Genomic DNA, 232085 nt, shown 5'->3' on the forward strand with positions numbered 1-232085 from the left:
GCTTTAGCTAGCTTAACTTGGATCTAGATGGCGCTGTGTGAATTATTCTGAGATTATTATTATATATATAAACAAACAGCACTGATATCATGTTATCATATGGCGTTTGTATATATATATATATATATATATATATATATATATATATATATATATATATATATATATATATATATATATATATATATATATATGTATATATGTATATATAGCTATGTTGCTACTTACCAACAGATGGTCCAATTGATTGTTTCTTATTACAGTTGTCTATAAAAATATGTTATGGTTATAGACTTTATAAGTTCCCAATATGATCTTTTATAAAGGTTTAAATATCGTATCTGGGTACTGTCTCCAGTATGATCACGCATCGTACACAGATTCTATAATATAAAAATCTTATTATGGTGCTCATTATTTTTATTATTACTTATTGAACCGTCGCGACAACGGTGCTGGTTCGATTGCCGCACAATTACAAACATTAGGTATTTCGAGAGCAATTAATTAATCTATCCATGTGGATAGAGGTATTTAACAAAAAATAATATGTGTTTGTATCAGTTGTCCAGTACCAATAACACAAGGTCTACTTAGCTTTTGAGTAGATGACGCTGTGTGAATTATCCAGTGTTATTGATGCTTACATTGCCATTGATTGTTATAAAATACATTTTATACCAAAAGCAGTATAAGTGATTTTCACATTATCATAATACGAATGACAGCGTTACGCTCATATAACATATGTATTATCAATGGTTTCTGCTTAGTTTCTAGTATTACAAGTATTACTTCTTATTATTACCAAAAAGGTTCAAAAGAAATATAGTTAGACTCCGCCCATCTGTACATCGTCATTTATAAAAATCGACATGTCTGACTCCTTCATGTAAAGATGCCCCTTCGGAAGACCAATTAGTAATAGCCCTAATTATAATCATGTGCAAGCTCGCTCCATTATATAGTATAAAATAAAGTCGCTGTCGCTGTCTATCCCTATGTATGCTAAAATCTTCAAAATTACGCTACGGATTTTGAAGCGGTTTTTTAATAGATAGAGGGAATCAAGAAAGGTTTATATATATAATAAATGTACACCCGTGCGAAGCCGGGGTGGGCTAGCTATTCAATATATATTAATCTTACCTCTCAACAACCACATTTAGTATAGTTATAGACTTATTGAATGGAAGTAAGGCTTTAAAATTTTAATTGTATAACAAAGTATGTCTCATAGGTATTTATTAAATTTGTAGGCAAAAGACAGCGCTCAAATCATGTCACAATATCATTTTAAAATGGAATAACTTAATTACTTGTATTTAATAATTACAAGTCGTGTGAACTTACAGCTGCGTTCCCCGATAGACTTCACTGATATACTGATTACAATAATTATAAAAGAGAAATTATATTCAAAAAGCATTTTTTATTTCAATTTTTATACATATTTTCACAATCTATAATTGCAGTAATTTAATAAATTATTTTCCATAGAAAATGGAATTAGGCAACACAATTTAAATTCTTCTCGATCAGTAAAAATATAATTTATTAAAAAAAGACATAATTGTTAAACTATGATTCATTACATTATTGAAAAACCGATTGAATGATCATTACATAAATAAATCGATTCAAATTTTGCAATACAGATTAGTTGTTGTTGAAAGTTAATCTGTATTGCAAAGTACTATTAATATGCCAAATAAAATTGTTTTAACAATTACACAGTGTGTTCATTAACATAAAAGGTATTAGTCTAAATCAAGTTTATTCTTTCCATTGTACGTAGTATTCCGTCTAGATATTTTATTGCTCTGAGGTTAAAAATACATAATGTTTGATCTGACTGACTTACGATAAAACACACTGCAATCATTTAAATTTTAATTCTATCAAGTATTAACGCTTATACCTTTGTACTGAAGATATAAAACTTAGCTTTCCGTTACATCTTATTATATGAACCTGCAATAATTTTAAATACAACCCGACTCAATTAACACTAATGCTTAACAAAATTAACATTATCAATATTTTTATATTGTGTATAAACTGAAATAAACAAATTTTATTATCTACAATATCATCGTGAACGATTCCGCAATTATAAACCATATATTGTAATTTTTGAAACAGTTTAAGAAATGTGAAACATAAAATTACTTTAATACGAAGGCATTATAATAATGGTAACTTATTGGTTACCAACAATACAATACTATCATTATCTTCAATACGTAGTAACGTCAACTGTCAACTGATGTCAAGGACAGTACGTACATTTTTGTGTAACAGAGGAATAAATATATATATACTGCGTGTATGTCTGTACATTGGTATAATCTAGAAAGTTCCATTAATCATACAAAAATATTCAACATAATATATATTGTGAACATTACCACACCATATTAGCTATTATATAATAGCGACATTCCAGAACGAGGAATGGTTGAAAAGCCTTTTCTCGGTATATATGCTATGTCACCATCTGTAAATGTTGAATCGTCGATGTGGTCACAAAGTTATTAACTGCAATTTCTAACTTTTCATTAATATTTAGTTTCATCACAATATGTATTAAATCTGACATCACTTTACCTCGAAGGCACCTCTAATTTTTGTTATTCAATACGCTGATATAAGCCTCTAAGGTGACCATCTCCATTTTCCTCGTCAGTTCATGAAATTACATTATGTAATAATTATTACATGTTCTAGAATACATTATTAATATATTTTTTTACTATACTATTTTTGAACCATTTAGTTCGACAGATAGATTCATAAAATATCATAGAAAGTAAACTCGGTACTTTTAATTATTTTTAGTTAATGCGGATAAAATCAATATCCGTAGCAGAAATATTTGAATTGAACTTCATGTATGAATTTTTATAATATATCATATGTATACTTTTTATAATATATACATTTTAATCAAAGTATAAGTAAAATAATAATAATAGTCTTTCATCCTTGCAGTTCATAAATCGTTCCAATTGTTCGACTCTTATTGACAATTTAGTAATAATAATTTATTTAATAAATACAATAAATCATTTAAACAGTCTTGTAAGAATATGTGATCTAAAGCAAGCTTCAAAATACAGGTTTCATTTTATAATAAACAGAACATTACTATACATAATCTGGAAAGGTACATACTAAATGTATAATTTTACTATCGTATAAAAATATTATACATATTTACAAAATGGCGGAATTATCTATTTATTTATACCGATAGACAACTTGTCTAGACTGTCAACTTGTCAATGTTGTTGTTGTTAATATATAAACATATAATTTAATTGGATAAAAATGAAAGCATCTACTTAAATCTAATAAGACAGTGTCCAAATATACATTACTTACGTTAATGTACTGACATAACTTATTCATTTAATTATATGTTTGCTTCCAATTATTAACAACATTTTACATCACAATACTCACAATAAAATAAATTAAAACCTATTGAAATATTGCCTGTAGTCCTTTTCTTACATATACATATTTACATTTTTATATAATACACTATGTAATTATATGTACAAAAAAGAATATTGTCCTTATTTAATGTATGGCATGTTTGGTACATCAGACCTTCGCCGGTGGTGCGCCCCATGGTGCCTCAAATGTATAACAGCCTCTCTCGTTTTTTCTTCTCTCAATGTTCGTATATAATCTTCGTCTACTGAGTGCCTATTTTTCCCTGCACGTAATACAGGCTTATCCATCCTCTCACTATCCTTAAACAAAACACACCACAGGGACTTGTCTTTGTTATCCCACAACAACGACTTTGTATACTCTTTTAATCTTCTACTATTCTCTTCGACGCGTCGCATCGCTATTTCTATTTTAATTAAGTCCTTATAATGGTCTGCGACCGGAGTCGCCGTAGAGTTCATTTCACTATGGCGCGCACTTATATTAATTCGCGATAAGTAGTAATTCTCATACTGGTTAGCTGAAGCTCTCGTTTTCAATAACCACACCACACTGGCTACGAATGTGCATGAAATAACAAATGTCAGTATGAGGAGACTGAGTCTGAAGAGAGTTGGAGATGTACAACTCATATCACTATTTGTTTATGTTTAGTAGCACAGCGTATTACGGGATCGTACATAACGCGCCGGTTCTTTCGTAACCGCTACGTGCTACGCGGCCGATTGCTACGTCGCTCGGGTACCGACTGACGTAGACTTCGCTACGGCGCCTTGCCTCGCTACTATTTATCCCAGTTGTAATTTTGCAGTCCAAAACTGTATCCCAGTTGCAGATGCTTTCAAATCTCTTTGTGCGGACTTCCTTTGCACTTTTGTTCAGAGTCATTGTAGTAGAATTTTCAAATTAAGAACCGCAGAGCTAAATTGCTTTTAAGAATTTTAAAATGACTATATTATTTATAACATTGTAGTTATACAAAATTCAAGTGATGACTACTATTTTCTTTCAAAGAAATTTGTATATTTGAATTATTATTTTCCTCCTCTTTTTAAAATTTATTGACGAATTACCTACATCTGAAATGTAGGAAACCAAATCGATGATAAGCGAACTGGGTCGGTTCTAAAGGTTAATTTCGTAATTTGGCTGGAAAGGCGTCGCCGATAACAATCTGGTCGCCAGTGCAATTATCGGCAGCCCTTTGTGTCAAACGAAAAAGCTATACTTAAACCAAAATTGCTGAGTAAATACGTTTCATAGATTAATCAAGATATTAAATCTTTTAACAGCCCGTAATAAAACGCAAGCAAATAATAAACAAATTGTATTACTAGAATTCTATATTGATTTCTATTTGTACCCTAAGTTGTAAATAGTTTTGGAGAAATTATAAAATTTTGATAAATTATTTTAGATTAATTTAATACTAGTACGATCCAAATATAAATCATTGTGTACATTTTCACGTAAATAGCATACTGAGGATCTAGTTAACTGTATGGGAGAATAACATTGAATTGAGTCCTAACACTTGCAAAATAATTATCAAAAATCACTGCATGTCGCATAATATACATACATATATATTGTAAATCATTTGGAAAAAGAATATGCCGATAGGCTCTAAGGCATACACTTCAGTTTTGACACAAATATGACAAAACGGATTTGTGCTACTGTAACTGTCCATCAAATGTGACTGGTTATGGACACACCCTATTTAGGTAACAGTACGCTTTACGCTTATTTTTGTTTCAACTCAATGCTTATAGTAGGAGTTTTTTAATTCTACGTTGGTATTTAAGTGTGTACTCTGATATCCTCGTCAAATATAACCGCTCCAATCTATTTCTCTATCGTCTATTAAGTTCAATGTTTCCATTAATGCTATAACAAATGAAAGAAAATTACGCCAAAATAACGCAAAGAAAACCTATTATTATTAAACCACAAAGGTGAAATGATTATTGGATTATTGATTATATAAGACAGAAAGAAGAAATACAAAAACATACAACTCTAAATTTATGTGGTATTAGTGAACAGATCTAATGACACAAAAAAGTACAATTGAATTCATAACCCTACCTATTAACCTTTAGACAGAAAAAGTTATCATACTATGTTACTTGTTATTGTGTAATTATTTACCTAAAATAGCATTTATTCAAAATTAATGAGACTGAGAAAAAACTTGTGTGTTACTCATACAAATTTTCTCATTCTTCATGTGACGCGTCTGTGCTCCGAATTATATACAAGATCTATATACACAATACAAGCACTTTTGAATGTGACTATTCAAAAGTGCTTGTATTAAGTACATTTGAATAAACATTATTTCTATTATCTGTGAAATATATTTGTTAACATTTAATGTAATGTAACTATAATTTTATCATGTCCATCATATTCTACCTTACAAATAAACTAAAACAAAAACGAATCAAACAAGATTCAAAATAATTGTCTGTAGTTAATTTGATTCAGTCTTGCTTCTTTCCTCCATTATTCGTAATTATTAGGACAGCCGGAAGTATCCTAATAGATTTCAATTATGAGTCTGTCAGTCTTATTAAATTCAGGATATTTTTTAAATTAAAACCCACTTTTTGCTGTAATAACTTCACTTGTAATACATGATTGGCCTGTTAATATTCAATTATTATATTAAATAAGTAGTGTACTCTATAGAAAATAGATTGTCACACAATGTTCTATTTTTATAGACATTTATTCTTTTTGTTTCAATGTTTTTAAACCTTTTTTTTAAATTTAACATCTACTTGCCTTCATACAAATTAGGAAAAATAACTAATAAAAATATTAAATATTAATGTTACCTAATTGAACAATAAAATAAAAATAAAACAACGGAAAGAGGTCAAAGCTTCTGTGTTTTAATATAAATCCATTTAAAAAATTCCAAGCTGGATTAGTCTAGTACACTTGACAATGCCTCTTGTCGAAGGCCGATATTGTGATTAACGCAATACTCAACATGCGCACATTTCGCTTAGTATACGTATTTGAATCCAAGATTGCAGATGGCAATCACAGTTCCTAGGATTAATTCATTGGTTTAATATCGGTGTCCTCTTTAGCAGAGAATTAGCCAGAAATGTAAAATAACTCGCGAACTTTTGGGCGTAATTCAAGATAGTGAACATTAGTTCACTATAGGCTAAGTGGCTTATTAAAGCCACTTAGCCTATCAGTTTACGTTTTTTAAAATAGTCTCAAATTACAACAAAGGGCCACCATAGAAAAATTAAAAATGTTACATAATATTTTTTGCGAGTGTGAAGCAACACTCACGTAATTTAATTTCCCTGTTCGTTTAACATGCGACCGCTGTTGTATTCCATTTAAAATGATATTTTTGTATTTCCTCTAAAAGAAATAAAAACAGATCTTGACCAACATCGTTCATAAAATAATTATAAATTTATGTATAAAAACCCGTACAAATGTTATTATGTTTGCTTTCATGTTATTTAATTATGTGCATATATATCATTGACTCCACATCTTCGTCGCCGCCAGCTTTTACAACAAATACATATTTTTACATTTTTTTATTATTAATCATATTAGTAAAGTTTATAACAAAAAATTATTTAATGGAATCGTTAATCATATCATTACAAAATTGTTAACAGTCTTCTGCAATTTCTTTCTTCTTTATATTATGATTCTTTATCCAATCTATTTTGATATATATAGTGATAAAACTATATGAACAGATTTTTAATGTTTAACTCACATCACGGCCTCGGTGTTCTAGCGATTAGCACAATGTTTTACTTCCAATTGTCGCGGGTTCGATTCCTTGCACGGTATAAACATTTGTATTCATGAGTATGATACTTTATATTGATCTGGATGTTTTCTATGTATATTATATATGCATTTACAATACTCTTGTATTGTCTATCCATTACCCATAACACAAGATTTACTTTACTTGGGACGAGATGGCGCTGTGTGAATTGTATAGAAATAATTACCTGTGTTATAATTTTAAAAATACTTGCAAGTTTCTTATTACTTTCGACGTTACAATACGTATTAAATATTGTCAATTTTTATCTGACATTCAAAAACATTAATAATAAATATAAAATATTTTTCTGTAACTACCACGCTCATAATAGCTTCTTTTTTCAACATTTAATATTAAAATATTACAATCACTTATTATTTCCACGAAAAGTTAATATAAAAAGTTAATATAGAAAATACATAGTATATTATTATTCTCTGTTATTCCCTAAGCACATCTTTTTTATAGCATACAACTACGAGTACACGAAGCTGTCCTCCTATCTTATAAAGCAGGACTTTTAAGGCATTAAAAATGCAAGTAAATGTCAGGGTTCGTGTCGAATAAACTCTAATTATTCTATCTAAAACATTAAGATCAATGGACATACCTATCTTAAAAAGTCGGAAAACGTAAATAATCAACATTGAAGGCTTCTATTTTTCTGTAAAACAAACAAAGGATTCTTTCTGATACTTATATTTACGAGTAAATCTAAGATAAATGTTTACGTATCTATATTTTTTAACTATATTTTGCAACTGAAATGGCCAATGAAATGGTGAAATATATTGTAAAGCCTTTATGGGCGTTGCAATATATTTGTGGAGTTATGGTTTTCATCGATTATGTCGATTATTAAAAACAGCATACCCATACAGATAAAAACATACAGCAGGTTACAACTTTATTAGTTTATATATCTATTTTGTTATAAATTTCAACAAAACATTCAGTTTAATAAACAATTTTACACATGAACAACTGTACTGTAATAAAATAATAATACAATATATACAAATAACTATCTTATGTGTTTATTACCTAACTTCTCCTAAACAGTCGCACCAATTTAAATTAAGTTATATACAGTATATACATATTTCAATTGGTTCCTGAATGGTTTGATATTGCAATTGAACCTGGTGGTAGTGGTAGGCTTTTGCAGACTGAGGAACAACTTCTGCCCGATACACTGGTATATTTGTATGTTTTATAATACATAGTGATGACTCCATTGCGGATATATATTTAACAGTATAAGATTTCTGAAGAATTCTTCAGATAGTGAAAACCTTAAAACAGAAAGAAAGCGGAAAACGGACAAACGAAAACAGCGACTTTGTTTTATACTATTACAGTTAGAGATATGCTCAGATGCATTAAATATTGTTTGTTATTTAGTTTTAGAATCTAGCACTGCTGTAGTACTACTACTTTATCAGCTACTTTGCTATTGTAGTCTGAAGTGCTTATATGAAAGTAATTCCTTTCCAAATAAATAAATATAAATATGAAAATGCTATCTGGATAACGTTACCTGGATACTAATTAAATTATTCCATCACCAGATGCTTTTATCTAGCATTAGCTACGCTCCCATATCTGCCGGAGTAAATATTTAACGTATCTATTTAATGTAGGTACTATGGACTATATTTTTATAAAATGTAACACAGTTATAGACAAAATGTATTGTATCTAAATCTAAAAGGATATAAAATCTCTATTCGGTTGGCTTTTTTATTTGACGACCTCGGTGGTATAGTCGTCTAGCACACCGCTTTACGTCCGATGGTCGCGGGTTCCGATTCCTTGCACGGCATAAATGTTTGTATTCATGAGCATGACTATTTGTGTCGGTCTGAGTATTTTCTATGTATAATATGTATGTATTTGTGAAAAAAAATCTATGTATTTGTATCAGTTGTAGTTATCTATTGTATTACCCATAACACAAGATTTAGCTAGCTTAACTTGGTAGACCCAAGTTAAGCTATCTATATCTTGATGGCGCTGTGTGAATTGCTCTGATATTATTATTATTATTACTAATTTGTGTTTACTCTCTTGTTGGCATCGGTCTCTTTATTTCTAATACAAAAAACATTATCTTTCATTTAATTGTCGACAAACGAAAATCTATAATTATTGAATCATCGTCAACACTTATACTGTTTTAATTCTGAATACTCGTACTTTTACTCTGCGAGGTTCATAAATGCAGATTTAAAAAATTTAATAATGAATAACAATTTTCTTTCAAACATACATACATCGTAAATTAAGTTCCGGGCACAGCACACAAACCTTTATAACTTAAAAAGGTGTAGCTATAGCCTTTATTTATTTGTTATCTACGTACGTATATAATTATCTTTTCCATAAATTCGTATAAAAAATATTATGACTACCTGAGTTAAAATACGGTCTGCTTTTCTCTGAACCCTTTTTGCTAAGCTTTTAGCCTTAAGGCTACTTCCACCTGTATGCGATAGCCATTTTCATTTCCTATTTGTATATTTCTTTATAAGTCCATTTAATCTTTTACTAACAGTAGAATACTGTGTAATATATATGTACGCTATAAATATCTACTTTTAAATAGATTGAATAGAAGAATAACTTAATCACCGACCATCCAATTCTATTATGGTCAATACTGTTCTTGTTTCTTTCTTTTCTTTTTAACACTGAAGTTTTTTGCTCTTTTCTGTTCTGCCTAATTTAGATGAGCGGTGGTTTAAAAAAATACTGCACAAGTGCTTATATTAAGTTTATTTCAATAAAGGTTTATTTCTTTTTACGATCTTGTTATTTATCGTTTAATTAACTGTTTACAGTTTAAAGTCAATAGACTTATTTATGCCTTTTTTGTTAAATATTCTATTTTTAGAATATACATACATGTATGTATTGTTGTTATTGATTGTATTTCTTATTAGCAAATTTAATATGACTAAAAATATAACAATGTAAGAAAGTGAACTGAAACGCTTAGAAACCTACCCTAATAAAAATAATTTTATACAAACGTTTTCGCTTGGCTTTTAAGACCCATAAAAGATGGCCATGCATGCACATAAATTATGTGTATATGAATATGTAATTTAATATTCAAATTCACAGCATTCCGTTACGATTTGGGTCGAGTCTAGTGTTGCCAGGTGTTCAAAATTACTTGGGACGTTCTGTAAAAGATTTGGGTCTTGACTTGAATCGATATTTGAAATTGAATTTTTTATATCTTTTTCCCCCCACTCACGGGACTTCTACTCAGCAGGATAGATAAACAAATTATACCCTACATTTAAGAACCCTAAAGATATATGTCCAATTTAAACCAGCCAAATATGTCAATTTATCAATCAAATTATCTAAAAAAGTAATATTTATAAGGAAAATTAATATTTAAACATTATAAATTGTAAAACTTCACAACTATAATTCCAGATGCCAGAAAAAAATTATCATCTGTTGTCGCTATAGTACTATCTGTTATGGTAAAGCGTGACATTTGTGACTTACTTAATTTCTTTCATCGGCAGTCACCACTTTCCATCAAATAGACCATAAACTTGTTTCTCAATTCAATCATATACAAATAATGCTGCAGGTGCAATGTTATTCGGATCTCTAGTATATCAAAAAAATATTTAAAAATATGGGGCTGAATGAATTTTGTTCGGGCGTATATTGTTACGACAAGTTTCTGGCACTCACTATTCTGTCCACAAAAAATCGTAAAAACCTAGCAACACTATAATGTAGCGAGCAAATCGTCTGACTTTTGTTGTACTAAGGACAAATAAGGAGACCCGCATCACTCTAAGTTATACCCTCCATTTGTCATTTAACAAAGGTAACCTACATATTGTGTCAAAAAGCAAATTTTGAAGACGCTTTGTTGTTCCTTCAACTTTTATTGCAATATACATACAATACCTATTTCTTTAATTGATGTATATTTTCATGCAACTATGCCTCATATTCCATATGCATTCTAGATAGAGATCTCATACTTACTTATATATTACTATAATTCAATTTTATTTATGTACGAATAGTCTACAATTTAAAACAGGAACTTGGTCATATTCTTCGAAAAGCACAGTTCTAAATTAGTAAATATTCAGAATTTCCGATGATATTAACGAATTAATCATACTGGAAAATGTACTCCTTGTTGTTATAAATTTATTAAATTATTATTAAAAAATACTTGTTTGAGGTGGTTCTGTACAAAAAACAATACTTAAACGATACCTAACTGTAGCCAGTCACGTTATTACGTGAAATATATTTCTGCTAGACAACTTGTTTATTTATTTGGTACAGTGAACGGTAGTTACATTTATTTTGCAAATTTATATCGAATCAACTATGTACATTGCACTTGTCGTAAATCGCATTCCGACCTGGCTGCCACGAATTGCCGTGACACCTGTGGGTTTACGAATATACTTTTATAGTCTTAACGATAGGACCAATAGAAAGAGAAGAATCTTAAAAACTATGTTAGTAAGATTTGTAATAATAATAATCATTATCGTCATTGCCTTATAATAATAATAATATATATTATAAATATGTCTTTAAAATATTACTAATTTCATTCTTACTAAATGATCTATTTATTATTAGGTGAACCATAAACATTATGTAAAGTTTTAAGGTTATTAATTAAAATTTAATTGAATTAAGGTTGTAATTCGACCACTAAACATTTTTCATTGAGCAATAGTTAGCAAAAATTTGTTTAGCATTTTTATAGTTTTGTACCAAACGTTGTACATTTAACATACGATATTGTAAGATTAATAATGAAATACAGCAAACATATCTAATAAACCTAGTATTCCGTAGGACTCAACTATTTTTATTGTTATCGGACGAACAATAAATCAATATATTCGTCGGCATACCCTAGGTGATCAAATACGTGAATTTATTCATGTGAAAGGTGACAAATGAACCAAAATCAACTCGAATGAAAACCACCAATGAAAACTGAATTAATAGGAGATGAATATTCAACACCGGTCATTGTTCGTGCACGACTCGTTTCATTAATCCCTTATTGTATTCTATGCCTGATTATTGTCGATATTACAAATTGTCCTCTGATCGTTCTATTGTTGAGAATTTACGGAAGATGTAGGCAGGTAGATAATTTATCTTAACTTCAATCCAACTGCCACCATTTAAAATAAGGTTACCTTAAGAAATTATGACTACAATTATTCCAAGTTACTTATAAAGAAATTCTTTCGCGTCTAATCAAATGCATAGTTTAATTGTTATGCATGATATTAGTACATAAAATATATTTGTACTTACGATATACCTAAATTGGGTTCTTTTATCCACTGATTTTCAAACCGACTTTCCGTCTGTTTCTTTATGTATAAGTACAATGACAGTTATTATGAAAATTTTATACATATTTTTACAAATGCAATTAATTTTCTTTCAGCTCATTAAAGAATGCGAAATTCTTAATTCATTCTGTATTTACTCAAACGTAAAACACAATTTGCAGATCGCGGGTTGAAATTGAAAAAGTTTTCAGTTATTTATTTGGAACGGCTGGCGAGCCCAAGAATTAAATTATTTTCCAAACAGCTAGAGAAGTTCTGGTAAATAAATAAGATGTATCTATGTGAACAACGTTTTAATTTCAAATAACCGGGGGCTATTTTATCAAATCTTCACGGCCCGCAATTTCTACGGAACTTTTAATCCCGTGGTCAAAATAACAGCTTCTTTGAAGTTTCAAAAATATACATTTCATTTACAGTTACTATTTATTTATAATAATTAATATAGAGTTATTGTTATAAATGTCAATATCGGTGGGTAACAACAGTTTGTTGAACTATTGTCACTAGACTGTCCAAAGCAGGATCAATACACAATATTCGTTTTAAGAACCAATGTTAATAACAACCCAGTTTATATAAACTGAAATCTTTTAAGAAGGTATTATTATTACTTATAAAAAGATTTTAATAATTCTAATAATAATTTTTAAAAATATTCATACCCGTTTTTTTTAAATTATTATTAAAACCAACTTAAAAACTAACTACAATTTGTTGTTTAATCTCAGATACTAAATTGACAGCTATAAATGTCTATTTTTTAAATAATGTTACCAACTTGCTTTACCTGCGATACTAATTTGTTAAATCGTATTTTTTTATTATAGATAATTAGTTCTTAAGTTCATAGCACCACAGCAGATTCTTAAAATTTACATACGTATTTTAGTGTTTCCATTACTGTCTTTGTAGTAAACAATACAAAAATATATTTTTGTAGTTTTACGGTATTAAGCTACAAATCAACCATATTTTTGTTTAAACAGCTAAATATTTAAAATAAAACATACACCATGTTTCATGATATATGACACCATACGAAGGTTATTTGTCGAATTTATAAAATGCTGTTAGCTTTTATAGTGAAATATATGTCAATAAAAAAAAAACATTTTGATATAACCCTATATTTATAAATACCTATAGTTTATTAATTTTGTGTTACTGCGTGTTATATGAACACCCACATAGATTTTGAATGTAACCAATGTAAATTGATAATGAATGTTAATTTCCAATTATGCCACAACACTATTTAATAATCTTAAAAAGCTGGCAACATAAGTAATGTCTTATTTCTAGGTAAAAAAACACTATAGTTATCATACTTTTTTCCAGAACGATTGAATCAGTTTAGTCTCTCGACGAACATTATTAATTTAATTATTAGTCGACTAACTTATTAAACAGCACACAGCCTTGACTCGTGACGGAAAAATTAAATTACGCACAGCCATACCTTTTATAACCCAAGTCATAGAACTTAATAATTGTGCGCTTATAAAAGGATATACCGAAATGCGAAGGAGCCCGATTAATACACTGAGAATTCCGTACTATATTTTTAGCTGTAGTTAATTAGTTTGATGTATATAATTTAGATATCTTTTTGTCTTTTTGACTTAAAAACGTTGTCATAAACTATGTACATGTAACTGAATATATATTCAGTTATTTTTAAATCATTCATATATATGAATGATTTAAAAATAACTTTTACTCCCGCAAACAAAATCACAGTCACATCCAAATAAAATAATATACACATTAAAATTTATAATAATGTCAGTCCCCAGAAAACAAACTTGGTTGACAAGCGATATGTGTGACAAAGTATAAAGTACTTTCACAAAATAATTAACTTCAACAATTTAGGTTAACGCTGTGTTAAATTAATAACATATAAATTAATGTTGGAGTGCTTTTACCAAACATTGACAGGCGTAACCAACAAAGAACCTATCAATTAATGGGTATATGAATAATTAATACATAGAACTATTCCACACAGTTACTGAAGTAATTCCACATTTATAATTAAGTATAACAAAGGTTGCTGTAGTAAAAGTATTGAAAAATTAATGATTTGATACTTGAGATATTGATCATTACGTATACTTAAGCTTTAAAAGGCACTCACTGGTAACTTTTTTAGTATGTTTTTTAAAAAACATCATCATTATAGAGTCTAATATACGTCAGATGAATGCGTTTCATTTATACGACACTCGGAAAGCCTACATCGAAATTTGCAATTTTTACAAATGAGTAAGTATTTTTTTTAAACTGCTATTTCTACTACAATTTATATATACCTATATATTTAAATTGCAAGATAAATAACTTTATTATATTCAGTACCTCTTTGTGATGGTTTGTATCCCCCGCATATCGTAATACCGCTACATGGTACAACTTAGTAGCCGTGGTCACCGAAGCGCACAAAGCCCGTCATTTGCAAAAGATTGTATGTCGATATTGTATTTTCTTTTTTTCCTATGTCATTTTTAAAACTAATACCAGTAGTCGCTTCATGGTCGAATTTCAATAAATTTTAATAATGAAGGTTATTAAGATTCTATTTTTAAAGACTAATAATGTGTGGTTATATGATTGTTCGTAATGTATTGTAATTTATAAGTATGTATTTATTAAAAAAATATCTCAGTATTTATATCAGTTGTCTAGTACCCCATAACACAAGCTCTGCTTAACGTGGGACTAGATGGCGCTGTGTTAATTGTCCAGAGTTCGTCATGTATTAATATTATGATTTATTTAGTTTTGTTATTCAGTTTTCAGTTAATAATATAATAGATTTTGGTATAATAAACAAAACCCTATGTTTATTATTATAATAATTTTTTTTTATTGGTAACAGAAAAATAGAGAAATACTTTAAAAATGGTTTTACAAAAATTGTATGTATATTTCAGCTGCTAGTGTAAAACAACTTATACACTGGCATAAACAGCTAAGTAATTAATTTGTACACTATACTGATAGTAGGTATAGTACCTGTATTAACAGTGTTAATAGCAACTAACTCACTAGTTATCTATTCGCTCCGTTTGCTCCTTTGCAATGCTTTGATGTGCCAATTCAGAAATGGGTATTGTAATTTAATTATTATAACGATATTAATATATTACAAGCCACCATTTATAGGGATAATACGCGTAATAATTATATGTTAACATAGATTAAGAGACCGCAATGGCCTAATAGTTCCTACGCCGATTTATACGTGATTTCCAATCTGACAGAAAAAAACTACAGAATATAAATAAAAGTACATTAATTCACCTTTTGGATTAATTCTCCGAAGATGGAAAAGATTTATAACCATCCAAATTAATACGAATACAGCAGTAGGCTCACCACATTGCAAGGTGGATTCAAATATACCCATTGAAATGTCAAGTATTGCCGTTCACCGAAGAGACAACAAATGCACTGAATACCCCATATAGCATAACAGTCGTAACTTTATCTAATAATAAATTAAGTTGGAAGATTATTTTTAGAATCAATGATAATATTAATTATGAGTATGTGAAACATACTATTCTATTTATTATAAGTGCTTTTAATTTATTTGAATAAAGATTATTACTATTTTATTTTATTTTCTATACAAAAATATATATACCAACTTGTTCGATATTCCGTGTACTGGAAAAAATAAATAATACGTTTGTGACTGGAGCGGGAACACAACAACTATTTAATTTAAGTACTCTTATAGTTGTATTGGTGTGTATAATTTCCAAAAGGGTTCATAATAAGTCACAAGTAACATATAAAAAAAGAGGTATTAATAAATTATGATTTTTTTAAAAAAGAATCGTCGATAATCTGCCAGCAACAACGTTATCTTCAAAGTTATTTATGTAATTCTGAATGAAATATATATATAAATATCTACATATAGACTATTGTGTATTATTCTAAGCGATATTAGACAATCAGGTAGACAATTAAGTGGTAGAGTTATAAGTTTTAATAATCTAAGTTTTAGTTGCGAACCCTATTGTAAGGAACGACCAAACTTACATTCCTGCATAAACACATCAGCATGATGAAGTTTGTTTAATATCTAGTGTAATCTACAATTTCAAATTAAAGCAATCAGTATGATGTCGCAAGTGGCATAATAACAAAAATGTCTGTTGACTATTAAATTGGAAGCTTACTGATTTTTCTTTATCTTACTCTTCGCTTTAATATTTTTATTATGAGCACAGAAAATAATCAGGAAAAAGACGCATAAAGCTTCATAAGATGGTGTATCTATTACATAAAGTATCCAATCTAGACTAACAATCCGTATGTTTATTAGGTATAGCTCGTCACTCGCCCGGTATTATGTAAATACACAGATAAAAGAAAATGGAGAACTGAGCAAATCTGCAACAATCTACTTAGAAATCAACTATTAACAATAGTTCATTATACAAATGCTGATTATTGAATATTATTTGATTAATTAGATAGAATTTCGTTTGACTTACATATATTTCATTAAAGTTAGACCTTGTACGTTTTGACATGGCAATTTCTTGGTATTTCACATCTCACTATCGTCTGCCTGTAACTGAATTTTCTAACGTATCCAATTGTAAAATACTTGATAGTGATAGTACAAAACATTCACACTCTCAGGTACTACAAATTCTCTTCTTCTACTTCACTTCGCATTTTGGGTTCTATAGAGCAACGCGATACTTTAAAGAACAGTATGCATACTGTTCTTAACTGAACGTGAACTACATAGAGTTGTAGAGGCTTGTATATCTGAACCTTCATTCAAGATGTCATCTTAAATTAATATTGACCAACATTTACATTATGTCAAACAAGTTAAAAAACGGCACCAGTTAACTTATCTATATTGTAAACTTAAACTTTCTATTATAACCCATGTTTAAGGGAGGAATAATATACGTTATAATAATTATTAAAATATTGAAATTGTTTTGCACACTTGATGAATTTATTGATGTCGGATGATAACATTATCAAGAAAACTATATATATTATTTTACAAGAATAAACAAGAGAATATCGCAGCGCTACATTCGTTGTTCTATATTCGAAATTATTAATTTTATTTTTAAACAATACTCGTACCTAGTGGCTATATGCGATACCAAATAGTCCAGTTTCTGTTACTTGATGATTTTGAGCGGTAATACAATTTCGAGTGTAATAAAGTACTCTGTGAACCAAGTGCTGTCAGTCTATCATGTTTGATACGCTATACGCTTATGCCACAATATAGTTACACTTGCTTTAGTTATTATTCTGTGGTTCAATATTTTCCAGATTCTGTCAAATGTAACAGATTTTCAATTACTAGACAGATAATTTTATTCCTATACGTTTTTAAATTGATTTATGTTTTTTATCAGTTCACTGATACCAATGTGCTGCAATATGTCAGCACCTAGTTAATTATAATAGTAGACAGTCAGACACACACTTTATAAAAGTAATTTTGTTAGGTAAATTATTACTTTTCATTTTACCGACATTGAAAATGATTCTAATAATCTATTTTTTTTTGTATACGTCCCGGTCTAAATGTTACATGATATCTTCCTTGATAGTGAATCGAGTCCGGTGTACATTAATATATATACATATATATAAATATAAATGTGAACATAGTATACATATTTCATTCTTAATAAATAACCTGCCAAGTATAGTCTTGCCAGCAGGCTTCGTAATCTCCACAAAATTAATTAATACTAATGAAATGTACTTAGTTGGGTACTACCCACGAACTCTCCCATCTCGAGATTATCCTCTGGGAACAGTTTAATTTCTTCCCCCTGAATATAACAGCATTATGTTAAGTAGTTTGTTCGAGAAGGGGCTTGTTATAAAAATTAGTTTTTATTTATTAAAAATTATTGTCACCTGCTATTCAATAAACATTAATTTTAATTAAGATGTATAAGAATATACTAACATGATTGATATAGCTTCTTTATAATCATCATCCGTCCCTATGTATGCTTAAATCTTTACAACTACGAAAAAGAATTTTGAAACGGTTTTTTTAATAGATAGAGTGATTCAAGAGGAAGGTTTATATGTAAAATAATGTAATGTACACCCGGGCGGAGCCGGGCGAGTAGTTAGTATAAAATATTTAACAAAACATTATTTAAATCGTTTTACTACATATTTTACGATTTTGAATCATTAATCCATTCATTTAAAATTAAAACTATTTCACCTTCAGAAATAATAATTAAAGTACAATTAATCTGTCATTAGTATTATTGATACCATGGACCCCGTATTTTAATGCCGTTGTACTGAATCAACAACTAAAAGAAAAGTCATTATAATTTGTTATTTATATCTTTGGTATTTACCTCTAGAATAATTATTCTACCATTAAACATTATGCACATTATTTACAATAATTTTCATTGTTTATATGTATCCATATCTATAAATAAGTATGAAAATACAAGTATCGGCTTTATAAAAAAAAACAAGAATTAAATAAGATCACTAAGATCACTTGTACATGAATTTGTTTGTATAAAAGAAGTATACATGGTAATGGCAGTGAGAAAGTCGGAGATAAGATGTCAATTAACTATTATAACAACTCCGCCCAATAACTTCTGAATTACAAATTCATTATAGTATCAGTAATACATAAACTGAAACAAGAACAGCAAATGTTTCGCTGAAAAATATATAAATCTAAAATGGAACAAAGTTCGTATCCCGTTTCTCTTTCCATTAAAGAAATGCGAACATCGATTCTTGGCTTCTTGCTTTGGTGCCAGTATAAGGTATTGAATTTCTTCAGGTGAATAAGTCACGAAACGTTAATTTACTTGGAAGTTCGGAATTCGATGAAAGAACGAATCTTTTTGCATAATTTTGTCCAAACTAGGTGGATAAAAAGGTTCGTTACATAAATTTGGAACCTGCAATGGTAATGAGATTTTTGCTGTATTCAACTTTATATGTAGGTAAATATCTCACTTAATAATTTATAGGTTTTAGTTTAGTTTTTGTGCTAAAATTACTAGTCCATACGTATCACTATTCAATGACCGGATATTATCCACTACAAAATTAAATATAAAAACTCATGGAATAAATTACCTATGCCAAGAAAATCTTAGTTATAAAGTAGGAAAATAGTAGAAAAGGGAAACTGGTAAATTAATATATTACCAGTATGCAATTAAGCTTATTTTTATCCTGTAATATAATTTCTGGAGCATATAATACTGCGTAGTATTGAGAACACTGTTAGCCTACTCGTTGACCCTAATGTTCTATAGTGAAGTCAACACCGGATGACGTTTAAGTGATGTTTACTCCCACTAAAAGCTGGACCATGCCATATCTTATACATGTATCGTTTTATAGTTTTCATTAATGATCTCCCGTTTGCCATGAAGGATAGATGCGGTATAGTGATCCTTCATTCATATAGAAACCACATGCTCGCTTTTTTTTTAATGTAATTCATGATTATTTTCATTAAATACGAGATTATTAACTTTTACAAACATTGTTAACATTTACTAGTTCCTTTGCAATGACAATATAACCAAACAGGTTCAGCACTATGAGACTAAATTGTAGTATAATCTATTGACGGTATTGTACTCGTACTGTACGTCATGCATTGTGCTATTACAGTGTAATACCCAGAGGATCACATATACAATGTAAAAGCTTTTCACCCAGTGTTTATTCTGGAAAGAAGTAACCGTTGCCTAGACACACTATTGTATTACGAGTATATTATATACTATAACTATAACCAATATAGTCGATATTCTTTCATCGTATATACTTCTGTCTCTACATAATATTTTTCGTATTACTTATATCTTTGTTAGACCAATAGGAAATTCCTTTCGGTACAGATCTGTGGTTGAAGACATCTTATGTCCTCTATTTTAAGTTGAGGTTGTTGGCAATTACTTCGTCAGATTTGTTAAAATTATTTGCACAAACAAAGTGCAACTATGAACGCACTAATAAATTTATTAGAATACGCTAGAAACGGATTATAATCACTACTTTCAAAATAAAACACATATTGTAGCCAAGGATTACTCGCACCAACCCCAAATAATAATTAGCTTCTTAACTGCAATAAGTGTATGAGATGTATCGTTATCCTTCAAATTTTCCTTTATACAAAAAAGTAACACAATAAATAACCTATATTTCTTTGTTCCAAAAATCAATTCACATTGCAATTTCTCCGTAACACTTCCAATGATAATATAGCTTGGCATCAATACCGATTAATTTCCGATAGCCGAACTTCCCCCATTGTCGGGAACCACTGTTCCTGTCCAATACAACAGCAACCGTAACACGTACTGCGAGCCTTTCTCGTCATCCCTTCAGTACTAAATTGAGTTACCCAACAGAGTTAATAAAGAGGTTCAGTCGTGTTCAGAATAACAATAGCGCTGTATTAGGCCAGGCTTTATTATAAAGCGACTAAATACGATTGTCCCTCGTATAACAAGTGTTTTCTAAATGCAAACAACTACTTTAAAATTGTATTATATCGCCTACGGGTACGGATGTCTTTAAGAGATAGAATTAAGTGGATTGTCGGTAATAGTTTTCTCCAGGACTCGCCACGATTTAATGTCAGACTAGATTTCTTACTTAAATAAATATGATATGTTTCAGGAGGCCACTGTGAGAGAAAATATGACAGATGGACGGACGGATACGTGACTGGAACTACGATTTCTCCAATTTTCCACATCAAGATAGAAAATTCTGGAATGCTTTTGCAGTAAAAATGGCAACGTAGATTTATGATCTGTATGAATATTCAAGACTTATGTCCGAGCTACAAGTAACCAATGTAACTAATGAATTAAAAAATATTAGATAAGATATTATTTAACTTTATTTTTATTTAGGAACTGAATTCTATAAATCAGTTTATAACATTATATATAAACTAGAGACAGACTATCATTTTTATATTTGTATACAGTCCTATATTTTCGCATGAACGGATTTCGATGGCTTTCATTTCCATTTCATTCAGGATAATAAATATTAGGTACTTATTCGTATACTACATATACATAACAATACATGTACGTATATGTTCTTATACAACGTGAATATTAAAAAAAATTGTAGACAGTCTTTAAAACAAAGGTAAAATTTGTTTCTAAATTATATACTGTGGATAATATTGACTGGAAAGATTTTAGACTTGTTACGAGTATACATTTGACATACATTCAAATATGTTCCGTTCAATACTTACGATCTCTATAAAATATACTTACCAACCTATTTTTTTTTTTAGTTTTTATTTTTTGCTTTCGTAGTTTATCCCTTTAAATGTGAGTTGGTGAAAATTTTGGAATTGAATTGAAAAACAGCAAACGATATAAATTAACGTTGAATTACTATTTATAAAAATAATAAATTATAATTCTAGTAAATATTACACTCAATAGATCTTTCTGATCAATCAGAAGAAAAATAGACGACAATTGAAGCACAAATTTGAATAAGGCTTTTGAATTCAAATCTGTGTTTGCACTCCACATTCGTATATGCAATATTCTTTTTCTTTACTCAACATACCTTAAATTACAAATCTAATATTTCAAGTTGAATAATGCTTGAGATTCTGATTGATAATTTGTCCCGCTCTAAACTTGTAGTTGGTAATCTACTGTAACTCTTCTCCTCAACTGGCCATAAGAGTCTCCAATACATGTGTAGCCTATGCCTTGCTATTTTATACTCTAATGTCATAATGATCTTTACCAATTTACTCTGCAGGTCAAGCTCCACGTGGTCCCTATGTAAACCATATTTAGTTCCTAGTGATTATGGAGCGAAAGGCCAACTAAACTAGCATTTTTATATAATCGGTAGACAAACAAGCCGGACACCTTATGGTAAGTATTAAACGTTACTTACATACAAGAACAGCAATACTGACGTCACTGATACCCCCCTATTCATTGCCATTTCGATCGACTAAGACATCGTACTACAGAATACCTCTCACCACCTCTCACTCCATCATCATTAACAAACTATGATATCACGATTGTCATTATATTATACCACGTTGTGATCGAGAACATTATGGAAAACATCTATGCAAAACACGATCACATAACATGTCACATATAAAATAAAATTGCCGTTTTTCCTCGCTGATAATACAAAGCCATTCAGAACCGCGCGTTCACAAAATTTAGTAATGGGTAATATAGACGTGTAGATTTTTTTATAGTATACCTCTGTCGGTTACAGTACTATATAAAATAAAGGAAATAGCTCATTTCGTACGTGATCATTTTGTTAAGCGCTTTACACGGTGCATTTAGCTATAGTTGGAACACGTTCATCTGAATTTCGAAATATTATGTTAATGTCCAGATTTGTCATTTGTTTAGTATTATTATGTTATTAAATTTTGATATCATTAATATGAACATTAATATATTAAATTCTAGCAATATTTACGATGACAAATAATCTATACATATAAATAAAATTGGAGTGTCTGTTTGTAATATTGAAATAACCGTTTTTTACATGTAGTAATTGCATTTGAATATAAATACGGTACATACACCAAAATAACATTTTTAAAATGTTTTGTCTGTTTGTTCCAGCTAATCTCTGAAATGGCTGGACCGATTTTGACGGGACTTTTTTTGGCAGGTAGCTAATGTAATAATTTAAGGAGTAACTGGTACTAAGTACTAGTATAAAGTTTCACGCGGACAAAGTCGCGTGTACAGCTAATAAGAAATAAATGTGCTAGTAAGACTCATACTCACTTTTATTTCATGTTGTCAAAAAACTAAATTACAGGACAACTATTATATCCTTCAAGACATATTAGTTTTCCGAAATGACAACACACAACTGTTAGTAAAAGAGTAGCATAACGTAATATCCATAGTATTTCTTATGTATTTAGGCATAATATGGCGGTGTGAGTAGTATCTTCATATTTTCCGAAACGACTATCAGTATATAGTAAATAAGTTACACGTTGAATATAGTATGCTACAACTTTGTGTACAGACTGCGCTGTATTTAAAAAATAGTAAATCCTCGTGCGTGTACACAGCATTTATTTCAGTCCAACGATTATCTTCTGATTACCCCATGTACGATTTGTGCATATGGTTGCTACGACCCATAACATTACAAATACGACAATTGTAAGGTATCAATAGGACCATCGTTTGACTGAACGTAATCTTGTGTGACTTTATGAGATATCCCCGCTTATATATCGAAACCATCTGTTTATTTCATTGCGTAACAAACCTTCATAGTCTGCGTAATTAAATTAGCCTAGCATCGTAGCAATTTCAACGTTAAAGTTACACCCACCTACAAAAGCCGTCTAGTTAGCTAAGTGAAGCAGGCAAGTAATACTTAGGTGCCAACTCCACCTAATAAGACTTTGTACAAACAATATTAACGTTTTAACATTGAATACTAGCATCTACTGTATATAGGATTGATTTTATAATTACATGAATACATTGTTAATAATATTCCATAAAATAATTAGATTTATGTTAAAGAAATTTGTATGTACATACATATTAAGAATGCATATGATTTATATTTAATATATCCGAATAAAATATCAAATACATTTAAATCTAACATGTTCGTTGAAGCACGTTACTATTTTCTAACAAAATGTCATATAGAGAGGCAAACTCATTTTGTTTATAAACAACATGCATTTTAAATAACATTTCTATTTTTAAAATGTTTGAAAATGTTCATTATTCAGCTTTGAAATTGTAAATACTTTTAGTTATACATATAACTGCAGTCTAGCAGCGTGACATACAACACAAGTTACTCATTAATAATGAAGCTTACTATTTTATTTTGTTATTTATGAAATGGGTCAAGTATTTTTGGAATTTGTACATTACGAAATAAAATATCAAATCTTCCCTCCGTATAATAATAGTTTTGATACAAGTAAATGTGTAATTCCGGCATAATAGTATAATGAATATTTAAGGATCCCATGACGGTTGAAAAGTTTATGCTTGGCAGAAAATGTTTTGGCTTAAGTTGTCCAGAACAGGAAAAACACGAAATAGGTGTGATCTATAAATATTTTTTCTTCATGTTCAGCATTATCGAATTCACATTTGCTATGATTTATTTTATCGTATAATAAAGCGTGCTGGCGATGACTGGAGAAGACGATCGAAGGTGACATTCAGTTTTCTAATACATATAAATAGAACTGGCTAGTTAGCCAAAAAGATAAAATATGATATATTTAGAATATGATGTCATATGTACCAATTTAAATTAATTTCGCCCAGTCGTTTAAGTTAACTAAGTAATTTACAATAAGTTTACTTAGCTTTACACGTCTATAGAAAATGTGGGTACTGATATGAAAAGTAATTTATTTCTAAGGCAAATATAATGTATATACCACATAAATACACTGAAATTAAGTTTACAAAATCAATAGGTATAGTCTGATACGTGACTACTTAAAAAAAAGAAATCTGAGCGTTTACCAAATAAATTTTTATATATGTGCATCTTGTCAAAGCCCGCCTTGCTATAATTGAAAGATTACTGGTATCGTCATACATGGAGGTGAATCGTGGGTATGGCAGAAAAAGCATGAAAAAAGGATTAATGCCTTAGCCATGACAGCGTTCAAAAGTATGCTGTGTAATAAAAATGATATGGAAGTGCTCATTGGAGGATGATGGAGATAGTGACAAAGATTTAGTTGGTGTTACTCTGATTTTGACATTTGAAAAAAATGAATGGAAAAGAAATAACGAACGAGATATATCGAGCGAGAATCAATACAAATGACGGTAGGGACGCCCTAGCGAGGTACAAAGGTCTACGTAAACCAAATAGACGACATATTGCAAAAGGGTCAAATAAAAAGTACCCAGCGGACATGTACGAATAAATTGATGAATGTAGAGGAAGCAAAAGAGGTATGCATGAATCGGAGCATTTAGCATTCCTTAGTTCCTGCATAGCACAATCGAGGAACATGCATGAACATTACAATATGCACAGCATGTTGTAATGTTGTAGCATGACTGAAATTAAATACACTAGATTTAACTAATACTCATCTCTGATTTGTATACCACTGAAATGGACAACATTAACATTGATACTCATCTCTGATTTGTATACCACTGAAATGGACAACATTAACAGCAGTACAGAGATCACGTTGTTATCATCGCTGTTAGACTCTTTTTTTAAAGTGATAATTATTCAAATATTTTAAAAATGTAAGAAAGTAAACATTACTTATACCTAATTTGGCTTGATTCAAATAGAGACAAATCATATAAATATATTTAAACTAATTGCACTTACGTTAAATCTTTCTAAATCTTCTAAGAATAAAATAGCCACTTTAGTGGCTTATAATATTGACTTCATGAACAGTTTACATGGTAAACTTCAATATAAAAATTGTGACATAACAAATGATTCTATTAATTTTTGTTTAAATAGTGATATAAGTAATTTGACTGCAGATTTAAACTGCTAACAAAGACAAAGGGAAAACAATTAGAATTGGTAATTGTTCATCAGAACATACAAAGTTTTCCCGGCAGTGAATTAATTATACAATTATTTTTGGAAAAATACAATATTGACATTATCTGTTTCACTGAACATTGGCTTAAAGAAAGCAATATGATGTTCAGTTTAAATAATTATAATGTTGTCAGCTGCTTCAATAGAAAGTCAGTTAACAGAGGTGGGTCTATGATAATTGCAAGAAATAATATTAAAGTAAAGGAACGTGCTGACATTGTTAGACTTTCTATTGAGTGTTGTACAGAAATCTCATGTATAGAACTAGATAATTATATACTTATATGTATTTATAGGCCTCCTAATAGTGATTATAATGTATTTGAAGAGGTGATGGAGGATATATTAAAAAAAGTATTTAATAGCAGTAAAAAAATCATTGTGTGTGGTGATTTTAACGTTGATATTCTTTGTGATACACCCACATGTACAAAAATTATTAGTTTATTTCAGTCTTTTAATTTGAGTAATGTCTTTCAGGAACCCACTCGTGTAACCGCTACGACTGCTACTTGTCTTGACAATGTTTTTTGTAACTGTGAGTATATTGAAAAATTAATAATAAATAAACTTCCTTCGGATCACTGTGGTCAAGTTGTTAAGTTTAGTAATCAGACTAAAAAAAATACCAATAATAAAAGATCAAAAAGACAAATAAATGCTTACAATATTAATAAATACAAAAGCACGGTTAAATATAAATTAGACTTAGAGTTGCAATCTGTCAGTCTTAATAATCCTGATATTCTTTACACCAAGTTAATTAGTCTTTTGTCAAAAGAATACCAGAATATTTTCAAGAAAAGAGAATATTGTGTTAAATCCAAATTCACAGAATGGGCAACAGTAGGAATACTTAAAAGTAGAAACATTTTATTTGATTTATATGATCAAAAAAAATATAGATTTGATGACAAATTTACGACTTATGTGAGAAATTACTCTAAAATTTTCAAACAAGTTTGTATTGCAGCTAAATCTAATTTTATAAATAAACAAATTAATCAGTCCTCTGACAAAATTAAGACCATCTGGGGAATTATAAACAAAGAAACTGGACGGTCTGAAAAAGCCTGCAATAAATTCTCGTTAAATTATGACAATAAGTTAATAACAGCAACAAAAGATATAGTTCATATTTTCCAAGATTTTTTTGCTAATATTCCGATTGATATTACATCTTCTCTAGACTCATCTCCAATTCGAGCAAAAACATTACTGGAGGCTAATGTCAGCCCTTGCTCTTTAACATTTAAATTTTCACATGTCAGCCCTTTTCATGTCATAAAAATATTCAAACAGTTAAATTTAAAAAATACGGAAGATCTCTGGGACATGTCAGTTAAAGTAGTTAGTTCATTCATAGATATTGTTGCTCCTTATCTAGCTACTATTTTCAATAAATGTGTTGATAATGGCGTGTTTCCTCAATTAATGAAATTTAGCAAATTAATTCCACTCTTTAAATCTGGAGATAGATTTGAGCTAGGCAACTATAGACCAATTTCTATTTTGCCAGTTCTAAGTAAAGTATTTGAAAAGATTATGTTTAACCAAATGTTAAAATACTTCAGGGATAACGGACTGCTTCACAGTCAGCAATATGGTTTCACTGCCGGCAAGTCTACTACTGATGCAGGTGTAGCTCTTATTACACATATATTCGAATCATGGGAAAACTCACAAGATGCTCTCGGCGTTTTTTGTGACTTGTCGAAGGCGTTTGATTGCGTAGATCATGAAACACTTTTGTACAAGCTCAAACATTATGGTATTAGAGATAATGACCTAAGTCTGATGAAAACTTATCTAGAGGATAGGGTGCAAACTGTAGATATTGATGGTGTAAAGTCTAAGGGAACTAATATAAAAATGGGCGTTCCTCAAGGTTCAATATTAGGCCCATTTCTCTTTTTAATTTATATAAATGACCTTCCCTACATGGTAGAGAAAGTTGCAGATATAGTGTTATTTGCGGATGATACTTCGTTAGTGTTTAAAATTGGTCGCCAATGTAATCAATTAGACGATGTAAATTATGCTATTTCTGCTATACTAAATTGGTTCACATGTAATAATCTATTATTGAACTCCAACAAAACTAAGTGCATTAAATTCACGCTGCCTAATGTAAAACAAGTAAATACGCAGCTATTGCTTAATGATGAAATAGTAAATTTTGTTAATGATACAGTTTTTTTAGGAATAACAGTGGACTCGAAGTTACAATGGGGGCCCCATATTTCAAAATTAGCCAGTAGACTTAGTTCTGCTGCTTATGCAATTAGAAGGATAAGGCAATTAACAGACGTGGCGACGGCAAAACTTGTATATTTTAGTTATTTCCATAGCATTATGTCATATGGCATACTGCTATGGGGTAAAGCTGCAGATATAAATACTATATTTATTTTACAAAAGAGAGCCATACGTTCTATTTATGGTATGGGTTCTAGAGAGTCATTACGTCAATGCTTTAAACAATCAAATATCCTCACCGTTGCCTCACAGTACATTTATGAAAATATTATGTATACAAGGAAAAACTTAGATAGTTTCAAGAAACTTAAAGACTGTACAAGTAGAAACTTACGCAATAAAAATAAGCTAATTTTACCTAAATGCCGTCTACACAAAGTTAGTAATTCATTTTATGGTAATTGCGTAAGATTCTATAATAAACTGCCAGAGTCTACGCTAAATCTTACAGAGAGGCAATTCAAATCTTATATTAAACAAATGTTATGTAAAAAAGCCTATTATAAGATAGATGAATTTATAGATGATAGCAATATATAGCAAGAATAAGTTTATTTGCGGACAACGTTATAATTTTAATTTTCATACTGCTTTCTTGATATATGATAGCGTAGCGGTTTTTGTATTGATTGCCGCATGCATCCTTATGTAAAGTGCGAATACTGTAACTACCATTTAGTAATTTTTGTAGCTGTGACGTGGTCGTGTGGAATGAGTAGTCATGCTCACTAAAATGTCCAGACATGTGGCGGCGTGGTGGGCCGGGTCAATGGGCTCCCTAAAATATGGTCGAGCGCAGTGATGGCTGGCTCATCCGTCATACTCGTGAGCGGGTGCTGCTTGTAGGGACTGGTCTGCTCTTATCACTACGACTGATTTAATCTTATTGCATGATTATATTTGACCCAAAAATTAGTGCTTGTTGGTAGTTTGTATTCACACGTTTCGACTTGTAAATGTAAACTTACAAGGATTATTTAAAAGAGCAACACACAAGTTTCTTGCTCGTTCTTCTTGTGATGAGACAGCTTTCCGAACGAGTGGTAGATAAAAAACAAATTGTTATGACTATTCAAAAGTGCTTAAATTAAGTTTATTTGAATAAATGATTTTCTATTCTATTCTATTCTATTCTAAATATTTCTATTTAATGAATATTTAATCATTTTTATTAAATAATAGACACCTACTATTCAATATTGTAGAGCGAAAGACAATATTCTCATTTCCTAGCAAAAATGAAATATGACTGGTTCTTCTACTACGCACCTATTGCCTATAGTATAACTAATTTTTTGACAATATATAGACTATATATAGTCACCTATATATATAAATGAAACTACAGACAACATTTCATCATGTGATGCGATGACTGTAGATTTAATTCCGTAGAACGTAAGTCTTGCAGATGCACTGTAATATGTCTTTTACAAACACATCTTACGTAGACAATTGGCAGCTGAAGTAGACAGTACAATGGTAGATAGACTTTTATAGTCTAGTTGAGGTAGACTTTATACAAAATCTACCTAAAGTTCTAATATAAAAGAAAGAAACAATAAAGAGAACTATGTGGTTACAATTTGTAAGATTCCTAACACTAAAACTACTATATTCATCAATCTTATCTAAAATAATGTACATAATAAATGAAGTAATAAGGTACATAATTTTTTGTCTGAGTTAGTTAAATTGTATTTTACGTTTGAGTGAACCCCAGATGGTGGCGACAGGGGGACGAAGTAAAATAACTTTTCATGAGAAATCAGTGTTCATCGCCGTAAATACGAAAGTACTCGTTTAAAGAAGGCTTAACTGTTGAACAAACTGCCCTATTCTTTAAAATTTTGTCTTCTTTCTCCTGCGATATTTTTTAATACTTTATGATATTTTGTCTATGTTGTACCTATGTACAACACAATATTGTATGTAATTATAACATATTATAAGTGTAGTAGTTTAGATGCTTAAAAATTAGGGCATATAGGAAGAATATAGGACACCTATTTGTTTTATGTTTCACACATATGCAGTTTCCGTTAATACATTTTCTTTCTCATGCTAAACTAATATTTCTTCATTTATATCATATAGTATGTTCGTTTCCATACTTATTCTCTATATATATTGCTTTCCTATACTTCTGTTGGTCGTGTCGGCAAATATCAAATATCGGTATGTTAATATACTGTTTAACCTTTTGAGTTTAATGTAACTGCAAATATAACTTTTCTATTCATATGTAAGTCTATTTGTATTGGACGTATCTGTATAATAATAATAATCAAATATATGTAATAAAAATGTCATATATATCATGCCATTTTCATATCACCGAACGAAAGGACTCTAGTTCTTAAAGCACACTAAAGATTAAATTTAAATTACCGCTTGATAAATTTTAATTAAATCGTGACTAAGCGAAAATAGATTGATATTCTATTTACTTATTTATGTGTTAGGGTAAAAACGGCTGTTGAAGGAACTAGAGTTATATTTTCATAGAACATGTGAAATGTGAATGAGTAAATATATATAGATTGAAATAATTATTGTATTCACTATTTTTATTACATCATCGTCTATTTTATTGAATAGTTAATTAATAAAATACTATCGGTATCGTAGTTTTATTTATTGCTTTCATTTAATGATCATTAACAAATTTGCATCTAAAATTCTCTATGCACATCGGAAATCGCGGACACAAGTGGTTATTTAATGTTTCCGTACGTTTATGAAATTGAAAACTAACATCACCTGTAGTGTCATAGCTTCACGTACGGCTAACAGAGGGTCGATTTAAAACGACGCGCGACACCGTATCGCGTCGGAAATCCGGCAGGGTGGCGAGTTTTAGCGAAATTCAGACCTAGTAGATAAGCTACTCAATACACAGACCCCGTTTTAAATGGACACAAATCCCCAATCTGGAGTTAAAAGGAAAATCTTTTTAGCGTTTAACTACTAGAGCACTTTAACCGAAAATAAGTAATAATTAATTCTAGTCAAATAATTTGAACGAATATTGCAGATGTCAAAGTGAGTATAGCTGTCTATATATTACCAATTTAATTTAATTTAGCTAAAAGGATCTTTATAAAATTGGATAAATAAGCAGACAACAGATTATCTTTTAAACAACTGTTAATATGACGAAGTCCGTTATTCGACAATTTTTTTAGTCAATTTTATCAACCCGACTTTAAAAAAAGTGTATAAATATATTTTACTAAATTAATTAAAATAATTATAAGATTATAGCTGGTCAAGCTTTCAATTTAATTATATAATATTACATTAAGTTGTTAGTTGGATTTGATAAAACTGGATAATATGGCTAACACAACTTAGATATAAGAATTAACCCAAAATTTATAAATCACTATATGCCTTTCTAAATAAACATATTTTAATAACAAAATCTGCGTGTTACTGCGATGCTAAATTTTATTTAATTTTTAATAGTATATAATAAACAATAAAATTTAACCGTAACTTGACACTCACTAAATAAGTAAATGTTGCTGAAGTGTTTCATTTCTCATTAATTAGCCTGTTGAAAAAACTTTTCTTAACTAGGCAATTAGCAACTGTGCTTTGAAACTGAAGTCTGTTCATATTAAACGAAATTTTCCTCTAAGGAACTGTTTCAGGAACGTCGAAAGTTTGTGCAGAGCGCCTCAGGTATTCAATTTACTTTCACTACACACAACCACAGTGGCTGGCTGTTATAATAAACCTGTCACAAAAATATATACGTTGGTGACAGAACTTTTATTTTTAAATACAATTATTTCCTATGTTTGATATATGTAACATTTTGTCTTAATAAATACTAACTAAATATACAACTAAATATACTTCTTCTAAGGAAACTCATTGTAAGTATGTTATATTTATTATCAAAACTCTAAAACACAACATTCCGTTGTGTTTTAGAGTACTACAAAATTTAATATTCTAAGAGTAGTAATAATGAATATTCAAACTAATAAATTCATAACATTCAGCCGAAAATTCTGTGCCTATCTGAAATATAGAAACAGTAATGTTTTACAGTTATCTAAAGTAATCCACGTACCTAAGTAATGAAACAAGTTTTATCAAATATTTGGGTACCTCCTAGAATATTAAAATATGAATTAGATATAAAATGCACTATTTAAACCTTATTTTTCATGTTATATCATTAAAATAAGACCCATATGCATTGAATTTGAAACTAGATGCCATTATGGAATTTGTATTTTTGATTATTTTATAGTGCATAAGATAGAAAATAAATCCATACTATGTATACTAATATTCTAAATTTGTTAGTATGTCTGTCCGGTTATCTGCCCGACTATTTATTTTGCATTATCGGCTTGATTTACATTTTTCAAAAAACGATTAAACGGGTCTTATCAAATAGACAAAATCTCTGTTTACAGGTAATTATATTTAACGTTCCCTACTTATTACACGAGTTAATTGTAAATACAAGAAGTTTGCGTTAAACTTTATGTCTGTATAGTACATTTTAAATTAACGCTCGCCGTATCGACTACCGAAATAATTTAGGAGCAGATTCCGGAAGTGCACTGGAGAAAAATGTGATTTATCCTTGGAGCGTGCTCGGCTCTACCACGTTCATTAGCCGTCCTTATTCGAGTTGAATAAAAGCAATCAGTAAGTGAAATACTTGTAAAAATTAATACAATCGTGGTGATTTAAAGATCAGTAGTATAAAAGAGGGTTAAAGTTCGGAATTGGACTCTAAATAATACTAAGTTTGTTACAATAATTATGATTGTGATGTTTTATTAAATACATGATGCTATATACTTTGATACAATAATTTCATTTAATATATAGAAAGTATGTTAATAGTAATAGATATTGATCTAATATTAAATTAAGTCCATAAAAATGTGGCATAATTATAATATTTATTTGTAAATGAATTATTAATTCTAATAAACTACACTAGTCAGTAATTTGGCTCATGTAATGTGTAATAAATATGTATATATTATCGTCTATCATTATTACAAATTCTCTTCAGAAATATAGATAACATTATTTTCAAATTTATTGAAAAATAAATTTTTATTCGAAATTTAGTTACGGCTGGTTTCTTTCACTACATTATCGCTGCACTCGTGCAGATAATGTCAAACATGGCTCCCAATTGATTATTAATATAATTAATAATAACTCTGGATAATTCACTATATACAGTACATGAAGAGTTTCACTAACATCATTTCATGCAGTACACCTCATTCATTGCCATTCCAGGACACTAAAGCGTTATGTTTCCATACCCAGTAATTTCACTACCATAACTCATCCTCTAACGTCTAAGCAGCTTATCCACCAAACTGATAAATTGACTTGAAACAAACGTTGCACCACACAGGCAACTTTGTATAAAGTCTACATTGGGTGGTATAGTAAAGACGTTATTGCATATCTACTATTTTATTTTATTTACTTTGACTTTAAATTGTACAAAAGAAAATATATTATAAACAACACACACACATAAACGTGAACGACTTCTGTGATGACCGGTTAGAACAGGCATGGCGTATTATAAATAATCACCGTACAGCAAAGTCAGTAATTATGAAGGGTAAAAATTATAGCACATACACATCGTAATATACTGTTTTATATAGGGGTCTCGCATAAAACGTTTGGGCGGACCGTTATCATTGTGTACACGTACAAACAAAGCCGTATGTAGAATTTCCTATGTGTGAATAATAATTACATGTGTGATACGGGTAACAACCCCCCCGAGACCGCACAATAACATACCTCATATATTGCACAATAGCTGTTCCCACGTCGATTGTTCACAGACAGCATTAAAAATGGTGTTTCCGGAAAACTATTTCACATAGTGGCAAAGGTGACGATATTATATCATATTTCGTAGAAGCAAATATCCTAGGAATCCATTATGGTGACGCATAGTAATATAAATATTTAATATAATAAAAACTATTTTAAGCGGAATTATAAAGTGATATAAATTAGTTTCCTTTTTAAAAAACCTATTACCTACCATCTTTACGTAACTTGTGAATTAAGCAATAGATATAATACTATAATCGCTACTTGGTTGATAATGTAATTTCCTATTGGCGAAATAATTTAAAATTATTGGTAAATATTTTACTCATTCGAACCATTTGGGATCTATAAGGTTATATTTCTTAATCTTTATTTAATTTTTTTTTTATTTTTTATCTGTAATATAAGTCACCAGCAACAAAATTTTTCAATATACACAGTATTGTGTATTATAAATTTACAATTTTTGGCCTAGTTAAGACCCTGACCGCGAAAACTTTCTATGGATCTTGTCTCAAGAAGCCAAAAATAGCAAATTATCAACGTAAAGTAGAATCTCATAAATAATGCGGTCGTCAAGTTACGGAGGTTACTTAAAATTTCACTCTTGCGATCTCTCAGCCCTACGTTATGGCGCCACGAATAATTATGTAAATATACAAAAAGTTTATGCCTAATTTGGTTTTCCTGCAGTCATAAAATGGGTCATTAAAATCTGTCCAGTGGTTCTCTTTATTAATTTATTTTTGAGTGCATTATATTTGAAATATAATTAAACTTAATAGAGCATTGCAATAGCAATAAGGATAAAAAAAATATTTTAATTATCAAAATATACATAAAATCAATTCACACTACATTTGAAAATAATATGATGTAACTTACATACAAAACTCATAATGTACTACAACTTTATTAAGAACTACTTTTAAACTAATATTCCTGAATTTATTCGGGTGATGATTGTAGAATTTCCCTTATCTACGTTACGTTGAATTTATATATTATGTTCAGCGTAAGCATATCAAGTAATATAAGCTCAATGGGTTGATGACGATTTACAATAACCCCAACTAACCCACAACCAAGTCATTTTAAAAGTACGTTGACTAGATAATTCGTAATATGATCAGTCTTCTCTTGAATTACAGTCATAAGTGTATTTTTTATGCTTCCTAATTAAATATATACTATAAATCTCAAAAAAATATTCCAAATACTTTTATAAAATATTCCTTAAAAATACGCTGGTTTTAACATCGCCTATATTAAATGAATAACCGTATCCTCACGGAACGGGCCCGGATGAAAGGGTGGCAAAAATGTTCAGGCATTTTTAACGTACGCCGTGATGCGTCAATGATGTTTACTCTCCCTAAAAGCCCTACCGGGTTATATCAACCCCTGTATGTATATTACGAAAAACGAAAAGGGATTTTTGAAAGTCAGCTGAGATCAATGGACGGACGGAGATCCTTATACTGGATAATCTATTCATGGATATAGTCCAGTCCATATCAGTTTGAAAAAGGAAAAATTATACGAATCTATTAGGCTGGCTATTCATTTAATAATACATAATTAAATTTAATGTAATATACGACATACGACATATTCGAAGTACTCGACAGGTTCCTGAATATATTATTCTCGAACCTGTGTTTAATATCGCTTCGTAAAAAAATTTAATTCATTAATAGGTATTCATTAAACACAATATTTCAATAATTGCAATTGTTTATAATAGCATTTAAAATAAAAACTTTATATTCACATGCGTTCATTCTTCATCTTCAAATACGTAGTGTATAATACAAACTTGAAACTTGCTAAAACTGTTAAAACTTCTTGCTGCACACAGTTTAGCGAAATAAGAGTTTCGTGTGAGTTTGAACTCAAGTAATGTATCGTGTTCATGATACTACCTTTAACTGGAACTTGGATAAAGTTTAATAATATAGTAAGTATAGTAAAAAGAAAACGATGTGCAAGACGGGTTAGTAAGTTTGTTGGACATTCGATATCGTTATACATTTAGTTAGATACAAATTACAAATTACAATTCCAAATGCCTAATATGCTAGTTTTATCTCTACGGTTTTGTAGGATAAGTTGAGTATAGCGTATCAAAAATTTTAAGTTTTAAATATATCGATGCTTATATTTTAATAAAAACGATCTTATTGTCACATTGTCACGTTGTCGCTTGCCATTATTGTCACAAAAAAAATAGTAGTCACTTATGTTGCACACTTACGTATGTATATTAAACACCAACTCTATAACCAATTCTGCTTATTGGATAAAAGAATACAAGAGAAACAATAAATCAGTGAAATTACAGGATAAGAAATTTTGGCCTTCTGGAATAACATGATAACATGTTATTCCAGAATTCCAATATTTCTAATAAGCTATTTAATAAAATTCCAATACATCACCCCAATTCTACAGCTATTTTAATATCATTGCAATAGCAGGCCAGAATGTAAGGATTGCTTTGGTTCTACTTTAATTTCGTCGGTTTCGCAACCCGTACAGCTTTAAACATTCAATATAAGAGTGCAGCCACCTCGCACCGAATAGTTTTGGCGCAGTAAAAAGAAGCAGTTTGTAACTATTGAACCGGAATCAATGTGCCTGCCGCAGACATGGGGCCGTTCCAGAACTTAGTTGCCACGCTAAACGGCCATCTGGGACATATAACTTCGTAGTAATCTTAATCGTAGGCATGCAGATATACCATTTGTGGCAATATTTTCTCAAGCATAATAGCTTTTCTAAGCTTATAAAAAAATAATTACTGTAAGATTCATTTTATAAAATACATGTCTAGACGTAACAAAAAGAGCTGTGTGTTTTTTTATTACATCTAAAAACGTAACAAATATCCAAATGTATTCAATAAATAACCCTGAATAACTCTCACCTAGACCCAAAACTACGCACAGCTTCTACTGCCGCAGTAGAAGCTGTGCGTAGTTTTGAGTTTAAAAAAATATATATAAGTTGTGTAATATCCGCATATTACACAACTTATATATATTTTTTTAAATACACATACAGAATAACAGTCAGACCAGTGCAATAGGATGTCTCCCATTATCATCCCATCGTACAACTCTTAGACCGAACACTTATCTATAATATGTAGATGAAATATTTAAAAATGTCGCAAAGGCATTCTTTACATAATCTAAATAAATATTTCACTAATAGTCTCAGGAGAACGGAAGCGAAACATAATACATAGCTAGTCAATATACTCGTAGTATATGTAGATACAACTAAAAATGGTCTTAAATTTTCCTAGTTAATGTGTTTGCCGTTCCATTGGTTCTCGAGGGGCAAGCTCCTTCAGACACATGTGTCCTATATTCAGTAGGATGCCTATCTTTAGTAAAAGACGATGGATAGGTTAAAATAAAGATAAATGTAGAAAGAAACATCTTATGAAAACTTTTATATCTAATATAACCATACTACTTAATTATTATTTACTTACTACACGTTTATAAAATAAGTACATAAATTATAATACGTCGTACTACATATGTCCTTTTGACATAATTGCAATAGTATATGCGGGTAGTTCCCTGATTCTCCCTAAATTAATTTAAAATACTTCTTCTTAGCTCGAAAGCATGCCGAACTAACGGTAGATTTCACATACTATAAGAGTCTGTTATAAACCTACAGGAATAGAGACATTTTGATAGATTAATTGATATGTAATTGTATTAAAATCAAAATAAATAAAAAATCAGCGAGTATTATACTGAGATAAAAATATAGTTTTTCATAATTTATATCTGTTTGTTTGTGCACGCTAATCTCAGAAATGGCTTGATTGATTTGAATGTTTCAAATGCGTGTTTAGTATCTGAATTATAATTCAGTATCTAAATACCACATATACAAAATTTCAAAGTGTGACTGTGCTAAAATAAATTAAATACATACTCACACATACAGTTTATAAAAGCCAGATTAACAAATACAAGTTGTCAGATACAGCACACAACTGCAGAACCATTCGTTTTACGGAAAGCATTTTATGATTTTGAATTGGCTGACAAATATTATTCTGCTTCATTTGCTCCGCTGCACAAAATCCTATTCTGGTGAAAATGGAAGCACACAAACAGACTAACTAGCTTCCGCTATAAATCTGGAAATGCATGCACTATCAGAGCAACGTGTTATTCATTTTGGAATAGTGCCATGTTGTTTTGAAAAATTAGAGAAACCCGGAAGCAAAGCGCGACAGCTATGACTTGGTCGGACTCCAAGAGTTGGTAGTTGCGCGCGATGACAGCGCTATGATAAAATTTTAACCTAGTTGGTTGATATTTTTACTGAACATGGATTGATTTTAACTTTTTTTTAATGACTAAATGTATTATAGTTCTGCTTATCCTAAATAAAAACCCAAAAAAAAAAGTTCCAAAAAAATATAATACATTTATTTTAAGAATTTGTAGTAACACGGACACCCATGGTCACGGACATCATTCATTATATATTAAATTATACAAGTGATAGTAGCTTTTATTTATATAGTTAATAGGTTTTGACACGAATAATTTTGTGGTAAATAATGTATTTACCTTTCTCGATGTTTCGACTAGGATACGCTACCCGTGGTAACATAACTTTTAAAAAGTATTTCACATTTCATTGGAATAACTATTGCTCGTCCCAAGTGACTAGACTGAACCCGTTGACGCGTCGGAAATATCCATTGAAAATTATTCGTATTTTTCCATTTCCCCGGCGAAGCGAACCTTTCGGGGAATATCCGGGGAAAGCAATAAAACTCAAATTACTGTTCGAGTCATGCATCACCAAAGTTTTGGGTTAGAAAGTTACAAATTGAATAAAATTAAGGTCAGTATTTCGCCCTTTCATGTGTGTCCAGCTTCTAGTTACAGAACTATCGCTAACTTTTCTACTAAATTCGGTGTATGGTTCTTTACTCGATGCTTTAGAACAATAAGTTTCCAGGAACTGTATCTATTTTTACTTATCTTATCTATTGATAGATATAATCAGGGTGTTATTGAAAACTATAATACATTCTTCTTGAAAATTTAAAAATATAATAATCCTATATATAATTACAAAGATATGTAATTATATATACGATTAGTAGTAATGCTAAGCTCTTATTTTTTTAATCTATATATTTTATTGTCTTTTCAAATGTTTAACGTAATTATATTAAATTTTGGCGTAATCACGTAGTATGTCGATATTCAAAATTTGCATATCTTAACCAGATAGGTATATGACTTTAATTTACATAGCAGGTGCTATGCTACACGACAGAAGTCAGCATCAAATTATAGAAAAATTACAAAATCAGTACATGTTTAATACTTACAAGGTACGGTTTTCAAAATCAATAGCTCGAACACTGAATGTAATAATTACAATAAAATAATATATATTAAAATAATTTAACTATACTCACATTTATAGAAGAATGAATAATATCTTATGTGATATTCAAGTAGGTACTTGAGTACAAATGAAATCCTTGAAATCTCATACATAGTAATTCCAGAGTCCGCAAGCACCTTCAGTCGTGCGAATATTTGAATTTCAAAGAGATTAAGCTTGCATAAAACAATCACTCGAAATTTCAACTAAGACTGATATATTACAGAGGCAAACCAATGTAGTCTACCTGATACTAATCTGTACTAGAGACTCATGTATGAACCACTAACTGGTGTACCATGCAGTAGAAGTCGATCTCAATATATGTATTTTCTACAAAAAAATCCCATCAACTTAATACCTTGAATCAATCTGGCGTATAAACACTGGCATATTCTAATTATTTTATTCATCACCCAGTCAGATAGATTCATATTAAAACTTAACAAACACCATGGTAAATTCGTTAAAGCAATAATTTTGATATAATAATATATGAACTGTAAGTACTTATCCATATTTTATATTAAGTTATATTTTTAGATATGAAACGCAAAAAAGAGAAGCTATATCAAAATTTAAAAACGATAACAAATAGTAAAAAAAAGTTGTATTTTCGCACCAATTATTTTCTAATTCCTCGTTTCACTAACACACAAGTCTGAACAACAGCACCTGCAAATGAAAACAAGTAAATTTTATAAAACATATTTGCTTAACCATATTTGTAGATAGTATAATAAAACTGTGTCTTACGTCTTATTGGATCTCAATATAATTTAACGTGAAAATAGATAACACGATACGCTAGTTTTTATCTAAAATAATTAGACTAAGCCGCAGGTACCAGCTAGTATTATAAACCTAATAATCCGAAATATCAAATTAAGAACGTGCATATATTAAGATTGACATCATGTCCAAATTCTGTCATATTATTCTACCAAATAATATTTACAAAGTGGTTTTCCTTGCACTTGACAAATTGAACAGAAATGTGTCACTAAAATTTTTATTCAAATCTCACATGCTTCTAAAAATATTTCTTCTAAAAATTGCTTTTACGAAAATTTTAGATTTTCAGCGATATATAAATACAAATCGTATTGCTTGATATAGTTTCAACTTGTTCAGTATAAAATTATTTTCTTTAACTTTCGTCGTATATACCTACTCGCCGATGTCTTTGTAACCATCTTAGCTATTCAAAATAAATGTAGTCATCAGGAATGAATACAAAATAAACAACGAGCGTCATAGTATATAAGCAATATTCCTATAAACAATGATTACCATTTACCAAGGTGTCTGGTCTCCAACCTGAGGTTGAGGAACTCCAACGGTATGCGCTGGCATTCCATATTGTTCCGTCAAAATATATACTCGTTTTATAGGCAAGAAGAGTTTTTATGTAATAACCATGAGTAAATTAATGTAGAATTAAATTTATTTCATTTACTTGAATATATATGAAAATTATACAAATTTTACCCGAACAAATTCTGGGGGAATAGTAAACATATAGCTTGAAACTAAGTTTCCGTCGTCTAAACTGCTCGTTTATTAAAATCAGTCCAAAGTTAGACTTTGTCTCCGCAAACCGAGTTACGACACCCGGGAGACAACGATAAACTTTAACATTAATATAGGTGAAATTTAATTTGTCCCGAGCCGCCAGTGGTATTTGTTCATTTGGGTACAAAATTCAAGAATCTACATGATACTTGAAGCTAGGCGATTCGTCATCCGAGTCTAACATAAATTGAATTAAAGTCTATATTGCTCCTAACAAAGGAAATCCAAAGAGAATATATACCTACACTTACATAGTTATCTGGCATTGTTAAAATTCATATTGACCTTATACTTATGTAATTATTTTCTTTCATATGACGCAACCTCGGTGGTTTTGTGGCTTTGCAGTCTCGTTTCCGACGAAAATGTGTATTCATATGTGTTCATATCATCATTGTTAGGTTATTATGCATGTATGTTGAAAACGAGAAATGTCGTGATGTACAGAATATATATAGACACATAACAATCACATAATCTCTTTCTTATCTTGAAATATATATACATATTTTGTATTCTAGCAGTGTATGAATAAATGTACCCACTATTATTATATTGATAATTTACGACCGTATTCCTATATTAGCTGTTTTATGTCTGTACTATAGTGAAAATTTTTTATGTGAGCCACATCTGGAGTCAATAGCTGAGAATTTTCCTTAGTTCGCTCAAATTAATTTGGGGAGGCCATTCTCAACGGATGATAGAAACAATGGCAGTAGATGAAACAATGGTAGTGACTGACGGCGCTGCGACAGTGATAAAAACACTACACTGATTAAACATTTTATTACAATAAGGAGATTTTCGCACTATTCTACATAGATTTAAATTGATATTTACTTGTCACATTATGTACCTACTAATGAAACAATAATAATTTTATCTTTATAAACCTAATTGAGATCAGATGAAATTTCAAAAACCAGAAGCAAAGCATTAAATTTGATGGAATAATTATTAACTAGAGTTAATTTGTAAAAAAATATAATTATGGTAATAATATATTTGCAGTAAAAAGTACTAGAATTCGACCCTTATAAACTTATATACGAGAAGTTAATTTATAAGGGCAGTCTGTCAGCTTACTTCCATACCAATTGTGCAATAGGACGTCAATCGATGAGGGTATGATTTTGGTCCGCTAATTCCGAAAGCGATTTCAGGGATGAAATATTGTCACATGCACGCGTAAAGCCTAGAGTACTGGCTTTTCAAAAGACACGTCAATCTTCAAAATACATAAATCTGATTACATAGTTAGTTTAGAAAACAAATAGCGATGGAGTTGATTGGTTTATTTCTTATTTTACACCTTTTACGTTCAAATTTATCTAGTAACTATGTTCCATGAAGGAATGTATTTTTATAGCACAATTTTTTTTTATCTTTACTTCTTATAATATTATTAATGCAATATGTTTTAATAAAAGGATATGGGAACCAAATTTTACAACAGGTGAGACACAGATACCGATGTCGACAGACTTTGTACAGTACCCTCAGGCAAAATTGTAGCGAAAAAGATCAGTAAGTATATAGAAATAGAAATAGAAATAGAAATAATCTTTATTCAAATAAACTCATTACAAGCACTTTTGAATAGTCATATTTTGATTCTACCACTCATTCGGAATGCAGATTCATCACAAGAAGAATGAGCAAGAAACTTGTGTGTTGCTCTTTTTGATAGATGTTTTTTTATATAAATAATTACAGTGTAACAAGTAAGAGGCATGCGACAATCAACATAGAAATCGCTACGCACTCATTATTAGTGTAATCAGATAATATTGTCAGTGCTATGTATTTAAAATTTTTCTACAAAAACATTATTATCGTTAACGAATTCTTCAATTTTATAGTAAGCTTTTTTGCAAAGGAAGTGTTTTATTTGACATTTAAATCTTTTTTCTGTCAGATTTATAACAGACTCTGGTATTTTATTGTAAAACCTTACGCAATTGCCATAAAACGAATTACTAACTTTAGCCAAACGACATTTAGGTAAAATCAGTTTGTTATTGTTACGTAAGCTTTTATTAGTGCAATCACTAACTCTTTTGAAACTGTCTATATTCTTCCTGGCATACATGATGTTTTCATAAATATATTGAGAAGCAACGGTGAGGATATTTGATTCCTTAAAGCACTCTCGCAAAGACTCCCTGGAACCCATGCTATAAATGGAGCGAATGGCCCTCTTTTGTAAAATAAATATTGTATTTATATCAGCTGCTTTGCCCCATAACAAAATACCATACGACATAATGCTATGGAAATAGCTAAAGTACACAAGTTTAGCCGTTGCCACGTCTGTTAATTGTCTAATTCTTCTTACCGCATAAGCGGCAGAACTAAGTCGACTCGCTAATTTAGTAATATGGGCACCCCATTGCAACTTGGAATCTAATGTGATACCTAGAAATACAGTATCATCCACAAAATTAATAGGTTTATTGTCCAACATGATTTTTGAATCTACCGGCCTTACATTGGGGAGAGTAAATTTGATACATTTAGTTTTATTTGCATTTAGTAACATATTATTAGCCGTAAACCATTTTAAAACATAAGAAAGAGCACCGTTTACTTCGTCCAAATCATCAATATGTCGATTGACTTTGAATACTAATGAAGTATCATCAGCAAACAGAACTATGTCAGCTATTTTTTCTACCATATAAGGAAGATCATTTATGTAAACTAAAAATAAGAAAGGACCTAAAATAGAGCCCTGAGGAACACCCATTTTAATACTAGTTCCTTCAGACTTTACACCATTTATTTCGACAACTTGCATTCTATTATTTAGATAGGATTTCATCATGCTTTGTGCTTCATATCTAATACCGTAATGTTCAAGTTTGAGCAAAAGTGTTTCATGTTCAACGCAATCAAATGCTTTTGAAAGATCGCAAAATACACCGACTGCATCCTGAGACCTCTCCCAAGAATCAAATATATATTTAATGAGAGCTACACCGGCATCAGTAGTTGATTTACCGGCCGTGAAACCAAATTGTCGACTGTGAAGCAGTTTATTTACTTTAAAGTGTTGTAGCATTTGATTGAGCATAATTTTTTCAAACACTTTACTCAATACTGGTAAGATAGATATAGGCCTATAATTACCTACCACAGTTTTTTCTCCTGACTTAAAGAGTGGAGTTATTTTGCTATGTTTCATTAAATTGGGAAAAACACCGTCAGAAATACATTTATTGAAAATAATTACTAAATATGGAGCAATAACATCTATAGCGGTGTTAATAACTTTAACAGACATGCCCCAATGGTCTTCAGTATTTTTTAAATTTAATTGTTTAAATGTTTTAGTAATTGTAGCAATGTCAATAAATGTAAATTTAAATGTAACCGGACAAGAAACAACATTATCAATAAGGAATGATTTAGCTGTACCAGGAGAAGAGTCCAAAGAGGAAGTAATATCAGTTGGAATATTAGCGAAAAAATTTTCAAAAATATTGACAATTTCTTTTGTGGACGTTACTAGTTTATCATTATAATTTAGCGTAAAATCGTTATATGGACTTTTAACTTTGCCAGTTTCTTTGTTAATAATATTCCACACTGTCCTTATCTTATCCTTGGACTCTTTAATTTTTTTATTTAGATAATTAGACTTTGCTACATTACATACCTTTTTAAAAGTTTTTGAGTATCTTTTTACATAATTTACGAATGTACTATCGAAACGGTATTTTTTTTGAGCATATAAATTATTATATCAATAAATTATTATATTTTATTATATCAATAAATTCTAAACGAGAAAAGCCTACCACAAACACAGAGATAGTAAAATCTAATTATTTTTAGTATGACCTAGATATATAATGAATAACCTACTTCAATGATTACTTAGATTTAGAGATAACTTCTACACCTACCGTTTAAATAACGGCCACATCAAGCAAAATGGGTACGAGTAGAAAATTACAAAATTCAAAATGGCGGCGTGAGTTCAGTTTAATTTTATAGAAGCACCAAAAGTTGCGAGGCACGGCGACATCGAGGTTAACTCGCGCTGGGTAAACCGCAGTGTCACTTTGTGAAAAGCAAATTTTTATCATTGTGTTTGCACAGCCCAATTGTGTACTGCATTTTCAGCAACCTTGCACTCTTTTATTCTGATTTGCTCACAGTCGGATGATCTTGTCTCTAGTTTAAAATTAAAACAATATATGTGTAAATTGAATAAATGTATTTATTATGTATAGAGTTTGTACGACTCTAGATATATGATGATAGGCTAATATAATCATATAGAATAGAATACAATAACATTTATTACATCACACATCACACCACAATAATGACGATGTCGACAGCAGCATATAAATTATTATATCAAATAAACGGAAATAAAACAATGCATTAAATTAGATAGAAGAAATGAATATATTAATATGTATAATTTGTTTATAACGTTACAAATTATACATATTAATTTAGTTAGTAATATGTCTTTTAGTAATATGTCGTAATTTTTTTGTATTTGTCTGAGAGCTAAGCCTAGCCTAATGTGTTACCGTCAGTAAAATATGATTAATTACTTTCTAAAACTACAGCTACTAGAGAAAAATAACCTTAAGAAACTTTAAATTCACTTTAATAAAGTTTATAAAATGTTCATGTTCAATATTTTTGTAATAAAATTATTACAATATTGAATAAACTCGAATAATACTGAATAATCCCTCCTATAATTATAGTTAAAACAAATACAACTTAATTAAATACTTCTTTCAATAGTTAACATATTCAGAAAGTTAATATATTACTAGCAATGAAAAGAGAGATTTAGATACGCCTGCCTATTATACGGCTTATTTATAACTAATAATAAAATCCAATCTTCAGAATCTAAAAATGGAAATTAAATACGATCTCATAAATAATCAATCTTCATTTCATATAAAACACGTCTAGCATATATATAAATTTATTTTTACAAATATTTTTCCTTTAATATAAAGAACGAATTCGATAATTTTAGTATTCAGTAAAGTTTATATCTACTTTTGATGCAAGTTTTGTTTTAGATTGCATGTTGTTTATGGAACAATTTATCTATTAGAAAGTAAGTATTGATACGAATTTGAATATGTATTGTATTCAAATCAGGATAGGTAGGTATATAACTGATTCGTAACTTCTTTCATTTCATAATGATCCTCCATTCACATATTCATGATATTATTCTGAAGGGAATGAGTTTCATGGTAAAAAAATTAAATTATAATTTCATGAGAACCTTCATACTTTTAATCTAACCGCTGCTTCACCAACTTTGTCGATATCTTACAATGACGTAACATATTTATGTCTGCAAAAAAGACTTTCACATTTTTTAAATACAAATTAAATTATTTTCTCCTTCTTGTTTATTTATTATATTATATAATATGGTTTTACTTTATTTTTTTACAAATCTGTCCATCTGTCTGAAAAATGTGGACTATATTTTATTTTATTATCATTGTGACAAAATTATATTTAAAGTAGCATAGTTTAGATTTTTAAAACATCGTAAAGAATTTCAAGAAACAGATATAATAAATATACATTCCGATTTCGTTCTAAAAACTATAAAATTACTATTTCTCAATTTTAATTTCGAACACATTTTATTGTCACTTAGAATCGTTATATTTACTACAAACAAATTATTACGAAATATTTGTAGAATATATTATTATTAATTGGTATTGTATTATTACGTAAATCGGGTGTAGGATTTCAATAAAAAATAAATACTATTAGGTATTTCACATTAAGACACTCATTCGCCATTTGACGGTTAGTGCCCTCTTAACGCTCGTGTTCTACTATAAATCTAGACCGTTTATTTTTTTTATATAGCAGTACAGACCCCATATGAGAACTTTACGAGGTATTTTCTGTAATAGCACCTCGTCAACACCCCAATGCTTTTAAGGTTATATCGATTCATTCGAGTGAACATTCATCGTAAAAACGTCTGACGATTTACTTAAAAGAAACTCCGTGGATTTAGTTATACATTATTACGAAAAATTTTGGTAAAACATCACGGGATTGAGGTTAAGCCACTAAAAGATGATAAATGAAAATCGTTATACGTATAGAAAATATTATTCTATACAATAAAATTAAAATGTGAAATACGCAAAGTTATTTGTTTTCAATATTCATTTAGAGAAAATGCATTCGGGATCGCTTAAGTAGAAATTACCGTCCCGGATGAGGTAGTCGAAGGTATTGTCAATTATCAACGATGTGGCCATCCAACACTTGACATGCCTATATCTGGCTGGGAATATTTAAATCTAACATTGGAGAGGTCGAGGCTACCGCCACCGTCTCTCAGATTATTTTTAGTTTCAACACAAATTTGGTGTTTTCTTCTCTAGAGTCAGTCAGAAATGTAAATTAACACATTTAAACTTATCATTTAACAGTATCGGTTAAATTTGAACTCTCGACTTCTTAGACGTAATTCAGCACAGTATCGCACTAGGTCACGAAGTTCCCAAAATTATGTATAAACGAAATCACATTTCCTAAATTTTAATTAAGTTTTCTTTTCACTTCATATCATATTAAATGATATATAAGTTCACATATTCCTACAAGTATGGTCGTATTCAATATCTTTTGTTATAATGTACCCACTCAATAGAAATAAAGCTTTGTGTAAAAAAATTACTACGTAATAAAACCACATTTTCAATAACAATACCGTTAACCCAGTATATACAAATGAAACAAGTTGTTTACTATTCATCCGGGTCCACTGGACGCAATTACTGTATTTTAATTGATTTAGCTCTGTATTTATTAGTGGCACGTTTAGTTGGTGTTAATTGTATTTGGGTCTATTTATAGATCTGAATATAAACTCTCTTCTGTAACTTATTCAAAATAATATATTTCTCATAGGTATATGTTCTTTAAATACTTATTTCTATATATTTTATATTAGACATTATAAATTTTTATGTAATTGTGTTTAACAACTTCCAGTGTTCTAGTTTCCAGGAGTTTTAAAAATGGGTACTTTTATGTATATATACCTTACATATTTTTTCAAACTTATCGTCGAATTTCCAACCTATACACCTACATTGTCTTTTGCTGAACTCACTTGCAGTTGAGAGCGTGATTACATTCCAACCCACGATAGGAAACAATCTTCCATAATTTTAAGTTTATCAAATAGTTACATATACCACAGTATTTGATATGAAAGAGACAGACCTATATTTCGTTTCATTCGCTCAAGAGAAATGTTCTCAGATTGGAAACAATAGTGGTAATAATTGCGCTGCTCATTTTCCAGGACGGCGCACGCAAATAACTCCGAACTGGGAGTTGCATAATGATTACAATGCTGTGAGATATTTTATCTGCACACTTGAATTTACAAGAACAATGGAACAATTTAGCTACACCTAACTAAATTTGAAATAAGGTTCCTGTCGCGTTTCAAAATGTTTTAATTTTTCTCTCTCATTATTATTCATGATTCAGAATAATTATAGGTACAATATATATATATATATGTCTGGTTCTGTAACATATTTATTATTTTTCCAGTTTATCGTCATCCGTCATCATATCGGTATGAAAAGCAGTGAAATTCTAAAAATGTCATACCTCTTGTAGAGACAAGAGTTATGACATCGTAGTACTCCAGAATGGTAACGCTTGAGAAGAGAACGGTGTCATGGTACCATCATCCGTAGTGCTTACATGTATTTAGACGGTTGTCAGTTACCATCAAATGGGCAATCAACCTCTTTTCATTCCAATTTATATTATTTATTCGTATGATAAAACCTAAGTGGTGAATTGACACAAAATTTCATACTTTCATTACACGTTACTACGAAAGCGTATCCTAATTAACGTTTGAAACTGTTACGAATTCACATTTGGGGCGTATCGAGTTTCAGTCGCGCGTCAGATTTTAATTACCACATCATAAACTCTATAATTGTACCAATACCACTTTATTTTGTATGTTATACAATTTTACTACGTGTAATTTCCAATCTTATTACTTTTAATTAATATAAGTATAAAGTAGGTCTATTATTTAAAGATCAAAAGGTTGATTGTGTATTTATAATTAATTAACAAAGACTTAACTGAATAATATACTGAACTCTAAGAATTTAGTTATCATCATATATAATATGTTATGATGATGCAAAATAAATAAACTTTTTCAACCCAAACTTGTCGTATATAATAATCGGAAAACACAAGTTAAATGTATTGGCTCTATGTCTGAGTAGTAGCTTAAACTACGTTAATAAATACTTTTGTTGTAACGAAACTCTTTTTATACAATAGAAATCCGCCTCGTATTCGCACGGATATTGAAATACCCTAATAATGTTTACGAATTATACACGTAAAGCTTCCATAGAAATCAGTTCTTTTTTTGAAGTTATCCCAAATATACAGACAGTCCTATATATCGTTATATAATAAGTATATATTTGTAATTGTGGCGACAGACAAGTTGGCGGCCCAAACTACCGTGGCCTGAGGTGGGAAAGGGGATTGTTGTGGATTGATAACCCCATTGCTAGCAATGTATCATGTCAGGTTCATTGCTAGCAATGGGGTCCATGCGGTTCCCCCTGGAAACCATCGTGACAAATTCCTGTTGAGCTTGACAAGATGGGCTAACTGACCTGACCTCATGCTCATCTTATCATCTTCCACTGCTGACCCGCCAGCGTAAACCGTTAGCGCAGGCTGGTGAACCGTTCCATTATCATCCAAAAAAAAACTACCGTGGCCAAGGTATATGTATATAGTATCTATATATGCATATACTTTCCATATATCTATATATGACATTATGTGATGACCTCACGGATTACCACTCCGGAGGACCAAAGTGTCACACCTCCATATACCCTGCAATTTAAATATTGATTTCATTTATTAGTCATTTTTAACTATAAATGCATTTCACTCTTACTACTAATAAACGTGAAAATTTGTGGGTATGGATGGATGTTTGTTACTCTTTGACGCCAAAAGTACTGACCGGTTTTTGATGCAACTTTACAGTATCATAACTTATACATCAGAATAACCCACAAGCTATAAATTACATACAGGTTTAAAAAGTTTTTAGTTTATTATTTAAATTGGGCGGTATATAATGATAAATGTCAAATACGTGTGATGCAGACGAAGTTGCGCTTGCAATAACATAATGCTAATTGACGTCCAGTACTATAAGTACTTTATTTGTAATTCGTAGTCGATTTCATCCGTCGTTGATTATTGTGAAAGTTAGGCGGGAACTTCGTTCAGTTTACATTTCGCATGGCGAATACTAAAATACGAGCTTTTAAACTTCTCAAATTAAGGAGGAACTAGTGAAACTTCAATTTTAAAGTCCCACTCGTACCGGACTTTGTCTACAGCCCTTCATATTATAACCGACAAGAAAAATACACAACAAAACTAATTACAAGAACATTTGTTATGTACTTACACCTAATAATTCTGTAACTAATTTAGTTAATAATATATCTACAAATTTCGTAGCCCTTTTAAATAATTATTTACATAAAGATCTGTGTAAACTTTGTTTTTCTTGTTTGAGTTTGGTCTTATTGAAATTTGAAGACAAATATTGCACTCAGCTTTTTTTTAATGACTAAGTATCTAAAATTTGCGAGTTCACAATAAGAATCAAAATTTACTTGATGGATTTAAATTAGATATTTATAAAACTTTATCGGTATAAAGTATGTAACCTACAAAATTGACACATTAAAGCATCGCTTTAATATACCAATTCCTTAAAATCATTAAGACTAACATTCTTTGAATAAATTCCACTAATTCATACCTATGCACATAGTACAATGACAACATTTATTTTTCAGTTCAATGAAAAATTGAACTGAAAAATAAATTTCAGTGCATTTTATGATCAATTTTTCCTGCTTTAGTGAACTTAACAGCCTATTTGTTCATATAGCGTCACACGTTAAATTCAGCATAAGGATTGCTTACTACCGCATAGATTTCTCAAAGTAAAGTATATGATGTTAACCTAGAATCTGATCCACCTGTGTACCAAAATTCAATCGAATCATTCATCCTTACAAACTTTCACATTTATAATATTAGCAATATGTAAAGCCAACTTAGAGTATAACCTCTGTGAATAATTATAACTTCACAATGTAAAAGTGTTAAAATCTTATTTATCAGAATAAAGAGTGAAAAAAACTGCAAGTCTAATTGCTTCCAGGCAATCCGGCTATTGTACATATATGAACGAATACCGTACCGTACTTAATTCACTTTCCAGTGACGCATCCAGTGTCCGACATCCGCGTTAACGGCTACCAAATTGCTTTAAGCCTTTGCTAATATAACATCGCCCTTAGTCCCTTGAAATAGGTGTCGAAACGAGAATTCTTTTAAATGGACATGCATATTTTTGTTTCATTTACAACTCTGGCAGCAGAGTTTTTTGTTCGCTTTAGTTATTACGTAGCTTTGAATTTCAATGCAGTTTTTCTATAGCTATAGAAAACGAACTTTATGGCGAAATTTTCAATTCTGTTTTCATTTACTTGAGCATTTGTAATAACTATATGACGTCTATCTATATCTACTGTAGTGGGCACCGACAGTGAGGCAATGGTGGGCAATGGTCAAACCATATTTAATATAACATTCAGTAAGACTATAGACAAATAATATTAATATATATTCTCAATTTAACCACGGACTTTAAAAGAGTCCATATGCGTAAATGCGTGTGTGTTTCAAATACATGTTAGTATGAATAATGTAATTTTATTTATTTAATATATATTATCTGGCACGGTATAAACATTTGTATTATTGAGTATGAATGTTTATACGAGTATGGGTGTTATCTATCTATATATCTCTAATGTTTGTAATTGAAAAAACAAAATTAAGTATGTTTATTAGTTGTCTAGTACCTATCACACAAACCCTGATTAGCTTGGGACCAATCAGCGCTGTATTAATTGTCTTAGGTTGTTATTATTATCATCATTTTATATATGTTTTATATATGTGTCCCTTTTTACGGGAGTAATACGTTCAAACACGCAGACCTTAGCCAAGCGTGGATGAGTTTAATAGTTGTATGAGGAGGATTATTATTATTATAAATATTTTTTCTAATAGTGTGGCACTTCAAAAGTGAAAAGAAGGTTATCATTATATTAGAGCTGTTATAATAGTAATAATAACCTCTTTATCGTACACATAGAAGAAATACGATAAAAAAAAACAATAAATAGAAAATCAAGAACAAAAGGCTAGAAGAAGTATTTATCGCTAGAAGCAATTTCTTACAGACAACCTGCGAGATAGGACTAATGTACATAAAAGAGGTAGATGGCTGAGGTTTCTTTGTGGTTTGTAAAAGCCCTTATAAAGCTGTTGAAGTGCGATCTCGTTGCAATAGGAAAATATCAAATGTATGAAATTCTCATTAGTAAATGCAGATAGCGTTGTAATAATTATGAGTGAATGCAGAGGCCTCGATCGATGAGTCTCTTGCGACATATGGACATAAATTTCAGATTGCTGTGGCGAGGCAGCGAACGTCTAATTGGCTGCTAGCCAGGTGTATCCAAACAGTTCCATCCTGTCGCTCAATGTACAGTTTGTTTGTATTGTAGGAGTTTTCACTATATTATTAGAAAATTATTTTTATTGTTTGCTCAGAATATAATTAAATTTTAGAACAATTTAATTTTGGTTAATGACATTACTTAATGTGAAATTGTTTAATATTATTTTACTATGTGTATATATTTATTATTATTATCACACATTTTTCTTGGTGATTTATGCTTTTACTACGAGGCTATCTAGGATGTGATTTAGTGCGTTTCCCATCACTGTTCCGATATTATCCCTGATTTTAATATCGTATATATGTAGGTGTGCCTGTATGTTGGCCGTTAAATATATTTTAATTATAAATTTATAGCAGGTGTATTTTGTAAAATCGAAAATGTGAATATAAATTATTAAATGTTTATAAAAGCCATATAGGAAACTAAAGAAATATTTGTGTTCTTGTACGTATATTTTCTAAAACATATCCGACATCGGCAAGCTGCTAATAAATCTTGTATAAAACTGCGGAAGCGACAAAACAACACTACTGCCATGAAGTCTTCCGCAACATAAATAATAGGATTGCATAGCAATTTTTTTAAAACCAGCATAATGTGTGCAACGGTTCATACGATTTATATATTAATCATTTATTCATACATTAATTGTAATTACATTATACTACCGTTACCATATTATATATACCATTACATTATGGTACCGGCGACTTTGCCTGGACAATCTTTTTAAATTCCTAAATCATTATGCATTGCGATAACTTATGACGTCAAACATTAAAAATTCTAAAAATCTAAAATATTAGTATGGATAAACAAATGTATTACAATTTATACTAATGTTATAAAAAGGAATGATTTTATTATTTATTTGTTTGCATTTAATAGGCTACTGGACTGATTTTAAAATAATTTAAATATTAGAATCATAATTACAAAAACGTTAGGGATCCGGATTAAAGCTGTACCCAATGATTCAAATATAGTAATATAAAAAAATCGCTATATAATTTAAAGAGCATGATGGAAGATCCCGGAAAGTGCCAAGAGCTCCACCGACAAGAGCGTAGCTCTTAAATTATGGATGAATGATGAAATTTAATAGAGTATAGCAATATGTGTGAGAACATTAAACTTTTCTGGTATTAATTACTTTTACTGTTCTATTACAACTTTCAATTTATATAATAAAGAAGGTTAGATAGACTAGCTCTGTAAATTCAGAACTGTAATCCGGTTTCCATCCTATATTTGTACTAAACCACAAACCCCTTTCAATATCTGCCAAAACTATACTACTTCAGTAAGTTTGCAATGCTCTCCTGTCCGAATAACTAGTTAGCGGTCGCGAAGTCTCTCGTAATTTTGATTTTTATACAAGAAATATTTAAAGGGGATTATTAGTAATGGGATTAATGCCCCCTTTATTACAAATGTACTATATCAGATCTTCCCTGTGAGCCATCGTGTTTAATGTTTAATTCCTGGTTATGTCACCAGTACGCCTGACGTATTAAGTACTCTAACAATATATTTTAAATTCTCATTTGATTTTCCAAAGAAAGCCTTTCTTATCACATCTCAAATTATATTCTAACTTTAGCATTTATTTTTCAACAATTATGAATATATGAGAGAACATCCTATTATATTTCTCCAATAGTTACTTTCTTTTATATATTATTTAACCCAATGATTACCAACAACACGTGAAAATTTAATTGCCCTTTTTTCGTATTCCCATGTAACAACGGTAGAAACCTTTTATTATTGAGTTAGTCCTAGCGACCCTCGGTCCTCTGATGTCCTGTAATATTGAGTTAGGATAATTTACTGTTTGTTTGATGTACCAATACCTTTTTACAAGCCCACGCGACAATCGTTGAATTATACAAATCTTTTTTGTAACCTCAAAAATTAACGCGAGAATTATTTTTAAAATAAAACACATTTGTTGTTTCTATCAGCGTAGAAATAGGAAAATCATTTTTTTAGATATTTATAAAAATAAGCTCTGAAAGTGTTATCCAATGTTTTAGTTATATGACACGCATTCATTCTACTTTATAGGGGTCAATACGGTCGATCTTATCACATAATTGATTAGGCCTTTTAGCGGTATCTTATATTGGAATCTAAATGTCGGGGGCCAAAGGGAATTCCCACAACTATTCCCATAATGATGATCCACCATAGGTAAACCACCATGGTTAAAACGAGGTGAGTAATAAAACACATATAAATAGAATCAATTTATCTATTATTACATTACGTGTCCAATTTGCGAAATAGACTTTCTATTTCGCAAATTGGACCGTATTGTCAACATTTTGCATTTCCTATCATATATATGATTATTAATTGATTTTACATTTTTGCAATGGTATGCTTATAAAAAAGTTAACAAAAGCCTTCATATGCTGACAAAACCCAATAAACTCAAAGGAGATAATACTAAACATGCAAATGGGAGCAAAGAAAATCCGCCAATATGATCTCAACATCTTCAGATACCGCATATTGAGCAGTATTTGTGTCTAGGATCCTATAAGGCTTTATAAAAGTGGGGTGCTTCTGTAGAATCTGGGGATAATGATCACAATCCGGCCTAAATCCATGCCAAAGCCCACAGTACTTGTGTTCGTAAAAAGAGCCCGCATGTTAGTGAGGAAGGGTCGACATAGCCTTGTATGGTTTAAAACTGGAACCAAAGCGATTTATATAATACAATATTTTTTTAATATTATACCGATAAATATTTCTTCAGTAATCAAATAAAATGCTATAAATAAAGAATAATATGTCTTCGTATCTACATAATAATATATCTGCGTAAGAATATCACCGACACATACTCCTATTACATAAAAGTCGATAAATTTACTGTATCTCCCGAATATCTAACATTGCTTTGACATTCCTCAGTATTATGAAAATAAAGCTGTATTTTGCACTCTTTGCACTATGTGCTATAATATCTAGTGAATAACTTCAATGTATAATACCTATAGTTAGTTTATTTTATCATTACATTACAGACAATTCATGGATTACCTAAGCTGACTGCGAGCAAACTTTTATTAATCTATTACTATTATATCAACCATTATATTGTTTTATAAACGTACATTTAATACACTTCCTGATTACGTTTTTTGTTTTTGTTTAATTAAACTAATCACTGGATTCCAAGCTTTAGAGAGCCTATAACTTCTTTAATGCTCACTGCTCTTCAGTTTATCCATTATCATGCCGGTTGAAACACTATCGAAATATCGGGAACTCATTAAAAATAAAAATTGGTTAGATGCCGTGATTTTTACTAATGAAACGTACATTATAATATCATTTTTAAAAACTACATTGCATAAAATGATTCATAAGATAGAGCATTAATAATAATATTCGTCTGTAATTAATCAACAATTGGTCATTAGGTACAAAAATATTCTTGAAACGCTTTAAGCTTCTAAGTTAGTCGCCTAAAAAGGTAACGCCAAATTAAATTTTAAACATATTTAATACTAAATAATCAGTTAGTTGCTATTTGACTAGTCACTAAAAGGGTTAAATGTTTTAACTAGTGAAAACAACTGGAAGTGGAATAGTGGTGTTCGAAACTTTGTAATGTAATCAACGTGCTTTTCTGTTTGGATAACTCACGATACAAAGTTAATTTTATTACAATGAAAAATGGTTCTTTATATAATTAAATTGCAAATTTCCATTACCAAGGTAATAGCCATTTATTATTTTCCCGTGATTTTAGTGAATCCATTTAAGTTGTTGAGATAAATAATTTTAAAGTTTAAAAAAGTAGATAAAACCAAATAAGAAAAATTCGTAGGAAGAGCAATTATATGATTGTTTAGTTTTAAAATTAAAATCAACAATGTTTTAAGATTTAATTTTAAGAAATTCAACCAAGATTTTATTTCTCTATGATCTAATGAGGGGTTAACTTGCCCATAATCAAGTCATTGTAATTGGAACAAAGCCGAATAATCGTAGTTAGCATACAAATTCGCACACTAGTTTGAAAAAAATGTGGTTTTTTATATATTTTTTTTAGTTTTACACCATTATTGTCCATAGACTGAAAGGTCCAAGGCCTTTTTTCAGTGTTTGTATATATTCCACCATCTGTATACAAACAATAGCTAGTTGATTAACCAACAACATAAATATTCATTTTTTTATATTTATGAGATAAGTAATCATGATACCTGAATACCTGATATAACCTTGACACTTGAAGCTCTCCGTTATATGGGTAGTGAAACTCCGCTAATAATAGAATAGAATAGAAAATCATTTGTTCAAATTAACTTAATTTAAGCACTTTTAGTAGTCATATATTTTTCTTTTATCTACCGCTCATTCATAAAGCTGTCTCATCACAAGAAGAACGAGCGAGAAACTTGTGTGTTGCTCTTTTAAATAATCCTTGTAAGTTCACATTTACAAGTCGAAACGTGTGAATATGAACTACCAAATACTAGATTCTGGCAGTATATAATAGAATATTACGCAAATACCTTACAATGAATTACTAACTTTGTGTAGATGGCATTTAGGTAAAATTACCTTATTTTTATTGCGTAACTTTCTACTTGTACAGTATTTAAATATTTGAAACTATCTAAGTTTTCCCTTGTATACATAATATATAATTAATAATAATTCCGAGGTTTTGGGGTAAGTATACACATAAAGTCGACTAAGTCGACTACTAATTTAAAATAAAATATATACTTTTAAGCGTTTTATACGTACAAACTGATGGTTATCTTATCATAATTAAACGATTTAAAACAAGATATTCATTTGACATGATAGATTGTATAGTCGAACATAGACTATTTTTCATTTAAAAAAATAAGGCGAATTCCAGAAAACGGCTAGAATTATGTGTTTTATACCATAACACAGAACGAAGACGAAGTATGCAGCTCTAACGAACTGTAACATTACAAATTTAATGACCCCACTTATACATAATTAAGAGAAACATTTACACTGGATGGGTAAACTTCTCTAAATATTTAGTATAATACCTCTCTTCTAGGAGATTATGTTTAATTGTAATTTAGGGACTGTCAAAAGTTACTTGCTGTCACGGGAGTTGAGTTGTGGGGAACATGCTCCCGTTGTTTGTGTTAATTGTGCAAATATTTATGGTAAACAATAAACAACTTCTAGAAAACACCTTTATGGTACTATTTATTTCACAAACATATATATATTAGAAAGGATTTATGGATCAGTTTAAGTTATTAAACTTAAACTGATCCATAACATTATAAATGATAATGTCTGACCATCTACCTGCTTGTTACCTCCTCCCGACTAAACGGATGAACCAATTTTAATGTAAGACTAGTATCAAAATTAGTCTACGACAAATATAGACTACCTTTTAACTTAAAAAAAAACAAATGAATTCGACGGAACACACAAGAGGTACTGGTGTTAAATGCTTTATTTTTGGGCCAACACATCTATGTATATACTATATACAATATATAACTATATACAATTCTTCTGTACACGTGCATGTCTACTAATTTTTCCTAAAGGGCTTATCTAAACCTGTCCAGGTTTAGATAATTTTTTATGTATATCTCAATGAATTACTAAATGGTTTGAAAGCACAAATGACAATCTGATACGTAGCGCTGCTGTCAATATGCCACCAAATTTGGTTTTGCCGATTAATTGTTGAATATACTGGGACTACTAGTATTTAGTGTGATATAGTGATGCAAATCAGCACGTTCGATAGTAGATTATGCCAGTGTACGTTTAATCTAACGACACGTAGGTCACGCAGTTGTTCATATATATAGTTTATGTAATTAGTGTAAGCTAGAGTTATTCAAGATGTAACAGTTAATATACAAATTACACCCTACTATGTGTGTGTTTACTCTCACCACCCCTCCTGTCATCACATTAGTAGTTTTATCGATTTCAAATAATTATCGTTTTTATATTATTCGCAATCAAATATACAGTTTTACAAACTTCGATGAGTGATAATATCAAAAGGTTAATCTGACCATTTGGAGACAAGACCCCTAATTTAAAGCGCGCTATACTAAAATTGGCAAGCACATTAATTACATGCTAATGAAGTTTATTTCGTACCCGCTAGATAATTGGACTCATGAGCTGAATAAATTACTCGTCACAACAAAATTATGAACACTGTTGCATCCAATTATCGTTCTAATCCATGATTAATGAACATTGTGTACGGTATGTTTAGTCAATGTTACACATAATTGAAAGTACATTTTATAGTTATATTAGTAAAAGAGGTAAATAAATAATAACACAATAACAAGTAAGATGCACGCGGTAATCAACATAGAAACCGCTACGCACTCATTCTTAGTGCAATCAGGTAATTCAATTGTCAGCGCTGTGAATTTTATTTTTTTTCTACAACAACATTATTATCATTTACAAATTCTTCAATTTTATAATAAGCATTTTTACAGAGAAAGCGTTTTAGTAGACAGAGGAAGCCGGTTTAGTTAGGCTATCAGGCGGATTCTCTACATTAGCTACAAAGATTTTCTGGGGACACCGTGTAGTAGTCATATAAATATAAACCATGAACTATACAGCCTGCATGCCACTAATATAATACCCGCATGTATGAACAATACAATGATTAGGACTCGGATAATCCTTATCATCTAACCGTAATTATCGGCAAACATTTATAAGTATTTGACTTAATATGTTATTAATGGGGTTCAGAATACGTACTATATTTTAACGTCCGTCAAAGCGTGGTGCTCGTGAAACGCCCAAAGACCCGAAAGCTTACAGTTTTAGCTCCACACATCTCTATCATCAATCAAATCGACTTATCGCGTCGCCAGCCAAGCCTGTCCATACATCTAACTGCCGTACATACGTGCTACTTTTAATCGTTTGGCGGCGTAAGTTTGCGATTAAATAACATGTTTTTTTAATGGATGAATATAGAATAGCGGTTACCTACCTCATGGTTTTCAGTAATTACAGATTACATGATACATCATATTAGAAAATCGTTGTAGAAATTCCTTAGTTACGAATGAATGCCGGAAAATCTCGCCGTTGTTAGATACATAATTATCGTTACTCGTACCAAATAATCAGGCCAATTATCTGCTCAGGGAAACAAGGAAATGCTTTGATGATTATAGGAAATCTGTGGGCGTCGACCAAACAATTCAGATCCGAACTAATTGTGACGAGTGACCATGAACTAATTGGATTGTTATTACGGTATTATTGTTATTTGTAATAGTGTTAGATATGTGAAAATTGTGTTACATAAATATAGATCATTTATTTAAATTGATTGTGTTCAAAAATATTATAATATTGATCTAGATGTACCTGATGTTTTTTCTGACGATAGAATGGTGCGCCATGCAGTAAAGATAAACACTGATGGTCAACTAGTAGAAGACAATACAAAGAAAATAAAACTGTTATTTTTTTTACTTACAATTTACAACGTAAGTAATTACCGCCATCCATGAACACCACACCAGGGGAATTGCAGTTATATAGTATAGTCAAGGTTTAAAGAATATATGTAATAGAATATTTTCTTGAAAGTGGTATCAGTTCGGGAATAGTGTTGGATGGTGGTTTCACTTGTGTAGATCAGTTGACCTACAGATTTGCTGACGATCGTTTCCCTGTAGAGGTTGACATTACATGACAAATTACTAGCAAAGAAGCCACTGCTGTTTAATAATAATTTAATATTGTAACACACCCAGTAAGCGTCGCATAGAAGTAAAAAATCCCAATGTCCTTGTCCAAAATTCAAAATTACATATTTTGAAAATACTTCATTCGAAATATATTCGTTTCATATGTGGACTTTTGAACAAATACAAAAAATCATATTTACGTAGGTATGATGAACAATATACAACACAAATAAGCTAACTAGAGAACTTTTCCAATTTCCATTGCATCTCGGGGGCAGCATTTCCATTGTGTCGCTTCATCGTACCATGAAACGTCACTTGAGACCTTGTTGAGAGGTTTCTGCTGACTCCAAAGCAAAGTTGAGCCAATGAAATGGTCTTTATGGCTATTGAATAAGAATGGAAATGGAGCTTATTAGAGTAACTAAGGTCACATACATGCAAACTGTGCCCAACTACTTAAGATTACCGAAATGTATGTTATTTCCTCTCAGTAACTTGAAAGTTTACCGTAATTATAGACTGCAAGTTTTGTATGTTTGTATGGATATAGAAATACACAAAACCACCGCATCAGTTTTCTAAATTCGGTCAGGCAGGCACTAGATTGCTACCACTCTGTTTCGCATTTACTCGGGATGAAGTATTTGGATATTTTTAATTAGGTAATTAGAGATATACATCACTTATTAAATTGTTATCTAAACATAACTTATATGATACGAAATTTTTAGGTACATATCAAAATTAAAAAATAAAGTTTTTCGAAAATGTAAATGTACCGCAAAATATATGTATATTTTTATTTGTCAACATTAAATCGATATAAATTTCATAGAAGTAACATAAACGTTAATTTACTTCATTTCGCCAGTTTTTATTAAACTTGTTTATCGCGGTAAATTAAGTACGATTTTCCAGCATCAATGGTTACGCAATGACTTAAACCACAAAGGTTCTAAATTCAAATTTGGTAAATAAAAACTTTATGGTAGGAACTTACCAATTTTATATTTCTAAATTACAAACTAAGTAAATCCTAGAGACTATGGTACTATAGATGTACTCCCACCACTGTAGTTTCAAATATGAACAAATATAATATTACTGTCATGACGATGTAGTCAGTCGACTGCCGTCGAATGCCTCCAACTAACTCATCTGGGATAAGAGTCATAAAGGTATATTATATATTATTAACAATTGGATATTTTTGATAGAGAACAATTCTAATATAAAAAATGTATACCACGTGGATGAGGATAAAATCAGTGGAACGGCAAGCAAATGCCCGTATTTGTTATGTTTAAATAATTTATTAGATACAGGAAACATGATGTCCTACATAATTTATAACGAGACAATCCCACGGCCCTTCAGGCAAATAGGTAACACAGGGTTGCCAAGTTTAAAAGTTTATATCTAGAGCTGCTCTGTAGCGAATGAGAAACGTTGTATATTCACTCCGGCATTATAACATTTTGCTGGTGCCATAATGCCGGTGCAGAAAGACGCCTATTTACTCATTTTAATGTTGAGATCTTGTCACGTGACTTTATATTAATCCTAGATCACAAAATTTTAGTCACAGAAAAAAATATTCATATACTTATATAGGTCAAAATCTTGTTTCAGTACCCTGTATATAGATTCCTTCAAACCTAAGACCAAAAATGAGTCCTTGTTCCATAGGCAACCCTGATAGGTAAGTTCACTGCCAGTTAGAAGGCCTTTTATCTGTAGAAAACAATATTCAAGCAATGTTCTTTGGTAAGAGGAGGTCACATTATTAGGCATTGTATTACGAAACCTTTTGTATTCAAACTGGAACCCTTAAGGGATACGTATTTACCGATAAATATTTAAGTCCAAGAATGCCTTGTAATTAAAGCGACTATAACTTTTACTTTTACTAAAAACTTTACGCTAATGCCAATCTCAAATTATATTTCCAGATGACTGTCCACAGATAAGTGACAGTGGTTGGCAGTTAACACAAATATAAGAAATAATATTTAAAAAAACATGTCTCTAATTGTGACTAATCAACGAATTTACGCAAGCATTTAGAATTGCATTATTTTTTTTTATTGGGGGAATATTGTCAGTTGCTTGGACTTGCAACACTGCGACATACATAGATCTATTGTCAACAATTTAAAAACATAGTAATCAAAAAGTATTGTATAGATAGGTGAAAACAATTGAAATATTAATTTATAGCGCTAAAATAGAGTACAATACCATTGAGACAAAAGCGAGCGTGATTGCAACTCTCATTTGCATGTTTCATTGACCGACAATTTAATTTTCACAGTCCTCTCTCGGGTCCGTTGATTCCATTCATTTGATCTTCTGCACATAATATCTCAATATACATAATTTCCAATAGATCATTAACATAAATATTAAATATATTTACTATTTTTTATAGCACTGTGATGACAGACAATTTTAGGTGTTATATAAGATCCATCTTCTTTTACGTACGTCACACGCAAGAAGGGGTCTGGATCAGCAAGGGGTTGGAGGTAAGACAAAGTCTGTGTATAAAAATCTAGTGTCCGTCAAATATAAGAAGAATTTCCCTCTTAGGAAGAATTTAAAATTTTGTAAAATCACATTTCAGTTTTTGTATTAAAATACGAAATTAGAACAGAAAATCTTATAACATGGAGGGGAGAGGGCTAAAAATGATTGAAAATAATATGACGTAATTTATGGATTGCCTTCTATAAAACAATAGATATTTTATTATATAATAATAATAAAGGAGTTCAAATTTGCAACTATATCGTATGTTTAAGGTTATATAATTAATAAACTCAGTTTTAATAATTTTTTTATGCTACTGCTACATTCAGAATACAGAATTGTTTTTGTGTAAATATATAATATATGTAAAAATTACCAATAATATTGGCTAGACCGCATAGATTTTTTTTTAATTTCATATGCTTCTGATTTTGTAAGTATTATTAAAAAATGCAAATTATTAGATAATAAATATATAATTATGTTTATGCATGCAAACAAGAGCTCAAAACAGAATAAATACTTATTACTATGTTTTGAGCTTTTGTTTCACTATATCTTGGTAAACTTAAAAAGATGTAGTGAAACGCCTTACATGTACTTAACATTCAAACAACTTGACGTTATTTCAACAACCCAAGACTAACATGGTCTCATCTAGCTTCATTTAGGTAACATGTGGGGTTATGTCAACTAATTTACAAGGGCTGACATAGGCCCGGCTTCAGAATACCAGAATAGGGTTACCTAATCCCGAGATTAGTAATCGGGATTAACTTACATGTTACCGAAATGGAAGTAAGCCGCGAGTAAAGATTCACCTCAATGGTACGGCTTTGTTAGATATGACCTGAACAGAGTAACGTTTATCATATAGTAGGACTGTGACTGGAACTACACACTGTACATAACTACTATTTTAATTAAAAATCAAATAATAGTAAAATATGTGTATATTTCCCAAAAGTGCTCACAGCGAAAAATAACAACAACAATATAAAGAAATCAAAAGAAACATATAAAAAACAGATATCGAAAATACAATGTTTATAAAAATAATGGAAGACAAGCTGCCAGCAACAAGGACTTTATATTATAGCACTGTATTCAATAGTACTTCAGTATAGGATAAGAATAAATAATATAATAATAATCTCAGGACAAATCACGCAGCGCCATCTAGACCCAAGGTAAGCCACCTAAAACTTGTATTATGGATACTAGGTAACTGATGCAAATACATAGATTTTTTCACAAACAATCATCATAAATAAATCCATATAAGTAAAATATTACTACCATACATCTAATAGAAGGTATTATTACAAGATACATTAGTTCCTATCTAGCTATACACAATAATAAGGTTATAAAAGAAAGTACAGCGGCGCGTACTTTGTACGCTGCTTTTGCTGGTGTGGAACCCTAAAGAAAAACAGCCATATAAAAATATTTTATAGAATATCTAATATTTATTATTAAAATATGTATGTATCTGTGTGATACACACAGAAAGGTACCTATTTCCATATTTTAATATAAAAAAGAAAGAACAAAAAATAAAAATCGGATCCACCAATTCGCATGGTGACACTAAAAGATTAAAATATTAATTTTTTAATAGTATCACACGTCCAATATATGTCAATGTGATAAAATTTCTGGTTAGTTTTAAACAATACAGCGTGCAATAAAATTATTGCTGCCATATATCGTCTGAATCGGTACATTATTTCTGCTATCAGTCGGAAACAACGATTTTCTGTATTCCACTCAGCAGTGAGGGTAATGGTCAAAATAATACGTTCTGTCTCTTGCGCCATGAGGACATTAATATTTGTCAAAACGTGGGAAACGAGAAGCTTTGCAGGACAAAATGGCGTTACATATTACTGTTTTTGTGGGCAATTTGTCGTTACAGAGATAATAAGCGAGATATCCGCTTTTTCAGCACTATTCTGAAATGGATGGGTTTCGCCCACCCGCATTGTGATAATGTGATAAACTACATATCGATAAATTAAAACCCTATTTTGTATATTCAGCCTTTTCATACATTTTGGGAGATATGTAAAACACATTTGTATGAAATCATTAATTACATTTGTAAATACCTAGTGAATTTATGTAGATATAAGTATTTGAAATTTGTGTATTTCGTACCACACAGTAATATGTGTGTTACTAACATATACTTTAACACGATCAATAGCTGTTACAGAGGCAAACAGATTCCTTGATTTTGCTCTATTTACCTACAACCCAAACAGAATCTGTGGGTTCAACAGGTTTCGATCGAAGTAGGAGTAGGTACTACCTTAATGGAATAAAAAGATTCCCAATTTGATTACATTTTGTGTCAGTGTGTATTTATCTTGACTCTTTTTGCATCCCGGCTTATTTTACTTCTGTTCTCATGATGGCCTTATAATATTTTTTTTATGTTTTCATAATATTTTTTGTTTATTTTGATGGTTCAATCCGCAATTATAGTAAAGGTAATTGAGGATTCAACCATACTTTCTACTGTCAAGTATTTAACAACTGAATACAAAACAAAGACAGACATCTTTCATTATTAAATACACAACACAATAAATTACGTAACGCCATCGAGACCCTTCACTAGCACCGAAGGGTCTGCATAATGTGACATAGAATCTGTTGTAGCGGTTTTTGCTTCGATCAACTTATTCTATTCTTACCCTATTCCTTCGCAACATGATTAAATGTTGCCATTGTATTCCAAATAACGTTTGTTTACAGAAGATTAATAATGGCAATGTTAAGAGAATAATACGTATATATAAATATACAAATTACAAGTCATTCAATTTTAATATAAAAAATATTAAAATTAAATATTTTTTTTATTTTTTATTCTACTTCATATCTTATTGTACAGATAATAACTAATTTAGTTCCTATAAAATAAGTAGTATAATAGTAAAACATAATAGTGTATTTATATAACATTTGACACAGGCAAAAGTATTGATTTGATGACTGATTGCCTTGAATACTAGATATGCATTAAAATGGTACGCCACGTTATTCAATAACTTCAAAAGCACAATTTCTTGTAATCTATGAACAAATACTGTTTTGAAGTTTGCCCAACAATGGACCTCTCAAACAACAGATTTGAAAGTTCTATAAGAGCTTGAGTTTCTAAAGATATATCGAAGTTAATTTTACTGATGACTTAGATCGAAACCAAGTTTCAAACTCTGGAAAACAATAGTTTAAATACGTATCTGCTAAACTCAATTGATGTAAAAATAAATATTCCTCGGCAATTCTGGGTCTGTATTATAACAGTGCTGCAATAAAAATATTAAAACAATTTGTTGCAAACAGTAATAATGAAAATGAAAGAAAAAAGTTAATAAATATATAATTAACTTTTTTCTTTACTAATCTCAAAATAATAAAAAAACCGATTTGAAAGTCCTTGTTTGAAGTCGGTTAAAAATATGCCTAGCTTTTACTTACTAACTCCAATATCAATATATTTTATTAAATGATTTGAGTTTAATTTTAAACACATTTTCTCAAATTGCGTCAAATCTGAATAATCTGCTGTTGTATACAACATATACAACCTCGTTTATCAAAAACATGTATTTTTGATTAATAGTTTAAAATTGAATCTGCCCCTCTAATTATAATTAAAGGGCTGCAGTATTTTGACAGTACCACATAACATAATTATTGACATTACAAATGTAGCATAATCATTAGTCTCTTTTATTAGTCTCCTCGTTTTAAATGAGTTTCAATGAAAACAAATTTTATTAAAACAAACATACATTATTTTATTTTATGCAGTTCTATTGATTATCTTGTCAACAAACTCAGCTGAACTGAAGATGCAAATAGCTATATTTGCACCTCTTCTCCTGTATTAAATAAATTATCTGTTTATCCGGTCTTCAGCGAGCAAGGAACTTGGAAATACATTTTATTGTATTTCACAGTAAACGAGACGCACTTTAAAATGTACACCGAGCCTTACTTGAAGTTTACTTGGCATTCGTTGTTTACAATTGCTATTTGAATTACGAATTAGATTGAAAACGTAATGGACTCTCTATTTACGTAGCATTTTGTCGACGTTATAATCATAAAAAATATAGTAAAAAACAAGCGAAGATCATCATAATCAGAGTGCCTCTGATAATAGTGATCTTCGCTTGTTTGTTACTATATTTTATATAGTCGTATGTCGATGTTATGGGGAACACAATATTTCACCTGCTCACAGTTCGCTGTGTACCTACACGAAATCCAAAGTGACAGAGTGCGAACCTATCGCCGTCTCTCGGATTAATTTTTCGTTAATGTCATTCAATCAGAAACAATAATAATTTCTACAGAAAAAGTTTCTTTTTATCAGACAGATTTGAACTACATTTGCAGCGTAATTTAGTGTAAGTAAAGTTTGTGTTCGTAATACAAACTTTACTACTATTAGAATGTACAATTGTACTAAAGCTGCAACAAAAATCAATTGATACTCTGTGATTGTTAAAAATTTTATCACCTCAATATAGGTTTACATCGACGTGAAAGCATTTTTTTGTTATTGTACAAATTAGTAGGAGATTTGAATTAAAATTTTCTATTCAATGATCAATTTTGAAGATGATACAATTTGTTATTTAATGATCAAATAATGTACTTGTAAATTCAAAGCCATTATAAAAAAGCTGCTTTATTTGCTGTTCAATTTAATCCAACCCAAAAGAATTATTGAAAGCTCCGAGCTTGTATATTTTTAGGGTGCAGTAATAGGCACCCAAAATATACAATCAAATGTGCAAATCGTAAATTGAAATCTTACTTTAGAAGGGATCTTAAAATATTTTAACGGATTTAACAGGCAATGGAAAACAGAAATGAGTACAACTTAAACATATCGATAAATATGAATGCTATTTATCGATATGTGATCGATAAATAGCATTCATAACGTATAAGTTTATAACGTATGTAGGTACTTACCTCATTTAGAAGTTATATAATACTAGTGGTATCGGCACACATATGAAGCTCATAATAAAACTTCCTACAAAAAAAATTTCACCTCCCTCCTGTACAATCCTTCGGGGAGTATTATTCTCAGAATTCGTTAGTAGTAATATACTGTAAATGTAACAACTTTGTCTATAAAAATATCATACTAATTTCGACAGACGCTTTTAGATAAAACTGCAGACGTTGTTATTAATGTAGCCATATCCTTAAATTAATCTTTACACAGTTCCCCCTGGCAACCATTCTGATAAGTTCCTGCTGCATTTTATTATTCTCTACTGGTATCGCTCTAGCTTACACCAATTATCATCTATTAAAAAACAATCAGAGAACCAATGAGAGATATTACGGGTATCATATGACATGATATCCGTGGCTCTCTTCGTATATGTAGCCTGCGTTTTCCACTTACAATGTAAAGATAAAGAACATGTAGTCTGTATAGACAGGTTGTTAACAATCTAAATCTCTAGCTAGTGTTATATCGTTAACAGTCAGAATGCATTGCTTCAATTATTCAGTGAGCTGGCGTTGTGTTGTTCTGCATTTTACGAGTCTGTGTTCCTATGAGACTCGAATAAACACTATGTAAATGTGTCGAGCAAAATGTAAATGATACGCGGCAGCGGGTGTATAAGACATCTAGTGCAAAACAATAGTAATTCCACTATTGAATTTACATTTTTAAAAAGATCTCAAACATTTTATATCTCACGTGTTACTAGTCGAAATATTTTGAGGTTTGAAAGAACTGACAAATAAGAAATTTTAAAATGAAGGGTATTATTGTGTGCATTTAATTAGTCAAAACTGAAATGGTTACTTTTTGTAATATTTATGATTTATTCTTAAATTTACTTATATACTTATTAGAACGCAATTCAATTCGCATGCAGTTTTTTATTTAATATTTCTTTACATGTGACACATAGAATAAAAACTTTTTACACAAGAGAGAACAGGACCAGAGAACGTTTTTAATTACATCCGTATCTGCCATACATTAAACCGTATCATTGAATTATATAATAGACAAAGTTAGGATTGCTATACATTTTTCACTAAGTTCAATGACTTATACAAACGTTTTGGAATATGACTCACTAATATAAAATTATATGATTTATTAATACTTAATAATATTTTATTATAAGTATGATCAGACAAGCAAATATTATTGGTAAGTATATAAGTATATTATATGTACTTATGTTTTATTTAAAAGACAAAATTTGTATATACCTGTATTCTGCACATATTTTCTATAGTATTTAATTAATTATTACTTTTTCAATGTTTTATGTAACACAGAAGAGATAGTAAACATCTTATAATATTTTTATTTTATTTTATTGGTTTCCAAACAAATGTTAAATCCTGTTCTTATACTAAACCTCTACTTACCAGATATAAATATGTATTAAGTATATAAAAGTTACGTTTATTTTTTTTTTTCTTCGACTGGCAACACCAACGACAGTTGTCTTTATCAGCTGGCCGTAATAAATAAATATTTTTTAATAGTTTATCACACGAATATTATAGTTCCGATATCATTATTAGTGATTTAATAGTGCAATAAGTGTCGATTATTGTTTGTGTACAAATTGGAGGTGTATTATTTGCAAAAATCGACATTAAAAAATAGTGTACCGGCCATCTGTCAAACTTCTTTCGTTGGTAAACAACTAAATATTTAAAACTATTCTATAACTATTTGTTGGAGTTATTCAAAGAATTTCATAATATATACAAGTTTTATACAAAATATTCATATCAAGTTAAATTAATATTAATAATTGTGATGTTCAGTTGTTGCGTACGTCGAAGGAAAAAAAATACCCACAAAATATATTGTAAGTAATTTTATGTTTTGTATTAATATAATTTGAAGGAAAGGAGCACAATCTAATTCCATTTACTTAATCTTATAAAATATAGGTTGTATATAATATATCTAACAGAAATAATTAAAAATTTATATATTTAATAAATTTATATAAAACACTTTTGTACAAGCTCGAACATTATGGTATAAAAGATAATGATCTAAAATTAATGAGAACTTATTTAGAGGATAGGGTCCAAACTGTAGATATTGACGGTATAAAATCTAAGGGAGCTAATATTGGGATGGGCGTTCCACAAGGGTCAATCTTAGGCCCCTTTTTCTTTTTAATTTATATAAATGACCTTCCCTTTATGGTAGAGAAAATTGCAGATATAGTGCTGTTTGCGGATGATACTTCGTTAGTGTTTAAAATTGGACGTCAAACTAATCAATTAGACGATGTAAATTGTGCTATGTCTGCTATATTAAATTGGTTTACATGTAATAACCTATTATTAAATTCCAGCAAAACAAAGTGTATAAAATTTACACTTCCTAATGTAAGACCAATAAATACACAGTTATTGCTTAATGACGAAATAGTAAATTTTGTTAATGATACAGTTTTTTTAGGTATAACAGTGGACTCGAAATTACAATGGGGGCCCCATATTTCAAAATTGGCCAATAGAGTCAGTTCAGCTGCATATGCAATTAGAAGAATTAGGCAATTAACAGACGTGGCGACGGCTAAACTTGTATACTTTAGTTATTTCCATAGCATTATATCATATGGTATACTACTGTGGGGTAAAGCAACCGATATAAATACTATATTTATTTTACAAAAGAGAGCCATACGTTCTATTTATGGTATGGGTTCAAGAGAGTCATTACGTCAGTGTTTTAAAGATTCAAATATCCTCACCGTTACTTCACAATACATTTATGAGAATATCATGTATACACGGAAGAATTTAGACAGTTTTAGAAAACTTAAAGACTAAATAATAGGCTAATTTTACCTAAATGCCGCCTGCATAAAGTCAGTAATTCATTCTATGGTAATTGCGTAAGATTTTATAATAAACTGCCAGAATCTGCACTAAATCTGACAGAGAGGCAATTCAAATCTTATATTAAACAATTTTTGTGTAAGAAAGCCTATTACAGGATAGACGAATTCATAGACGACAACATATCAAGTAAATAATTAGTTTATTAGCATACAACGTTATAATTTCTTTATCTCATTGCTTTCTTGATTCAATTATTTTAGAAATATGAAAGCGTAGCGAGTTTTGTATTAATTGCCGCATGCAATCTTATGTGAAATGTGAATACTATAAACATCAGATGGCAATTGTGAGTAGCTATGACGTGGTCTGGTGTTTTGAGTAGTCATACTCACTAAAATGTCCAGACTTGTGGCGGCGTGGTGGGCCGGGTGATTGGGCTCCCTAAAATATGGTCGAGCGCAGTGATGGCTGGCTCATCCGTCATACTCGTGAACGGGTGTTGCTTGTAGGGACTGGTCTGCTCTAATAACTATGACTGATTTCCTCTTATTAATTGTTTAACCAGTTGGTTATGTATTCAATATTTTTTGTTTTTGAGTATTTAATTGAATTAGTGCTAATCGGTGGTTTGTATTCACACACTTAAACTTAAATTGTAAGTAAGAATAAATTATTTAAAAGAGCAACACACAAGTTTCTTGCTTGTTCTTCTTGTGATGAGACAGCATTCCGAATGAGCAGTAGATTCAAAAAAAATGTTATGACTATTCAAAAGTGCTTCAATGTAAGTTTATTTGAATAAATGATTTTCTATTCTATTTCATAGAATAAATAATAGAGATCGACAGAGATTCGCAATTGGCACAAAGCATACAGCCGCATTTGTCTAGTGAACAAAGCGTCACTAGGTAATGATGTTTTCGCGTGGTCGAAAGTATGCAACTTATTACACTAAACAAAATTTATTATAACATAAATCTGATTTCAATAATTCTGTTATGATTGTAACTTTGGTTATAAAGTATGTACCTGGAAAGAGTAATCATAAGCTATGGATATGGCGATTTTTTTACGTAACGGATTTGGAAACAAGCTATTTGCCCATCTAAACAAATGCGGTACATCACATAAGTTATAAAATACCCCATGATCTCATATACGGCATTTCTAATATTAATGAGTGACTAATTACCGTATAGTATAGGCAAGTATGTATTATATTCATATTTTGTCTATAGATAGAATCTATAAAAGGTACATTAGTACTTTACCAATTAACTAACTATGATTATACCTGTAAAGTTAAATTACATTTTGTTCCATTACATTTATAGGTTACATTTAGATATGAGCCACAAATGTTATAGATAATAATTTGAAAGGTAACTGAATTGCTGTCTTTACAGGTTTTTTAAGTTACATCAGGAAATATATAAAAATAGAAGTTTGGGCTTTATTTGTATGTATGTTAATGATTTAATTTAAGATATTCCTTGACTGCCTTAGTGATAAACTATATACACCACGAGCATGTTTTCTTTTATAAATAAATGAATAACAAAATTGAATAATAATATTTTAACGTTTGCATGATGTCAGATTATTAGAGCAAATACAAGTTTAAAAACTTTACCAATATACCAAATTCTTTCATAACATTCACCAAATAATATTGCCTTAAAATCAGATAAGACCTTCGTGTTTTATTAATAGAACATGAAAAATCTCTTTCTGATCACGGCTATGTACATATTTTCGCTTAACATTACCTTAGAAATATTTCTGATATTTTCATTTTATTCTAACACTTCACTAAAACGTTTCGGTAAAATAATGCAAATAAATTTTAATTCAAAAATAATTGGTTTCGTTTATACAAACGGTGTCGCGACCTAAGTAACATAATTTATTCGAAAATTCCTTTTTGCTTCGCGGGGAACCGATTTCTAGAGATTATGCCAACTTGTAAGCTTTGATTTTATTGTCAAAACTGTAATTTACCTACTTTTATTGTAGGAACGAATAATATGTAACTAAGATACTTCCTTGGTCTTCAGCTAACACTCTTTCATTCTAATTTCCCCTCAATAATAATATATTTATTTCAACCAATAAAACATAATAGATTGTACCGAAATAAAATGGTTGAATTAGTAACATCAATACAATTACTGATATTGTAGATGAAATGTTTTTTTTATTGATCACGTATTAACAAAAAATTACTTTTCGTAACAAACAAACAACTAGGTACAAACATAAAAAGTGGTTGACAGATTTAAATAGAAACTTTGTTTTCAAATAGTCTCCGCATGGATACAGCCTATATTATCTAGTAAATTCTACCTACATACACATATTATGCTAGTAGACTATATTTTGAATATATAGTCTAGTTTAGGTATGTAATAAAACACACAAAAAATAGATAGGGTTCGGTCTAAGCGAAATTTAAATTCATGAAATCATGTTTCCTGTTTAACATCAACAGATGCGATAGTTGTAAATAACCCGCTTGAATTGGATTATATCTGAACTTTATTCCAGTTCAATATTTTACGACTGCTCCCGGCCACAGTTATGACACGGGAAAGCTTTTATTTCAACTCGTGAATGCACACAGAAATTGCTGTAACTCCGAGACAAAGATGTCCTCGATTGCATCCATTGGGGCTTTGAATTGTCGACTGAGCCAATTTAATGAACGTGCTTCTATTGTTACCTCGTTATCTATTCGTAACTGCGATACAGAATATTTTAATATCCACTTATTTCTATTCTTAGACGGAACTATAAATAATACATTGTTGTCTATAGATATTTCTGTGGTGTTAAGAAAGAAAGGTCAACATTTCTGAAAAATTATATTTTAGCTTTAAATGTGAAAGGTAATAAGAAGACGACTCCTATTTATTAAGAATTACTTGTTGGTGTTTTAAGCCAAAGTTTGATATTGAGATGATTCTCATTCTTTAGAAATTTTGACTAATCTCCTTTTTCCTCAATATTGCAGATTTATAGATACTAGATATAAAATATATACCGTATGGTTGTACACGTCTATGTATTGTATCTATAAGTACAAACTTAAATTAGAGTTGTCTACCAACTGATTGGACAGATGAGCTGTCTACAACATAATATATTATCTGTGCTACAACTGACAAAAAAGAAGTAGTTACTAAAAGTGTATTTTAATTCAACTATCCTTCTTTAATCGATAGGTTTAAAAATCATGTTCGTCTAAAACTAATTAAAAAAAATCGTTGTTTTTCATGGCGATAAATAAATATTTTTTAAAAATATCCTGTTAATTTGTTTCTATTCTACTACGTAACAATTTTTATTTACCTTAAATTTTGCCATAACACAAAAATCTGAATTATATTATTATGCCTAGTTATTATACTATTTATATTAAGCGTAAGCACTAATTATAGTTGCATTCGGAAATTTAACTTATTTTAGAAGTTAATAAATTTATAATAATGCCTATTTATATGGAAAACCGAGACTTCGCATGCATAAACCTATGTTTTGTTTACAGCGCCATCTATGGAATATTAGAGAAAATATTTATTGTAACCATTGCTTTCCCACTGACGGACACGAAGTTTTTATTAATTTCCGTATTTTTTCATAGATGGTGCTAATATTTTTCTTAGTGTGTCAAATTATTTGGGAACTAAAATTCAGATGGCGTTACCAGCCATCAAATTAGTTTATTTAAAGCAGCCTTAAACTTATATGCCACCTACTATATTCTATTTATTTTGCAAACGATCGAATATATAAACAACTAACAACAGTCAATAGCTTACACTGTTTTGTTTGTCAGTATTCTGTTGTTCCACCCGAAAACCGTAGATTACAATGAATTAGATAGATAACTATTAGGTACGTCGGCAACTATTTCACGCGTCCTTGACCTCCAGTACTTAGATACATTTGAATTAACAGAATCACATTTACTGCATTTACTTTTCCGTATAAAACTTCTGTGCCCATTCCCACAGCGAAGTGAGGCCGTGTTGAAATAGAAAACATACAATAGTGTCTACCTAAGTATACGCATAACAATTAATTACCTCATACTGTCATTACTCACTTACGTATGTACTAATAACTTGTTATGTGGTTTGTTAAAAGGTACTTCTTAATGTACATTCATTAAAAAATGGAAATGAAAATTATTTTAGTCAGTAGTTATTTTATATATTTTTTTACTATTCACTAAACATAATAAAGTGTATAAAAGTACCTAACTCTTGGCCTAGTGATTTATCACTGAAAAACGTCCAGAAAGTCGTAAGATCAAATCAGGCTTAGGTATACCAAAAAAATAATTTGTGTGTATATTTTTATTTCAGACTGACTCTCTGGTGAAGGAAACTTCCATATCACACCAAAATTTAAACCGTGACAATCTACAACGGTAGGCTACTTTGAATCCCAGTATACCGAGCTAAACATGTCAAGTGTTGCGTTCACCACAATAACAGTTGATAATGCCCCTGACTACCCCATCTGGCATAACAGTCGTAACGGAATGTTTGTATAAAACTAATTATATTCAAAAGCCATTATATTAACTGTAAATTTAACCATTTCCCTATAAACAGGCTGACAAGGCCCCAAGATATGCCTAACACTCCTACATCCTCTAACCCACTCATCCCAATTTTATATATATAATTTTATACTATTATGTCTGTAATATATTTGTTACATATATATATATATTTCGTGAAACGTGTTTTTAAGTTCCATCATAGAAAAGTTTATATTTTGTAACAATACTTTTTCTACTTATTATTTATTTTCCATAAAGATCCTCACCATTTTAATCATTACATGTTTAATTAAGGAGTAAAAATTATAATTTAATATTTGTTAGACGTCAATGATTCAAGTGCGGAGTAAAAATATCTACAGCGATTATACAATTATATCGATAGGGAGATATTATTAATTGATAATATTGTGTTATGCGACTGGAATGACAAATATCATCTGACAGAACCAGAGAGACCAAACAGAGCTGACGTATCATCAAATAAAATAATAATAATCTCAAGACAATTCATACAGCGCCATGTAAGTCCCAAGTTAAGCTTACTAAAGCTTGTTTTATGGGTAGGTACTAGATAACTGATACATATACATATATATGTACCTAGATTTTTTTTATTTAATATATATTATACATAGAAAACATACAGACCTTACAAACAATCAGACTTACTCATGAATAGAAATGTTCGTGCCATGCGAGGATTCGAACTCGCGACCATCGGAAGAAAGGCGGTGTGCTAAACCACTAGACCACTGAGGCCGTCGAGACTAACCTGAGAAGACCTTTAGAACACGTTAGTTGTTCTAAAACACCATAATTCTAAGGAATGGTAAAGAGAAATATAGCACTGAAATTACCTGCAACCAATAATTTCACTACCGTAATCTCACTCAAGCCGGAAACCAGATAGCTTGCAAAGTTTGCTACTCAACGTAGAAATAGGTCAAACAGACGTGTCTACCAATACAGATAAATAATTTCATACAAAGGGGGAGCTCAGATTATATACAGTATAAGTTATGTATGTATCTACACTATAGATATTTATAAGAACTCTAGTTCTAGGTTCAGTGATTACGCTGTGTTTATACACGTAAATCCCTTTTAGAGTGACTCATTCCCTGTATAATAATTGCTACAGATACCCATATTTATTACTACATTATATAATGGAACGCAGTATTTACAGTATCAAAATACATACTACATCATGTTTTCTATGAATTTAAGTAATGATACATGAAGTACTATAAATTTTTAACAATATAGCCATAATACGAGATCAAGATATTTATGTGTCATAACACCTCTGGAGTACAAAAAGAGTAGAAATGTTGCCTCTTTATTTTAAGCAAAGCAACACACAAGTCAATTGTTCTTTTTTCTTATGCTGAGACGAATGAGTGATAAATTAAAAAATATCACTATTCTAAAGAGCTTAAATAAAGTTTATTTTAATATTCTATTTCTGTTAATTTACATAGGTACGTTGAAATTTTCAATTTAAATACCTCAGCACCGATATATATAGGTCTAATGTATTCTATGTATTTGAATTGTAACTTTATATTTGAAATAACAATGAGTATCTAAGTACTTACAATTTATGATTTATTTCAGCAATTTACCTACCACCTTGTAGTTACAATTTCGATATATAGTACCGAATACAGTGTGTGTATACCTAATGCATACAGACACACGTGGTCAAACAAGATTGTCCGGGAAGCTATTTTTAGTTCACTCGCCCCACTTGAATTGTTCAACCTAATCACTGGACCCATTCACGAATTCGCCATTGGGAGTTTGCCCCTACACTCCGACAGGATTAATTCTGTCATCCGATGTAGTAAACATGTCTCATAAGAACAGGGAGTAAGGTTCAAATTAAAAGAAACGTAATTTTTTCTTATGCACAAAATATGTTTTGTTGTTGTATTTACCCATTACTACACCGGTCACGTCTTGATACCTATGGGTCAGGCAGAACATATCAAACACTTGAGGAAAGGGAGGATCATTCCATATAAAGTTTGCACCAGGATTAGGTAACCAAAATTACCAATAGAAATAGTAATAGCCATTGAATGTGTTAAAGTTTTTTTAATATTTGTAAGCATACACAATCAACAGATCAGCCTCCAGGCGAGGCTGGCTTTTGAAAACACTCATAATTAATTCCTGGTAAATTCGTAACAATGGGTTAAGCATTTATCCTTTCATTTATCTGACGTTTCTATATTTTTTTATTATATATAGAGATTGATCATTAGTTAGTGATATAACCATGTTCTGTAAAAATAACTCTGGGATGAGAAAACTTGTGCTCAAGGCAAAGGAATCAAACCACTTCAAATAATAATGAACATGTTTTATAGTCCACCGACATTAAATAGGAAATCATTTTCGAATCGAATATGTATTTTGTTTTTCCATTTATCAGACAAACTGTATAGACAGATTAAAGCAATTTTAATATATCATTCAGTTTTAATCCCCTAGGGTTGCGATCTATAAAAGGGTCATCAACATGTTCATTAAATGTTTGATCTTGTTATTAAAAAGTTACACAGTAAGGGTTATGCAAACGAGTTGGTTAGTTAGTTGATTTTGGCGAATTCATGTTTGAGTCTGGCAGTTGCGAAAATAATATTTGACCCGTAAGGGTTCATGAAACCGTCGTAGTGTACAAAATGCATATAAAAGCTACCTTTATTCTTATTTAGTAAATATTAATCCAGTAATTTTGTATATATACAAGTACTAGGATATATACAAATACATGAACTGAGAATCTTAGCAATGGCTTTAAGGATTTGGACGAAAATATATACCTTAAAAAAACTTTACAAAGAACAAGAGTTCAGCACAATAGTTCATATAAGCCTTTATTCATAATTATAACAAGTAGGCCGTACACGTTTGCCAAAGTAGTTATGAATCATGCAAAGATCAAAAGAAACTCTGTACCAAGACGCTCACGTAAAGAAAATTCTAAAGAAAATCCAACACCAAGTATATTAACTTGGTTTAGAGTTTAGATCTAGAACTTACTAGTAATTTAATACCTGCGGAGAGACCTTTTCAAGTCTGAACCATGTTCTTGAAGTTATAGTTATATACCCTAACGATGTCATTGATACTGGTTCGCCTGCCTCGCCTTGCGATGTTCCTCTGAAAATTTTTAACGTATTAATGTTATTACAAATACGACTCTACTTTGATTTTGTTAAAGTATTTATTTAAATTGTGTTATAGTTCAGTGAATTCGTTAACCTCGGTCTGGTTGGTAGATAAGGGCGAGAAGGTGAAAGTTCGAGGGCAGACGGGCGACGTTGATGACGTGACAGCGCGGCCGCATATACCTATTTGTATTGATCTGCCTTCAAGTCGGGGTAGTATTCATTTAGCAACATTTCGCATTTTCAACAAACTTGCCAATCCTTTAAGCATAACCATATGTTATTAATATTATAAACGCGAAAGTTTGTGAGTATGGATGAATGTTTGTTACTACTGAACGGATTTGGTGAAAGTTTACAGTAACATAGCTTATACATCAGAATAACATATAGGGTATAAATTTCACGCTGGTGAATCCGCGGGCACAGCTAGTATGAAATATACTAAATCAATTTGAAGGCACTAACTAATAAATAGTAGCTCTAACTACTGAACGTATAAGTACATTCAAAAAATAAAAATAATCTTTTTATCTATGAAAATTACTATGAGAGAAAGAAAATTACAATCAGAATGCATAAAATATCTACCGTATACCGTAGTTTTATGTACATGTTAGGATTTAACGCTCATATTGAGAGTAATAGAATATTTAATAGTATACAATGTGATATATATAAAATTAGTCCACTCAGTCTTCTCTGTTAATAATTTTATGATAAATAAATAAGGTATTGAGAATTGGACCAGTTATCGGAGTGGAATATTTGCATCGCGCGACACCTTGGGTAGTGTAGTGATTAAATTCTGCGCAAACATTCCTATACTCTGCATTCGATCCCCACATAATACAAATGGCCCAGATATTCTATTTCTGAAGATGAATGTATTAAATAAAATATAAACAAATATTAATATACCAAATTATATCTCATCTTCCTCATCCTTTCCTCCTCTTCCTTTTTGAAGTCGGTTGTTAATTATATAGTATGTTTAATTTCAATTTTTTATATTTAGATGATTTTTTATATGAAGATATTGAATATTAAAATGAGTAATAAGACACCGAAATACATTGTCAGCGTTGCATCTGCCAATCATCTGCCTCTAAAAACATTGAACAAGGCATTCAAACGGAATATAACAAGATAGCATAATTGACTGTCCACGCGTCTGTTAATTAGCTACAGCTGCTGGTTATTAAGTATTGTATTTCTTATTTTTCGTAAGTACTTACCTACTTAAAAAATTTTTCGAGCAAGTTCTTAACTCAAGGATATATTTTTCTACATATAATACATAAATGCATCAAATCTTAGACATTGTTTCTCCAAAAGTGATACTTCTTAGGACAGCCCAATTTCAATTACTGAAGTATCATATTTAAAAATAATGGACATGTGATTATACAAAATTGTTTTGTAGGTCTGATTAATTCCTGTAAGAATTTTGCGAAACTTTTCTTAGTGGATGCCTGCATCATTCAAGGAAGAGATTCTAGTCATGGGTAAATTGCCAATGTCAATGTTGTGTTCATTAACCAATTAGTACTTCCAAGTTTTTCTTAAGAATATATTAATTCTAAGATCTCAAAATACGAAACGCGCTAGTCACATTTTGCACATGGTACAAACATTTATATTCTTAACCAGGTGGAATCTATAATTAGTTTTGTGATCTCTATGGAATATAATGTGTGTGGATGCACCTGGATGTAATTGTGTTTCGTAAAACAAGCAACTAGTGTTTATAAATTCTATCAGATTGGATTGCACGGGTCTTAACTTTTCTTGTATATATTTTTTTAAATATAATGACTTTCTGTTCATATATGCTTCATTACAGGCTGTTGCTGTTGCATATTATCTTGTGATATTTGTAGTACAACTCAAGCGTAGCTGAATGATATTTCAGTATGTAATTTCATTGCCTTAGCACTCTTTTTCCTTTGATCCGAAACACAGCTTTATAAAGTTAGCTGCATGGCGTCTGAAGAAATAAATGAATCTTCAGAGTAGACGTAAGAACCGTTCAGTACCTTGGAATACGGCCTCCTGGTCTTTTCTCTTCCATCTGATCTTGGAGTTTGTATGTAGTGATTATTTATATATTTAAATACGAGTAATCCACGATACTGGCATAGCCTAGTGTGGAGGGATAGATAAAATGTTACTTAAGTATAGTTTTCCAATATAAACGTTATTTTTATTCTTTATTCTAAATTCTATCTATAATATCGCCCTTACATCGGTAGATTAGTAATTAGATATTCCGATTTGTAGTACATGGGTAATTGTAATTGTAAAGGTAAGTAATTGGGACCGAGAATAATGGCGATACCGTTATAGTGTAGCCGATCGGTTCGTCTACAGTTACATTCTTAATTATTTTAATTGTTTGACCCAGATTTAATAGTATAGTGTTTCTTGAATATACTTGTATTACTAAATATGCTCATAATTATACATCCAGGATTAGTAGGATAATCAGTAAACAACATTTGGACTCAATAGTCCAAATGTTGTTTACTGATTATCCTACTGATAATAACTTCCTGGTACAATTACCAGGAAGTTATTTTAAAGCAGAAAAATACAATTTTAAATTAGATATAGATAATGATCTAATTATTTTTATCTGATTTAACGTTTAGGTTGAACGTTGGGTTTGGATTTAGATATTGATTAGATTTATTTACGTAATATATAATAATCTAATATCTAATATAATATATATATATATACATATATAATACACATAAAACACTACGAACAATACTCACCATCATGTAATTTGTCGTGAATACAAATGAAACATTTGTTTTGTGATTTTTAAGGATCACTAGAGCACGTTGGCAGTCAAAAGTTTAAATAATATCTTTGTAAATACATAAATATCTAATAATAACATACATTCATGTCTCAGGACACTCTATGACCATTGTGATACAAATCCAAGCAGTAAATACTAGGCTACGTTACTAAGTTAATAACAATGAAAAGTGGTATCTTTATAATTTAATTATATTAATTACAATAGCAGTTATTAACATTAAAATTAATATTTCACTAACAAGGCTAAATTTTTTGAAATTTTCCTTATTTTCTTGTTTGATAAAACAGCAAGAGTAAACAAAACAAGACGCTTCAAAATGCTATTACACGTTGAAATTTATAAATACTGTACAAGAATCAACTAGTTAACTTGTACACATTCTTTGTACGCACAAGTCCTAAAAATATTTAACGATGTAATTATGGTGTTGAAAACAAAACCCCACGGTGTCTACAAAGCTTTTATTACACCTGAAAATAGTCGCAGCCATCGTACTGAAATTAAAGACGTAATTGTCAATTAGTGACCTTAATTACATTGTAGAATCTTCCCAAGAAATTATTAACGTAGATACAACTTTGTAAATATTTTGGAATATTTGTATGAAAATTATGCATAACGAAATAATCATATTTGATATAAACGATGTTATTTATGTCAAACGTAGGTATATATTTTATCTTTCTTACCTGCACGTATTACCACGGAACTATTAATAAAGATATTAATGAATTATCTCGATTCGATTGAGCTAATCTTGCATTTTTTGCTGATAAAATATACGTATGTATATATAATATAATTTCGTTACGTCGTAATTTAATTATCTAAAATATTTCTTTATTGTAGTAATTTCATAATATTAAAATAACTCTGTATTTCATAGTTCAAACTAGCATACCTGTTATTAACAACGCTCTTATATATTCATTGTAAAAGAATCACAATTCTAAAATCATACAACCGCTTGAAGCCACAACGACAATTAATTCTCTACATTCTCTATTCCTATATGGATTCCATTTATCTCTTAATATCTAATAAAATAATTATTCACCAGGACTTGAACTGCGCGAAAGTTATAATTGAGTTAGTATTACGTTAATTCATACTACGAAATGTATCATGTTCAATTTTACTAAACTCAGTAGTTTTTAATTCATTGAGGAGTCAGTCAGTAATGACAATGATAAAAGTAAATTATCATCATCGTCTACTAGTATCTGAGTTCAGCTATATATTAGTCTCATAGTATGGTAAAAAGCATATGGTAAATATAAAATGGTATACCATCATGATAAATTTCTGGGGGAATTTGCTACTTGCTCGTCTTATCATCATCCATGATGCCCCACCAGCGTATACCGTTAACGCAAGCAGGTGCACCATACCATTATCATCCAACACAAATATTAGTATAGATAGTGTACATAAAAATTTTTTAGTATTATATATTAATCTTCTATTTATTTCCCTACTTGATATACGATAGTCACATTTGCACATGATAGTTACTAACTTAGAAGGCATTACGTTAGTCGTTAACTTTATTGGGTACTCCATTCGTGACCCATTTTCTTGCAAATTAAGTTCAGAAAACCAGGTTACAGCGATGTCGACCTCAATAAATTAAGTACGGTAAAAACTTAAACAAGATAAAGGAGGTAAATCTTGCCAGATGCTTTCCAGACACATTTTCTGCACTCTTTTCTGCAAGAAGAACAGCAATAGATTTCATGCCTGGGAATTCTATACATTGGCATTTAAGGACTATGGTGTTTTGGAGGCAGTAAGCCGTGCCTCAGATACCTAATATTTTTTTTATCTCATGACGGGAAAAGTAATTATACTGCCACATCAGATACTAAACTGCAGAATAAGCTACTTAGACGCAGAAATAAGTGAACTTATTTTTTTACGCCATCTAGTCCCAAGCTAAACAGAACTTGTCTTATGAGTATAGATACTTTGTTAAATATATATGTAATATATATCAAACACACCCAAGCATGCAGGGGGGAGGGGATTGTTAGTAATGTGGATTGATAACCCCATTGCTAGCAATGTACCATGTCAGGTCCACCTCCACGCGATTCCCCCTGGAAACCATCGTGTTATAATCCTGGTGAATTTGTCACGATGGGCTAACTGACCTGACCTCATGCTCATCTTATCATCCTCCACTGGTGCCCCGCCAGCGTAAATCGTTGGCGCAGGCGGTTGCACCATTCGATTATCATCCACAAAAAAATAAACCCAAGCATGCAAGCATGTGATTCCGTTCATATAAAGCGGTGCAGTCACCTCAAGATTCACTTGCATAGTGCATCACCGTCTACTTACTTGTTATTCCAATAACATAGTACTATATACTAAAGTTAATTTCAAATTCATATTTCACATTACTTTAGAAAATAAAATAGAGATGGATCGCCGGTGTATTTTGGCAACACTGCCTCGAGGTGACGAGTCGGAAGATAGATAATGAGTATTTTAATGAGGTTAACATTTTGTTTTACATGTAATTAATTATATTTATAGCTACTATTTTTAATTATATCAAATCAGTATTTAAATTAATATTATATAATAGTATGATGGAAACGACCAACAGAAATATGTGATTCTTATCACTTATCTTTAATAAGTATTTTTTTATCGTCAAAAGACACTAATAACAATACGCAAGCAGGAATAAATTGTAGTAAAAAATACATTACATGTAGGTAGTGAAGATTGTGAAATGATAACTTGTAGTAGGAATAGTGGTCAATAACAACGTTTACAAGTTACACACGAATCAAGGTTATGTTTAACAAAAGTGGTTTTTACAGTAACTCAAGTTTCGGGTTTTTTTTTAATCATGTCTCTATCTACTAATATATGAAGCGGTAGATGTTATTTGTTTGAACACCCTAATCTTTGAAGCTACCTATCAGTTTACTTATGTAGAGTGTGAAACATGAACTACTATCCTTATGGGCCGAAAAGTTAATAAACGCGCGAAGGTAAGTAAGGCGATGACTCGGGTGACAATAAGACTAAAGCGCAGACGTGTTTTCTTCTAAATTAAACGACTCCTGATACCTTGGATATTGCTTTTTATGGTACATTAATCTCAGCAATTTTCCACAAAATAAAACAAGCCGTTCAATGTTCAATGTTGATTAGTTACATTTGTTGTCTGTACGTGTATATTAATTAATCTGTCCAGAACGAATCAGCCTAACAAAATTAAACAAATCAGTTGTTTTATCTGATAAATTCCATAATACACGTTATTTGCACTTCTGTTACACATAAAGAGAAAATCTAGAGCTAAATATAGCAGTACCAAGCACTGCTATATTTAGCTCTAGATTTTCTCTTTAGTGTAACATTAGAACGAAGTAATGTTATAATACATAATTTTCAGACTTGAAGCATAGCAGTAGCATTCAACGTAATTTTCATTCTCATTTCGCAATAGGAATATATTTTATAAAATGTAATCGAGTAAAATGACAACTTAAAATAGTTATTTAACTGTTACAGAATATTTTACATAACAATGTTGGCTGTATTATGTAATCTATAGCTATCATAATTTTATTCAGTTTATTAATGATTTGTGATTCAGTTTATAAACATTTTTTAAATTTAAAACAATCAAAATCATTTTATAAGTGAGGAATGATTTCTTTTTACTAACCGTTTTAAGATATTATTCTACAAGGGCAACCAATTCATTCCTTATTGGAAATATAGTTATCACAGATAACATAATATTACATAATAGTTATTAAAAATAACTTCCAACTAGGCAATAAACCATACCCATAGATGCCAAGCGACGCAGAATTATCGAAGATATTCAGTAACAATAATAAAAATAAAAACATTTCAGTCGGATATATTTCCTTCCTGTTTGAAGTCGGTTGAAAATTGTTTTGTCGATAATGCCGACCAACCATTTTATGATATTTTTCAATATCCGCTTACTGGAAAATTCCCTTTTCATTTCTCTAATGTAATGGGAAACCTTGTTAGAGATTTCTGTTTTGAATTATTCACACAAAACATCAAACGGCATAACCTACTTTATGTTTTATTTCGCTATATTCTTCTCTAATAAATTATGTACGCAAGACAATAATGTAAAGGTTGATAATAATTATTGGCACGTTATATAACTTATATTCAATTTAATTCATAACTTTTTTTTAATTTAATGATATAAAATATAATGTTATACATACTCATATTTTGTTCATCATGATTTCATTAAAAATAATAGATTACACTATTCTAAGATTTGGGCGTTACATTAGTGACTACATCATCCTTGTGGATGGACCACCCATTACGATTTTGTAAGTAGGGTGACATTAATTTAAAATATAATAGGATATTGCTTAAAAACTGAAGCTTTACAAATGATAGTAACTGTAGTATTCACATTCTCGCGTGTATACGATACGATACGTGGTGGATGTAAAACACGAACTGATGTATACAGAATATGAGTTTTATATGAGGTTTTATACCAATGAACGAGTAATGATATGATAATGAAATCAGACCTCCGCCAAAGCGAATTGACCAAAATCTGACAATAATTTTCAGAAGGAGGAGGATAGTGGTCTCAAAGGAACCAATAGCGGCCTCTAGATAGTAAGTAATAAATAGTTGCTTTTTAAACGATACTCGCCTCAAGATTGTACGTAATTAGATAGCATTTTTATATAGCAATATTATTTATAGATTTATAATAAACCCTTCCAATTTACAAACCTAAGCATTATAATTCCGACACATGTCTCACATAACTAAATATTATAGTCACCCTCTAATAAATTTCAGTTTGATGACTTCGGACACGCTATGTCAGGATACGTATGTCATCACAATTTCAATCATTATTTTATATTAGGACTCTGAATAACCAATTACTTGTACTCCAGAATAGGCAATAAAGCAAAGTCATACAAAAGCGCCGTTGAACCTTCCTGTTTCAAATTATTTCACATAAATTTGTAAAATTTAAAGAATTTGGTGTTTTGTTTGTTTTAGAAACAGACTAAATTCTCTAAGGTAGACATTGTATTTTTACTGTAAGAATATAGGTCTCAGAAACGTAAAAAGTGGTTGAAACATGTGTGATATGTACTCGTAATATAGAAGACGCTGCTGGCCTATGGTAAGTACTCGGTGGGTGCCATTAGGGATCATTATGATTAAACTATACTACTCTGTACTTATTATATATGAGTATCTATTATTATATATATTACTACAGACGTTTCGAATATTTTCTTATTTATTTATTTATTTAGGTCACCAACAAGGTTTACACTTACACATTATATATATTACATTACAATCTATTTATACTAAGCGCAACCTTAATTATAGGCAACTACGACATTTATGTGACAAATTTGTGCTTACAATTAACAATTAACAAAACATAAAAAACAACTTAAAATTCTACCTATAAAAACCTGTACTGATTCAATTCTTAATTATTATTGCTAAAAAACAAAATATAAATTCCGGAACATAAATCGTAAATACCGTAAACACTATTTTGTATCTATGTTTCCATTAAAATAATGCGAAAGTAGATAATTCTACCTATATAGATATATCTCTCTAACATAAGACGCATAATACATTAATCCTAAGGACCAGCATGGCAAATGCATGAGGGGGCTATTCCCATGAGCGTCACGACGTTTCGTCTAATAATAAAATACAATATCATTGTATGTTACAAATATAATTTAATATTCGGTATACCGATGTCAATTTTAAATGGCCATTATCTGTGCATATATGTTTACACATAATATCTCATATTCTAGAATAAATTTTGTCGTAAAGTACGACGAACAGGTTTTGCGTTTATATACCTACAACATACAGATATACGAATTCCTGATCACTTTAAATTATTAATTATTTATATTGCATCGTATTTTATCACCTTCTACGAAATTAATAATCCAGCTCTTCACGTACCTTTTCTCGATCAAAAGCCGTTATTATTTCAATCAATCTAAACTCAAGTTATTAATATCGAAAAAATAATCATTGTATATAATAAAGTAAATCTTTACTATATACTTATGGACTATTAACATTAGCCTCTTATGGACGTAGTGTTCTACAAATAACTTAAATCCAAATAAATGATGTAAAATTTTTTTTAATCAAACTAGGTATTATTTGTTCCCATGACGACTGGTATTACAACAAAGGGTTTACAGAAAACTACCCGCTGGCTTGTTTACTTGACGTAAATTTCCCCTATCTACTTATATCATGGGGTGAACCTAATTGATTGCAGTAACTGATTGTAACTTAAAATTTTCAACATTGATCAGCTTTTTGATATATTTTATATAGATATATATTTTGTTTACGCAAAAAAATTTTGACGTCAACAAATTATATAATGATAAAAAATTCTGATAATAGTTATAACGACATGTGGTTGCTATAAATTTAAAACCCTACCATTGTTTAAAGCATATCAAAAATAATTGAGATTGGATAATTCTGAACAATTCCATGACATTGCTGTAATTCTGATACACTAATACCACACAACATCAGAAACAAGTTATTCCTTTTTTTATACCTTAAACCAAATATAAATACACATATTGTTGTTATTTTAAAAGTTAATTAATATATATTGAAATATCATGAATATGGTCGAATAGTATTTTATTATGGATTTTTTATTACTAATGGTACTACGAGGTTCATCGGCTCAACCTGAGACTAGAGGATTTGTGGCTTTAATTACTGAATACCCGGACCACCCAGGTAGGGGACGTAGCTTGAACACGCCCGTTAGCCGCGACTAATATCCAATTAAAGGAATTATGCCCGTTATGATTATACATACGTAGCAAAGATATTATACTAAGTATTTTTTAGTGCATCAACCTTTTATAATGTTAAACAAAAGCTCGATAGCATGGTGGCATAGTAGTTTACTATTCCTCTTTAGATCGAATGGTAGTGAGATCAAAAACGACGACACCAAAAATTTTTTGTGTTCAACAATATATATGACTGGTGATAGACTGCCACGTTGGATTCATGGATGGATTGATAGAAAGATGGATGGTTGGGCAAAATATGAGTATGTCAAATATCACGTTCATCACGACGTTGATAAATAAATAATGCCTCTGACTATCCCGTCAGGGCTAAATATCTCAGTCTTGTGTAGCCATTTCCTTAGCCTTCAGGTGAGCCGTGAGACTTTATACCAGTGCCTAACTATAAAAAAGTTATATAAATATGTAATAAATGTGATTTTCAAAATTCTTATCTTGTCATTTGCTCGCTAGAGCAGACAATTTAATCAGATTGCGAACGAAATGTAATGAAATAACATTTCAATCATTGGTATGAACGAAAAAATCTTACCTGCTCAAAACATAACCCAAATCGATAACAAAAGAAACCAATGTAATTGTGGGAGCAAAGTTTGGTATATTTGTGTAATAACAATGTGTTTCCAGCAATAACATACAGTTAAGCAGGATTTTACATTAGTACCTGTATGACTTATTTATAGATGTCTATAAACTAATCTTCTACGCTACAGTCCGGGCTTTCCCTGGTCGTTTAGATTATTTATTGCTTTTGAAATTAGAGGAGGGGTATACATATTCGATGTCCTCAAAAGTGCAGTAGTAAGAAAGTTCCCGTAAATGCATGTATTATTAATGCCCAAAACACTGAGTAAATAATAAATATGTAAGCTATGAATGGATGTTGGTCTAATATGACCAACATCAATATGTAGCTTACATTTTTACATAGTTCCCTGAAGTTTGGCTCTTTTTATTTAATTGAAATGACGAGCAAGCATACAGCTGACCCGCAAGTAAGTGGTAACCGTCATGCATTACCAGCACCAGTGACATCATATCATCTTGTGATGACCGTGTATTGTTCATGTGATACCATCCTGTAGGACTAAAATTTCATGTCCCCGTACTCTACAATGTTCCTGTAATATCTCATACATAATCACTACTTACAAAGTATGCTACTTGGCGGCATAATTAGATGAGTAAAGGTAGCCAGCTACACAGTCTACTTTGTATTGTTGGTGCAAAGTAGTTCTACCTCAGTGATTATTGCCTAGTAATCAAAATATGATTATATGAAAATTTGATAATCAATCTGAGGGCACAACTAATGGAAAGTGGACAAGGTTTCCACCATAGACATGAACCACCACAGAAATCACAGAATATACTACAAAGTTAATTAATTCATTTCCATTATAAATTATTGAATTTTTATACCCAGTGATTTCACTGACATAATTGACCCCGTTCAATTTATTGTATACTAGGTTAGAGGGATGGGATTTTTAACATAATTAGTGAATTTGGTAACATTAATATTCAGCGATATATTACAATGTAATTGTTACTGTACTCGTATATAAAATGTAAGAAAAATTTACCGCTAAGAGGGCGATTTCACCCTCCGTCAATACATAACAATGACAAAGAGCCTTACGAACCCCTTGTACATATTATATTACCTATCTAAAATAGAATAATAACAACGATACTTAGGGGAAAACATGTTTTCATTACAAATGGTCACCGAAACTTTACTTACAACTTTTCCTAAAATAATTTATTGCCACATCTTTCGCAATATATCGTATAATTTTATCTGCCTTAAACATGAAAATATTTATTGTTATCATTATCGTTGCCTTGACTTTATATCATTATTGAGAGTTCTCATAGATATTATATATATATATATATATATATATATATATATATATATATATACTAGCGGCGGATGATAGGATAAACAAATTAGGTTATTTAACCAATCGTGGCGAATGTATAATGAAAGAACCACGATGGCTTCCATTGCTAGGCTATGGGCCCACTAGTATATTTTTAATAATCAAATCGCCCCTATATCTATTACAAAAATATACATACATATATTGGTAACATTACTTTTAAAGAGATGTATTGTACTTTCATCATTCTTTGTGTGATTTTTTTTTAGTTTCATTACCTATCCATCCCATTTAGAGTACAGAATTCATAATCTATACAGATGACTCAGGGTTATATATCATTATAATATATCAACGTCACTTGAGAATAAGCCTGCGATGATGCCCTCGCGCGTCATTCCATTTTAGGGCTATCAACCTATACAACTCTTAAATTTTTGATCTATTTTAAGAACCATTAAACTCCGATCGCCGAAAGTAATTTCGAAAGGCACTGATACAAATTTACGAAGATTTTCGTACATAAATCGCCTTATAGCGTAGTGACTTTCAAATACGCAAACTGAATTTAAACATTATAAATATATAGAAGTATCTAGCATTATTTTGTACATAGCGATAACCTGTACATAATTAATATTGCCATATATGTATGAAGATTTATATTGAGTCAAATGTAATGGTGCTGTAAGATAGGCTCATTCCTTTTGGTGCCATACGATAACTGAGATTAAAGCTGTTTTATATACAGTTTCACAAACTACTTCGATTATGAAGAAAATATGTAATCGTGCCAGGAGCAAATCGTACCGGATACGTATAGAATTATCAATATTAACGCAGACTTCTAGAAAATAATATTTTTGCAAATTATTCAGACAAACAACCGAATTTATTCTTATGAAAAATATAGAAACGTGAATTTAAACATTTTGTGTATACAAATAAAGAGATAGAGATATTATGCAAATACAAAATGATTGGTACGAATTACTACGAATGAACTTTAAAGATGGCAGCCCTAATCAGTCTCAGGACCAAATAAAATTAATAGCCCTTCATAGTGCCCATTTTGGTATCTTTAGTTAGACGACATGTTACGATACCTGAGCCTATTGGTAGTTTTGATGGAAACGTTTTTTACTTTACTTGTATCAATATTTACTTTTTATATTAGACATACTATACATACTATCACTGTAAAATTATTGTGTTCAATAAAAACTTGCTGCGAAAGAAAACTAGTATTTTAGACTAATATAAAATCAAAACTAAAGATCTGATGTCTATAATCTCATCATAGTATTAAACTATATTAATCGTAATACATTATGTTATGTTACAGTTAAATGACCATTTGAGCCATGTAGGCGGAATCGGTGGTCTAGTGTTGAACACACCGCGTTACTTCCGATGGTCATGGGTTGTATTCCTTCAACGATGCAAACCTTTGTGTGATTGTTTGTATTAGTCTGAGTGTTTTTATGTATATTATGTATAGATTTACAAAAAACTAAGTATTTATTTAATCTAACTATTTGTCGTCTAACATAACACAAGCACAGTTATTTTTTTTTTATAGATATGTATAGGATAGCATGATTAAATTAAATGCCTATAAGAGACTGGATAACAAAATTATTGCGCTTTATTCAAGTAACGTAAGAGGATGATCATATATTATTTATTTATTATTTAGTATTACAAGTCTAGAGATTGGAGCCACAATACTCCGTAAATTCACTGCAAATAAAATTTACAATCTACGCTGCATGCAGTAGAACTAGGGTTCATTCCCGGGAATTCTCGGTTCGAGAATTCCCGGGAAATTCATGGGTTTTGTTCCCGGGAAATCAAGCTCGAGAAAAGTCGAGAACTCGAGAAATCGTATACCTATATAGAAATTAAATTGACCTTTGATTTGTTGCGTGGCGGCGCAATAATTTAAGATATTATTTTTTTTGTTTTCTTTCATGTTATTTTTTTATTTTGTAGAAACTATTTTTGTTTACGTTGTTTTTTTTCCAAATAAGCAGCCAAAAATGGGGCTGTCTTTATAAATATAAGTCTGAATAATTAGATCCTAAAAAATTTAAATTGGCGTTTTTTAAGGGAATAACCTGAAGTATTTTTTTTTCAAAATATAATATATTTATTTAATCAAAGTATGTACCATTTCTATTTATGCACTTTTGCCTTTTGTTTTTGTACTTTGGACTGCCCCATCGGAGTTTAATTTTTGCCCTTGCAAGAAGTTTGGATAACTTCTTGCAAGGGCAAAAATTTCTAAAAAAATGCTAATCTGTTGGAGCAAGGTCCGGGAAGTACGGTGGTTGTCTTAGACATTCCAATTGAAGCTCTTCTAATTTGGTAACTGTCTGTTGTGCAGTATGTGGTCAAGCGTTCTTGGTGATTGACCAGCTTCGGTTGTTTAGCAGCTAGCTTTTCCATCATTGTTTCTCAATTGCTGACAATACACATTTGCCGTAATCGTCTGGCCACCGGAAATAGTCCACGAAACGTTCACAAGTAACATTTTTTGAGCCAATTTTTGCTTGGAGCAGGATTTGGTTGGTTCGCCAGGGTTTAGCCAATGCAATGAGCGTTTCTGATTATCGTACAAGATCCACTTTCCATCAAAGGAAATGATTTGATTTAAAATCCCTTCATTATTATGCCGGTTGATTAATGTAACGCAGCAGGCTACGCGCGTTTGTCGATTTACTCCATTGAATTCATGAGGGAACCACTTTTCAAGCTTTTTCACCTTCCCAATTTGCTAAAGGATTAAAACAGTTTTGTCACTAACACCGCAGCCTGCAGCTAACTCGGACGGGTTTGCGATGGATCCGCTTCCACAATAGCCTTCAATTCTTCATTATCAACCTTGGATTCCGGCCGCCCACGGAGATCGCTTTGCAGGTCGAAATTTCCAGAACGAAAACGTTGAATACAAAAATGCACGTGTTTTCTTTTGCGAGACCACTGCCATACACATCGAGCCGTTTAGCACCGTGTAGCACTGGTGCCACAGCGGAACTCGTACTCGTAAATAACGCGATATTTTAAGTTTTTTCATTTTGTATGCTGTGAGTGACCCAAAGTAAAATAAAATAGCTGTATAAATTTGGAAATAGAATTCATAACCAAAGAGGAGATATTTGAGATCATAGTGGCCAGTACGACAAAACGCCAATTTCATATGTAAGGACCTAATATTATTTCTCTATTTAAAAAAAAAATATTCATAATATTAATGTTTTTAAATATACTCAATAAAGGTTTAATTTTATACTTTTATGTGAGAGGAAAACCACTGAATTTTTTGATGTTATTGGAACCAAATAATATGAGAAAACGTACGTAAATGTAAATTTCTCGACAACCCGAGAAGACCCGAGAAATTGACCTCGAGAATTCTCGAGACCCGAGAAATTGAAAAGCTCGAGAAATCATGAACCCTAAGTAGAACGTGGCCACATGGCCTGTCCGTCGCGTTCGCATCGGATATGTAAACAAATCATGTTACAATAATAAAACATAATGAGCAGTATGTTATTTTATTTGCCTTCAATCTTTCTTCGCTACGTCGATTTCGTAACCTTGTCCTAAAATATGGTATGATATACTGTTTTTTAGAATTTATAAATTATAATATTACGTAAATTATTTTTATATATAAATTCATAATAATTATCTATAACAGACGAATTTAGTGAATATATAGTACAATTCTGTGTGTGATAAAATGAATAGTTTTATTCCCAGGATCATTCAGAAAATGCAAGTATATGAATTAATTTTATAATGCATTGAAAAAAGAGTAATTTACTTGTGTGGTATATTGTAAATGAACATCTGGCAACACTGATGTTAACAATGCAAGTAGATTATATAAGAAAGTTCAATTAAATTGCAGTAATAAATAGATGTATATCAATATATAAGAACTCCCATAATATAAATTAATGTAAACACGAATACCTAAGTACATTTATAAATGTAAAGAATCAAGAGCGATCAATTTTACACTCGATTTAAAATTTGAATATTCGGAAACCATTAATATTATGTTGTTGGTACCTACTATGTTATCAGAAATCCGCAGTACGGAAAATTCAAGAATATCTTATTCAAATACTTATGCCGTATTCTCAATCAAATTTAACACAAAGAGAACCGGTTCAAGTAATTAAGGTAAAAACGAATGTGTATAACATTTCCATTTTTTAAATGATTCGCTCATTCGTTTTGTCTTCATTACCTGGTTTTTCATCGCTTTAGAATCTAGACCACGGTTAGGCTAAAATTGAGTCCAGGGTTAGAGTATGAAATAAAAAAATACTATTAAAATGATCTGGAATAACAATAATATAAAAATAACCCTTTGTAGTGAAATCAGCTGGTCTATTCACTTAGTATTAGATTTGTAACTAGCTAACTAAGCAAATTACACTTCTCTATTCTCTGTGTGGTATAAAATTTTAAACATTAAAAGCTTTTTGCATTCGTCAGATATTCGGAATTATCGTAATTGGTATGTCATGCTACTGATAGCATCGAAGCAGACAATGATGGTGATGGCGCCGTGTCTGCCGACTGGCAAAGATAACATACCGCAAGGAGTTTTACACTGTCGCCAACACACTTGTTGAAATCATCTTGATGAAAGTTAGTAAAAAATATACAAAGCGATGGTTTGTATATTTTTAACTAACTTTCATCTCTAAATTTACTAAAAGTATATTAGTTTTAATCTAAAATATCATCTATGTATATCCCAAACGTTTAAATATATTCATGATATGCGTGAAATAATAACAAACATTCACTCATACTCGCAAACTATCTGGCATATAATATTTAGTAGCGCTGTGTAAATTGTCCAGCCAAGTTATTTATTCCTTGAAAATATATCTCAAAGTGGCTTCAAACATTTCTGTATTAATTTGTAATTACACAATACTGTAATGTTTATGCCATGATTATGGCATAGTAAAACACTATGGGTATCGCATACTTGCTCTGCTCACTCCTTTAACCTTCATCTTCTGTCGCATGATAATTATATTCTTTTATTCCTTGAAAATTATATTCTTTTCCTGTTGATAAAGTAAATACTAACATTTTATATAATTTATCAACCTCGTCGGGCAAAAACATATCTAATAGGAAAATGAATAAAATGATTCCCTATTTTCTTGTACCAAAGAGCCGAGCCAAAAATAAACTCGTCGTGTCGTCTTGAGATAATACTGATTGGTAATACCCACGTGTCTTAGCGACTCTCATTACCTCGATTTTTAACATCGAGGTTAACACCTATTAGTTATTTTTTTTGCTTAGTTTGGGCCTTATACTAAGATCAAAGTGTGTAAAGTACTGTCTAGTGCTACTGCGAAATGAAAACAAAGTATCAAAAGCACTTGCACATTTACATAAATTATATGCGTACTAGTCACTACGTATGCTTTTTGACAATGACGTTCAGCCAGTGGTTTCAAAATAAAAACATCCACCGGCTGTAAAACTGACTCGGGCATCCAAAACCAAACGCAACGAACATCGTGCGAATGCAGCCGAACACGATCTCGAATCGACGACACCAACTCCTCAGTCCGTTGGAAGCCGCGGGCGGGGCGCCACATTCGGTGCGCGCCTCGTGTTTGTCATTGTTTTTACACACCATTGTTTTAATCCCTCCGATTGCAATCGATACGACATTCGAATGCAAAAATACGGCCTAGTTGCATTTTTTGCCTATTGAGTGTATATCGAATCGAAAGACATAAAATAATTTTAAATATACCAAGATATCTCACATCATAAGGTGACTTATTGACAAGTGAAACTCTAACGTTCTATTCATCCATGGATAATTATGTTCGTAAGTTTTGTTAATGAACTACTTATTGTATGTGCAAGTGATATCAGCTACAAAGGATTGCAAGCAAATCAATAAACGATTTGGTATTCAGCCAGTATCAAATAACTCTTACTGTGCGCTTTATTACTCTGTTGCATATTGATTGCTCGTTCCAGGTTCCCTGCAAGTCGTTTAGACTAGGTAAGATATAATGCAATTCATTTGTGTGTTTTAAATAGCAATGATATGGTTCTAAAATCTGGGTACAGATGCTAGAAAATATTTATGTTTAATTTTTAATTAGATATCTGTTACAAAATATACAAATATCCAGCCGAAATGAAAAAAAATATAAAGGAAAAATTTTAAATACAAATCGAGACCTCTGATTGCTCTCGAGTGCTCTTTATTATTTAGTTCTTTACATTGCGGATAAAAAATAAATAATAAAATAGATCATATTTTTAACACAATGCAAATATTTCCATCACACTATATATTTATTTATAAGTAAATAGTACGTGTCCTGGATAGCAAGGCTGAAATTGGGATACTATATTTTAGTATAATAGTGATTGGCATATTTATTATAAGTAAACATTTATTTTGTTTTGTTGAAATTTAACCACTTTTTATGGATTAGGTTATCAAATTTTATTTTTTAAAACTGAAACCATGTAAACATTTCCGATACAAACATACTTTCCAAAGAAAACAACATTTCCCTTATTTGAAATATGTACGTGTACAGTCAAACATTCATACAACACAAAAAACTAACAGTACCTACGCAAAAGTTTTTACTACAATTTTTTATCTATGACGCAAAAAGGCTGTCGAAAACAATTTTCGACTAACTGTCAACTCTAACCCTAATCAAAAACTAAACAGTAGTAAACAACACAAATATTATAAAACAAGTAATGACACATGGCGTGTGGCATCCTACAATTCCTAATTAATTATTTTTCTATAGATATCCAATTCTTGCAGATATATATCTCCTGAAATAATATCTTATTCTCTAATTTCAATCAATATAATCCAAATGTCTTTATTACAAATTACCTTGAAAGTCTAATAGGGTATCTACTCGCATCATAATGGATACCAATAAACAATAGAGAACCTAATCCTTTATACCCCGTCGTACAACTGGGATTAACTAGATATCTATGAGAGCCATTCACCTTTTCTGTATAAGGTTGGATATACTTGTAATATTTCATACGAAATTATTTGTTAAAATTTTAATTGCAGTATATACGATCTTTGAGAAATTTATGCTAGTATTAGCAACTGCAATATTGTTTCAACGCATCGTGATTATTATCTTTAGGCAATGAAATAAAAGAGGTCAAAAGAGGTTATCTGCACTACCCAGGTACCTGCCGGCCTCGTGGGCGAGCTTTAGTTACGAATACAATAGACTTCAAGCTGAATGAGGCGCCGCAGGTAGACTACTTAATACTGCATGTTTTAGTAGTTTTCTGCAATGCTGCAACTATATTAAACACACCACATAACAACGCATAAACTGTTCAATATTGAAATTATACATTTAGAAAATATTTAAAACTTTGTAACAATATAGAGAGCCTAAATATAGACAGCTGTAATTGGACTAAATAGGTGTCCAATTAATATGAGTATAACAGATGTTTTACGCAAAACTGCTGTAGACTTTTGAAAAATCTTTAAATGCTACAGCATATTCGACCGCAAGCAGGAACAAGGGGAGTCCAACCAGTTTCGTCACCTGGCCGCCATACGCACACACTTAAAACGCTGTATACTCGACTTGTTCCATTATTGTTCAAACCAGTATTTGCCAACCATCGAAAAAAATGGTAAAAATATCACATCAGAAATACACATGAAACAAAATAGGGTATGTTTTATTCTATATGTGCTAGACGTTATTTAATCAGAAGCGAAAGCAATCCATTGAATAGTCGATAAGACTACCCGATAATGCTTTTGCAAAGCAACCTAGCATTAATTTCCTCTTCATTTCTTCATTTGTTACTCTCTCAAACACTGCAATGACGTTACATTGGTTTTTTGTACTCGTTTAAACTTTCTATGATGAGTTGACGATAGAAAATAAAAGTTATGTGCAATTATACTATATCCTCTATTGGTGTTTCGAAAGTATCGTGACTCAATGCCTGTTGCATTCGTAATCATTCATACGTCTGATCTTTGTTGAAGATTATGCTAGCCGTAATTTTCTAAGGTATTGAGTTTGTACTTACTGCATTTGATTAAATTTTCTGTAAATATATCTAACTTTCACGGTATTATTAATATAACGGTGGCCAATCGATAAAAATAACTTACTGAAGATTTGTAATTCTCTTCAAGAGTTTTGCAATAGTATGGTTCTAATAGTTCTGAGTAAATTATCAAATGAGTATTATATGTTATAATCTAAATAATTATTATTCATAAACATTAAAAAAAGACAAAATTGTCGCTATTCGTACTTTATTACCATTAATCACATATCTACTTACTTACCCATTTACAACATAACAATTTCTAAATAAGAACCTACAGAATTTGGGACTGCATTTCTATTTGATTACCATAACATTTTGTCAGAGTTGTTATCCCAAGTCTCAACGGTTGCTGCCAAACATATTGTGGCCCTTATTCATCCCATTGATATTCCACAGGTACTTTGTGGTTAGGAATTTCTTTATAAACCATGATTCATCATTCACATTTTATTGCTACTAAATTATACGCTCATTTATTATTTAATTCCTTCATAACTCTTACATTGTGATGCTAAGGCTAAAATAATATTATAAAGAAGAAGCAGCATATACTCAGCTTATAAACTTTGTTTCGTCATAAGCAACATTTTATCGGTATTATCTCACAATGTTTCATATTTTAAAGTCCCAAGGTGCTTTCGGCGTGTTATGCTCATTAATTTCGTTGGTTAACGTGAGTTCGTGTGTAATCTTTAACCTTAATCTAAAATAGCCTAGATTTTATAGTCTACATTTTGTTGCTTTGACCCGTCATAAATAGTTTTAGGCTTATTGATATTTCAAATTGTTATCATTAGACAAATTAATCGAACGATATCATTACAAATTTCAGATCTGTATAGGATTATTAGATTATATAAAAAGAAATAATATAGGCAAAAAAATTATATTGTTACACCTTAGTAGCTAATGGACAGTTAGATCTTAACAATATCCTGTCTAATTAGAGAAATCTAGCATAAAGTCAATAAAAAGATGACAAATTAGTAATTGGCCGATGATCACTGTCGCTTTCGTCTTCTCATATTTTACTAGATTTTGCACTTTAATAGATTTTGCAAGACACACATACCTATATAACTAACGGTCATCTTTTTAAAAAGTAGTCCTTTCAACTATTTAAAATTCATGAGTTTGTAGGTAAATAGAAACAAAATATGACCCAGTGACATGCCCCTTGACCTTAATTTTCGTGTGATAGTGGAGCTTAATATGTGTTCAACTTTAATTAAATACACAGATGTGAATTATATGAAGCAAAATTGGAATGATGTTCAGAATAGAGTTCACTATTCACAAAGTTCTCAAATATACCTCATTGTTCCCGTTTGATGCTATTATAAATTCTATTATTTGATTTGTAACAACAAATTTGATTATGTATACAAAAAAGTAGTTTTACAACCTAAACTAGAATCGTTTCTAAAAATGTTTAAACAATTTTAGCACAGTTATTTTTAGATACTGGATAAACTTTAACATAGAACTTAACAAAATAGGGTAATTAAATCTAACCTTTGGATTGTTCGCAAATATAATAAATACTAACTGTTATCTACGTCTTCACCCGCGTCAAATTGAACTATTTTTATTAATTTAAGTAAGTAAAAAATAAAAGTAGCCTAACTTACTGCTTTTAATATTAACTATCTGCGAGTGAAAGTTACGTCCCAATCGATACACCCGTTTCAAAGATTAGCAAAATCAGATTGCAAACTGTACTTTTAGGCATTAGTAAAAAAATATTTTTATACATATAGTTACGTATATGTGATACATAAAATATACTTTCGTATGCATTTATTGAAAAGCTGTTAATTTGAAATTAAGATAAATACACTTCAATTTTATTTATTTGTGAATTTCATTTATTTTGTGTTTTGTTCGTTTTTATTATTTATATGTTATGTAATTTATATAAATTCTGTAGGAATATTTTTCACCATCGGTCCCAATTTCCTAGAAATAAGATCTGGCAACATTATTTATGAGAGTCAAGAGCCAAGTGACCATAATTAGGCTGTGTTCCCACGCGGTTACTGACAACCCACTCTTCAAGTATTGGATTCGGTTCAAGTATTGGTACGGTAATATACTCCTAAACAAATTGAGTATTGAATTATTATCAAAGACAAGTAATTAATATGTCAATCTGAAATAAATCTATGCACTCTAAGATATTTGCCTACGCATATTATAATTGACTTGTAAATATAATAACTACTAACAGTATCCTATGATTCTACCCTCGTGAATTCGAGTATAAAGTATTCTGTGTTAATCTAGGATATTACTTTGTAAATAAACTTTAAAATAATGACTTTGCAGTAAATTTCATTCGAATCTGTGCAGTAAAATTTCTTAAAAATAAGAATTATATTAATATTTATTTATATCAGATAACAAATGGCCCATATTATATATTAAAGTAACAATTAAGTTATTAAATATAAATATAAATTATCACTGTGGTTACGATACTGACCATACCTTACTATACTTATCATCAGAAATTTTTAAATAAATAACAGAATAGATTTCTTGATATAATATTTTTGAGCCCTGTCAATATTGTCAAAAGAGGATTTATTAAATATCATAAAGTAGCAACTTTATCAAAAATTGATATTCAAAAATTAATTAAGTAATTAATCGATCGAATCATTTATTACGACCGGATAAGCTAAATCATTAAAACCAAGTTAGCATTTATAATGATCTCTTTAACAATGAGTTTCGTAAGAAAATTACGTGCTTATAACAAATAAAATCACCATTAATAATAAGTAATGCATTACTTGAACAATATTAGTTCAATTGGTCACGTCAAAATAACAATAGTGGATTGAGCATTGAGCAAATGAGTAAATATAGCTTTTGTTATTGTAATTATGTGTACCCTATACTGTTATTAAACTATACAACCGAGCAACATATGGAAAATAATGTAATGTTTTCTGTGTCAAGTAAATTTGTTATTATTTTATAGGTCACACTGTTATATACTTAGGTCTTACTAACTGCTGTCCATATTAAATAAACCATTAAGTTACAACATTTATTATAACAAAAGAAGTAAATGTAACCCCCGATGAATATTGATGATGAATTGAGGTTAAAGTAGGTATCATAAGTCTCTCCTCGTGATAATATCTTCGTATCCTTTTGAATAAGCAGTGTGAAAAGGTAACAGACAAACAGTCACACTGGCATTTATAGATATGCACAGTCTAATTTTGGAACATTAAAAGTTAAAAACCCTACGAATGAGGGCAAAATAACAAATTCGTATCCCAAACACCTACATTCGGGTTAAATCTCAACTGTCTATTATAATAATTAATGATCCTCGAAAATGCCTTGTTTGTGTAACACATTACTCACTGAGTTGACACAAACCTACCAATTCCCACTTCAAGGGGTCGGCCCTTGACATTTTGTCCAGCAAATATTTGATTGACATTTACTAAATGAGGATACATACCTATATAAGTATATACATACATACAAGTGTATGTAAATGTATATTTTGATCTCTAAATACTGATACTAATTTTGATTAGGTTCATCCCTAATCGCTAACTTAACATTATAAATTCGAAAGTATATCTGTCCGTCTACTATATTTGTTGCTAATGGATAAATGTTAATATTAAGGAGTCGTGTAGATACATTGTAATGTAAGGAGTGTCATAAACTAGAGTATCTTTTATATCAGAAACAAAACAGACGAAGTCGGGAGAATAGCTAGTATATAATTTAAAAAAAACGTATTGGTATCATAATAATTATAATAAAATAAGACATATCATTTATATATGAACAAATAAAACTTACAATTAATAATAATAGTAGAGAAAACATCAAACTGACCATATCGCTAAATGAGATCTTAATTATTAAATTTATCGGATTGAAAAATTATTAATTGACCATAATAATGTTAAATGGCGTCACGATAATAAAGTAAATATTCTGAATATACACCTACATACATATCTATACATATAAATAAAATTGGAGTGTCTGTTTGTAATATCGAAATAACCGTCTTTTACTACGTGCATATGAATATAAATACGGTACATACACCAAAATATCATTTTTTACAATTTTTGTCTGTCTGTTTGTCGGTTGTTTATTCCGGCTAATCTCTGAAATGGCTGGACCGATTGTGACGGGACTTTTTTGGCAGGTAGCTGACGTAATAAGGAGTAACTTAGGCTACTTTTATTTTAGAAAAATAAAGTTAAATTCTACGCGGACGAAGTCGCAGGAACAGCTAGTGTACAATAAAAACAAAATAATCACAAGTGAAACATCGTGTGAAATGTATTAAATCTGTCAAAGCAAAGACCAAAACTCCACACAATAGAATATGGGGTGAGAAAACGTGTAAAATACTAACACAGTTTAAATGCACTCTTTAATAATAAAATACAACACAAAAGCTTGAGTTTTGAAGATTTTTATATACATATAGGCTATAAATATGATACAATTGTCGCTCTTTAAATCGTATACATCCTTGAAAAAGGACCTCTATTATTGAATCAAAGTTACTGATAACTTATACTCTTAAGATTACTATTACTAAACTATAATATAATACTAATTTACTCACAGTTTATACAAATTTATTTATTTTATTTCAGTTTAGCAATATGATAAGACCATAAATCAAAATAAAGTTACAGAAGTAGAGAGTCCATTTTTAACACAACGTTATTATGTATACCAAATATTGGAGCGCCATAATAATACAATAAGCTCTTTGCAGTAAAAAAAGACGGTTTCACAAAATAAGGAAAATGTATATGATAAAAATGGCTCACTTTGTCTATAATATAGTATGATACTATATTTCAAAGTACTGTAAGGAATTATGCCAATGTTTTAATTCCTTTTTGTAGACGTTGTGAAAAAAACATAACATTAATAATATATAATATATAATAATCTCAAATAGGAAATCTTAAACACATATTTTTGATAACCGTTAAATCAGTTTAAGGGGCAACCTTAACGCTCAGTCACTTTTCGTACATCTTCAAATACCATTCCAATGCATAGAGTTGCGGTAATTTAGGTAGATACGTACCAGCACTAAGTGTTGTAAGTAGTTACAGCTACCACGAGCAGAGTATTGTTACTCTCTCAATACCGTTTATGGTACTGTTAACATCTCAAGCCATATCTTATGTAATCTATTGTCAGTCGTGCTTAGGGTGTGGCTATAAAAACCCTATACAGTTTTGAAGCTCAATGCTTTAAGACTTTCTCTTTTAACTGATAACATTAAATATAGTATGATATATTTATACTATATTTAATGTTATCAGTTAAATGTCATCTTAATATATATTATCTACTTTTTTTGAAAATTTAATAACCATGTTTATAAAATATATTTTTTCTAAAACCGCATAATTATATTTTATAAACATTATTATTAAAACTTTAAATACTTCTATTTTTAATTAATATGCAAATTTTTGGTCATACTGGATCCAATTGAATACTTGAATTCATATTTATTTACTCCAAAATACTAAATATAGATAGTAAATGTAAATATATTTGTATTATTTTTCCTTATCAAAATACAGTAAACAACTTTGTTTGGGATCTGAAAAATTATCCACACTCCCGATGGAATGAAGATACCTACAGCAAAGACCTCCCAAGAGAGAGTTAGATTTATCGCTTTGCAGGTAGGTATGTTTTCTCGGACTTAAACTAAACACATCAATGTTTATATTAGTATTTAGTCGAAAACGTCTAAAATAACAACAATTCCTTTAATAAACTAAGAAGGAAAATTACTAATTTGAGTTGCGAAGCTGATTTTAGGCACGAAATCAACACCGTTGAGTCAGCTTTTGGTATGGAACCCGGCCATATTTTGTTTGTGTGTAGGCAGTGTGCAGACAACGTAACATTGATATTGACCGAGCGAAATAAAAGGTCGTTTGCTTGCTAATACGTTTCAGCTCGGGTATTGTTTCGAGACATCTCATCAATTTGTTGCTTTCTTACACAGAATTATCTTCAGAATAATACTATAATAGTAGCGTTGAACAACAGTTGCCCACTGGAATGCGAATTGGAAAATAAAAAATAAATCCGACAAATACTAATGTTTTTTAAACAAGAAAATTACTAGATATCGAAGAATATTTCCTAATAATGTTAGTCAAAGCAAAGTGTTATAGTCAAAGTTATCATTTGTTTTCATCCAACTGTCGAAACAAAGAGGCTACATGTTTATGAATTACCTAATGCAATAAACTACCTTCTACATATTATGTACCAAATAATACGTTAGGAAGATACGATAATGACTGCTGACGTTAATCGAACAATAACAAAGTGACGTAAAAGAGAAATTACCGTAATGTAAAAAGTAAACATGGTCGACTTTCATTCACCAGTGCATGTTCCCTAAGTACTTGTTAACTGTTCGCATCTTTAGCAATAGCTTTTTAAGTCGTTAGGATTTCATAATTATAACATCCAACAACACCAGGTATAGTCTTAACTTTCCCATACATATTTTATATCTATCAAACTCTACAGTACACAATAATCTTTGTCCAGAAATCTAAAGTAAAGTTTTTTAAAGTTTTTTTTTTCACAATATTTTAAAGTAACATGAGCATATATTACGGTAATAAATACAAAACTCTCTAAGTTATGAGGTCTATATCTTTTCTTTTCTTTTCTTTAAACTAACTACGGTTTCCTGGTACAAGTAACGAATACTGTGTAAAATTCACTTGAATAGGTACTAATGGGACCTAATAATAATATGATGGGAATATACCTAATTCCTATACTACGGTGGGATTGTTCCGATAACGAACGCCGTGATACATGACCGAAAACACGTGTACCTACTCACAACAAAATAACGTCCTTGTATAGTTCACCCGAATTCGTAAAATTACGTTTATTATCACGAACATTACTATTATTATAGTACCATCATCATCCGATATAAATAATAAATGGCACAAAAAAAATTGAAATGGGATTGCATAAAAACTGCGTAGTCAAGATGAACCCACCTGATTTCATTCAATACCCTTCTAAAACGTTTATATTGATTCTAGCCACTGAAAGCTTTGTATAGTCATCTTCCAGATATTGCGACCCTTTGTGGTACCTTCAGGAATCCAATAAAGTTTACACGTGTCTATATATTGCTCGTATTGCCTTACCATCTAGGTATCTAATTTAGACCAATATTAGAAACGAAAGACTGTCTGAGTGATTGACAGGATTACACAACTGAACTGATATTAGCGAAGTTCAAAGTCAAATTAGATTGTTATAAAAGATAGGATATACGAAAAATGAAACGAAGTCGTGGCAACAGCTAGTTTTAATCTTTTAGCCTATTATCAGCTGTTAAATGAAGCATGCGAGTATTAATTTAATTTAACTCGACGCCCCCTGTAGTTATCATAATATATGCAAATAACGCGGATGAAATTAATGAGCGAATCAAGCTAATCGACGTGTTCCCTTATTTGTAAAAGTGTACCATTACTACAGATCATGCATACGATTGTGACTTATATGAAAAAGTTTAAAAACTGTGTGGGACTTAGGGCATTCACTCCTTCAACCTACGCATAAATTAAAAATCTGAAAAGATTTCTTATTTTATTTTAATGGATGATAAGGAAATTGTATATCTGCCTGCACTAAGGACACCAGTGAAGAAAGATAAGATTGAACAGACAGTCAGATCACTTAGACCATCGTGGCCAAAATACCAGATATTAACCACGATACTTTTCAGGAGAGATTGTGTGGAGGTATACCAAGTACATTGCTAGGAATAAAGGTACTAATCCCCATTACCAGCAATATCCTCGCCCATTCGTTCATTCGATCGTTTTTTTGTATTTTTTGCAGTATTATTCGTGTAGGCAGAGAATTGTTCAACATCTAGGACAACGTTGTAAGAACGTATAATTTAGTAGACACTTCTTAGGAGGTTGCATTGTCTGACATCAATTACAAATAGAATTGTATTTAGCCCAAACGGTAAAGGTTTAATAGTAACTGAAAATTGATCAATCAATATTCAGAGTCACACGCCGGCGGTCACGTCTTAAACCTGTACGCGACTAGAGTGTATTATTATTATTCATTCACAACAATTGCAACCAGGGATGCCAACCATATAGAAATCGGCATATAGGTACGAGAGTTTTGGCTTTCCGTGCAAGTACATTATCATCCTCATACAAATATATACGATTTGAAACCTGTACATATCAAAATACGGTGATGTGTGAAGTGAGACTCACATTAGCCGGCATATAAGATTTTTACTTTTTCGTACGAGACTAAATATTTTAAGGTTGCCATTCCTTATTACAATTTACCAGCAAGAAACTCTGAAGCTAAAAGATACTTTCAACCGACTGGCAAAGGGAAGAAATTCCAAATTCGACTGTTGTTTACAATTCAAATCATTGTGTTTACTATCTTTGTAATATTGGTAATATATGAGTTTAGTCAGGACTAGTAGGAAGTTGTTTTTTTTATGAAATGAAATGTATATTGTATATACCGAACTATTGGATAAATATTTCGTCCATAGAATGATTTACTTTTGGTACATACGTAGTAATAAAAAGTTATGCTTCTATATGCCGCATCAATTACTAGAGAAAGTGTTGTAATATCGATGATAGACCCGACATAGTTAAAAATATAGGGAAAAAGTGAAATGTTGTTTATAAAGGTAATATTTTACTATAGACAGTTTTATGTAAAATACATTTATATGTAAGTACATATGATATATCAAAACTCCTATAGAATAAGTTCTATTTAATAGACAGAAGCGACAAACGCGATGAATAAAGTAATTGCAAACAATTTAAAATGTTACCGAGATTACTTAATGTGTGCTATTAATTGTCTACTGAACAGTTATATAATTTGAAGTGAAGTTTTATTATGAAAACGTAACACGCGATACATTCATTACGTTTGCGTGTTTGTATGAATTTTGAAGAGGAATAAATTAAACTGTTAAAACTCGTCTGATCTTTGCACCATGGAGCAAACGCCACTCAGAAATTCAAAAGGTCTGATACTAAATATAATTCCCTAAAACCAGAAGTGGTCTCACAATATTTGACTAAAATACAGATATAAAATTATTTGTGGTATCCCAGGTAGGAAAAAATGTTTTCTTCCGGCCTTTCATATGGATAACTATATATTCATATGAAAGGCCGGAAGAAAACAAAAATGGTATCCCAAGCACAATATATTATTTATTATCCTTTTACCAAAAGTGTCCCTTAATGTGACCATTACTCGTGGGGTCTAATGGCCAACCCACAAAATAATTGCTAGCAACATTAAAATTCCTGAACGTACCGCTAACGTAACTTTCTAGTTAGTGGAGTTACTCCAATATGAAATTAACCACATTCGAAGTCACGACATCAGTCTATTAATACCTTCTACTTACATTTAAGAGAGCACATGCATTGCCAACAACTGCAGTATCGGACATATCTCACACAAAACGAAACAATCCACACAGAAAATATTAGTTACTGTCTGTTTATTTGCTTTGTTTTTACTGCTAAATGACAATATGTATTGATTAAAGAGTGAATAATATCTTTACTCTTAGCGAAGAATATGATCTATATTCTTTATATTACATGTGAAGATGAAATGGAGCACAATATTTAGAATGCATGTACTTTCCTCATTTTGTTATTTAATTTCATCACATTCAGGTACTTCTCATTGAATTATCATCACCTTCATTTTAAGTAAAATAATTACCTTAAGGAAACTAATTCCACAACAGCAAATTCAGAAATCTGAACAATGAAATTCATAAGGGAAACGGCACACACTCTATTCATGTGACAACGAATAGCATCTGAACAAGAGGTTATTGATCTGAAAATATGAGAGCTTTTCTCTTGGCATTGCATTGTCTTAAACGGCTACGTTTGTAAAATGAAACAAGCTAAAAGTGGCCGACCGTACGTTTAATAGCATTTCGATGGGGCTACCAAACTTTTCAACACTAAGTGGACTACATTAATTTTATTTGAAGACATCGTGATATGGCACTAGTTCATCTTCTGCACACTGTCACAGAAGATAAATCTTTAGGAAACAAATGGCGGCGGGTGAAGCATCGCTTCAACCATCTACAATTTATTATATAGAGAATAATTAAAATTCCGAAAGCACTTATTTCCTAGCTATTTGTTTAACCTTCTTTTGAAATCAAATAGACGGCAAATTTTCTATTCAATTTATACATATATTATAATAATACATGAACATGTATATGTATATATCTAATATATGTGTAAATTACAATACGAGCAATCAATTCGCCTACCATTTTCCATTTGAATATATGTTGTCTTCCTTGTTCAATACCAATGCGCTTCCAATAATATTTTGTAGATTGGTTATATCTTATTTACTATTATCATAATTATGCCTTATATTTTCTATTAAAAATCCATCTATAATCAATATTTATACTGCCGAAAACAGAACTGTTTGAAACCACAATTGTTAACAAAGATCGATATAATAGTTGCTCCACCAAATATCTAATTTGTTATTCTACATAATAGTAAGATGGAAACGAGGTTATAGTTCACCCGCTCCTTTGTCCTAACTTAAAACAAACGTCAAAGTCCCGCCAGTCCTTGATAGATTCATGGTGGCCTTAATTCCAGCTCCCGGCCCACTCAACCGGGATATATTCCCGAACCAATATTGCTTCTATTACACAACTGACATTATATTTGCGTTTGTACCTATACCGATATAAACACATTAGTTAATGGATATCTGTGTTTATAGCAATCATGTAGACCAATATTAGAGTGCTCAAATAAACTTTTTTCATAAATAAACATTATGCCATTGATCTGTATTTCTTATTGAGTTATGGGATATTGTAGTCAATAGTTTTAGATCACTCTGTTATTGATATTCCGATAGTATTTTTAATTAAATTACTTATACGTAATATTATCAAAAGATAATTTTAAAATTAATTGAGGATTAATGTAAATAATTCTACGAAGATAATGAATGATACGAAGATTATCTCACTTTATATTTTATAATAAAGTTTCTTTGTATTCTTTTGATACAAAAAGTAAACAATATGGAATAGTAACGATTATTCACAGCCTGAAACAATGAAATATAGAATCCTCAGAGTTTTGACCAGCTGTTGGTCCGTTACAGCGCTACGTATCATGAACCATGACTAATTATATTATGTAATAGAAGATAATAAATTTAAATAAGAAATCAAATTTCAAATCTGCCATAATATGACCTCTTTTGACAGTGTTTTAATATCATTACGTAGTATAAAACAGTCGTTGTTGCTGTCTGTCCGTCCCTATGTAAGCTTAAATCTTTAAAAGTACGCAACGGATTTTGAAGCGGTTTTTTTAATAGATAGAGTGATTCAAGAGGAAGGTTTATATATATATAATACATGTACACCCGTCCGAAGCTGGAGCGAGTAGCTAGTAGATAATAAATGAATTACAGAAATATTTAAAATTTTATATGAGACTACTAAAAATTACCTAACTTTAAATATAGAGAGTAGTAGAGTCTAGAATATTTGCTTCATGATTTAAATACAAAGTATTTTATCTCACAAAAACAAATCAAGGATCATATTTTAGCAACGGATTATCTGATTCATGTCAGTAAGCACAGTGGAAGCACAAACCGCTCTGAGTCATTAACTAATCATTATACATGTGATCATACAAAATCGAATAAAAATGTACCTGATTCAACTCTGCTGAAAAGTCGAGTTGAGAGGATTTGTGCCAGTGACTGTAATCTTAAATGTAGTACAATGGTGTTCTCTGACAGAATAGGCTGTAAGTTTGGGTCTATTTTAAAATATCATCTCAAGGGTGATTTATTAAACTACTATGTGCCAGAAGCATAATTTCGCAAATAATTAATACTGTACGTTCTCTGTTTCACCATAATTTCCGTAAATATTGCCAATCATAGACCGGATGCAATCAACTTCATTTTCTGTCATATTCTGTCTGCCCTTGTCTGGAAATGAAGACATGACATTTTATACGTGTATATTGTATTTTATTTGATTTAGTGAACGTCGTTTCCCAGAAGTCTTCCAGCATATTTCTGTTTAATGCGTCTACACGATATCATTTCACGAAACGACGATGAAGACACATCAAGGACTTTCAACCAAAATATACGAGTATTCGTGTGGAGTGACTGTAAAGTTGCGTGATTAAGACAAATAATAAAGTGTATTTTTGTTTCTTCAAACTACTTTATTTATGACCATCACGATAAGTCGGCTGACCTTTACAAACTTTACGAACCGACTATTAAGACGATTTATACAGTTGAAATTATACAAACGTTAGTAGCGTTGTTGCATAGCGTGTTTGCATTTATGAAGAAATAGGAAAGTAGTCTCAATTATTGTATACTAGCGCCCCGGCTTCGCACGGGTATACATGTATTGTATATATAAACTTCCTCTTGAATCACTCCATCCATTAAAAAAACCACTTTAAAATGTGTTGCGTAGTTTTAAAGATTTAAGCATAGGTACATAGTATGCTTAAATCTCAGGTCAGTCAGTAACAGCGACTTTGTTTTATATTATGTAATGTATAATAATGATGATGATAATAATGAAAATATGTATCGTAATAAATAATTGCTAAACCGTTTCAGAGTTGTCCAAACATTTATTGTATATAATCTATATACAGAAATATAGTCGAAATAAATAAGAAAATACTAAAAAAAGGAAATATACTCGTTTGTTCTACTAAATATTTTAATACTGTTGATATATTAATTGTATACAGGAAAATGTCATTCAAATCCTTACTATGTGAGTAATCTCTAGGAAAAACTTAACAGAGAAATTTATTTTTTGTTCACTGTCAGTCATTCTATTAAAGTGAAAGAATTTATTTATTTTGAATGCGATAAGTAAAAATAACGCTGTTGGAACTAGTGACATTGAGTTTCTAAATTCAGTTGAGGGTAGTTATTTATAATTTCACGCCTACAGTCTATGCGTGGCATATCGCGTCATGAAGCAGGAATTTTCTATTTGGAAACGTTACGATGTAGTGGCAATAAGCTTGGAAATCCTCCATTGTCGTAAATATGTTGTCGCACTAGTGTCGCCGCCGTATGCGGTTGACTATGAAACAATTGTCTGTAATTCCAGCATACGTTACGACACCATGGTTTTCAACAAAAGAGTTTCGAGGACAAACTATTTTTCAACATTATCCTGTCAACGAAATAATGAGCATATACATCAGTCTGATACTTAAATATCAGTAAATTTTGTCATATACCTCATAATTACTTTTAACAAATTTGTTATGTGTATGTTTAAAGTGTAATCATAACAGAAATCTTAGGATGTATTTTGTTAAAAAATCATTATACAAGTCAATTACTGTGACATCTTGTATTGAAAAAATTTTTATAAAAAAAATATATCATCTCCCACGTTCAACACAAAATACTGTCGTCCATCATAATCTGTAATCACACGAGTAGCATGACACGGTACTGTTTTGATAGAAAAACATCAATCATCCTCGAAACCAATTTGATGCAACCACGCCACGTTGTATAAATTTTGTGGCCGAAGGCAATAATTCTATTAATGTACGTACATATTACGTTCATTATAATTACTGCATATTACACATACGTAATATTTTTTATGAGCGCGTAAGTAATAACATCTCAGGTATAAAGAAAATGTGAGAGAGAGTTGTAGAAAACTAATAACAGAAGAATTTAGCCAAGTAATTACCATGTCATCCAAGGGTTGGTATAAAATTTTATTTAAAGATTCATTCTTACACCAACATGTTTGAACTTTGTTCCCTCTGTCAACTCTTGCGACATCGTTGGAACGAAAAATAGGGACACATTCTCACTCCGTCACCATCGGCACTACAAATAATATAACTCTAACGTAAACAAGTGTAATGAACTATATCATGATACCTACATACTTAGAAGCATGTATCTGTAACTTAATAATTGTGGATGACTGGGGAATTACTTTGCATCCCATCTTTGAACAAAACACTTTAAACGCCTCTTTGAACATTTATTTGGACTCTGACCTCAATTTTATCTCAAAATACGAGTAAGTGCCGACTAGCGACAAAAACAACATTATTAGATACAGGTGGTGTCTTCTCATCAGTTCGATATGATAGATAGAAAAGAGACCATCGCTATCAATAACGAGTTAGTTATATATGGATTCTTAATCGATATCGAATATAGAAAAAGTATGACATAGTCAGTTTACAATAATAATATATATCTAACCATAAAAAAGTATTTGATATCACTAATAACAACGATATATATTTTTTTTAATGAAAACTTGTTTAGGTACTTTTTCTGACAGACATGGAAAATATTTTTTTTAGATAAATCTACATAATAAATGAGTGCCTAAACATTATTTGCTTTGCTCTATCGATGTTTTGCTTCATGTTTTAATTTATTTGTTTATAAGAGACAACAATATAAATTTATAAGAAAAAGAAAACATCAGTCATAATATTGTTTTGATGTGATAATTTATAGAAATATTATTTTCCGATAAGAAACCAGGTTTTGGCGATGAGTCGCAGGACATCTTGTTTTAGTTCGTTCGCGTATACGATTCGTGTTAGATATGCGCTAGCTAATAGCTATTGTAAAATTATTATCGTGTTTAGTTCGATACCATTCAATCAATATGTGACGTCAATGATACATCATGTTAAAAATCAGATAGAGTACACAATTTATACAAAGTACACATAATTACGGATCTAACAAATGATGAAGTAGGTGATAAGCGAAAAAGTTCAATCACATTGCGTAACTGCACGACATTCTGTTACAAGAGCATTATCTTTGCCAAGCAGGCGTCAGACTATTCTCATAACATTTACGAGTAAGCAATGAAATAATAGAGTTTGTGTATGTATATGTAATATATAGATCGATTTTATCTTTATTTAAAAGAATCAATATATTATTACAACATGCATCGTACAAATATTTTACAGCACATAAATATAAGTATTATTTACACCAAAAAGTTTTTGCTGTATAACTACATATTATTAAAAAAGTGATATCAGAAGGAGATAGAAAAACAAGAGCAAAAAAACACATTAGTGCAATAAGCAGAAAGACTGCATTGCTGCTTATAAGTATTTACATTATATATGTATATTACTTTGCAACAACATATCTAATTTACTCCTTTTTTATAATTTCTAGACGTTTCCAATACACACATGTATGGCAGCAGTTAATTCATATTAAATATATTTGTTTCATAAAGTGTTCTTATTACGTAACATTTTTTATGGGAAATAGATAGAGACACATCTATTTCATCTCATAATATATTACATATAAGTACAATATTCTATCATAAGTAAAAAAAGTAAGGGCTTATGTAAGCAGATTTATGTTATTTCTGTAACTTCTAGCACCAAAGTGTTTCACCCAAAATTTCTAAAGGATGCAACTACATCCCATACACTCGTATATTATTAATAAGATACGCCTCTATATAAATATCGATAACAATATGTAATAATATTCAAGCAACTGACGAGAAAGTAATTTCCCATCATATCTTAAATGAGTAATAAGGAAACGAACGATTTTACTTAAGCCGTCATATAATCGCGTGAGATTGTCCAGATCTTTGTGAGACATTCCTCCGGAATGCTTATGACCCAACCAGCACTTTGGCTCGCGTATAATACCACATAAAAAGTAATTACGTTCATAACAAGACAAATAAAAACACCCTCGTTGTACGCGGAAATATACATTACCAAATATTGTGTTACAACTAAAGATGGGTGCAAATTTAATTAAAATTATAGTGCATTGATAGTAATGTTTTGTGAAGTGTACTGTTATCTAATCACATATAGGTAGGTATTGCTATGAAAAATAATTACGTTAAAGCAATTTACATGTAAACGATTTTTACATGCATCCAGATAAAGTGTGGATTACATCACCGCAAGATAATTAAGATGAGAAAACGTAGGTGAAACATACTATATGTAAGTAAAACATGCAACGAAATTTACATGTAATTCACTTGGAATGAAACTTTCAAATTACCTATTTCAACATAAGTACAAGAAAATTGTTAAAATAAATATAAAAGTGCCGTAAAATCACACACGTAAACTGAAGTAGGTATGTTTTAAGTTATAAAGCTTTCCTGGCTCGCTCATAAGTCGTAAAAGGGCTATTTCTAGTAGAAGGTAATAAAATGCTCCTTTGATACATCCTATCTGTATCCCCAGCCTATCTTGGCTTAAGGTGACGATATTTAGGGTTGACATTAAATAAAAGTAAACTACTGTAGACATTATTTTTCATTTGTTTAGGAAACTTTATTGGTAAACAAAACCCTGCTTGAGTTTATTTGTAGGTTAGAGGTTATCTCGTAACGTAGCTAGCTACGTTAAAGGCAATTGTTGCATAGTCCTTTATTTTATATACTAGTACTAAACCTAGAATAATCGATGATTCTTATCATAATATTGAGAAGACACATGTATCTTTAGGTTACTAAAAACTAGTTAAGGAATATCCTAACGTTTCTTAACGCTAGGAAGGTTTCTAGAACGCTAGCCTTAGTGTAATAGAAATAGCGATCTACTCCAGTACAAACATCGGCAAATATTGAAAAAATATTTTAAATAACTTTTTATAAATTCAGTCAACCCTATAGTATAGATTTCAACCCCACTAAACACTAAAAAGGTCTTCTCGGAATACTCAAAATACTATGTTCATCCAACACTCACTAAAAAGTTACACTAATGGCACATACAAATGTACTTTTAAATATACATACATCGGTTTTGTCCAGTGTCATACTAATATATCTAATAATGTAGGTCAATAATAAATTATTATAAATAAAAACAGTACATACTTTTAAATTATGTCATACTAGGTATTATTGGAAGAAGACTCTTTCGCACTTGTATATTTATATATTAGACAGTATTGAGAATCGTTCTACTCGTATGAGTATTCAAATACTCTAATACTCGTACCTATAAAAGTAGTATGTATGGACTTTCACATTATTTGTAATCAAATGATGATGTTTATCATCAATTAAATACAAAAAATGTCCACCTAGAGGGTGCAGCCTGATAAAATAATAATAGAATGAATGAGTAAATATATATTAATAATATACTGGATTTTATGTCTAACTGATAATTGTCTGTGATTTAAAAAGCTAAATATTTTTATACGTCTTTGAAGTAAGGATCAAGTCGGCGACAGACGTTTGATATCATCATACTATTATATTTTTTATAAATCATATTATTAATATTGGATACAATATTTTATTTGAATAAAAAGACTAGCTATTAATCAAGAGTGAACGAATTAAATGTTTCCTATCTAAAGAAAATTAAACAACAACAACAATATTTATTCCTAATCTTGTAATCAAATCAATTTTAATTTATAATCCACCCTCCATGGACTTTCGCCAATTAAGTTATTAGAAAAAAGTACATAGCATTAAAACTCGATCATTTAATTAAATCGATACCTACTGGTGGCGCCGTGAAACCGATTTCTCTTTTATACAGCAAAAAGCAAACAGTCATGAGATTCTTTATTGTTGGAGTTTCTATCTAATCTTAATGAGATCTCAAGAGAATTGGAACCTAAAGAACCGATATTAATTTATTTTTGAATATCAACAGTATTCAACTTTGTAAATTGCGTGGTTTCATTTTTTTAAATGGGAGTAATTTTTCATTGCCTTGAAAAAATAAATAATTAAGTAATATTTAGCAATTATAAATCTTATTTTTTCAAGGCAATGCAATGGTTTTAACATTATTTTGAAATTATTGTTTAATGTCGTAATAGATAGTCTACGAGTACATTAGAATTTCTGACTGATATGCGTCGCAGTAAATACATTTAACCCTCAAATGTCCCAACATATTGTCTATATTTGTCCCAAAATAGTTAGTACTGAAGACCGGATAGATTAGTACGGAAGATTGATCTCAGGATACATTAAAAAGGAGCACTAATTAAAAAATGCAAATCACTTTATACTTTCAAAAAGGATGTATACAAATCACATTTATACAAACATTAGATACTGACTGGAATTAAAACGAAACACATTTCCATCACAAACAAAGAGTTACATTGTACTCCGGAACGACGCTCCAATTATTGTTCACCGAAATCAACAATTCACCACTTATGAAAACACAACAATCTAAACCTTACACCCATGCAATAACAAACACAATGCTATAAAAGGGAGACTGGAAATAAAAGCTAATTCCGCCTGGATTTCGCCAACACAGGAAAACGTGATAATACTATAAAACCGTTTTAAATAGAAAATTGAACTGTAATATAAAGGGATTCTGCGTAAAACGATAAAATTCGGATATACTTTCATTATGAATAATGACGACTTATGGCATATGCCATATTACGAGTACTACAATATATCACCTTATTCAAACGACTCGGCAAAGTCCCGGATTCAATTGCCTGTTGGACTAATTTAATAAATTAGATTGATGTTGTATCTGATTGGTCTAATTTTTTATGAGTTCTCATAAAACAAAATTTTGTTTTGTTTTAATTATGTTTGAATATATCATCATTTTATACTATTTAGAAAAATACATTTCATTTTAGTATTCTTCTTTAGAAACATAGAGCTGTAAACTGTTTGAAATAATTTCCAGTACAGACATACATTTTCTGTTATAACTAAAACAAATTCATTAACACTGTCTGGCTAAAACACCATTTTGAGGTACCTTATAATGGAATAAGCAACCAATCTCAAGCAGATTTAAATCTTTTGTCTCAAGCACATACAAAGTACACTACAGACAGATGCTATCGTCACTTCCGCTCAGACAATAACCCCGAACGGAAGCGAATGGCGCGTGCCCATCAGGCCGTCCGTCCGTCCGTCCTCACGAACCATGCCGTAACAAGACCATGAATTTTTACACAGTCATAACCGTGTCACAACAATAATATTACGTGATGTTTAAAAAGTGCAAGCAATTTTAGATTATATCGATAAGTATAATCCTTGCTAAGGTAATAAATGTGAAAGTGACTTTGTTTATTACCTCTTTACGGTTTAATGGTTTAATTTAATTAATACATAAAAGCTTTATGTATGACAACCGCAATGCGACTTCATTGTCGCGTATAATTGATAATCTGACATGCAGATGGGAAGAACCTATACAGAATTATCATCAGATGGCCCGGGAGTAGTGACAAATTTTACCTATTTTAATGCATCAAATAGTGCTTATACGGTAAAAAATGTATATACTTTTTAAGTATCAACTAATATTTGTTTCGATTAACCATACAATATGTATTTTACGTTACTTATTTGAACTGTGTTCACATTCAGTATAAAATGATTTCACTAATTGGCTGTATAAGCTTAATAATGAAATGTTAACAGGTATAAATGGTTTTTCCAATAATAGAATTGAATAGAATAGAAAATCATTTATTCAAATAAACTTAATTTAAGCATTTTTATACACTTTTTTAGAAAAGTCAAAATTTTTTTTTAAATCTACCACTTTATTTGGAAAGAAATGTCACATATACATATAACCTCAATAGTTCCTTAATTGTTAAATGTAATGGCTTGCCTATTGATTCTGAACCAAAACAGTAGCTGTGACTTGGTAGTCTTATAGAAAAAAAAGGTTTCGTGTGCAAAATATTTAGATTAGTATTTTCAACAACCCACTTACATATTAATTTGCTTATTTCAAATTGCCATGACACAAAATCGTAAGTGGTAAAACAACTTTTTGTTTTTTTAAATAAAATTTTACCTAGAATCGAAATTGAGTCAATTATAACTGTAATGAGGCGCTGTAGAGGCTGATTTTGGTCTATATATTAAAACGCGACCTGGTTGAGAAATATTTGATATCAAAACCTGTAGTCCTAGACCTTTTATTAAAGTCAAAATTATTTTTAAAATTATTATCTGAGGTAATTTATTCTACTACTTTAACCTTACCACTAATATCATTAATAATAAATAATAATATCCCTGAACTATTCACACAGCGCCATCTAGTCCCAAGGTAAGCAGAGCTTGCGAGCTTTATGGGTTCTAGATAACTGATATTAATAGTTAGATATATTTTTTTGTAAATACATACATAATATACCTACATAGATCCGTCCCATACAAACAATCATACTTATGAATACATATTTTGTACCGTGCGAGGAATCGAACCCGCGACCATCGGAAATAAAGCGATGTGGTACCATCGAGGTCGTCGGCCTCGGTGGTCGACCATTAATGGCCACCGTCATTAATGGCTCGATCAATTAACATTCGGCTAAATATCAGTATTTGTACAGAATATTTGGATGTCTACCTCATAAAAATAAACACAGTAATTTGAGAACTCTTCACAAACCATGCTATTTATCCACGTATCGTGTACTCCATCGTTCCGGTCACTGGACCTCAATGGATCTCCATTGTTATGTTAGTATGTATAATGTACTACCATTGATTTAAGTAATTAGTGTGGTGCTTTACTCGTTCATGGCTGTATACAAAGTTTATGAGGACAAATTTTTAATACTAATAGAGAAATTCTTCTGTTTAAATTTATTGAATAAAGAAAACATTACTAAAAATAAAATATATTTATTTAACCTCATCTTACTATGTTGGGGCAGAACTAGGACGTTTTCCTTTTTAACTGTATGTGAGTAGGATTCCTGTTGCTGCAATTTTGAATAAATTCTCAATATTGTAAAAAAGGCGAAGAGTCGATCATGATCGCAAATAGTTGCAGTTTATTGTATACTGTAACATTAGTAGTTATAACCTCACCAACGTGGATTTATATTTGATGTGATGAGGCATTACATATTTTAATTATTGCACTACTTTATGGTAGAATAATATATTCACTACTAAAACTTTACTATGTTAATAAATATCAACTGCCTAGAATTATGGAACAACTCTTACTGTATATTCCACGTCAATAAATAAGCAATTTCATTAACTATTTCTAACTCCTTATTGCTTTCGTTTTTTTATAATTAGTTTATAATGTTTTTCCACAATGCTAAAAAACGAGCATACTATCTCCGTAGATAATTTTAAATTGAGAATCTTACTTAAAATCCGCAAACGGATCATTGATTCCTCGATCCACTGACGTCACTGAACCCTTACATTCTATTGTTTCACACGCTCCTGGTTACGCAAGCACTGTCCCGAATAGTGTTTACTCTCTCCAACATATACCATCTATACTCCTCTAACAGAATATATTAAGAGCAATAATAAACTGCGACCGTCTCATCGTAAACAATTATAGAGTTAGTGCATAGTCCAATAGAGAATGTAACGAACTTAGACATGAATCAATCATGTTATCTTATTGAATTTGTATAAATACTGTTCAAGATACTGAATTATCTATTTTAAATGACAGCAATCTATATGGTAAAAGGTGTGTCTCATAAACTCTCAAAGTTACAATTAATTCCTCTACATTTGCATTTTAATCTGTATTATAAATTAATTAGATAGAAATTGTTGTAAAACTTATTAAATAAATTTTAGATATACTTAGACTAAATGCAGTATACATTCTACGTAGACAAAGTTCTGGGAATCGAGTAGACTTCATAAGTAATATATTTCACTCCACAGCCAGCTTTTTTCATTCTAAACTGCATTACTATACTGTCCAAAAAAATGCGTATCCACTTATTATTTATGCACCCGTTTAATGCTATTACTCGCTACATAAACACACGATAAAAAGCTAATGTGATTACAATTTCCTTCCTATCATACACTCATTATAGCCATACGTATAGTCTGCAACATTCTTAGAGTGTTCTCTATAATGTTTATTATATTAATTGTGTTATTTACTTAGTTCGTAGTTTAGTATCTCGCGCACTCGTAGATTGAATATTAATATAAAATATTGTATTTAAACACACCCAGCGTAATGTGGGCAGGACAATACCTATTTACTCCAACTGGAAGAACTGAAGGTACATTGAATATCAATGGCTAACATTGATTTGAAGATTTTTAAGCAACCCAAAATATGTAAATAGTATTAATAGAATACTAAAAAAACACTGATAATATTAGCCAATTAACAAAAGTAATAAAATAATATTTCTTAATTAATTTGCAAGTAATTTAACACAGTAATTAAATACGAAAACCTTCATATTCTTAGATAAGTTGAGTTAACTAATTAAACAGGAATCGTAGAATGGACGTTAAACCGTAAACCTCACTAGAAAAACAGAAACCACGAACAAGTTTAGACCTTTTCCTTTAATTATATTTTGTTTTTATTCAATATCCCACGTATATTTCTGCCTATGAAATATAATAATAATGCTACTATTGGAAAGTATAATTAATGATTCTGCGTAATTTAAAACTGAAGTTAATTAATGAATTAGGGCTGCAACAATTACTACATACATTATAATTGCGCAATAATTCAGCTACTTACTGATTACTTATCTACTGTACATATTTATTAAGTAATATGAATATGAAGGGTTTTAATTACTACTTACTTTTGTTAAAACTATCAGATCTGCGGATAAGTGACCAGGAAATAACAGTATATAATTATCTGTCTTTACCCACGTCTGTCATAAGTACGTTTATAACACAGCTTAACTGCCTTTATAAGGAAACTTGCTGCTTTTTCCTATCACTATCTATATTAACAGTTGTTTTATCCATTTCAGTTGGTTGATCTACTTTATCACCGACTCTTGGCCCATACTATTATTATTAATTTATTAATTAAATTAGCATTAGTCGTTTTATTTTTATGGATGGAAATAGAAAAATATGTAAAATGTACTAAAGGATCTAGTCACGTTGGAGGAATACCTATAAGAGCAAGACGAGGAAAAAGACAAGTTAATTAACCTATAATAACAAATTCATCAATAATTGACTATGATATTTTTCAGATAGAATCTTAATGACACCAGGTGGGACCACATGTATGTTGACTAAATAAATCGCATTAATAACTATATCCAAACAGCCATTAATTAGTACAGAGGCAATCATCTACCTCTGTACTAATTGGCTATGCACATATATATACAGAATCATTTTGCTAACCTATGCACATATATATAGAGAATCATTTTGTAAACTAATTGTATTGATTGTAATGTTCGTTTATTACAATAATTTAAATTCACCTTTAATGTAACCCAAAGTAATGAGTTAATTCCTATGACACTCATCTCAACTTGTCGCCTAGTTTTCATTCCTACCTTCAATATACTACATACGTACATATATAAAGCTGCAATCTGGCTGTACAGTAAAATTTAGATCAATCCATTTAATAATTTACTTTGAGCGACTTATCATTATATATCAACCAGTTACTCAGCGCCGTTCATCCTTTATATAAATGGGTTCTTATCACTTAAAAGCTCAAACCAATCCCCACGAAAATCTGCCATTTGTCCATCCCTTTATTCGACGGCAACAATCTGCAATTGACTTGATATGGTCAGAAAATATTTATAGAAATTTATTGATTTAGCGTTGGCACTTCTATACACGGATAGTTGACAAGAAATTCTGAAATACTAGCTACTAGCCGCGACTTCGTCTGCTTAAAGTTAGTGCTTCAAGTAGTCAATTTTTTATAATGATTTCAATACTTTGAATGTGTCCAATAGAGTACCGCATTTTGTTTGTTACACATTTCATTTCTGTCGATAAACCGTTTATTTGTTTAGTAGAACATATCTTAACGACTAAACTATCTTTAAAAGTTCGTAAACAGAGAAACAGAAAAACGTTCGCATGTGTAATATGAGTATAGATGAAACATGAGTGTAATATATAAATGCAAAAAGATTGATGTATTCCACTTCAAAACTTTGTGGTATTTTAAATTCAATATCTACACAGAAAATGCTCTGCAGTGGCTCTCTCTGAGTAATATTCGTCCAATTCCAAGTACTACAGCAATACTATGAGGTCAGTGCTCCCTTCAGTATGAAAAATGTACACAAACAAAATATGAAAAATATTCGCTATTTATATGAATAAAACTTTATGCTTTATATTAGACTGTTCGAACATACCTACCTACCTAAGGTAGGTATGTTCGAACAGTCTAGTGCATATATCTACATGACATGAAAGTAAACTTTTATCTACATAATTCTAGTATTTTATTCAGATTATGAACATTAAATATTTGAATTCTTCTGAGATCTGTACATAATATTTGACATATTTATTCTTATATTATACTAGCTCTACTCACGACTTCGTACGCGTGGAATTTAACTTTATTTTTCTAAAAAAGTAGCCTAAGTTACTCCTTATTACATCAGATAGCTGCCAAAAAAAGACTCGTCAAAATCAGTCCAGCTATTTCAGAGGTTAGCCGGAACAAACAGACAGACAGACAAAAATTATAAAAAATGATATTTTTTTTTAATGGAAACAATTTTCAAGCAACAATAATCTGTTAGTTTGTTTTGGAAAGGTATACCTCCAAAACAATTTGTATCGAACTTTCTACATCTGCAATTATTTACCATTTAAATATATAAATATAAATATAAAAAACTCTAAATACTAATTTAATCGAATGTATCACAGAATATTAGATTCAATCTCAAAATCAGATGTTATAATGTAACTATTATAAAGTCTGTATCTATCAAAATAAAACAATATAAAACAGCAATATACAGGTATAATAAAAAAAATTGAAAACACAGTGGTAGCTAACAATACCCAATGGTCGAGCTGTATAAGTAATGTTTAAGTTACAGAGTTTGTTACTCGTTGAATAACTTTATTAATAAGCAAAGTTGTTATGGAACAATATCGAAATCCAAAGTTTTCCACTTCAATTTATATTCCAACTCTCGCATTTTGACGCGTTTTAATCGTGGGTCTACTTAATACTTGTTAATTTGTTCTATAACGGACAGACAGTAATTAATTCATGTCAAAATACTTACATTATAACTACAAAGTAATTCGATGTATAGTTAGTATTCCGCCGACGAATGTATAAAGTTTGAAGTACATAAAGTATATGGTATTACCTACAGATGGTAACGTATAACGGAGACAGTTGAAACAACCCGGAAGCCAAATATTAATTAATATTCGTAGAACAGAGTACAACTTTTCTCTATGTTAAAGGAACAAGGGTCGAATTCGGTATAAAATGTTTCTTGTATTTTCACAATCTACATAATACTGCCTATGAGAAATACAGAACTTATTTTAATATTTCCATGTCCTTCAGGATCATTTTCCTTTAGAAATATTATTTTTGCATTAATCAAAATTATACGTTGACGATTATCAACCAAGCCAGTTTTTCTGACAAATTCCAAATCATTTTCTGACTTAGTTCGAGATCTATGCATTCACTTAACTCTGTTTACCTATTTGTTTTCACTATAAATAAGTTTAAAGTTACAGTATCTATTTGGTTTAAAAGTTGTCACCAAAACAAATATGAGAAATCAGCATGTTTTTAACAAAAAGTAAAACTACATAATTTACAGTATCTATAAATAATCACTAATATTGTAACAAAATAAAAATATAGCATATAGAATACGTATAATATCATTTCAATCTACAAGGATATGGACTATCACTGTGTATGTATGTACATGTATCTGAAATTATGTTAAAAACATTGTTGCATGTATGTTCTCATGTAATCATCGATAACTATGCTCTTCACACTACGATTTTATCCACAATTATTGCTGTAATAAAATCACCAAGTATAGGCTCAGTGTTGTACCCAATATACATAAATTATTTTATCTCTCCTCTTCCAGCCCCAGTTATTACATTGTATATTTGTATATAGCGCAGTCTGTGATTACACCTACTGTAATTGTAATTACACTTCATTTGTGTTACTGAAATGATAAACATAACGACGTCTTTCACACAACAACAGTTTGCAAAACATTAATAAAATTACATTCGCCATGAAAATTACTTGTATTATATTTATTACAATTTACAAAAACATACATACAGAGAACATAAAACGAACATTGTGTTTTTTCATGTTAATCGCTTCACGTATTATCGTTTTTTCTTGAGTAGTAATTCCATTCTTTAAAAAGAATTTCTAAATGAAGGAACTCAATATACTTAGTACCTGCAGCTAGAACCTTCAATCTTTAAATTTAGGATATTTTTATGACACAGAATTTCCAGAAAGGGATTTGCTAAAATTCCCACGGGAACGGGAGATAAGAAATTCCATGCGAACAAACTACTGCGGTAAACTGTTATGTAATTGCTTAATAATCATAATAATAAGTACCTATTATACATTACGAAGTATAAAAGCTCACACTAATCTCTTCTTTTATATTAAAAAACAAGTCGATGTTCTTGATAGACTGTGTCAATGGTAAACCACGTAACAGATGATTTTATTTACTATTATTTACATTTTTTTACGGAGAGTACCTTAAAAATATGTTCTTATATGTATGTTTTCAACCCAAAGGCAGACAAAGTCGGGTCAGTCTCTAGTCAATTATAAATTACACAATTTTGTACTTATAAACAATTGAAATATGAGGTTTAATTTTAACACAACACTATTATTAATGGTCATTTTTTTATTTTCAGATTACACTAATCAAAGTGCATCGAATGACGGTACGTAAAGATTAATGGTTATTATATAATCATATTTAAAAATATACAAGCACACGATATTGATGTTCTTACATGAAAAAAATCACACATATTTCATGAGTTTCAGTGATTACATGTATATTTTGTCCCTTAAATATACATAGACCAGAGGAAGATTTTGTATAAAACAGCAGTGGGACGGTAACAGGTTGTCATAATGATGACACCTGTGAAGAACTAAAATCTTTCATCTTATATAATACAATATTTCTACATTTGCTTTTCTTGTCTACTTTATTGACAAAATATTGCCCGGTAAATCCGTAAATAGGTTCCATTAAAACAGTGTGCGTGTGAACAAACGGGCGGAAAGTTCACATGGATCTATCCAATACTAAGTGAGCTCTACCACTTCAAAGAATAAAATATCTTGCGAACTCACCGCAAAGGTCTTGCGAGGGAGGGAGGCTCAAAATAAATCGGTCGCTCTGTAAAGATTAGGCACATGTGGGGTGTGGGAACATAGACACCCTCAGTAGCAAGGTGCAGCTGGTGAATGTACCTATTCATGACAATCATATGTATTTAACTTTATCGCACGAAACTACTGCTACTTAGAGCATTACATATCAATGAAATACGGATATCGATACAGAAGTTTGTTTCAAAATATTTGAACTAAATTTTGTTTTAATTGTGTGATACAATTAATATAAAGCGAAGACAGATGAAATTTCTGAAAACTGAGTACCGGAAATACTTATGATATTATAATCAGAATTTTGGATTATTAATCAATCATTATCATTAGATATCACTATGGCCATTAATTTATCGACTGACACATAGATTTCTATAAATAATAATATTCTACGTTCGTATCTTTGTAAATATTTTGTCGGAACATATAACAAATCAAATGATTCCGAGACCCTTAGTAATACGTATAACTTCTATCTACATTAATAAAATTACTTGAATGTATCAGGATTTACCACAATCGGAACCCTGTACAAAATGCATAACCTCTTACATAAATATACCCTGTACATATATACTTCTGTAATGAGATGTATAGAGACTTCGGCGCGATGGTTTCTATAAATTGCTACCTACTATTAATGTATTAGATCTTTGTTCTACATTGCAATATGAATCATTAATGGTGATGTCACTTGCTAACAAAATAACAGGATTATTTTCTAAAACGCACATGCAGCAACTGGTTCTTAATTATTTTTAAACATGACAGCAAAATATAAATGATGATGAACTAACTTATTTCGTTAACAATAAACAACTAAACCGGATTTGACAAAGAACTTACGTGAGACAGAGACAGTAAACCATTCTGGTTTACTGTCTGGCCTAGAAGCTTCTCTGAAGAATAAAAAGTGAAATTACGTCACGAACGTTATTATCTATTCTGCGATACCCGTGGTACTGTATATGTCTATAGTCAACTTCTGCAATTTCACATGAGATGGCCAACTTGCCATTGCCATGCTGTAAAATATTTAAAGAGATCATTCAAGTGCAAAGCACTTCGCGCCTCGAGAGTTACAAGTACCGTCGCAAGTTAACGGATTTAAATGAAATGTGGTACTTATATAGACTATAACCCAGATTACTATACGGGATACAGTTAGTATTATAGACATTGAGTTGTCCTTATATACATATATCTAAATTTTTAATGTGTTGGTTAGTCCTAGATCATTTTGTGGCTAAACCCAGTCATAACAATCTGTAAGATGCTACGAGTATGCTACACTTGAAGAAAGACTACTAAAAACATTTCTTTGTGTTTCCGTCACGCAGACAACTCAAAATCTAAGACGAAACTACTAATATGATCTATAATAAGATGATAGTATAACTGTCAATAAAGATCTAATATCACTGTCGATATGATAAAGTTATTAATTTCTGAATGTAAATCAGGTAAGATTATGATTTAAAGTTTCTAGAATTTGATTGAAATGATATACATAAATGTACATACGGTACACAGTACGTATGGTTCAACCCTATAAAATGCGATAGATTCAAAACAAACATTCGCATAATTTAAACGAAAGTTTATACACAATTCGATGTGCAACTAGACTACCGCATGACAACTAAATACCATATGACGGCTCATTTAATAGAAAGTACTAATAAACTTTTATTTTAAATAAAGATCAGATATATTTATTTCCTTTAAATAATGCAATGAAGAGATGACAGTTGTTTTTCAGCACCTGCCACATCATTCAAGAAGCGGAAGAGAAAAAAAAGGTGACACATGCAAACCATCACATTTAGAAATAAAAAAAATATGTAAAAAACGCCTTTCGAGTTCGAACTATAACAGAATCATTGTAATATATGATGAAATTAGAAATTGTGTAACTTCAAGTCATTTTCATCTAAAAAATGTTATGACTTAAGTTATTATTAATATTTTTCTGCAAATGGTAGACATAATAGTTAGAACAGTCTTTCAAACTTGTATGAGGGAAACTTTCGCACGTTATATGACTACATAGGAGTACATCAACAAACAACACATCACCATAGCCTGTGCCTGTTAATCATCTCACTTTGCCCCTCTGACGACCAAAGTATTAATTTCTAGTCAGATTATTTTCAACTTTAATATCTCTACATATTTCCAGTTTACGAGAATCATTAAAATATTACCAATTGTTGGACTTAAATAAGTACATATAATAAGTAAATTAGAAAGCAACTAATTAATCCGTCGTTATTTTAAAACGTTAGTTTATTTAACTCTTTATAAAGCAACAACGTCCGCCTGGCTTCATATATTAGTTGACCGGATTAAAAATAACCTATTTGTATATTCTTCCCAATTCCAAATCAGCATATATAGTAGGAACAATATGTAAATGCTAAAAAGAAATTATTTTCTTAATCTAATACTGTGAATGTTTAAAATATATTACTAAAAGACAACATAATGACAATGTTATTTTACTTAATTATGATATATGCCAAGTTCATTACATATTCATTTTCTTGTGAAACCACTCAGCAAGAAAATTCATTCATTTATGAATCATTAAATACTATAGATTTCACGTCGTATAGTTTCTTGACGATAATCATAAACAGACATTGACTCGATGTGAAAACGCTGTAGAGAGAACACCTTTGTTTTCTTTTAATAATGCAAAGTAATTAACAATGATTAGTTCAAGAACAGTATAGGCTCGACAAATTAGATTATTATTATTCTTGTGGTAAGAATTTATGATCAGAAATATTAATCGTATTAAACGGCTTAATCAATACTCCATAGCTATTAAATCTCCTAAAATAATAATCTATAGACGGATTAGCTACCTACATACTTCTTAAAATGAACAATAATTTCATTCTTCACCGCTGTGCACAAAACCAGCCCATAAATCACTTGTATAGTTTGGCGTAAAATGTATGATATGATAATATAAGTATGAAATAGATATGTGATACAGAAAAATTTATAAAAGCAATGCCATTTAACGAATAACAGGTTCTCTTGTGTCCTTGACTTTTTGCTTGTACTTTCATAGTTGTTTTCGTGAAAATATTAATGTAAACACTCTCATTGACATAATTCGTAAACATCGTTTTATATTCACAAGGATTCACATTAGCGTCTAAAAGCAGTTAATCTTTGTAAATTTCTCTCAATACTGGGCTGTCTCATATTTAATTTTATTACGGAATTATGTATGAGCAGAGGGGAACCTTGTTTAATGTAGCAGGAAAAGGAAATTTAAAGAGGAACGCTTACGAGGAACATTGTAGCAATGGCTCACGCCTTCTACGACCAGATGATCCATTAGGACAATTGAATAACAAGTTTTGATTAAATGGAATAAATTGTGTAGGTACATTGCGATACGCTGTTCTAGGCTAGGTTTATACGGTACATATATTAACGTATATTTTAGTTATGCATTATTTTCAGAACGTATTCAGCTTAATATATGTAGTTTAGATTTGTAATGGTAAAACAAAAAACACTTCAATCAATATGATATACATATTTCTAAAAATTTACTATTACATTTAAAGATGTTACAGAGATCAAATTAACAGGTAAAATAAACATATATCTATGCCTGGATACAGCATAAATCTACAATGCATTTAATATTAATTTCATTTATGAATGCAATACCTTCGGTGTTAGTAGGTAACCGATTGCATGTATGATTGTGGGACCAATGGCTTATGTAAGTAGGTCGGATATTAGGGGACGGAATGAGAGCGGCCCAGCCAACTGGGTCGCAGACTCCGAGAGGTCGCCCTGTACTGCCATCAGTCACCGTTGAAATATTGATACGACAGGCGTATTCCATTCAACACGTTCGTGGCACGACATGCCGAGACGGAAATACGGAAATTTACGGATATAATTCGAACTAATATGTCGGTGTTGGAGAAATATTGCTATGAATTCAAGTTGTAGATACAATGAAAAATGCTAAAATTAAGACGATATAATACAATGAATGAACGAGTCAGTCACTTGTAATTAGAATATTACTGTAAATTTTGTAGTTGTATACTGATTTTTAGTTCTGACGATATCCCATAAAACCATATATTGTGTAATAAAAACGTAACAATAAAATCTTTACATTCTTGTATAGAAAACATAAGGAAGTGACATAATATACTTCCATATATCTACATTAATTATTGCATCTATTAGGATTAAGGAAGCCTTGTTATTCGTGATATGTTTTGGTTTCATTGTTTGCACCAATATAATTATATGTGTACAGTATATTTTTTAATTTAACTAGGATAATATAGAACAGAACATGATTTTATATTTTGTTGTTATTATGTCGGTTGATAATAAAATCGGTATATGTTTTGTTTGTATATCATAGTACAATGTGTGTCGATTACAATTATAATTACGAAGAAATTGTGCACTCGTTATATATAAACATGCGGGACAATGAAAGTAGCTACAGAAACAGTTGATAATAATGTACAGTGGAAGAAAAAAGTCGTTAGATATTTTTTAATAAGTGGTACATATGGTCTAAGTAACATTAGTCCTTGTAGGAAGATTTAAGAGTCATAAAATGCGCATATATTTTAAACATGGACAAGCACATAAGAATAAAATAAGAGCTAAATTTCTTGTCAGTTCTTCTTAGCTCGAATACACACCGGAGTGACGGTAGATTTTGACATATAAATGTAACATGAATAAAGATATTTTGATATCAGTTTAAAAGTGCTCATGTTGGTAAGGTGTTTAATATTTTATTTCTGTACATGTGTATATAAATAAAATCTATAATGAATTAATGTAAATAGTTCTATTTATACAAAGATAAATTTTTCAACATATAAACCTTGCAAAATCGTTAGGCATCGTCGCACTACGTAAAATGTGTTATTGTGTAATTGATATATTCAAAGATATATATCAAATTTTAATTCAGCTGGATATTATTTTAAAAACATTTGACCCATACAATTGTTGCAAATGTACGAAGACAGGGTGAGTTGCTAGTATGTTCATAATTGCAGTACATCACCGCTTGGTCAACAAATACTTAATAACCTTATGTTATTATTCCTGTGCTTCACTCAACACCGATTGAAATTTTCTTTGTCCCGAGAGTAATTTTGCCCATATGTTCAACATAATGTAGGTTCGAACAAACATGTTTATTATAATAGCTACTGAATTTATATATATATATATATATATATATATATATATATATATATAATATGCAAGTACCATAAAATAAACACGTGTAAAATATTTAGGTATGTAGATACCTACGTACCTATACGAGTATGTATAGAATTGCATCTCTGCCTTAAATGCATCAAATAATATTGTATTAGATTTATTCTTTATAATTGTTCAGTTTATTTTATTGTAGCATATTAACAAAAGTATCAAAACTTTTTACACGTGATGTACATTTTTATTTACATACATAAAAGTATACAAATGAATGTAAAAAATTTAGACTTTACTAAAAACGTCATTTGAAGTAAAAATTTAAGAGCTCTATTTAATTTACGATTAATGTCGCTGCGATGAACTTAATTATAAAATTATTACTTTATATTATTTTTATTAAAATTGTTGCTATTAAGCAATATATACCAATTATGAGCTCCATTATTAATTTGTTCTCTAAACCAGGAACTAATTGCAAGTCAAATGGCGAGGCTATCAGCCTCGTTGTTATTGTGCATTTGCTGTACAGTAAGGTCTAATGTACCTACTGACTCAATACTGATAATGTCTATACGATAACACACAAGGAGACCTATTTAACGTCAAAGATAACAAGTATATTCTTGTTTTGACAATTATTTCAAAATTTATAACATTGTACATAATTTTAGCAGATATTTAAATAAAACTTTTAATTTTATAACATATAACATTGCAAATGCGAAACGCAAATGCAATACTCATGCAACATCAAATGCGTACTTTAAAAGTAAAAAACATGTAAAGAATTTTTTGTAATTATAAATAATGAAATATTTTTCAACTGATAATATATAATATAACTACTAGCTTATACTGTTTATCAATAGGGACCTTTTTGTTGTTTTTGTTTAGATATAAACAAAGAAAGAAAATGATTCGACAAATCCTATTGAAAGGTAGAAAAAACTTTGGTCTCCTTTTGCAGTTATAATAATACTTATTACACACTATTATGTAAAAAAGAAGTGACTGTATACGTATTTACAATGTCTCTTTAATTTATAATTCCGAAAAATATTTTATCTGTGGCGGCAAGAATTGAAAAAAAACCGTAATGTCTGAGTTGAATCCGTACAAACTTTTTATGTTATTAAGTATTTTTCCATTGCCATGCTTATAAATTCGACTATTAGACAGTTATGGTAGACCGAGCACACCTGTACATTTCGTACCGCACCATCTAATCTGTAATTAACGCACAATTGGACGGACCTTGACTTGAATCCATCTACCTATTCGAAGCTTTTTGCACGTAGATTTGCTCCATGTTTCATAAGACCTACTAAATGAAGGATAATAGCATTCACCAATATTAGTGATATTTTTTTAACATTGACTGTCAGATATATTTACCGAGTATAATACATTTACATTTGATATTAGTAACATAAATATTATTGCACATATACCTATGATTTGCAGTTTAAGATACAACAAGGTCATGTGTATTGAATTTACAACGACCTTCATATAATATTTCCATACGTATATTGTCTTCAATAATCAATAAAAAAATCATATATCGACATATTTAAAAATAGTGTAGGCTTAATTACATTATCTATCTCTATCTAATAATATAATTTGCTATTATCCTTACCAGAAAACAAACATAATTAACATCTTGATAGTAAATTGTTGTTATTAAAAAATATTTTATGCATAAGCTTCTAAAAACAACCCGTGTCTACTTTCAGTATACACGGAATCATATATTTGTATTTTGGAAAAAGAAAATACATAATGTAACGAAAATGGCATAAATTTTAAATCTGTATATGCAATTTAAATTAGAAGAACAAGAAATACAAATTTCAACGATAGCATTTTATTAACAAAGCAAATTTCCTTTACAAATATACGAGACATTCAAAATACATCCTTTACACAAACCTAAGATGTGTTTTAGTTACGTTTATTACTAAAATCCCATCACTTTCAGTCATACTGTTTAAGAAATTACAGTTTGGTTGTTGTATAAATATCTACACGATTATCTTGTAGCGTTTGATATTTATTATTACAGATTTGCTAGAGCATTTTCTTTGCATATTGTCTATATCTTAATTTACGACTCGAGTAAGCCACCACTGAATTGTGAAGTGAAGCGGAACCAAGCGTTCCCCTTGTTTTGCGTTGGTTGAAAGACCTACGTATGCCTGAACACGTATTATTAAAAAGAGAAAATATGACGAGCTAAACTTGAAATATGCAGCGTCCCCAAATTACTAACCTGATCGATAGCTTGGGGTCATTTGGCAAGTGATTACAGTTGTGGTAGAGGACGATGCTCTCGATCGCAAAATGCATCTAATTTATACAAACTTGTTTGTGGAAACCGCGAACTTTCTCAGAAACCTGACGCGAGTTGCTGGCCTCCATTTTATACAGTGCTATTTTATAGCCTGATGATGATGTTGGTACTCCTTTACAAATAATATTTAATCTGCATATTAATGCAGTTTATACTCTTTATTGCACTTATGCTATGCGCTATTATTCGAGTATACCAGTTGTTTGATTGAACTGTTCCATTTAAATACTATCTCAGAAGTGTTTTCGATAGCCTTGTACCTACTGTATGCTTGTTTGTATTCATTTAAAAATGGAACACTTAAGGATAATTAATAATAATATTCTAAATATCAAGCCCACCCATAGATATGTAATTCATTGTGTAATTGAGTCGATTGCTTCGCTTTTTATCAATTTTAACTACAAGTTAATTCGCTCTCAGTAATTTAATATAACGCACAAAAGATACCTAGGTATCATTATAGGATCGGTGTTCGATATCTGTCACTAAGTACTTGACCTCCTATTCATGTTACCAAGCAAATAAATCGAATATCAATTGTATCAAACGTAACAAACAACTTATATCACGCATTTTTGTATTCTATAGTGTTAGAATAAGACAGATGAAAGTCAACATCACTTGTCCAACACACCATAGCCATTATGTCGCCGTCGCCGGCTGACCGTTGTAAGACAGTAGGTCAAACCTGTTTGCAGAGATAGAGATAGAATAAAATCAAAGCGGAATTTATAGTGTCTACCGTAACAGATTTTAAATTTGTTCTAACATATTATATATACATATATTCTATTATATTATAACTAACGATACTTTGGCTTCGAACAGGAGTACAATGTATGTGACGAAACTTGTATAGCTATATGCATACACGCATATGAAGCAACCGGATAGTAAATTCCGCCTAATCCAACTACGGTCCTCTAGTGCTAATTTCGACAAATCAGCAGTTTTATTAAAATTATGTTGTAGATTTAATGTTTTAATCCTTCTATTTCATTAACTCCCAACATTTTTTTTTTTTTCAATTTATAAGCAAATAATATCTCAGTCTACACTTCTACATTTTCAGTAACCATATTGTTACATTTTCTAGACTATTTATTAAAGTTTCAGAAACATTAACATGTCCATGTTACGATTCGATTATCATAACTTCACAGTAATATAACAATTTGATAACAGTTACATAATTGAATAGGTTGATTTTTCGCTTATCATATAATCCAAAATACTAAAATTAAACATTATCAAGATACGATTCATTTCGAAGTCATGCTATGGTCCGTTTTTCATCCAACTCATCAAAAATTCATGGAAAGCAAATTGGAAGCGAAGTTAACGTACAGTCTACTACACAAGTTGCTGAATATATTGTGGCCGTGTTTAGAGACTTTATATTATTGAACTATTTTTGTTGGTTGTACCTGAGTCTTTTGCTGACAGGCCCTACTCAATCTTTCGCCGCTAAATATAACGGTGATATTACGCTATACTTATTGACTGACATATTTTACTGGCGCACTATCTGCTCTTTTGTAATAATTCTCTTCAATTAGCAACATTTATGTCTTTCCTGTTGTTATTACATTTAATATGCATGTAATTAATCGATATTTACCTCAATTATTTGTTTAATTGAGCGCGTAATTAATTGAACTTGGATCATAATTCACATTTTCACGACGTAACGTCACGTTGAGTGGCACTTATAGTTACTTTTTTATGGAAATATTTGATAATACTGCAGTTAAGTAATATATGTACAATATACAATACGTATGGGGGTCGTTAGGTTTATTTCATTTTATTTAGAAAACAATACACTTTATAAATATATTGAATGATAAACGTTTTTAATATCTAAAGATATTTTTATTTTCTTCTTTCATTTGTATTATATTTATAAATACACAAGCCGAGAATTTTGTTTAATTGTAAATGTACCTATAGAAGATACTTTTAATAAATAAATAAATATAAAGATAAATTGACTTCATTAAATTTGCTCTAAAATGTCTATTTGTACAAAATACCTTTATTAATTCCTTGGGTTAAGCTAATAAATGTTATAATGAAATGTTTATCTAAACCATAAAACAATATAAATCATCCCACCTAGTAGATACGGAATGTTGTGAACTAGATAAATTACCCTATCTCTATATATATATATATATATATATATATATATATATATATTATATATAATCATACATTTTCCTATAACAAGTTTATACGCCCGTCAGAACAAACGTCTGTTTGTAAACAAAACAAATTTCTGTTCTAATTAATTAAGCCCCCGGTTATTGAATTAAGCTTTAAAGACTCGGGATAGTTAATAATATCGCTTAAATTTTCTGTTCATAATGTATAGGTTAGATACTAACAAAGTAACAAGTAAAATAACATAAGAACAATGAATTCGCTATCAATTTATCAATTCATATTCTAAGATAATGAAATAATAGATTGAAAAATAATACATTAAATTACAGTATATGTATGTTGCACCATACTCATTACTACGTTATTACTTAATATTCATTTTAAAAACGACGATAATATTAATTGTAGTAATTTATAACTTTAAAAAAAGATATTATTTCTGTAGTATTATCTATATAATATCTATGGTATTGTAGATGGTGGCGAATTCGATAAATCAGTAAATAGGTAAATGTAGGTACATTTTGTTTACAATAAGTTAAATTAAAAGTTTTTAACGTGGAAACTGTTCTAATGTCGACTATAAAACAATATGTAGTTAACATTAAGATAAAGGTACATTTTAACATTGTGTTGGCACAATTTACAGAGGTACTGCGTTAGGCCAATTGACGGTAACGCGTCAGAAATCACGACTCGTCGAGACGTAATCACGGAACGGGTTCAACGGACAGTAATCTGAATTCGTATTTGTGGGTCTCATTAGTAAACCAAAGTAAAAAATGAACCAAGTACATATCCGTTTTTAGAATACAGCACTTAAGATATATTAGTACATTTCCTATCCTTCTTGAAAGATAATGTAATTATTTGTAAACTTTTAAAAAGTGTCTATATACAACACACATAAAAATAGTGTATACTTACTCCAACATTTGGTTATTACTGTAGACTGTAGTCCGCAATGAGAATTCGCCAGTATAGTAATAGTATAAAAGTCGACATTTTAAGAGCGTCGTAGTTTTCACATCTGACGTAACGAACAACAGGGTATTGATCTGTTTAAAAAAATTAAATAATAATTATTTATTATCTACTAGCTACTCGCCCCGGCTTCACACGGATATAAACCTTCCCCTTGAATAACTCTAACCATAAAAAAAAGCTTCAAAATCCGTTGCGGACTTTTAAATATTTAAGCATATATAGGGATGAACAGAGAGCGACAGCGACTTTGTTTTATACTATAAAATGATATGATTGTGTATCTACATCCAATAATATTAATAGTTGTTTATTTATACTAATGTTTATGAGTTTGGATATACAGTGTTATCACCGGTGGTACTATTGATCCGATGTTGAAATTCATTTAGTGTTGGATACCCCATTTACTGAGCAAGACATAGAGACTACATTTACAATATGTCTCACTGCAATAAAGAGAAGCAGGACAACAATTAAAATACTCTAAAAACGGGGGAAAAGTGACACATACTAAGTGCGAGTCAGCTAGTTGGTAAAGGAGAAACAAAAAAATCTTAAAACGATTTTAATATTTGTTCTCCTTTCAGAAAGCTTCATTATCATCTAGTAACAGTGAGTAAAAAATAAATTGATATGAAGCATTAATATTTTTTTACAACAATTAAGTGTAATAAAGGATATGTAAATAAATAGCTATTCCTACTATAATTTCACCCGTGGGATGTCATAATAAAATGAAAATACACGCCGATAGAAATATCATCCAATCTGATCCATGGACAAATATTAACGACTCGCAATCAGCGAATATTGAAATGAAAATAGACATTATTTTTCTATCAAACCAATCAATGCCGCGTTTATAGTATTTTTCTGGTACATTTTTGGTAAACTTACAGTTTATAAAAAAAAATTGTTAAACATTCCATTACACACCTACTTAAATATTTTGCTTCGGTAAAGAAGTGGAATGTTTTTGTCTCAGTATATAGCCAATAAATATTTTATCGTGCATATTTTAATGAAATAAATAGATAGAGATAATATTTTATTTTTCCCAATTTACTCTCAATTCATATTGAAGCTTATCCTTGATCTTTTGGTACGCTGCTGTGGATAATTATAGCACTAGTAGTTTGTACTTAATAGTCAATTTTAAGAATCATATCTTGTACCTACATTATAGCTACTTACGATATAAATAAAACGATAAAAATAAATATATTTTTCGAAACAATAAGGTAACAACAGATAGATAACAACAACAGAAAACTAGTGTAGATTTAAGTAAATACTATAACATATCCAAATATAACTATGTCCAAATATATTAGTGGTCACTACCTTATATGCAAATGGAAAAGGGCCAATGTAAAAAATTCCACATATTTTTGCTCTTCGTCTGATGTCAGGTATAAAGAGACTTGTTTTGATAGAAGAGAAATTGTTGCAATTAATTGATATCCCACTCTTTTATTGTTTCTTCCTGTTTCATCACTTTGTGCAGATTTTTAAATGAAGCTGTATGGATTTCAATAAAATTAATATCTATCTATCTGTGCAATATTTCTCAATTACGTATAATTAAAACGAAATTAAATTGCTATATTTAATTATTACATTACACATTATTGAATTGAGAAGGTACTCCTTATTGAAAGCCAATAAAAGATGTATTAATAGGGCAATATAAAACATATGTATATATTCAATAATCTTTAAAATATGAAAGATTAAAAATGAAAAATTCTTATTTTATGCTAATAACTAATTTTGCTAATAAATACCAAGTACATTATTTCAAAATTATCGCAATCAAAATATCTCTCGTTGTTATATCAATTACGGTAATTGCTATCATAAGAAATAACTTGTATGACAATGTACTACTATCTGTGATCCTCTTAGTTTTCTCCCACGCCTATTGCGCCAATAAAGTCATACAAATTAGCATACAATCCATACATACGCCTTCGACGCAAATAATCACTTCCCGTGTTGAAGGCTCTGGTATATTGAATGAAGTTTAAGTTGTTTACAAACCCATTCAGTTCATCAATAACTATAACTGGTTTGATGATGCACTACATTTATAATGGACGGTTTACATAATCCTCATTTTATTAGTATTTTATTTTAAATAATTTTAATATATAGAGTGGCCAGTTAAAACTGAATAATAATTAATAAAATGCGTTTTGTCTAACAAGCAGTCTTTTAATCTACATAAACTTTACATATGAGTAGAAGTAATATGGAAATGGATTGCAAGGCGTCATCAAGAGTCATGAAAATCCATTTAGTTTGTTGACAATTGCGCACAGCTAGGGAGCTTCCACAAAAAGAGCTTTGTCCGTTAGGCAGTTGGTTCAGAAAGGAGATGATAGATTTATCACAAAATAAAAGCAATTTTTAAATGGAAAGTTATTTGACCTAACTAAGAAAAGTTGTGATGTGTGTGTCATTTGTGAGTAATAATCATGATCAGAAGAGAGCATGCAACCCTATACAGTGTGTTTTTAAAAATAACTAAAAGTATAATTTACTATGAACGAGACGATGACTATAAATATAAGTATCCAAATATAATTTAAAAATTATTAGTAATATAGTTTTATTTTATAATCTATCATAACTGCCATAGAGTAAAATAAAACAAATAGTACTTCGCGAATGAAGCGCTTGAAATAGCGGAACACGTGCTGTTAATTGCTTGCTCGAGAGCTGCTCCAGGCAGGTTTTTGCTCACATTCTTAGTACATGCAATCTATAATGTATTGGAACTATGATTGAAGGCAACTGAAAATGAAATGGAATTCATTAACTATTCTATGTTCATCGAGGCGTTTAACAACCCGATTTGAAATGCATAGTAATGCAAGTTATGATTTATGATTTGTATATCAAATATAAAACTAATGCTCCGGTTAGAAAGCAATGGCGGTAATTGCCAACACGCGTTAGCCACGCTCCAAATTTTATTGTAAATAGTCAAAGATCATGAACAGTTAAAGGTCTATGATCTTTGTATAGTATGTAGGCTTTAACCTGCAATTTTGGGTCATATAGTAAACCGACGTCAATTATGACACGAGCAGTATGAATGTATCAACACACCAGTAAATCCTTTTATCTTAAAAAGTATCATGGATTCAATATTACCGATAAGTACATTTGTTTCACAAAATACTAATCGTGAGCAAATTATTAATGGAATGAACACAGGTAGACCCTCTATTGAACGCAGAATACATTAAAAATCCCTTCACTTTTCGAAAAGTTATATATGTATACCATAGCTGTAGTGGCAAAAAGTTATTATTATAATTACAATAAATATTTATAATATTTACACATTGCTTTCTTTTTAAAATTTCGGTGATAATAACTTTTACTTTTTCTTTGTCCTCCTTTAACACTTTTATAGCTAATTTCTCACAATTTAGTTGACGTTGTCCTTTCTGAGAATTTTAAAATTACGAAACTCCAACGTCAAGATACCAAGCATCTGCATATAAATGTACAAAATGTACTATTTATGGAAACGAGATCAAAAAGTCTTTGACGCAATCTCCCTGGCATCGCGATGTAGTCTTATCAAGATTCATGCAATATTTATTTTACGTTTCTCACCGCGATACCTGGGCGACATCTTCACATTATTTTGCTATCTAATCGTTTATTTAACTGTACAATGTTCCAGCTTTTTGTTAGTTCGTGACATGAGTTTCTCTACATTTTTTACGATTCTCGTGAAACTTTAACGTGTTTTTAAGTTTGGCACCTTTCGTTTTTAACAGATTGTAATGGGCATATAAAGGTGCAATCTAATATCTTTCTATCTTTATGTTGTGTTTCTTTGATACAGTCCAGATAAAACAAATTTAGTACCAGTAAATGTTAAACATTAAACACAAAAAAAAACTGCCAAATACTAGAATATATTTTTATAATCTATATTTCACGTATAGCATCCCATTATTGTATGAACTGCAAGCTGAATATTATATTGGATTTTAAATTTACATCAGTAAACATGGCCGTGCTAAATCCTCAATTCCCTTTCCATTACATATGCATAAACCTTGTGAAATCTGTTTCAATTACAAACAGTAGAATTATTTACCTTGTCGTAATAATCTATCTACATATTTACACCTTGAAGATAAAATTATATATTTGAAATATACAAACTTGCAAATAATCTTGTTGCGTAGGCATATTATAAACAACATTGTTCATTAGTGTAATCTTTGCTCATTAATTAGAAGTGGGCGAATATTTGTTTATTATAACTTTATTCCGGTTCAACTTTCTTGCATTTTACATAAGAAATTATATTCACATTTTAAACAAAACTCTATTCTTCTGACATATTATATGTTATTAAAGCATTTCTATTGTACAGGGTCTAAATTGTATTTTTAAGCCATCTCCTTTGTTAAACAGAATCTAGCAACTTGTGTAAAGATAACAGTAACGGAGCATGTCTCCAAAGGAGTTAGTGTTATTTTAACAGTTTACTATGTGTCCATCAATTCATTTTTAATAATGTTTGTTTGTCATTTTTATTATATGTACAGTTTTCTAAGTTTTACATAGATTTTTAACCTGTTGGATCCATAAATTTTCAAATTAACTAATTATTATTCTATGAAACGCAGGGATATAATGTATAGTGCAGACCGCACATTTCATCATAACGACGATGCACGACTTGCAATTTATTGTCTATAAAAGAGTTAACAAACTATAACTTTATCGTTTTCAATCTGATAATCTTAGTATAAATAAAGGAAATCAGAATATGTATATGTCTTATATAAAATAGTAAAAATCGGACTGACTAGTTTTAGTATGGTGTTCATTACAATTTCGAGTATTTCTTCCGGAAAGTTTATATGTAAATAAATATATACATATAGTTATATAACCATCATCACGTCACATCTAGGTAGTATTAAAAACAAATTAAAATGAGTAATAATTTGTATCTTTTGTTACAGGTATTTTGAAGACTGAAAAGTTCGTTTGGCCTTAAAAAGACATAATACATCGTCATTTATAACGTAAGTATTCAATACCAATATACCCGTATTTCCTTAATTTACAGATTAACAATGCACACGATATGTACGATATGCATATTGTATACATGTACTATCGCAAGCAAATTAATACGTTAATAATAAGTTTTTTTTTTAATTTGAACTCACTAGGTCATAATAAAACCATAGACCGGGACGAATCCTAAACAATTTTCATTTAAACATAAATTTATTTTTAGCTACTGGCTAATAAAGATCGTTTATATTCAATGGAGCTATTAGGAGCTGCCTGTTTTTTATTTTATTACAATGTAACGCCAGGAATAAAACGCTACCGGTGGAGCGTTATTCATCCGTTTGTACTATGATTTAATGTCGAAATCGGTATCGGTTATGCCGATATGGAGAGTTATAAATTTATTCACGAATCCGACAAGCATGAACATTCGTCGCTTATTCGCCTCACATTTATATTATGAACTCGTACATCATAATGATATTTTATCCCTTTATTATGACTTGTATCTAAAAATAAAATAAAATATAGTGTCACACAAAGGTAAAAACAATATTAGTACATATATTACTAGCTTTTCTTAAATGTATAATATTATGTACCACCAGTACCAGTAAAATTTTATTTCAATGAAACTTGAAAATGTCTATAACTTTATTAAAAACAAAAAAGATTGAGTGGTAAACCAGTGATACCCATTAAAAAAAATTGACCCCGATTTATGTCGGTCGTAATTAAGTACTTAATATCAATCTTTATTATAGTTTAAAAAATAAGGAATCATAAATACGTGAAAGCGTTTTAACTATTTAGGAAGCCATATCGCCATATAAGTAGCGGAAGAGTGCACTTAGATAAGTTTAATGTTATCCAAACTAGGTTCACTTGCCCGTCTGCGTGTACAGCATACGGTCTGCGAGTGCATACCAGGTTAGCTAGCGGAACTTAAGTGGACCGTTCGATCTATTATCAACTTATATATGAAATTAAAAAATCATTTATAGAATAGAGACTGATTCTAAAAAGTGTACGGACGCGCTGTTTATTCTAATATTTTAGATTTTCTTGATGTTTAGTGGTATAAACTTTAAAGGACTGAATGGGCTTGAACTGAACTGGCAGCGATAAATCTTACATTAACACTGGAATATTTATATATTAAATATAAACTCTGGCAAAGCCGCTGGATATAATAAGCACATAATAGCGCCGCTATAAAAAAGACAAATTAAAGTACCTACTGCCCACTTTCTTCGGTATAAGTGGAAAATTTTGAACTCGACGTGGTTCACAACTCTTAAATAAGTAGTTATGCTTGTAATTTTAAATTATATAAATATGAGAAGTCAATTATTTTATGCTTTCACAAGTTGACAGAGATTATACTTTATGCTCAATATTTTAACACTCCACATACAGTTCATGAAGCCAGTCGGCAGTTACTTATTATTATTAGAATTAAATATATTGTTGATATATTCACTATACTTAATAATTATAGAAACCAATGTAATTAAAGAGCGCCGTCTGGTCTAGTTTACTAGGTTTCGTTAGTACTCTCTACTCTGATTTACATCCGAGAAGTTTAGTTAGAGTTGAAATCTGGCTGATACTATCAAAACAACGTTTGTGTCAATTTATATTTCTGACTGACTTTCCAACTCTTCAGTGAAGGAAACACCTATATGAAATCAAAAATTTATCTGAGAGAGGCCTATAGCCCTTGTGCCACGTTAGATTCTAATATACCCAACAAAATTGCAATCGCCTCGACATTTGACAATGCCTCTGACTACACCATTTACGATAACATCATGGCGGTATGTTATATGTTTTATATGATTAGTATATCTGCGTTATTATCATATACCATAAATATACAATTAATTATGTATAAATATGACTGAGTCTTTCTTGTTTAACCTCAGTTCCTATATCGAACATGAAAGGCCCTTTGTAAATACATGTTTCCACTTAGGCGGGGCAGTGCATAGACAGAGAAAGTAAAGGGCTCACCACACTAGTGTAGTGCTTTCTCTTCACTTCTGACCCTGTCGACATGCTTCATGCCGTATCTAAAGCTTTTATTTATTACGTGACATCTAATGCTATTTAAATATTTCACGGTCTATCTTCGCCGCTACAGTTTGAATTAATTCAATTCGCCACCTCTTATATTTTTTTTATTAAAATGATTGACAAAATTCTACTTCTATTTGTAACTTTGCTTCCTTAATTTAATGTACCTAAGTATGTACTTTGTTACAATATATATATACTTTTTTGTGTTTATTGTTCTATCGCAAAATATCAATGTATCTCAGAAACATAATTAGATTAGAAACATTTGTCATGTATAAAATAATAACGTTAAATATTACGTTTACTACGTTTTAGTACCTGATGTTATTTTCATTTGCGAATTTTCTGTATATTTGACAAACAGAATAGAAAAAGTAATAGTTATAATTAGAAATAATAAATAAGATCAGACTTTTAAAAACAATATATATAAACAAAAATTCTATATAATTAATTTTAGCCGCTTTTTTGATAAGTTTGTCAGGTTAAAATTGTTTTTATTGCTATATAATATAATAGCTGTACCGTACTTTAGTACTACTTATTAGAAAACTGATTTATAAACTCCGTTAGTGAAACAGAATATGGCCTAAAAATACTTTATCATAGAAAATCTTCATTGCCAAGTCACACGACTAAAAACAAAAGTTGTATTACTAGTTTTTAGAGAACTCTCACTACAAGTAGAAAAACAATAATGCCCCGCAAAAATGTATATTACAGATTCGGATCCCTTTTTTCTTCTTAAAAATGAGTAGGTCTTAATATAATATAGTCTAATAGGATTATTCTAGTTTTTAATCTGATCTCAATTAATCTCTTTAATATCTTAGTGTAAAACCGTCTAGTCTTAAGCTATTTACTCTGCTAAGTACGTAAAGTTTTTTTAGAATCAATATGAAACTGTCTGGCGTATAAAACAATGCCTAATCATCTTAGCCGTTTAATTCAAATATGTCTTTGGACACAGTAACCTTTGTTGCCAAGTCAAACAACTAAAAACAAAAGTTGCAATACTAGTTTTTCAAGATAGGCAGGTCGAAGGCCCAATGCGCGAGCACCATTACACATTTATACGACCTCGAATTTTACCTTTGAAAACTTTCGATGTCCCATAACAAGCCAATTCGTGCTACATTTTAACAGACAAGCAGAGTGGTTCGTAACGATATGTACTTACATATTAGGATGATATTAATTTTAAATGTAATTTAATGAAATGCCTATATATAGATACAAATTCAGAGTAAACTTAGTTAATATGTTAATTACATATTACTTTTGAAGAATAAATATTACATCAACTTTTATTGAACTGCCATTCAGATGGTGACAAGCATTTAAACGAAATCATTGTTTTACCAATTCACCATTAGTAGGTAACCTTACTTATATAATCATCAGAAGTTCCTTGTTTTCTTCTGCGTTGAAGTTAAATTATTTCATAGATATTGTATTCAGTAGGTACTAACAATAAATATTTACACTATGTAAAAACAAAAATATTCAGCAGAGTGAATGATGAAAAATCATATTTGACGACATGTCAACAAACTGAGTCATCAAGTATCTACAATGTTTACTCCCTTGTCCATCCTACTTTTATTGCGTTAACTCTCTCTCTCTCCTTTCTCGTCATTGACATTATATATGCCTTTATAAAGGAATCTCTTGCAACATTGTTTTCTGCGCGTAACGTGCTCTCACCAAGACAAACAATTACTTCTGAACGTATATAGAAATAAATCTAGCCCGCTATCTAATTAAACTACACTTTTTCACAACTCAGCTTCACGTAACAGCTTTCAATTACATAAATCATCAATGATTGTTCGGCCCCGGCACATAACTTATCCACAATCGTTATTGTACTTGAGCAAGTTGTATTGTATTTGTATCGCAATCGCTATAAACGTCTCGTTTTGTTCTTTCGATGGCTATCGTGAATCACGGTAGGTCGCTTGCATTGAAATGAAAATTTCTATTCAGGAATTGTTTGATAATTCTATTAAGGATCTAACTCGATCATACGCTTTTAAAATTAAGACTATAATACTGTTTTTAAATGATTAAACTTAGCTGAAGTCGTTATAGATACAGTCAGCAGTTTGTCAATATTTTATTTTAACAATATTGTTCTAAGCATAGTCGAAGTAAGCTCTCGAACGATTAAAATAGATAGAATAGAATTTGGGTCGTAATTAGATTACATTAGATTACCTTTAAAATGTACAATAAGAAATTTTGATTTCGTGAATTAATCTACATTAGCTATTAAAAAACAGTATAAATTCGATACTTCGTGTCATTCAACCCGTTGATGAAATCAAAACTATCCTAACAAACGAACGGTTTACACGGCCCAGTATCTATATAAGGATGTCAAAACTCGGTTTATCGCATTTATTCTTCTATATTTCATTAAAAAAAAACTGATGGTAAAAATTTATAAGTACTAGTATAAATTTTTAACCTCAGTTTTTTATAATCAATATAGTATTTATGTACCACTTACTTTTATACAGAATTGGTGTAATGCAAATACACTAGCTTAAGATTAGGAAACTAGGTAAAAAAATCATACCTACCGTTAAGTTAAGTGGTAATAGTTGGCTAAATCAATATCATATGAAAAGAAACCGTATATTGGGAATAACAATGACGATATACTATTCGAACATTCTTTTACTGTTATCAGATGCAGAAGTATGTTTGTATACTTTTTTATTTACCATAGACGTACAAAGTAACGGCGTACTTATTACTAATCATTTCGTAAAGACTTACATAGAACTGTGGTCGCATAGTAGATATCCCTTTCTTGGATATGAGAACCACTCCTGTAGAATCTATATCTATAAGACAGATACTGGTGTATTGGTGTATAATAATAGATTCCTGATACTGGCAACCATATGTATAACAGGTATTTTTGAGTACCTTTACGTCTCCATCTAAGAAGTTTATGAGGCATTCAACAGCTGAAACCAAGTGACAGCCCTATGGTAATGTAGCCAGCTCAACCCGTACCTCTACACAAAAAGTCGACGACTCGTCTGCCGCAAATAATTATTAAAAGGGCGCGAGCGATGGCGACATCTCGTCTCGTCGCAACGTCTCCCCTCCCCGGCCCTCTCCACTACTCCCCTCTTGTGTACACCGTTAAATTTAACTGACTCGTCAACTCTCTATGTAGCAACAGACTGAATATTATTATAATCTGTGATATTTTGAATGGCTAGCTGAATTGATATTTCTTATTGCTTCAGTCAACTTTTCCTGGTTTAGAGCAGCATATATACAAAGTTTTTAACATAAAGCCGTTTGCTTTTACTAGCTTTTGAAATTTTATAAAATTAATTATCAATTATGTATAATATTTTAACTATCGTAACCTTATCTACACAAACTTTAATTCCCAATTACGTACAATTTAAGATTATTTTGGAGATAAAACATAGCCTATGTTCTCATTAATCTATCTTCATATCAAATGTCATTAAGATCCAGTCAGCCTTTTAGTCCTGAAAAGGTAATAAACAGACAGATACATTTTTGCATTTTAAATGTTAGTATAACTATTGAAATAAAATCAACCTATAAATATACATACCAAACATAATAAACAACTTGTTTAAATCGTTAACTTATTTCCTTAAACTTTCATTTCTTGTGTACCTACGTACCTAAATAATGCAAGCATACTGAAAGGGCGCATCTTGCACGGATGTTGCAATTATGCATAACAAACCAGGAAAAAGCTATGAAATTGTTATCTTATCGTACCAGTAACATTTCTAATTATCAAAGAGTTTATATGTATGTTATTGCATCTAGTCGTAATGGTGAAACAAAAATCTATCTATTACCATCTGCATATGATATTATAATATGTATTACAGGTTATGCAATATTGCACATGCAATTATAATTTTAATAGATAATAAATGGTATTATTGATATTTTCAGGTAAGAGCAAATGCTCGTGATGGTGCGATCCGACGACAGCGTTAGATAGCCGCCCGCAACAAGAATGGGTGCTAATATGGGCAAGAATTCGAGCCTGCTGGATGCACTGCCCACAGCTCAAGGCACACTTCACGTTGTCATGTTGGGCCTCGACTCCGCCGGAAAAACCACCGCGCTATACCGACTTAAATTCGATCAATACCTCAACACCGTCCCCACAATAGGGTTTAACTGTGAAAAAGTCAAAGGCACTATCGGAAAATCGAAAGGTGTCAACTTCCTTGTTTGGGATGTTGGTGGACAGGAAAAGCTGCGGCCGCTGTGGAAATCCTACACGAGATGCACAGATGGTATTGTATTTGTGTTGGATTCAGTTGATATAGAAAGAATGGAAGAAGCTAAAATGGAGCTTATACGTACTGCGAAATCCCCAGACAATACAGGAGTGCCGATACTCGTATTAGCAAATAAACAGGACTTACCAGGAGCCAAAGAGCCCAGAGAGTTGGAAAGATTATTAGGTTTACATGAACTGGTGTCGTCCCCACATAGTTCACGAGACGGTCACTCTTGGCACGTGCAACCTGCGTGTGCCATCACGGGTGATGGCCTCCATGAAGGTCTGGAGGCGCTCTACGAAATGATACTTAAGAGAAGAAAATTAGCAAAACTACAAAAGAAACGTGTAAGATAAACAATGTTTTAAACACGTGAAATATCAGCTATCTGTATGATATTGGTTCAGTTTTGCGAGATAAGTATTACGAAATGCTCATTTTGAGAATATTTTCAGTAATGTCCAAATTTGTAACACCAAATATTGTTTTTACTGTAGATGTATAACGTCTTATGAAAATATTCCATCATAATGTTGCTCAAGTAATATTGAACATGAAGGATACGAATATTTTTTTAAAACTAATTTAACTACTAGTCATTTTCTTTTGAAAATAGCTAGGGCAAGGGTGAAGATATATTCAAGAATTATATTGTTAAGTTAAATTATAGTATACATGTCATTCTGTCATGACACATCTGGACATGACAGTTTTTTAATAATTAATTAAAGACAGGAGTAATTTATTTATTGAAAAATAGTTCGATAAAACTTACATTGAGAAGTTCTTTCGAACTATGTAAATATATATGGCCTAGTATATTACTCAATAATACATATACCAAATAGAGAATGTATACATCTGTAATTCCCAAGTATGACTAAACATGTACACAAAAGGTAAATAAATGTGTGTAGTTCACAATATTGTGTGGGACCGTTAGTGTTCATGCGTGATATGTTCGTAAATACATGAATGTAATAAGTAAAGTAATAGTAAGTGTATTCACTTAAATTATTTCGATGTTATTCTACTCTACTTGTATATCTTTCGGGTTTTAGAACTACCTACGATCTAGGTATTTACATTTCAAGTAATATTCTTGTCTTCATCCTTATTGTACTAATATATTTACAATCCTCCATTAAGTACCAGAAGTCACTTGAGTAGCCAGTTAACAATTAGTCTGTAGACATTATTTAAAACTTATTGTGATGTTCTATGTATAACTTTTATAAAGAGGCTTCTATTGTTTGTGTTTGTATGGCTTCTTCTTTATGTAAATATATTGTAAATATACATTAAAATGTTAATAATAGTATCATCTATCTAAAAAGACAACACTATTTATGAATGGATATTTGTATTAATTAATTCAGCATTGTTTCCCAATAGTAGCCATAAATGTTTAACTAGGACATACCGTTCAGTTTGCTTATATACTTGTAATATTTTAATAATTTAATTTTAATAATTTTAATTAATAATAAATTCCTGGAACAGTATAAATAAATATCTACTATAAAATTGTATTCAAACAATTTCATAATATTTTTGGATAACGTAAAAACAATGTTATTTATTTATTAACATAGGTAGATATTTCTTATATTCACATACCTACATATTAAATTTAGACTGAAATTATATATTTTAAAATGTAAACCAAAATATTACTTTGACAACAGGGGCCAATTTATGCAACAATGCTATTTACAATTAATCAATAATAACACATTAAAATTGGTAGCTTAGAGATAGCCTATGAACAATTTGAGTTAAATATTTATAATTGAGAATTGTTAATAACATCTTCACATAATTGGCCTTTACATCCACGATTGCTTTAATATTATTTTTCTCTATATTTCGGGATGAGCAAAAGGCAAGACCTGCATTGCATAGTCCTAGTAAACATTTATGGCTTTCAATAAGAACTTACTCTAAACATAAGTAGACCATTTTCTATAATTAATTTTAACAGATTGGCTCATAAAATCATTTTATATCTGGATACAGGGATAAAATCCATAATATTGTGAACAAAACAAACATTATAGTGTGAGCTTTAAAATTTTAAGATTGTCTTTTTTTATAACAGTAACCAATAGGTATTTATTTATTTACTCATAATAGAAGTACAACTTAGTAAAGCCTAATGTACTGATTTACCTAATATGAAGCTTTTACCAGAGTTTGTGTTAATCGCCTTGTAAATATGTAAATTTCTAGTGGATATTCTACTATACCACGAAACCAAACATTTTATCCGTAGTACCTACATGTACATTTTGTTACGAAATATGTTTGTTTATAAAATCGACTTTATGGCATATTATTACTGTCTTGTGTTATAAAAAAATACTTAAATAGATGTTTTTCATATTGAACCCCACATAAATAAAGTCTGTTTTCAGTAAATGATTGAGTTTTATTAAAATAACAGGATTATAACTATTAGAATATTATATTTTCATCAAAATGCAAATATTTTCCAGGATCCTCATTTTCAGTCCATTCTGTAAAAAGAGTTAAATACTCCAACTCAGATTCGTTGAGATTCCTACGAATATTTTTCATAGTATTAATCTTAGGACTTAGATGTTTCATGCTCTTTGTAATAGATGTTTTTTTATTAAATGTACGAATCCGGTTATGTTTTAATAATGGCGCATGAGCTCGTAGTAATTTTTTCTCAAGTGTATCAAAAACATGCAACTCCCTAAAGGCTATCTTCGCTCTTCTAATCTTTTGACGTTCTCTCTCTTCACATTGTTTTATAGCTAGTTTTAGTGTATCGCTATGTATCGTATCTAACCGTTTTGAATAATCCATATACATGTTTTCCAAACTTTTTGCCATGGTCACTATATCAAAATTTATCGACTTCTCGCCCAATACTTTTTCATAACTGAATTCCAAATGCAAAAAGAGTTTCAAAACCTCTGGTGCTCCAACACTCTCATAGAATAACCCATAAAGAACGTTGTAAAACCTATTTTGTAACTGGCCACATCTTTCATCTGTATATTTTAAAAGAATTTCAAATGATTTAATAGTGTTTGCGAGTAAAGCGCTATCTTGTGCCATTAACTCTTTCAACATTTTTATTTCTTCTTTCAATATCTTTTTAAGCGGTGCTAAATGCGTGACATATGTCAAATGATGTAATTGCTGTTTTTCTACATCATTAAAAATTTTAAGTAAATCATTAGGACATGAAAAGTACAGTACTGGTTTAATAAAATTGCCAAAGCACTCTCTTTGCATTTTTTGAAACACAACAGTGAATGTTTCTTCTTCGCTTTCGCCTAGATCAAACCCCTTCGCTGCTATTTCCACCGAACGAGCAAATTCTCTATTCTTTACACGCCAACTTGGAGGTGATAAATAATATAGAAATCTACCATACTTCTGCTGAATGCTATACATATAATCTAACCCCATCAATCTAGATATTACAGCAAACTGCTCATTAGCAAAAGTCTGTAGTTCAACAATTTTCATATTAACTTTCACTTTTAATTCTTCCCACTGTTGCAGTAACATCATTGACTTGTGATAGTCTTCTGATATGAAGGAATCAAAGTATTTAACTTGCTGCATACATCTTTGAGAACTTTTTTCATACTGTTCCATTTCTTTTCTGTTACTAGTTTCTATATTCAAAACACCATCTCTTCTGAAACCAATTTCTTGTCTCAGTCTTAATTGGTCACTTAATAAAGACTTAAGAGATTTATATAGTTGAGTATGAGTTGATAACTCGTGTCTGTTCATATAGCTAAAAAATCCTTTATCTACGTCAGTTATTGCATTAACATCATTGTTAGGAATATCTAGATGTAATCTCATTTTCATATCTGTACTAATAATTTTATATTTGTCGCGTATATTGACTCTCATCCTTTGTTTATGTGTTTCACTCTCCTGTTTCTTCGCATATAATCTATATGATAATAAAATCTCTTCTTGTTTTAAATCATTTACGGAAATCGGCTTATTAACAGAGACACAATATTTTCCAGGAAAAATTTCTGAAGTTTTCTGCATTTGATTCCCAATCATTCCTTTTAACATTTGCTTAGATTGAGGTTTTTTTATTAAAAGGTAAGATTCTTTTGTACATATTCGTGGTGTAAATATATTAATTATAACTGAATTGATCTCGTCATCCATTGTATTATTTGATGATTTTCGGTTTATAATATAATCAAATGAACAGAAACTGTCTATTGCTAACTTTCTAGACCATCTCGTTCTAGTTATATTTTCAATATGTATATAAAAAAGTGAGATACACGTGAGTACATCCTTATCTTGAATTATAATCGACAATATTTATTATAATTATAACACAACAGTTTCAAGTAATTAATATAAGTGCCTAAAAATATTTATTCTGAATTTAGAGAAGTTTTTTATAGATCTTGAAGCACAAACTTACTAACTTGTGGTTATATTTATTAATAGATATATTTATTACACCAGTTTATTACAGGTACTTACAACATAATTTATAAACAATAAGTCTCGAAATCAAGACTTAATAGATTTACGTGGCTCCCATTCGAATACTGGTTTAATAAATGAATAGTATTCTTGTAAATAGGGTGCTGGATTTGTACCTTCACACCATTCTGTAAAGAGTAGCAGTCCGTCCTTTTCTTCTTGACTTAATTTATATGTTTTATGTTTCTTTCGTTCGCTATTAAACATTTGCGATTTACTTTTCTCCGCCTTCATTAACGCCTTTCTACTTTTTTTATCTAAAAACTTATTAAAAACAAGTTTAGTACGTCTTGCTGAAGGTAAGAAAGCCTTATTCATAGCAGTAGTCATTTCTCTAAATGCTCTCAATTCCCTCTGAGCTTTAAATGCATTTCTCATCATTTTCAAGTCTTGGGCAAAGAAGTCGCTTTGAGCTTGTTTAACAATTTTAAAATCTAAAGAATCTAGACGTAAATTATAGTCTTCGTACATTACTTCTAATATTTTCATAGGATCATGTAAGTTTTGGTGGCCTTCTTCACATTTGCCCAATACCTGCTCATAAACATACTCAATATATATTTTCAACTTCAAGGTACCGGGACTGGCTACACTGTCATAAAAAGTTTCATTTAATATTCTGAAAAACTTTTCTTGTAAATGATTTTCATTGTAACATTCTCTAGCAATTTCGTTATTGATGCTATCGATATAATATTGGAAATAATCAAGTTCTTGTTTTGTTGCTTGCTTCAACTGCTTTATGCGATCTTGCAATAAGCGAAATGGAATGTCTGTTTTTGCAAGCTGTGTTAAATATTCTCTACTTTGTAATTCCATTGTACGGAACATATAAATCATTTGCTCAGGTTTTTGGAAATACAAACAAGCTATAGGTGGGTTCTTTAATTCACTCTTCGCAACTTCAACCATTTTATCAATGTCTAAAGTTTCTACTAAGTCATTATCAATCATAAATTCACCTGACTCGAATTGAATCGATTGAATTCTGCCTTTCAAATTTTCATCATTTTGTTGTCTCCAGGATAAAGGAGCTACAAATATTAAATAACTACGATAAATTTTCAATATGCTTCTAATGGCATCTAATTTGAATAAAATATTATTTAATATAGTCAAAGTAGAAATGTACCCAAGGAACTCAGAATTCTTAGTCACTAATTCTGTATAGATTTTGTCTGCCCTTGACACCTTAGAACATGCTTTTTTGTAATCTTCTGTTAAAAATTTTTGAAAATCTTTAATATGTATTTTCAGATTTTCGACAATTACATCATACTCCTTTGATTCTTCTACAGCACTTTGCTCGATCTTCAATATCAAATCACGACGGTATCCAATTTGTTGTCTACTCATAGCGTAACTACGAATATTACTTAAATATACTTTAATATCATCAAAGCATCTTAAAGGACGGCCTTCAATAACAGTGTAAAATTCAGGATGCATTTCAACAACTGCTTTCACATCGTCTGGTGTATCTTCAATAAATAACCGTTTAGAAATATCTCTAGTTGCGGCTATTTTAAAATTATCTTTTAGAAATAGCGGTTGTGCTAACCTGTTCTTTATAGTCTGTTTTTCTCTTCTATCACTATATTTTATATAAGAGAGCAACTTTTCTGATCTCGGTAAACGAAATGGGTGCAGTCGTTTTGTTTTCTCTTTTTCTACCGATAAAGCATGCTTCCTATTAGCAAAATAATGCTGCGTGTTTAGCACATAACGACGTCTAAATATTATATCCAAAGTTTTTAATGGAACCATAGGTTTTCTCTCCTTTTTTAACCAAGACATTATCAAATCAAGTTAAAATAATGATTAAATATGAATAATTTATAATGTAATAATAATGTAGTAGTATTAATAAAAATATGTATAACGGAATAAAATTCTACAAACACGTCAGAACATTCTTTTTAATCAATGTCAAGAACACAAATTTATTCAAAGCATTTGTAGCTTTTGTAAGGTCTACTAAAAAGTCTACGTCGAAATATGTCAAGAAAGTATTTTTATTTGATTAAATAACACTAATAAATATGTCTATCTTTTATAGTAACATATAGTCTATGTATATTAAAAAAATTAATTAAATTTTTTTCTTGTTGGCTCATAGGCGGATTTTAGCCGCCGGCCTATTTTATCTATATCTTTCAATAACTTAGTTGCTTCTTTTGCGTCTTTTATATCTTTTTCCCCACGTTCGTATATTTCTGTTTCTATTGTCTTTGTGTAATCCAAATCAAATGCCGATATATCCATCATTAAGTTGTCATATTCACTCTCTAGCGCTATAGCCATTTCTAAAGAACTTAGTTTAGTTTCATTTGGAGCAATCACTTGTTCATAAGTAAATTCTACGAAGTTAAAAATTTGCAGAGCCAACTCAGATGATACTAAATATCTAATTTTTTCCTCTAAAATTTTAAAAAATATTTGTTTAATTTCTGCCTCCCGTATATCGTTTAATATTATAATTTCTTCCGTTTCTTTTATCTGTAAAAATAAAAGACTACAATTTAATTCAGTAAATAATGATTTTTAAATCATAATAAATATGACATGTAATAAAGCGTCATGGTTAGTAACTCAATCAGGTTTTAAGTCATTTTTAACTCCTAATGGTAATCTAGAACATAATTGTCAAATGGATTAGCATTTGGAACACCTTTAGAAATCATGAACAAATTAAAAAAAAACTTCCGCGACTATTAGGAGTTATTTTATTATTTTTACAGTGCCATAGTTCCAAACTAAGATGCATAATTTTATAATTATTATAAAGGTATGATACACTATGTATACCTGTATAAACAATGTGGAAATCACATCATACAATGAAGATCAACCAGGACCATAAAGGAAGAAAATATTAATACTATGGGAATTGAAATCGCGCAAAACCACCGAGGTCAAAAATAATACAACGGTATGGCACAGCTGCGGGATACAATCTGATTACTTTAAATTAATGAAAAATAAAAATTAAAGTCTCTCTAGAATGTATTTATTCGTATTTAAACTAAATTTGGTACACCGATACTTATTTCTAAGATTAATCAGATAATGTTATTACTACGTAAAATAATTCACGCGGGAAAATCCGCAGTTTATATCTATTATTATATAATTTTATTAGATACAGGTACAGCAATTTACACTTACTTACCTTCTGCTGAATAAAATCCAATTCGTGTCTCAATTTTATTTTTAAAATATCCAGAGTTTTCAAAAATTTATTTTTCTCGGAGTTCAACTCTTCTGTGACTAATAAGTAATTCAAATTTTGTTTCTCTAACAAATAAAAAAATATGAGTATTTGATCCGGTGTTTCAAAATATAATCGTGGTGAAGGCAGTTCATTTAATCTTTCTTTTATCGCGTCAATGTCTATTTTGCAGAAGATATCAGAATCCATAGAAAATATCTCCTTATATTTAGTATCTAACTTTATTTTATATTCTTCTCGCCATAAAATTGGAGCAGCTTTATACAGAAAATTTTGAAACGATAATAATATCATCAAAGTTTCATCAATATACTGCAACTTTGATTTAAGCGAAGCCATTTCGTAGTTAGCCTTTTTACATTCATCGGACTGATTAAACAAATCTTTCGCTAGGCCATCTGATTTCCTCATTATAGAAATTGTTTTATTATTATCATCTGCCAAAAATTTATCAAAACTGTTTTGATATTCCTCAAAATGTTTCGATGCGGTTTCATATATGTTCTTTTCAGTTTCAATTTCTTTATCTATCCTAAGTATTTCATCTACCAAAAATCCATGAAGAGTACGCTTCAATGCTACTTCCTTTATATTCTGCTTATATTTATGAATAGACGTATTCGGTCTGATTGGCCTTCCTTCCACTATAGAATAATAATCTGGATCAATGTCCAAGATTGTTTTTATTTGAGTGTCAATAGATGGTACTATTGGAGGTAATTTTATTCCAGCAACTGTTTTTCTAATTTGTCTTTTCGAAAGCTTTTTATTTTTTAAACTATCCATGACTGATTTATACTGATGATAGGATTGAATTAGGTAAACTTATCCATACAAGGTAAATCAATATCACTATAGTAACTCATTACTGTTTGTTTTTGTACCTACCACTATCAGAAAACTGTCTAATCAGAATAGATTAATTGTGACTAATAAAACTGCACAATATTTTTCTATATTAATTTAAGGTATCTAAGAACATCCTTTACAGTAATTTGTTACTAGTATCACAGATAAGATAATATTACATATCTACTATTATGAATCTCAACGATGCCTTTCTGTCTAGGTGTCGTAATACTAATCCCATCAAAAACATAAATGTGAAATGATAGCCGAGTTTAATATTATGATATATGGCTTGATTGTTGACTTCTACGACAAAAGAGATGAGATCTAAATGGGTGCCAAGTTCAATGGTCTGTCCTGAAATGTATTTATAACAATATAAAATATCATTTCTTCTTATAACTTAGGATAATATACTGTAGCCTAAGGTCTAACTTGGCCAGTTCTCATATACCAATTATTACTTTCGATTGCTAGTTACTATTAATATTAAAATAGGAACCGACAAGTAACATGTTTAGAACTTGCGAAGGCTACAGTATATTTCGTATATGAAAACTAGCCAAGTTAGACCTTAGGCTACAGTATATTATCCTAAGTTATAAGAAGAAATGATATTTTATATTGTTATAAATACATTTCAGGACAGACCATTGAACTTGGCACCCATTTAGATCTCATCTCTTTTGTCGTAGAAGTCAACAATCAAGCCATATATCATAATATTAAACTCGGCTATCATTTCACATTTATGTTTTTGATGGGATATCATTACTTTTTGTACATAAATTATACGAGGTACTTATTTATAATTAAATTAATACCAAATTATTTTTGATAAATTACTGTATTTTCGTATATTTACGGGGTATAATTGTCTTTTTTTTTTGTGTTATTTTCTATATTTTCTTGTAACTTTTAAATGTTCAAGTGCAATGCCAATTCAGTATCAGGAACTTTTGGGCAAATCGGGGCGGTATAACGTCCACAGATGGTTGTACTCTACAATAGAGCTCTCGTGACTTGGATCTAAATTGTTAAGACGTACTCCATCTAAGGTTTTAACTTTGAAGAGTCCAACGTAAACCTGCCCTTTATTAAATATAGAGGAGGCTATGTTGAGAAGAGGACTGCCAAAACTAAGGCCTTGTGATTTGTGGATAGTAATAGCACATGTTAAGCAAATACGGAATTGTTCTCTATCAACATATACATTATTTAATGTCTGAAACTTCGTATTGACACGTTATAGTTCGTAAAGACGATTATGTAACAAATTGACTGTTATCTATTGAATTCTCAAGAAAACAATTTGTTACCAATAAGTTCTCATTCTCGAGTTAACTGTACATTCCTACTTATAACTATACTAAAATTGTTATTAATTTTTGGTTTAAACTATTGTCTATACCATACGTATTTACTAAAATAATGTAATAATAATATAATCACAAATATACATATAAGTATAATTTAAGAAAGCTATAAATTTCGTAGCATAAATCGCAACCTTATAGGTTAGATATCCAGAAACAAAACATTGAGTTTTATCGCACCGCTCCCACACGGCGCCACCGCGGCGCCCTATACCGAAATGCCTATTATTTAATAATTATTTATAAAAATAATGATTTTACACTATCGATGTGCGCTAAATATTGAAACAATAATTAATACCAAATCTCAGTTAATAACATAATATGTAAATACGAAATTCGACTATACTTCTAGTTATAAGTACGAGTATATTTTAGACAGAATCTAAATTATAGCAACTAGTGTTTACCGCTCAATTAATATTTGAAGTTTGCTAGTTATCGACACTGATGTGAAGGGGTCAACGTAAATTGGTAATGATCGACGTTTTCATACAATATTACTTTCCGTCTAGTACAAGATGAGATTTTTCGCCAGGGATCAATGTCAATTGGTGGCTATCGACGTTTTCATAGAATTTTAGTATTCGTCCAGTATAAGTTGAAATAGAATCAATTAAAGTGAAAAATTGTAGTAAAATGATAACAATTTACCAGTTTCAGATTTTTTCCTTTATATTCACCTAATTACCTATCTGCATACCAAATTTGAACTTCCTAGGTCATCTGGAAGTGGGTTATAATTTTGATCTATAGTTGATCAGTGATAAAAATGACGATTTTTGGACATTAATATCTAAATAACCGTTTGAGTTATGTTTATGAAATTTGGAACACATATTTATCTCGCAAGTCTCAATATATGAACCAAATTTGACAGGTTTGTGTGAAAGAGTTTTTGAGTTATGAGGGGGTCAAAAGTGGCTCCAAATGGTTCGTGTAAATATACACACGGTGCTGCAAGCCAGTTTACTTGAAACTCGGCTTGACACGCTGCCGCGTGTCTAGATATTAATAATAATCATAATCGGTTCGAGATTTATCCTAATCCTTAATAAAAATTTGTTGAAAAGACAATAGTTCGCTTCATTCAAAATAAATTAGTAATAAATAACAATTTATTAAAGAAATATAATTTTTTATTATTTACATAGTTTCGGTTGATTAAAGTTGGAATAAAGAATATATAGAATAGAAAAAAATATGACCTCACTTCTAAATTATACAAAATACTGACATAAGTATTTCATAGGGATACATTATGTATTTCAGAATTAGTAAAATATTTTTACAATATTTTGATTAGGTAATATTCCTGTTCGACATCTGTCCTGTGTAATTTTAGTTTTGTGAATATAGGTTTCAGGTTTTTCAACGACAGACGAAAATGTAGTACATACATATTATTTTAGTCTATTATAGGTTACATATTCAGTCACTGGAGGAGCTTCCGCTCTGTTCTTGTCTCTCTTCATCTTCTGTCGTTTCCTTCACATGCTCCCATGGCATCACAGGCAGTGGTTCCACGAAGGAATCATCAATCTTCAGCTTGTATAGATGACGAGGAGTGAAGTGCGTCGGCAATGGCCAGACGTTTTCTGTAGTAAACAAATTCTTTAATACTTTTAGTCATAAACACGTGTGCCTTAAAAATATCCTAATAAGCGATATCTAATGATTGATTATCCCTTTCCTGTTAAATTAAGTAATTTTAAGTTGAAAAGAAAGAGATAAACCCTTTAAGTGCCCATTTATTGTTATACTTCCAAAACTCACTTCGTCAGTTTAGTTTTAATATAATAATACTCAACATCAACATCTAGAATTACGATTTTAAATTTGAAATTCAAAATGGTTAGTGACTACGCAATACAATCAAATCAAAAGTATTTTAATAAACAACGTAAACTAACCAATACTCCCCATTACTAAAAATCTCACCGTCACTCAGGCTTTACATGAAAGTATATTTGTTAGAGATGTTAGATAATACTGATGCCTGTGCTAGAATTAGTTACAACAGATACGAGTTTTGGGGCCTTCTCTATGAGAACATTTTAATCATACATAGTTCAAGTGTGTACAAATTCGGAATTCGATCAAAATATGATGATATACGAGGTTAGAGCCAAATTGAACACATTCACGAGAATTTTGACTGCTTCGTACGAGATTTAATGTATTAAGGTTGGCAACACAGGTATTTGTGCTTACCAAAATAAAAGCAGTAGTCATCTACACGTCGGTGTAAATGCGCCACTTGATGAAGGTCGAGAATATGCTGCGACTGCAATAAATAATCCAACAACCCCACCTCTGGCAACGCATCCATTTTAGCATCAACTGCAGTCAACCCTTCAAACGACAACTGCAAATAAAGAACACAATGGTTGCAAGCAAGCATGCGTCCTATATAATAGTAAATGGTTTCCTGCCTCAATCACCAGAGGTATCAAGTAAGCGTTACCGATCAATAAATAGGTAGGTACCATTTTTTCTGTCTCTCTAGTAAAACTCTCTAGGTCCTTCCAGGTTTTGGTAAAGGTAGAATTTGTTTCTGCATGATTACAATTAATATCTACAAATCTCTCTGATCAATAAAAACTCTGCAACTGTATAAACGCACTCCTTTATTATTGAAGTGGTAATGGGGTTTTTAGTACTAATACGTAAATAGTTAGAATTTTAAAAAAAGATCAGAGAACTTACGGGCTCATCACTTTTGGCCAATTCACACAGCCTGTTGATCTTGTCCAAACATATACGTAGTTGTTCCATATGCTCAGCCAAGGGTCCAAACACATCTAACTTCCCGATTAAGGAAGGTGGGTGTGCTGTTACCGCTTCCCATTCTTCAAATATTGGCTTAGAAAATACAAGTTTAAAATTTAATTGTAACTAGAAAGTTCTAAGGACAATTGTTTTTGTAAATGCAAACCTACACAACGCACATAAAAAACAAACAGACCAATACAAACAATATGTACTTATGAATACAAAATCGAGGAATCTTACGCGCAACCATAGGAAGTAGGGCAGTGTACAACACCGCTAGACCACCGAGGTCGTCTATTGTTTTATTTTGTTATTCAAATAAAGTTTCCTTTGCATTTATAACTCACCGTCTTTATAGAATGATACACCATCAACATTTTCAAACGCCTAAATATTTTTCGTTCCGGTCTCTGATGTGAGTCGTCCTCAAGGATCACTGTAATTCCCTCCGCGGCAGCTTCCTCGGCTGCAGCAACAGCGGCCTGGGCTGCCTCGTCATCCAACCTATTCATCTCTTCTATCCAGTCAGATTCAAATTTAAAAAGAAATCTTAACTGCCTATATACTGTATCCTCAGATCCCTGTATTTTACAAATAAACAAGAAATCTAATATCGGAGATTGTAATTTACTCTTTAATAATATTAAAATTAGATTTAAGAAGATCAAAGGGATTAACTACATATTGTCATTAAACAATTTTCTGTATTCCGATTTAAACGATAATATTTGCATATTTTATTGAATTAGGTCTCATATGGGTGAGACCATAAAATATAATATAAAATACAAAATCCTACTAAGGCTTCCAAGAAATATCCGAGCTCTTTTGTAGGTACAACATGTGTCGCATTATGGGTGTAGATCAATAAAAGTCGGAATTTGACCGCCATTAGAGAATATCGTCATGTAGTCAAGTTTCCGCATTGAATATTTGTGGTTAAACAAAAAAATAATACAAAGCCATTAGGTATTAATATTGACACAGCTACTGGATGACTCGGGGACGGCGGCAGCTCGACGACACACGATCTCTATCGGTGACAATAGTTACGTACCTACCATATTACAATATTCATTCCAGTCGAGACTAACGACGGAATACATACCATCATATACAAAATAAAAAGTATGTTACATGTTTAACAAAAGCAGAAACAATACATACAGACGCACCAGATAATAAACGAATAAGACAAGAATGGGACATAAAAGATGCTTTGTAATATAGTCGTAAAACTGTATGGAGCGGCTAATTATTATCGAAGGTTCAGTGGAACGTTTGCCGTCAACGTTCTCAGGTACGATCACCAATGTGATACACTGACCTTATAAAAACGGCACACTATTGTACTGGCTTCTCGTCCTTCTCGCCAAAAACCATAGCAGATGGAGGCAAATTGCGAGGAACTCAACGAAGAGATACCATCATAAAAGCCACGACCACGCTGTCAAGAGTGTACGTCTGAAGAAGAAGAATATAGTCTACCTACTGTTAATACATACCTCTATGACATGTACAAAGTAACTGTCATACACCAACAGCAATCCACGGACATTTATTTCACAGTATGAAGCATTTACTGCTTGTATAGTCTTATGAAACTTTTGTATTATTTCATCTTTTTTTAAAGTGTGTTCTCCGATATAAATCATGCGAATGGCATAGGCTTTCTAGAACGGAAACAAAAGTAACAATAGCTATCGTTCACTTGAAATAGTTTTACTTTGTATGGCTTGTCTTTCAATTATTTAAAAAGATACATATATTGGTCAGTTGTGGATACCAAATGATAAAATACAAAAGTCGAAGACAACTTTTTCTCCTGTCATTGGATTGGCAAACACGCTGACGGGCCACCTGATGGTAAGCGATAACCATTCATCTACATGGCCAGCAACACCCACCATCAATAATGTGACGCCCGTGATACCACTCACGTGTTGCCATTCCGGAGAACTAAGATGTCGTGCCTCTAATCCTATAATTTCACTGCCTAATCGTACAAGACAGTTTGGCGGATGAAATAGACTGAAGTACCCTCGCAAACGCAGTTTAACAAAGTCAAAATTAAGATATTCACCAAGGCTAATTTTTGAAAATTCTCTTCTACAACACTCAATACGGATCTAACATCTAAATCAGGCAAAGCCATTGATTATAATAATGCCATGCACTATTGTTTTTGATTACTTGCTGAGCTTCTCCACGTCTAAGGCTTTGATACTACTTACACCTAGAAATATAGGATTATGTAGTGATTCTAGTGATTGTTAATCCACAAATGCTGAGTAGTAACAGTTCTGTCACTAGTCACAACGAAAGTGTGTTGTCATAGAAACAGTTTCTTTTGTATAGTGCACTAGGTCATTTTTTAATTTATTTCCAGTCTTAGAATTTAACTTATGTCCCTGTATCGTTCTGTGTAATATATATTTTTTTCTTTCTTTGGCTGTGTAATATTGGACCATTCATGTTGATTAATGAATCATTTTTTAAATACACTTGTCAGATTCATTAGAAGTACAAATAGATCTCAATTATTAATATTTTGAGAAAATGATAAACGATATTTGCCTAATTTTTGTATATTATTCTTATTCTAGTCTGATATCCATTTAATAAAATGAAAACTTTATTTTTGTCCTAACTAAATTATTATATAGTTATTACGTTCTTTATGTCGAAAATTATATCTTGCATTGAAACTAATGAATAATTTAAAATTAATATTAAATGAAACTAGGCACTGCTATTGTATTAGTTTTTAATATATTATTAAAACTAACACATTCATACCTAACGTACATAATTTACAACTGCCAATGTAAATTTAATACAAACCAACCTTTGAAGATTCTTAGAGTACTTTAACATACATAAGTTCAGGGGTTTGTTTATATTATTATTTTACATCGAAAATAACTACATATCGAAAAAAAAATTAATATGTGAAATAAATATACGTATTTTATATATATATATACATCTATATAGAATACTATAATAGTATTAATATCATATTAATTGTCAAATTACAAAATTATTGTTTTTTGAGTGTTGCATAATACTATCTGAATTAGCTCTATCGAATCTCATAAAAGTTCAGAAGTTTTAATTTTAGTTCGAATCTCAAATTGAACATGATGTGTACAAAATATTAAAAAAATATATTTACTTTACACAAATTTTCGCTACGTAACTTGCTCATTGTACTGACAAGGAACGTAACAGTACAGTAAGTACAATAGTTAGTTCAAAAGCATATATCGGTGTAAAATGAAAACAGGTATATGTACTGTTGTTAGTTTGACATTTAAACATACTGTCAAATCAAATTAAACAAAATATCACTTATACAATCTGTATGTTAAATGATACAAAAAGTCTTGCTTTATGTACGCTGACAGACTATTATCAAGATCTCACAGATCATACACTACCTTAAGGATGAGTTAATTTTACAGACCCTGGAAATTACATATATTCATGAAACGAGCTACAAAAGTGGAATGGCAAGAGCTATATAAAATAAAACAGGGCACAATTTTTTTCTTCTTACTCAATATAGGATCTAGCATGTAGATGTATAGACATGAATATGACAAGAGATTAAAAGGAACTATAACATAAAATTTATGTATTATATCCCAAGAATAAAAAACGTCTACACATAACCCTAAAGTAGCAGTAGCGGTCCTAAATGATCTGATATGTAGAGAAATCGTAATTAATATTATTCTCCCAGAAGAGATGAATAAGGGAGCACAGTTAGAACACTCCCCACCATTGCTCCAATATAGCCACCGATTTTAGGGCCCTGTGTAGACTCTTTAAATACAATTTTATTACATATTATATCAAACATTTCATTTAACTATAAAATGTTATTAAAACTTCTCTAATAATTTTGTTAATATCTATAATTATTACTATTGTAGCTCGGCTTATTTGATGAACGATAGTTATTGAATCTTCTGTTTGCATTCCAGCCATACTGCCTTGATTTAAACTTCGATTGCTGTTCTTTATCCGCGCTATAACTTCGAGATAAATCCTCCAATTCTACTGGGATGTTCTGAAATTATTTTTTTTATTATTTACAAGTTATAATTAAATCCAAGAGAGTGACAATTGTACATACTAGTTATGGTCAGGAGGTAAGATACATTTTATGAAATTCTTATCTCGTTTTTGCATATGCTAACAAAAATAATAAGAACCTACTTGTAATCAGGTTTTCACTGATATATTGTAGTGAACTTTCCATGAAATATAAAATTTGCTTCATTTCAATTATTTCACAAACAAAAATGTATGCCATGATAGTAGTAAGCTATAATTATTTCGAATACTAAATATGTCGGAATTGCAAGCACAGATATTTTGTGATATAATTGTAACGAGGGTAACTATATATTCAGCAACTAAATAATACGTAATGTGCTGCTTCGTATAAGTGACACCTATATGTCCTCTATTCATTTGACCATGCAAATGTATTGACAAAAATTGCCTGAACTTCAATTTTCTTCCCAAAGGGAAGAAATGCCCAATCAGATAGTGTTCTAGCGTTTAACAAGCTATCTTACTTCTCATGGTCGCGGGTTCGATTCCTCCCACGAAACAAACATTTGTATTCCTGAGTATGGCCGTTTTTGTTGGGGGCGATGTCTTCTATGTATAATATATATGTATGTACAAAAAAAATATATCTATGTATTTGTATCAGGTTTTGTAGTACTCATAACACACACACACACACACCTTTAGCTGGCTTAACTTGGGTCTAGATGGCACTGTGTGAATTATCTTGAGATCATTATTATTATAATACATTTGTGATAAACTTGTATACCTGATTAGCTTCTTTCAATATAGCTATTAAATTTCGTGCCTGCCTGGCGTCGTCATTGGTTAGCATCGTGTGTGCTACACCTTTATTTTGTTGCCGACCCGTTCGTCCAATACGATGGATATAATCCTCAGTTGTGTTCGGGAAATCGTAATTAATCACATGAGTTATGCCATCCACATCTAAAAACATTCTTACTCATTAATTTCTTGTAGTGTGATATATTTTATTAAATATAACTACTTTTTTGAGGGAAATATTCTCAAGTGAGTTATTCCTGGAGTTACATAACATATCAAATTTATAGATAACTATTTTTACAGATTTTTTTAAGAAATCACAAAGAGTGGTTTGCTAAGATTGGTTAACCTACTTAGTAGTTTACTAAGTAGATTATTTTGGAACCTTGATCATAATGGTAAAGGTACCTGTCTTCGAGGCTGTCTTAGATACAAGAAATTATTCTATGGTGACTTTATTAAGGACCTATAAGTTTACCAGGTGATCTAAATGCAATTTTATTTCATAAAATCAATTATTTTCAGTACATACTCCTAGTAACCAGCAAGCTCCGACAGAATATATCCTAAAAGATTCTGTGGGCAATAGGAATTCCATTATTCCACATAGGTGAATTCGCAAGAAACAGCTAACATTAATATAAAATTTGACTAACCAAGTCCTCTTGCAGCAACATCAGTGGCCACCAGAATATTACAGTTACCCTTTTTGAACTTATTGATAATGGTGTCTCTTTGGAGTTGAGTTTTATCACCATGAATGCCCACTGCAAGCCAACTATTTCTTTTAAGTGCCAATGTCAACATATCAACAAACTTCTTTGTATTTGCAAATACTAAAACTTTCCCAAATCCATCACCTGATATGTTATGCATTATAGAATTAAATCTGTAAAGAAATGCAAATATTTACAAAATAGTTCAGAGATAGGAGGTAGGTGTCACATATTAGCTACTTCAAACCTACTGTAAGTAGGCATATTGTATAGCTTAGGAATAAGTAATATGCACACTGAATACACATACACCATCGGGTAAAGACATATTTATATTAATTTGGAATTAGAATAAACAAGAAATTTAATAATGGCTGTATAATATAATATCAATATTACTATAGTATACATAACCTTGCTTAGTGCAATTATTTATATAGTATACCCATATCTCAGGCATACAATACAATATAAATCATCTTCAAAAGTCATAAAAACTACCATATACTATTTAGTAGTAATTTTCACTCACGTTTTTATTTTTTCCTCTTGTAAACAAATGTGAATATTTTGTTCAATATTGTGGTTAGCTGACAACTCTGTAGAACCAACATTGACTTGAACATATTTTCCTAAATAATCTTTAGCTAAATGTCTCACTTCTTTTGGCCAAGTTGCAGAGAACATCAATATTTGTCTTTCAAGTGGTACTCCATTTAGTGCTTGTCGGATTTGTGGTTCAAAACCCATATCCAACATCCTATCTGCTTCATCAAGAACAACATATGTGCATCTACTGAGATTTGTAGTGTTACTGACCAAAAAGTCATTTAGTCTGCCAGGTGTAGCTATAACAATATCAACTCCAGATTGAAGTAATTCTGCTTGTTTTCCTCTATGTGCCCCCCCATATATACAAACACATCGAATATTCAGCAAACTGGAAAAATCTTTTGCCACAACTTCAATCTGACGTGCCAATTCTCTTGTTGGAGCCAGAACAAGTGCTCTCGGTCCCAAACCTTTTCTGCCAGTAGTTTCTTTTATATGCACAACTGCTGGCAAAAGAAATGCTAAAGTCTTACCAGTGCCAGTTTGAGCAATACCAACAAAATTCTGACCACTTAATGCCACTGGCCAACTTTGGGACTGTATTATAGTAGGTTTTTCTATGCCTTGTTTCTTCAAAAAGCTTTTTATATAATCTGGAAATTCACTACTATCAATATTAATATATGGACTTGGAATGTCCTGCCCAATAACAGTAATATTATGCTCATTACGGTATCTGACATCATCTTCATAGGCAGCTTTTATAGAATAAAACCTATGGTTGAGAAGTAATCTTAGTGGAGTGGAAGTTAAAATTGTCATTTGATTTGTACATGATAATGCTCTGTTTGTTAATTTATTGCTTGAGACAGTTCCTTTAGAAATCTGTTTTATATTATTTTTAAATCTGAAATAATAACAATTTATTAATTAATATTAATGTAAAATAGCACGGATAGTAGATAACCATCGACTTGGGTATGTTGAATGCCAAGAAAATTTACCATAATGTACTAAATGCCTTCAACTTATCCTCATTCCAATGATTCTTCTATAATGTCTCAACAGAATATATGTAACATAGTATACAAACAATCACATGTGGGATCACTATTACATTGTACCCACCAAAAAAAAACTATTTTATAAGTAAGCAGATAATAGAAAAAAATCTAAAATATCACCCCAACAGCACACAACAGTTTTGATAAGTTTAGTTTGGTTATAAAATCTGACCTGAGTAAGGCTTCATTAAACCTTACTCTGGTCAGATTTTATAACCAATATTGTACATCTCAATAAACGTCGCTTTTATGTTCTACTCCAACAGGGTTTCAATTAAAGTTAACTTGTACCGGTAAACGCGCATGGTCATAATTTAATAGTATTTATTTCTATCGATGTACCTGTCTCCATATCCAAAATTAAAGATTAGCGGCCACGGTATAAAATTCCCACAGGCAAGATCACTATATCATCATCAACTACTGATTAAATATTAGTGTACTATTTGTGGTTATGTGAAGGGATATAAGGAATTATTAAATAATGCAAAATACTTACAAATAGTTACATAGATCCCTTCGTTTTAAAAGTCTATTAAGAGCCATTTTAAATTATTTATTAACTTATTACAAATATTAATATATTTAACTTTATATAAGTAACTAAAATATATAAATTAATTTTATAACTTTGACAATATGTAAATGTCATCTGTACAGATCAGGCATACTTGTGTCAAACACTGAACGAGTAAGTTATAGGAAATGAAAAAGCCGATGAATTAGCTAAACTTATAATTTCATGTAATGTTCACACTGAAGAAAAAAACTACCATTGCCAGGCTTAGACTTAGTTGTACCTTTTAAATCATATACATATAAGGAGTAAATGGAAACAAGAATGGGAATTGACTCTACAACATAAAGGAAAATGGTATGAAAATATAAAAAAAGATATTAAAAATCCTTGGTTTACGAAAGGAAAATTTATAAACAGACATTTTTATAAGGTTATCTGTAGACTGAGGATTGGACATGGCTTATTTAATGAACATTTGCACAGATTTAGAATGATTTCTTCTCTCACATGTACCCACTGCAGCACAGGAGATTCTCAATCACTGAAACACATATTTTTTAAGTGTGTAATTTTTCTGTAAAACGAATTTCTTCTATCCGGAAGACTTCTTGAAATCTATCACAGTGAAGAGCATATCCCGCGTACTCTCCAGGAAATATTAAGAAATTCAAGAACATTTTTGCACTATATGAATACATAATCCCAACAATCCAAGATATTTGAAAACAAATATACAAAAGAATATCTAGAAAATCAAAAATATGAAGACATGGCTGTATGGACAGAGTTCCCTTTGCCTTGACGATAAAGGATAAACAGAACCAAAAAAAAAAAAGAAAATGAACAAGTAACCACAGTACAATTGAGATATATAATATAAGAGCGCTCCACCCCTATGAGAATTTAACCAAAATTTAATCAATGTAATGTAACAAACTTGCATTAGTTCTAAAAAACAAAAGTTTCCATAGATTCACACAACAACTGTATTTGATGTTTATTTGAATCCTATGAAGACAAAACCTTGAAAATCATTGTACCTTTTCATTATTTTCTTTTTAATGGCTTCTCACGTTTATTACTAATGACAATTTGGAAAATAATAATGCATTAACGGAACATTTTGTGAAAATAGAATATTCATCATAGAATGGAGTCATAGAAATAGGTTTTAAGTAATAAAACTGTAACAGAAAATATGCAATTTTATTTATATTAATTAGATGGAAGAAACAAAAATATATAACACATATTTTCCTTTTAATTACATTATTTATATTAATTGAATGTAGTTTTATATTATTAGAACATAAAAACTTAGAAACAACTTCACATATATATGATTACGACAAAACATGCTTTGTTCACATAAGCACTGTATCCGTAGTCACTGAATACCATGTTGACAAGCAAATTCACAGTATACCACCGCTAATCTACCACGATGTGTAGTCGGTGGAGGATGAATTGCCATTATCAGTTTTGGAGAATATTAAAAGGCGTTTAGGCGTCAGTTGCAGGAATCAAAATTCAAAATCAAAAACAACCATTTTCTTTTAGTACATTTAATTAGACATTTTCACATGGACCAAGGTTCAGGAGTGTGGAATCAAGGAAACTAGTCGAAATTTCAGCAGACTTATAAATTAAAAACTATACTTAGAATGGAATATAAAAACAGGTAATAACATCAGTACCATGGTCTTACATTGTAAAATCCATGATTTAGCGAGACAATTATTTTATGTTTAAGCTAATCCCCACTAGAATCACAGATAAAAAAAATATCACAGTGCGATAAACTTAAATACAGATGATCAAACAAGGGATGCATAATAAATAACTAGCTTACTGGATCATCAAACAACCAGAACAATATCTATTACACTTTCACACAGTCAAGTATTCCTATGAGGATTTGCTATATTTATTTTATACACTTAATAATCATTAAATCTTTTATGGCCACCGCCCCCTCCTTGTCCATGACCCCTACCGAAGTTACTGCCACGTTTAAAAGATCCACCCCCTGAGCGTCCTCCTCCATATCGGTTTCTATTCCAACCACCTCCGCCACCACCGCCGCATCGGTCAGCCATTGACTGCAGTTGTGGATTAACAGACTGAAACAATACATAAATATTCTTTAACTTAACTATATTTTTTTATCAGAAATAATGATGAAATAATAATAAAAAAAAACTAGTCTTGTCTAAAGTTAAACTAAAGTTTTCCTGCACAAAAGGGGAACTAGCATCCTCAAAATGAGTATGACATTATTAGGAATTGGATAAATATAAAATTAAAAATGATGGGTATTGCAGGTAGACTCGGAGAAATGAAACACTGTTACAACATCTGAGGATGGGATTCAGACAGAAAAATGTGTGAACACCGAAGGCATGTAGCTGTATTTTTCTGTACCTCATACTTGCATTCATGTTACGCTATGGAAACGTACCCATGCCAAAGGTATGAGGAATATGTAAATAAAATTATGAATTATGTATGTGAAGTGAAATTATTACCTGGTTGGCTTCTTGAAGTACAGATACAAGGTCTTTAGCTTGGCGAGAGTTTGAGGGTGTGAAGAATGCATAAGATGTTCCTTTCGTCTTTGACCGACCTGTCCTACCAATACGATGAATATAGTCTTCAGAAGAGTTAGGGTAGTCAAAATTAATGACATACTTTATTCCATCCACATCTGTAAAAAATATTTATTAGTAACTATTTTATAATTTCAGTAATAAAAATATGAAGATGATTCACTATAAATGAACTATAAACAACACATTAATTATAAATATACAGTAATCTTGATCTAATCTAGATATTGTAACTCATAACTGCATTACTTACATGAATGAGTTACACAGATATACAGAAATGTCAATATTGCCTCTCACTCAGAACCCTGGAGTCTTGTCAAGGGCATAGGAAGTTTATCTCATATTCAATGTAACACCGCTTTTATCACACTGCCCCATTTAAAACTCCATTTGGCCGAAATAGAAAACCCTTGACCTCTTGTCATCTCAATCCTTGGTCAAGTTTTTCAACGATGCACCATTTGTTCTCTTAAATTGGTAATCTCATCTATTTTAATTTTCAATGTAGTGCATCACCAGGTTTTCAACACTATCAAGTGTATCCGCATTTACGGACATACCATCAAGCTTTCCGGCCTCGGGTCCAATCATAGTGAAAGGCACTTTTGAGGCACCATAATAATGACGAGTTATTGCATTCTCTAGTAAAGACAAAACTGCATCAGACTTCTCATCTACAAATCCAGTGCAGTAAGCTTGCCCATAAAATTGGGGTAGCTACCAGAACACAATAACTTTCCGCCAGTGCCTCTGAAAATATAAAAAACAAATGCATGTTATAAATTATATGAATTTTAAAAAGCATTTGTCATTGTGATAAAAATGTATAATAAAAAAAATAAAAAAATGAAATATACCTAATCCCCTAGCTGCAACATCAGTTGCAACAAGAATACTGGCACGGCCCTGTTTGAATTGATATAAGGTTTCATCTCTTTCTTGTTGAGTTTTATCTCCATGCATACAAACTGCTGGCCAACCATATCTTCTAATGTTTCTAGTTATATTTTCTACTTTCCTCTTAGTTTCAACAAATATTATAGTCTTGGCACCTGGTTCTTGACTTTGGCCAATTTCTTGCAATAATACATTTAATCTGTAAATAAAAGCAATGGTAAAAAATACAGCAATATTATAATAGCCAAATGCTATTTATTAATTTAGAAGTTATAGTATCAGATCTTCTTAGAGGATTGTATTATGTATTTAATCAAAATCAAATCATAACCTGCAATGTCATCATTTATCAAAAGTATATAAATTGAAAATAACAGATTTTGTTCCTGACATTATAAAAAAATAGACAACTCACTTGTTTTCCTTTTCGTGTTCTTGACAAACATCAATAATCTGTAAAATGTTATGGTTTGCAGAGAGCTGTAATGACCCAATATTAATTTGTAAGTAATCTCCTAAATAATCTTCAGCTAATTTTTTTACTTCTTTAGGCCATGTTGCAGACCACATTAAAGTTTGTCTATCAGGGCGAATCTGTTCAATGATCTTCCTAATTTGAGGTTCAAAACCCATATCCAACATACGATCAGCTTCATCCAGAACCAAGTATGTGCAGCGCTGAAGATTGGTGGTACCTTTTTCCAAGAAGTCTATTAGTCTGCCAGGTGTTGCAATGACAATTTCCACACCCCTCTCCAGATCACGTGCTTGCTCTCTCTTTGGCGCACCACCAAATATACAGGTATTACGAACATATGAAGTGTTGCCAAAATCAGTAGTTACCTGTTGAATTTGTTGAGCTAACTCCCTAGTTGGAGCCAGCACTAAAGCAATAGGACCATCCCCACGCCTTATTTTTTGCTGGTTGTTGATATGTACTATGGCAGGCAAAATGTAAGCTAATGTTTTACCAGATCCAGTTTGGGCTATGCCAACCAAATTCTTTCCAGACATGGCCATAGGCCATCCTTGTGCTTGAATAGCTGTAGGCTCCTTATATCCCATGTTACTGATACTCTGCATTACATAATCAGGAAAGTTTGCTTCTTCAAATTGTTGGATAGGATTTGGGACATCTAATCCACTAACAGTAATTTCATGTTGATTTCTGTACTCTTCTACCTCATATTCAGATCTATTTAATACAAAAGAATGGGGGTTGTAGAAATCTTTGTTGAACGGCTGCAAAGTTAGGGTGTCCCAATTCGGCTTTCGCATGCTCTGACCGCCCGAAAACTCTTTCTTCCCACCAAAACCTCCAAAGCGGCCACCACCACCGCCTCCGCCAAATTTAGAACCCCCATTGTTGCCAAATTTGTTTCCTCCGCCATTCCCAAATCGGGAATTGCCGTTTCCGCCACGGCTATTGTTCCAATTCCCAGACCTAATAAAATATTAATTAATTAATATCTGGTTATTATATCAAAGTGGATGACGTCAAACAACACGTGTTTGACAAAGTCGTGTACTTGATTAACTATAATATTCTATAATATCCAAAACATTCAATTATACACATATCTACACAACTTTTTAGATCATATGTATTTCCTTTACATATAACCATACTTACCTACCATACTGTAAGTACTATACTAAATGGGCCATATGATAAGACAAAGATCCTATAGTATTCCTAACGAAGGTAGTAAAGTAATAAATTCGTCACCCCTTTACAATTTCATAATACAAAAGAAATTGAGAATAAATACAGTAGGTATACATAAATAGGTCAATAGCAAATAAAGACGCCATTTTGTCAAAGAAGAACGAAGTGGATATGTAGATGCCGCTGGATAGAAACTTTCATTTCATACTTTTTATGGTTGATACATTGGTTAATAATGAATTAGATTAAACATCGTATAAAATTTAATTTAATTTCAAAGATGGATTAAGATAATATCATATGGATATTATCTTAGCGTGTTTTGATATATTAAATGCAAAAAATTTAGGTTTAAAAATATAGTCATATACAACTTGTGCGGTATGAATACCTCTCAAATGAAAGATTAAGTTTTACTTTTGTTAGTAGAAATTTACTATGGCATGGTATGTGGGAGAAGACATGTTAAGAGAAGGATGTAAACTATGTTAATAATTTCTTCAAGTATGAATACTGTACTAAATTTGTTAAGGATTTGAAACGTTTTTAAATATTGTTAGAAACGGTTTGAAAAATATAATCATATGTACGACGTAAAAGTGTAGGTCGTGGCAATTATGGACGTGGTATTTAATAAGACCACATAGATAGACAGACACCAACCATTAATAAAGAGTAGTTATTATAAAAAATAAATAATAAAACCTAAATAAAAGGTTATTAAGTTTATACTCACATTATCAGTGTTGAAATTCAATGGATGATGTTCCTATTAAAATTGGATTTGTTGCCAATGAAATTGAAGCAGGGTCGATATGTCTGAAACAAGATGGATGATTATAAAAATGTCAAAATGATTACAAAGTCAAAATCTTAGAATAAAATATATTAATTGTTGAAATATATTGGTTATAGATACGCACAATTTAAACAGTTAAGGATATCAGAAAAGAAGTAACACGTAAGAAAAATTTCATTATAAAAATAATAATTCGAAACACGTCTTACCTTGACCACTGCTGTCACGGAAAGAAATCGTTACGAAATTCAGTGTTGCTCACAACGTTTGGGCGGGGCCACTAAGTAGAACACCATAGACTCTCATAAAAAAGTACAAAGCTTTCATAAGTATGCTAATGGAACTACTTAAAAAAGCCATTAAATTATAATGTTCTAAAAACAGAACACGGTCATTAATTAAAAAAAATGCAATGTTGAAAATGCTAAAAATAAGAATGCATTAAAAATATAAATACAATAGCCATTCTGAAGTCAAAGTTTTGTGCGACAGTTGATATAGCTGACACTGCATTGCACATTTCCATAAGTTTTATTCTTCATATGTAATCGAAAACATATGCATAATGTACCTGACATATTACATATGCGTAATACCTGACTAAACTATTGGAATTCCATTTATGAAGAAGGCAAATAAGGAAACACTATTTTCCTGAGAGACTCAGAGTCATGTTTTTTATTATTAAATATGTTTTCTCTTTTTATATACATAAATACTAAACTAAATATTGACTTTTGATCATTTTAATGAGTATAAGAACAACATTTTAACCGGTGACATAACGTTAAGTCTCTAAATAATAGAAAATGAAGTTGCTATTGCTGCTAAAGTCGCCCTGCTGTCTATTTAATTAAATCTCTTAAATTACGTAACGGATTTTAATGTAGTTTTTAGCAATAAATAAAGTGATTCAAGACGAAGGTATAATACATGTGTACCGGTGTGATAATAACTGCAGTGAATGATAGTTAGATAGCAGTTGGTTTCCGTCATTGTATTATAATACATGTTATACATAACTGCGTTTATAACGGAAAAAGTATCGAAACTTTTTTTTTTATATAAATAATTTTCACTCGACCATAATTATTGGTATTTAGCAGTTTAAACATTGTTAGGAAAACTGAAAATTTTAATCTATGGCTGTCTGCTTTTTTTTGTCTGTGCAGTGAACAGTGAATCTGTGAACTGTGAAGTGAAGTTTTGTTACTCTGTGATATGTGTCCGCTTGAAACGCTGTCGGTATTTGCTGATTTATAATTTTCATCCATCAGTAAAATAATTATTTATTTTCGTTGGATACATTAATAAGTTTAAGTCATTAAAATGGCTATGCAACCACACAGTAAGAAAAGAGTGTGCTATTATTATGATAGTAAGTATTTTAAAGTTATTTACCCGCCAGCACAAGTGTGTAGATATTACGTTTGTATTTATTTCTGACAATATATTCGCATCATTAATATAATCGACATCTAAAAATATGTAACATAGATTTGGTAACCTTTAAACGATAAGAAATTCAATTTCAATATTTATATTCATCTTAGCAATTTTATAGTATTGTGTATTGGATCATTCGTAAGCGTCTGTACCAGATCCTGCGTTGCCATTGGTCTATAGCTTGTCTGGCGTCTTGAAAAGTGTGGTACAGACGCAATGTTTCAAGCTACAAAATGGACTGAATAACATTACTGTATGTTACTAAAATTGATACATATTAATGTTTTTATAGCAATATATGCCAAACAATGATATAATATTGCATACTATATATTTTTGTATTTGTGATGATACTTACCTCTAAAAAAATATTTTAATTTACAAACTTAACAATGAAGTATACTGACAGATTTATTTTTATTTGACACTTGTAATTTATTCTTCCATTTCTTTTTCTTTAATAACAGGTCACTTATTTACATACACACATCAACCCAGATTTTTAACTTATAAAATTGTAAATTATTTAAATAGCATGTATCCTGTTAAAATCTTTAGTGTTGAAGTATATTGTTATTATTATTATTTTTTTTATGGATGATAATGGAATAGAGCACCCGCATGCGCTAACGGTTTACGCTGGCGGTGCACCACTGAAGGATGATAAGATGAGTTTGAGGCCAGGTCAGTTAGCCCATAGTAACAAATTCACTAAAAATTTATCACTATGGTTTCAGGGGGTACCGGGTGGAGGTCAACCTGACATGGTACATTGCCAGTAATGAGATTATCAATCCATGTTACTAACAATCCCCTTTTCCCCTTAGTATATTGTTATTATAGGTATGCATTGGGGTGAAAGGGATTGTTTTAAGCAATATCAACTAATAACTGCATGACTAGCAATGTACCATATTGGGTTGATCTTGATGCAGGGGAACCCCCTGGAAACCATTGTGGGAAATTATTATTTGCCACAATGGTTTGAGACCAAAAAGGAGTATTATTATTGTAATAATTCTTTATTTGCCTCAAACAAATAAAGATGATTATTAAATTCCTGGTGAATTTAACACGATGAGCTAACTGACCTGACACTCATCTTATCATCCTCCAATGGTGCCCTGTCAGCATTGTCTACTACTGTCAACTACTTCACCTACCAGCATACTTTGCTATTTTGTTAATAATAATAATAATAATGTACATACATATATGTGTTTGTGTGGATAGTATATACACCCAATTCGTTCATCATTTTATAGTATTCAATATAAACATACAAAATTCATATATTACCTGTTTCCCTTGTAATCTTTACTTTTGTAAAATTATATATTTTTTACTTTTTTATAGGTGATATTGGAAATTACTATTATGGACAAGGTCACCCCATGAAACCTCATCGCATACGCATGACCCACAATCTACTTTTGAATTATGGCTTGTACCGAAAGATGGAAATTTATGTAAGTTACAATACACTTAATAGAGTATTTATTTTATTATTGTACACTTGTTAGAAAATAAATTGCCTATGAAAATGCTCTCAACTTGTACAGAAAAAAGGAGATTTATGTCAGTTACTATAAAATACTGAATGAAGTATTTCAAAAGTATTTTGTTTCATTCTTATAATAATAGTAATAACTCGACAGTAAAAGTGGTATTAAATTATTGTTGTATACATTGCATTGACCATGTTAAAAAATTTTATCATGGTAAATATTATTGTAAACAATTGTAAAAATAGTATTATCTACTACTCATATTTTCATACAATGCTAATGGGCTCTCCACATTGCAGTATTGACATGTAGATCATTTTTAAGCCGTTACTTGTAACTTTATTACATAGGTTATGTTCAAGAATATATATCTGTATTTTTTAAATATGTAAGTTTAACAATTCTTTTATATTATGGATATTTCTCTCATTACATCCTATTCTTCTATTTTTCTTCTTCTTATATATGGGAATGCTTTGTTAACAGAGACCTCATAAGGCAACAGCTGATGAGATGACAAAGTTCCACTCAGATGACTATATTCGTTTCCTGCGCTCCATCAGACCTGATAATATGTCTGAGTACAATAAACAAATGCAGAGGTGTAAGTTACTATGTTATCTTAAGTTGTTAACTATCTATATACAAAACATCTAGTGCTTTAATTGATGGGCAATCAGTAAATAGACTGAATATTGAAAGTCTATTTATTGACACCTGGTAAACCCTGGTATTAATATTGAAATTTTATACATATTTTCATACAATATATATATTTTAACATTTTGTGACTTTTTCATCAATAGATCTATATATCTATATATATAAAATAATATTTAAATATGACGATTATTGAATCGTCATATTTAAATATTATTTTATTTAAGAGAAACAAAGGAGAAAGTACAGTAAAATTACTACTATTTTATTACTACCTCCACCTTGTGAAAATTAAATGAAACAATTTGTATGTATGTGTAATTAAAATATTTACAGTCAATGTTGGAGAGGATTGTCCAGTTTTTGACGGCTTGTATGAGTTTTGTCAATTGTCTGCTGGAGGTTCTGTTGCAGCTGCTGTGAAACTTAATAAACAGGTGATATTCCTCACAAATCAATTTTCAATATTTTTAGTTACATTTCATTATTAATCATCATTGCCTTACCACCCATTATTTGGGGTTGGCACAGTATGTCCTCTTGATCCGTCATGGCTGATAGGGATCAAGATAGAAGATCTAATCATACTCTTCTTTTATATATTTCATCTTTCACACAATTCATCCCTCTCTTTTTGTTAATTACATTTTATTATTAATATTTTTATAATAGAACTATTTAATAATTTATCAGGCATCAGAAATTTGCATCAACTGGGGTGGTGGCCTCCACCATGCAAAGAAGTCTGAAGCATCCGGTTTCTGCTATGTGAATGACATTGTACTAGGAATATTGGAGTTACTAAAATATCATCAGAGAGTGCTATACATCGACATTGATGTGCACCATGGTGATGGGGTGGAGGAAGCATTTTACACAACAGATAGAGTAATGACAGTCTCCTTCCACAAGTACGGGGAATATTTCCCTGGGACAGGTCAGTATTTTTAGGAATAATATTTAATACTCATTGAATTTGAGACTAGAAACTTGCTTTGTCTATTTTAATTATATTATATACTAATACATCACTAGACATTTTACAAGGTAAATACTGTTAAAATAACAGTAAAATAATATCTTAATAAAATAAATCATATGGATAAGCCACTGTCTTTTTATCAGATAAAGAAGAGTGTAGAAAAGAAAATAACATTTTATGACACTTGTACCAGTTTTCATACAATATTTACTTCACATTCAGGTGATCTTCGCGACATTGGTGCTGGGAAGGGCAAATATTATGCTGTGAATATTCCATTGCGTGATGGTATGGATGATGAATCTTATGAGTCAATTTTCGTGCCCATCATCTCCAAGGTTATGGAGACCTTCCAGCCAAGTGCAGTGGTACTGCAATGCGGCGCCGATTCACTCACAGGTGAGATTTTTAAGTTAGCTTATTTCCATACATTATATTTGATTTAATAAGTTAATATAAAGGTAATTAGATAATTCTCTCACAGTGTCTAAATTACAATTTGTTGATTGCAATTTTTACACAGAAATTATGTCATGCGACCTGTTATCATTTTGTAATTAAATATGTAAATAAAACACTTAATTATTCAAAATTCAATAGTGAAATAGTTTGTCTTTTTATGATATAAAGAAAGTATTTAAGTAGATAATGCAAATGCAATGATGACTTAAACTGTCAGAGGTCATCATTTTGATATGGAAAGATGAATTATTTCATCACCAGTCAGCAAAGTGTTAATATTGTTACTGTATCTTAATGTGCTAAAAAGAATATATATTTATTATCCACCAGTAGAAATGCTGTATATCATGGAAATCACAGTGATGAAACAGCCACATTTGGTTTGAAAAGTATAGATCATACTCCAGATTTGAGAGGCTAGGATCCTCTAAATTAGTTATTGTGGCATGTATAACTTCTCGTTAAATAAAACTGCTATTTAATGGCTATAAAAAGCTATAGAAATTAATAAAATTGAAGTATCTGTTTGTAATTTGAAAATATTTTGTTGTATTTAATATGTAAGTTCCACATCAAATTATCTGCCTGTCTATCTGTTTTATTCTTGGTAATCTCTGTAACGGCTAGACTAATATTGAAGGGACTTTCACTTGCAGCTAACTAATGTTATAAAGAGTCGTTTATTTTAAAAATTCAAGCAATCAAATACTTTTATTTTATTTTATTATGAACATGACATTATCATGGGACACATTTTTATCTATTAGTATTTTATTACTTAATAAATAAATGCTTAATTTTTGTGTGTGTGTCTAGGCGACAGATTGGGCTGTTTCAACTTAACAGTTAGAGGTCACGGCCGTTGTGTGGAGCTAGTCAAGAGATTTGGTCTACCATTTCTTCTTGTGGGAGGAGGAGGGTGAGTAGAATACTACTTTTATAATAATAATAATATCTCAGGATAATTCATAAAATGCCATCTAGTCCCAAGCTATATATATATATATGTCTTATGGGTACTAGACAACTGATATAAATATATACATATTAAAATAAATAGAGAACACCCAGACTGGACAAACAAATCATGCTAATGAATACAAATGTTTGCACCTTGCGAGGAATTAAACCCGCGACCATCCGATGTACAACCATGTGCTTAACTGCTAGAACCCCGAGGCCGACATTCGTTACTAAGACATTAGAAAAGAGAATGCAATATGATAATTGGTATTTATTTGTATAGATACACGATCCGAAACGTATCACGTTGCTGGACGTATGAGACATCAGTGGCACTGGGTGTTGAGATTGCTAACGAGTTGCCTTACAATGATTACTTCGAATACTTCGGCCCGGACTTCAAGCTGCACATATCTCCCAGCAATATGTCCAATCAGAACACACCTGAGTACTTGGAGAAGATTAAAAACAGACTATTTGAAAATCTACGAATGTTGCCGCATGCACCCGGTGTACAGGTATTTCATTTATATATATATATATATATAGTAAAAAATCAGATTTCATTCTTTAATATGTATTTAATATCTGTATTTGACGCGAACAACACGCGAGATACAGCTAGTGATGGTTCTAACTACTATACAGACTAGCAATTTATATTACGTATTTAATTATTAAATTAATATAATTTTGAATTATTTTATCAGGTACAAGCCATTCCCGAAGATGCGGTAAATGATGAATCAGAGGACGAAGATAAGATTGACAAAGATGAAAGACTGCCACAAAGTGAAAAAGTAAGTGTACTGAGGTTTTGTAAGCTTTTTAACTTGATCTGTTAGTAAAATAACAGAACGGAAATTTTATTTGTCACATATTTTGTTATGTATACAAAGCTACAGCTAAGCTGGCAATATGGTGTTTTTTTTTGTCATTGATGATAATGATATAATATGATGTAATGACATAATGATAATGGAATGGTGCACCATTCCATTATCATTATTAGGTTTACGCTGGCGGGGTCACCAGTGTAGGACGATAAGATGAACATGAGGTTAGGTCAGTTTGCCCATCGTGATTAAATAACCAGGAATTAACCACGATGGTTTCCAGGAGGAACCGCGTGGAGACCGACCTAACATGGTATATTGCTAGCAATGGGGGTAACTGGACCCATTACTAACAATTCCCTTCCTCCCTAATATGGTGGTTGCATAGAGTGTTTGGAGATCATATCTCAGCCTAATAGAATCGGACACGACAAAAATAACTGATATGAATACGCTATTGTTGAACAGGATAAACGCATAACGGGCGATGGTGAGTTGTCGGATTCCGAGGACGAAGGTGAGGGCGGGCGGCGTGATAATCGCTCGTATCGCGCGCCTCAACGCAAACGACCACGTCTCGACAAGGATGGCTCCCAAATTAAGGATGAAATCAAATGTAAGTATGCTCTTTCTAATATACTTTAACGAAAATTAATTATCATGAATAATGCAAACATATCAATTATATCACTACATTTCTCAATTGTATTGTTCAAAACAGTGTATCTCAATAAATTAGTTAATACTCTTGACCATGAGTCCTTTTCTTGTTCAATAAAAGGGTACTTAATACTTAAATCTGCCTCATCTTGCTTTACATTCCCAGAACCAATGAATGATTCTGGGAGTAGCCATTTGTTGGAATGCTCTTCTCGATTCCCCTCCGGTGCAGCAGTCTTAGTTGGTCCAAGTCCAAGTCACATTCTCAACAGAAGTGGGCTCTAATTGCGAAGCAAAACTAGGATATATCATTAAGTCTCAGATAAAATATTTCCTCTAATAGTCTTCATATTAAGCCCTTCATTATATTTTATATCATAAATATAAATATATTACAGCTGAAGACATAAAAGACGATGTGAAGAATGTGAGCAGTGTAGAGGAACCGAAAAAGGAAGTGGCACCAAATCCCTGATGCGGGCGCTAAGTGATCAGTGCATTACACATGTGTGTTTAGACTATAACTTTATGGCAATACAGTCATAAAATATGTCAGCCATAAGCTGTTTCTGTGAACTTCCTATGAAGTTAAAACCAGGTTGCATTATTATTTGATGTCAATAACATTTAATGTCTTTGTTAGTTATAAATACATTCACTCTCAAATATTAAATGTTGTGATCACAATATTTAATATTATATGAATTAAAGTATACATGCGAAATACTTCGATATTATTTACTTTGTATTTATCAAAATGTGTTCAAATTCACAGTTACCCAAAAAAATATTTTTAATTGGGTAAGAAACCAAGCTTTGTGTTTAGTGATTTCATTACAGATTCTCGTTAACACTTCAGTTAAATTTATTAGAAATATAAAAATCCATACAATACATCAAGTAAATGAACATAGTCAATTTCATAACCTGAAGGTGAACATGAAGCTTGTAAAAAGACCAAGATTCCATTGTGATAACGTTTCAGGCTGTTTTTAAAAACATTGACGTGAAATAATTCACCACGAAGGTCACTTACGCAGTTCAACTTGAACTTATCTTCTCCATTAATTGTGGAGAATGATAACAATATCAAAATTTGTCCCTCAAATTAATACTGAAAAACTCCAGAATCATGTATTTTAGTATGAGTTAGTAATGTCGGAGCAATTTATTGTTGGTGTTAATTTCATGATTCAATAAAACATGTTAAATTGTCGACGTTATTCCGTAACATATATACACAAAAACAGTCTGAATGGAGAAGCTTTGTTTTAGATTTGGTTTAAAGTATCCGATCTAGGTAATTTTCATAACAATTTGTTTGTTTAAAATATTACATTGTTTCGAATGTAAGTATATTTATAAGCCCTGACTGCCTGGCTGTTCCCTGATATAACTTATAATATTATCTTAAACGTATTATTTTTCTTATACCATGTAGCATATATTTTTGGAAATATCCAATATAGGACATACCTGATCCAAATGCAGAATTTTACAGGCACGTAATAAATTGATTATTAGCCAATTTATTTACAAGATACACGTATACCAAATATAAAAAAAAAGTTAAAAACCGATTAAGATTTATGTAATTAACACAAATTACAAATATTTAGTTACGAATTTGTAATGATAAAAGAACTGATAGAGATTATTCTTAGTTTATTTGTTTAAAAATGGTAGTTTATTTGTAACGACGCAATCCAATACATTTGTGTATTTAACAATAGTATTATTATATATATAACAATCGTCAGTAAATTCAAATGTGAATTAGTATAGTTGCAGTCAATACCACTATCATATTATTAGTAAATGGGACGGAGTTATAAATAAACGATAAGGTTAGACTTGCGAATATTATACATATTTCCATACGATGAAAATTGTCGATTTTTGTCACTTAAATATATGTGACTAGTATCTCATATTCATGACTCCCAAAACACTAATTTAGGATGGTCGAATTTAGAAGTACAGAATACTTTTAACATATTTTTATATAGCTTTTCTCCTATTTTAGAGATACATCATATTCAAACAAAATCAAGAATGATCTATATTATATATGCATAATCTGTAATTTTTTAAAAACATATATGTTTAAAAAACACTTAAACAATGGTAAAATGTAATTAACCGAGATTTTTACCTCAATAATTGTAATGCATTTTCTGCGGGTTAGCATATTTACATCAAATTTTGTTTTTAGTTTTACGTATAGAAAGACGTGGAGTTGCTACCAATAGTAATTATCAGAATAATGGAAAAATATTGCTACATGATTATATCTCAATATTGAAGTTTCATAATTAATTAATATAAAAATATAATTTAGTCACAAGAATGTTTAAGTAGTATTTATTACACTTACTATAAAATTGTGATTTATGAAATGTACTAATATAAGTATGTAATATTAGGAAAGATATTTAATTTTGTGTTCATAATTTTTTATTGTGCTTACCTCTTTGATTAAAGGGATAGCTACTGGTATACCTATAACTTCACAATAGTATAATAGTACATACTATCAACAACAGCGACAGTACGTGTATTCATTTTTATGTTATTAAATAAAACATAGCACAATCGATTCTACAATTAGGTATACGACACACCTATATCTATATGGTACTGCCAACTACTTGTATAGTGAAATATATAATAAATACAGAATCGCTTGTGGAAATCCAAAAACTGTTTCCACATCCATTGACGGGGCCGAAGGTTTTTTTAAATTATTGATATAGCCAACCCAATACTTTTATTGCACAAACAAAACGACAATGACAATCGTTTAGTTCGACTGTCTAAGTACTATACTAGTGGTATTTTATGTGTAAATATTTTTTTACTGTTAAATAAATTGGACATAATAAATTCTTTTAAGATATTTTTTCTTTATTTCGCTATACTTCATACTTCCATGAAGAAACTGCCTTAAACTTTTAGCCCCAAATACAAATAAAAAGAAGAGTGGACTTATCTGTGAAATTTTAACTCCTTACTCGAGATAGTTCTTAACTACAGTTTATGAGATTTTTTGGGGAATTACTTAATTTTTTTTATTTTATAATAGTATTTTTATACCTTGTAGTTTTTTTAAATTACTAATTTACTTCTCATAATTTTACAATAAGTACCTGCGAAATTGCGGAAACCAATATATTTTTGGATTTATCCAACTCTAACAAGGACACTTAACGAGAATAACTTATTAGGAATCTTATGAACGTCACATGAGGTACGTGATATTCGTATTCCGTTCCATGTATGTTGGCGACGGTTACCACTTAGATAATCAGATGGACCGTTAGTATGTTTCTATAGTGTGTCGGCCTTGGTGGTCTAGCGGTTTAACACAGTTTTACTTACTACGCGGTTTGATTTCGCACAGGATACAAACATTTCTATTCATGAGTATAATTTTTTGAGTATCGGTCTGGATGTTTTCTATGCGTATTATGTATGTATTTAAAAAAATACCTATTGAAGTTTTTCTATTAGTTGTCTAGTACCCATAAAGACTCTGTCTTTATGGGTCAGCCCTTGGAGATGTCTAACCTGAGACAAAATAGCGTTGTATGAATAGTCTTGGGTGACGTTTATGTCAATTACATAAAAAAGCTGGATGTCGCATTTTTGCTTGTACAAACGTATCGTATTACTATTGAAATTTGACAAATTATATATAAGAAATAAAACAGAGATTGTGTTGTATAATGTATGTAATTTTAAACAGATTATCACAACGCTCTAGACATAAATTGCACCATAAATAAAAGTACCGTAAAATCAGTCTGGTACCAAAGAGCTAGGTAAAACCAACAAAATTGGAATGAATATAAAAATACTATGAAATAATTATAGTTTAGCCATATTTTATACATCTACATCTTATGATTTGTAAATTTACATTGTAAGAATTTGAATACAATAAACGATAGATTCAATAGATAAATAAACAAAATCATTTTACAAGTAGTTATTCTAATGAACACTTATAATGTATGGAGCGTTCTCTACATTTATTAAATTATCATAGAATTGAACCTTACATCACTGCACTAGGTACTCTAATCTAAATTTCACCTCACGTTTTGAACTTCATATTAAAAATCACACTTCATTATTCCATTACACCCAATGTCTCATAAATAAAGGAATGTATAAACTGGAAGATATTCGCCATTAAATTCATTAAAAGAAAAAGACACTACATATAATTGTAAAAGAATTTGTGCGTTAATTTAGGCCTTTAAACGTGACTAGTAAGACCAATTACTTAAATTGTATAAATTTCTTTTAAAAACCAATGTACATTGGCATTGATAGGGTATTTCCTTATATACATAAATAATTGAAGTTGCGCAACATGTAGGGGCCGAATTACATTTCAGAATATACCTACTAGTTTAAAATTTTGTAAATAATATTTCTGTATAATTAGAGATATCCTATAAAATTGCTTCATATCGATGCGATTGTATTGTAATTCCGTTGATTAATTATTATTTAACTTATTCTATACCAGTTTCGGATATTTAAAGGGTGGCCTGTTGTGACTAATTGCGGAAATCCCAAAATAACTTAAAATTAATACAATATAGAAATATAATTTGTAGCTATTTATAATAAAATAAATTTATATTAGTGACTAAATGAAACGAATATATAATACTAACTTGAATCACAGTAAATAATTATTAGTCATCATAATTTAAATATCTCATTAATTCTACCATAAGTTACTTGGTATTATTATGATAAAGTATCGTCAGTATATAAAACAAAATAGTAATTAATATATGGTAAGAATAACTAAAATGGCGATTGAAATATTAATATACTAATCAGTAACTATTTTACTGTCTAAAACGTTAAAATCCTAAGTGGCACAACTGTGAGCATCCGAGAATAAAATCTGTTCAGTGTAATATCTGGACATTGAACCCTGCTCATCTATCACGTACTGTCTTCAAGCACTGTTTGCCAGCACTGCGTAACCGCTATCTTGTCTATGCCTCTGTGCCATCTGAAAGTAATTCAAATTATAGAACAAGTATAATAGTTAATCTTCCACTATTTGGAAAAGTACATTATTCTATGTGAATATAGAATATATGTGTACACATTTTGTAACGTTCAACGCATAGGAAGTCGGGACGGACCACTACTTTTATACGGAAACCATTGGAGATACTAAAAACTTATGTTTGTGTAGTTAATAAAACCCCTTGTTTCCATTATATAAAAACTTACTAAATAGTCATTAAAAATTTACATTCTTATAAAACACCTCGCGATTGTTATCAATTTTAATACACTCAACTATTCTAATTGTAGTAAATTATTTTCATATTATTAAATATACTGTAGATACAAACCTGGAGTTAAAGGATGTTCTCGTAACATTGAGCCTGTTTGGTAGAAAATTAAAACATATTAAAACATAATAATAATGAGGAATTAACTATAATTAAATAATTGGTAAATAGTAGATATTATATTGGTAATAGTAGTAATAGAAATATCATGCAAAATATTACAGCTAAGATAGCTAATTATACGACTCGCTTTGTAGTAAGCAGGTACTGTATCTATGTCATCTTCCCTTGTGAACCCTGCTTTACTTCCAGAGAAAAAGGCAAGCGTTACATAAAAAAAAAACAGGTATAATGACTTTCATTCGTTACTTTTCTTATAATAAATACGAAAAATTATATTTGTGTATCAAAATGAAAATTAGTAAACATATAATTCTAAATCCTAAAATGGTGAATATGAGAAGAATCCCATGGAAGGACATAAAAATCAGTCTAGCGGAATCCTTGCTTAATAAAAAAGAAAAGATGTTAACTAATCCCACACAGTAAAACTCAAAATCAATGCCTCTTAAAAAAAAAATAACCCTTACTTTCAAGTACCCTTGTTAAAATAAAATTAACTTGTTACTAAGAACCATATCGTCGACGTCATGTTTCAAACAAACTTTTTTCTTACAACCAGCCATTATCATAATCGGTCCATTAATTTAAGAGCAATGATGCCACAGATTGACAGATACATAGATACGTCCGACACATAAAATCGTTTTGCGTCGAGGATTAAAAATGTTAGTATGCAGAATAATATTAAGTAACTCACACATGCAGTTATTGTTAGCTACTATTACTACTAGATACACTATAAAAGAATGCTAAATAGTCATGCAAGTTTGAAATTAAGCTGTTTTTGTATGCATGGATGCGGCCGTCATTAATAGCTATATATGCATATCTGTATTATTTATGTAAGTAGTTTGTAACATTAGTCATATTTAAATTAATTATAAATTGATCATTTATTTGTTGCGTCATCAAACACATACTCAAATGAAAGTACTTAACAAACAATAATATAGCTGTTATTAAATAATTAAAATTCTAACGTCACTCACATATCGCTCAAAATAAAGTAACTGTACTATTAGGTATACAACAGCTAGCTGCTACAATATCTAAAATCAAACTAGGTGTTAAAACAATCTAACCATATAGTAAAGCATTAAGGACATATTTTTTTACATAAAGGAACCATAACATATGTATGTTTTAATTTCAATGTTACTTACTTTTTCTATTCATAATTCGATTTTAATAGAGCTCCAAATAAACATGTACTTTAAAGATTAGTTTTGTACATATGAAGAAAATAGTAGACAATGAGTTTAGTTTTCGCGTATATAATAAAGGCCAATAAAACTTCAATTTCCTTTAATTGTATCTTAGTAATTACTGCGTTGAAGCTTATTTTTAAACACGATAAAAGGAGGAATATACTTTTACATTAGACCAGTGTTTCGCAAAGTAGGGCCGACGCACCGCACGAAAATGAACTCTTTATTAAAATTTATTGGAATATTAATTTCTATTTCATTATGGTTTTAAATATTTTATTACTCTTGCATCAACAACTTCCAAATGATTTCCTAAAACCTATTACTTAAGTTTCTTAAGTGAACATTAAATATTTTAAAGTTATAATTTATGTATAATATGGGAGGGAGGTATAGAATGGTTAGCCTTTCTAAAATTGTTATACCCCAGGGGGGTATAACAATTTTAGAAAGGCTAGTGGGGCATGGTACTAAAAAGGTTTGCATATACTGTATCAGACCTTGTCGAAAGAACCACAATCAATTATGTTTATTGAAAAATTACTTGAAGAAATATTTACGACTACGGACATATCATTGTAATAATGCAAGCATTTAAAAAACGAAAACTGAAAATGGCACGGCACACGTAAAGCATCTAGCTCCAGTTTTACCTATAGAGCGGCAGGACACATGGACAATGGCTCAGTAAAGAATAGCGTCAGAAAGTTGGTTACTGGTTAGTGCGGCGCCCGGCGTGATGCCCACAATGCTGCCGCCGACGCACGCCTCCACGCCTTCTGTTGGCCACCACCACAGCCCACACAATATGCACAGTTATTAAGAACATTCAGACACCTCAACACGTGTTAAATGATATATAATGAAATACAGAGAGTTATCAGTTTTATTGCATTGTCAAATATACAATCACTATGTAGAATTGAAAAAAAAAATGGTATTGATTTCACTAGATACACTATACCTTACATACTGGTATAATTAAATTGTTTTTCTGATGTTCTAGTAGTTACTAAAATATATTAATTTATCTTAAGTCATAAGTCATCACCAAACATATTTATCAAGATACTTAAGAAATTAAGAAATGGCAGTCCTTACTCTTCAGTACTGTTGTGTGTCTCTAGTACACGATAATTATCATGTTAGTAGTACAAAATACGTAAGTATAAACAAATAAAACCAACACATAAAATAATCATGCACACTTTTTTTTTATAAAAGTTAATTAATAAAACACAGAATGAAAAAAAAATCTATATATCATATATTCATCGTATAAAAACACTTCTTGTCTTTATCTGTAAAATGGAAAATTCATTCAGACATCTACTTATAGTATTTGAAACAAAATTTCTTCACGTAAGAATCAGGTACTTTCTTAAATAATAATGTATACTTTAGAAATTGATATGAGGACACGAAAACACACAAAGTAATAATTTGTATGATATTAGGTATCAATGTGCAATTTATGCCGGTTTTCCTTCTGGCTAGAGAGAGAATGGATATCGATTGGAGAATATCTTTACTAATTAAATATTGATAGATATTTTATAAATATTGTTTAAATGAATATTTTTGATCCATTGAAGAACAGAATAATAATAACGTTCATTATTTTATATAGAACTCAGTGCAAAATTACCTACCTAAATTTTCTTGTATAAAAGTGTTTAAAGCGATACATGCAGCGCTTAAAGCCTATATGTTACCTGTGGTGCAGGCGGCAGCGTTAGTGTCCGGGTTGACGCCGGCCACGGACCACGGGCGAGCCTTGCCCGGAGTGCGCGCGCACCCGTTGCCTATATACCACATCACCACGTAACCAAAACAATATATGTCGCCGCAATGCCAAATATGAAAATATACACATCAAAAATTGGGTGTTTCTATGTTTTTCTTTTCATATTTATCTAGTAAAACCAGGCTGCCATCAATCGCTGTAGGAGTACATGCACTCAAATAGCGTTGCTGTGGTCAGATGAAAAGCAAAATAAAACAACATTGATATATCAGATTTTCGCATATAACGTTAAAGTGGATATTCTTTGTTTCTTAATAGTGTAAATGTATGATGAATTGATTTACCTGCTATGTATATATATATATTAATACAGAAAATATTCAGTATTTGAAAGGGTATAACAAGGCAAGCATGAAATAAAAAAAAATAGTAACCTCATGGAAGGTTCTTAGAATTGTGACGCAATTTTTGATGTGTTTATTATAATCTGTTTCCATATTAGCGTTAAGAGCATATCAAGTATGATGGTATTGGTTACAATGTTTGCAAAACCCAAAAGCTGGTTGTGACATCAGCACCGCCATTTTAAAACACAGAAGCCTGCTGTGGTTTGCACATTCTCAAAAGGCTGTGACATGGACACTCACATATTACAAATAGCTTTTAAGCTATAGGGTAATTACTCAAAAACAGGATAGAAAAATACTTCCATAAAATAAAAAATACTAATAATGTCAATTTAACATAATAGGCATAAATTCAACAAAACTTGTTAAAAGTTCGATATTTTAGTTTTTCTTAATTAATCATTATAAATTATCATACTTGAGAAGAATTTTATACATTAGCCTATATTTTAAGAAAGTTAGTATATCAGTCATTTACTCATATATAATACACTAATAAAACTTTTAAAAAACAATTAAGATTTCAGCTTAAAACATATTTTGAGAGCTGAATTATATTTATTAGATTCTTTTATAAATAAAGGGGTTAGTATAAAATTTAACTCTATCTTGTTTTCGATGTAACCCTTAAAAATTTAAGTGTGCTTATCTATTACTCACCCATTGTGTTCACGTTATCTGAAGAGCGTGACGGTGGCGGGGTAGTTGACGACTTTACACCTACGTTATCTGATGACTTGCAACGAGACACCTCTGCAATAAATATATGAGATATAGTAACTTATAACACAAGTATAATCGTGGTTACGAAGAATAGTTGACACGTTATTTTGTCACAACACGTTCCTCCTTCTAAAATAATCATCTTAATGCTGTGTTATAATACATTATTATTATCAAATTAGAGTTACCAGATATAAAGTTTACGTTAAGTCGTTGAGTGGGTACCTTGGTCTGTGTTTGTCTATGTGTGTGTGTCCGGTGTCACTCAACATATTATTGACAGAATCGTATGTGTCTCTTTCTGAGGAATGGTGTCATTATTAGAAGAGTATAAAAATAATATAACTTACCACATTCTAATAAAACGGGTGTACTTTCTCCGGATGTGACACTGTACCTGAATGAAATATAAAGTAGATATTATTTTAAAAGTGTCTAGTACAAATTTTATATGAAAGTTTGCTTTCCGACGTTGTGTCTGTCACTGTCGTAGAACTATTCTTGATCAAACTGTAATATTTATCGGAAAAACTACTTTACCATTTTTTTTTAAAATCAATATCTAATACAATTATAATAAAAGCACATACATACATACACAACAATAAATTTCGAAACTAATTTACATAGGTGTATTAACAGCAATTACTAACATGGTGTCGTCCCGCTGCAGCGTGGGCGAGTGTCTGAGAGCAGAGGGCGAGGGTGAATGTGAAGGCGAGCCGGGCGAGGCCGAGGCGGAGGCGGAGGCGAGCGACGACAGCGAGTGCAGGCTGCGGGACGTCAGCGGCGTCCGCGCCGACAGCGACGCCTCCTCGCTGCCCGGCGGCGTGCGGCACGCGCGCCAGAACTCGTCCAGACCTGCACGACATTACATACAGCCTTACCTTACCTTCATGCGCACAATAATTATGAGAGCGTACGGTACGCACGTCAGTAGTCGTCCAGATATGCACGTCATTACATAAAGCCTAACCAAAATGCACGCGTATCGTTATTATCGTACACTAGGAATAACCTCGTTCATTTATTTAGAAAGACGTGCATATTAACTAAATGATCTATGATTTCATTTACTCAATTTGCTTAATTGTATTTTAAGTCCGTGATCATTTTATGTTGTGTTAAAATTTTAACATCAAATAATTACCTTCATCGATATCTTGTGATTGATCTGTTATAGGTCGGGTCGGAGCTCTTGTTTTATTACGTCTAGGACGACCTGAAAATAATTATATTTTAGATTACCTCAGTTACTCATCATCTGCCTGTGATTATTTAAAATCGTTTTAAGGCAGTCTATTCTCTCCCTTCTGCGAACGCAAGTTTTGCAGTTCGTATGTGGCTCTTTTCAAATCTAGTCTTCCTAATAATAATCCACGTTCAAATTTAATACCTCACTTCAAAAGTTTGCTTAGTTTCTACATGTCGACACAGGCAAGTGATTTTTAACATTCAAACTGCTTACTTGGTTAGGCATTACTGTTCTTGCATCGATGTGCTTCGTATCCTTCGTTCATACGATACGATGATAAGAAATAGTGACATATTGTTTTCTTACTCGGAATCATAGGTATAATAGAAAAACACAAAAATTTGTAAATATACGATAATATGATACGACGACGAACCCTTGACGAGATGCCTAAGCTTGTGCGTGGGCAGGTCGGCGAGCGCGTCGGCGGCCTCGGCCGGCAGCGGCGGCAGGGACAGCATCTCGTTGCTGCTGCACTGCTGCTCCGCCACCGACTTGGGCCGCACGCGCCGCGCGCCGCGCCCGCGCTCCCGCCGCCGGCAGCCCAGCGGCGTCGCCTGCACGACCATCCTTACTGTCACCACTGACCGCTACACTGCTACTCGGGACGCTGTGCTAATTACCCCTTGACGCATCTCAAACCGCACGATCTTGTAAATGTAGACAAAGAGAACGAAAAAGAGTCTAGTCTATCTTCGATCGTGCGTGCTCGCGCCGCCGGCAGACGTACGCGCATCGTCAGTGACACCACAAACCACTACATTACAGTACAGTTGACAATAAATACCCTTATTGGATACACCCTTTTAATGTCACATTCATTGTACACACTGCTACTCAGTACCCAGTAGTAAATACCCTTATTAGCTGCCTTTATACAACATGCTCTTTTTTACTTTACTTTAGCTCTGGAAATCAAAAGCACGTACATATTTCTTTTTATCGAGTTTAACAGAACCGCAAATATCATAATATCACCTGACGCCAGTAATACTCACTCATGCAGTGCCACTGCTGAAGACTAAAATGTCAGACCCTGTAATTTAACTTTCTTACACCCTTCAAACAAACACATCTTACAAAGAATTATATAACGTAGGCTCAGTCTTTTCTTTGTACTTACAAAGTCTACCTATTACAAAATTATATAATATATATTAATATAGAAGAATAAAAAAAAATGATAATAATTCTTAAAGATTTAGTAGATCTGTAAATTACTACAGTATTACATGACACAGGAACATAACCTCTGTTATATCTCTGTGTATACCAGACTAGTTTAGTAGTAGGTGTTCAGTAACATCTCTACACTATTACAATTATAAATTCGAGCAAGACTTACCAAATTCAAATAGTCCAACTTCTGAACAGCATGCAATATACAATGCATTTGTTACAATTATTTCATAATGTGAACGCAAAAATAGTCTATGAAATCAATATACATATATATTTAAATGATAAAAAAAATCAAGGAGATCTACACTATGTGTGTTTAATATGTCGAACCGGATAGGAAATTAAATTAGACTTGTATAAGAATACTAATTTAGAATTAAAGTTTGCACGAGTAAAAATATTGTGCCCGGGTGGTTTATTGTCCCCTCTTTTACTCCAAAAGCAGTGAGTTCGAATCTGACCAACATAATAAAAAAACTTTGTGAACTCATATTTCTAAATAAATTTCAGGTGATGGAAAAACCGATGATAAAAAATCCGATGGAAGGCAGTAGACTGCACCATGTTGGATTAGAATGTACCTTTTTTTTATCGCGGAAAAAAAATTTTCATAAGACACGACGAGGGGGTGTATTGTATTTTTACCCAATAAAAATAAGTAATCACCATTGCCGGAGATGCGAGGTAGTGTTATATTCTGCCGCGAAAACTGGATTACAATGAACCCAGCATAAATAATATGTTAATAACATGAGTTCACCACATCAACCCTATCTGTGAGTCGTATGGAGTAACTGTCGTTTCGATATATTGTTTAAGTCGAGAAAGCGTAGTGAATACTGACCCCGGAGTGCGAGATGGGCGCGAGAAGATCGGGTACATGCGAAGACGCGCGCGCCGCCGGCTCGCACTCGCCTTCCACGCTCTCGCACGCCGCCAGCGCCAGACTCTCCACCGCCTCGCTGTCGACACACCATCATGTCACGTTTTAGTTATGTTTCTTACTGGCAGCTTGTCCACCATTCTTTTTATAAATATTGTATTATTTTGATATCTCTTTCTTATGTTACTATTGACAACTACTTAGTGAGCCCTCTTGGGAGTTATACACTTTTTTTTAAAATGATTACGTTTTTTTTATAGTAGATAGATCTAGTCAATATGACGGGAGAGGGAACACACCCTCTCCCGTCATATTGACTAGATCTATCCGACATAATAACGTAAGCGGATAAAAAGTAGCCTATGTATCTAGTTCAAATGTAACTATTTTATTGTTTCAATGTTTATTTTTTAACCATAGTCCAATCTGATGGCTTTTTTTTATTAAATGGTTGTATTCCTTTCGGTCGATGACGCTGGTGCAATGAGTCAGCTCTCAGGCGCTGTCGGCGAATCTTTTACGCTAGTCGAACGAATCTTAGACTCGGATCTCTATTCGTGTGAAAGCGTGACGAACAATATTGTTTTACTATTGATCAAACAAATGGAAAATTATATCAATATTAATAAAAAGTATGTACTTGAGTAAATCCTGTAGTGTGTTAGAGCACGGCGCCATAGCGTCTCGTACAGCCTGCAGGGTGACAAGCTCACCGCTAGTTCCTGTGCCGCCCATCGCCGCGAATACTTCGCTGCATCGCTGTAAGAATCATATTAAATTATAAATAAGATATATAATACAAAAGTACAAAGCTTATATGTGAGAATGACTAATGTAATCACTATAATTATGTGAGAAGCGAGGACGGCAAGTTTGTAGTAGTAGATGGCGGGTGTTCACCTGCAGGTACTGGTGCAGCAGGTGGTGCGCGGCGGCGGCGGCTCGCTCGAGCGCGGCGGGCAGCGGCGGCGGCGGGAGCGCGGCGGCCGCGTGCGCCGCCAGCGCCGCCGCCGCGTCGCCGCCCGCCCACGCGCGCTCCAGCGCCAGCGCGCGCAACGTATGCGTCTGCGCCGGCGTGCTGTTACTCGCCAACCTGCACCACCGACGCCACCATTAAACTTTCTACTATTGTATCGTTCACTTTAAACGATACAGATTATTAGAAGACAGCTAGTGACCGATCATGAAAGTTGGCATATATTTTGTTCATGTTTTCGTTTGCCAAATTCAGTAGAATAGAACAGAATACAATAGAATAGAAAATCATTTATTCAAATAAACTTAATTTGAGCACTTTTGAATAGTCAACATTTTTTTTAAATCTACCGCTTATACGGAAAGCTGTCTCATCACAAGAAGAATAAGCAAGAAACTTGTGTGTCGCCCTTTTAAACAATCCTTGTAAGTTCACATTTTACAAGTCGAAACGTGTGAATACAAACTACCAACCGGCACTAATTTATTTAGGGTCAAATATAAAAACACAATAAGATTAAATCAGTCGTAGTGATAAGAGCAGACCAGTCCCTACAAGCAGCACAGTCAGTGCATATTTAATTCTCTAATGTTAGCTGCGACTCATACTTCTAACTTCACATATTATTATTAAAACTTTAATTAAGCTCAATTATAAAACTTCACAATTTTAACGTCAAAATATACCTCAATAACGCATAAACATTTACCGTTCATGCAGTTCGCGCCACAGTGTTGCCACGCGCTCGCTAGCGCCTCGGCCGCCGGCGGCAGCATCGCATCCGGGAAACTCAACGCGTCGCACGCTTACCGACCGTCGCAGAGCGGTTGCAATATCCGTTAAACCTGCGCAGTCCGAATAATTATTGTGGGTTTCTTTGAAAAGTACGGTACTTGGGACACCGATCACGTTTTTCCGCCGGATTATATTATTATTTAGTCAACATTCTGCAGAAAATTATTCTATAACAAATTAAACGTTTAGGTAAAGTGTAGGCTGTTGTCTCAATTATGATATAGCTATAGATCTAAATAAATATACTAGAAGCAGACTGCGTAGAAAGTCATCGAAATTAATGTACCCGTTCTGAGCGTTATAATATTCTTATATGGCATCTAATGAAGAATTAGCATATGTATCACAACGTTTACTGTGCTGTCCATTGCTATTTATGTATGTAGGCAATGAAATCACTTTCAATCAAGTTGACTAATGGCCGCTCAGTTTCTAGATTAAAAATATGGCTCGAATAAGCGGAATGAATTGATCTGACCTTGTAAACTGAACGCGTTCCGGTCGATGTAGAGCGTATGCAGTGTGCAGTTGCACTGGAGCGCCTTGGCGAGGAGCCTGGCGGCGGCGTCGCCGGCCACGTTCCCGCCGACGTCGAGCGACCGCAGCCGGCGCGCGCCGCCCAGGGCGTTCAGCAGTCCGTACAGGTCTCCCTGGCGAATGGTACGTATACGTGACACCCCTGGTATTTCAGACGTCCTTAGACTCCGGTAACCGTTCACCATCAAACGAACCGTACGCTCGTTTGCTACTATCGTAGTATACAATGGTCACTTTTAACAGAAATATCTGATTTCGTAGTATGATGTAGATATGTAAAACTGAGAATGAATGATCAAACTATTATTTATATGATATATATTATTAATACCTAGATATACAGATTTAAACACCATTTTCTTTATTTTTCTTAATTTCTGCTAACTACTCTAGTCGAAGTTGAGACGAGAGTTAAAAGGCGACTTTTAACTCGCGTCTCAACCTCGACTAAGTCCCCGCTCTCGCTACGCACCTCACCTCACTCCCATATCGGAATTTTTTCTCTCTTTCACAACATCCTTCTGTCTCATTCACACTATACTCTATTATACGAATCTTTCAATACTTCATACTGTCATCCGTCGTACATGTATAAAATAAAATTATGTTTTATATATACATATATGCATTTAATGGATATGTTCAAAATCCACGTACATAGCTTGACTGTAAATTAAAAAGAAACGATATACAATATAATCCGGTACAAGCCTCAACTAATAAATAAAAGTAAACCACATCTAACATCCAACCTGTGTATGTCATGAAACAGTAAGGCTACGTGCTTTAATATCAGACTGAAACCAGTTTGTTTAAGACATAAAACATTATATGGTATTCTTCACATCCATAAGCATTGGCGTCGTATGCATAATTTTACATTTTTGCATATTTATATTCCAATGACGATAGAATATACCAATATTTGCAAAATAATCAAATAGTGTATAAAAAAAATACCTTGAGTTTACAATCGCTGAGATCTAATGTCGTTAATGTTGTATCTGGTTCTTGTAATACGTGTACTAAAGCCTGAAAAAGTAAAACAATTATTATAGCCTAAGTATACCACGTAATGTAATTATATATTCTGGGAATAAATAATAATAATTGTTATATATGTATACAAATTAATAAAATCAAAGTCTATGCATATGAAAGTATATTTAAAGTGTTCTTGCTAATTCCTGAATCGGCTGGACCGATTTTACGGAACTTTTACTCGTAGATAGCTAAAATAATAAGGAGTAAAATATATAAATTTCACACTGACGTATCCGCAGGTTCGTTGATTTTTTTTATTTTAATAATAACTAGCTTTATTTTTATAAATACTAATTACGTAATTAAATTTATTTTCTGCAATGATTGGTGATCATTGGTCATCACGGAAATGATAAGAAAAAATAGCATTCACAAAAAAAAACTTACTTGTATTAAAGGCGGTGCATAAGATCGTTTGCCAGTCAGTCTGCTTAAAGATAAGTCAGTAATGGAATGGTTCTTCCCTACTGCCCTCACTATACCCGATAATTCGAATTCCATGCCTATAAAACAATAATACACATGAACATTAGGTCTTTATCTTTTTTAAAACTAAATACAAATGAGTAATAAATTATAGTAATTAAAATGTATAATGAATAAATGTTTGGGCTTCTGGGAAGCCCAAAACATTATTTTTAGCTTAATCATTCATCATTATCTTCATGTATGGTTGAATATTACGAAATTGTTATTATAAAAATTAAGTTTATTTCATAAGTAATTTATAAATATATTGATGATTAATATAAAACGTAAAAACACTTAGTCACAGACTGTGTGACAAATTATTAACGCACACCGTATAGTTCGTTATTAAATTTTGTTAACATAACAATAACATAATAACTTTAGCCTAGCCTTTTCTCAGTAAGCCAAATGCAAAAGTCATCATAGGTATTATAGTTAGTAGGTATTTTAGATTACTAATAACCCGAAAAGATCAACAACACATTGGCGAACATTAAGCGTCCATGTGTGACAGTACCCACTATATAACAGGTGGTCTGTAATCTCATTTATCATCTTAAAAACAAAAAGAAATTTGCTATGGGATACAAACCCTTGGCTTGGCTTGAAAAATTATATTTTAACTTTAGTTAATACATACTTAAGTCATTCAAATAAGTAAACAGTTATATTATATTCATATAAATATTCATATAAATATAGACGATACTGTGTAAAAACATGTACAAAGCAAGTGAAAAGTATATCATTGACTGTTATCGGATAACTGTTTACTGATTTGCATGTCTTTAGTATGAGTGAATACATTGACATAAGTAAACACTTATACTCATATAGACGATATTGTATAGTAAGTGAATAGTATGCGACTCACTGTTATCAGAGAGATCGAGCGCGCGCAGACAGCGCACGCCGTGTATACAGGACTCGAGCACGTGCGCGGCCTGCGCCGACGTCAGCACGCCCGACAAGTTCAGACTCACGCCCGTGGCGCTCTCGTTGCATGCCAGCCCCAGTAGCAGGCTCCTGCGTACCCACCGACATCAATACTACATCTCAGTGTTGCCATTTAATAGTAACACCCTTTGACAACAACACAATTCACACAACGCCAACTAGTCCCAGAGCAGGTAATGCTTGTGTTTTGGGTCCTAGACTGATATAAGATACTTAGATTTTTTTTGTAAATACTTACATAATATACATAGAAAACACTTAGACCAACACAAACAATCATATTCATCACAAATGTTTATATCATGCTAGGAATCGAACCCGTGACCATAGGAAGTAGAGCGGTGTGCTAAACTGTTAGGCCACCGGGGCCGACACATATTGTGCGTGAAACATGTATAGATACATATGAAGTTGTTAGAAAGAGGGCCTAATAGCTACGTATACCATGTCAGGTCGACCTTCACACGTGCAAACCACTGTGGTGAATTCACCACGACAGTCTACTGACAAGTCTTTCTATTATCTTCCCCTTGTATCCCACCAGCATGTACCGATACCACAGGCAGTTTATATTCAACCATTCTAAAAAAACATACATGTACATAATCATAACCTTTTATCATAAGAGGCATAATTGTCCTATATGAAGAACTTATTTTGTCTCCAACTTATCACTATATTATAACAACATATCACTACAACCGTCGAAATGGACGGAGTTTAGACCGTCTGAGACCATTCTACATGATTAGAAAAAATAGAAAATAGAAGTGAGTGTGTACTTGAGTGCGTCAGGTGGCATCTTGCAATAGGAGAAATCGAGATCCTGGAGCGCGAGGCACGCGGTGAAGAACTGGCGGAAAGAGGGCGGCGGGTCCTTGGGGCGGCGCGCGGAGGACCACGGGTTGCGGCCCACCGACAGCGACGCCAGCCGCGCCGCGCACCCGCGCAGCAGCGCACCCCACATCTGGTGGCCGACATATTTATTTATACAATACAGTTTTTTTAACCACCACATCTGAGTGCCCGAAAGTAGAGCCAAAGTTGTGTCGCGAATGGACACATTGGAGAATTGTGATTGAGTGATGAGTGATTTTTTTTATATGTTTTGATGATTTATTACATACTCCCCGCACCACAGGTGATGTACAGCTGTGCGAAGCCGGTGCGGGTATTATACATATAAACGTTGCTCCTGAATCACTCTATCTATTGCTAAAAACTGCATTAAAATCCGCTGCGTAGTTTAAAAGGTCTAAGGGAACAGACAGCGGGAGCGACTTCATATACTTTAATGAAGTCGCCTACACTCATGCGTTACCATTCCACAGGAATAACATGTCATGCCTCTCTTATCCTGTAATTTCACTGCCTAATCTGCACCCTATAACCGAAACGCAGCTTACACAGTAACCTGCTCGGCGCCAAGTGTGACTCAGGTCCCACACAGACGAGTTTTTACAATCTACCTCTAGTCGCCATCATCATCATCATCTGCTTATCCCATTTATATAAGGTCGGTGTAATATGTGTCTGTGCAATATAAATCTACCTCTAGTCGCCATCAGTTCATAATAACATAGCTCAGAAGATAGTAAAAATAATCGAGGAATGGCGTGTTAGAATCGCTATACCCTGATTTTCCATATATATAGTACATTGTTCAAATTCTAATAAAACACTAAATAGTTTTGAGAATCATGATTTCAAATTGAAAGGATATTTAATATTCGAAATAATTTATAATTCAGTAACTACTCACATTTTCTAACGTCGTCTCCGTATTGGTTAAGTTTAAATGTGTTAAAACATTTGGTTGCGCCAGAAAATTATATAGGTTCTGTAAAATAAAATGCACCGTTGATATAAAATTTCAAAAGGTAAATACAAAAATAAAATGTATATTTTATCCAAATATATGAAACCCTACACAGAGCACATAAATATATATATTTGTTACAAATTCTAAATTACCTTAATATAAAAATAAAAGCATTTTAATGAATATGAATTGTCCAAATAAAAAATTAATAATCCTATAAAAGAAACAAAGACACTTACGTGTACATCGTCTTTCAAATTGTTGTGCGACAAGTCGAGATGCGAGAGTGTCGATAGATGACTCGGGTTGTCATTGAGCATGGTGGCGAGGTGTGTTACCGTCTTGCCTGTTAAACCGCATTGCGACAGCGCGATATATCGCAACCCGTCCGGATTGCTCGCTAGCCCCGACAGTATACTAATCGCACCTATCATAAACAAATGATTCAATATTAAATCATTATTGACATAATACGAACAAATAAACAAACAGTGACGGTGACAGCATCATACCGCTTTGTTTATTTTACCAAAATTTAATTATAACATTTCATTCATAAGATTACCAATGCAATATTAATTACTACTGGATTGTGCCTACACTTGTAATTTTTCTGTCGACACTTGAGATCCTTCCATTAGTTTACGTCTCCACTAACATACATAGATTTAAGTTAAGTGTAAAATCTGTCTACATCCCAACTCCGCGTCGTCTGTACGCGTTATTATTTAGCCATGTAGCACACTACGTGCGTGTGGTGTCGCTGTAAGAATAGCACCACCCCCTCTCTTCCCGTGGGTGTCGTAAAAGGCGACTAAGGGATTCATCGACCAGTGGACGGGCAGCAGCGTTCTACTGAGTAACTACCATCATACTGCGATCGCCAACCCGCATGCCAAGCGTGGCGATTATGGCAATATCCCCCCCAAATGGATTTACACCCAAGGCCCCGGCCCCCAGTCCCCGGCGGCCCCGCTAGCCTTGACCATGGTAGCGGTCATGGAAACGGCAGGGCAGAGGGTGCAAAGAATCTCCGGGTTAGACCAGGCTACCACAAAAGACGACCACTGGCCCTGGCAACATACAACGTTCAAACACTGCGGACCGACGAAAAGCTAACTGAACTGGAGGAAGAGTTGAGCAGATTGCACTGGCATGTCGTGGGATTATCTGAAGTCCGAAGAAAGGGGGAGGACTCAATAGTGCTGAAATCCGGCAATCTGCTTTACTTCCGGGAGGGCGATCAACTGTCCCAAGGCGGTGTCGGGTTCCTCGTCCACAAGTCCCTTGTGATTAATGTTATTAAGGTCGAAAGCGTGTCGACTAGGGTAGCGTACCTGATACTCAGAATTACCAAACGGTATTCGTTGAAGGTCATCCAAGTGTACGCTCCAACTTCGACGCAATCCGACGATGAGGTTGAGGCTATGTATGAGAATATCTCCAGAGCCATACATAGTACAAAGACTCATTATAACGTTATCATGGGGGACTTTAACGCAAAATTGGGCAAACGAAGCGGTGATGAGGTGAGAGTGGGGCAATTTGGTATCGGTGATCGGAACTTCCGAGGTCAAATGCTGGCCGACTTCATGGAGAAGGAGAGCCTCTTCATCATGAACTCCTTCTTCAAGAAACCGGAACACCGGAAATGGACGTGGATTAGTCCCGATGGTGCCACAAAAACGAGATAGATTTCATCTTGTCAACGAGAAGACAGATTTTCAATGATGTCTCTGTGATCAATGCCGTCAAAATTGGAAGTGATCACCGGATTGTAAGAGGCACATTGAATCTGAATCTGAAACTCGAACGATCCCGACTGATGAAATCTACGCTCCGCCCTATACCTAAACAGATCCAAAACCCCGAAAGCTTTCAGCTAGATTTGCAAAACCGTTTCGAATGCCTTGGTGACTGCGTTGACGTGGACGATTACAACAACAGGTTCGTAGAAACTGTCCGTGCAGCTGGGTCTAAGCACTTCAAAACCCGCCGCGCAGAAAGAACCGGAAAAATATCTATCTCTACCCTCAAACTGATGGATGAAAGGCGAAGTATGGTCCTGCAGTCTCCAACTGACGCTTCCCAGTATCGGCAACTTAGCAGGCAGATCTCTAAGTCCTTGACTCGAGACTTACGCCACTTTAACACAAATTGTGTAAAGGAGGCTATTGAGGGAAACAAGGGCTCAAAAGTCTTTAACAGGTCTGGCTGCCGGACAGAGCCAGCTGACGCGACTTAAGACGGATGACGGCAGGGTCGTATCGTCTAAACCCGAACTTTTGAGGGAAATTGAGAAGTTCTATGGACAGTTATACACGACAACACGGGCACCTGTTAACAACCCGGCGAAAGACTCTAGAGCCAAATTTACCCGACACTATACCGAAGATATCCCGGACGTCAGCCTGTACGAGATTGGTATGGCTCTTAAACAACTTAATATCAACAAGGCGCCGGGCGATGATGGAGTTACTGCTGACCTTCTGAGGGCTGGAGGTAGACCTGTTTTACGAATTCTCCAAAAGCTATTCAACTCCCCATCAATAAGCTCAGAGTCACTCAGAGGGCAATGGAGAGGGCTATGCTCGGAGTTACTCTGCGTGATCGAATCAGAAATGAGGAGATCCGCAAAAGTACCAGAGTGACCGACATAGCCCGAAGAATTGCGACTCTGAAGTGGCAATGGACAGGGCACATAGCTCGTAGGACAGATGGCCGTTGGGGCAGTAAAGTGGGAAGGCCTCCAGCAAGGTGGACCGACGATCTGGTCAAGATCGCTGGAAGGCATTGGATGCGAGCAGCGCAGGACCGATCGTCGTGGAGATCTTTGGGGGAGGCCTATGTCCAGCAGTGGACGTCTACCGGGCTGCGATAATGATGATGATGATGTAGCACACTAACAATAAACTTAATAGTGTGTGCAGGAAGGAAGATCTGAACTAGGCTACCGTTTGTGCTATTAAGTTGCTAAATTCTGGTCTAGAATATATTTAGGCTCACCATTTCCACGACAGAAGAAGATATATAGAGTCGAGACCGATATCCGGCTCTCGAGGACGCGAGACGGGAGCCAGACGGGTCATCGTACCTTTGTCCTCGATGTGGTTCTGCGAGAAGTCTAGCGTGTGCAGGCGCGGCGGGCGCGCGGCGCGGGCGAGCGCGTGTCCGAGTCTCGCGGCGTGGTCGTGGCGGAGCGCGGCGGCGCGCCAGCTGAGGCGCTGCGGGGGGGGCCGCGCCGCCCGCACCACGCGGCACACGCCCTCCCACGCCTCGCCCCCCGCGCGCACGCCGTCCCCGCACACGCCCACGAACCACGTGTTGTGCTGCAGCGCCATCACCAGCGGGATCAGATCCCTGCATCGACACACACGCCGCTCATATTTACTTATAGTCGGGTCCGTTCCTAATTGATAGGACGAGTTTAGTAAGATTTACCAAGGGTCGACAAAATGCACGACGACAAAGTCCATAGGCTACGGTAACCGTTTTACCATCAGATGGGCTCGTTTATCATCATCATTGTATTATAAAAAATATATATATTCACAACATATATATATAATGAATATTTATGGGATTATAAATATTAAATGATTCGTACCTTTGATCTAAATGGTCAAAGTCTTTCAAATGTAACATTCTTATATCGTGTGCCAAATATATTGTATCTATATCCCACGCGACTTCGGCTCTGCAACAATGAAAAAGGTGTAAGCGTGTCATACACACGTATTGACAAATAACAACATAATGATTATATATATAAAATCAAATCTAATAAAATAAATACCTGAATGGCGTTTGGCATAGATCACACATAGCTGCATATTGATTTGAGAAATCACCACACGTAGAATGTTTTCGTGTGCCACTTACATGTTGTAATTGAAATGGTAAATTCACCTGCAATTAATATTAAACTTATATTCATTCCTTAAATATTTTAGCTAAGATCTTTAGATAGGTCCTTATCTTTAATTATTAAAGTAACAAAATAATATTAATGTATTATATATTTTTTTGTTTATTATGAAAAATAAATACTGTTTATTCACATAACATTCATTTAATTAGTATTCTGTCACACTGTCACAGAGAAATATTGAATATAAAATTCTAAATATGAATAAAATTCAGTTTTACGTTTTTCATTAAAAATTTACATCACCGACAAGATTATTTTGTAACAAAAATTGTATAAAAAAAATATTGAGTTAATCTAAAATGTATTTTTCCAAATAAATAAAAGAAGTATGACTATAGACATCAACACTATTCTATTATAAGAAATATATAATTCACGAGTAGACCACTCTGATTAATGGCTCAATGACTAGCGTCTATTTTTCCTTTTCCCAAAATATTAATAATAAAGTTAATGACGATATAGAGCTGTGTTAGCATTTTATTTAATTATTTACGTTATTGTAATGTAAATGTTGGTACACATAAATGTATATAAAATTATATTGGTAACGAAAAATCGTCATTAAAATTTTGTAGCGCAAATTATAGAAATAATGGTTTACATGTGGCATTACGTATTACGATGTGTTATCAATAAGGAATACCAAAAATCTAATTTTAATATTATACATAATAATATTGTTCAATGTTTTTACGTACAAGTGGTACATATGTATATATATACATCCTTTAGAGATTAATGGTATAAATAAAACAATTTTGCAGTCGGTCTCAGAACTCCGATTATTATTAATAATTATTTAATTAAATAAATAATATGATAGGCATATAATTTCATTATATTCCCAATAGGGAAGAATTGACGAGGAAAATATATGAGATAGACCAAAAATAATGCGGTATGAATAAATAATAATAATCAATCATTATTATTATTCGCAACTAGTGGCACGCCACGCCTTCGCGCGTGCGAAGCGATTTACCAAAAATAGTAAATTTTAACACATACACACATACAAACGCTTCTTTACGTATCGGGAATTACTAAAAAAGAATATGAAGAAAGTTTAGATGTTATAATTTTTTTTGTTATTTTATTGGTATTGATATATCCTCTATAAAACTATAGTAAATTATTGTCAATAACTTACGCACCGTTATAAGTATGTTTTTCGGTATTTACCTACTTTCACACGTTGTGTTACATTATCGAACTTTTCCCTAATATTCCCTAATATTTTTGAAAATATTTTATGCGCCCAGGTTTATCAGCATAATGTATTATTCTAATGGTAAAAGAATTTATCAAATTTGACGATTCAAATACGAACTCTGCTTGCTCTGTAACTTCAATAAATTAAAACATCGAAAGTACCTACCATTATTAAACATAATGAAGCTGAGTCAGTCAATTGTAACAATAAAATTTTATTACAACTGTATGTAGCAAATTAAATGGTACATTAGTGGTAATAAGAATTATTATTTAAAAGTCTAAATACAGACCTTGCCCACAATATCTTCTATAGGAACATTCGGAAATAAATCGTCAAATACGGCAACGATAGCATGCATTGCATTTATGACTCCTTCAGAAGTACCTTCTTCACCTGAAAAATCCAAAATCATAATTAAATTTATATTAGGTAGATACCTAGTAGGTTGCGAGGAAGTTTCATTATTCTTGAAATTGTTAGTGATAGATGTAAAGAAAAAATGTTTAAAGCCAAACTAAAAGAACTTAATAAATCTAGAAAATAGAACTAATATTATTATTTAAATATACACACACACAGTATAATAATTCAATAGCCATTGGTGAATGAGAAAATCAAGAAAATTTAGTTTTATAAAGACTTATGTTTGTACCTTACACCTAAGGTACAATGACAGTCAAGTGAAGTAACTCTTACTGTAAAGGGAAATTGAATTGTGTGTGGCATACACACATCGAGGTGTACTCTGTAAAAGTCATCTGCATGGATACCTCACCTATTTGAGCCACTAAGCAAGTTGGAGTCAAATGTGTTTCCATTGATGGATGAGATAAGGCAGTGAAATTTAAAGATAATAGTGTAAGGTATCGGAACGTACTGTGTGACAGAGACTTATGATTGAGGTGTATGCGAGCGAGAACAAGCGATAGTTGTAGAAAAAGAAAAGTTGAACTCCCTAAAACTGTCCGCTTTTTATTTACATGGCGCTGCGGACAAGATCGCTTTTCATTTATAATAGGGTATGACATTTTAGTCATGTGACGTCCTTTGTTTTTATGTTACATTATTAAAAGATGATGACGTCCATAATAAAGCAATAAGGAAGACATTGCAAAAACCCCCATGTACGTTATCTATTCGTCCGTCCCAAAGAGTTGAATTTTAAGTGACATTTAATGAGTTTTGATACTAACTTATCATGTTTCTGTAACCTCAATTTAAACAATGACACGATAAACGCTCACCTATAAGTATGGACACTGGCTTGTGTTCATGGACAAGAGTTATTGACAGGTGATTTGCTTTTTTGCTTTCCAATGCTTCGATTTCCATCAGGTGAAATCCGTTGTCAACCTAAAAGATTATCCAAACATATAGGACTTAAATAGTAATCAATATTGCTTTAATACGATCATAAATCCGTGGTGGGCTGGAGTTACTTGATAAGTCGAATTACAAGTTTTTTCATGTTATTGTCTCAAACGCTAGATGTATATCATTTCATTCAATTCTAATGCGAACTCATGCGGGATATAAGTGCATAGGCATTCGAGACAATAAGATGGAAAAACCTTGACATCAAGTTCTTACTACGACCACAGAATTACAATATGTCAACAAGGATAGTGAAATACAGATGCTTTATGTGTTATTGACATTTTTACTGATTTCATCACTTTACGACTTCAGTGTGATTTAGCACACTGCCCCACAACGCTTTATCTAATACCTACCTAATAAAAAAAATCTACATTCTATTTTAGGATTTTTTCTTTATCGGGTGAAAATACTCAATCATGTAAAGAGATAGCACGTAAGATAAAGATTCGATGTAGGGTATATATTTTTGATAAGTAACTGATAATAAAGATTTTAAAATTTTAATAGAAATAAGGGCTCCGCACAGTAGTAAATTGTTCCATACGTAATATTCAACTAGACTAACTAGAAATTTCAATGGTCCATTGAACATTGCAAACTGCTTATTGTATGAAAATTGCTAAAAAATTAATCATAAAAAAAACACTCGGATATTTAATTGATAATTATGTAAGTCAATATAATACTCATGTTGTAGAGAATGAGAATCATTGAACATGCAACCAACAGAAATAGACGGTGTGCTAAAGCGCATTAGTTCTGTTTGTATATTTACTTGTGTTTGCATGGAAGAATATGTAACACATTAATGATACATGAAAAAAAAATATATTACTCGAAACTCGAACTTTAAATAATTAGGTATATACTTAGTGATATAGATTCTCATAAGAAACACTTTTTACAAACAGGGTGGATTTTCTAAGTATTAGTTATAAAATTAAAAGAAAGAGAGCACTTTTATTCATACATATATTAAATCAGAGAAAGAATGGTATCTACTTTGTAATTTAAACAGCTTAGTTAAGTTAACTAGTTTACTTATTAAGGACCAAAGTCCAGAAAAGGATGTTTAGAATACAAATATAAAACAGGTTCAGAGAATAAATTCTCAACTAATAGTAATAAGTTAATAAACATATTAGGTAAAGGATGGCCACAGTAGTCTAGTGGTTTAACACTGACTTATTACTTATTGCAGGTTCACATTATCTCATGGTACAAATATCTGTATTCATCAGTATGATTATTTGTATTGGTCTTAGTGGCCAATATGTGTATTTACAAAAAATATCTACTTAAGTATTTCTATCAGTTGTTTACTACCCATATGTTCTGGATCCTAAAGTCTAAGGCTAATCAGTAGCCTTTGAATAAATGGTGCTGTGTTAATTGTCCTGAGTTATTTTTATAAATTAAAATACTTAGGAAAAAAGCATATACTACCAAAATACACATTCAATTCAAAATGTATCTTTCTATTATTAGATCACATTATCATAACTAGTATGTGATTAACAAATAATACAAATTTAATAATAAATTATTGCTATGAAACTTACCCTACATGGAATTTTCATAGTAGTAATAAAAATTCTATATGGTGTAACAACCTGAAAATATACAGTAAATTATATCATTTTATTCACACATTTAATAAATATTACACATAGCAACAAAAATATGCTTATTTTTTGTTCTATGATGAATTTACAAAATACATTATTAATTTACATAAAACAATTCACCAATAGAATGTAATTATACTCAATTCCAACTCATCATAATATATCAGTTTTAGTAACAGTATTTTTATTTGTGGTCACTTTCTAAAATAAACTGTATTTCAAATAAATAATTTGAAAATTGAGAGCAGTATGGATGAATACTCTTTTAAACTACATTTGTCTATGGTTACATAGGGACGTCCAATTTAAAAACCAATCATGCAATCAATACAAGTCATGACAATCAAATGAAATCAAAAATTGTAACATATTAATACAAATAAGAATAATAACAATATTAAAAATACTACTAATATTTTTCTATGAATATAATTGATATAGTATTTAAGCTTCGAAACATTATTATTAATAAAAAATTGTTAAAAAAGTATTCGTTTAATAATATATATTTCATCTGTCAAATTTTATTATGATTGATCAGAATGTATGTGTACTAATGTATACTAATATATATATATTAACATATTTGTTATAAAAGAATTATATTTACAAAAATGTAAATATAATTCTTTTATAACAAATATGCTTTTTTGATTAGATTAATAAAATTAATTAATTTAGAAAGTGATATCCCAAATCAATAACAATAGCATCTAATTGCATTTGTCAGTTTATATTATACAATGTAAATAAATGTGTAATTTATGCATAATAAACTGACAGATGCAATTAGACTCTATTGTTATCTACACAATATTAGGTGGGACATGTTGTTGTGTACATAGGGTGTCAATATAGTTTGTATCTGTATACAGTATGAGACACACCTAAATGACTCATATCATTGTCCAGAAAATTATCAGTTACAGATAGCTTTAAAATAACAATCTATTTTGTAGATAAATAAATGTAATTGATGCATTTGTACATTCTATAATAAATAAAATGGTGTAATTAATTGACTGCTTTTTTATATAAATTATTAATGGATATATTACTAATATTATGAATATACATATAAATAATAATTTATTAATTATCAAAATGTATATATATTATAAACATTATTTATATACATAAATCACACTACTATACACAATATCACAATCAATAATATTATTATAGTTTATGATTAGCTGTGTTGTTTCTAATCAAGGATATAGGTGTTACCTTCTTCAGGATCACTGTTTCACCTATTTACAGTATACTTTAGAAAACAACTTTGAAATCAGTTACAATATTTACATACACTTAAAACATGAAAAACTTACCAAAACCCTATTGTCCACTTTGTCGCCTCTCGATTCCATACGAATGAGAGATTTATATAAAATTTTAACATTTTTCCCCAATACATGGCTGATACTCTCTGCAAAAAATGTTATTTAAATAAATAGGTACACATTTAATATGTATTTATGTATATATATATATATATCTACCATGTCTAATCATCAATAATTTCTTGTTACGAATATAGAAATATTTTTTTACTATTAAGTATATAATAATAAAGAAAATAAAACGAATTCTTTTGATTTTATAGGAATAAACTTACCGCTTAATTCATTAGTTATTTGTGATTTTGTTGACATTTTCGCGATTTTCTTCAGTGTCATTACTTCAAAAATTGTTTTACTGTATATATTTTACACTAACAGTTATATACATCGCACATCACGAAATATTTAAGTAGTACAGCATGATTCATGATACATTCAAGAAAAATAAAGTACATTTCATTAAATTTATTAATGACCTAAAAATGATCCAATCACCAAAACAGACAAACAGAGAAAACTCAATCACAGACTGTGCAACTGTTCAGAGAAGGTCAGAGCACAGAGTGTAGAAAATATCGATACATTGAAATCTGAAATTGATATGTTTTGTAAGTATATTGCAACTAAGTAATAAAATAGTTACTCTACGAAATATAATATATTAATTTTATAACATTATTGGAATGTTAGTAATAATATGTTATATAATATCGCTTTTATACAGTTTTTATTCTGTGCAGCATGTGTACCTAGCTATAGTAGCATAAATTACACATGGCCATGTGGTATAAATATCTATTTAAAGTGCACTGCTATGGTTCGAACCTCGGATCAAGCCGTTGTAATTTCGAGTCCCGCTTGAATTGAATAGATATTTATTTGGCTTCAGTATTTCTAAATCGATATTAATGATCGATGCTGAATTCGATTTCAATATCCATGTACTGCACGAACAACGATCCAAATGAGAGGATAAATGCATAGACAGAGCTCTCGATCGATCGATCGATTGATGATCGAAATATATCGATGTTTTACTTTGTTGGAATGTAAATATAAAGCTTTCTATGCAAATCTATACAAGTTTTAAGATTGGCAACTCTAATCACCAACTGAGTAAATAGTGATACTAGATCAGGAATTTTCTCCTCAAATTTGGGTAGATTTTTAACAATAAAGGAAGCAGACGTGTGCTTAACGTAGGCCTACAATATAAGTGTTTTAATCTTTATTGTACGGTCGTTTAATTATGTATATATTTATGTATCGACAGCGAGATAAAATAATAATGCTACATTTCCAGTTTTCATCATATCATTTTATTCTAAAATTTCTTGACATATATTTATTTTTCTACATAAAATTAATGTAGTTGCTAATTGTCAATTTGTGACAACAAGAACAGACTTTCTACTTTAACCATACAAGAATCGTTGAAGAGTTGACTTTAAAAACATAATCAGATTCACAACTCAAAAAAAAGTTAAATAGTACTTTTTTTTGAGTCACCAATTAAATATGGCAACTTTTCGATATCCTCCAGTACCCATGCCATTACCATACCAATCTGTAACAATAGCATTGAACGTGTGTGTTCGTAAAATTAAATAATTTATTTATAACCATAACAGCTTTTTTCGTCAACTCTCACAAGTACTGTTATAAATCAAGCGCCTTAAAAATACCATCAGGATACAGATGTACATTGATGAATTTATCGTAGAAAACTTATATTTTGGACTAAATTTGAAGTAGTTATAGATAGTCATATAGCAACACTCGAACAGAGTGCCACAGAGTATGTTAACAATATCTGTTTGGAATTAATAATAATTTCATTTATTTCTGATTTCGTCTGAATCTAAAATTTAAACTTCAATACCAACTTGAAATAAATAAACCACATTATGTTATATTTAAACCAATGACTAATAAAAATGAATAAAAACTATGAAAGATGTACACATTGTAATCGGCGTAAGTGGCTTACAACAGGATGCCTTCGAAAATGGATAAAACCAATGGAATGTAAACATTTTCAACGAACAATTGATAGCAAACGAGATTTCTCTAGTACAGAAATTAATTGTGTATTTCTACCAGAACGCAAAACACCAATGAATACGAATAAATTTGTGAAATTTTGGAAGAACAAATTGTTTATTACTGGTAGTGTAAGATCTTTGCAAAGATATTTTGGAAACAAAACGGGTGGTGAACATATTTGCAATTTCAATAAAAGTAGTTACCCTTCGTCATCTACGGAAAAATGTATTGGATCTCATAGTAACTGTGAAAATAAAAAAGATCTTGAACCTAGTAAACAGACAATGAAATGTCAACATGCTGAGGGCCATTCAGTCCTACGTGGTCATCATCAACATGCGTCTGTGGAAACTTGTGCTATATATTGTCAATTATCTAAGTAAGCATCTCACTTATGATTACACTTGAATTTTAAGGGTTCTGAAACGAAAAGGTAAAGATTTCCTTTACCCTTCCTGTTACTTTGTATGTATGTATGATATTAAAAGTTAGATATGCATATTTATAGATGTTGCAGTATATGTCTTTCATTCCATTATTCATAATAGAATATTGTGACCCTCTTATGCTGGCTATGATTTCCTCAATATATATGATTTTTAATGGTTAAAATAGTCTTACAATCCTACTATACCTTCTTCCATGAGTAGAAAATCTTTAATAACCATAAATATAGAAGATGTATGTTTTTGCCTGGGGAACTTGCACTCTATTGGAACACTGGAGACCAAGTGATATATCTCAGCTTTTTTAATCCTGTAAGAACTTAGTCATTCTGTGATTTAGTCTAGAGAATCTTGAAGCTTGGTTTAATTTATTTTGCCTGTGATCAATTACAGCTGAATAATATATTCAATGTGACACAGAGTACACTAACCTGTGGTATTGAAGTATAGGTAGTATGAAAATTTGTTAAGTCTTAATTAACAATGCTTTACTGCTATATACTTTTTAGTAGATATGTAGGGCATATCTAAGCATTACTATGAGAAATAGAAATATGAGTTTAAGACATAATAAATCTTGCAGATGTGATTTGATTCTGAAGCAATATTTGTCAATAAAATAAACTGTTAATTTAACTTGAGGAAAATCACTTTATATCTAGTGCTAATAATATCTTGTATACATAATACCGCAAATAAAATATTGTTATATTATTCTAGTGATTAACTATTAATATGATAGTCTGATTACTTTATCTTCTGAGTAAATAAATTCCAATGTTGATTTTTCTTCCAGACATGGTTGGTATTGGGGAGGAATAACATCAAGTGAGGCTGAAGAATTATTAGCTGGTCAGCATGATAATGTTTTCCTTGTACGTGACTCATTTGACTCTCGGCATATATTGTGTGTATCATTCCGATGTGTTGGACGAACTCTGCATGCTCGCCTAAGGCATGCCAATGGACTTTTCTCTTTGAATAATGAGACATTTGTACCAGCAAATAGAATATCAGAACATTGTGCTGCTGTGGATGTCCGGTCAAATTTATTTGAGATGCCAGTGAAATTGGCTAGACCATTAAACAGGTATTTTTCATTATAATACATTGCCAATTAGTCTACTATGTAACTATTGTAAAACTGAGGCCTATCATGGAAATTAGAAGATATCTGATGTGCAAGCAGATATACAATGTGCTATTATCGGTCCTAGTATGGTGTAAGATTACTAGCAACACCAAGAACAAATATGATATATTTGTACAACAGTATAGGGATATACACAGCTATATATATACAGCAAGGTAGTAGTAGTAGGCTAAATTCTCCTCTTCTGAGGTATTGTGGTGAATGTGTGCCCCACATTTGAATAGTGGGATGATAATGGGTTATAGTGAGATTAGAAACTACTATAAACAATTTAAGAAATGTAGTGTAAATGGGTAATTATCTCTCCATTTTAGAATATCTATGATAGTATGAGATGTGTTACTACTTCATTTATTTGTTCCTCATACTGTCTTGGTAGTGAGTTAGTGAGCATAGGTACAGGTGGAATATTTGTATTACTGCCTAGTTATATTTAATTGATCATTATAGTGATATATGGGCTTATATTAATTCCAGTCACACAAGGCACAGTACATTAAAGCCAAATCAAAGTTATGCCAAGACAATAGTATATATATAGCCTGTTGCCACAGACACACGATAAGCAATATGCAAGTATTGTTTTGATAGATAAAGATTTCATATGATCAAAGGTGTTGTGTAGGTTATCAACTTAACATACTAGTATATTCTAAGTACTCAATTAATTATTTAGAATAGCATGTCTCCTTTAAAATTTGGTTCCTTCCACATTGATACTTTTTATATAATAGTATTGTCATTATATTTACCTGTTATGATTAAAGACAATCACAAGAATTTCAGGAATGAATATTTAGAATCCTCTGAATTTTGTGTAATGCAATTACAAAACAGAATTTTGTGAATATCCACAGAAACTAGGGTGATGTCTGTAGTCTCCTTCTACTGAAATACTTTAAATTCAAAGTATTTGTAATATTCAATATTTGTTTCCAGATTTGCGAGACTGGATTCTCTACAAATGATCTGCAGATTTGTCATACGTCAAACAGTTTCAGCGAATGTATGGGAGAGGTTGCCTTTACCGCCAAACTTAATATTATATGTATCTCTGGGTAGTGATTATATAGTCCCCTCATAGCTAATACATATTGTAATACTGTGCCTTCAGAGTCAAACCACTCCTTGTAAATTAAGCCTATTTACATATAACGGACTGTCATTTATTATGACTACTATTACATTATTATATGTAGAAAGTGTTCATAAATTTTATACAAAAATTATTTTATTAATAAAAATAATTATAATGCATGTTCTGTTTTGATAACCTGTTTAGGTTGAATTAAGTGCAATTAAAAGAATGGTAACATTTAACATTTTATTAAACAGAAACAAATGCATGTCACCAATGGATCTTGTAATAACATTTATCATAAACATATGATAATAATTCTATTATAATCTTCAAACTACTTCAGTGTATTTATTCCTAAAATATTTTTGGCCTGAAATAAAATAAGTTATAGTTGAGATTAATGTAAAATAACAATTATTTACATATGGGATGACATTTTTGCGGTACGGAGAAAATTGTGGTAAAAATATAAAGCAGAAATGAGCTTTTGTGTTCTTTTTGATTAAATTATGTCAATAAAAAGATATGACGAATAAATTTTCTCATGTGTTTATACCATATAAGCGAAAGCCGCTTAACTCGCGAAAATAAAAAATACTTTGTAGGTTTGTGTGTAGCACGGTGTAGGGTGTGTTTACTACTTACGCCGCGCTATATAGAACGTGAAGGTTGCAATTTTTGACTGTTCAGAAAAAAAATATAGCCCGTTGTATTATTTGTGTCTGTCTACATACGGAATTTTTAATTTATATAATATTTATGCTCTATTTTTCTCCGAACGGCATAAAAATCATCCGCTATAGATAAAAAAAGAAAAACTTATTTTTAATGGTTAATAATGGAATGGTGCACCTGCACGCGCTAAAATGATAGGATGACCATGAGACCAGGTCAGTTATCCCACTAATATCAGGTATGTTATCCCAATAACGTAATGAAATCACATTAAATTAACCACGATGGTTTCCAGAAGAAATCGCGTGCAGGTCGACCTGACACGCCTGATACATTGCTCCTTTTGCTAGCAATAGCAGTGGGATCCTTATTCATATTAGGATCCATCCTCTTCCCACACTGGTTTTATATGTGAGAATGGGACAGGTGCAACATCGCAAATATAATTAAAGACTATTTTTCAGCTTCAGGGGTGCAAGCGAGGAAGGCAAAGATAATGGTATTACTTATGAAATGTATTACAAAGAATCTATGACCTTTGCAGTGACTTGTTACTTGAAGATAAGATAGGGTCAATGAAGTACTATGAGTACTATGACATATTATGATCACTGTGATACTGTTAGATTGCTATTAACTACATTATGCACACAATTTAATCGTCTCTTGGTTAGTGTTTAAGACATTGTAAAAAGGTGATAGGTGCTTCTAATAGCATTCATGACTAGCATCTCGCAACATCTGTGCTATTCTGTCAATTTTCTAACACCTAATTATCAGTTATTCCAAATGATTACTATACAATGTGTAGCGAAATAAAACCTCAGCAAAATACAATATATATACATATATGTACATTAAATTTTGCATATTTCGTTTCCTAAGTTTCCATATATATAGAGCATTTTGAAGTAATAATTTATAAATATCTAATTTTTTTTAGAGAATAGAATAGAAAAATTTACACAATTTAGATGTTGCAGGTCTTTCTTAATTGGTCTTAACTAATACCTTGACCTTAAATAATATTGAACTGATTTCTTACTGTTACAAATGCAGCTGTTAGTGTTTGTGGAGCTGCAGATACTGGACTCATGTTGATGGCCGTTTGAATTAATTGGGCATCTCTAATTCGCGATGATACAAAACTTTTGGTTGCACTATGGTCTTGACTCTTATCTGTTAAGTAAAACAATTCGGTAGCTTTATATATTCCCGCTAAACCTACCCGCCGTATGTACCAATTGAACTGAAATTAAAAGAAAAAATATATTATGACATGATACTATTCTAAATGAAAAATATTAGTACGTATAATTAGTAAAAATCACGACATCTTACCATGTTCTATTTTTATTGAGTTCTCGGCAGTATTTCAACCGCCATGATCATCTCGTGATCTTTACTAATTATACGTATAAATAATGACCGCGTAAAATTTAAAACAGTATACAAAAAATATTAAGTCTGCAAATGTCTTACGTCCACACTCCGGTCGCCTGAATGGTAGCAAATATCATCTACTAAAGATAGCAAAGTGGCTAGACAGTTTGGTACATTATTTGGAAGTGCTTGAATAGCCATTGCCTTTGGCCAGGTTTCTCTGAAAATTAATTAAATTCAACTTAAATAACCATATTTTATGATTATTATTTACTTATATCTTAGTATTTAGGTATATTGGCAACCAATGTGGTAGAGAGAGACTACTGCTGTCTCTAGGATTCATTTGGATTGTTATCGATGGTTCCGTCACCGGAAAGTTATCAATTTTAGTTTTTTTTGTGTTGGACATATGGAACTTAAGATTTTTAGGTACAAATTATACTCTAAAGGTAGTTGAAATCTGTAGCCTAACTTATATAGTCAAGTCAGGTAGTTTTTTTTTTGTTAACCACTATGCCGCGATGATCCTAAATGTATTACTTTTTCGTAATGTATACTTATTAAACGTGTGAAATTATTAAAATAAAATTAATACCTGAACATGCGACTTCGTTCGCGTGGTATTTAATTTTATTGTTCTAAAATAAAAGAATTTTTCTACAATCAAAGTAGCCTCTCAAAGTTACTCCTTATTACATGAGCTGTATGCATGAACAATAAAAGTCCCGACAAAATTTCAGACATTTCAAAGATTAGCCGGAACGAATAAACAGACAGACAAAAATTGTAAAAAATGTTATGTTGGTGTATTTATATTCATATGCATATAGTAAAAAACGGTTTTGAAATATTACAAAAAGACACTCCAATTTGATGTATATGTATAGATAGATATAACGCTGTGACAGATGAATAAACAAAGTCGTACCATTCTTTTACCTTTTCGGTTCGTATCATAACAAAAAATATATTGATTCCAGCCATTTCAATTTGGAAAAGACTTACTTGTAAGGATCTATCATTAAAAGTCTTGTTATGATGGCATTTTCAATGAACTTAACAGGTACTTTAGGCTCCTTCACTTCCTCTTTTGGCCACTGAATAAAAGAATAAAATATTATCAATTATATATGTATAAATGAAACTACAAAACTAACTGTCTAAAAGACATGACGTGTTGGTTAAAAAGGCACTTACACTTTTCATTTTTTGTACAAGGTAATCATTACATCTCACATTAAAATAATGAACTAGGTCTGCTCCTCCATTGGGAAATAAGCCATGTGTGATACCTGGATAGCCAGCTGCTTCAGCACCTGCGCTAATAGATTCAATAGACCACCCTGATTTTGGTACAAATTCTAAAGCTTTTTCCAAAATACGATTCTTTATATTCTCCTCATATTGCTGTTCCTCATATTCAGTTGCAGCTATGGCTACCTTTACTTCTGATTCTGGCAGGGACTGACAATAGTTTCTAAATAATTTTGGAGTTTGTTGATTGATCGATACAGATATAATGGGCAGTATATATCTGTGTCCGCTCCTCAGTGCTGTTAACAAAACGATTAATTCTGTGAGAATCTTATTTGTCCACATTAATAGGAACCTTGGAATAATTTTCTAAAGTTATTATTATTGCTATAAATGAAAGAAGTTAAAATTGAATGAATATATTTATTGCAAAATATAAAAATAATCACATTAGATCTGGATTTTGTTTATATGTGTTAATACATTCAGACAAGCGAGCTATGAGACCCTCAATCAGATGAAAAGCATTGAGTGCTGAGTGTATTATTTCTTTTTTGTTTTCTGTTGGAATTTTATCCAACATATTTCCTCCGACATTGATTGTGACATTAGCTGAATCTTCTAATAGGTTTTTTTCTTCTTCTATATCTTTTAATTTTACTTCATAGTGAGCTTTAGACATATTTAGCCCAGTTCTTAATTTATTTAAGTAGTCTGATTGAATTGTAGAGAAACAATCCTGAATTCCAGTAACATTTTTAGTATCTTTTAAAACCAAATATCTCAAAAGGTTTAGTGAAGATATAATTTGATCTGCTAATTCAACTAAATCTGACTCTTCACCATATGGCAAGAAACAAATCCTTTTAATCATATGCAAGAGGTGGGTTCCAGTAAAACATTCAGGTAAAACAGGATCTTTAAATGCTTCATCGATAGAATTCTTATATAATGTTATGGCATAACCAATCATACCCGAGTGGTTTGCAACACCTATTAAATATTTAATTAACATACACCTTCCTTTATAATCATACTTATTAATATGGCACCCTAACAAGTTTAGTGCATTTTTACGAATTGACTGATAAGTTGAATAAATAGCAACATTTGACAATGTTTTACACAAATCAAAATGTATGGTTGAAGCCAATAGAGTGTGTGATACATTTCCAGCAAGTCGCTTCAAAATTGCTTCACATAAGACAAGTCCTTTAGATAGGGGTCCATACTCAGTAAAGTCTAATAAATGAACAACTGATAAAAGTAGAGTGTTGACAACATACTCAGTACTATAAACATAAGGTATTGAATTTTCAGGCAGTATAAAATGCCCTGAAAATGCAGCATAATACAATCCCGAGAGAGTGGTAATATTCAGTTTGTCTCTGTGGTCATAAGGACACATTCCTTCTTCATTATCTTCATTTTTTGATTTTGACTTTTGCTTTGCCTTGTAACAAATTTCCAAATAGTCCAAAAATTTTAATATATTATTTTCGAGAATACAAATATCTTGCATAATTATATTACAGCATTCCCATGCTTCACTTTTAGCACTTGATTCAGGATCCATGTCAACAAAGATTAGAGGTTTCCCAAGGAGACTTATAAGAAAAGCATTCATTATTTGTTTTGTTCTTACATTGGGCTGTGTTGATAGCTCTGATTTGAATGTACTATAAAATGAAGGCAACATTGCATAAACTTTAATAATTCGCCTAACATTAGGCTCAGAATCCAATAACAAACGCTCTTTAGCATCTAATTGGTACTCAGGAGTTGGTATATTTTTAATATAAGTGAATATAGAATTGAAACACCATTCTAAGAATCTTTCTTTTTTCGTTGTTACTTTATGTAAAAGTTGTTGCAATGGTGTCAATATAATACTAAGTTGTGCATCATTCTTAGCCAATTCAATTTGTTCAATAAACTCTAAGAGACCTTCTTCTGGTAAAACCTTCTGTATAATAATAGTCAACAGCTCCTCGCAAGCACCATATAAAGATGGCTTAATTACAATAGTTTCATCTTGTATTTTTCCTATGACAACTGATATCAAATCCCAACAGTTATCTTTAAAAGTACCTTCATAATTTTGTTCACTAGATACATTAATAGACTCTTTATACTTTCCTGCATCCAATAGTTTCGAAATGTGTTCCACAATATCTATACTCTGTTCCATGGTTGAGGTTGTAATAAAGAGTTCGTAATCCAAAGAACTCTGAAATTAAGTGTCCAAATTACGTTATCAATATTTAAATATAGCAGGGATAAATTCAAACGATGCCGTTTCTTTTCACAACACGCTAAAAGAGGAAACATTAGGTTAAACGTAATATAAATTACGAATACTTACACAGTAATACTTTTGATAAATTCCTCATCATTATTGTTCGCTTAAAGCTAACTAAATTGCCAATTAGTTATTTATTATATTTGGATATTATCCAATACTTTCTTTCTCTGTATATTTTCGCCACGCTTAAATCAAAATAATTATCTCTATTTCTCGATGTTATTTACATTACATCAGAATTAACATGGAAGAAAATAAAATATTTTAGTTCATATCTACTGTAATAATATACTTTTCTTTTAAATTTCCTCAATTTTCATAGGAAAATGACAAATTGTCAAAAAATTGTGAAAAAAAATAAATACTGTTAGCACTTGGCAACACAAGGAGTGTTGCTTACTATAGGGCAAAGAATATACTACTCAAGAGAAGAATGACGTCTCCGTATTAAAAAATTGCAACCACGACCTTACGCACTTATACTACTAGCGCCGTACCGGATTAGCACTGAATACTTTTTGAAGAAAAGCGAAATAGCGGGATATTTGAAAATTATCGTGGCGGGATATTTAAAAATTATTGTAAATAATTGGCCCCCTTGGCGGGAAATTCAAAGTTTATTTTTAAATCCCGCCATTATTGACTGCCGACTCAAGACGGATCCGGTGGTCTGCGATGGTTGATAAACGTGGTAAGCGCGGAATGTAAAATATTATAGCTCGGTGAAATATATTTATCAACATTCTGCCGTTACTACGTTTACCATCCATCAGAGTCCTCCCGCCGGTGGGGTTAGATTTGTAGCAAATCACAATTAAAATTAGCAAAAATAAAAAAAAAGAGTAAATACATGAGAAATGACACATTTATTTAGATAAATATTAATAGTTCATTAAAATGATTATGCATGCTAAAAGCTTTCAATTCTATATCATTCTATTTTATACAGTAAAATAACACTGGAACAAATTTTAGTACTTTTTGAAGTAACAGACAAAATAAAGAATAATATGTTCTACAACAGGCCGTTACAGGACATATCATTTTTAATTTTGACGTTTATAACAAAATGCAATCTTTCATTTTTTTGATGATATTTTAAAGTTGCATATAAACAAATTAAAAATATTTATTTAATTTAATTTGAATGTAGCAAGATGTAGTTATTTTAATTTTTGCCAGTGCCTCAATCAGTTAACTTAGCATGCAAATTTATTATATATAGTTTTAATGTTGTGTAAAACAGAATTTTTTAATGTTAGTGTCAATAGAATAGAAAATCCTTTATTCAAATAAACTTACATTGAAGTACTTTTAAATAGATACCACATTTTTTTTTCAATCTACCGCTCATTCGGTAAGCTGTCTCAACACAAGAAGAATGAACAAGGAAATTGCGTGTTGCTCTTTTAAATAATTTTGTTGTAACATTACATTTTTAAGTTGATGTGTGAATACAAACAACCATACATAACCATATTTAAGTAATTTTTAAAAACAGACCTCAGTGATTTATTATTCAATTTATTATAAATATTTATACAGTATAAATAACTGTTACTGTCATAAGCTATATTCATATCTTTTGTAACACAAGATGGTTAATAAAGAAATTATAAAATTATTTTTATATTTACAAAAAAGGAAAGCGAGGAATGTGGTGTGCACAATGATTATATAATGGGGTACATATGGTTCAACACATTCCGCCATATGTGAAGACACGCATATTTTATATTAATAATTATATTAATTATACTTCTGTAAATAGTTACATAATTCCAGATAGCACATTACAGTATACAGTTAAAAAGTAAAAATTATTATGATAAAAGTTAAAAATGGTTATATATTATTGTTTATATATCAATATTATTCTTATTTTAATGTCATTATGCTAATATATCAAATTCGTAATTCATTTTACCATTCATACCTTCAAACTCTTTTTTTATTGTATAATATTTCAAAATATTTCAAGACATTTCACGAATCAAGGCATTTTGTTCTTTGAAATGTTCTTTATAAATGAGTGAGACCTCATTTCATTTACATCTTTAAAAATTAAAACGAATGAGTTCACTTACTTAAAACATTAAATACAATTCTCATTTATTTTGTAAAATCTTCATCTTTCTTTCTAACGCTCTCTTTTTCTCATCTTCATCCATTTCTCCATTTTTAATTATAATGTACCTTTTAACACATATATAAAATATACTATTTTGAATGTGCCGTTTATTACTTTCAAAATGATTTACACAAGTATTTAAAAAGCTAAAATCAAAAGAACCCAAAGATGTCATTATATTTGTTCGTATTTGTGGAGTGTGTGCATTGTTTTTCAAATAATTATTAATTACTATGGCACACTTTTCTACACATACTACCACATTTTTATTTATATAATTTAATGACGTGTTTGAAGTTTCATATTCCTTAAAGCTGGTAAATATGTGAATTGCTTCAATATTTTTTGTCACATAAATATTTAGGCAATCTTTACATTCATTGTGCCTCAGTTTCTTAAATATTAAGCCGCATATATATGCACAAGCTTGACCTTCAGGGGTAGCTTGGTCCATTGCTTCCACTGTATTAGCTAATAATGTTTCTACATTATCAGCTGATACAGTATGTTCAGTATATGTTTGTTGCTCCTGTTCCAAGTTCGATGTTAAAAATGGGAGCAAATTATTTGCTAAAGTAGCACTGTCATCTTCGCAATTTGTATTTTGTCCAGAGTGTCGTAAATTTGTAATTATAGCCGTTTTAATACCTGCCACAAATTGGGAAATTGTCGGATTCGTATTTGACCCACAATGATATCGGATGCATCCAAAACAATTTTCTAAAGGGTCTTGATTCAGGCGACGCGTGGACAAGCTCTTGATTTTTTGGACCTGCAAATTATTCCACAACCTTTCTATGGCATTTAAAGTCTGTATCCATCCGTCTTGAGAAGGAGGAGTTGTCCTGCTACTTAGATATTTCATTGATGATATAAATTTTCGCATATCTTTATAAAGGGCTAAGTGAGGACTCCGCATTGTTAAGTTGCAAGAATATTTTTTTCCTCTACGCAGGTCAGGACTGTCCGCATTAATTGAATCAAATAAATCATCCATTTTTTTAACAAATGTTGCAGTCGCATGGGCTTCGTTTGGAAGTTCATCTGCAAAAAAATACTTTTAAAAGTGATACTGATTTCACAGTAATTTTTTTATAACAATAAAACTTATCGTTTTACTGTGAAATCAGAGGTTGAAGTAAGGTTGAAGACAGACTGGCGTACAAAGTAATTAAAATGGTATAAAAACTTTTATGTAAATAGGTACTTATGTACTTCGTCTGTCTCGAAAAACCAAACATTTATTTTTATTTTATTGTGTTGTAACCACTAATTTGCAGTTTTCAGGTATTATTTTTACTCATCAGACAATTGATTAGTGTTATTTTACAGTATAATTTATAATGGCCACAGTCTTTAAATATAATTGATGAGGGTGCTAAAACATAGTGCATACGTGAAGCTCTTTCGGAAATTAAATTGTATTGTAAATTAAACTTTATTTTCCACAATCAGCCTCATATCTGGGCCGTTGTACGTGTACTCTCAGATACTATTAAACTACATTTAAAAATTCATTTTATAGCACAATCGTTTTATGTTCATTTGTCACTCAAATTATAAAAGATAATAATTAAAAATAACCAAATTCACTTACTAGACGCAATTTTTGCTAATATACCGGCAGCAACAGAGTGACTAAAAACTTGTGCTGCAAGTTTCACTCTCATCTGTTGTTTCATATTAGGATGTATATGATGGTCATTTAATACAGGAGCATAAACAAAATTTGCGTTATTTTTGTCTTGATTATAAAATTGTTCAATGTGACTCCATTTGACTATGCCTAAAAACAAAAAGAAAATTAATCAAAGTCTAACACCTAAAATTATTTACTAAATATTTGTCATATTTAAAATTCTATACCTACACTGTTATTTTATACAGGTTACACCTGTATTAAAAAAAACTGATACGTATATATTACTTACCTTTAATACTTGCATCTTGTGACTCTAAATCTGTTATACATTCAATATTATGCTTCATTAAGAGATTGCGAGTGCATTTTAATAAATGAGGTGGATCTAGCACTGTTACTATTTCCCTTTGATCATGTATGAAGTAGGGTTCTGCAGGTGAAGCACCAAGTGTTTTCAACACTTTCAAGTTAACGGTTGATAAGTCGCACACAGTTGCGACTATAATAATATTGTAATTAAAGCATTCCGTAAGTATCTGAAAGAATAAAACCAATAGTTTAGTAGTTGTGTTAGGTTATACATACATGTACGGTTATACTACATAAATAAATAAAATTATTACCTCTTTCAAAATTACTGTCATTCTATCTGCGGTTAATATGTTCGAAAAGTAAAATGCTATGGGCTGTTTCCATTTTTTTCGAATTCCCGCAAGCATAAAAACGAGGGCTTTATTGGCAACTGTACCGTTTCTACCATGGTTGCCATGGTCTTGATAGCCTTGTATTATATCATTTTTCCTATCATAAAATAAGTGTTTTCTGATACTCATCTCATCAAACGATAGAATACAGATGTTTTCATGACTTGTTTGTTGTTCACAAACATTCTTTAACGATACAAATATATGTTTGTTTAGGCCTGGTTTTAATGGCACTTTATTCAATAATTTTTTCAAACAACTTTGGCCGGGTAAAGCAAACATACGTCTCAAAAGCCTGTAACAGGCTGGTGATTTTTTGTATATAGCTAACGCCATTATCTTTTGTTCTGTTGTGTAACGTCGTCCTTTTGGTCGTTTTGGACAATTTTTTAATTGACTTTGTAATAAAGTTAAAAAAATTAAAAATTTGATATATTTAAATTACAAAATTTTTGCACATTTTCATCTTCTGATATTTTTTTTATTATATTTATTTTCTTGCTTTTCAACTGTTTTCTTAATCTTATAATTTCCTTAAATTTCCTCTTACATATTTTATATAATTTGTTTTCTCTAGATGTTAATTCTGTACTTTTTCTGACTTGAATTTCGCCTAAAATTCCAGGCTTCCTTTGAATATTTGATGTTGATGGTTTGTTTGAAGCATTATCTGAAGTGCTTTTGGATGTAGATGTAGTCTGAAATGGTACCATACATTTTTTCTATAATACTTAACATAACTGCTGAACTTGCCTCTGGTGTCTTTAATACATATATAATTTAAATAATAGTTTGGAAGTAAAACAAGGGGAAGTATAAATTATATTTCGGCAGATAAATTCAACACAATTATCAAAATTTATTATGCTACAATATCTGTACTATCAACAAATAAAATAAATAATTAGCCTCAACACTACAATTTCAAAGTCAGAGACATTATCAACAACCAATATTGTGCTGTCCCTGCATCCTATAACCATCAATTGAAATTATTTAATTAATTAATTAATGGATCAGGCATCCATTCAAGTATATATTTAATATCTAAATAAGTTCAGTGTAGCCATGTCAGGTGTTACACTCACTACATTAATAGATAATAAACCACATATAAAAAGTATTACTTAAAAATAACGGTAAAAATTATAAATCAATACACATATTTTTGATTCCAATATTGTGTTATTATTTTCACTTTATGACAGACCCTCTATACTGATAGTGGTAAAGACATCAGATCCTAATGATTTACTACTGGCAGGTACCTACACCTGTGGAGACATCGAAAGTTTTGCAAGTAAAACTAAGTACCTATTAATAAAATGGACACAGACCAGTTTTTCGTGGATTTCAGTTTTAAAGATATTATTTTCCTATTATTAAATTTATATTGTGGAATTCTTATTGGGAAAATACATTGCAAATGACATAAGGCATGCTATGTACAGTAATTTATAATAGGTAAAATCTATTTTTATCAAATCAGATTTGATAAAAATAGATTTTAAAAATAGATTGATTTTGATATAAAAAAATAATGAAATGGATCTATCCATTTAGGAGCTATGAAGCAGATATATTAAACTTTATAATAACTCTTTTTTCGTCAGAGTTAAACAGTAGGCATGTATTATCTGAATAATAAAATACATTCTGTAGATTTGAGAGCCGTATTTGTAGAGTGCCTGCTAACGATTATGTAGGTAAATCATAGAAAATAATTATATCTACCTTGTTAATACCCAATACCCAATCAAGTTTATATTACAGATACATATCAATTAGCATACTTTATTACTAAGCACCCATTAGTAATCTAAACTGATTCAGATATAGCTGTTAAATAAAATAGCCCAAACAATAATATAGTTCATGTTAGAATGGAACTATTTTCTTGTATGGAATGCTGTATATGTATGTAAGGTTATCTTATCTGTGATACTACTATTGTATTTTGTATTAATATTTACCTGTTTATGGTATGTAGATTTAGAAGTACTTGGAACATCCACAAAACTTTGCTGCATTGAGGTTGATTCATTTATAGAAGGTGTATGTAAAGTATTTTCAATTACTGACAGAGGGACGGCAGACCTTGGATTATCTGTTGTAGTAGCAGCAGGTTGACTCATATTCTGAAAATTATAGAATATTTCCATCAAAAACAAATTTTACTCAGAATTGGTTGTGGATTGATTGTTAGAAGCGGGTTCGATTACTCACATGTTCCAAACATTTGTACTCATGAATATGGTTGTTTGTATCGGTCTGTGTGTTTTCTATGTACACCATGTATGTATTTACATTTAAAAAAATATAAGTATTTATATCAGTTGTTTAGTACCCATAACACAAGCTCTGCTTACCGTGGGACTAGATGGTGCTTTGTTAATTGTCCAGGATAATTTATTTATTTACATTATATTTTAGGAGACTCATCAGAGTAGATAAACATAATAAACTATTTATTTTTTCATTAACACTTAAAAAATTACATAGAATGAACAACAAGTACAGTATTGTATATGCTTGTTGTGTTGTTTACTCTTTCATATGAACTTAACATTAGTAGCATCCTCAAGAAAGTGACCACTTCCAATATGAAAAGAATGTTATTGTACCTGATTTTCTATATCAGTAATATCAGGAACAGCAAATTTGTTAAGTTTTTGCCGTTGATTGTCATAAAATTGAGACGAATGAAAGTGTCTTCCGCACAAAACTTTGTTTTTATTATAGAGAGTCTTTAAGAACTCCAAAGAGCCCTAGTCTTCATTTGGCCAGCAATATTTAGCCCAAGCACAAGCTCTGCAAATAGAACAAATATTTATTATAATTATCTGTATACCGCTATTACAAAGCAAGCAGTATTAGGTATAAGAATACTATAATGTAAGTGCACCAGATTAATGTATGTATGTGCCTATTGTAAATATATAGGCACATAATGTTGCTATGCATATATTTAATTTTTTTTATATTTGCACTGCCAACAATTGTCTCTCCATATCTGTGGTTGACTGGTAGAAAACACAGCATGGTATTAAGTTCACCAAATATACTTTTATCTTCTGTACTGTGTGCATTAAAGTTATTACATATCAAACTATGGTGTTAAATAGGCATGCAATTTGATAATAATACACCTAAGTCATGGAGGAGCAAGTCATGTTATCATAGATAATCTGTACAACTGATCAACTTATCCACTCTGTTCTATTTATGGAGAATTAATAATTTACAGGTATTTTATGTATCATGTTGCCATAGACCTGAGTGGTAATAAAACATATTTTGTAACTCACTTTGTAATATTTGCAGCTCCAGGATTTGGAAACCTATGGTAGGTCACAGTTACGTCTTCAGCGCGTGTTCTATAACACTTTGCACACTTTCTATAATTATTCCTGTTACTCATTGTTTAAAAATAAACATAGTATATATCAAAGTAAATCAAATAATCTAAATTATCCTAAAAGAAGTTTTATAGTAATAGTTGAAACGTCTTGTCGTAGAACACTAAAACTAAAAACGTCCTTTCACTATTATATTAAAACACTCAAATTCTAAGAAATTGTGGTAGAGATATCAGTTATTAAATGTGGAGAAAATAAATACCACTCAATAGCAGTAATGGCGGTTAAATGCAGACCGGAACCGGAAATCAGAAATAAATAAAACTTTTTGTTATCATAAAGAAGTTTCTTTTTTATTGAGTTGTTTTACGGCCCTGGAAACTTATAAAGAATTATTACGTATTATTGAAATTGCACACGATTTTTTTTCCTAAAAGTGTATATATTAATATTATCGTAAATTTTAATTTTATATGGGTTGCCAATAAAAAATATAATGTCTAAGTAGTATTAGAAAATATTTTATAACTCACTTTGTAGGATTCGGAAATCTATGGTATTTATAATATTTATTTCTGATAGTAATACTAATAATATCAACTAAACTGCCCTTAAATTTGAAATCTTCTACATTAGTTATAATTACTCGTTGCTACCAAGCATGTTATTACGTAATATTTGGTTATCTGTGGTACTATACTAAAAAAGCAATTTAATGAGTTTTGTGGCTAAAGGATAGTACACAAATATAGTAAATAAATACAAATCAATATAACAAAGGATGGAGGTTAAATGCCGACCGGAAATCAGATTTTTGTTTGTCATAAAGAACTGTTACTGTACCAATGTTACCATATTATGTATTGTTGTAATTACAGACTATTTTTATTTTCTAGAAGGGTATACATTAGCACACGCACACATGCTAATCTTTACATGTGTGCACATCAAAAGTTGGTCTATTAAGAGAACCGACCCTGCTATAGGGTGCAGCTTGACGACCTACAGAGGCACTCTAATGGTCTGTGGTTAGTCGAGACACTGTTGACAGCAGAGATGAAATGACATGATACATTCTGTAGTCCATAGTCCATAGATCATAATACAAGAATATACTACTCAAGAGATCATAATACTCTGTAAATTAAAAAATCCATCCTAATAATTTCCTCTCTATTAATATAATTGAATTTATTGAAAGTCTACGTAACTCCAACATATTTATTAATCCAAAATTAGTTCACAATAGCAATTTATATGATTGTAATTTTTTTAAAACCCCCATTTTTATAAATAAGAATTTACACAAAAAATATGTCTATGATTACATATCTCAATGGAACAATTATAGGTATGTGTATACGGATGGAGCTAAAAATAAAGACTGCAAGGCTATTGCTGTTTATGATGACAAGGAAAAAATTTCATTCGGTACAAAAATATCGAATAAATCGAGCATATTTACTGCTGAAGCTATTATTTCAGCTCTTGACTATGTATATTGGTGAAACGAACAATAATGATAAATGGATCATATTAACGGACAGCATGAGTGTCTCGTTGGCCCTTGCGAACGTTTCTTTTAGTAAAACATCTTTTGTTATACAAAATATTCAAAGGAAAATATATGATTTTAAAAAACGCCTTATAATGGATATTAACCTTATCTGGACTCCAGCTCACGTTGATGTCACTGGCAACGAAAAAGCTGATGAACTGGCTAGGTTCGTCACAAACTGTAAAATTCAAGGAAAAGAAAAATACATGTTAATTCCAGCTTCAGACTTTATCGTTGAAATAAGAAAAACAATTAAAACTAAATGGAAACAACAGTGGGAAGAATCCATAAAAGTTAAAGGTAAATGGTTCAGAGAAATACAACAAGAATTTAAACCGCCATGGTTCGTTCAAGGAAAATATGCGGAAAGGAAATTCTATTCAATTTTGTTAGAACGAGGTTTGCAATCGATGTCTAGACTGGCTGGTATGGCAGATGAAGTATGTTTGAATATTTGAAAAGAGAGTGTGTTTTGTCATCTTGTCTGTCGTCGTATTGATGTATCTATAACTTATCTGTATATTGTATTAAATGTGTTTTTATATTATTTTATTTTGATTAGAAATATATTTTGTTTATCTTATTCTACGTTATTTACTTGAACACCACTATAGTTACTCTGTTAACGTGAGAAGTTCGGAGGTAACTTCCCTCACAGTTGATAGCTTTGGCTGCGCAAAATGGTCTACAGATAGACCACATGGATGTCAAAACAGCTTTCTTAAATGGTAATCTCAATGAAGTTGTTTATATGAGGCAACCACCAGGCTTTGAAGAAAAAGGTAAAGAGGATTATGTATGTCTATTAAAGAAATCTTTGTATGGTTTGAAGCAGGCACCACGTTCCTGGAACCTGAAGTTACATACCGAGCTAGAGAGCTTAAACTTCAAGCGCTGCAAGAATGAACCCTGTGTATATACAAGGAGAACAGAGAAGAATTCTATCATCCTTATAGTATATGTAGACGACATTCTTATCCTCTATAATAATTCACAAGAAATGCAAAAAGTTAAAAGTGACT

General features: G+C 31.1%; 11 protein-coding genes and 1 non-coding gene across 15 annotated transcripts; 3 read left to right on the plus strand and 9 right to left on the minus strand.

Moving 5' to 3' along the window:
- Window positions 1-96299: 96299 nt before the first annotated feature.
- LOC131848167 (ADP-ribosylation factor-like protein 4C) lies at window positions 96300-149844 on the plus strand. The gene is made up of 4 exons (XM_059197935.1): window positions 96300-96736; window positions 125693-125722; window positions 141948-142010; window positions 148057-149844. Exon 4 carries the CDS (start codon window positions 148121-148123, stop codon window positions 148748-148750), a length of 630 nt encoding a protein of 209 aa, XP_059053918.1. The 5' UTR covers window positions 96300-96736; window positions 125693-125722; window positions 141948-142010; window positions 148057-148120; the 3' UTR covers window positions 148751-149844.
- A 37-nt stretch (window positions 149845-149881) lies between these two features.
- LOC131848152 (uncharacterized) lies at window positions 149882-152856 on the minus strand. The gene has a single exon (XM_059197917.1). The coding sequence runs from the start codon at window positions 152571-152573 to the stop codon at window positions 150852-150854; it is 1722 nt and encodes a 573-aa protein (XP_059053900.1). The 5' UTR covers window positions 152574-152856; the 3' UTR covers window positions 149882-150851.
- An 18-nt stretch (window positions 152857-152874) lies between these two features.
- On the minus strand, window positions 152875-154777 carry LOC131848153 (uncharacterized). Its single transcript, XM_059197918.1, has one exon. It carries the CDS (start codon window positions 154701-154703, stop codon window positions 152934-152936), a length of 1770 nt encoding a protein of 589 aa, XP_059053901.1. The 5' UTR covers window positions 154704-154777; the 3' UTR covers window positions 152875-152933.
- Window positions 154778-154994: 217 nt separating this feature from the next.
- On the minus strand, window positions 154995-156924 carry LOC131848046 (uncharacterized). Its single transcript, XM_059197803.1, has 2 exons — window positions 156079-156924; window positions 154995-155405 (listed from the first exon to the last, which is right to left on the minus strand). The coding sequence occupies exons 1-2, from the start codon at window positions 156922-156924 to the stop codon at window positions 154995-154997; spliced, it is 1257 nt and encodes a 418-aa protein (XP_059053786.1).
- A 2604-nt stretch (window positions 156925-159528) lies between these two features.
- Window positions 159529-163427, minus strand: LOC131848302 (uncharacterized). Its single transcript, XM_059198111.1, has 6 exons — window positions 163222-163427; window positions 162644-162811; window positions 161486-161719; window positions 161073-161228; window positions 160578-160731; window positions 159529-159961 (listed from the first exon to the last, which is right to left on the minus strand). The coding sequence occupies exons 1-6, from the start codon at window positions 163291-163293 to the stop codon at window positions 159795-159797; spliced, it is 951 nt and encodes a 316-aa protein (XP_059054094.1). The 5' UTR covers window positions 163294-163427; the 3' UTR covers window positions 159529-159794.
- A 793-nt stretch (window positions 163428-164220) lies between these two features.
- Window positions 164221-168938, minus strand: LOC131848301 (ATP-dependent RNA helicase p62-like). The gene is made up of 5 exons (XM_059198109.1): window positions 168845-168938; window positions 167262-168188; window positions 166670-166902; window positions 165997-166175; window positions 164221-165216 (listed from the first exon to the last, which is right to left on the minus strand). The coding sequence occupies exons 1-5, from the start codon at window positions 168889-168891 to the stop codon at window positions 165052-165054; spliced, it is 1551 nt and encodes a 516-aa protein (XP_059054092.1). The 5' UTR covers window positions 168892-168938; the 3' UTR covers window positions 164221-165051.
- A 1476-nt stretch (window positions 168939-170414) lies between these two features.
- Window positions 170415-175087, minus strand: LOC131848300 (ATP-dependent RNA helicase p62). Of its 2 annotated transcripts, XM_059198107.1 has the most exons (6): window positions 175052-175086; window positions 174780-174862; window positions 172790-173818; window positions 172335-172573; window positions 171394-171572; window positions 170415-170988 (listed from the first exon to the last, which is right to left on the minus strand). In XM_059198107.1, coding segments are annotated over exons 2-6 (1632 nt in total). In that variant the 5' UTR covers window positions 174782-174862; window positions 175052-175086; the 3' UTR covers window positions 170415-170805. The 2 variants fall into 2 exon arrangements, with proteins under 2 accessions (XP_059054090.1, XP_059054091.1); XM_059198108.1 differs by lacking the exons at window positions 170415-170988; window positions 171394-171572 and adding an exon at window positions 171963-172227 and having other exon boundaries at window positions 175052-175087.
- On the minus strand, window positions 171210-171345 carry LOC131848331 (small nucleolar RNA SNORA57). Its single transcript, XR_009357756.1, has one exon. It is a non-coding gene; the product is annotated as a small nucleolar RNA SNORA57 (small nucleolar RNA).
- A 960-nt stretch (window positions 175088-176047) lies between the features above and the next one.
- LOC131848263 (histone deacetylase HDAC1) lies at window positions 176048-184402 on the plus strand. The gene is made up of 11 exons (XM_059198063.1): window positions 176048-176220; window positions 177645-177757; window positions 178283-178400; window positions 178793-178893; window positions 179150-179393; window positions 179661-179837; window positions 180717-180819; window positions 181147-181381; window positions 181574-181663; window positions 182168-182315; window positions 182758-184402. Exons 1-11 carry the CDS (start codon window positions 176172-176174, stop codon window positions 182832-182834), a joined length of 1455 nt encoding a protein of 484 aa, XP_059054046.1. The 5' UTR covers window positions 176048-176171; the 3' UTR covers window positions 182835-184402.
- A 2417-nt stretch (window positions 184403-186819) lies between these two features.
- On the minus strand, window positions 186820-211845 carry LOC131848264 (F-actin-uncapping protein LRRC16A). Of its 2 annotated transcripts, XM_059198064.1 has the most exons (29): window positions 211599-211845; window positions 211312-211409; window positions 209915-209965; window positions 208217-208325; window positions 207262-207365; window positions 205619-205731; window positions 205430-205519; window positions 204917-205182; window positions 202062-202249; window positions 201763-201840; window positions 200783-200967; window positions 199918-200069; window positions 198960-199075; window positions 198489-198560; window positions 197470-197641; window positions 196906-197041; window positions 196121-196313; window positions 195861-195979; window positions 195182-195299; window positions 194501-194521; window positions 193532-193712; window positions 193051-193122; window positions 192554-192761; window positions 192251-192297; window positions 191838-191930; window positions 190739-190828; window positions 189740-189802; window positions 187753-187785; window positions 186820-187400 (listed from the first exon to the last, which is right to left on the minus strand). In XM_059198064.1, exons 1-29 carry the CDS (start codon window positions 211657-211659, stop codon window positions 187384-187386), a joined length of 3246 nt encoding a protein of 1081 aa, XP_059054047.1. In that variant the 5' UTR covers window positions 211660-211845; the 3' UTR covers window positions 186820-187383. The 2 variants fall into 2 exon arrangements, with proteins under 2 accessions (XP_059054047.1, XP_059054048.1); XM_059198065.1 differs by lacking the exon at window positions 194501-194521.
- A 1251-nt stretch (window positions 211846-213096) lies between these two features.
- LOC131848266 (suppressor of cytokine signaling 5-like) lies at window positions 213097-216194 on the plus strand. The gene is made up of 3 exons (XM_059198069.1): window positions 213097-213748; window positions 214612-214905; window positions 215908-216194. The coding sequence occupies exons 1-3, from the start codon at window positions 213261-213263 to the stop codon at window positions 216050-216052; spliced, it is 927 nt and encodes a 308-aa protein (XP_059054052.1). The 5' UTR covers window positions 213097-213260; the 3' UTR covers window positions 216053-216194.
- Window positions 216195-216278: 84 nt separating this feature from the next.
- On the minus strand, window positions 216279-221949 carry LOC131848265 (ubiquinone biosynthesis protein COQ9, mitochondrial-like). 2 transcript variants are annotated; one of them, XM_059198068.1, is made up of 6 exons: window positions 221730-221949; window positions 219308-219663; window positions 219116-219207; window positions 218207-218327; window positions 217770-217973; window positions 216279-216419 (listed from the first exon to the last, which is right to left on the minus strand). In XM_059198068.1, exons 1-6 carry the CDS (start codon window positions 221758-221760, stop codon window positions 216384-216386), a joined length of 840 nt encoding a protein of 279 aa, XP_059054051.1. In that variant the 5' UTR covers window positions 221761-221949; the 3' UTR covers window positions 216279-216383. The 2 variants fall into 2 exon arrangements, with proteins under 2 accessions (XP_059054051.1, XP_059054049.1); XM_059198066.1 differs by lacking the exons at window positions 216279-216419; window positions 217770-217973; window positions 218207-218327; window positions 219116-219207; window positions 219308-219663 and adding an exon at window positions 219681-221594.
- Window positions 221950-232085: the final 10136 nt, after the last annotated feature.

This window comes from Achroia grisella, unplaced genomic scaffold, assembly GCF_030625045.1.
Source record: "Achroia grisella isolate CSIRO2021 unplaced genomic scaffold, CSIRO_AGI_Agris_v1 utg546, whole genome shotgun sequence".
NCBI lineage: Eukaryota > Metazoa > Arthropoda > Insecta > Lepidoptera > Pyralidae > Achroia > Achroia grisella.

What these genes read in the sequence shown, in the direction of transcription:
- LOC131848167 (XM_059197935.1), top strand. Translation starts at nt 148,121, where the DNA reads ATGGGTGCTAATATGGGCAAGAATTCGAGCCTGCTGGATGCACTGCCC.
- LOC131848152 (XM_059197917.1), bottom strand. Translation starts at nt 152,573, where the DNA reads ATGGATGACGAGATCAATTCAGTTATAATTAATATATTTACACCACGA.
- LOC131848153 (XM_059197918.1), bottom strand. Translation starts at nt 154,703, where the DNA reads ATGTCTTGGTTAAAAAAGGAGAGAAAACCTATGGTTCCATTAAAAACT.
- LOC131848046 (XM_059197803.1), bottom strand. Translation starts at nt 156,924, where the DNA reads ATGGATAGTTTAAAAAATAAAAAGCTTTCGAAAAGACAAATTAGAAAA. An exon ending in TGGATTTTATTCAGCAGAAG is followed by an intron (nt 155,406 to 156,078) that starts GTAAGTAAGTGT and finishes TTATTTTTACAG; the next exon opens with ATAAAAGAAACGGAAGAAAT.
- LOC131848302 (XM_059198111.1), bottom strand. Translation starts at nt 163,293, where the DNA reads ATGGCTTTGCCTGATTTAGATGTTAGATCCGTATTGAGTGTTGTAGAA. An exon ending in TGGCCAAAAGTGATGAGCCC is followed by an intron (nt 160,732 to 161,072) that starts GTAAGTTCTCTG and finishes CTTTATTTGCAG; the next exon opens with TTGTCGTTTGAAGGGTTGAC. An exon ending in TGACTACTGCTTTTATTTTG is followed by an intron (nt 159,962 to 160,577) that starts GTAAGCACAAAT and finishes TGTTTACTACAG; the next exon opens with AAAACGTCTGGCCATTGCCG.
- LOC131848301 (XM_059198109.1), bottom strand. Translation starts at nt 168,891, where the DNA reads ATGGCTCTTAATAGACTTTTAAAACGAAGGGATCTATGTAACTATTT. An exon ending in AGGGATCTATGTAACTATTT is followed by an intron (nt 168,189 to 168,844) that starts GTAAGTATTTTG and finishes TTATTATTTCAG; the next exon opens with ATTTAAAAATAATATAAAAC. An exon ending in TGTTGCTGCAAGAGGACTTG is followed by an intron (nt 166,176 to 166,669) that starts GTTAGTCAAATT and finishes GAATGTTTTTAG; the next exon opens with ATGTGGATGGCATAACTCAT.
- LOC131848300 (XM_059198107.1), bottom strand. An exon ending in GAACACGAAAAGGAAAACAA is followed by an intron (nt 172,574 to 172,789) that starts GTGAGTTGTCTA and finishes TTTTATTTACAG; the next exon opens with ATTAAATGTATTATTGCAAG. An exon ending in TGTTGCAGCTAGGGGATTAG is followed by an intron (nt 171,573 to 172,334) that starts GTATATTTCATT and finishes TATTTTTTACAG; the next exon opens with ATGTGGATGGAATAAAGTAT.
- LOC131848263 (XM_059198063.1), top strand. Translation starts at nt 176,172, where the DNA reads ATGGCTATGCAACCACACAGTAAGAAAAGAGTGTGCTATTATTATGAT. An exon ending in ACCGAAAGATGGAAATTTAT is followed by an intron (nt 177,758 to 178,282) that starts GTAAGTTACAAT and finishes CTTTGTTAACAG; the next exon opens with AGACCTCATAAGGCAACAGC. An exon ending in CTGTGAAACTTAATAAACAG is followed by an intron (nt 178,894 to 179,149) that starts GTGATATTCCTC and finishes ATAATTTATCAG; the next exon opens with GCATCAGAAATTTGCATCAA.
- LOC131848264 (XM_059198064.1), bottom strand. Translation starts at nt 211,659, where the DNA reads ATGACACTGAAGAAAATCGCGAAAATGTCAACAAAATCACAAATAACT. An exon ending in GCCAGTGTCCATACTTATAG is followed by an intron (nt 207,366 to 208,216) that starts GTGAGCGTTTAT and finishes TGGATTTTTCAG; the next exon opens with GTGAAGAAGGTACTTCTGAA. An exon ending in AGTTGGACTATTTGAATTTG is followed by an intron (nt 193,713 to 194,500) that starts GTAAGTCTTGCT and finishes ATGGTCGTGCAG; the next exon opens with GCGACGCCGCTGGGCTGCCG.
- LOC131848266 (XM_059198069.1), top strand. Translation starts at nt 213,261, where the DNA reads ATGAATAAAAACTATGAAAGATGTACACATTGTAATCGGCGTAAGTGG. An exon ending in ATATATTGTCAATTATCTAA is followed by an intron (nt 213,749 to 214,611) that starts GTAAGCATCTCA and finishes TTTTTCTTCCAG; the next exon opens with ACATGGTTGGTATTGGGGAG. An exon ending in TTGGCTAGACCATTAAACAG is followed by an intron (nt 214,906 to 215,907) that starts GTATTTTTCATT and finishes ATTTGTTTCCAG; the next exon opens with ATTTGCGAGACTGGATTCTC.
- LOC131848265 (XM_059198066.1), bottom strand. Translation starts at nt 221,555, where the DNA reads ATGGAACAGAGTATAGATATTGTGGAACACATTTCGAAACTATTGGAT.